We start from the raw sequence: 288,358 nt of genomic DNA on the forward strand, positions 1-288,358 counted from the left end.
CTAGTAAGGGGGAAGATCAGTGTAATTCAGATTATGAGTATTCTGCTGAATACACTCTCAGAGTTCCCAATGTAAATGAAGAATTTGTTATGCCCTTAGGCAAAGGTGAATTGTCAGCAGATTTAAACACTGATAGCAGCAGTACAGTGCACACAGGGGTGGAGAAGTTCCCCATGGTGAAAACTCCCATGGCAACCAGAGTTGCAAACCTTGAAATGTATTCACCTGGAAACATGTTTAAAGGGGAAATCCATGAAATTAATTCAGGAATGCATGTTTACAAACAAGGTTCCCAAACATTTGTAACCCCCACACAACACTCAGACACATCTAGTGATGGTGCAAATGTTTGCATGCTCTCAGAGAGACCACATGCAGAGTGTCATTCTGCAAACCACACACCAATTAACAATGACAAAAAGGATCACCAGGATGAAAATGTTTTTATGCCCTGGTGCCATAACCATTTTATTACAGGTGTGGAAAGACAGAAAGCCCTGGGACCTGCAATACATATTTGGCAAAGTCTAACAAGTTTCTCTCCCCACAAAAGTAGGTTTTTTCAGAAGCTCCAAGATTCTTCCAGACTAAGGAGCCATGCCAAGCAGCAAACGCTATGGTTGAAGACAGTCTGGGCCCAGGCTACGTCACAAGGGAGTATGGTCACAAGTGAATACGGTAGTATCATTCCTTTACTTGTTAGATCCAATGTAGCCATTGTTTGCTTTGATGTTCAAACAGCCACAGTTTCCAAATTAAACCAGCATCATATCTGCAACGACAATTGTGCTGTCATTGACACACAATGTGACAGGAAAGATTGGCACAGGCCAGAAACAATTGTTTGTTTGTTTGTTCTTCAATCTTTAAAGACACATTTGTAAATTCTGTACCTGATAACATGCAGCAGATAGGACAGAATGCATAGCAAGCTATGTTAAATCACTGTATAAATATCTGTGATATTCATTGTATGTATTTTTGTTTGATTCATAGTAATCCTGGCAACCTGTATACAGAATGGTGCAAGACTCCAAAAAAGACTCCAATTTACAAGGGAAGAGGTCTTCATTAACCCTTTCATCGCTGCTATCCAGCAAAATCTACATAGCATCCCTAAAGACTGATATATGGACAAATCCTCAAGGAGTTTTCCAGTTTCACAAGAAAGGGGAAGGTTTTCATTAACCCTTTCATCACAAGTAATCATTACTTGTCTTTCAAACTACATGTACACCCCCACAACAGTGTACAGCACATCTCATCACTGTGATTATACAGAACTGTCTCATCCCTTCATATACCTTAATCAAATATATGTAAACATTTGTCTGATGTATATATATATATATATATATATATATATTATGTAATTGTATTATATACCTTGTAAATATTTTATGTTTTTTTAATATTACACAGTAGATACTACCTATGCTTCCTTCGTAAAAGCTTCAAAAGTAATTAAATATCTAATACAGGATGGTATACCACGTTTTAACAAATTGGGACAAGATTATTAAGTGGGATGAATAATTCTCTTAATAAAGACTGTAACAAGTCAAAGGGAATTAACTGTAGCATAACAGGGTCACTGTATATGCACATGGCTGCATATAAACTGATACTGGATGGAATTAGATTTAGTCAAAGCCATTCCTAAATTATATTTAATATCTGTTTGAAGCAAAATTATATTCATTTATTGTATTGATAGGATGTTACTATATACACATCAAAAGCATTTTAAATAATAATTAGTCAAAATATAGGTAGGATAGAAAACGCCTTTATATGGGTTAAACTGGTATAAGTTTATGTAAGATTGAGATGTATAAATAGGTACAAGGTAGAATAAGGAGATTTAAGACTGCATGGTAATTTATTCAGTGAGGAAATACAGTAAACAGAGTAGGTGTACTACTCACAGCCATTTGTGGTACTATTGCCCGAAGACAATTAAGACCTACTATTAACAAGCAAGGAAAGAAAGAAAGAAAGAAAGAAAGAAAGAAAAAAAAAAAAAAAGACTTTCATATATGACTGTTCTATTCAAAATCACAACCTGTTTTGTGCAAAGCAATATGGACACTGGTCACAACTGCGGCATTGGATAAACGCAAAGGAAACAGAACTGCTAAAGACTGTATAAAGACTATTACTATTACCGAGGGTCATCACAAGTACTGAGTTGCAAACTCAAGATCATAGTACGCAAAATACACAGCCCTCTGCGTCAAACAGCGAAATGGCAAGCAAAGGAGCAGCTGCTATGAAGAATTTTACTTCAACTGTCTCCATAATGCAAACGCAAGGCGTCTCCAATTGCAAGCAAACCACGCAGATGACAGTCTTATCCCAGTAAATTGCTACAGCCAAGAACAGCAAAAATGTCCAAACGTACTGATCCAGATACAGAAAAAAGGTCTACAATTGGGCTATGGTATTCCAAATGTCTGTAGAAATTAGTTTTCCTCATGAATACTGAATAAAAACCTCAGTCTTGTCTGCTTTAGTTAAAAAGTAGAATAAGGTTAGGTAAGCTAAGAATTTTTAGAGATTTTTTAAAATCACAATGGTTATTATTATTACACTTATGGTATATATTAGGGTTACAACAAAAGTTATGTTTTGAAGAAATATTTTGAAATGTATTTGGAAGCAATTACGCTAGTTTAATGTGTGGCCAATCAAAATAATTTCTCATGGCCACAAGGGGGCGACTGTTGCCTTATAGGTAATTGTCTGCACTTAGTCTAATATTAGGGCAATAGATGTTGTCTGAATCAAAATATAATTCATTATAAATAGGCGATGTTACCATAGTGGACAGTATAGTGGATATATATAGTAAGGAATAGATATGAAATAAGTTTGAATGTATGAGGTAATGTTTAGCTGATTTAAGAAATTAGGTTTGTGTATGTGTTTATATAGATATACTGTATATTTGTGTTTTACAGCAAGATGGTAAAAAATAGTGTAGGGAACAGGTTTATTCTGCTCTAGTCATAAATAAGGCCAGAGAGGTTACAGTAAGATCAAGAGTCATTGTAGAGAAAAGGTATTAGGCCATAAATGATAATAGGTATGTGACAGAGCTCTGTTGGTCATTGGAATTCACAGGTGTGCTTACAGTAGATCAGAATCTACTGGTTTGTCTATTGTCCAGTGAAGGTTAAAAGCTAGGGAGTATAAATTAACTACTATGAAAAGAGATCACATCCATTGATAAAACATCGTGTAACCGACCCCAGGAAAACTTGTCAATACAACAGAACTTTGGATGAAAAGACATTCCAGATTTTACAATACTATACTTGCTTAAGGCAGTGTGGACACCACACTTTTATGACACCATGCCTCCGTGAACAGGACACGACAGCCCAGTTCAATGTTTGTTTTATTACACCTTGGAATCTGACAAACCTATAATTACCTATTCCATTGGAAACTATGAGAATATGATAGTTTGAATTGGTAAAATATGAGATAAAAGGACCAGACTTGTAGTTAGGAGTTAGAAGGAAGAGGGAGAGGGAGAAGAAGAAGGAGAAGGAAGGAAGTCAGTCAGGAGGAGAAGTCATGGAGAACATGCAGAAGGAATGATTCTTGGGATGGCAATCTTTAACTTGCAAGTATAAATATGATAATAATTGAAACTGTTTGTGAAACTTATGTCATGTTGTTTTATGTTATGTAATGAAGGAAGCATAGCATAGCTTAATATAATTATAATTAGTATATATATCACTACTGTGTATATCTTATTCTGTACGATTTGATCTGCCTGTAAATAAAGAATCATATAAAAAGAGCGGTAATATTCAAGCTTGAACTCTCTTTAAGGAATCTTAACTTCATAATTTCATAAGTCATATATATATATAAGGACTGCATATATTTATCAGCCAATTAATTTGTAAGCCTGACATAATATATTTGCAGATATATATGATAACGCATATTAATTTAAATATATCCATATATTAAATACCATATATGATATAATAAATATTAATAATCATAAATAAGATTCCAAAAAGCAATAATAGGTCATTGGTACGGCCCCATCTGGAATACTGTGTCCAGTTCTGGATACCCTATCTCCAGAAGGATATAAATACATTAGAGAGTGTACAAAGAAGGGCAACTAAAATGGTGCATGGCCTACATCACAAAACTTACCCGGAAATGCTAAAAGATCTTAACATGTATAGTTTGGAGGAGAGAAGGGAAAGTGGGGACATGATAGAAACTTTCAAATATATCAAGGGTCTTAACAAAGTTCAGGAGGGAAACATTCTTCAAAGGAAAAGAAGTATTAGAGCTCAAGGGCATACATTGAGACTGGAGGGGGGGAGGTTCAGGGGAAATTTAAGGAAAAATTACTTCACAGAAAGGGTAGTGGATAAGTGGAATAGCCTCCCGTCAGAGGTGGTAGAGGCTAAGACTGTAGGGCAATTTAAACATGCTTGGGACAGGCATATGAATATCCTTACAAAGAATTAAGGTTAAAAAAGGGTTGAGATTGCCTAAAGGATAAAATAAAAAAGGGGCAGACTAGATGGGCCAAGTGGTTCTTATCTGCTGTCAAATTCTATGTTTCTATGTTTCTATGTATATATATATATATATATATATATATATAATGTTATACTCTATTATATAAATACATTATAATGTCTGGTGCTTGACATGTTTAATTTATGTGTGGTATTAAATATGTGTTGAATATATCTTTGTGGCTTGTCTGTGTATGCTACCATATATCGCTGTGCATGCTGCATGTATTCGCACGCACAGCGACTCATCTGTTTGGAGTTTGTATTGGGTGTTTATGTAATATTTTTGACTTCGACAGGGCTTAATGGGGAGTGGTTGCAAAAAGGCAGGTGTGGCATGACCATTTTCGGGGCATGTATTCTGTCAGCCGCAATCATGCACATACAAACACATAGCTCCAGCGTTACTACTGCCATGTGCAGTCTGCATAGCCATAGGCCTACCCTTAAGTTTGATGTTCCTCATTTTTGTGTTTAGATAACGCATGCACATGCAATTGTGTTTGAGTTACGATAGCTCCACTGGGCATCTCATTTTGTTTCTGGGCGTCAGCTTCACCAGCATTCCGTAGCCTAGAAAACTGCAATTGCACAATTCCACAATTTGTGTACAACTCTGAATCAGCCCCATTATTAAAAAAGTGTATTTGCAATGGAATTCTATTTAGAAAAAAGGTAACGAACCATAAATATCTTTGATATAATCATCTAGTCAGATAAGGCCACCCATGGCCTCTTACCCAGGGAAATGATGTTACACTTGTTGAAGTCATACAGTTTCTGCAGGGCACCCAGAGAGAAAATAAAGTCACTAGTTAGGTGGGCAATGGTAGTGTTTATCTATTACAACATAGACAGCAGCTTCCAAACTGCGGCCCTTCCAAACATGTCCAAACTGCGGCCCTCCAGCTGTTGTGAAACTACATATCCCAGCATGCCCTGACACAGTTTTGCTGTCAGAGAATGCTAAAGCTGTGTCAGGGCATGCTGGGATGTGTAGTTCCTCAACAGTTGGAGGGCCGCAGTTTGTACATGCCTGAATTAGAGGAAATTGTGAACCTCTAAATAACCTACAGACCAACAGTATGTGTGGAGAGATTTCCCCCCACCAGGGGCAGATTGGGATGGAAAACCAGCCTGGGAAATTTCAGGAAGCAGCCCTAATGGTGGTGGGGTTTGTGGAGGGGGGCTGGATACTGCTTCCTCATAGAGCCTGCGTTTTGAGACAGACACCTTTTTGCTGCAGACATTGACACAGACGCTGACACTCAGACAGATGTTGACATGCAGATGCTGACACAATGACACTGAGACACCCGGGTGTCCGTACTTGGTCTGCTTGTGGTGGGGTGGACACAGTGCAGCATGCCGGGTGGGAGGGGGGGGGGGACAGTGCAAGACACATCTGCCAAGTGGGAGGGCGGTGGGGATCTGGGAGGGAGACAGTGCAAGCAACAGCCGCCAGATAGAAGGGGATTTCAGCTACTGTGTAATCCAGGTTTGATGTATTTCAGAAAAACTCAAGCTGCTGAAAGGAATTGGTGCATCTGCTGCAGCTCCAGTTGCTGTATCTATTCCTGAAATGATTTCAATGGCCCAAATACCAGGAACGTTTGATTGGATCAAATCACAATACAGACAATTTCTTGCACAGTACAAACAAAATAGAGCAGGTGTAAATCTGGGCACTGTACAACAATTCTGTGTAAGATGATTAAACATAAAACAACTTTTTAGGTTGTCAGTAAGCTGTCATGTTTACCTCCACCTTCAAAAGTATTTTTCATCAAACATGGGATATGAAAGACTATACAGATAATACTGAAATACAGTTTTGTAACACAACGCCCCTGGAGAAAAAAAAGTGTCCAACACTTACTTTTAAATCAAGATATTGGAGAATAAATTAATGTTTTAGCACTTGAAATCCAAACGATACCTCTAAATTAAAATGTGTGACTCAAGAAAATGGCTGTAAAGGGAATACTGTTTTATAAGTGAATGAATTTGACTATGAATTATATAAGGATTTGCTATTGGCATGTCTGATTAGGTATTAGTATTATATTGTACTGCATTTGCATGCATAGACCTGAGAAATGAATATGTTTTATATTTGTGCACTGCAAATATCTGAAAATTAAATGGTCTGCTATAAAAAGGCACCATAACCACTGCTCCTTGATGAAGTCTTCACTTATGATGAAATGTGTTGACCTAAGTTAAATGGAGTAACTTGCTGGATGTTACACCTGTCTGTCATATTCTTATTTGCACTATTCTGAAGATCGTGTTTAATTATGTGGATTGGACTTAAAAACATACATCCCTATTTGTGTCTCCTGCTTGTTCTTTTAATATAATCTTGTGTGTGGATGTTTAACAGGTAACATGGCTAGATGCATCATTGCTTGGAGAGTGATAAAATGGAAAGTGATAAACTACTAGCCAACGAGCTCCTAACTGCCATTTTTCAAACAGGGCCTGTGACATGGCAGTTAGGAACTGATTGGCTGGTACTTTTCCTCTCTCCATTTTATCACTCTCCAAGCGTTGATGTATCTAGCCCACAGTCTTTATCTTTCATTTTGATTAAGGTGGTGATACGGCTCAAAAATCCTGACACCAGAATCCTGACACGTTACCAAAATGCTGGCGCCAGTGATCCGACATCACTTGGAATGCCAACGCCGGAATCCCGACAGCCGACATCCCAAATGTAAGTATTCTGGCTGTGATAGCTGAAATAGTCCAGACTGCTTTTTAGCGTAATACTGTAGCAACACGAGCATACATAGTAGTTTAATAAAATCCCATTGTACAAGGAGCACCTAGTTATGGTAAAGCATCCACTCCACCAAATTGCTGGCTTTCAGCACATTATAGGTCTGGTGGAAGGGACCGATATTGTCCTGTTAACATTGAAAATAACTAATATACAGGTATTCTTCCTCAGGCTCTACAGTATTTCTTGGCTTGACATTGAATCGGCCTATGTTAAGCTCCTAGACCTAACCCCTCCGTATGGGGTCTATCTTCTGCACATCGACCCGCCGGCGTCTACACTAATCCCTACTATCAAATTTAATTTAAAACTCTGGGATTTATACTCTATCAAAATTAATCTTAGCACTTTTACATCACTGAATCCTATTTGGCACAATCACCTGTTCCCTCCAGGAACTTCTCCTTCAAGATTCTGTAATTGGATCCATGTGGGGTATAAGTTCCCCACTGATTTCTATGTTCAGGTTCAATGGTTATCCCTATCTGAATTACTGTACAGCAGAAATCCCCCTTCCAGATACTATATCCTTCTGAATTTCTTCAAATTCTCTCTTTTTTACATTCCCTAACCTCACTCTCTGTTCTCCAAGATCTTACCCCATTTGATAGTCTGTGTAAGCATCATCCTTATCTGAAGGCTTGATTTCCCCACTTTTTGCTATCCTTCTAAATTTCACACTCCCCTCTTTGAGTCTCCATGAAGTTGGTTGGGAAAGGGACCTTGGCACATCTCCAGGTGATGAGGCCTGGAATATGAGACTGGGGATAGGCAAAAGCCCTAGTGCAACCAAAATAAAAGAGACTGCATATACAATTTATTATCAATAGTATTTTTTTTATTTTAAACAATTTTTTATTGAGACATCATGGATTGTTCAGGGAAGTACAATTTAGGTACATTGACATGTACAAATGAAGAATATAAACATAGAGGTCGTACAATGAATTCTCATATTTTCACATTAAAACTTAAAATCAAGATGAGATAACATACAGTATGTAGTCATACATTAAAGTCACGCGTGTGGTTGTGAACATTACAAGGAGCCTTGGGGAAAACCACCATAACCGCCAATCCTCAAACTAAAGATATAGGTTGGTCCTGTGCTGCCAATCTGGTTAGGTACCACGTAGTGTTTTTTAAGCTATTGTAGATTTGTAATCGCGTGGTGAGGGGCAAACTGGAAATATAGGAAACCCATAGAGTTAAAAAAACAACCTACTTGAACACCCTTATCCACAATGGCTTCCACCCAGTCCATCCGGAATAGATGGTGCAATTTAGTCAGAAACAATGTTATCTGTGGAGGCGTACTATCTATCCACCCCTGAAGTATCGTCTTTTTCCCCGCAGCACTAAGGGCCAATAATAGTTTTTTACATTCTGATGGCATCCGAATATCAGGGTCAAAGATACCCAGTATCGCCCATTCAGGAGTAAATGGCACAAAATTTATCAATTTAGCTTCTGCGTATCTTCTAATGAGATGCCAGAAGTACTGCACAATAGGACATGCCCATAAACAATGATAAGTGTCCGCCTCACTTTGATGGCATTTTGAGCATGAGTGTGTCTCTGATGTTCCCATATGAAAACGTTGCAATGGGCATAAATAAGTGTTATGGTATACATTTAAAAATAATTCAGTATACATACTCGCAGGCAAGACCTTTCGGGAATACAGTAGGGTCTTTTCCATTATGGGTATAGTCAGTTTAGGGAAATGTGTCAACCACTTGGACATGCCGCCTGTTATAGTAGCATGATCCAATATAGTTCTTAAAAATTTGTAGTGTATAGATATGGCTTCATGACTTGGTACTGGGTGTAATAAAAGACTGTCCAACGAGTTTTTCCAGTCCCCTTCCGAAAAGTGTGTGAGAACATGTCTGACATAAAATCGTGTTTGCAGGAATGGCAGAGGAGACTGAGCAACCACAGTACGCTTTGCGGATACCTCAGAAAAGGTCAGCATGCAGCATTCATCTATGTAAACTAATGATCGAATCGATGTTACCCCAGCCTCCCCCCACATAGCAAAGGGGTGAGCAGCCATGCCGTCCAAGAATTCAAGATTTTGGGTTAAAGGTAGATGTAGGGAATGATATTGACACAACCCCGCGTTATGAAGCAATATGTGCCACATTCTCCTGGTAGACCGTAAAAGCAGATTCGATTTGATATGGTCTGAGATTTCCTGATCATGTTGATGGAGAAAACACGTCAAGCCAACGTTTGTCAAGAAGTTCTGTTCCAAAGACATATTCGTGTAAACAGAGCTGTTTTGTAGCCAATCCCTCAAATGTCTCAGAAGCGCAGCCTGATTGTAAACTACCACATCGGGGAAATTGATCCCTCCATTGGAATTAGGCTGGACAAGTTTACGTAATGCTATGCATGCACGGCCCCCCTTCCATATAAAAGTTCTGATGAGTTTATTGATCAGTTGTGCGTCCGTTTTCGTCAGTAAGACAGGGAGTGTTTGCAGGGGGTATAATAGGCGCGGGATAGCCACCATTTTAAGTAAATTGGCCCTACCCAAGTACGACAACGGCAAATGTTCCCAACCCTTAATATCGTCAGTCAGAGTGCGTATGGCTTTGCCCACATTGAGTTTATATAATTCCGAAATGTGCCTTGGCACTATAATGCCTAGGTACGAGATATACGTAGATACCCAGCGTAGCGGGAAATGTGTAGTCCAGCGCGGGCACGTAGTATTGCCATACAGCAGTAGTGCTTTTGATTTGTCCATGTTAATACAAAAGCCCGAAATTCGGCCAAATAATTGAATTTTTTTTTAAATAAGATGAAGAGAGTGCTCGGGGTCTGATATATAAAGAAGAATATCATCGGCAAAGGCCGATATCTTAATTTCCTGTCTGCTCACTCTTATACCCCGAAAGGCCGACCAATCCTGCAACGTTCGAAGCAAAGGATCAAGAGCTAGGTTAAATAATAATGGTGATAGAGGGCATCCCTGACTGGTGCCCCTCTCTAAAAAGAAGCATTGACCCCTGATCCCATTAATCAAAAGAGAGGCAGATGGTTTATTGTAGATAAAATGAATATAGTCAATAAATCCGGGATCGAAACCCCTTTTTTCCAACACAGTAAACAAGTGTGGCCACAGGACCATGTCAAAAGCCTTATTGGCGTCGAGGCTAAGAAGCATATTTGTGTCTATACATGGAGATTGGGATGCTGCCACAGCGGCCAGTGCAGTACGAACTGCCTTAACCGCATGTCTGCCAGTCACAAACCCCATTTGTGTCATGGTGAGGATATCTGGGAGAATAGACTGAAGCCGTGTCGCCATTATTTTTGCTAATAATTTATAGTCGACATTCAGTAAACTGATCAGCCTATAAGAGGAAAGGAGGTTCGTGTCCCTACCAGGTTTAGGTATGAGGGTGATGAATGCTTCATTAAATAAAGGAGAGGGACAGCTTTGTTCATGTATAGCCTGGAACAACTCTAATAAAGCTGGTACGATGTGGATCTGTAATGTACGATAGTAGTCCCCTGACAGACCATCAGGACCAGAAGATTTACCGTGGTGCAGGTTTAGGATGGCTGAGTTAATTTCCTCCTCTGTTATTTTGCCCACTAGGACCTCCCTTTGATCCGTTGTCTATAAGCAATTGTGCTTGTACCTCAGCATCCACTGGTGTAGGGCTAAATAGGGATTGAAAATAAGTCTGAAACTGCGCTACTATTTCCTGAGATTTGGCAACGATGTGACCCGATGTGGTATGACGAAGAGCGGTTATAGTATGTCTCTTTTTAGGAGGTCGGGAAATAACCGCTAGTAACCTACCTGCCTTATTACCCCATCTATAGAATTTGTTTTTGGTGTATTCTAGGGAGTGTTTTGCCTGAGTCGCTAAATAAGTTTCAAGCAAGCGTCTCGCCTGTTTGTAGTTGGTAAGAGCGGCATCTGTGGGGGCGGAAGTGTATTTCTGGAAAGCCATAGACATTGCTGCTTTTAATGCAGAATATTACTTTTTAGCTTCCTTTTTTTTCCGGGAAACATAACTAATTATATGACCCCTCATTACTGCCTTAGAGGCATTCCAAAAAATGTCGGGTCGATCCCAATATTCTCTGTTTTCATCAACATAATTAGTCCAGTGGTATGTAAAGATATCATTTAAAATCCTCAGAGTTAGCCAAATATTGCGGGAAGTGCCATATATAATCCGCTGGGTACATGTGAGGATGAGTTAGGGCCAGAGTTACGGGGGCATGGTCAGAAATCAATATGTCAAGTATATCCACCTTACTAACATTAGAGATAAATTCATCTGCAATTAGGAACTTGTCTATACGAGATAAAGTTCCATGGGCCAGTGATAAATGGGTGTGTGTTCTGTCGCCAGGATGCAACAGTCTCCATGGATCAGAAAGGTCCAAAGAGTCTTGAAAAGCCAATAAGTGCTTGCTATAAGGGTCAGTGGTCCTTGGTAGAACTGGTGATCTATCGACTGTAGGATCATCCACCATGTTGTAATCTCCTCCCACTATCAAGGGGAAATTTATCCTACTTTGGAGAATATGACCAAGGTCCTGAATAAATAAATGCGTGTTAATATTCGGGGCATACAGATTGACCAGAGTAAATTTATTATGGAAGAGCTCGATATCCAATATTATGTATCTGCCTTCAGGATCAATAATTTCTTCCAAAACCGTTACAGGAAGGTCTCTTCGGAAAAGTATGGCTACTCCTCTGGCTTTCGTACGAAAAGGAGCAGATATACAGGGGCCAAGCCAAAGAGATTTTAATATATTTTCTTCGCCTGTCTGCCAGTGAGTCTCCTGTAAAAAATCACATCAGGGTGAAAACGTTTGAGGTGTGTGGCTACACGACGTCGTTTGACTGGGGAGTTCAGACCATCAACATTCCAGGAAATGAATTGTATGGGTTTTGGAGGCACTATCTCAGATGAGGAAGTAATAGTGGGGCAGGGAAACGTCTGACCAAAAATCAACATCTCTAGGTAAGGAAAGGTGGCTCCCCCCTTAACCCAAGGCTTCCACAGCAAAGAAAATTTGAAAAGCATGAACAACCCGGTGACATAAAATACATAGCATAACAACACTGTGTGAAACGTTATCGATAATCCACGATGACTCATTACACCTTTTTCTAATCTTTCCTATCAACCATTACCATGGTGGGCACCAACTAGGGCTAGTGGTGCGCACACTGAACACTATTACTAATATCTATAAATCTAGCAAAAGATGGATGCTATACCAACAGAGAAAAGCAAAAATCAATAAGGAAAAATCAACACACCTCCGCCCGAGGTGAGAGTACACAAGCTTCCGTAACCATGACGGACCCATAAACGTCAGACTAGCTATTTGGCAACCTTGGTGGCGACCTGTTTGTCATAAAATGCGCCTTTGCCACCTCTGGGTCTGTAAAGAAAACTTGGTTTCCATTTTCAAGGACCAGTAGTTTAGCCGGGTACAATAAGGCAAAGCGTATGTTTTTATTATGCAAGTAGGGACAAACCTCAGAGAATTCTTTTCTCTTCTGAGCCACAGCAACTGAAAAATCTTGAAACAACAAGATTTTGTGGCCCTTGACAAGCAATTCCTTGTTTTTACGGTATGCTGCCAGAATTTGGTCCTTGGCCCTATAGTCTAGGTATCGGGCAATAACTGGACGAGAGCGTTTCTGTGCCCCATCTCGGGGTGCTCCCAACCTGTGAGCTCTCTCAATATAAGGGACCTCAATGTCATCTATAATCCCCAGCAAAGTGGGGAGGTCCACGCTGAGATAAGAGGTAAGGGCTGGACCTGTCAAGGATTCTGGTATAACTGTAAATCTAAGGTTACTTCTACGGGACTTATTTTCCAGGTCCTCTATTTTGTCCTGTAGTTGTATGAATTTACCCTGGATAGAGACCTCTTCCTGGCAAGAGTTGGTAAGGTCCTCGACATCACTCACTCTTGACTCTAATGTGGAGAGACGTGTCGTATGTGAGTCTATGCGAGCTAGCCCCGCATCTAAGTGGGCTTGGAGGTCATCAAATCGTTTGTCCAGTAGGGGCATAAGGAAATCCGAGATTTCTATAGCTGTCAGGGGAGGAACTTTATCCCCAGCTAAGCTAGATGTTTCCACCCCAGGACCAGCCGGAGAGGGTGGACCCGACTTAGGGGGTGCTTCTTTCCCCTTCCCGGCTTTATAGGAGGTGTTCGATTGTTTTGGAGGCATGTTTTTGTCAAGGTATTTGTCCATACCCTAAGGGATATGGCAAAGAAAAATTGGTGTCTTCTGAGACCAAAAATCTAACAATCACTGACAGCAGTAACAAAATGCAAAGGATATAAGCGGGGCTCTGCCGGTAGTGTGAGACTAAATCAAGTTATTTAGGACATCGACCAGTTGGGCAGCATCCCCGCCAACATATATAAGCAAAAAAGCAAACAAACAACTTTTAAATTACATCAATATCAACGATGGATAAATGGACACTATGGAACAATCGGAGGTGTCAAGCAATATAGAATAAAAGCGTCTGAAGAAAATAATAAACGTCACATATGACCTTCTATGGAAGAAAAATAACAAACGTCACATGCAGCTTGCGTATAAACAGTGAGGGTACATCCAGAAGTGAGCAATATAGAATAGAAATGTCCGAAGAAAAATAATAAACTTCACATATGGCCTTCAATAGAAGAAAAATAACAAACGTCACATGCAGCCTGCGTGTAAACAGTGAAGGTACAGCCAAAATTGAGCAATATAGAATAGAAATATCTGAAGAAAAATAATAAACTTCACATATGACCTTCAATAGAAGAAAAATAACAAACGTCACATGGACAATCAGTTAGGGAGCCATTGGAGGGCGCTGCTCCATCAGCTATAACTCTAAATTATAGCAGGGAAGGAAGATGGGAATTAGGGTGAACCTTGAATGGGATAAAAATAATAAAATAATTTATCCTGTACCACAGAAAAACAGTATAATGAAGAATTAACTGCGTTCAGTAAAGGGAGGAAGCTGCAGTTGGTATAACATACAAAATTCCCTCAGAGCTGAGCGAAGAAAAGTTCACCATAAGGGAAGACACCTCTTCTCCTTCGTGAGGGAAAAAAACGCAGTAATTTCAAGAGTGACATGCAGCCCCTAAGTTAGGTCTCTGACTGTCCAGGTATGATCACTTTAGGATGAAGGAGCAGGGAAGGCAGCAGTGGTAAAAATGAGATATGCGGTAGGGAAGGAGGGGTAAGGAGGGTATGGGTGACACACAAAAAGGGAAGGTAAATAGTCGGGTAGGTTGATATAAGGGGTGGAGATATTAGTTAAAATAATAGAGGGGGAAAACAGACAATATTAGTACCTAGAGGGGGTAGATGATCCAATGCTAATGGACCCGTGGGATCCCAGTGTCACCATCAGTGGTCACCTCTCGTACATTTCTTGCCACAGGACCAAACTGGCACACGGGAATCCACGGTAGTGTCCAGGTCATACTTGCCTACCTGACCCTCTCCATGAGGGAGAAAATGCTCTGTTCCTGGACTTTCCTGGTAACGTATGATTGCCATCACCTGTGGTGAGCTAGTTAATTGATAAGAAAGGTGTTTCACCACAGGTGATGGCAATCATACATTACCAGGAAAGTCCAGGAACAGAGCATTTTCTCCCTCATGGAGAGGGTCAGGTAGGCAAGTATGGTCCAGGTACTTGTCTGCGATGAAGGGGGTGGCAAACCAGGGAGCAGATAGGCTGTGTACCAGTCACACCACCGAGATGGAGACGTCCCAGTTAAGTGAGGGTTGAGGGTGGGAGCATTGCTGCAGGTAGGATCAGAGATATTAGTACCTCCGCTATCAGCTAGGACTGTTTCCAAGGCAGCAGTACCTCTTCTCCTGTCCACCAATCACCTAGAGAGCAGTCCACGAGTAGGGGATTCAGGGCACACCACAGACCACCCCGGGAAGACCAGCCAGTGAGTAATTAGTGAGCCGCGACATGCAGTGGCTCCAGCCGGTGTTGCTCCCGTCCCACCGCCAGTGCAGATCTCCACGTCTCTCCCCCACTGCGCCGTCCTGTCAAGTGCCGCCAGCTGTGATCGCAGGGTCAGTAGGTCCGTGGTTCCGCCAGCACGGGCTCCCTGACTGGAAATCAGGAGCCGTAGAGAGGAAGCCGAGGAAAGGTCTGCCCGCGAGTGCCCGCCACCTTCACACACCCGCCGCTACTACAGCAGGTGAGTCCGGCCGAGGCTGAAACCACACCCCCCCGCCACTAGTGCCGGTAGCCGGGAGGATAGTTAGCTTGAAGCTGAGGGCTGATTGATCCGCTGGCAAGAACGCTATCCACAGCATCTGTCGCCACTGATCTCAGGCATCCACGAGCGCCATCAGTATCGGTGGCCTGGCTCCAGTGACAAAAGCTCACTCCCAGCCGATAGTAGGCTTTAAGTGTTCCCTGAGAGCTATTCCCACATGGGAGAGATAGCTTACTTTGTGGGTGATTAATCAGGATGGACCTGGATTTTAGAAGTTGTTACTGGGAGCCCTGTTAAAATGCGGCCATGCTAGATGCCCCGCCCACCGGAAGTCCTATCAATAGTATTATACCCCAGAGAGACTTCATAAAATGTTCCCATCCTCCTCACCTTACTGTTGGCTGGGCTATGGCTGCAGAGGCACTATGGTCCACATATGGTGGACCTGTCCAATTATTGTCCCCTTCTGGCAAATTCCCCAGAAAATTGGCTGCACATGTTTTGGCAGTGGCAAAATTGCCCTATATTGGAAACATACCTCTCCCCCATCTCTCTCTACACTCAAAGCCCAGATTGGGCATGTTACAGCCATGGAGGAAATAACTTATCTTCGTGACCGGGGACATGTCTTTACCCACATTTGGGCTACTTGGTTGTTTGCAGAACGTAGACCCACACCCCCTTTCGTTTGACCTCTCCTCTCACTCGTGGACCCATCGGCAGCAAATTATGTTTTCTTTCTGCCTTTCCATTTCCAGCATCGCTGGCTGTTCCTTATTCTCCCTCTTCTGGCTCTTCCCCCCATACTCCTTCCTCCCTTACATTAATCATATGATATTTACATTTCATTAACTTGTTACTGTACTTAAACTCAAAATTTGGTCTTTATTGGGCCTGTTCTCTGTAATTTATTGTATTTTGTAGACCTGTAAAATAAAGAGTTCTAAAAAAAGAAAATAAGCTATTTTTGTAATAGAAAGCATTTCCATTCTGTCAATATGTATCTGTATGCAATTCTCCCTCTATGTCTGAAGTCTGGTTACAAATTTTTCAGGGAGAACCTGTAACTCCTTTGTGATGTTTAAACTGGCATGTGGCATAGATTATCCCAGAGGCAAGGTGAAGGTGCCTGGCTGCTATGTAATTACTATATGTACTTTATGTGCCAAATTTAGCAACACGACTTTGACAAAACTCCAGGAAAAGCTAGACAACACTACAGTGGATACATACTGTACAATACTCCTTGACTTTATAATATTGGGCAATTATGCAAGGACTATTAGGTAATTGCTGTTGTTACTGATGAATTTCAACCATAACTCTGACATCTGCATTCATTGTATATGCAGTAACTGACTAAGCACCCATGACTAGTCAGATGTTTTCTTTTATGTAGCTTTAGGACATAACACATATCCATTTAGCCATTGGCTTTCACTCCTATAATACATACAAGGCCCACCAGATCATTCATAGCATGTCTATGGATTGTCAAAATCATGCTTCAATTGCTTCAACTGGTCTGCGGGAGTACTCATGTATGTGATAGATATTGTATGCAAGATGATTACTGTGTATGTAATATATCACAATATTGCCATTAGGAGGGACTGTGCTTTGGGAGGAGCAGGTCAGGTGTGCTATGGAATGGCAGATGACAGATAGTCTGTGAGTGACAATATGCCAGACTTTAGGCTTCTGGCAGTATGTGCTGTTACTGTGTTGTCCTTGCCAATATTATGTGAAGATACAGGGTTCCAAATCAGTCAGGCATGTTGGTAGATAAAAAATATGAGTGGTATATTGAACAGAATGGGTTATAAACAATGGCAGATTTTACCCTATGTAAAATTTGTCTCCCAGCTCAGTGTTAGTGAAGCCAGATGCAGTCTGTGACTGCACTGGGTTCACTGTCACTAGCAGTGTTTTCCTATTGGAAGTCCTACCTGTCAGTCACAGAAACACAAGGCAGTCCCATTGAGAGGTGTTTCATCCCTCTGAGACTGCCAGACTGGGCTGAGATAAGCAGAGAGTTGGCTTCCTCCTGCCCGATCCATTGCACAGGTGTTGGGACCCGGCTGACAGGGCTCGGCTCTCCTCTACTACTTTCCTGGCAGTGGCAGCCTCCCTAATTAATGTAAGTAGGAGCTGCCGCTGGTTACATACAGTTCAGCACACTTCTGTAATCCAATTTCACATGACAATTCCCAACACAAACTCCTGACAGAATATCACTTCTTAGCCTAGAAGCAGAGAATCTCTCCTCAGCTCCCTGGGTATCTCTACTGTACTTATACCTGCAGAAGCCTCAGATTGCAAGGGTGTGTTTTACTTTCTTCTTTGTCTTAAGATCTTAAGACATTAGAGTACAAATACATATTCTAATTAATGTGATTACATCAGCTGGAGAGCCACCATTCCAGATATTGGTAAATCGGGCAGCATTGCATCCCGCATAGAAACCTATGGGGAATGTGGCTGCTTCCGTAATGGAGGGGTCACAGCAGGTGTCAGAGATACCTGATGTGGTTCCTCCTGCTTGCATTCAGGTGTTACCTAATATTTGTGGCTAACCCCCCCAAAACGGGTGTTTTACGGAAAGTAGCCGCAAATATGGAAAGATAAATGAGCACCTAAACCTTTGATTGTCTGCTGTGTTGTGAGTAAACAATGAAAAACTAGGGTTAACATGAATACATTACCTAGAGCCAGGGTCGTGCAGTCAGGGGAGGCAGTGCCTCCCCTGTCATAATGATTAAAACAATACAAAGAAGATATTTAGAACACAGATTCTGTGTTGTAGATATCTTCTCTGAATTATTCTAAACATTTCCCCCCTTGAAAATGTCTGCATATGGGGATGGGAGGCAGCGGGAGAGGTGCCTCCAGTTGACAATAGTAGAGTTTGGGAAGCGGGGGGTGGTGCCAATCCACGGGCTGAAAAGCCCATTGAAAAATCACAGGAAAGCGGACCAATACATGTGCCTCAATGACAGGGGCGTGCATTCACCCCACATAAAAGCACGCCCCTGGTAGTCCTGCATATGTGATTGGACCAGCGGATCCACTAGCCAGCGGGCACCTGTGGCAGCACGACACGGTGGGGGTTGTGAGTGTCTTTGGCGGCGGGACCTGGTGGAGAAAGTGTGGCTGGCAGCAGACCTGGATCCGAGAGGATCCAGTCCTTGCCAGCCATTCTGCAGAGTTTGGCAGCGGGTAGCCGGATACCCATTTCAAGATAGAAAACCGAAGATAGAAAACCCCGGAAGCCCTGGGAAGGCATTGGCTATGAAAAAGAGCTTTATACCCGCCGCCCCCAGTTGAAGATGTGGTATAATAAACTACTAAAACATTAGGTGTTGTGTTTTTTATTGTAATATTTTCTTTATAGGTGGATTATGGGTGCCAGAGGGCCCTTAATGTCCGGGCATACTGGCACTTGTAGATCTCCATATGCTGGCATGCTGGGACAGGCTTGCTGGGACAGACTTGCTGGGACCCAGGGCTGTCTTTTTGTATGGGCTCTATGGGCTCTTGCCCAAGGGCCCCAAGAGTATAAGGACCCTAGACTGATTCCCCTCTTTCCAGGGAAACCAGATTTTTTAAAATCGGCACTGGGCCACCGGAAATATCCGACTTGAAAGCTGTGGTCCACATACAAGCCTGTTAATTGCTCTTCCCAGCCAGATATCTCAGGTTCTGTCTGATTTAGAGTTATTTTGAGGGTATAATCCAAAAGCTGTGACTCTCCCCTTTTGGTGGACACTGGCAGCTTGTCCCTACTATACCCAGAACCAAATATATCAGCCTTCCAGCAGCTGGTCCCTGCTCCAGCTCCACATGCCTAATATGCAGTTTTAGATTTTCATTGGTGAATTGCTCTGGCTCCTGAATTCTGATACCCAAGTCCCCAGAACCCCCTGAAAGGTGGGACTCTAAAGTTTTTAATCCCTTTCAAAGCTAAGAAATATATTTTCAGGAACTTGAGATATCTGCAGTTAAGCAAGCTGCCCTCCCACCAGAAAATGATAAATATTAAGCCCACTCCACTATCCACCCCTCTCCTACGTATTAAACACCCCATACTACCCTGGAAGTTATGTACCAGGGCTTCTTCATTCAGCCCAATGCCTCTTCTAGGGTTTAGCCCGATCTGTTCAGTAAAGGAGTAATTAGCAGAAATTACTGCTCCAGGTCCTACATGAAGAGGAAGATAGAACACCCTGCGGCCCCTAACGCCCGCGGGACATCAAAGCTGCTGCTGATAGCACCACCCACCCCTACAGCTGGAGGATGGGTAGGGGGCCCAGTGAATGGCTTTGCCCAGGAGCCTACACTGCTGTTAAGACGGCCCTGCTGGGACCTGTAGGCCATCTGTAAAGAACAATGTTAGCATACCATGAACCCCGCACCCACTGCCACCAGGGGTGCAGGGCATAGCAAAGTGCTTTCAGCTTAGGGCTGGTTGTTGCTCAGGGGGGACTCCATTTTATTTTTTATAGACCCAACTTTCTGAGGAATTCCAGCCCTGGGCTGACTAGTTTGGGGGGTGTCTATTGTTATGGCAAGGGGACCCTACACTGAGTGGCATTATCCCCCTTGCTGGTTCAGCCTGGTGCTGGTTTTGCTTAAATAAGGAGAATTCAATGCTTTTGTGGGGAGGGGGGTGCAAGCGTCCGGCAGCGATCAGCCAGTGACTCACCAGTCACTGACCTCACTGCACATCACTACCTAGAGCGTAACACAATTCCATATATTACCAGTCTTCTGGTGGCAAAGAAGACTGTTTCTCTTCACCATAAGCCAGAGCTAATATGCCATTAGCAATTGCAGTGGCACCATCCGTGGTCATGCTCCATAAATGGTTGCAGGAATCTCTTTTGTACTATATTAATCTCATGCAGTATGTTAGATATCTTAATATGTTGTTTTTCAACTTCTGTAGGAAAACCCATGTTGTTTATAGTGTGAGGGCAATAAGTGGTGCAGAGGCCGGCATTTACGGCTGCTCATCTTTGTCCTCTGTTTCTTGTATTGGATAACTTTCTGCAATGGCTGCTTCACCTGCATCTAAGAGAATAAACAACATGTAAATGAATGTAATTCAGACAAAAAACAATAACAAACAGACGCAGACAGAGTTACTTGGTTTAAAAAGTTGGCTAGGAATATCCAAAAACTAAAGCTGGGCATACACTATACAATTATCTGGCAGATCATCTGAAAATCTGGGAATGAATGGGAGCAAATGACAATCAATCATTTGCTCCCAAACACTGGAAAACATCCAAAAACGGTTGTTCAGACAAATAGTTTAAATCCATGATATACCAGCGCTGGTGTCGTATGACTTGTCGATGGTCATCAGATGGACATGAGAACTGCCAGCATGCAGCATGTAGCGGCTCCAGCATTTTCTTTCAGGTCCCAGCCCTGTGTCATGTGTGGATCAGTTCTGGCACAGGTGTTTGAGGAACGGTGTTCCTGTGAGTATTTCACCCCTATACCTAATCCTCCCCCTAGTGCCTATGCCTAACTTCACTCCCCCAGCAGCCCAACCCTAACCCTCTCAGCAGAGCCTAATCCTGACCGTTGGAACCCACAGGATGTTAGTATTTCACATGATGACATTTCAGATGTCAACATTGTGAACCTGTCGACAGTTTGAGGATGTCGACCTGGCGCCTGTCGGTAGTTTGAACCATCTTGATGTTTTGATTTTGACATTGTTGTGTCAACCTTCTGAACGTCGACATGGTTACTGGCAACCATTCATCCGGCTACCTCCAGGACTGTGATATACAGTTTACTCATTTGGTATAGTGGTGCTCTCCACTAATACAGCAAACAAAAGGATCAGTTCTAAGTACGAAACTGACCTCTCAGGATGTTTTCCAGAAATGGCATTTCAGGAGACAACTCAGTATTTTTATTATTACTACTATTATTATTATTATTATTATTATTATTATTATTATTATTTAAGCAGCACTCTACATTGCCCAAATGAAATTATAATGTAAGAGGTATCTTAATAACAATTGTAGCTGTTGATGGGGATGTTGAGTGTGGCTACAGCAAAGTAGATTGATTAATAAATATAGTGTTGTTTTGGAAAATGTCATTTCTTAGCATCTACAGGTGATACAGGATATTATGACTGGAATGAGGATGATCAGTGAAAGATGAACAAGTCATAGCAGCAATCTTATTACAATTAGATGCTGACAACCAGGACCATTCTTATATGATATTCCAAATGATATTACTGGTGAAGCACTGTACATTGTAACTCTTGGAAGCAGACCTGGATCCGAGAGGATCCAGTCCTTGCCAGCCATTCTGCAGAGTTTGGCAGCGGGTAGCCAGATACCCATTTCAAAAATGGCGCCTCAGTGTAATTTTTGAAATTCAAGATGGCCAAAATCGCTGTGTCATCGCCCCACCCCCTAAATTGGCTTATATAAGCCCATGGAGAGGCAGCGGCTGACAGTCCGCTGGCAAGGGGGGAGTAGGCAAGAGCTGCCGAAGATAGAAGACCCCGGAAGCCCTGGGAAGGCATTGGCTATGAAAAAGAGCTTTATACCCGCCGCCCCCAGTTGAAGATGTGGTATAATAAACTACTAAAACATTAGGTGTTGTGTTTTTTATTGTAATATTTTCTTTTATAGGTGGATTATGGGTGCCAGAGGGCCCTTAATGTCCGGGCATACTGGCACTTGTAGATCTCCATATGCTGGCATGCTGGGACAGGCTTGCTTGGACAGACTTGCTGGGACCCAGGGATGTCTTTTTGTATGGGCTCTATGGGCTCTTGCCCTAGGGCCCCAAGAGTATAAGGACCCTAGACTGATTCCCCTCTTTCCAGGGAAACCAGATTTTTTAAAATCGGCACTGGGCCACCGGAAATATCCGACTTGAAAGCTGTGGTCCACATACAAGCCTGTTAATTGCTCTTCCCAGCCAGATATCTCAGGTTCTGTCTGATTTAGAGTTATTTTGAGGGTATAATCCAAAAGCTGTGACTCTCCCCTTTTGGTGGACACTGGCAGCTTGTCCCTACTATACCCAGAACCAAATATATCAGCCTTCCAGCAGCTGGTCCCTGCTCCAGCTCCACACGCCTAATATGCAGTTTTAGATTTTCATTGGTGAATTGCTCTGGCTCCTGAATTCTGATACCCAAGTCCCCAGAACCCCCTGAAAGGTGGGACTCTAAAGTTTTTAATCCCTTTCAAAGCTAAGAAATATATTTTCAGGAACTTGAGATATCTGCAGTTAAGCAAGCTGCCCTCCCACCAGAAAATGATAAATATTAAGCCCACTCCACTATCCACCTCTCTCCTACGTATTAAACACCCCATACTACCCTGGAAGTTATGTACCAGGGCTTCTTCATTCAGCCAAATGCCTCTTCTAGGGTTTAGCCTGATCTGTTCAGTAAAGGAGTAATTAGCAGAAATTACTGCTCCAGGTCCTACATGAAGAGGAAGATAGAACACCCTGCGGCCCCTAACGCCCGCGGGACATCAAAGCTGCTGCTGATAGCACCACCCACCCCTACAGCTGGAGGATGGGTAGGGGGCCCAGTGAATGGCTTTGCCCAGGGGCCTACACTGCTGTTAAGATGGCCCTGCTGGGACCTGTAGGCCATCTGTAAAGAACAATGTTAGCATACCATGAACCCCGCACCCACTGCCACCAGGGGTGCAGGGCATAGCAAAGTGCTTTCAGCTTAGGGCTGGTTGTTGCTCAGGGGGGACTCCATTTTATTTTTTATAGACCCGACTTTCTGAGGAATTCCAGCCCTGGGATGACTAGTTTGGGGGGTGTCTATTGTTATGGCAAGGGGACCCTACACTGAGTGGCATTATCCCCCTTGCTGGTTCAGCCTGGTGCTGGTTTTGCTTAAATAAGGAGAATTCAATGCTTTTGTGGGGAGGGGGGTGCAAGCGTCCGGCAGCGATCAGCCAGTGACTCACCAGTCACTGACCTCACTGCACATCACTACCTAGAGCTAACACAATTCCATATATTACCAGTCTTCTGGTGGCAAAGAAGACTGTTTCTCTTCACCATAAGCCAGAGCTAATATGCCATTAGCAATTGCAGTGGCACCATTCGTGGTCATGCTCCATAATGGTTGCAGGAATCTCTTTTGTACTATATTAATCTCATGCAGTATGTTAGATATCTTAATATGTTGTTTTTCAACTTCTGTAGGAAAACCCATGTTGTTTATAGTGTGAGGGCAATAAGTGGTGCAGAGGCCGGCATTTACGGCTGCTCATCTTTGTCCTCTGTTTCTTGTATTGGATAACTTTCTGCAATGGCTGCTTCACCTGCATCTAAGAGAATAAACAACATGTAAATGAATGTAATTCAGACAAAAAACAATAACAAACAGACGCAGACAGAGTTACTTGGTTTAAAAAGTTGGCTAGGAATATCCGAAAACTAAAGCTGGGCATACACTATACAATTATCTGGCAGATCATCTGAAAATCTGGGAATGAATGGGAGCAAATGACAATCAATCATTTGCTCCCAAACACTGGAAAACATCCAAAAACGGTTGTTCAGACAAATTGATTAAATCCATGATATACCAGCGCTGGTGTGGTATGACTTGTCGATGGTCATCAGATGGACATGAGAACTGCCAGCATGCAGCATGTAGCGGCTCCAGCATTTTCTTTCAGGTCCCAGCCCTGTGTCATGTGTGGATCAGTTCTGGCACAGGTGTTTGAGGAACGGTGTTCCTGTGAGTATTTCACCCCTATACCTAATCCTCCCCCTAGTGCCTATCCCTAACTTCACTCCCCCAGCAGCCCAACCCTAACCCTCTCAGCAGCACCTAATCCTGACCGTTGGAACCCACAGGATGTTAGTATTTCACATGATGACATTTCAGATGTCAACATTGTGAACCTGTCGACAGTTTGAGGATGTCGACCTGGCGCCTGTCGGTAGTTTGAACCATCTTGATGTTTTGATTTTGACATTGTTGTGTCAACCTTCTGAACGTCGACATGGTTACTGGCAACCATTCATCCGGCTACCTCCAGGACTGTGATATACAGTTTACTCATTTGGTATAGTGGTGCTCTCCACTAATACAGCAAACAAAAGGATCAGTTCTAAGTATGAAACTGACCTCTCAGGATGTTTTCCAGAAATGGCATTTCAGGAGACAACTCAGTATTTTTATTATTACTACTATTATTATTATTATTATTATTATTATTATTATTATTATTATTTAAGCAGCACTCTACATTGCCCAAATGAAATTATAATGTAAGAGGTATCTTAATAACAATTGTAGCTGTTGATGGGGATGTTGAGTGTGGCTACAGCAAAGTAGATTGATTAATAAATATAGTGTTGTTTTGGAAAATGTCATTTCTTAGCATCTACAGGTGATACAGGATATTATGACTGGAATGAGGATGATCAGTGAAAGATGAACAAGTCATAGCAGCAATCTTATTACAATTAGATGCTGACAACCAAGACCATTCTTATATGATTTTCCAAATGATATTACTGGTGAAGCACTGTACATTGTAACTCTTGGAAGTGGCACCACCTTTAGGACATCCCCTACTGCTTGTTACCTTAGCAAGTGGGATGGGGGTGTCATGTCCTCTGTCCCTCAGTGGCAGTGTGGTGCTTTGATATGACCTCAAAGCTTAGTGCCACATTTTCAGTAAATCACAGGCACAGCTTCTCTACTTTATCTTTCTCCAAGCCTTGACACATCTCCCTCCATGTCACTTATTTAGCTTGTTAGGTGGTTACTAACCACTGGTTCCCTAAGGTTATCACCTAAGTTAGTAGCGCAGGCCCTGAATACAAAACTGCACAGACTTGTAACCTGTATTTGAAGTAACATGCATTCTCCTGTAGAATATTGCCTATAAAGTACATTAAAAGATCAGTATCAGCTATAGAGCTGATCTTTCACCATCAGTAGTAATACAAAACATGTGCTGTCTCCTGGAACCTTTGATTTCAATGAGTTTGCCTGCTTGTATCCTACATAAAGATCCAAAATTCACATACTGTGTAGAAAATGAAAACCACTTTGAAATGACATAGCACTGCGTGACTTAACATTGTGTCTAAAGCATTATCAAGATACAAAGACAGATTTTTTTACAACAGGAATGTGTGCCCAGTGCTAGCATGCAGAATTTAACGATAATTCCCTTAAATCTCACCGCTAGGAAAAAAGAGCAAATTATCCTGAGACATGCAACTTGATTGGCACATCTTAGTTTGGGAGAATGGAAACTTTTACTAACTCATCACCTTTTAATTATCCTCCTCACTTGTAAAGTGTCAGTGCTAAAATATTCTTGTCTTTTTATCTAACCATATATTTGGCTTCTGTACAATGTGCTAAAATGCCCCACAATCAATGTTTTTATTTTTTAAATCTTGTTACTAAAGTCTCATAGTAACATTACAGAGAAAACTCTTCAGAGGAATAGAATAGAGAATCGGTTCCTTAGCTCACAATGGGAGTCATTCCGACCTGATCGCACGCTGCCATTTTTCGCAGCACAGCGTTCAAGACACTACTGCGCATGCATATGCGCCGCAATGCGCAGGCGCGTCGTACGGGTACAAAGCGGATCGTTGCTGGGCGATGGATTTAACGAAGGATCCATTTGCACAGCCGATCGCAAGAAGATTGACAGGAAGAAGGCGTTTGTGGGTGTCAACTGACTGTTTTCAGGGAGTGGTTGGAAAAATGCAGGCGTGTCCAAGCATTTGCAGGGCGGGTGTCTGACGTCAATTCCGGGACCGGACAGGCTGAAGTGATCGCAGCGGCTGAGTAAGTTCAAAGCTACTCAGAGACTGCACAAACTATTTTAGTACTGCTCGGCTGCACAGGCGTTCACACACTTGCAAAGCGAAAATACACTCCCCCATAGGCGGCGACTATGCATTTGCACGGCTGCTAAAAACAGCTAGTGAGCGATCAACTCAGAATGACCCCCAATGTGCCCAAGATTTAATATAAGAGCCATACTGTAATACTAGCTATATATGTTAGCTTCTATGGCTTATACAGTATGTAAGTATAATAACCCCCACATAATAGACATAGGCTAAAACACAATGGGTGGGATGCATCAAGTATCACATTTTGAAAGCAATGCATTACGTCAATGATCGCATACATACTGTATCATCAGTTTTAACACGTTTTGCATGTCCTTTGCGGTGTGGCCACTTTGGATTTTAGACCCGGGAGTCCTTCTCTGCAATCATCATATATGACGTACATGCCGCAGGAGACACTGGGAGTCACTCAAAAAACAACAAGTGGATGTACTGAACACCCAAATCCCAGGCGCAAAATACTAAATTGAATTGATTCACTTGTAATGGGTGGACACTAGCTGCACAAACTAGAGCTTTACAAGAGCCTGGAAATACACTGGAATACAATAGGAAGTGTCTGTGCGCTTCAGTGACTCCAAATACAGTGATGAAAAGTGAGTATATGCCTTTACTGAAAACCAAGAGACTTGTTAAATTCTATTCTTTTACTAGAAACAAATCACATTACACTTAAATAAATACATTTTGTTAAAACATACAATAAAATGTATCAACTCAATTGGTAGTATGTTTCAACCAGAATGCATTCCTTATTTAATAAAATATTATAACATAAAGCCGCTTTAACTTAATTGATTAAACCCGTATTGCTTGAAGGGGTAACCAATTAGTGTGAAACAATAATCATCTGTTTAGTTTGCCGTTAGTGCCACATTTTTCTCATCACTATATGCCAGTTTATAAATATATAGATGATAATATAAAGGTCTCCACTTAACCTGTCACTGGCGTCCCAGTGCAGGATTAGTCCTTCTTAATGTGTTTTGCCCGATAAAACGGGGTTATAATTACCCTTTCCTGGGAATGTCCTCCGTTTAAGCACTATAGCACAAGTGCAAGGATTGGTTTCAAGGTAAATACCTTTTGGAGTTCCCGGCTGATGGGCAGCGTTTACAAGCACACAGTCCGCGGTAGTGGAGACTTTGACAGGTTGTCGGCGCTGCACTAAGCAGCGTTCAGGGAGCCACAGTAGCAGTGAGCCGTAAGTGTAGGTGTCCTCAATGTATAATGCACACTGTGAGCGGCAGCCAAATGGCACAGAGGATGTGGCACAGGTGAGCGGCAGGAAACCGGCACAGCTGAGAACGGCAGGAGCGGCGAGAGCGGCCAAAGACACAGTCACACATGCAGCGGTTGAAACCGGGTGATGACGTCAACGCGTTTCGTCCCGTCAATTCTCGGGACTTCCTCAAGACTGGCTTCTCAGTGGGGTGTTAGCTTTTTATCTACCTCTTAATGAGAAGCATCGAATCACCTGTGTTTGTTTAATTGAATGATACTCAAGAGCAGTTTCACTTTGGATCTATATGAAATGCTGTATTGTCTTGCTTTATTTAAAGTTTAACATTATTGATACATATGAATTATAAAATTAATCGAACAATAAGACAATTCTCTTGGTTTTGGTGGAATAATTCTAAATAAACATAGTAACCCGTATTATATGGGATATAATAAAGATAATAAATACTCTGATGCTAAAGATAAAATATAAATAAAAATAATAATAATACAAATAAAAATACAAAAAATATATATATATATATATATATATATATAATACACATACATATATAAAGATACACATATATATATAGAGAATGTGCAATTGCATTCTTATCCATCATATCCACATATAAATTTACTACTCAACCTCAAGATAAGGTCCTATTATATTTAATTTCTCTTATTTGTTTGATGGACCAATATTAAGATTAATGTTATATTTATACATTCAATGTGGACTAATTATATCCTGATACCTATTGCCCTATATAATTACTCTATTCTGAAGACCATATATTTTCCCCATCAATCATACTCTAATCACCAGGCTAGTCTAATGGTGTATAATCAAGTGCTTCATTTAAACCATTTGGACTTAGAGTGTCCAACTTAAAGATCCAGGATGACTCCCCCAGATAAACATGACGAAATCTATTTCCCCCTCGTTTTGTATTAAGATATTGTTCTACAACTGTTAACGACAACCCCTTCGGATCACTATTATGCATTCTTACAAAATGTCTAGACACACTGTGTTTCAGAGATTTGTTAATAATATTCCTTTGATGCTCTCTAAATCTGGACTTTATTGATCTTGTGGTTCTACCCACATATTGCAGTGAACATGGACACTGCAATACGTATACACTATATGTTGATTCACAGCTTAAATATTGTTTTATGGGAAAACTATTCCCATTTACACTGGATGTCACTGAAAGTGCTTTATTAGTAATATGATTACATGTCAGGCAAATAGGCTTATTACATTTGTAGTTGCCAATAGGTTTCACTGGCAACCATGTGTTCACTGTATTTTTATCTTTTTGTACTCTTAGTTCACTAGGTGCCAATATGTTTTTAATATTAATGTTCTTTTTGAAAACTACTCGTGGTTTCTCTCCTATAGATTCACCCAAAATTGGATCCTGTTTTAAAATTCCAAAATTAGTCATGACAATCTTTTTAATGTCGTTAGATCTGGAATTAAATTTTGATAGAAATGTCACTGTGTCTGGTAGTTTCTGCCTAGCTACATCTTGTTGTCCTGATGTTCTATCCATGTTAACTATCACCTCTTTTTGACCCCTACTCATTCCTCTATCTTTCTTTTCTTTTTTATTAAGAAGGTCAGATCTATTAAGGGATCTTGCATAAATTCTAGATTCATCCAGAAGTTTTTTTGGGTATCCCCTACGTTCAAAATTATTCATCATAGTCTCTACTTGATCGTAATAATCTTTGTCTCTAGTACAATTACGTCTTAATCTTATTATCTGTTTTTTTGGTATGTTGGTAACCCATGGTTTATAATGAGCACTGTTGTAATGCAAATAATTATTAGCTCCCACAGGTTTAACATAATTTGAGGATATAATTACATCATTTTGTATAGAGAATGCCACATCTAAGAAATTAACAGTGTCTAAATCAAACGTGTAAGTGAATGTGAGATTAAATGTGTTTTGATTAAGATAATTAACAAATTCCTGTGCACGTGAAAAACCTCCTTCCCAAATAATAAACAAATCATCTATAAAACGGCCATAGAGGACCAGATTATCTCTAAATGGGCCGCCCCATATATATTCTTCCTAGAAGCGGCCCATGTAGAGATTTGCGAAGCTTGGCGCAAATCTGGTCCCCTTGGCCGTCCCAAGTGCCTGTAAGTAATAAACATCGTGAAATAAAAAATAATTGTGAGTTAAAATATACCAAATGGACTGCAAAATAAAATCACGTCGATTGTCCAATAAATTCTCGTCTTTCATAAGATAATGATTAACGGCATCCATTCCACTTTGATGTGGTATATTCGTATAGAGAGCCTGGACATCAATGGTGAGAAATCCCCACCCTCTAGTCCAGTGCATCCCCAAAGTTTTTTGTAAAATATGTGTGGTGTCTTTGATATGTGATTCCAGATTATTGACGTGTTTTTGTAAGTGAGTATCAACAAAATAAGATAAATTAGATGTGAGGGACCCTATACCCGAAATAATAGGACGTCCAGGAGGTGATATAAGTGATTTATGAATTTTAGGTAAGTGATAAAAAACAGGAGTGACCGGGTGGGGACATAACAAAAAATAAAATTCATCCTCAGATATGGCATTCTCCATTTTAGCAGTATCTAACATCATTTTGTATTCAAGCAGAAATGGGGAGGTGGGATCACCCTTCAGAGGCATATAATATTTGGTATCTTGTAATTGTCTATCTGCCTCTGAAACATATAATATTTGGTATATAATGTGATGAGAAAAATGTGGCACTAACGGCAAACTATACAGATAATTATTGTTTCACACTAATTGGTTACCCCTGCATGCAATACGGGTTTAATCAATTAAGTTAAAGCGGCTTTATGTTATAATATTTTATTAAATAAGGAATGCATTCCGGTTGAAACATACTACCAATTGAGTTGATACATTTTATTGTATGTTTTAACAAAATGTATTTATTTAAGTGTAATGTGATTTGTTTCTAGTAAAAGAATAGAATTTAACAAGTCTCTTGGTTTTCAGTAAAGGCATATACTCACTTTTCATCACTGTATTTGGAGTCACTGAAACGCACAGACACTTCCTATTGTATTCCACTGGGAGTCACTCAACTGAATCCTGCAGAATGTGAAAAGTAGCCCATTGGATACTATTGGGCATCACCAGGTCCAGTCTCTGGAATGTATCACATTTCAGATCTTGATGCCTATACAAAACGCGGGCAAACTTTAGAAAATAGCATTTTTGGAGGTCTGACCACCAAAATGTCCATTGATGCATCCCGCCCAATATCCTAGTGTCACGGAACTGGCTTTGGATGTTCCTGGAGTTAAATCAAGAGCGTCTCTGGCAGTGGTGCTGGAATGTATGAATCGTGGTGGACGAATGTAACTCTTTCTCATAGGTTAATACGAGAACTTGTTGTACTGGCTTGATATACTATTGAAATGGAGTACTAATTAACTAGTGCAACTGGGACAGGGCTGGACCAATAGAACTTCAGGAACTGGGATTGAACTGGCTGTGGTGCATGACTAGAACCAGTGGAGTCACAACTGGGGTACAGGGGGTTAGGCCCGCACCCACGTGTCACCCGCCGAGGGGTGACAACAAAGTGCCAACTGCTCTTCAGTGATAGGAGTATAGTGCTGCACTGTGACATTACATGCAGCACCCAGCTCCTGTCTCTGTGTAGGAGCTGACTCTGCACTCTCACTGGTTTCCGGGGACAGCCGGCATCTCTGAGACGCCTGGAGTGACAAAATGGGGGTTTGGGACACATGGCTCTCGGAGCCAGGTCCAGTGAAGGGAATGATTTTTTTTCTTAATTTTTTTAACTTAATTTTTAATCTTTTAGTGATGTTATTCCATTTATTAGCCAATATCTGCAAAAATAAAAGATGAGTTGTGCTGTAATTTTCCACAGATTTCTACTACGACCTCTAGTACTAAGTCATGGCTTGGGTTTTCCCGCCAGACTCAGATCCCACGTTGAGGCCGAACTCAATCCTCCTGGCATCGGATTCTCGCGGGACTTGGATTCTTTATAAAGCGCTGCAGCTGTGGTATACTCTGCTGTATGCTGTGCTGTGTCCACAAGTGCCTGTGCTATAAGGTGACTGTGTATTGGGGGCACAATGCATGCTGCTGAATGCTGCACTATACTCTGCTATATGGCTGTGCTGCGTCCAGACTCACAAGTGACTGTACTCTAAAGTGACTGTGTATAGGTGGCATGCTGCTGTATGTTGCTGTATGCTGCACTGTACTCTGCTGTATTGGCTGTGCTGAGACTCTGGACTCACAAGTGGCTGTGCTGTATATAAAGTGACTGTTTATAGGAGGCACTTTGCATGCTGCTGGATGCTGCACTGTAAATTGTACTGTTTGGTGCACTTTACCTCAGTGTACTTTGTGTACATATCTATAAGCCCTGTGAATCATGCAGTTTGAACCAAGCTGCAAGTTAAAAAAAACAGATAAAAATAGTTATGTTCTATTGTTTGCACTGTTTGGTGTGCTTTACCCTAGTGTGCTTTGTTTACATGCATCTATAATCCCTGTGAGCCATGCAGTTTGAGCTGAGCTACAAGTTAAAAAAACAAAAAAGTTACATTCTATTGTATGTACTGTTTGATGTGCTTTACCCTAGTGCTATTTGTTCACATGCATCTTATAACCCTGTGATCCATGCAGTTTGAACCGAGCTGCAAGTTAAAAAACAGAAAAATAAAAAATATATATATAGTTAAGTCCAACTGTTTGTAAAGGGTGCGCATCACCCAATTGCACTTTGTTCATGTGCCTCTATTAGCCATGTGATCCATTCAGTTTGAACCAAGCTACAAGTTAAAAAACAGACAATAAGAATACATATTTTGATTGTAATATTTGGTGTGATTTACCCTAGTGGGCTTTGTTCAAATGCATCTAAAAGCCCTGTGATCCACGCAGTTTGAACCGAGCTACAAGTTAAAAAACAGAAAAATTTAAAATATATATAGTTAAGTCCAATTGTTAGTAAAGGGTGCACATTACCCTATTGCGCTTTGTTCATGTGCAACTATAAGCCATGTGATCCCTTCAGTAACTTCTATTGTTTGGATTGTTTGATGTGCTTAACCCTAGTGTGCTATGTTCACGTGAATCTATAAGCCCTGTGACCCATGCAGTTTGAACCGAGCTGCAAGTTAAAAAACAGAAAAATAGTAAAACATATATATAGTTAAGTTCTATTGTTTGGACTGTTTGGTGCGCGTTACCCTGGTACACTTTGTTCCTGTGCATCTCTAAGCCCTGTGATCAATGCAGTTTAAACCAAGCTAGCAGTAAAAAAAAACAGAAAAAAATATTTATATTTATATTGTTTTACTATTTGATGCACTTTACCCTAATGTGCTTTGTTCACGTGCATCTATAAGCCCTGTGATCCAGGCAGTTTGAACCAAGCTGCAAGTTAAAAAAACAGAAGACAAATAAATAAATAAATCTCCTATATAATAGCCCAGCTCTGTGACTATGTGCCTGTGTGTATAACGCATCTCTCATTGGGTTAGTGGCAGGTCTATCACACCCAGTCCACAGCTGATTGGGCGAGAAACACCCTCCCACACAGGTTACATCCAATGGGAGGCTCTGCCCTTTGCCTGCTGTGTTTTCACAGAGCAGGATTAGCAATGGGACTGATGGAGCTGCAGCTCCAGCTCCACACCCCAAAATAGGCCCACTGCATCTGCAGCAACATACCCTCCAACAATTTACACATAAACATTGATACACATTCGAAAAGGGGACGTGGCCAAGGGTACAGCCGTGTGGCCACGCCCCTTTACCCATACTTTCAATGGAAGCTTGGAGAGTCAAAAATCGGTACAGACCATACAAAAAATAGACTGTACCTGCCAAAAAGGTGCAGCTGGAGGGTATGCCACTGCATCTGCAGCAAGTCTCTGCGCTGAAGATAGGGAAAAAACATCCTTTTACTGCAGAGTCCTATGTCCTGCTGCCAGTCCACCTGCCCCCTCCGCCATCAACAATCCCCACTCCCTAGCCGCAGCACAGGTGGAACAAAACCTGCTGCGTCCACCGGCATAGATGCGTATAAAAGCAGCGCAGTGGAATGCTTTCATAGCCCTCCCTGCGCCGCATACTCTCTGAGCCCCAGAGCCTCTATGTGCGTGATGTCACAAAACTGCCGCCCTGCCACAGCCGCACCCAGATCCCCAGAGGCCCTGACTCCACAACACAGCACCTGGGCTGCCAGCTTAGAAGCCCTGAGATGGCTAATGTAATGGATAGAGTGGGTTATATCGCGGAGGGTAATGTCTGGACGCTGAATCAATGTAAAAGGTGACAGTGCTGTGCAGTGCAGTGGGTGTGCAGTCAGGGCCGGTGCTAGGGTGTTCGGCGCCCCCCTGCAAACTATAAATTGGCAACCTCGCATACTTTACAAAGGCACAGCGCACATAATACCCCCTGAAGTAGAGACACTTACACATGTAACGTCCCCTGTACCAGAGACGCTTACACATGTAATGCCCCCTGTACCAGTGACGCTTACACATGCAACGCCCCCTGTAGCAGTGACGTTTACACAAGTAACGACCCCTGTAGCAGTGACGCTTACACACATAACGCCCCCCTGTACCAGTGATGCTTACACACGTAACGTCCCCTGTAGCAGTGATGCTTACACACGTAACGCCCCCTGTACCAGTGACGCTTACACACGTAACGCCCCGTGTGGCAGTGATGCTTACACATGTAATGCCCCCTGTAGCAGTGACACTTACACACGTAACGCCCCCTGTACCAGTGACACTTACACACGTAACGCCCCCTGTAGCAGTGATGCTTACACATGTAATGCCCCCTGTAGCAGTGACACTTACACACGTAACGCCCTCTGTACCAGTACCGCTTCGACACGTAATACCCTCTGTACCAGTGACGCTTAGACACGTAATGCCCCTGTATCTGTGCCACTTACACAAGTAACACCCCCTGTAGCAGTGACGCTTACACAAGTAACGCCCCCTGTACCAGTGACACTTACACACGTTACGCCCCCCTGTACCAGTGACGCTTACACACGTAATGCCCCCCTGTACCAGTGACGCTTACACACGTAACGACCCCTGTAGCAGTGACACTTACACACGTAACTCCCCCGTAGCAGTGATGCTTACACACGTAACGCCCCCTGTACCAGTGACGCTTACACACGTAACGCCCCCCTGTACCAGTGATGCTTACACACGTAACGCCCCCTGTAGCAGTGACGCTTACACACGTAACGCCCCCGTAGCAGTGATGCTTACACACATAACGCCCTCTGTACTAGTGCTGCTTAGACACGCAATGCCCCTGTATCTGTGCCGCTTAGACACGTAACGCCCCTGTACCAGTGATGCTTACACACGTAACGCCCCCTGTACCAGTGATGCTTACACACGTAACGCCCCTCTGTACCAGTGATGCGTACACACGTAACGCCCCCTAAACTACAGCTCCCAGCAGCCCTTAACACCGAAGCATTCCGGCCCTTAGGGCTGCTGGGAGCTGTAGTTTATTGAGTGCATCTTCTTCCCTGTAATACGGCGCGTTGGGACACCGGTGCTAACAATAGTGACTGCCTGCTGTGCGAGTCTCTGGGAGAGCCACTGCCAAAGGGAGGACAGCAGCTTAGCTGCTGACAGGAGGAGAAGCAGGAGAAGCATTACCCACCCCTCCCTCATTCACAGTACATCCGCAGCACCCCCACACACACCCTCCAGCACCCGTGGTAGCTCCGGACCCTCTCCCCCACCCGCAGCAACCCCGCACCCGCCCCTCCAGCCGCACTAGTGCATCTACCCCTCCCCCACTTGGGGCACCCCCACAACTGCTCCTCCCCCACCCGCGGTGGCTCTGGACCCACACCTGCGGCACCACCGCAACTGCCCCTCCTGCTGCACCCCCGGATCCCATCCGCGTCTTCCCCGCACCCACCACTCCCCAACCAAAGCACCTACTAGGTGATTCATCAGGCCCTGCGTGCACTGTTTACGCCGTTGCAAGGAGCTTCTCACCCCTTAACCATCGCATGCTCTTTGTCCGTGCAATATTTAACAACTCACACAATTATGATTGGAGGTAATACTCCATATAATAAAAATATTGCATGCCACAAGGGTGTGCAAGGGTTAAGGGGACGTAGCCGCTCACGACGGTGTGAAGAGCGCCCGTAGGGCGCGATGAATCACCTAGTATATAAATATATATAATGTGTGTGTGTGTGTGTATAGACAGAGAGAGAGAGAGAGAGAGAGAGAAAGAGAGAGATCTCTTGATTGTACTGTTCTGTGCCCTGCACCCAAGTATACTGTGGCAATACTGTAGATGTGCTATAAACTGTTGCATGTTTGTGCCACTGCTCTGTCGCTTAATAACCAGTCAGCTTGCTGCAGCCTTTAGCCAATATTGGTGAAAACAATATTGTGAGCTATGAGGTGGTCTAAATTGACTGGAAATGACTGCAAATTAATGTTATTGAGGTTAATAATACTGTAGGAACAAAAACAAAAAGGCCCACATTATGTTGTTTTAGCTTATTTGTAAATTTTGGAAAAGAATCCAAATCCAAACCCAAAACCAGATGACGAATCAGAGCCAAACCCAAATCCATCATATAAGGTCTGGTGCACATCTCTAACAGAAAATCAATATGGAGCGACACCTACTACTACGTCAGGACACCAACTTTTGGATCCAACCACGTAAGCTTGTTACTGGCCATGTCTGCATCATTACTGTAATATTCATGGACACAGGAATTTCTTTTTACAGCAATGCGTTTATTTCTCAACCAGATCTATGCAGTAAGGAATGTTGGTGTATTCACACATCACATGTTATGTGATTTTTAAACCATATCATAGCTGCTTACTTTGTAAAAACTCAATCAATATAACCAACACTACTACTTTATCTCTCATTGACCACCAGTTTCAAAACCTTATTATCTACCAACATTATAGTAGTAGACTTTGTGAAATTAATATGCTCAGAATTGATTTATAAATACAAACTTATTAAATATGTCTAAAATACATAACGTAATATAGCCACATTTTATTTTCATTTTGTACGTCCTCTATACCAAACAAATATTTTCCAAGTAACAGTATGGACAATTAAGGAATTGGGCAAAGTGGTATGAAAATGTGGGGTGCACAAAAATTTTTTAGGGTGTATACACTTACAACATTTAAGGGCTAAAGCTGAGAAAGGTTACACCAATTTCTTGACCATCAAATTTAGAGTTGGAACAGGCAGTTTCATAGAGACGCTTTGGTAATGCAATCTTCTAGTTCTCCCTTGCACTGCAGGCTTGCTGAATTTAGGGGGTTATTCAGGTTTGTTAGCAAACCAAAAAGGTTAGCAGCTGGGCAAAACCGTGAGCACAACAGTGCTCAGAGCTTCCGGAGCCCACACCCTCGGAGCTGCAGTACTCCAGCAGAGGAGTACACTCATCCCCCGAACCCTGCCTGCATCGCGGAGCTGCAGCCACGCCCACTTGTTGCTGGTCAGCTGCTTCTGCTGCTGTTGGCTGTCCCCCCGTCCAGCTCGGCCACCCTGCATTATGGTGAGAAGGGGATATCAGTGCCCAAGGTTTAGTACATATCTCTCTGCGTTAGATAGCCTCTGCTGCTGTAAATAGGATAAAATGTGGCGGTAAGCATTAGTACATCCCGCCCACAGTGTCATTTCTTTCTGCTCTGTGATTGTATATCAAGGGAGAATATGTGCAGGACAAAATGGAATTCTGTATGGAACACAACGTCAAATTCCACCAGGTATGAAAATTGCACTAACCTCTACTAGGGTCCTAGAGCAGTGCCATCTAATCAAAGCCCTGACTACAGCAGATATATGCTATGGAACAACCACAGTCATGTAATCAGTATCACATTTCTATTAGCAGAGATTATAAATGGAGTGGCTTTAAGAAGATTTCAGTTTACACAAACATAATCCCTTGACTGGTGTACTATCACTGCAGCATTACAGCATGACCAGCGTAATTAATGAGAAGTTCGATAGACTTCTTGGAAAAACAGCCACTAACTCCTATTGCACACTGTAACTGAAGCCGCTGCGGCTGCTGTAATAAATACTCTGTCCCCAGTTAGCGTACACACGCCGGAATAGCCGTGCAGCTTACACTCAGTGCATACACACAGACCGACACGCTGAGAGCACGAGGCAGCTCTAGGTGTGGCAATTATACTATACAAACGCTCAACAGAAACTGAATGCGACACCAGTATTTGATTGTATGTTGTGGTCCAAAGCAGCAACAAGTAATAATATATTTGTAAAAGGGGTTTACAATAAGTTAAAATATAATGGTACAACACAATACAATTCGATCACAGAGAGAGAGTCACACCCAATGATACGTATGCTTTGTTCGCCTGCGCAACCCGGATCCGGTCCTCTAGTCGATCTGGCAAGATGACCTATGAGTCTTTTAAAAAGCAGAGAGAGAGAGCGACCGGCCCAGGTGCAAGGTTTATATACCCTTGCCCAAAATACAATACAATGGGGTTGTATGCTCTCCACTGATTGGTTGGAGGGATGGTCGTTTACAGTACTGGAGAGGTCATTGGTCGTTTTGAAGAGATGGGCGATGCCTTGATCCAGGGGTGTGTAGCTCTGGATTCCAGCCGCATACCAAGTACATAATAAACACAAATATACCTTTAATCTGCCTTTGCGAATAACTATTCGCAACGACATGCGATCTTCTCCAAACCAACACCGGATTATTACTCATAATTATCCGAACACGTAGATACCATGCATGATGCTCTGATCAGTTACTGTCCCCTCGTATACTGTAAAGGTGTATAATTCCCTTGTTGTGCCTTGCAAATAAGTAAAAGTTGCATGAGGGGAAAGGGCAGACTATGTGCAATGTGTACACCAAGTTTGGGAAACATGCAATGTGTGACAGATATTTTCATGTTCATTAGATTACCCTGTCATGCTATCTTCAAGCAACATGATCCTACACATGAAATGACCATCCATTCTCAAGATACACACAAAAATAAATATATATATATATATATATATATGTATATACAAGTGTTACTGCAGGCTGCCTGTAGTTAATAATTTGTAACCACAAGCTTGTGTGTATCTATTTGGGATATATGTCTCCCATTGTTCTGGTTTCCATTAAACAAGGACAGTTTGGTTTGTGTGTATCTTTCTTCACAGACCAGGGGGTCTGTTCAAACATTGGAATACCAAGACATTGTGTTGGAAAGATGTGCATGTTTGGTTAGATTAGTGTGTGTGTGAACAGTGACTCGACACAGGCTGTGGCATGTACTGCATTAATTTCCATTGCAAGTAAGAATCTTTCTGTAATTGCTCATACCACGCCCGTACGCGCACTCCCGTGGGAGGCGATTGTACGCAATTTGCGAGTATGCTGCACGCACGCCAGACTAAGTACATATATGGATGCCATCTGTGTGGTGTTTGCATGTGGTGTGTGTATTGCAATATTTTCCGACTTCGACAGTCCACCCTTTGGCAGTCAACAATAACTGCCACTAATATTAATAACAGAAAAAAAAAAATATTTACATGCTATACATTACAATGGGCGAGTATGTACCTTGGAAGAGGTAGAAAAGGTCATAGGTGAGAAATGGATGGCCTAGTGTGATAGGAAAAACGTGTATGTATGAGTAACTGCCTGAGGGGGATGTATCATCGTGCATCACTAGCTTCTAGGCTTTGCGAAGTATTCATTATATTCCTTCTCATCCCGTATTAAGGGTCTGTACATGGTCCAACAAACTCCACCGAGCTATATGATAAATGGGGAGCACATTTATCTGATGATACATCGTGGGGATCCATATGTGTGAGCAATTATGTGTCCCTATTATCTAATGACTATGTGTGTTTCACTAACCTAGCCCTACAGAGATGAACAGAAGACATGTAACGGTACATACAACAATAAAATGAAATTTTTGGTGATTGATGAGTTGGGTTCCGGTTTGTGGATTTCCTTTTTCTGATGCTAGCCTTGGTGAAAGTGATACGCTGATCCTGGGGTCCTACCAACCCATACTCTCCATCAGAACTCACTCCAGATCCTTGCTCCACCTCTCTGGGAGCCTCACAAAAACAAGTTGTCCTTATTAAAACCAAAGTCTCTAACAGAACCCGAAACGCAGTCTCTTGTAACCGATCCATTTCGTTAGGGGAAAGGATGAAAATAAGAAGGAGAAAAGAAAGGAAAAATGCAGGGGGAGGTGAAAAAAGAAAATGGTATGACAACCGTTCTAACTCTCGTTACTCTCCGTGCTCAGATGCCTTTCAACAGTCCTGCCTCTCAATTTTCCCGGAACAAGCACTCTAGTGATACGAGGTTCTCTTCCACCTGCTCTTTGTCACGAGTCTTCTCCGGGTCAGCGACCTTCTTGCAATGGGACGTGTGGACCCAAGTCTCTCTCTCGGCAACCTTCAATGCTGTTGTGCTGGTTAACAAAACTTGGTATGGTCCTTCCCACCTGTCTATGAGGCAACCTGAGCGTAAGAAATTTCGAATCATCACATAATCCCCAGGTTCAATGTCATGACAATTACTGTTTGGTAGATCAGGAATCACCAGCTTTAGATTTCTTTGTTGATTTCTGAGCTGCTGGCTCATCCTAACCAAATATTGCACAGTCACTTCGTTATTACATTTCAAATCATCCTGGGGGTAAATCAATACGTGAGGTTGTCGCCCAAAAAGAACTTCAAAGGGTGATAGGTTAAGTGGTGACCTGGGAGTGGTTCTGATGCTGTACAACACTAGTGGCAATGCCTCTGGCCACAACAATCCAGTTTCAACCATCACTTTGCTAAGCTTGTTCTTAATAGTGCTATTCATTCTCTCCACCTTTGCGCTCGCCTGTGGCCGGTACGGAGTATGTAGCTTGCTATTAATACCCATCAGTTTGCACATGACCTGAAAGACTTCACCTGTAAAATGGGTACCCCTATCACTTTCAATTATTCTAGGGATACCATATCTACACACAAATTCCTGCACAATTTTCTTTGCAGTGAACGTAGCAGTATTTGTGGCAGCAGGGAACGCTTCTACCCAGTTGGAAAACACATCAATACAGACTAATACATATTTTAAATTCCTACGGGGTGGTAACTGTATGAAGTCAATTTGTATTACCTGAAAAGGGCCGTCTGTCGGAGGGATATGGGATGGTTCTGTTGGTATTGACTTTCCAATATTCTTCCTCAAGCAAGTAAGACATGTCATTGCTCTCTTACCCGCATGAGAAGAGAATCCTGGCGCACACCAGTAGGCTCTCACCAGCTTACACATACCCTCTTTACCTAGATGAGTCAGACCGTGTGCCGCCTCAGCTAAGCTTGAAAGATATGCTCTGGGAGCCACTGGCTTACCGTGCCCACCTGTCCAGAGGCCCGAAGACTCTCTTCCATATCCCTTCGCCTTCCAGACGGACTTCTCCTGCAGGGAACACAAATCTTGCATTTCAATGAGTTGTTGTGTGCTTATTGTGTTAAATGTCATCAGTGGTGTGATGTTGGTTAGTGTGGCTGAACTTGCTGCTGCCTTGGCAGCTTCATCTGCCCGGCTGTTACCAAGTGACACTGGGTCTTGACTGTAAGTGTGGGCTTTGCGCTTGATAACAGCCACTCTGTCGGGGTCTTGTATTTCTGATAGCAATCTTTTGATGTGGGTCGCATGCGCCACGGGTGTGCCAGCTACCGTCATGAAATTTCTGAGGCGCCATAGGGCCCCGAAATCATGTACCACTCCAAAGGCATACCTAGAATCTGTGTATATATTAGCTGACTTACCCTTGGCCAATTCACACGCTCTGGTTAGGGCAACCAGCTCAGCAACTTGTGCTGAGTGCGGTGGGCCCAGGGGCTCAGCTTCTATGATACTTCTGTCGTCTACAACTGCGTACCCAGTGCACAGGTCTCCCGTGTCCGTCTGTCTGTGGCAACTACCGTCAGTGTAGAAGGTAAAATCTACGTTTTCCAGTGGGTTGTCACTAATGTCAGGTCTCGCAGTGAAAGTCTGGTTCAGATATTCCATACAATCATGCGTATCAGTGTATGCACTAAATCCTCCTTCACCATCATTCTCATCCACCACCCTTTGTGCCTGTCCAGGCACACTTGAAGATAAGTTGCAGGATTTAGTGCGCTGCATCTCTTTATAGTGATGTTTACAGGGGCCATAAGTGCTATTTCCCACTTTGTAAATCGTGCCGATGAGACATGTCTGGTTTGGGCGGAGTTCAGTAAGGCTGATACTGCATGAGGTGTATGGATGGTCAGGTTGTGTCCTAACACTACGTCTTCGCTCTTACTCACTAGCAAAGCTATCGCTGCAACACTTCGCAAGCATGTGGGGAGAGACCGTGCTACAGTGTCCAATTGTGCACTGTAGTATGCTACTGGTCTGCTGGCATCACCATGTTTCTGTGTTAAAACACCTGCCGCACACCCAGCACTCTCTGTACCATACAATTCAAAGGGTTTCCCATAATCTGGCATACCTAATGCAGGTGCCTGTGATAGGCACTGTTTGAGTCTCTCAAATGCCAGTTTGGACTCATCTGTGTGCGAAATCCGATCTGATTTGTTTGAAGAGACCATTTCTTGCAAAGGTAAAGCCAGTATGGAGAACCCTGGGATCCAGTTTTGGCAGTACCCACACATTCCTAGGAAAGTGCGGATCTGTTGCTGGGTTTGTGGCAGAGTCATGTTGCGAATCGCTTCTATCCTATCAGCAGTGAGGTGTCGTTGTCCTTGTGTCAAGCAATGCCCCAAATACCTCACCCTTTTACTGCACAACTGTAATTTAGCCTTTGAAACCTTGTGTCCTGTCTGGGAGAGGTGAAGCAGCAGCTGCTTTGTATCTGCCAAGGACGTTTCAAATGAGTCAGAGCACAACAATAAGTCATCAACATACTGTATTAGCACTGAGCCATTTTCAGGTTGAAAGGATTGCAAACAGTCATGCAGTGCTTGGGAGAATATACTTGGGCTGTCAATAAAGCCTTGGGGAAGACGAGTCCAGGTGTACTGTACTCCCCTGTAAGAGAAGGAGAAAAGGTACTGACTGTCAGGGTGGAGAGGGACAGAAAAGAAGGCAGAACAGAGATCAATGACAGTGAAGTATGAAGAGGTTGCGGGGATCTGCATCAAGATGACAGCTGGATTGGGCACTACGGGGAATTGACTCTCAACTATTTTGTTCACCCCTCTTAAATCCTGCACTAGCCGGTAACCCCTCCCCCCACTCTTTTTCACAGGGAAGATGGGACTATTGGCTGTGCTGGACGTCCTGACTAGGATGCCCTGTTGTAGCAAGCGCTCTATGACGGGGTACACTCCTAATTCTACCTCTGGCTTCAGAGGATACTGAGGGATTTTTGGCGCTATCCTACCATCTTTTACTTGTACTACTACTGGGGCTACATTCGCCATCAATCCAGTGTCTTGTCCATCTTTGGTCCAAAGGGAACCCGGTATTTGTGAGATCATTTCCTCTACCTTTGATGGACACTTGTCTATAACAGCAGAGTGCGACATTAGCCTTTGAGGGGTGTCTAATATATCTTGCACTTCCTGAACGTGATTCTCGGGTATATCCAAGAAAACACCCTCAGGAGTACAATATATGACACACCGCATTTTACACAATAAATCTCTGCCGAGCAGATTAGTCGGAGCCGATGCAGCCAGCAGAAAAGAGTGTTTGGTCTGCAGGGGCCCTATCGTAATCTCTGCCGGTCTACTCAAAGGGTAGTGTTGCACCGTTCCTGTTACTCCCATAGCCAAAATGGTTTTGCCCGTGGTCAGTAAATTGGTTGGAGCTTTGAGTACAGATCTGGCCGCCCCTGTATCTACAAGAAATGGTTGTAGTGTTCCTGCTACTTTGACCAAGACCTCAGGTTCATTCCCAGGGCCAGCGATCAGCTTCACAGGCTGCAGACTACAGGTGTGGCCTAACCTCTATTGGGGCCGTCGACCCACCCTTTGGGCGTTGGCGGCTATGATATGTGAGGGGGATAACGGTAAGTCTTCGGGGGCTCGCCAGTCCTCCCGTGGTGGATACCTCCTTGTTTCCCCTCTATGCGGCTCGTACTCTCTCCTGTATGATCCCTGATCTCCTCTATGTGTATAATTACTTTGCTCGTGTTCTTGTCTAGGGGGTCTGAATTTTTGTGTGCTGTTACAATTGCTGGCATAATGCCCTTCCCTTTTACACAGATAACAAACTCTTGGCTTTTTCCATGTGTCAGGGGCCTGGGGTTTTGGTCGAGTTGGTGCTCCTTCCAGTGCTTGGATGCTCATAACCATCAACCGCTCCCCTTGTGCCTCCCTGGTTTTCTGGATATTACGGTCGTGCTCCAGTGCTGATTCCCTAAGTGCAGTCACCGTAATACCCCTCCAGTTTGGCATAGAAGTTTGCACCCTGATTTTCAGTGCCTCCTTCAATCCCTCCATTAATACAGAGACAGCTACTTCCCTGTGGTTGACATTGTCTCTAATATCCTCAACCCCAGTGAATTTAGCCATTTCCATCAAAGCTCTGTGGAAATATTCGGATGCCAGTTCATTCTCTTTCTGTCTTATGGAAAAAATCTTATTCCATGTAACTACGGCTGGGAAATACAAACCTAGTTGTATATTGATTTGCCTGACATTCTCCTGACTGTAAGCATCAGTGAGTGGCACTTCTGCATCTAGGTTGCAGTCTGTAATAAATTTTGGGATGTCAATGTTAGAGGGGAGACTCGCTCGCAACACCGTCCGCCAATCTTTGTTTGTTGGTTCTTGGGAAAGTCCTAAATCTTTTATATATTTCTGGCATCCAACTAAATCCTTTCTGGGGTCAGGGAATTCTGCCATAATTGACCTCAGCTCCATACGGGACCAGGGACAGTACATTGCAATGTTCCTGATTGGGGTCACCCCCTGAGTGTCAGTTCTCCCGTTAGGGACTGCAATCACCCTAACTGGATGCAACTCAACCACATCTTTCTTGTTTGTCTCTACAATACGGGGAGTCACTGTTTCTGCATAATGGACGGTACCGTACTTACCAGTCGCCACAATCTCATCTGCCCCCTCACTGGCTGATATGGCCACTGCCCTTGGTGGTTGGGCAATGCCCACCCTTGTGTCATGTATGCTGGCAGCCAGGGCAAGGGCTGAGATCATGCTAGGCTCATCCTCTACGTTGCTGTAATCTTGGGAGAAGGTAAAACAGGGTACAAGGTACAAGCGTTAGTTTTAATACATTCGCTGCGCATTTCCCTGACCTCTACCTTTGTATCATTGGTGGTGACACTCTTCTCTCCATCAACATATGGTGGTGGTGGTGCTGTCACATTCACGCTTCTGCCTGGTTTGGAACTTGCTGTGCGAGCTAGCTCCCTTTGCACATCCCCCTCTTGTTGCCACAAGTTTAAACAATCTGTATGCCTTACCCTTTGCCTTCTGGATTTGAGCAGACATATTCTAATCCTTACATTGTGTAGTACCTCTGGATCAAAACTACCTATCCCAGGAAATGATGCTTTATCCCCCACAGTCATTCATGTCCATTCATCACAAAAGGTCTCAGTGTGGGGACCATACTTCCCCCACATTACCAACCGAGCAGACCCCCTGGGTCTCAATTCTGCTGTCTGAACCCTGACTGAGGAACGTCCCTGTGTTGTGCACTTGGCTCCCATTGTGGACCCTTTTAACATGGGAAAACTTCCTAAAATGCTCCAAACACAGTAGTCTAACGGTGGAAGTCCTCAAAGTTCTTCCACTAACTTCTTCTGCTCCGAGTACCACGGATCCGCCCTGTTTAGCAGACACGCGTAGCCAGTGCAGGCCCTACTTCGGCCTATATCCCCTGGGCCTTTAGAAATAACTTACCGTACCCAGTGAATATCTGCCTAAAAGACAATTTTTACACAAATCACGCTTGCATGTGCTTTACACAACGCGTATGATGACGAGGTTTACGCACAAATATGCAAAACTTCGTATCACGTTGCGCCACGTATCGCTCACACAACCGTGCGGTCCAATCTTACATCTTATAGACACTTGCTATCTATAAGTTGTAGGATCACTGGAGTCTTCACACTGTGCTCCAAAACAGCCGGAGTGTAATACCAAGAAAAAAAACCTTTAAAACAACAACTTCACAAAGCTTTATCACACTCCGTTGCACGTGTTCACCTAGACCGTGCTCACCAAGTTCACCGAGTTTCACCGAGTTCACCAAGTTCACCAAGCTGAGTTCAATACATTCACACCTTTTTCAGCCCACACTAACACTCTTTAGTTTTCTGATCAGAAAAATATCCTTCCCTGTTAACTGATAGCTTTCCCCAGAGGTAACACACTTTATCAATGTTATTCTAATCTGCGTTTGAAACCGGATAGTTATGTGCTATTTGTAGATAAACATCTACTACTCCGCTTTAAATAGAACTATTGTGTGGTTTGTCCTTGGCGTTAGCGATCTTACGCAACTTGCGTAATTACGCAACCGCACGTGCCTTTTCACGCTTGTGCGTGCTCACGTACTTTGTCCGGGCCACGTGTACAAAAGTGCGCCCGCACTAAAACAAATCACACAGTATAAATGTGAGCGATATAAACTATTGTCGCTCATGAACACACCCCACAATTGCTCTGTTTTAACCTAAAATACTAGGCCAGAGCTGCGGTTTGTGTTCTTACAACTATATCATTAACACGGTTACTTCAAATGTATATAGCAACACAGATGTATCCGGTTTCACACAAACCTATAAATGACCGTTATAACCTATGTGTCACAACTGAGGGCCTGAGCTGACGGGAGGCAGCCTCAGTTGTAGGGGCTGAGATGTAACGGAACCTGGGAGGTTGTATCAGACCCCTAGACATGTAAGTAACATGTAGAATAACTGCCCGAAGGCGTGACCACGACAACCAGGATAAAAGTCAATGATGTTTATTATGACAAACTCCGTAACACAGCAGCAGTAAAAGGAAACATAAAAGTCAACAGAGGATAAATACAATTCCTGGGTACTACAGGGTGGCAAGGGCCACAGGCACTGGTAGTGTGAGACAGTTCTTATAATCTTCTAGTTGGAAAGTCCTTACCAGGCCTGACTGTAGTAATGGAGAGAACCCAGGATCGTACCAGCTGATGTTCCAGGAAAGGCTGGGCTGCTGAAGGTAAAACGGCTGCTGTGGATACTGGCTGGAACCAGACTGTTGTTGGTACGGAGTGGATACTGGCTGGAACCAGTTAAATAATAAACGAACTTGAGAGCGATGAAATAATAATGAAGTTTGGAGTTTGAGAGCGGTGAAATAATAATTCCGGTGGAGAGTGGTAAACTGCAGAAAAGGACACCGGCCCTTTAAGAGAAGCTATACACTGCTGGAAGCTGGGCTGGAAGCAGGTGATTGTTTGAGAGCGGTGAAATAATAATACCGGTGGAGAGTGGTAAACTGCAGAAAAGGACACCGGCCCTTTAAGAGAAGCTATACACTGCTGGAAGCTGGGCTGGAAGCAGGTGATTGTTTGAGAGCGGTGAAATAATAATACCGGTGGAGAGTGGTAAACTGCAGAAAGGACACCGGCCCTTTAAGAGAAGCTGTACACTGCTGGAAGCTGGGCTGGAAGCAGGTGATTGTTGTAGCTGGAAACAGGTGAGTCCAGAATGGATCGGAGAGTCAGGCTACACCGCAGATGGAATGCTGGTGCGGGTCTCTATAGCAGAAGTCTGGAGACAGGAGCTGGAACCTGGAAGACAACCACAGGAGAGAGACAAACTGGAACTAGGTTAGACAACCAAAGCACTGACGCCTTCCTTGCTCAGGCACAGCTTACTTATACCTGCAGCAAGGAAGGGGTTGGCAAGGCAATTATGCAAATCAACAATACAGACAGCAGATTGGTGGAAATGCTCAGATGACAAAATCCAAGATGGCTGCGCCCATGCAGACACTTGGAGGGAAGTTTGGTTTGTAATCCATGTGAGAATTGAAACAGTAATGGCGACGCCGGCCACAGGAGACAGGAGACGCCAGACTGACAAGCGCACATTTAACCACGCGGGCACAGCGGAGGCCGCGGCTGATGAAATTACCACTCTGACATTCTGCATGTGGAAACTCAGGAACAGCGGGATCCGGGCCTGGAACGCTGAGCCAGCCTTAGGAGGCATCTGAAGGGTAAGTAATGGCGTCCAGATACCCGGATCGTGACAGCACCCCCCCCCCTTTAGGAGTGGCCCCAGGACACTTCTTAGGCTTTAAAGGAAACTTTGCGTGGAAATTTCGGACCAAGGCAGGAGCATGGACGTCTGAGGCATTGGTCCAAGAGCGTTCTTCAGGACCATAGCCCTTCCAGTCAATGAGGTATTGTAACTGACCGTAACGGAAACGTGAGTCCAAAATCTTGGCCACCTCGTACTCGACTCCCCGTTGAGTCTGAACTTTGGGAGCTGGAGGAAGTGCGGAATGAAACCGATTCAGGATCAGCGGTTTCAACAAAGAAACATGAAATGTCCTGGGTATTTTCAAGAAGGATGGTAACTGTAACCTGTAGGCAACAGGATTGATGACTTGTTCAATCTTGAAGGGTCCGATGTAGCGAGGTGCAAATTTCATGCTGGGAACTCTCAACCTCAAATTCTTCGTGGACAGCCACACACGATCACCCACCTTGAGAGCAGGAACCGCTCTACGCTTTCTATCGGCAAACTTCTTATACCTGAATGAGGCTTTAAGCAGGGCTGCGCGGACGTTCCTCCAGTTATTTGAAAACTGACGCAAGGTGACATCCACTGCTGGAACAGAAGTTGCGGGAAGCGGTTGGAATTCTGGGACTTTAGGGTGGAATCCATAATTAATGAAGAATGGTGTAGAAGAAGATGAGGAATGGTATTGATTGTTGTGGCTGAACTCGGCCCAAGGAAGGAGTTGAACCCAGTCATCTTGAGAGGAAGACACATATATACGGAGGAAGGCCTCCAAGTCCTGATTCACCCTCTCGGTTTGACCATTGGTCTGAGGATGGTAAGCCGTGGAAAACTTTAACTTGACTTGGAGGGCTTGACACAAACTTCGCCAAAATTTGGCTACAAATTGTACTCCACGATCCGAGATGATCTCTTCAGGAAGACCGTGAAGTCGGAAGATCTCTTGTATAAACACTTGAGCCAACTTGGAAGCTGACGGAAGACCGTTGAGAGGGATGAAATGTGCCATCTTGGTGAACCGGTCAACTACCACCCAGATGGTATTAAACTTGTTGCAGATAGGTAGATCGAAAACAAAGTCCATCGACAAATGGGTCCAAGGTCGACGGGGAACAGATAATGGAACCAGTTGCCCCGCAGGCGACTGGCGGGAGACTTTGTGTTGGGCACACTTTGGGCAGGAGGCAATAAATTCCATAACGTCCTTCTTCAGAGTTGGCCACCAGTAGGACCTAGAAATAAATTCAAGGGTTTTCTGAATGCCTGTATGTCCAGCAAAACGGGAAGCATGGGCCCAATGCATGAGCTTCTTCCTTAGAACTGGCTTAACAAAACTTTTCCCTGGTGGAGGCGTAGAGTCCATCCCTACCGTGGAGAATGCCAACGGATTAATAATAGGATGCTTGTCTGCAGACTCGGACTCATTTTCTTGCTCCCATGAGCGGGAAAGGGCATCGGCCTTACGATTCTGAGAACCCGGACAGAACTGGAGTTTAAAGTCAAACCTAGAGAAGAAAAGTGCCCATCTGGCCTGACGAGGATTCAGACATTGTGCGCCTTTGAGATATAAAAGATTTTTGTGGTCGGTAAGTATGGTGATTGAGTGGGAAGCTCCCTCCAACAGGTATCTCCACTCCTCCAGAGCGAGCTTGATGGCTAGCAACTCCTGATCGCCAATGGCATAGTTGCGCTCAGCTGGGGAGAACTTCCGGGAGAAGAAACTGCAAGGATGTAGATGTCCATCTTTGGCCCTCTGGGATAACACTGCTCCTACTCCAACGGAGGAGGCATCTACCTCTAAGATAAAAGGAGAGTCAGTGTCGGGCTGTTTCAGAACTGGTGCAGAGATGAACCGTTGCTTCAGAAGGTGAAAGGCCTGTGTAGCTTCCTCGGACCACTTGGACGGAGTAGCACCTTTCTTGGTTAATGCAGTGATAGGCGCCACAATGGTGGAAAAGTCTCGTATAAATTTTCTATAATAATTGGCGAACCCTAAGAACCTCTGGACCCCTTTGAGGCTTAAGGGTATAGGCCAATTCTGGATTGCTTGGAGTTTCTCAGGATCCATCTCTAGTCCGGAACCGGACACAATGTAACCTAGAAACGGAATGGTTTTAACTTCAAACACACACTTCTCCAATTTACAATAGAGGTGATTGACACGGAGACGGGAAAGAACCTCTTTTACCCAGAAACGATGATCTTCGAGATTATTAGCAAAGATGAGGATGTCGTCTAGATAAACCACGACATGGCGGTACAAGATGTCCCTGAAAATCTCATTCACGAAGTGCTGGAAGACTGCTGGAGCGTTGCTCAATCCGAAGGGCATGACGAGGTACTCATAATGTCCATCACGGGTGTTAAAGGCGGTCTTCCACTCGTCACCCTCACGGATTCGGATGAGATTATAGGCACCCCTCAAGTCCAGCTTTGTGAAAATAGTTGCACCACTAACTCTATCAAAGAGCTCGGTAATCAGGGGTAAAGGGTATCGGTTCTTGATGGTAATGTCGTTCAGACCTCTGTAGTCGATGCACGGACGCAGACCACCGTCTTTCTTCTTAACGAAGAAGAAGCCTGCGCCGGCTGGAGAAGAAGATGGTCGGATGAAACCCTTCGCCAGGTTCTCTTTGATGTACTCTTCCATGGAGTGTGTCTCAGGCAGAGACAACGGATAAGTTCGGCCTCGCGGTGGAACCTTCCCTGGAATGAGGTCGATTGGGCAGTCCCATTCTCTATGAGGAGCAAGGATATCAGCAGAGGCTTTACTGAACACGTCCGTGAAGTCTTGATATGGAGGAGGCGGAACATCAGATGACCTGGGGAAGGAAGAACAAACAGGAAGAACTTTGGCTAAACAAGTCTCAGCACAGGAGGAACCCCATGCCAGTATTTGCGTAGTCGTCCAGTCAATTGATGGGTTGTGGAGACGGAGCCATGGAAGGCCTAAAACCACTGGATGTGTGGCTCTTGGAATCACTAAAAAAGAAATATACTCAGAATGAAGAACTCCCACTCTCAGACGAACTGGAAGAGTCCTTAAGGAAATGACTGCGTCAAAAATCTTGCTGCCATCCACGGCAGTCAAAGAGATGGACGAGGACAGTCTCTCGGTGGGTAGGGACCACCATTTAACATAAGCTTCGGTTATGAAATTCCCAGCTGCTCCGGAATCAAGGAGGGCAATGACGTTCCTGTAACGTTGAGCAATTTGGAGCGACACTGGGAGGTTACAGTCATGAGGAGATGGAGAGGAGATCATTACTCCTAGCCGGCCCTCTCCTTGGCGAGCTAGGATCTGGAGTTTCCCGGACGTTTGGGACAGGCATTGATAGTGTGCGACGGAGCTGCACAGTAGAGACAGAGAGACTCAGAGAGACGTCTTCGGCGCTCAGCGGGAGATAGACGGGAACGACTAATTTGCATAGGCTCATCCTTGGATGGAGATGGTTGACGAGGAGGAGGAGCAGAAGATTTAGGAGTAGATGATCTTCCTCGCTCAGTTGCTCTCTCTCTGAAACGTAGATCAACCTTCGTGCAAAGAGAAATTAGCTCATCCAACTTAGAGGGCAAGTCTCTGGTAGCTAACTCATCCTTGATGCGTTCTGATAAGCCATGCCAGAATGCAGCATACAGGGCCTCGTCGTTCCATGCCAGTTTGGATGCCAGGATTTTAAACTGTATAAGATACTGTCCCACAGTACGTGTTTCCTGGCGTAAACGGAGAATCTCAGATGAAGCAGATGTTATCCGGCCTGGCTCGTCGAAGATGCGCCTGAATGTAGCTACAAAGTCAGTATAGGAGGATAGCAGGGGATCAGACTTCTCCCATAAAGGTGATGCCCAGTCAAGGGCTGAGCCACTAAGAAGGGAGATGATATAGGCAATTTTGGTACGGTCACTGAAGAAATTGCCAGGTAGAAGCTCAAAGTGGATTTCACATTGATTGAGAAATCCCCTGCAGAACCTTGGAGATCCATCAAATTTTGCTGGCGTTGGAAGATGAAGATGTGGACTGGAAATGGGTAAGGTGGGTGGGGTTACAGCTGGTGTCACTGTAGTGGACGCACCGGATGTGCCAGGTCCACGGAGGGTCGTTTGAATCCCATCCAGCCGTGTAGAGAGATCCTGGAGACAGCGGATGATGTGGCCCTGTGCAGCCTCCTGATGTTCAAGTCGGGCTGCCAGTTCTTGCATTGGCCTGGCCGCTTGATCCTGGTCTCTGGCTGGATTCATTAGGTCAGTGCTTACTGTCACAACTGAGGGCCTGAGCTGACGGGAGGCAGCCTCAGTTGTAGGGGCTGAGATGTAACGGAACCTGGGAGGTTGTATCAGACCCCTAGACATGTAAGTAACATGTAGAATAACTGCCCGAAGGCGTGACCACGACAACCAGGATAAAAGTCAATGATGTTTATTATGACAAACTCCGTAACACAGCAGCAGTAAAAGGAAACATAAAAGTTAACAGAGGATAAATACAATTCCTGGGTACTACAGGGTGGCAAGGGCCACAGGCACTGGTAGTGTGAGACAGTTCTTATAATCTTCTAGTTGGAAAGTCCTTACCAGGCCTGACTGTAGTAATGGAGAGAACCCAGGATCGTACCAGCTGATGTTCCAGGAAAGGCTGGGCTGCTGAAGGTAAAACTGCTGCTGTGGATACTGGCTGGAACCAGACTGTTGTTGGTACGGAGTGGATACTGGCTGGAACCAGTTAAATAATAAACGAACTTGAGAGCGATGAAATAATAATGAAGTTTGGAGTTTGAGAGCGGTGAAATAATAATTCCGGTGGAGAGTGGTAAACTGCAGAAAAGGACACCGGCCCTTTAAGAGAAGCTATACACTGCTGGAAGCTGGGCTGGAAGCAGGTGATTGTTTGAGAGCGGTGAAATAATAATACCGGTGGAGAGTGGTAAACTGCAGAAAAGGACACCGGCCCTTTAAGAGAAGCTATACACTGCTGGAAGCTGGGCTGGAAGCAGGTGATTGTTTGAGAGCGGTGAAATAATAATACCGGTGGAGAGTGGTAAACTGCAGAAAGGACACCGGCCCTTTAAGAGAAGCTGTACACTGCTGGAAGCTGGGCTGGAAGCAGGTGATTGTTGTAGCTGGAAACAGGTGAGTCCAGAATGGATCAGAGAGTCAGGCTACACCGCAGATGGAATGCTGGTGCGGGTCTCTATAGCAGAAGTCTGGAGACAGGAGCTGGAACCTGGAAGACAACCACAGGAGAGAGACAAACTGGAACTAGGTTAGACAACCAAAGCACTGACGCCTTCCTTGCTCAGGCACAGCTTACTTATACCTGCAGCAAGGAAGGGGTTGGCAAGGCAATTATGCAAATCAACAATACAGACAGCAGATTGGTGGAAATGCTCAGATGACAAAATCCAAGATGGCTGCGCCCATGCAGACACTTGGAGGGAAGTTTGGTTTGTAATCCATGTGAGAATTGAAACAGTAATGGCGACGCCGGCCACAGGAGACAGGAGACGCCAGACTGACAAGCGCACATTTAACCACGCGGGCACAGCGGAGGCCGCGGCTGATGAAATCACCACTCTGACATTCTGCATGTGGAAACTCAGGAACAGCGGGATCCGGGCCTGGAACGCTGAGCCAGCCTTAGGAGGCATCTGAAGGGTAAGTAATGGCGTCCAGATACCCGGATCGTGACACTATGGCAACAATATGTGGGATGGATGCAAAGTATGGGTACGCTGTGTGCGCCTTTACGCAAAGTTACATGTGCAAAAGAAAAAATAACAAACTTTTAAATGGCTTTTTTTTCCCTTTGTCCTTGCGGTTCACGCCAGCATCCCTAACCAATGCAGTACAGGCGCGGTTCAGCAGCACAAGATAGTTCAACACAATATAATAATGCTAATCCACCCTTGCTGCTGGCAAGCGCCTGTACTGTTGTGCAAAAGCCGGGTATGAGACGAGCCGGACGATGTCCCCAATTGAGAAGTTCGATAGACTTCTTGAAAAAACAGCCACTAACCCCTATTGCACACTGTAACTGAAGCCGCTGCAGCTGCTGTAATAAATACTCTGTCCCCAGTTAGCGTACACACGCCGGAATAGCCGTGCAGCTTACACTCAGTGCATACACACAGACCGAAACGCTGAGAGCACGAGGCAGCTCTAGGTGTGGCAATTATACTATACAAACGCTCAACAGAAACTGAATGCGACACCAGTATTTGATTGTATGTTGTGGTCCAAAGCAGCAACAAGTAATAATATATTTGTAAAAGGGGTTTACAATAAGTTAAAATATAATGGTACAACACAATACAATTCAATCACAGAGAGAGAGTCACACCCAATGATACGTACGCTTTGTTCGCCTGCGCAACCCGGATCCGGTCCTCTAGTCGATCTGGCAAGATGACCTATGAGTCTTTTAAAAAGCAGAGAGAGAGAGCGACCGGCCCAGGTGCAAGGTTTATATACCCTTGCCCAAAATACAATACAATGGGGTTGTATGCTCTCCACTGATTGGTTGGAGGGATGGTCGTTTACAGTACTGGAGAGGTCATTGGTCGGTTTGAAGAGATGGGCGATGCCTTGATCCAGGGGTGTGTAGCTCTGGATTCCAGCCGCATACCAAGTACATAATAAACACAAATATACCTTTAATCTGCCTTTGCGAATAGCTATTCGCAACGACATGCGATCTTCTCCAAACCAACACCGGATTATTACTCATAATTATCCGAACACGTAGATACCATGCATGATGCTCTGATCAGTTACTGTCTCCTCGTATACTGTAAAGGTGTATAATTCCCTTGTTGTGCCTTGCAAATAAGTAAAAGTTGCATGAGGGGAAAGGGCAGACTATGTGCAATGTGTGCACCAAGTTTGGGAAACATGCAATGTGTGACAGATATTTTCATGTTCATTAGATTACCCTGTCATGCTATCTTCAAGCAACATGATCCTACACATGAAATGACCATCCATTCTCAAGATACACAAAAAAAAAAATATATATATATATGTATATACAAGTGTTACTGCAGGCTGCCTGTAGTTAATAATTTGTAACCACAAGCTTGTGTGTATCTATTTGGGATATTTGTCTCCCATTGTTCTGGTTTCCATTAAACAATGACAGTTTGGTTTGTGTGTATCTTTCTTCACAGACCAGGGGGTCTGTTCAAACATTGGTATACCAAGACATTATGTTGGAAAGATGTGCATGTTTGGTTAGATTAGTGTGTGTGTGAACAGTGACTCGACACAGGCTGTGGCATGTACTGCATTAATTTCCATTGCAAGTAAGAATATTTCTGTAATTGCTCATACCACGGCCGTACGCGCACTCCCGTGGGAGGCGATTGTACGCAATTTGCGAGTATGCTGCACGCACGCCAGACTAAGTACATATATGGATGCCATCTGTGTGGTGTTTGCATGTGGTGTGTGTATTGCAATATTTTCCGACTTCGACATTAATTATGCATGATTACATGGTTTTATAAATTCTCACTTTCATTAAATCTTAATAAACAACAAAATAAATAAAAAATACAAATGCACATGAGCTGAAACATTTTAAGTGTCAAAACCATCCTGAGACAAATCTTTAAAAACCTGATTTTCCTTGCAAATTGGTGAGAGTTGTAAATGATATGTGGGCTCAACAGTCCCTAAGCAATTGTGATTCCACTATTTGCAACCTTGCATTCGTTGTCCATACAAGTACATTTTACAAGGAACACGGGCAACATGTCCGCTGGCTCAATTCTCCACTCTTTTCACTGCTTCATACATCTCCCCATGTAATAGTTTGTAAACCACAGTGAACCACAGAGCTCCTAGAGGAGAAAGCAATGAAATTCACCACCAGACAATAGAGTTCACTTTCCTTTGGCGTCACCCACAGGGCAGAGTTGTGGCATCTGTGGTCACTGGGCACATGCTAACACACTTTGCTGGCTTGTTATGACTTAAACTTTCTTTGTCACAGTGAAGGGCCTCACCCTAATCCAAACCAGATGAGTGGAATTCAGTCATAGTTGGACTGGCACCAGCTGAGCAAGACATAAGAGGGTGGGTAGACCTTACTTGTTTTAACAAATTTTAAGAAAACATTTCAAGGGGATATTCCAGCATAACACACTCACCCAAAAAAAAGGTTCACTCACAGCAGATGGTTCATGTTCAGCACTGGTTCATACATGTTGTTATATAAGTCATATAGGTAGCATCTGTACCAAGGTTATGTATTACAGGGAAGCCTGTTTTCAGGTCTTCATTACTGAGTCTAGGTATTGGGGTTACTGGTGTATCAGTGAGGCCAGTGTATTATTATAGTGACACTTGCTGATGGACTTGTGCACCTCTAGCAGAATTGGAATGATCATAGCACACCCAGGATGCTTTGTATTTTTAAACAGATTATAGCAAATCATTCAATGAACAAGTAGCCATTGCGTTCTCAAACTCAGTCCTCAGGACCCCACACGGTCCATGTTTTGCAGGTCACCTGTAGATTTTTAAAATGTGACAGTTGGTGATACACAGAGCACCTGCTGGGTGACATGGAAAACGTGAACCATGTGGGGTCCTGAGGACTGAGTTTGAGAACCACTGCTTTAAAGTAATTAATGGCACAATTGGCCAAGGACATGTATAAATGTAGCCATGCTCATCTTTGCTGCAACACGGCTTGCTGCATGGTGTGCCGGGCTGTGACTATTCACAGCTGGCGATTGCTCCATTAATTCCATTAGGAATTAATGGATTAATTGGCGGCTGCGAATAGTTGCAGGCCGGTACGTCATGCAGCAAGCCGTTTTGCAGAATGCCGCATCGCAGCAAAGATGAGCATGGCTACATCTGTACTGTATAGTGAAGTCATAGACGTCACTGAGAGTGCTGTGGTGCCCTGTGTCTCAATGGAAACATGTGACTATTCTGATTTTTTACTAGATGAAATAAGATAGAAAATACAAATGAAGATAAAAAGAATGTATTATAGATATAAACATATATTCTACATTGCTGCAGTATCGGTATTGTATTGGTTTGTATCGGGTTGGAGTAGATCATTGTGCTATGCTTAACTTGCATTGAAATTGCTTTGTTTAAGATTTTGTGACTAGGGGGCTGATATCTAGAGTTAGAGATAACTCCTTATGTTCAGAGTAGAAATGTGCGGGTTCGGATTTACTTGGTGCTTTTTGCCAAGCCAGCACAATTTCGGAATTTATCTGGATTTATCTAATTAGCTTTCCAGAACACGTGGGAGCAGATTTTTTTTATCCGTAGCTTCCTTCAGGGTAGAATCATATGGGATAAGCAAAACAGAGCTCCCACTTAGCACCTTCCCCAGATGGGAGAGGGTAAAAAGAAGCTAGGCATTTGGGTATCTGGAAGTTCTTACTAGGGGTACGCCATGCTTCACGTCAGTGAGTTGATCTGATTGAGGAAATTCAGCCTTAACAACCTTCTGGCATTTGAATACCAGGGTTTTTTTTTTGACTCGTCCTGCTCCTTTATTTCCAAAAAAGATTTAACTGCCCGCACTAGCGTGGGTACATCCACTATAGAATGACTCAGTGAGAGAGACATCTGCCTCATCTGCCTCCCCAGATGATACATCAGAATCTGAAAGCTGTGAGGATATTACCATTTGCCTATGTGCTTTGGTGGCTAAGGGTCTGTCACCCAGTAACATCTGCTGAAAGGCGACAGAAGTTTGTGCTAGATTCTGGATTGAGTGAGACAGTACATCCACCAAATAAAGAGGCATAGAGGGCACTGGTAAAGCAGGTTGTAACTGCTGTGAAAATCCCATGATGGGAGGCAATGCAGAAGCCATCCGCTATCTGCGTCAAAACTAGTGATGTGCACCGGACATTTTTCGGGTTTTGTGTTTTGGTTTTGGATTTGGTTCCACGGCCGTGTTTTGGATTCGGACGCGTTTTGGCAAAACCTCACCAAAAAATTTTTGTCGGATTCGGGTGTGTTTTGGATTCGGGTTTTTTTTTTAAAAAACCCTAAAAAACAGCTTAAATCATAGAATTTGGGGGTCATTTTGATCCCATAGTATTATTAACCTCAATAACCATAATTTCCACTCATTTCCAGTCTATTCTGAACACCTCACACCTCACAATATTATTTTTAGTCCTAAAATTTGCACCGAGGTCGCTGGATGGCTAAGCTAAGCAACACAAGTGGCCGACACAAACACTTGGCCCATCTAGGAGTGGCACTGCAGTGTCAGGCATGATGGCACTTCAAAAAAATAGTCCCCAAACAGCACATGATGCAAAGAAAAAAAGAGGCGCACCAAGGTCGCTGTGTGACTAAGCTAAGCGACACAAGTGGCCGACACAAACACCTGGCCCATCTAGGAGCGGCACTGCAGTGTCAGGCAGGATGGCACTTCAAAAAAATTGTCCCCAAACAGCACATGATGCAAAGAAAAAAAGAGGCGCACCAAGGTCGCTGTGTGACTAAGCTAAGCGACACAAGTGGCCGACACAAAGACCTGGCCCATCTAGGAGTGGCACTGCAGTGTCAGGCAGGATGGCACTTCAAAAAAATTGTCCCCAAACAGCACATGATGCAAAGAAAAATGAAAGAAAAAAGAGGTGCAAGATGGAATTGTCCTTGGGCCCTCCCACCCACCCTTATGTTGTATAAACAGGACATGCACACTTAAACGAACCCATCATTTCAGCGACAGGGTCTGCCACACGACTGTGACTGAAATGACTGGTTGGTTTGGGCCCCCACCAAAAAAAGAAGCAATCAATTTCTCCTTGCACAAACTGGCTCTACAGAGGCAAGATGTCCACCTCATCATCATCCTCCGATTCCTCACCCCTTTCACTGTGTACATCCCCCTCCTCACAGATTATTAATTCGTCCCCACTGGAATCCACCATCTCAGGTCCCTGTGTACTTTGTGGAGGCAATTGCTGCTGGTGAATGTCTCCACGGAGGAATTGATTATAATTCATTTTGATGAACATCATCTTCTCCACATTTTCTGGAAGTAACCTCGTACGCCGATTGCTGACAAGGTGAGCGGCTGCACTAAACACTCTTTTGGAGTACACACTGGAGGGAGGGCAACTTAGATAGAATAAAGCCAGTTTGTGCAAGGGCCTCCAAATTGCCTCTTTTTCCTGCCAGTATACGTACGGACTGTCTGATGTGCCTACTTGGATGCGGTCACTCATATAATTCTCCACCATTCTTTCAATGGTGAGAGAATCATATGAAGTGACAGTAGACGACATGTCAGTAATCGTTGGCAGGTCCTTCAGTCCGGACCAGATGTCAGCACTCGCTCCAGACTGCCCTGCATTCTTAGCCTTTTCCTCGCACCCCCAGTTGCGGGAGAATGTGAAGGAGGAGATGTTGACGGGTCACGTTCCGCTTGACTTGACAATTTTCTCACCAGCAGGTCTTTGAACCTCTGCAGACTTGTGTCTGCCGGAAAGAGAGATACAACGTAGGTTTTAAATCTAGGATCGAGCACGGTGGCCAAAATGTAGTGCTCTGATTTCAACAGATTGACCACCCGTGAATCCTGGTTAAGCGAATTAAGGGCTCCATCCACAAGTCCCACATGCCTAGCGGAATCGCTCTGTTTTAGCTCCTCCTTCAATGTCTCCAGCTTCTTCTGCAAAAGCCTGATGAGGGGAATGACCTGACTCAGGCTGGCAGTGTCTGAACTGACTTCACGTGTGGCAAGTTCAAAGGGTTGCAGAACCTGAAATCATTCTCCACTGCGCTTGAGTCAGGTGCATTCCCCCTCCTTTGCCTATATCGTGGGCAGATGTATAGGCTTGAATGGCCTTTTGCTGCTCCTCCATCCTCTGAAGCATATAGAGGGTTGAATTCCACCTCGTTACCACCTCTTGCTTCAGATGATGGCAGGTCAGGTTCAGGATTGTTTGGTGGTGCTCCAGTCTTCTGTACGCGGTGGCTGAATGCCGAAAGTGGCCCGCAATTCTTCGGGCCACCAACAGCATCTCTTGCACGTCCCTGTCGTTTTTTAAATAATTATGCACCACCAAATTCAATGTATGTGCAAAACATGGGACGTGTTGGAATTTGCCCAGATGTAATGCACGCACAATATTGCTGGCATTGTCCGATGTCACAAATCCCCAGGAGAGTCCAATTGGGGTAAGCCATTCTGCGATGATCTTCCTCAGTTTCCGTAAGAGGTTGTCAGCTGTGTGCCTCTTCTGGAAAGCGGTGATACAAAGCGTAGCCTGCCTAGGAACGAGTTGGCGTTTGCGAGATGCTGCTACTGGTGCCGCCGCTGCTGTTCTTGCTGCGGGAGGCAATACATCTACCCAGTGGGCTGTCACAGTCATATAGTCCTGAGTCTGCCCTGCTCCACTTGTCCACATGTCCGTGGTTAAGTGGACATTGGGTACAACTGCATTTTTTAGGATACTGGTGAGTCTTTTTCTGAGGTCTGTGTACATTTTCGGTATCGCCTGCCTAGAGAAATGGAACCTAGATGGTATTTGGTACCGGGGACACAGTACCTCAATCAAGTCTCTAGTTGCCTCTGAATTAACGGTGGATACCGGAACCACGTTTCTCACCGCCCAGGCTGCCAAGGCCTGAGTTATCTGCTTTGCAGCAGGATGACTGCTGTGATATTTCATCTTCCTCGCAAAGGACTGTTGGACAGTCAATTGCTTACTGGAAGTAGTACAAGTGGGCTTCCGACTTCCCCTCTGGGATGACGATCGACTCCCAGCAGCAACAACTGCAGCGCCAGCAGCAGTAGGCGTTACACTCAAGGATGCATCAGAGGAATCCCAGGCAGGAGAGGACTCGTCAGACTTGCCAGTGACATGGCCTGCAGGACTATTGGCTTTCCTGGGTAAGGAGGAAATTGACACTGAGGAAGTTGGTGGTGTGGTTTGCAGGAGCTTGGTTACAAGAGGAACGGACTTAGTGGTCAGTGGACTGCTTCCGCTGTCACCCAAAGTTTTTGAACTTGTCACTGACTTATGATGAATGCGCTGCAGGTGACGTATAAGGGAGGATGTTCCGAGGTGGTTAACGTCCTTACCCCTACTTATTACAGCTTGACAAAGGCAACACATGGCTTGACACCTGTTGTCCGCATTTGTGTTGAAATAATTCCACACCGAAGAGCTGATTTTTTTTTGTATTTTGACCAGGCATGTCAATGGCCATATTCGTCCCACGGACAACAGGTGTCTCCCCGGGTGCCTGACTTAAACAAACCACCTCACCATCAGAATCCTCCTTGTCAATTTCCTCCCCAGCGCCAGCAACACCCATATCCTCATCCTGGTGTACTTCAACAGTGACATCTTCAATTTGACTATCAGGAACTGGACTGCGGGTGCTCCTTCCAGCACTTGCAGGGGGCGTGCAAATGGTGGAAGGCGCAAGCTCTTCCCGTCCAGTGTTGGGAAGGTCAGGCATCGCAACCGACACAATTGGACTCTCCTTGGGTATTTGTAATTTAGAAGAACGCACAGTTCTTTGCTGTGCTTTTGCCAGCTTAAGTCTTTTCATTTTTCTAGCGAGAGGATGAGTGCTTCCATTCTCATGTGAAGCTGAACCACTAGCCATGAACATAGGCCAGGGCCTCAGCCGTTCCTTGCCACTCCGTGTCGTAAATGGCATATTGGCAAGTTTACGCTTCTCCTCAGACGCTTTTAATTTTGATTTTTGGGTCATTTTACTGAACTTTTGTTTTTTGGATTTTACATGCTCTCTACTATGACATTGGGCATCAGCCTTGGCAGACGACGTTGATGGCATTTCATCGTCTCGGCCATGACTAGTGGCAGCAGCTTCAGCACGAGGTGGAAGTGGATCTTGATCTTTCCCTATTTTAACCTCCACATTTTTGTTCTCCATATTTTAATGTGTGAATTATATGCCAGTATCAATAGCAATGGCCTACTACTATATATACTGCGCACAACTAAAATGCACCACAGGTATAGAATGTAGATGGATAGTATACTTAATGACGACACAGAGGTAGGTACAACAGTGGCCTTCCGTACCGTACTGCTATATATAGTATACTGGTGGTCACTGTGTCAGCAAACTGCAAAACTAAAATGCACCACAGGTATAGAATGTAGATGGATAGTATACTTAATGACGACACAGAGGTAGGTACAGCAGTGGCCTTCCGTACCGTACTGCTATATATAGTATACTGGTGGTCACTGTGTCAGCAAACTGCAAAACTAAAATGCACCACAGGTATAGAATGTAGATGGATAGTATACTTAATGACGACACAGAGGTAGGTACAGCAGTGGCCTTCCGTACCGTACTGCTATATATAGTATACTGGTAGTCACTGTGTCAGCAAAACTCTGCACTGTACTCCTCCTATATAATATTATACTGGTGGTCCCGACTCCCCAGTCCCCACAATAAAGCAGCACACTGAGCACAGATATGGAGTGTTTTTCAGGCAGACAACGTATAATGGTGGTCACTGTCAGCAAAACTCTGCACTGTACTCCTCCTATATAATATTAATTATACTGGTGGTCCCCAGTCCCCACATTAAAATAAAGCAGCACACTGAGCACAAATATGGAGTGTTTTTCAGGCAGACAACGTATACTGGTGGTCACTGTCAGCAAAACTCTGCACTGTACTCCTGCTATATAATACAGCTGCTCCCCAGTCCCCACAATTAAGCAGTGTGAGCACAGATATATATGCAGCACACTGAGCACAGATATGGAGTGTTTTTCAGGCAGACAACGTATACTGGTGGTCACTGATCAGCAAAACTCTGCACTGTACTCCTCCTATATTATACAGCTGTTCCCCAGTCCTCCCCACAATGAATTAAGCAATAATGCACAATCAAATTCAACAATAACGGAGAGGACGCCAGCCACGTCCTCTCCCTAACATTTGCAATGCACGAGTGAAAATGGCGGCGACGCGCGGCTGCTTATATAGAATCCGAATCTCGCGAGAATCCGACAGCGGGATGATGACGTTCGGGCGCGCTCGGGAGAATCCGAGAATCCGAGTATGGCTCGGACCCGTGTAAAAAGGGTGAAGTTCGGGGGGGTTCGGTTTCCGAGAAACCGAACCCGCTCATCACTAGTCAAAACCTGTGAAAAAGAAGACACCCATGGTGGTCCTGAACATTGGCTGGTGGGGCAGGCTGGTTAGGTGAAATATAACAAGATGCACACAGACCTTCCTGTAGTGTCCTGAGGGGATAGCCAGCCAATAACATGCCGTTTTTTAGATCTGGGTAAAACCGACTAAATCCGAGTAAATCTGAACCCGCACATCTCTAGTTCAGAGAGGTGGAAAAGAAGAAGGTGGTGTGCAAGCATGGCCCTTGTAAAGTAAAGGGTACTCATGCGGATCACAACAACTACGCAAATGCGCCAATCTGGAAGCATAAATCTTCTTTGTGCATCACCACAGGCACAAAATATGCACTGATGATGATGACTTCTGATTGGCTGAGTGATTCTACTATTATTATTATTATTATTATTATTATTATTATTATTAATGTTGTAATCTCTGTGACTTAATAACATATTAATAACAGTAATATTGTGTTGTGCGTGAACTGTGTACTGTAACATTACCATTTACTACTAATACTGCAAAGCGGTATAAAGTCATGTTGTCTCCTAGCTTCAACCAGGCACTAACTGTATACTATTGTTTTCTCATGGCTTAAACCGGGCAAAAATGTGACCCTTTCAGAGCTGTGTAAAAGTCCAAATAGAACTCCTAGCACTCCTTTCATGAGACCTCAGCCAAAGCCTTTTTCCAGATGATCCAGGTATTGCTCACAGGCTAATAGGGAATCCTTCCAAATTGTAGTCCAAAGTCACACAAATGTAGAAATGCTAGTCTGGGCATTCTGTTTATCTTACAATTCAGGCAAATCATTGCCACTTTTTCTTCTAACAGCGTCAAGTAGCTGGTTCCACAATGATAACACATCCCCTTGATCAGGTGTGCATAAATCCATGTGAGCCATACTTACCTTCTCTCCCGGTACTCACAATTTTTCAGGTAGTCCACCATGCCCCGGAAGAGTGGATACTCCTCCCGCAACCCGCCCAATTCCTAGTGAAGAAAGCAGAATAGGTAGAAAATGCCAGAAATTGCAGGTCCATATAGAGGGGCATGGCTAAAATGATGCAAATCACCTTAATTTTTGCCCAGCGCCTTCCTCACGAGCTTAGAGGTCTATGTACTAAGCCTTGTAGAGAGATAAAGTGGACAGAGATAAAATTCCAACCAAACTCTCTGTCAAACACAGCCTGTAACATGGCAGTTACATAGCGTAGATATCTGCTTACAAATGAATGACTCTTTATACCTGTCGGCTTAGTTAGATGGCTTCTTTACTCATCACAAATGTTATAACAGCACGTTTGTATATATGAGAGCAGGGGGAGAGGGGACCCATGTGCAGTCTCCGTGTGTGGGCCCCCTCCTCTCCCGTAGCCAGCATCGGCAGCTGTAGGCACTCTGAGCACTGAGACAGTGCACACGCAGGAGTCCAGAAAAATGTCCGCAGCGCCAATTTTTTGGAGTCCTGCGCGTATGCTGTAGACTCTGGCACTGTGCCAGAGTCTCTAGTGCTCAGTGCGCAAGCAGCGGCAGTGCTGGCTATGGGATTAGAGGGAGCCCACACACGGTCACCGATAGATGCCGGAAAGGTAAGTATACAAGAAATGGGTGCAGTGCATGTGGTGTGGGCCCCCTCTAGACCCAGGGGCCCATGTGTACCGCACACACTGCACCCATTATAGATACGGCACTGCATGAGAGGCTTCATGACACTACCTATGCTCCACCAGCCCTAGCTACCATTTGGCTGTTATTCAGCATTGGAAGCACCGTCCACTGGATTTCCCTAATCCTTTTATCCTTCACACACTCCAGAGCAATCATTTCAGAGTGTAAAACCTTTCCTGTAGGAGACAGCAGGATCCTTAACCCTGTCTGCCCTTGTGTTAGGGAGAGAGTCCTGTTCTGGACATCAGAACGAGACACAGTACCCTCTTTGCCACAAACATAGAATTTGACGGCAGATAAGAGCCAGTGGGCATCTAGTCTGAATGTACATACACACATACACACTAAGGTTAATTATTGTTGGAATTAAACTGCCAGTATATATTTTTGGATTGTGGGAGGAAACCGGAGTACCAGAATTATGGTCATGGTGGGAAGCAAACCCATGACCGCCATGCTGTGAGGCAGTATTGCTAACCACTACACCATCAGTACCGCGGTTCTTGATACATCACACCCAATTAACAGGCATGCATGGGGTCCACTGCTATGAAGTCAGATATCTCTGATTCCCCAGGGCCGATTTAAAAAAAATCTGGTGCCTCTGGAAAAAGGGGACCCTCAGCTATTAGCCTAGGGCCCTTATACCCCTGGGGCCCTTGGGCAACTTCCCATTGAGCCCATACAAAAAGATAGCTCTGGATATGGTGCAGATTTGTAATTCTCATTAATATTACAAAGGATGTGCTTAGCTCTTAAGTCTATACTGTATATAGAGCACTTACTGCTGCATTTGTCACTCTCTGGGACCTAATGTTATGAAATTAGGAATAGGAATGCTATTTTTTTCTGGCATGTACTCAGTAAGGAATGCCCCTTATCCACCCAACTCCTGCCAACAACAGATGCCAAGTTATGGTCCCCTACAGACACCATCAGTTAAACTGTGCAAAATAAAGCATGTGAACTGTGCTCTCTTGGCATTTTGGGAGTTATGTTATTGTCAAAAAATGTAAAGTAGTTTATTTGTTACATGCTGATTGATATTATTGACAGAAATATGATAGAAGAAGTTGTAAAGGGGGATTCTATGCTAAACTGAGGTTGTGGATTGGCTGGCAGCCACACAATCAATCAATTAATCAATAAATCAGAAGGAGACTTCTGCAGCACTGAAAACTACCCTATTTTCCTTGATAATCATTTTGAATAGCAGCTAACCACATTTACTGCACAAGGAAAATATGAAAAAAAATAAACAATTTTGTGAATCTTTGCAGTTATTAATTATAGAGATGAGCGGGTTCGGTTCCTCGGAATCCGAACCCGCCCGAACTTCATGTTTTTTTTCACGGGTCCGAGCGACTCGGATCTTCCCGCCTTGCTCGGTTAACCCGAGCGCGCCCGAACGTCATCATGACGCTGTCGGATTCTCGCGAGGCTCGGATTCTATCGCGAGACTCGGATTCTATATAAGGAGCCGCGCGTCGCCGCCATTTTCACTCGTGCATTGAGATTGATAGGGAGAGGACGTGTCTGGCGTCCTCTCCATTAGAATAGAGATAGATTAGATAGAGAGAGAGAGATTGTGCAGAGTCGCAGACAGAGTTAGTTTACCACAGTCAGTGACCAGTGCAGTTGCTAGTTAACTTTTATTTAATATAATATATCCGTTCACTTCTCTCTGCTATATCCGTTCTCTGCCTGAAAAAAAAAACGATACACAGCACAGTCAGTCACACAGTGTGACTCAGTCTGTGTGCACTCAGCTCAGCCCAGTGTGCTGCACAGTCATCAATGTATAAATTAAAAGCTTATAATTAATTGTGGGGGAGACTGGGGAGCACTGCAGGTTGTTAGCAGGAGCCAGGAGTACAATTATATTAATTAACAGTGCACACTTTTGCTGCAGGAGTGGTGACCAGTGCCTGACCACCAGTATAGTATTGTTGTATACTACTAATATCTCTTTAAATATCAACCAGTCTATATTAGCAGCAGACACAGTACAGTGCGGTAGTTCACGGCTGTGGCTACCTCTGTGTCGGCACACGGCAGGCAGTCCGTCCGACCAGAATTGTATTATTTATTATTATATACCTACCACCTAACCGTGGTTTTTTTTTCATTCTTTATACCGTCATAGTGTCATCCTAATTGTTACGAGTATACTACTATCTCTTTATCAACCAGTGTACAGTGCGGTAGTTCACGGCTGTGGCTACCTCTGTGTCGGCACACGGCAGGCAGTCCGTCCGACCAGAATTGTATTATTTATTATTATATACCTACCACCTAACCGTGGTTTTTTTTTTCATTCTTTATACCGTCATAGTGTCATCCTAATTGTTACGAGTATACTACTATCTCTTTATCAACCAGTGTACAGTGCGGTAGTTCACGGCTGTGGCTACCTCTGTGTCGGCACACGGCAGGCAGTCCGTCCGACCAGAATTGTATTATTTATTATTATATACCTACCACCTAACCGTGGTTTTTTTTTTCATTCTTTATACCGTCATAGTGTCATCCTAATTGTTACGAGTATACTACTATCTCTTTATCAACCAGTGTACAGTGCGGTAGTTCACGGCTGTGGCTACCTCTGTGTCGGCACACGGCAGGCAGTCCGTCCGACCAGAATTGTATTATTTATTATTATATACCTACCACCTAACCGTGGTTTTTTTTTCATTCTTTATACCGTCATAGTGTCATCCTAATTGTTACGAGTATACTACTATCTCTTTATCAACCAGTGTACAGTGCGGTAGTTCACGGCTGTGGCTACCTCTGTGTCGGCACTCGGCAGGCAGTCCGTCCGACCAGAATTGTATTATTTATTATTATATACCTACCACCTAACCGTGGTTTTTTTTTCATTCTTTATACCGTCATAGTGTCATCCTAATTGTTACGAGTATACTACTATCTCTTTATCAACCAGTGTACAGTGCGGTAGTTCACGGCTGTGGCTACCTCTGTGTCGGCACACGGCAGGCAGTCCGTCCGACCAGAATTGTATTATTTATTATTATATACCTACCACCTAACCGTGGATTTTTTTTTCATTCTTTATACCGTCATAGTGTCATCCTAATTGTTACGAGTATACTACTATCTCTTTATCAACCAGTGTACAGTGCGGTAGTTCACGGCTGTGGCTACCTCTGTGTCGGCACACGGCAGGCAGTCCGTCCGACCAGAATTGTATTATTTATTATTATATACCTACCACCTAACCGTGGTTTTTTTTTTCATTCTTTATACCGTCATAGTGTCATCCTAATTGTTACGAGTATACTACTATCTCTTTATCAACCAGTGTACAGTGCGGTAGTTCACGGCTGTGGCTACCTCTGTGTCGGCACACGGCAGGCAGTCCGTCCGACCAGAATTGTATTATTTATTATTATATACCTACCACCTAACCGTGGTTTTTTTTTTCATTCTTTATACCGTCATAGTGTCATCCTAATTGTTACGAGTATACTACTATCTCTTTATCAACCAGTGTACAGTGCGGTAGTTCACGGCTGTGGCTACCTCTGTGTCGGCACACGGCAGGCAGTCCGTCCGACCAGAATTGTATTATTTATTATTATATACCTACCACCTAACCGTGGTTTTTTTTTTCATTCTTTATACCGTCATAGTGTCATCCTAATTGTTACGAGTATACTACTATCTCTTTATCAACCAGTGTACAGTGCGGTAGTTCACGGCTGTGGCTACCTCTGTGTCGGCAGTCGGCAGGCAGTCCGTCCATCCATAATTGTATTATTATTATAATATATACCACCTAACCGTGGTTTTTTTTTCATTCTTTATACCGTCGTCATAGTGTCATACTAGTTGTTACGAGTATACTACTATCTCTTTATCAACCAGTGTACAGTGCGGTAGTTCACGGCTGTGGCTACCTCTGTGTCGGCAGTCGGCAGGCAGTCCGTCCATCCATAATTGTATTATTATTATAATATATACCACCTAACCGTGGTTTTTTTTCCATTCTTTATACCGTCGTCATAGTGTCATACTAGTTGTTACGAGTATACTACTATCTCTTTATCAACCAGTGTACAGTGCGGTAGTTCACGGCTGTGGCTACCTCTGTGTCGGCAGTCGGCAGGCAGTCCGTCCATCCATAATTGTATTATTATTATAATATATACCACCTAACCGTGGTTTTTTTATACCACCTAACCGTGGCAGTCCGTCCATAATTGTATACTAGTATCCAATCCATCCATCTCCATTGTTTACCTGAGGTGCCTTTTAGTTCTGCCTATAAAATATGGAGAACAAAAAAGTTGAGGTTCCAAAATTAGGGAAAGATCAAGATCCACTTCCACCTCGTGCTGAAGCTGCTGCCACTAGTCATGGCCGAGACGATGAAATGCCAGCAACGTCGTCTGCCAAGGCCGATGCCCAATGTCATAGTACAGAGCATGTCAAATCCAAAACACCAAATATCAGAAAAAAAAGGACTCCAAAACCTAAAATAAAATTGTCGGAGGAGAAGCGTAAACTTGCCAATATGCCATTTACCACACGGAGTGGCAAGGAACGGCTGAGGCCCTGGCCTATGTTCATGGCTAGTGGTTCAGCTTCACATGAGGATGGAAGCACTCAGCCTCTCGCTAGAAAACTGAAAAGACTCAAGCTGGCAAAAGCACCGCAAAGAACTGTGCGTTCTTTGAAATCCCAAATCCACAAGGAGAGTCCAATTGTGTCGTTTGCGATGCCTGACCTTCCCAACACTGGACGTGAAGAGCATGCGCCTTCCACTATTTGCATGCCCCCTGCAAGTGCTGGAAGGAGCACCCGCAGTCCAGTTCCTGATAGTCAGATTGAAGATGTCAGTGTTGAAGTACACCAGGATGAGGAGGATATGGGTGTTGCTGGCGCTGGGGAGGAAATTGACCAGGAGGATTCTGATGGTGAGGTGGTTTGTTTAAGTCAGGCACCCGGGGAGACACCTGTTGTCCGTGGGAGGAATATGGCCGTTGACATGCCAGGTGAAAATACCAAAAAAATCAGCTCTTCGGTGTGGAGGTATTTCACCAGAAATGCGGACAACAGGTGTCAAGCCGTGTGTTCCCTTTGTCAAGCTGTAATAAGTAGGGGTAAGGACGTTAACCACCTCGGAACATCCTCCCTTATACGTCACCTGCAGCGCATTCATAATAAGTCAGTGACAAGTTCAAAAACTTTGGGTGACAGCGGAAGCAGTCCACTGACCAGTAAATCCCTTCCTCTTGTAACCAAGCTCACGCAAACCACCCCACCAACTCCCTCAGTGTCAATTTCCTCCTTCCCCAGGAATGCCAATAGTCCTGCAGGCCATGTCACTGGCAAGTCTGACGAGTCCTTTCCTGCCTGGGATTCCTCCGATGCATCCTTGCGTGTAACGCCTACTGCTGCTGGCGCTGCTGTTGTTGCCGCTGGGAGTCGATGGTCATCCCAGAGGGGAAGTCGTAAGCCCACTTGTACTACTTCCAGTAAGCAATTGACTGTTCAACAGTCCTTTGCGAGGAAGATGAAATATCACAGCAGTCATCCTACTGCAAAGCGGATAACTGAGTCCTTGACAACTATGTTGGTGTTAGACGTGCGTCCGGTATCCGCCGTTAGTTCACAGGGAACTAGACAATTTATTGAGGCAGTGTGCCCCCGTTACCAAATACCATCTAGGTTCCACTTCTCTAGGCAGGCGATACCGAGAATGTACACGGACGTCAGAAAAAGACTCACCAGTGTCCTAAAAAATGCAGTTGTACCCAATGTCCACTTAACCACGGACATGTGGACAAGTGGAGCAGGGCAGGGTCAGGACTATATGACTGTGACAGCCCACTGGGTAGATGTATGGACTCCCGCCGCAAGAACAGCAGCGGCGGCACCAGTAGCAGCATCTCGCAAACGCCAACTCTTTCCTAGGCAGGCTACGCTTTGTATCACCGCTTTCCAGAATACGCACACAGCTGAAAACCTCTTACGGCAACTGAGGAAGATCATCGCGGAATGGCTTACCCCAATTGGACTCTCCTGTGGATTTGTGGCATCGGACAACGCCAGCAATATTGTGTGTGCATTAAATATGGGCAAATTCCAGCACGTCCCATGTTTTGCACATACCTTGAATTTGGTGGTGCAGAATTTTTTAAAAAACGACAGGGGCGTGCAAGAGATGCTGTCGGTGGCCAGAAAAATTGCGGGACACTTTCGGCGTACAGGCACCACGTACAGAAGACTGGAGCACCACCAAAAACTACTGAACCTGCCCTGCCATCATCTGAAGCAAGAAGTGGTAACGAGGTGGAATTCAACCCTCTATATGCTTCAGAGGTTGGAGGAGCAGCAAAAGGCCATTCAAGCCTATACAATTGAGCACGATATAGGAGATGGAATGCACCTGTCTCAAGTGCAGTGGAGAATGATTTCAACGTTGTGCAAGGTTCTGATGCCCTTTGAACTTGCCACACGTGAAGTCAGTTCAGACACTGCCAGCCTGAGTCAGGTCATTCCCCTCATCAGGCTTTTGCAGAAGAAGCTGGAGGCATTGAAGAAGGAGCTAACACGGAGCGATTCCGCTAGGCATGTGGGACTTGTGGATGCAGCCCTTAATTCGCTTAACAAGGATTCACGGGTGGTCAATCTGTTGAAATCAGAGCACTACATTTTGGCCACCGTGCTCGATCCTAGATTTAAAGCCTACCTTGGATCTCTCTTTCCGGCAGACACAGGTCTGCTGGGGTTGAAAGACCTGCTGGTGACAAAATTGTCAAGTCAAGCGGAACGCGACCTGTCAACATCTCCTCCTTCACATTCTCCCGCAACTGGGGGTGCGAGGAAAAGGCTCAGAATTCCGAGCCCACCCGCTGGCGGTGATGCAGGGCAGTCTGGAGCGACTGCTGATGCTGACATCTGGTCCGGACTGAAGGACCTGACAACGATTACGGACATGTCGTCTACTGTCACTGCATATGATTCTCTCAACATTGATAGAATGGTGGAGGATTATATGAGTGACCGCATCCAAGTAGGCACGTCACACAGTCCGTACTTATACTGGCAGGAAAAAGAGGCAATTTGGAGGCCCTTGCACAAACTGGCTTTATTCTACCTAAGTTGCCCTCCCACAAGTGTGTACTCCGAAAGAGTGTTTAGTGCCGCCGCTCACCTTGTCAGCAATCGGCGTACGAGGTTACATCCAGAAAATGTGGAGAAGATGATGTTCATTAGAATGAATTATAATCAATTCCTCCGCGGAGACATTGACCAGCAGCAATTGCCTCCACAAAGTACACAGGGAGCTGAGATGGTGGATTCCAGTGGGGACGAATTGATAATCTGTGAGGAGGGGGATGTACACGGTGATATATCGGAGGGTGAAGATGAGGTGGACATCTTGCCTCTGTAGAGCCAGTTTGTGCAAGGAGAGATTAATTGCTTCTTTTTTGGGGGGGGTCCAAACCAACCCGTCATATCAGTCACAGTCGTGTGGCAGACCCTGTCACTGAAATGATGGGTTGGTTAAAGTGTGCATGTCCTGTTTTGTTTATACAACATAAGGGTGGGTGGGAGGGCCCAAGGATAATTCCATCTTGCACCTCTTTTTTCTTTTCTTTTTCTTTGCATCATGTGCTGATTGGGGAGGGTTTTTTGGAAGGGACATCCTGCGTGACACTGCAGTGCCACTCCTAGATGGGCCCGGTGTTTGTGTCGGCCACTAGGGTCGCTAATCTTACTCACACAGTCAGCTACCTCATTGCGCCTCTTTTTTTCTTTGCGTCATGTGCTGTTTGGGGAGGGTTTTTTGGAAGGGACATCCTGCGTGACACTGCAGTGCCACTCCTAGATGTGCCCGGTGTTTGTGTCGGCCACTAGGGTCGCTAATCTTACTCACACAGTCAGCTACCTCATTGCGCCTCTTTTTTTCTTTGCGTCATGTGCTGTTTGGGGAGGGTTTTTTGGAAGGGCCATCCTGCGTGACACTGCAGTGCCACTCCTAGATGGGCCCGGTGTTTGTGTCGGCCACTAGGGTCGCTTATCTTACTCACACAGCGACCTCGGTGCAAATTTTAGGACTAAAAATAATATTGTGAGGTGTGATGTGTTCAGAATAGGCTGAAAATGAGTGTAAATTATGTTTTTTGAGGTTAATAATACTTTGGGATCAAAATTACCCCCAAATTCTATGATTTAAGCTGTTTTTTAGGGTTTTTTGAAAAAAACACCCGAATCCAAAACACACCCGAATCCGACAAAAAAAATTCGGTGAGGTTTTGCCAAAACGCGGTCGAACCCAAAACACGGCCGCGGAACCGAACCCAAAACCAAAACACAAAACCCGAAAAATTTCCGGCGCTCATCTCTAATTAATTATAGTAGATTTAAAATATAAAAACCGCAGAAATAGTTTTTTTCCTTTACATACCTGATATATGTTGTTCTTAACCTCTTGGAAAGTTCAAAGATCTACACATATATTTTATTCTGACATATTAATTGAATTCAACATAAAACATTTTTGAGAATAAAATGAAGAAAAACCCCCCCAACATAAAATGTATATTTTTTATTGTTCTCAATTCCAAACATTGTTATAAATGTACTCAAACACAGAGTAATATTTCTTGTCTTAACTGCTCCAATTAAGACTGCACACCATTGGGATTTATCTGTGAAATATGTAACAAGAGAAGTAGAAATGGCATGTAGACAAAATGTATTTTCTTTGGATCAGCTGAGCTGCCATGTTTCTATCAAGAGGTCATGTTCTGCAGCTGGAGGGTGGCAAGTTCAGGGAATTTAAAGGGAACACAGCCTTTCTGAAATGGTGGAGGCCTTGTGGAACATTATCCTTTAGAAGACTATTAATATATTTAAAATTATTTATAAAGATATATTATGAAAAAAATTACAAATAGAACTCACTTTCATATACAGATTCAAGAGCTTCTTGTATTTTTGGTGCATTTGACATGATAAAATGAACTCACAAGCTGATCACGTTGAAAAAAAAAAAAACATTGTACCTGTCCAGGAGCTGGTGATCGGTTCCGGGTATCGGGACCTCCTGCTACTGTACTGTGACCCCTGTGCAGTAAAGTAATGCTGCAAAGTGGCATCTCACTTTACAGCACCACGGGTCATAACACAGCAGCAGGATTCGGCGCCCGGCAGCCTCCTGGAAGCAGTGGTCCCCGACTTTTGTATGGGTAAGTATAATTACCAGTGAGAGGGGTCTCGGAGTGGTGCGGGGGTAGTCATGACTGGAGGGGGTACCAGGCTACGGTAGCGGTGGATGGCGGCACATACGCAGCAGGACATCTGGGTATTTTTTGCGAAAAATCCCCTGATAATGCTGCGGAGGGCATTCACAGGGATAGAGGCTACTCGCAAGCTCTGTCCCTGCATGTGATAGTTGATACATCCATGGGATGTACTAAATTATCACATCGCAAGTTTGGACGATTTTATCACCTGACATCCACGTCATCAGATGCGGATGGTGATAAATGTGGATCTAAATCATTAAACCAATATGTAGACAATACAAAACTGAAATTAAGGGACAGATGTGCTAAGCCTTGGAGAGTATTAAAGTACCAACCAATCAGCTCCTAGAGGAAGAGGAAATATGTTGACACAATTTGCATTCATCATGTAAAATACAATCAAACATAGTACCACTTAAATTAAGTTAAACATCTTTGCCTTCTTCTTCAAATAGGAAAACTATCACATGGGAATCTTCTTTCCTATTGTGATCTGAATGAAAATAAAAATTAAGTAATGTGAATAGATGGCTGCAATTTAATATCATATAGCACCCACATTAAGTAATTCATATACTATTAATGTGAAAGGTCCAAATGTAATCAGCCAATCAAAAGCGGTGGCTGATCATCATCATCATCATCATCATCATCATTATCAGTGTTTCTTTTGCCACAAGGGTAAAGCACCAGCAATTGATGCATCTCCTGACAGTTAAATATAAAAGAGCATTCCCTTACTGTATATTAACCAATGGGCACTTTGCTTGTCATATATACTGTTTTCAGCATAAGTTCTTACTTTGTTATAGAGAATATGTTAAAACAGATTAAAAATAAACCATTAGGCACAAATCCCCATGAATATATTAACAGCTTTCCTTAAGTTATAGAAAACAATATAATGGAATAAAATATGTATGTTCAAATATATTTTAATAACTTGTATATAAAGGAATGGAAAGAGTTAACAGATGTTCATTTTCAGGTAGCCCGGCTTATTTTTCTTTGAGCGCGGAACGTAGTTCAGTGTCATCCGTAATAGTGCGAATCTGCAGGATCTGCCAATTTGTAACAACCAAGTGAAACTGGATAACTCTGTGCTCCGCAGGGAAACTGTAATGGTTGCAAAAAATGTTATTTACATTTAAAAGCTTCAGAAAATAATAGAGTCCCCAATGAGACATTTGTGAGTATAATTTGCTATCCAGTTCAAACCTAATTAGCATGATGATCATGTGCTGGAAACCTACAAAACATTTTTGACATTTCCAGAAAAGAAGAATGTTACAGCTGCAGAACATGGGAAGATGATCACACGAAGCGGGTCATTACATCGCTGCACCACTAACAAAATCAAGTCTGACTGTTCCATGCCGAACAAAATAACGCACTCCTCATAAAGAGTCTGTAATAGGATTTGGTACATTAAAGCATATTGAGGCAACTTGTGACTCTCACTGTACAACTCAAAGCCGATGACACATGCTGAGAATTGCAGTTAACTACAGCTGGAAAGTTAAAAACGTCTAATCGATGAGATGATCTGGTTTACCCTGGAATTATACTGAATGTGCAAGTGACCAAGCTATATTACTCCAATGTTCATTGTGTGTGACCTCATTTCAGTCACTTAGATTTAGGGCTGATCCTACCATTAGGCATTCTATTTTTCACCTTGCCTTCCAGCCTACACTATGCTCCTGCTCACACTACCATTCCTCCCCTGTAATCTCAGTCACTGAAGAAGGGAATGAGGTGTATCACTAATCAGCTGTGCTTTCTACTTACCAGCAATAACAGTAGTGGAGGCAACGGCAGATCCAGAACAAAATGATGGGGGGCACCATAACAGGGAAATGGGGGGGACGTGTAACAGCAGGGGATGGGTGACAGTGGGAGGAAGTGGGTGACATAGAGGATGATGGGCCGGGGAGAGACAGTAAGTAACAGGAGAGAGAGGTGACTGGGAGAGATAGTGGGAGACAGAGAGGCAGTGGGTGACAGGAAAGGGTAACTGGACAAGGCAGTGACTGACAGAGAGAAGGTGATGGAGAGAGGTGGTAAGTGACGGAGAGGGTAACAGGGAGAGGCAGTGGGTGACAGAAGCACAAGGTGACAGGAAGAGGGTGATGCCTTGGAGAGGTAGAGGGTGATGGGAGAGAGGGTGATGGGGAGATAATGAGGCAAGGGAGAACCAGAGGGTGAAGCAGTGGGTGATGGGGAGGATGACAGAAAAGAGAGGTGATGGCGAGAGATAGTAGCAGACAGGCAGTGGGTGACAGGAAAGGATGACTGGGAAAGGCAGTGGGTTACAGGGAGAAGGAGATTTGGAGAGGCAGTGGGTAACAGAAACAGCAGGTGACAGGAAAAGAGTGACAGGGAGAGGCAGTGGGTGACAGAAGCAGAGGGTGAAAGGAAGAGGGCGATACCTTGGAGAGGCAAAGGGTGATGGGGAGAGATAGTAGGAGGTAGAGAGGTAGTGGGTGATGCCAGAGGATGACAGGGAGAGACAGTGGGTGACAGGGAGAGGATGACAGAAGAAAGAGGTGACGAGGAGAGATAGTGGGAGACAGGCCCGGCAGAAAACAGATGTTCACGGAATGCACTCTAAATTAAAAAAAATCTCCTAAACAATGGGGGTGGGGGGCGTGCCTTGGTGCCCCCACCCGCCCGAATCCACCTATGAGTGGAGGTGTTGGGAGACAGGATACTGCCAAATGTCCTACTCATGCTGTAAACAAATGCTAATGCCAAGACTATAAGAGGAGGCTTAGTTTGGTATCACACGTTCCCAAAATACTTGAATAAAATAAATAGGGTTTACCTAAAGCAAGATAATTACATGATAAACCAAGGTACAGTACGCTAGTATTGCTTCGGAAATGTCAGAAAGCAATACAGTAGTGCAGCTGTAGAAAACATCAATACTGAAACACATGAAGAAGTTGGAAAAAACAATGCTATTGAAGGACCCAGTTAAGAACCCATTTAAAATTACACATCAACAGTGTTTTCTCATGTAGTAAGGGCTGCAAAGAACTGAACAGGGCCTAGGTTCAGGGAGGGATGTGGCCAAATCCAGGAGACGTGACCATGCCCCCTCCGGAATTTAAATAAAAAATACTATGCACTGCATAGATTACCTCGGGCCCCCATTGGCACCATCCATTAAGCTCCGGAAAAGGGTATCAGTACTCACCCCCACCACTTTCTTGACGCCCCTGCATGCAGTAAAAGTAAGCAAAGTGTTATAGTGAAATAACTACTGTTAGAGCTCAATGGTTAGAGATAAAAAACCGAATCAGCATCAGTATCCTAGAGATTTTGTTGCCCAGAGCTTGTTACCAAACATTTTGTAGCGTCAAATGGGCCAAGTGAAAGCCCCTTTTCTGTACTGTACTAAATTAGGTGAGGTGTGCATGTCAAGCATTAACTAATGTATATTGTGGGGTTTTCAGAGTTGTTAGCAACCAAAAAGTTAGCAATTGGGCAAAACCATGTTGCACTGCAGGTGGGGCAGATGTAACGTGCAGAGAGATTTAGATTTGGATGGGTTATATTGTTTCTGTGCAGGGTAAATAATAATAATAATAATAATAATAATAATAATAATAATAATATACTTTATTTATTATTAATAATAATAATAATAATATACTTTATTTGTCATTAACAAGACAGCAACGTAATGTCAATGAAATACAATGTGAACATTTCGCGTAAAGAAATAAACATTAAAACCATACTTCATTTATACAAAATTTAGCACTGAACCTAGTGATCATTTAACATCCGAACGGCTGTTGGAAAGAAACTGTTCGACATACGATTAGTGTGAGCACGAACACTCCTAAAACGTTTAAGAGATGGCAATCTTTCAAAAACCATACAATTTGGGTGACTTTCATCAGCCAGTATACACCTAGCTTTTCTTAACACTCTTTTCCCATAACAGTCCTTCAAACAGGGCAAAGACACCCCAATAATCTTACTAGCAGTTTTGACCACACGTTCAAGAGCAATACGTTCCGCTACAGTTCAGTTCCCAAACCATACTATAATCCCGTATGTCAAAACACTCTCTATAATACTTTGATAAAACTTAACTAGGGTGCTCGTACTCAAACAGACAGCCCTGAGTCTCTTTAAGAAGAAAAGGCGCTGCTGCGCCTTCTTAATCAAAAAATTACAATTTAAGGACCAAGTTAAATCATTTGCAATGTGCATGCCCAGAAATTTAAATGAAGCCACCTCCTCAATTGGCTTACCATCCAGAAATACAGGAAGTAATGGTCTATTGCTACCACGTCTAAAATCAACAACCATTTCCTTTGTTTTTGATGTGTTTAAAATCAGTTTACTTTACTCCATTCCTGTAAATGTAAAATTTCAAGTCTATAAAATATCTCATAATTTCCACTTATCAGACCAACAACCGCTAGATCGTCTGCAAATTTCACCACTTTAACAGAATCAGAAACTGAAAAACAATCATATGTAAATAAAGAATATAATAACGGGCTCAAAACACACCCTTGCGGAACCCCGGTACCTATACGGACCTCACCAGACACAGATTTACCTAGCCTAACAAATTGTGGCCTATCAGTCAAAAAAATTAAGATTCAATTACACATAAAACCATTTAAGCCCAAGTTAAAAAGCTTAAAAACCAAATACTGGCTGCTTTATTTTTACACTGCAATTTAGATTTTAATTTGAACACACCACACCCAAATCTAACTCTCTCTGCACATGTTACATCTGCTTCACCTGCAGTGCAACATGTTTTTGCCCATTAGTGTGCTTTTTTTGTTTTCTAACAACTCTGAATAACCCCCATAGTTAATTAAAGTGTACTGGTTATTTTCTATGAAATATAGACCTAATTTCCAATGGTGAATGGCATGAATTACTGAGCTCCCCATTAACAGCAAACTAAAAAATATAAAAAAAATCCTATTTGCATATTCATATTGCTCTATTCTAGACCAGTGGCGTCACAAGGCGGGTGCGGGGTGTGCGGAACGCACCCGGGTGTGACGCCTGGAGGAGGGTGACACCAAATGTCAGCTCCTCCGCACTGACAGGAACCAGGTGCTGCAGTGAGAAAGTCTCCTACAGCACCCGGCTCATGTCACAGAAGAGGAGCCGATAGTGGACGGAGACTGGCTCTGGGGGAAGCCCAGCATCTCCGGAGATGCTGGGCACGCCCCCAGAGTGACGATTCCGGGATCCTGCAAAGCCACGCCCCCTAAGTGCAAGGCCACACCCCTTTTTGCCGCAATCGCGCCAGGAGATCCGGGGCGCGCACCGGGTGTCACCACACCCGGTGACGCCTCTGTTCTAGACCAATAATCTCTGTAAAACTCTGACATATTATCTGGCAAGGTGAGACTCAAACTTCAAGAGACAAGTTTTGGAGAGGGGGGTCTCAACATGTTTTGACAATAGCTATATCATTTACCATTTCATAGTGACAGGCAGGGCTCAAATAAGAAAAGAAAATAATACTATTTTCCATGATTCTCATTTTACAAAATATGATCCAGTTCTTGAAAACCTTCTGGCTTTACAAAGTGAGAAAAGATCTGTAAAATATTTGACAGCGGGAATTCATATTGAGTAATTGAAATTGTGTGGCGGATTGTGTGAAAGAATATATTAATTATGATGTTAACAGTTCTACACCAATTAGAGACACAACTGAAAATATTGCAATGAGTAATCAGTCAGGTTGTGCGCTCTATGATCATTGTTGAAACTGGAAATCCATGAGCTGTTCCCTAGATTCAGTGTAGTTAAAGGTTAAGTTAGACACACACTATCCAATATACTGTACGGCTGATGAGCCCGATAATTGGATAGTGTGTATGCAGGAGTGTTTAAGCGGTTTTAATCGATAAAGGCTCCAAATGCTCCACACAGGGAGGATGGTATTGCATGTGTTGCATATGCAATATAGTTACTGACCTCCCAATCCTGAAGTACAAAAAAACCCCAAAGTATATACTGAGCACAAAACTGCTCAGTGTGTACGATTGCGCAACGATCAGATAATCGCTGCGTTGCATGGCAGAGTTCATCGGATTGCCATACACTGTCGTATAGTGTTTACCTAGTTATTGTCTGTTCAAGAAAAAAGAAAACAGTGTACAGCATGGGTCTTCAACCTGCGGCCCTCCAGCTGCTGTGGAACTACACATCCCAGCATGTCCTGACACAGTTTTGCTATTAAGGCATGCTAAAACTGAGGCAGGGCATGCTGGGATGTTTAAGTCCACAGCAGCTGTTGGGCTGCAGGTTGAAGACCCATGGTGTAAAGCAACCTCAGCAACAAATTGTAACCTTTAATAATTTGCATTCAGTGTTATAAGGAAAAAGTTAATGTGAGTATTGTTACTTAGGAATACAATCTAGAATCCAAACAAAGCAAATACATATACAGTATGCATGGCCGTAACTAGGTGTGTGCTGAGTGTGCAGGGTAGGAGGCACTGTTGGCGGCAATTGTCAAGTATCTGTTTTAATTAGAGATGAGCGGGTTCAGTTCTCAGAGAACCGAACCCTACCAGACTTCACCATTCGAGCCCAGATCCGAGTCAGGCTCGGGTTTTCCTGCCTGACTCGGAAACCAGAACGAGGCAAAACATCATCATCCCGCTGTTGGATTCTCGCAGGATTTGGATTCCATATAAGGAGCCGCGCGTCCCCACCATTTTCACTCCGGCATTGGAGAGTGTAGAGAGAGGACATGTCTCCGTTCTCTCAGTGTCCGTGTCTTGTGCTGTATTTGTCCAGTCACAGTGGTTGTGTCCAGTAGCGGATCTTGCCACGGGCAAGCAGGGCTTTTGCCCGGGGCGCCGCCTTCCATCGGGCGCCGTCGCCATCCGGAGGGCGCCGCACCATGGCAAGATCCGCTACTGCTGTGCGCCCGCTGGTGCCCCGCTGTGAAGGGAAGTAGAAGCTACGCGTCTAGTTTCCTTTCGTGGAGAGGACCTTTGCTGTGCAGTGCGCGATGACGTCATCGCGCACCGCACAGCATTGTGGGACTGACACAGACACTAGGGGTCATAATTGACCTCTAGTGTCTGTTTATGCCAGATCCGAGGAGAGGAGCGGCGCCGGCGGAGGTCTGCAGCGGTCGGGCGCGGGGATAGTAAGTATTCATTTTATTTTAATTTTTTCTTTTTCAGCGGCGCTACTCAACTGTACAGGGGGTGTAACTGACCACGCCCCCTGTATGAAGCCACACCCATATTTCCCGCGTGGGGTCCTCTTGCTGCCATATGTCCATTGCTGCTGTGTTGTGCTGCATCAGTTCAGTGGTGGTGTATTGTGCTGCATCAGTCCAGTGGTAGTGTCCTGTGCATCAGCCATGAGTCATTCCAGTGACCAGGCAGTCACAGTGGTTGTGTCCTCTTGCTGCCATATGTCCATTGCTGCTGTGTTGTGCTGCATCAGTTCAGTGGTGGTGTATTGTGCTGCTTCAGTCCAGTGGTAGTATCCTGTGCATCAGCAATCAGTCATTCCAGTGACCAGGCAGTCACAGTGGTTGTGTCCTCTTGCTGCCATATGTCCATTGCTGCTGTGTTGTGCTGTATCAGTTCAGTGGTGGTGTATTGTGCTGCATCAGTCCAGAGGTAGTGTCCTGTGCATCAGCCATCAGTCATTCCAGTGACCAGGCAGTCACAGTGGTATACTCTGCAGCCATATGTCCACTGCTGCCTTATAATAATAATAATAATAATAATAATAATAATAATAATAACAACAACAAGTCCCTTACAGTGTTGCTATGTTGTCCTGCATCAGACCAGTGGTAGTGTCCTGTGCATCAGCCATCAATCAATCCAGTGACCAGACAGTCACAGTGGTATACTCTGCTGCCATATGTCCACTGCTGTTGTATTATAATAATAATAATAATAATAATAATAACAACAACAACAACAAGACCCTTACAGTGTTGCTGTGTTGTCCTGCATCAGATCAGTGGTAGTGTCCTTTGCATCAGCCATCAGTCATTCCAGTGACCAGGCAGTCACAGTGGTATACTCTGCAGCCATATGTCCACTGCTGCCATATAATAATAAATTATAATAACTACAAGTCCCTTACAGTGTTGCTGTGTTGTCCTGCATCAGACCAGTGGTAGTGTCCTGTGCATCAGCCATCAGACATTCCAGTGACCAGGCAGTCACAGTGGTATACTCTGCTGCCATATGTCCACTGCTGCCGTATAGTAATAATAACAACAACAACAACAACAACAACAACAAGTCCCTTACAGTGTTGCTGTGTTGTCCTGCATCAGACCAGTGATAGTGTCCTGTGCAGCAGCCATCAGTCATTTCAGTGACCAGGCAGTCACAGTGGTATACAGGTTGAGTATCCCATATCCAAATATTCCGAAATACGGAATATTCCGAAATACGGACTCTTTTGAGTGAGCGTGAGATAGTGAAACCTTTGTTTTTTGATGGCTCAATGTACACAAACTTTGTTTAATAGACAAAGTTATTAAAAATATTGTAATTAATGACCTCCAGGCTGTATGTATAAGGTGTATATGAAACATTAATGAATTGTGTGAATGTAGACACACTTTGTTTAATGCACAAAGTTATAAAAAATATTGGCTAAAATTTACTTCAGGCTGTGTGTATAAGGTGTATATGTAACATAAATGCATTCTGTGCTTAGACTTAGGTCCCATCACCATGATATCTCATTATGGTATGCAATTATTCCAAAATACGGAAAAATCCCATATCCAAAATACCTCTGGTCCCAAGCATTTTGGATAAGGGAGACTCAACCTGTACTCTTCAGCCATATGTCCACTGCTGCCATATAATAATAAGTCCCTTACAGTGTTGCTGTGTTGTCCTGCATCAGACCAGTGGTAGTGTCCTGTGCATCAGCCATCAGTCATTCCAGTGACCAGGCAGTCACAGTGGTATAATCTGCAGCCATATGTCCACTGCTGCCGTATAATAATAAATTATAACAAGTCCCTTACAGTGTTGCTGTGTTGTCCTGCATCAGACCAATGTTAGTGCCCTGTGCATTAGCCATCAGTCATTCCAGTGACCAGGCAGTCACAGTGGTATACTCTGCAGCCATATGTCCACTGCTGTCGTATAATAATAAAGTATAATAACAAGTCCCTTACAGTGTTGCTGTGTTGTCCTGCATCAGACCAGTGGTAGTGTCCTGTACATCAGCCATCAGTCATTCCAGTGACCAGGCAGTCACAGTGGTATACTCTGCAGTCATATGTCCACTGCTGCCGTATAATAATAAACTATAATAACAAATCCCTTACAGTGTTGCTGTGTTGTCCTGCATCAGACCGTGGTAGTGTCCTGTACATCAGCCATCAGTCATTCCAGTGACCAGACACTAACAGTGGTATTCTCTGCAGCCATATGTGCACTGCTGCAGTATAATAATAATAACAACAACAACAAGTCCCTTACAGTGTTGATGTGTTGTCCTGCATCAGACCAGTGGTAGGTTCCTGTACATCAGTCATTCCAGTGACCAGTCAGTCACAGTGGTATACTCTGCAGCCATATGTCCACTGCTGCCGTAAAAATAAGAATTTACTTACCGATAATTCTATTTCTCGTAGTCCGTAGTGGATGCTGGGGACTCCGTCAGGACCATGGGGAATAGCGGCTCCGCAGGAGACAGGGCACAAAAATAAAGCTTTAGGATTAGGTGGTGTGTACTGGCTCCTCCCCCTATGACCCTCCTCCAAGCCTCAGTTAGGATACTGTGCCCGGACGAGCGTACACAATAAGGAAGGATATTGAATCCCGGGTAAGACTCATACCAGCCACACCAATCACACCGTATAACTTGTGATCTGAACCCAGTTAACAGTATGACAAACGTAGGAGCCTCTGAACAGACGGCTCACAACAATAACAACCCGAATTTGTTTGTAACAATGACTATGTACAAGTATTGCAGACAATCCGCACTTGGGATGGGCGCCCAGCATCCACTACGGACTACGAGAAATAGAATTATCGGTAAGTAAATTCTTATTTTCTCTAACGTCCTAAGTGGATGCTGGGGACTCCGTCAGGACCATGGGGATTATACCAAAGCTCCCAAACGGGCGGGAGAGTGCGGATGACTCTGCAGCACCGAATGAGAGAACTCAAGGTCCTCCTCAGCCAGGGTATCAAATTTGTAGAATTTTGCAAACGTGTTTGCCCCTGACCAAGTAGCAGCTCGGCAGAGTTGTAATGCCAAGAACCCCCGGGCAGCCGCCCAGGATGAGCCCACTTTCCTTGTGGAATGGGCCTTGACAGATTTAGGTTGTGGCAAGCCTGCCACAGAATGTGCAAGTTGAATTGTGCTACAAATCCAACGAGCAATCGTCTGCTTAGAAGCAGGAGCACCCATCTTGTTGGGTGCATACAATATAAACAGTGAGTCAGACTTTCTGACTCCCGCCGTTCTTGAAATATATATTTTCAATGCCCGGACCACGTCCAACAACTTGGAATCCTCCAAATCGTTAGTAGCCGCAGGCACCACAATAGGCTGGTTCAGGTGAAACGCTGACACCACCTTAGGCAGAAAATGAGGACGCGTCCGCAGTTCTGCCCTGTCCGTATGGAAAATCAGATATGGGCTCTTATATGATAAAGCCGCCAATTCTGATACTCTCCTGGCTGAAGCCAGGGCCAGTAGCATGGTTACTTTCCATGAAAGATACTTCAACTCCACCGATTTGAGCGGCTCAAACCAATGGGATTTGAGAAAATCCAAGACTACATTAAGATCCCACGGTGCCACTGGGGGCACAACCGGGGGCTGTATATGTAGTACTCCTTTTACAAAAGTCTGGACTTCAGGAACTGAAGCCAATTCTTTCTGGAAGAAAATCGACAGGGCCGAAATTTGAACCTTAATGGACCCCAATTTGAGGCCCATAGACAATCCTGTTTGCAGGAAATGTAGGAATCGACCCAGTTGAAATTCCTCCGTGGGGGCCTTCCTGGCCTCACACCACGCAACATATTTCCTCCAAATGCGGTGATAATGTTGTGCAGTCACCTCCTTCCTGGCTTTTACCAGTGTAGGAATGACCTCTTCCGGAATGCCTTTTTCCCTTAGAATTCGTCGTTCAACCGCCATGCCGTCAAACGCAGCCGCGGTAAGTCTTGGAATAGACACGGTCCCTGCTGAAGCAGGTCCCGTCTTAGAGGTAGAGGCCACGGATCCTCCGTGAGCATCTCTTGAAGTTCCGGGTACCAAGTTCTTCTTGGCCAATCCGGAGCCACTAGTATCGTTCTTACTCCCTTTTGCCGTATAATTCTCAGTACTTTTGGTATGAGAGGCAGAGGAGGGAACACATACACTGACTGGAACACCCACGGTGTTACCAGAGCGTCCACAGCTATTGCCTGAGGGTCTCTTGACCTGGCGCAATACCTGTCCAGTTTTTTGTTGAGGCGGGACGCCATCATATCCACCATTGGTTTTTCCCAACGGTTCACAATCATGTGGAAGACTTCTGGATGAAGTCCCCACTCTCCCGGGTGTAGATCGTGTCTGCTGAGGAAGTCTGCTTCCCAGTTGTCCACTCCCGGAATGAATACTGCTGACAGTGCTATCACATGATCTTCCGCCCAGCGAAGAATCCTTGCAGCTTCTGCCATTGCTGTCCTGCTTCTTGTGCCGCCCTGTCTGTTTACGTGGGCGACTGCCGTGATGTTGTCCGACTGGATCAACACCGGCTGACCCTGAAGCAGGGGTTTTGCCAGACTTAGAGCATTGTAAATCGCTCTTAGCTCCAGTATATTTATGTGAAGAGACATCTCCAGGCTTGACCATACTCCCTGGAAGTTTCTTCCCTGTGTGACCGCTCCCCAGCCTCTCAGACTGGCATCCGTGGTCACCAGGACCCAGTCCTGTATGCCGAATCTGCGGCCCTCTAACAGATGAGCACTCTGCAACCACCACAGAAGAGACACCCTTGTCCGTGGCGATAAGGTTATCCGCTGATGCATCTGCAGATGTGATCCGGACCATTTGTCCAGCAGATCCCACTGAAAAGTTTGTGCGTGGAATCTGCCGAATGGAATCGCTTCGTAAGAAGCCACCATCTTTCCCAGGACTCTTGTGCATTGATGCACAGACACTTTCCCTGGTTTTAGGTGGTTCCTGACAAGTTTGGATAACTCCCTGGCTTTCTCCTCCGGAAGAAACACCTTTTTCTGAACCGTGTCCAGAATCATTCCCAGGAACAGCAGACGTGTCGTCGGGGTCAACTGAGATTTTGGAAAATTCAGAATCCACCCGTGTTGTTGCAGCACTAGTCGGGTTAGTGCTACTCCGTCCTCCAGCTGTTCTCTGGACCTTGCCCTTATCAGGAGATCGTCCAAGTAAGGGATAATTAATACGCCTCTTCTTCGCAGAAGAATCATCATTTCGGCCATTACCTTGGTAAAGACCCGAGGTGCCGTGGACAATCCAAACGGCAGCGTCTGAAACTGATAATGACAGTTTTGCACCACGAACCTGAGGTACCCTTGATGTGAAGGGCAAATTGGGACATGCAGGTAAGCATCCTTTATGTCCAGGGACACCATAAAGTCCCCTTCTTCCAGATTCGCTATCACTGCTCTGAGTGACTCCATCTTGAACTTGAATTTTTGTATGTACAGGTTCAAAGATTTCAGATTTAGAATAGGTCTTACCGAGCCGTCCGGCTTCGGTACCACAAATAGCGTGGAGTAATACCCCTTTCCCTGTTGTAGGAGGGGTACCTTGACTATCACCTGCTGAGAAAACAGCTTGTGAATGGCTTCCAATACCGTCGCCTTGTCTGAGGGAGACGTTGGCAAAGCAGACTTTAGGAACCTGCGAGGGGGAGACTTCTCGAATTCCAACCTGTAACCCTGAGATACTACCTGCAGGATCCAGGGGTCCACCTGTGAGCAAGCCCACTGTGCGCTGAAATTCTTGAGTCGACCCCCCACCGCTCCTGAGTCCGCTTGTAAGGCCCCAGCGTCATGCTGAGGGCTTTGCAGAACCCTGAGAGGGCTTCTGTTCCTGGGCAGGGGCTGCTTGCTGCCCTCTCTTACCCCTTCCTCTGCCCCGAGGCAGATATGACTGTCCTTTTGTCCGCTTGTTCTTATAGGACCGAAAGGACTGCGGCTGAAAAGACGGTGTCTTTTTCTGTTGGGAGGGGGTCTAAGGTAAAAAGGTGGATTTCCGGCAGTTGCCGTGGCCACCAGATCCGATAGACCGACGCCAAATAATTCCTCCCCTTTATACGGCAATACTTCCATATGTCGTTTGGAATCCGCATCACCTGACCACTGTCGCGTCCATAAACTCCTTCTGGCAGATATGGACATCGCATTTACTCTCGATGCCAGAGTGCAAATATCTCTCTGAGCATCTCGCATATAAAGGAAAGCATCCTTTAATTGCTCTATAGTCAATAAAATACTGTCCCTATCCAGGGTATCAATATTTTCAGTCAGGGAATCCAACCAGACGACCCCAGCACTGCACATCCAGGCTGAGGCGATGGCTGGTCGCAGTATAACACCAGTATGTGTGTATATACTTTTTAGGGTAGTTTCCAGTCTCCTATCAGCTGGATCCCTGAGGGCGGCCGTATCAGGAGACGGTAACGCCACTTGTTTTGATAAGCGTGTGAGTGCCTTATCCACCCTAGGGGGTGTTTCCCAGCGCGCCCTAACCTCTGGCGGGAAAGGGTATAATGCTAATAACTTTTTTGAAATTAGCACTTTTCTATCTGGGTTAACCCACGCTTCATCACATACATCATTTAATTCCTCTGATTCAGGAAAAACTACAGGTAGTTTTTTCACCCCACACATAATAACCCTTTTTTGTGGTACTTGCAGTATCAGAGATATGCAAAGCCTCCTTAATTGCCGTGATCATATAACGTGTGGCCCTACTTGAAAATACGTTTGTTTCATCACCGTCGACACTAGATTCAGTGTCTGTGTCTGGGTCTGTGTCGACCGACTGAGGTAAAGGGCGCTTTACAGCCCTTGACGGTGTCTGAGACGCCTGGGCAGGTACTAACTGGTTTGCCGGCCGTCTCATGTCGTCAACTGATTTTTGTAATGTGCTGACATTATCACGTAATTCCATAAACAAAGCCATCCATTCCGGTGTCGACTCCCTGGGGGGTGACATCACCATTATCGGCAATTGCTCTGCCTCCACACCAACATCGTCCTCATACATGTCGACACACACGTACCGACACACAGCAGACACACAGGGAATGCTCTTATCGAAGACAGGACCCCACTAGCCCTTTGGGGAGACAGAGGGAGAGTTTGCCAGCACACACCCAAGCGCTATAATATATATGGGAACAACCTTATATAAGTGTTGTTCCTTATAGCAGCTTAAATATATCAAAATATCGCCAAAAAATGCCCCCCCCCTCTCTGTTTTACCCTGTTTCTGTAGTGCAGTGCAGGGGAGAGTCCTGGGAGCCTTCCTCACAGCGGAGCTTAGCAGGAAAATGGCGCTGTGTGCTGAGGAGAATAAGCCCCGCCCCCTATTTCGGCGGGCTTTTCTCCCGGAGTTTTAGATATCTGGCATGGGTTAAATACATACATATAGCCTCAATGGCTATATGTGATGTATTCTTTTGCCATAAAGGTATTAAATATTGCTGCCCAGGGCGCCCCCAGCAGCGCCCTGCACCCTCCGTGACCGCTTGGTGTGAAGTGTGTGACAACAATGGCGCACAGCTGCAGTGCTGTGCGCTACCTTCATGAAGACTGAAGAGCCTTCTGCCGCCTGTTTCCGGACCTTCAATCTTCAGCATCTGTAAGGGGGGTCGGCGGCGCGGCTCCGGGACGAACCCCAGGGTGAGACCTGTGTTCCGACTCCCTCTGGAGCTAATGGTGTCCAGTAGCCTAAGAATCCAATCCATCCTGCACGCAAGTGAGTTGAAATTCTCTCCCCTAAGTCCCTCGATGCAGTGAGCCTGTTGCCAGCAGGACTCACTGAAAATAAAAAACCTAAAAACTTTTTCTAAGCAGCTCTTTAGGAGAGCCACCTAGATTGCACCCTGCTCGGACGGGCACAAAAACCTAACTTAGGCTTGGAGGAGGGTCATAGGGGGAGGAGCCAGTACACACCACCTAATCCTAAAGCTTTATTTTTGTGCCCTGTCTCCTGCGGAGCCGCTATTCCCCATGGTCCTGACGGAGTCCCCATCATCCACTTAGGACGTTAGAGAAATAATAATAACAAGACCCTTACAGTGTTGCTGTGTTGTCCTGCATCAGACCAGTGGTAGTGTCCTGTACATCAGCCATCAGTCATTCCAGTGACCAGGCAGTCACAGTGGTATACTCTGCAGCCATATGTCCACTGCTGCCGTATAATAATAATAATTTATAATAACAACAAGTCCCTTACAGTGTTGCTGTGTTGTCCTGCATCAGACCAGTGGTAGTGTCCTGTGCATCAGCCATCAGTCATTTCAGTGACCAGACAGTCACAGTGGTATACTCTGCAGTCATATGTCCACTGTTCCCATATAATAATAAATTATAATAACAAGTCCCTTATAGTGTTGCTGTGTTGTCCTGCATCAGTCCAGTGGTAGTGTCCTGTGCATCAGCCATCAGTAATTCCAGTGACCAGACAGTCACATTGGTATTAGTGATGAGCGGGTTCGGTTCGAGCTTCAACCATTTTACACGGGTCCGAGGCATTCTCGGATTCTCCCGTATGGCTCGGTTAATCCGAACGCGCCCGAACGTCATCATCCCGCTGTCGGATTCTCGCGAGATTCGGATTCTATATAAGGAGCCGCGCGTCGCCGCCATTTTCACTCGTGCATTGGAAATGTTAGGGAGAGGACGTGGCTGGCGTCCTCTCCGTTTATTAATGTTGATGCAAATATTTGTGCTTATTGCTTAATTGTGGGGACTGGGGAGCAGCTGTATTATATAGGAGGAGTACAGTGCAGAGTTTTGCTGATCAGTGACCACCAGTTTTATCCGTTCTCTGCCTGAAAAAAGCTCCATATCTGTGCTCAGTGTGCTGCATATATCTGTGCTCACACTGCTTTATTGTGGGGACTGGGGACCAGCAGTATTATATAGGAGGAGTACAGTGCGGAGTTTTGCTGACAGTGACCACCAGTATACGTTGTCTGCCTGAAAAACACTCCATATCTGTGCTCAGTGTGCTGCATATATCTGTGCTCACACTGCTTTATTGTGGGGACTGGGGACCACCAGTATATTATATAGGAGGAGTACAGTGCAGAGTTTTGCTGACCAGTGACCACCAGTATACGTTGTCTGCCTGAAAAACACTCCATATCTGTGCTCAGTGTGCTGCATATATCTGTGCTCACACTGCTTTATTGTGGGGACTGGGGACCAGCAGTATTATATAGGAGGAGTACAGTGCAGAGTTTTGCTGACAGTGACCACCAGTATATATAGCATTACGGTACGGAAGGTCACTGCTCTACCTACCTCTGTGTCGTCAAGTATACTATCCATCTAGATTCTATACCTGTGGTGCATTTTAGTTTTGCAGTTTGCTGACAGTGACCACCAGTATATATAGCAGTACGGTATGGAAGGCCACTGCTCTACCTACCTCTGTGTCGTCAAGCATACTATCCATCTAGATTCTATACCTGTGGTGCATTTTAGTTTTGCAGTTTGCTGACAGTGACCACCAGTATATATTAGAGATGAGCGCCTGAAATTTTTCGGGTTTTGTGTTTTGGTTTTGGGTTCGGTTCCGCGGCCGTGTTTTGGGTTCGAACGCGTTTTGGCAAAACCTCACCGAATTTTTTTTGTCGGATTCGGGTGTGTTTTGGATTCGGGTGTTTTTTTCCAAAAACACTAAAAAACAGCTTAAATCATAGAATTTGGGGGTCATTTTGATCCCAAAGTATTATTAACCTCAAAAACCATAATTTACACTCATTTTCAGTCTATTCTGAATACCTCACACCTCACAATATTATTTTTAGTCCTAAAATTTGCACCGAGGTCGCTGTGTGAGTAAGATAAGCGACCCTAGTGGCCGACACAAACACCGGGCCCATCTAGGAGTGGCACTGCAGTGTCACGCAGGATGTCCCTTCCAAAAAACCCTCCCCAAACAGCACATGACGCAAAGAAAAAAAGAGGCGCAATGAGGTAGCTGTGTGAGTAAGATTAGCGACCCTAGTGGCCGACACAAACACCGGGCCCATCTAGGAGTGGCACTGCAGTGTCACGCAGGATGGCCCTTCCAAAAAACCCTCCCCAAACAGCACATGACGCAAAGAAAAAAAGAGGCGCAATGAGGTAGCTGACTGTGTGAGTAAGATTAGCGACCCTAGTGGCCGACACAAACACCGGGCCCATCTAGGAGTGGCACTGCAGTATGTATGTATAAAGAAAGAAAAAAAAACCACGGTTAGGTGGTATATACAATTATGGACGGGCTGCCGAGTGCCGACACAGAGGTAGCCACAGCCGTGAACTACCGCACTGTACTGTGTCTGCTGCTAATATATAGACTGGTTGATAAAGAGATAGTATACTCGTAACTAGTATGTATGTATAAAGAAAGAAAAAAAAAACACGGTTAGGTCACTGGTATATACAATTATGGACGGGCTGCCGAGTGCCGACACAGAGGTAGCCACAGCCGTGAACTACCGCACTGTACACTGGTTGATAAAGAGATAGTAGTATACTCGTAACAACTAGTATGACGACGGTATAAAGAATGAAAAAAAAACCACGGTTAGGTGGTATATAATACAATTATGGTTGGACGGACTGCCTGCCGAGTGCCGACACAGAGGTAGCCACAGCCGTGAACTACCGCACTGTACACTGGTTGATAAAAGAGATAGTAGTATACTCGTAACAACTAGTATGACTGACTATGACGGTATAAAGAATGAAAAAAAAACCACGGTTAGGTGGTATATATTATAATAATACAATTATGGATGGACGGACTGCCTGCCGAGTTCCGACACAGAGGTAGCCACAGCCGTGAACTACCGCACTGTACACTGGTTGATAAAGAGATAGTAGTATACTCGTAACAACTAGTATGACTATGACGACGGTATAAAGAAAGAAAAAAAAATACCACGGTTAGGTGGTATATAATTATACAATTATGGATGGACGGACTGCCTGCCGAGTGCCGACTGCCGACACAGAGGTAGCCACAGCCGTGAACTACCGCACTGTACTGTGTCTGCTGCTAATATAGACTGGTTGATAAAGAGATAGTATACAACAATATACTACTATACTGGTGGTCAGGCACTGGTCACCACTAGTCACACTGGCAGTGGCACTCCTGCAGCAAAAGTGTGCACTGTTTAATTTTAAATTAATATAATATTATGTACTCCTGGCTCCTGCTATAACAACCTGCAGTGCTCCCCAGTCTCCCCCACAATTATTATAAGCTTTTATACATTGATGTGCAGCACACTGGGCTGAGCTGAGTGCACACAGACTGAGTCACACTGTGTGACTGCTGTGTATCGTTTTTTTCAGGCAGAGAACGGATATAGCAGAGAACGGATATATTAAATAAAAGTTAACTTAACAACAACTGCACTGGTCACTGTGGTAAACTCTGTCTGCACAATCTCTCTCTCTTCTAATCTATTCTAATGGAGAGGACGCCAGCCACGTCCTCTCCCTATCAATCTCAATGCACGTGTGAAAATGGCGGCGACGCGCGGCTCCTTATATAGAATCCGAGTCTCGCGAGAATCCGACAGCGTCATGATGACGTTCGGGCGCGCTCGGGTTAACCGAGCAAGGCGGGAAGATCCGAGTCGCTCGGACCCGTGAAAAAAAAAGTGAAGTTCGTGCGGGTTCGGATTCAAAGAAACCGAACCCGCTCATCTCTAGTATATATAGCAGTACGCAGTGCCGTTTCTAGCGGCGGGCGAGCCGTGCAACCGCACGGGGCGCCCGCCGCGGCACTTTAAGTGTTATTTCCCCCTCTCCTCCCTCTCCCCGAGCGCTCCTGCTCGAGGGGGCGGAGTTTCGCGAAATGACGCGTTTGCGTCGTGACGTCATGACGCAAACGCGTCATTTCACGAAGCCCCGTCCCCCGAGCAGGAGCGCTCGGGGAGAGGGAGGAGAGAAGCTGGAAGGAGGCGGCGGCGGGGGCGGCTGGCGCGAGGGACGTCCGGCGGCGGGATCCGAAGAGCGGAACATGTAAGTATATCTCTCTTCTCTCTCTCCCCCTTCCTTCCCCCCCACCACTTGACACCTGCCTGCCACACTGGGGATACCTGCCTGCCACACTGGGGATACCTGCCTGCTGCACTGTGTAAAATGGGGACACCTGCCTGCCACGCTGTGTAAAATGGGGGCCTGCCTGCCGCGCTGTGTAAAATGGGGGCCTGCCTGCCGCGCTGTGTAAAATGGGGGGCCTGCCTGCCGCGCTGTGTAAAATGGGGGCCTGCCTGCCGCGCTGTGTAAAATGGAGACACCTGCCTGCCGCACTGTGTAAAATGGGGACACCTGCCTTCCGCACTGTGTAAAATGGGGACACCTGCCTGCCGCGCTGTGTAAAATGGGGACACCTGCCTGCCACGCTGTGTAAAATGGGGGCCTGCCTGCCACGCTGTGTAAAATGGGGGCCTGCCTGCCGCACTGTATAAAATGGGGACACCTGCCTCACTGTGTAAAATGGGGACACCTGCCTGCCGCACTGTGTAAAATGGGGGCACCTGCCTGCCGCACTGTGTAAAATGGGGACACCTGTCTGCCGCACTGTGTAAAATGGGGACACCTGCCTGCCGCACTGTGTAAAATGGGGATACCTGCCTGCGTACTGTGTAAAATGGGGATATCTGCCTTCCGCACTGTGTAAAATGGGGAAACCTGCCTGCCACACTTTGTAAAATGGGGATACCTGCCTGCCGCGCTGTGTAAAATGGGGATATCTGCCTGCCGCACTGTGTAAAATGGGGATAGCTGCCTGCGTACTGTGTAAAATGGGGATATCTGCCTGCTGCGCTCTGTAAAATGGGGACACTTGGCTGCTGTAATGTGTAAAATGGGGACTTTTTTTATTTTTTCCCCCCTGTGGTGGGCGTGATGATATCAGATGAGGCCACGCCTTGTTGGGAGCGCGCGCGCCTTCGGCGCGCGCATACTTTTTCTTTTTATAGCTATAAGGGGGGGGCGCATTTTTTTTTATAGCAATGGGGGGGGGTGCATTTTTAAATCTCGCACTGGGAGCCAAATTGGCAGTACGGTACGGAAGGCCACTGCTCTACCTACCTCTGTGTCGCCAAGTATACTATCCATCTACATTCTATACCTGTGGTGCATTTTAGTTTTGCAGTTTGCTGACAGTGACCACCAGTATATAAAGCAGTACGGTACGGAAGGCCACTGCTCTACCTACCTCTGTGTCGTCAAGTATACTATCCATCCATACCTGTGGTGCATTTTAGTTGTTCGCAGTATATATAGTAGTAGGCCATTGCTATTGATACTGGCATATAATTCCACACATTAAAAAATGGAGAACAAAAATGTGGAGGTTAAAATAGGGAAAGATCAAGATCCACTTCCACCTCGTGCTGAAGCTGCTGCCACTAGTCATGGCCGAGATGATGAAATGCCATCAACGTCGTCTGCCAAGGCCGATGCCCAATGTCATAGTAGAGAGCATGTAAAATCCAAAAAACAAAAGTTCAGTAAAATGACCCAAAAATCAAAATTGAAAGCGTCTGATGAGAAGCGTAAACTTGCCAATATGCCATTTACTACACGGAGTGGCAAGGAACGGCTGAGGCCCTGGCCTATGTTCATGGCTAGTGGTTCAGATTCACATGAGGATGGAAGCACTCATCCTCTTGCTAGAAAAATGAAAAGACTTAAGCTGGCAAAAGCACAGCAAAGAACTGTGCATTCTTCTAAATCACAAATCCCCAAGGAGAGTCCAATTGTGTCGTTTGCGATGCCTGACCTTCCCAACACTGGACGGGAAGAGCTTGCGCCTTCCACCATTTGCACGCCCCCTGCAATTGCTGGAAGGAGCACCCGCAGTCCAGTTCCTGATAGTCAAATTGAAGATGTCACTGTTGAAGTACACCAGGATGAGGATATGGGTGTTGCTGGCGCTGGGGAGGAAATTGACAAGGAGGATTCTGATGGTGAGGTGGTTTGTTTAAGTCAGGCACCGGGGAGACACCTGTTGTCCGTGGGACGAATATGGCCATTGACATGCCTGGTCAAAATACAAAAAAAATCACCTCTTAGGTGTGGAATTATTTCAACACAAATGCGGACAACAGGTGTCAAGCCGTGTATTGCCTTTGTCAAGCTGTAATAAGTAGGGGTAAGGACGTTAACCACCTAGGAACATACTCCCTTATATGTCACCTGGTCCGCATTCATCAGAATTCAGTGACAAGTTCAAAAACTTTGGATGACAGCGGAAGCAGTCCACTGACCACTAAATCCCTTCCTCTTGTAACCAAGCTCCTGCAAACCACACCACCAACTCCCTCAGTGTCAATTTCCACCTTTCACAGGAAAGCCAATAGTCCTGCAGGCCATGTCACTGGCAAGTCTGACAAGTCGTCTCCTGCCTGGGATTCCTCCGATGCATCCTTGAGTGTAACGCCTACTGCTGCTGGCGCTGCTGTTGTTGCTGCTGGGAGTCGATCGTCATCCCAGAGGGGAAGTCGGAAGACCACTTGTACTACTTCCAGTAAGCAATTGACTGTCCAACAGTCCTTTGCGAGGAAGATAAAATATCACAGCAGTCATCCTGCTGCAAAGCGGATAACTCAGGTCTTGTCAGCCTGGGTGGTGAGAAACGTGGTTCCGGTATCCACCGTTAATTCACAGGCAACTAGAGACTTGATTGAGGTACTGTGTCCCCGGTACCAAATACCATCTATGTTCCATTTCTCTAGGCAGGCGATACCGAAAATGTGCACAGACGTCAGAAAAAGAGTCACCAGTGTCCTAAAAAATGCAGTTGTACCCAATGTCCACTTAACCACGGACATGTGGACAAGTGGAGCAGGGCAGACTCAGGACTATATGACTGTGACAGCCCACTGGGTAGATGTATTGCCTCCCGCAGCAAGAACAGCAGCGGCGGCACCAGTAGCAGCATCTCGCAAACGCCAACTCGTTCCTAGGCAGGCTACGCTTTGTATCACCGCTTTCCATAAGAGGCACACAGCTGACAACCTCTTACGGAAACTGAGGAACATCATCGCAGAATGGCTTACCCCAATTGGACTCTCCTGGGGATTTGTGACATCGGACAACGCCAGCAATATTGTGGGTGCATTACATCTGGGCAAATTCCAGCACGTCCCATGTTTTGCACATACATTGAATTTGGTGGTGCAGAATTATTTAAAAAACGACAGGGGCGTGCAAGAGATGCTGTCGGTGGCCCGAAGAATTGCGGGCCACTTTCGGCATTCAGCCACCACGTGCCGAAGACTGGAGCACCAGCAAACAGTCCTGAACCTGCCCTGCCATCATCTGAAGCAAGAGGTGGTAACGAGGTGGAATTCAACCCTCTATATGCTTCAGAGGATGGAGGAGCAGCAAAAGGCCATTCAAGCCTATACATCTGCCCACGATATAGGCAAAGGAGGGGGAATGCACCTGACTCAAGCGCAGTGGAGAATGATTTCAATGTTGTGCAAGGTTCTGCAACCCTTTGAACTTGCCACACGTGAAGTCAGTTCAGACACTGCCAGCCTGAGTCAGGTCTTTCCCCTCATCAGGCTTTTGCAGAAGAAGCTGGAGACATTGAAGGAGGAGCTAAAACAGAGCGATTCCGCTAGGCATGTGGGACTTGTGGATGGAGCCCTTAATTCGCTTAACCAGGATTCACGGGTGGTCAATCTGTTGAAATTAGAGCACTACATTTTGGCCACCGTGCTCGATCCTAGATTTAAAACCTACGTTGTATCTCTCTTTCCGGCAGACACAAGTCTGCAGAGGTTCAAAGACCTGCTGGTGAGAAAATTGTCAAGTCAAGCGGAACGTGACCCGTCAACAGCTCCTCCTTCACATTCTCCTGCAACTGGGGGTGCGAGGAAAAGGCTTAGTATTTTGAGCCCACCCGCTGGCGGTGATGCAGGGCAGTCTGGAGCGAGTGCTGACATCTGGTCCGGACTGAAGGACCTGCCAACGATTACTGACATGTCGTCTACTGTCACTGCATATGATTCTGTCACCATTGAAAGAATGGTGGAGGATTATATGAGTGACCGCATCCAAGTAGGCACGTCAGACAGTCCGTACGTATACTGGCAGGAAAAAGAGGCAATTTGGAGGCCCTTGCACAAACTGGCTTTATTCTACCTAAGTTGCCCTCCCTCCAGTGTGTACTCCGAAAGAGTGTTTAGTGCAGCCGCTCACCTTGTCAGCAATCGGCGTACGAGGTTACTTCCAGAAAATGTGGAGAAGATGATGTTCATCAAAATGAATTATAATCAATTCCTCCGTGGAGACATTCACCAGCAGCAATTGCCTCCAGAAAGTACACAGGGACCTGAGATGGTGGATTCCAGTGGGGATGAATTAATAATCTGTGAGGAGGGGGATGTAGTACACAGTAAAAGGGGTGAGGAATCGGAGGATGATGATGAGGTGGACATCTTGCCTCAGTTTGTGCAAGGAGAGATTGATTGCTTCTTTTTTTGGTGGGGGCCCAAACCAACCAGTAATTTCAGTCACAGTCATGTGGCAGACCCTGTCGCTGAAATGATGGGTTCGTTAAAGTGTGCATGTGCTGTTCATACAACATAATGGTGGGTGGGAGGGCCCAAGGACAGTGCCATCTTGCACCTCTTTTTTCTTTCATTTTTCTTTGCATCATGTGCTGTTTGGGGACAATTTTTTTGAAGTGCCATCCTGCCTGACACTGCAGTGCCACTCCTAGATGGGCCAGGTGTTTGTGTCGGCCACTTGTGTCGCTTAGCTTAGTCACGCAGCGACCTTGGTGCGCCTCTTTTTTTCTTTGCATCATGTGCTGTTTGGGGACTATTTTTTTGAAGTGCCATCCTGTCTGACACTGCAGTGCCACTCCTAGATGGGCCAGGTGTTTGTGTCGGCCACTTGTGTCGCTTAGCTTAGTCACACAGCGACCTTGGTGCGCCTCTTTTTTTTTTTGCATCATGTGCTGTTTGGGGACTATTTTTTTGAAGTGCCATCCTGTCTGACACTGCAGTGCCACTCCTAGATGGGCCAGGTGTTTGTGTCGGCCACTTGGTTCGCTTAGCTTAGTCACACAGCGACCTTGGTGCGCCTCTTTTTTTCTTTGCATCATGTGCTGTTTGGGGACTATTTTTTTGAAGTGCCATCCTGTCTGACACTGCAGTGCCACTCCTAGATGGGCCAGGTGTTTGTGTCGGCCACTTGTGTCGCTTAGCTTAGTCACACAGCGACCTTGGTGCGCCTCTTTTTTATCTTTGCATCATGTGCTGTTTGGGGACTATTTTTTTGAAGTGCCATCCTGCCTGACACTGCAGTGCCACTCCTAGATGGGCCAGGTGTTTGTGTCGGCCACTTGGGTCGCTAAGCTTAGCCATCCAGCGACCTCGGTGCAAATTTTAGGACTAAAAGTAATATTGTGAGGTGTGAGGTGTTCAGAATAGACTGAAAATGAGTGTAAATTATGGTTATTGAGGTTACTAATACTATGGGATCAAAATGACCACCAAATTCTATGATTTAAGCTGTTTTTGAGGGTTTTTTGTAAAAAAACGCCCGAATCCAAAACACACCCGAATCCGACAAAATATTTCAGGGAGGTTTTGCCAAAACGCGTCCGAATCCAAAACACGGCCGCGGAACCGAATCCAAAACCAAAACACAAAACCCGAAAAATTTCCGGTGCACATCACGGTATACTCTGCAGCCATATGTCCACTGCTGCCATATAATAATAAAATATAATAACATCAAGTCCCTTACAGTGTTGCTGTGTTGTCCTGCATCAGTCCAGTGGTAGTGTCCTGTGCATCATCCATCAGTCATTCCTGTGCCACATATTGTGTTCTATAACTCCAGAAAAATAATGGAGAACAAAAATTTGGAGGATAAAATAGGGAAAGGTCAAGAACCACTTCCTCCTAGTGCTGAAGCTGCTGCCACTAGTCATGACATAGATGATGAAATGCCATCAACGTCTGCCCAATGTGATAGTAGAGGGCATAAAAAATCCAAAAAGCCAAAGTTCATTAAAAAGACCCAAAAAAGAAATGTAAATGGTCTGAGGAGAAACGTAAACTTGCCAATATGCCATTTACGACACGGAGTGGCAAGGAACGGCTAAGGCCCTGGCCTATGTACATGACTAGTGGTTCAGCTTCACATGACGATGGAAGCCCTCATCCTCCCGCTAGAAAAATTAAAAGAGTTAATCACTGATCGCTGTTGTGCAAAATCGCACAGCAGACGATTATCGAATGACTGCGCATGCGTATTCAGAATGGTGTGAAAATTTCGATCACTAGGCGTACGCAAGGTGATTGACAGGAAGAGGACATTTGTGGGTGGTAACTGCCCATATTCTGGGAGTGTCAGGATAAACGCAGGCATTCCCAAGCAGTTTCAGGGTGGGTGTGTGACATCAGCTCCGGCCCCGATCAGCCTGTTTGTATCGCACTGTAGGAGTAAGTCCTGGGCTACGCACAGGCTGCACAGTATGGAAAAATCATTCAATGGTGAGTGAGTTGAAAACGGATTTGCAGATGTTCACTGTCTGGCGAAGTTTTCGCACAGCGTACGCATGCATTCGCACACATGCTTGGGTCGGGTTTTCACTCTGAATGGGTGGTGGCTATCTGATCGCATACCTCTGCAAAAACACAGAGGCGCAATCAGGTCTGAATTAGGCCAAATCGTCCATTGCACAATCCAACCCTGATTGTAAATGATACACATTTCTGCTACAGTACATTGGGCCTAATTCAGAGTTGATCGCAGCAGCAAATTTGTTAGCAGTTGGGTAAAACCATGTGCACTGCAGGTGGGGCAGAGATAACATGTGCAGGGAGAGTTAGATTAGTTGATCGCACCAGAAGGAAAAAGTTGCTTGGTGCAATCAACTCGGAATGAGGGCCCAACCGCTAACAAATTTGCTGCTGCGATCAACTCTGAATTAACCCCATTGCCCCTAGTCTTGGTGAGAGTGATAACAGATGCTACCTACAGTGAGGGCATGCCCAGTCTTTTACTAGCACAAGATTTCCCACATTATGGCTCCTTAATGACATTTGGGTCAGCATGGATGTTCCTGCACCAGCTGGGATATTAAGCTAATAGCATTTATATTTAATAAAATAGACAAATTTTCCACTCATCAGCACCAATATTATTAATGGGATGCAGTTAAATTGCCAGCAGTTGGGATCCCGATGATCAGGATAACGACGCCGGAATCCCGACTACTGACAATGCCACCAGCCAGAATCGCGGCTCACAGGGGTTATTCCCACATGTGGGTTTCCACAACACGCATAGAGTGGGAATAGAACCTGTGGCGAGCCACCAAGCCCTTAAGGGGACTCTCTGCGCTCACCCCGCTGCTGGCATCCTGACCCTCGGTAATACATACTGGTTCCTTATTAATAATAGCATGATTGTGTATTAGGCAGCTGCATCCCCACCACAACCAGCCCTTACTTAAATGTAATAGCATTCCTTTCTAATAAATAGGCCTATTTCCCTCAACTACCCCCAATATCAGTGAACATCACACAAACTTCCACAGAGAACACACATTGCGTTTATAGGAGGGTCATTCCGAGTTGATCACTAGCTGCTTTCATTCGCTGCGCAGCGATCAGGCAAAAATACGGCACTTCTGCGCATGCGTATGCGGCGCAATGTGCACGCGCATCGTATTATTACAATGAACGATGTAGTATCATGTAAGGTCTAGCGAAGCTTTTCAGTCGATGCACATATAGTGGCAAGCTGCTCAATCAGATTGTGATGTCACTCAGGTGCTAAAAGGGAGGGGTAATTCTGTGTAAGAAAAAACAATTTGTGTTCCCTAATGCACACTGAGTGAAAAATAATACTACATAATAATCAGATAATACGGAGATCTTAGTTGCGTATATCTGCAAATATAGGGTTAAGCCCCCAGGCCGATCGGCAAGGCGTCTCCGTCACTGGGGGTCCCTAATACTAGTAGTGATGAGCGGGTTCGGTTCCTCGGAAACCGAACCCCCCCGAACTTCACCCATTTTACACGGGTCCGAGGCATACTCGGATTCTCCCGTATGGCTCGGTTAACCCGAGCGCGCCCGAACGTCATCATCCCGCTGTCGGATTCTCACGAGATTCGGATTCTATATAAGCAGCCGCGCGTCGCCGCCATTTTCACTCGTGCATTGGAAATGTTAGGGAGAGGACGTGGCTGGCGGCCTCTCCGTGTATTGTTGATGCAAATATTTGTGCTTGCTTATTGCTTAATTGTGGGGACTGGGGAGCAGCTGTATATTAATAATATAGGAGGAGTACAGTGCAGAGTTTTGCTGATCAGTGACCACCAGTTTTATCCGTTCTCTGCCTGAAAAAAATGCTCCTTATCTGTGCTCAGTGTGCTGCATATATCTGTGCTCACACTGCTTAATTGTGGGGACTGGGGAGCAGCTGTATTATATAGGAGGAGTACAGTGCAGAGTTTTGCTGACAGTGACCACCAGTATACGTTGTCTGCCTGAAAAACACTCCATATCTGTGCTCAGTGTGCTGCATACAGTATATTTGTGCTCACACTGCTTTATTGTGGGGACTGGGGACCACCAGTATATTTTATAGGAGGAGTACAGTGCAGAGTTTTGCTGACCAGTGACCACCAGTATACGTTGTCTGCCTGTAAAACACTCCATATCTGTGCTGCATTGTAGTATATAGTAGGAGTACAGTGCATAATTTTGCTGACCACCAGTATATAATATATAGGAGTACGGTACAGAAGGCCACTGCTGTACCTACCTCTGTGTCGTCAAGTATACTATCCATCCATACCTGTGGTGCATTTAAGTTTTGCACAGTTTGCTGACCACCAGTATATAATATATAGCATTACGGTACAGTAGTCCACTGCAGTACCTACCTCTTTGTCGTCAAGTATACTATCCATCCATACCTGTGGTGTATTTAAGTTTTGCACAGTTTGCTGACCACCAGTATATAATATATAGCATTACGGTACAGTAGGCCACTGCTGTACCTACCTCTGTGTCGTCAAGAATACTATCCATCCATACCTGTGGTGCATTAAAGTTTTGCACAGTTTGCTGACCACCAGTATATAATATATAGCATTACGGTACAGTAGGCCACTGCTGTACCTACCTCTGTGTCGTCAAGTATACTATCCATCCATACCTGTGGTGCATTTAAGTTTTGCACAGTTTGCTGACCACCAGTATATAATATATAGCATTACGGTACAGTAGGCCACTGCTGTACCTACCTCTGTGTCGTCAAGTATACTATCCATCCATACCTGTGGTGCATTTAAGTTTTGCACAGTTTGCTGACCACCAGTATATAATATATAGGAGTACGGTACAGAAGGCCACTGCTGTACCTACCTCTGTGTCGTCAAGTATACTATCCATCCATACCTGTGGTGCATTTAAGTTTTGCACAGTTTGCTGACCACCAGTATATAATATATAGCATTACGGTACAGTAGGCCACTGCTGTACCTACCTCTGTGTCGTCAAGTATACTATCCATCCATACCTGTGGTGCATTAAAGTTTTGCACAGTTTGCTGACCACCAGTATATAATATATAGCATTACGGTACAGTAGGCCACTGCTGTACCTACCTCTGTGTCGTCAAGTATACTATCCATCCATACCTGTGGTGCATTTAAGTTTTGCACAGTTTGCTGACCACCAGTATATAATATATAGCATTACGGTACAGTAGGCCACTGCTGTACCTACCTCTGTGTCGTCAAGTATACTATCCATCCATACCTGTGGTGCATTAAAGTTTTGCACAGTTTGCTGACCACCAGTATATAATATATAGCATTACGGTACAGTAGGCCACTGCTGTACCTACCTCTGTGTCGTCAAGTATACTATCCATCCATACCTGTGGTGCATTTAAGTTTTGCACAGTTTGCTGACCACCAGTATATAATATATAGCATTACGGTACAGTAGGCCACTGCTGTACCTACCTCTGTGTCGTCAAGTATACTATCCATCCATACCTGTGGTGCATTAAAGTTTTGCACAGTTTGCTGACCACCAGTATATAATATATAGCATTACGGTACAGTAGGCCACTGCTCTACCTACCTCTGTGTCGTCATTCGTCAAGTATACTATCCATCCATACCTGTGGTGCATTTCAGTTGTGCGCAGTATATATAGTAGTAGGCCATTGCTATTGATACTGGCATATAATTCCACACATTAAAAAATGGAGAACAAAAATGTGGAGGATAAAATAGGGAAAGATCAAGATCCACTTCCACCTCGTGCTGAAGCTGCTGCCACTAGTCATGGCCGAGACGATGAAATGCCATCAACGTCGTCTGCCAAGGCCGATGCCCAATGTCATAGTAGAGAGCATGTAAAATCCAAAAAACAAAAGTTCAGTAAAATGACCCAAAAATCAAAATTGAAAGCGTCTGATGAGAAGCGTAAACTTGCCAATATGCCATTTACGACAAGGAGTGGCAAGGAACGGCTGAGGCCCTGGCCTATGTTCATGGCTAGTGGTTCAGATTCACATGAGGATGGAAGCACTCATCCTCTCGCTAGAAAAATGAAAAGACTTAAGCTGGCAAAAGCACAGCAAAGAACTATGCGTTCTTCTAAATCACAAATCCCCAAGGAGAGTCCAATTGTGTCGGTTGCGATGCCTGACCTTCCCAACACTGGACGGGAAGAGCTTGCGCCTTCCACCATTTGCACGCCCCATGCAAGTGCTGGAAGGAGCACCCGCAGTCCAGTTCCTGATAGTCAAATTGAAGATGTCACTGTTGAAGTACACCAGGATGAGGATATGGGTGTTACTGGCGCTGGGGAGGAAATTGACAAGGAGGATTCTGATGGTGAGGTGGTTTGTTTAAGTCAGGCACCCGGGGAGACACCTGTTGTCCGTGGGACGAATATGGCCATTGACATGCCTGGTCAAAATACAAAAAAAATCAGCTCTTCGGTGTGGAATTATTTCAACACAAATGAGGACAACAGGTGTCAAGCCGTGTGTTGCCTTTGTCAAGCTGTAATAAGTAGGGGTAAGGACGTTAACCACCTCGGAACATCCTCCCTTATACGTCACCTGCAGAGCATTCATCATAAGTCAGTGACAAGTTCAAAAACTTTGGATGACAGCGGAAGCAGTCCACTGACCACTAAATCCCTTCCTCTTGTAACCAAGCTCCTGCAAACCACACCACCAACTCCCTCAGTGTCAATTTCCACCTTACACAGGAAAGCCAATAGTCCTGCAGGCCATGTCACTGGCAAGTCTGACGAGTCCTCTCCTGCCTGGGATTCCTCCGATGCATCCTTGAGTGTAACACCTACTGCTGCTGGCGCTGCTGTTGTTGCTGCTGGGAGTTGATCGTTATCCCAGAGGGGAAGTCGAAAGACCACTTGTACTACTTCCAGTAAGCAATTGACTGTCCAACAGTCCTTTGCGAGGAAGATGAAATATCACAGCAGTCATCCTGCTGCAAAGCGGATAACTCAGGCCTTGGCAGCCTGGGCGGTGAGAAACGTGGTTCCGGTATCCACCGTTAATTCAGAGGCAACTAGAGACTTGATTGAGGTACTGTGTCCCCGGTACCAAATACCATCTAGGTTCTATTTCTCTAGGCAGGCGATACCGAAAATGTACACAGACGTCAGAAAAAGAGTCACCAGTGTCCTAAAAAATGCAGTTGTACCCAATGTCCACTTAACCACGGACATGTGGACAAGTGGAGCAGGGCAGACTCAGGACTATATGACTGTGACAGCCCACTGGGTAGATGTATTGCCTCCCGCAGCAAGAACAGCAGCGGCGGCACCAGTAGCAGCATCTCGCAAACGCCAACTCGTTCCTAGGCAGGCTACGCTTTGTATCACCGCTTTCCATAAGAGGCACACAGCTGACAACCTCTTACGGAAACTGAGGAACATCATCGCAGAATGGCTTACCCCAATTGGACTCTCCTGGGGATTTGTGACATCGGACAACACCAGCAATATTGTGCGTGCATTACATCTGGGCAAATTCCAGCACGTCCCATGTTTTGCACATACATTGAATTTGGTGGTGCAGAATTATTTAAAAAATGACAGGGGCGTGCAAGAGATGCTGTCGGTGGCCCGAAGAATTGCGGGCCACTTTCGGCATTCAGCCACCGCGTGCCGAAGACTGGAGCACCAGCAAACAGTCCTGAACCTGCCCTGCCATCATCTGAAGCAAGAGGTGGTAACGAGGTGGAATTCAAATCTCTATATGCTTCAGAGGATGGAGGAGCAGCAAAAGGCCATTCAAGCCTATACATCTGCCCACGATATAGGCAAAGGAGGGGGAATGCACCTGACTCAAGCGCAGTGGAGAATGATTTCAATGTTGTGCAAGGTTCTGCAACCCTTTGAGCTTTTGCAGAAGAAGCTGGAGACATTGAAAGAGGAGCTAAAACAGAGCGATTCCGCTAGGCATGTGGGACAATTTTTTTGAAGTGCCATCCTGCCTGACACTGCAGTGCCACTCCTAGATGGGCCAGGTGTTTGTGTCGGCCACTTGTGTCGCTTAGCTTAGTTACACAGCGACCTTGGTGCGCCTCTTTTTTTCTTTGTATCATGTGCTGTTTGGGGACTATTTTTTTGAAGTGCCATCCTGTCTGACACTGCAGTGCCACTCCTAGATGGGCCAGGTGTTTGTGTCGGCCACTTGGGTCGCTTAGATTAGTCACACAGCGACCTTGGTGCGCCTCTTTTTTTCTTTGCATCATGTGCTGTTTGGGGACTATTTTTTTGAAGTGCCATCCTGCCTGACACTGCAGTGCCACTCCTAGATGGGCCAGGTGTTTGTGTCGGCCACTTGTGTCGCTTAGCTTAGTCACACAGCGACCTTGGTGCTCCTCTTTTTATCTTTGCATCATGTGCTGTTTGGGGACTATTTTTTTGAAGTGCCATCCTGCCTGACACTGCAGTGCCACTCCTAGATGGGCCAGGTGTTTGTGTCGGCCACTTGGGTCGCTAAGCTTAGCCATCCAGCGACCTCGGTGCAAATTTTAGGACTAAAAATAATATTGTGAGGTGTGAGGTGTTCAGAATAGACTGAAAATGAGTGTAAATTATGGTTATTGAGGTTAATAATACTATGGGATCAAAATGACCACCAAATTCTATGATTTAAGCTGTTTTTGAGGGTTTTTTGTAAAAAAACACCCGAATCCAAAACACACCCGAATCCGACAAAAAATTTCAGGGAGGTTTTGCCAAAATGCATCCGAATCCAAAACACGGCCGCGGAACCGAATCCAAAACCAAAACACAAAACCCGAAAAATTTCCGGTGCACATCACGGTATACTCTGCAGCCATATGTCCACTGCTGCCATATAATAATAAAGTATAATAACATCAAGTCCCTTACAGTGTTGCTGTGTTGTCCTGCATCAGACCAGTGGTAGTGTCCTGTGCATCATCCATCAGTCATTCCTGTGCCACATATTGTGTTCTATAACTCTAGAAAAATAATGGAGAACAAAAATTTGGAGGATAAAATAGGGAAAGGTCAAGAACCACTTCCTCCTAGTGCTGAAGCTGCTGCCACTAGTCATGACATAGATGATGAAATGCCATCAACGTCTGCCCAATGTGATAGTAGAGGGCATAAAAAATCCAAAAAGCCAAAGTTCATTAAAAAGACCCAAAAAAGAAATTTAAATGGTCTGAGGAGAAACGTAAACTTGCCAATATGCCATTTACGACACGGAGTGGCAAGGAAAGGCTAAGGCCCTGGCCTATGTACATGACTAGTGGTTCAGCTTCACATGACGATGGAAGCCCTCATCCTCCCGCTAGAAAAATTAAAAGAGTTAATCGCTGATCGCTGTTGTGCAAAATCGCACAGCAGACGATTATCGAATGACTACGCATGCGTATTCAGAATGGTGTGAAAATTTCGATCACTAGGCGTACGCAAGGTGATTGACAGGAAGAGGACATTTGTGGGTGGTAACTGCCCATTTTCTGGGAGTGTCAGGATAAACGCAGGCATTCCCAAGCAGTTTCAGGGTGGGTGTGTGACATCAGCTCCGGCCCCGATCAGCCTGTTTGTATCGCACTGTAGGAGTAAGTCCTGGGCTACGCACAGGCTGCACAGTATGGAAAAATCATTCAATGGTGAGTGAGTTGAAAACGGATTTGCAGATGTTCACTGTCTGGCGAAGTTTTCGCACAGCGTACGCATGCATTCGCACACATGCTTGGGTCGGGTTTTCACTCTGAATGGGTGGTGGCTATCTGATCGCATACCTCTGCAAAAACACAGAGGCGCAATCAGGTCTGAATTAGGCCAAATCGTCCATTGCACAATCCAACCCTGATTGTAAATGATACACATTTCTGCTACAGTACATTGGGCCTAATTCAGAGTTGATCGCAGCAGCAAATTTGTTAGCAGTTGGGTAAAACCATGTGCACTGCAGGTGGGGCAGAGATAACATGTACAGGGAGAGTTAGATTAGTTGATCGCACCAGAAGGAAAAAGTTGCTTGGTGCAATCAACTCGGAATGAGGGCCCAACCGCTAACAAATTTGCTGCTGCGATCAACTCTGAATTAACCCCATTGCCCCTAGTCTTGGTGAGAGTGATAACAGATGCTACCTACAGTGAGGGCATGCCCAGTCTTTTACTAGCACAAGATTTCCCACATTATGGCTCCTTAATGACATTTGGGTCAGCATGGATGTTCCTGCACCAGCTGGCATATTAAGCTAATAGCATTTATATTTAATAAAATAGACAAATTTTCCACTCATCAGCACCAATATTATTAATGGGATGCAGTTAAATTGCCAGCAGTTGGGATCCCGATGATCAGGATAACAACGCCGGAATCCCGACTATTGACAATGCCACCAGCCGGAATCGCGGCTCACAGGGTTTATTCCCACAACTGGGTTTCCACAACACGCATAGAGTGGGAATAGAACCTGTGGCGAGCCACCAAGCCCGTAAGGGGACTCTCTGCGCTCACCCCGCTGCTGGCATCCTGACCCTCGGTAATACATACTGGTTCCTTATTAATAATAGCATGATTGTGTATTAGGCAGCTGCATCCCCACCACAACCAGCCCTTACTTAAATGTAATAGCATTCCTTTCTAATAAATAGGCCTATTTCCCTCAACTACCGCCAATATCAGTGAACAGCACACAAACTTCCACAGAGAACACACATTGCGTTTATAGGAGGGTCATTCCGAGTTGATCACTAGCTGCTTTCATTCGCTGCACAGCGATCAGGCAAAAAAATCGCCACTTCTGCGCATGCGTATGCGGCGCAATGTGCACGCGCATCGTATTATTACAATGAACGATGTAGTATCATGTAAGGTCTAGCGAAGCTTTTCAGTCGATGCACATATAGTGGCAAGCTGCTCAATCAGATTGTGATGTCACTCAGGTGCTAAAAGGGAGGGGTAATTCTGTGTAAGAAAAAACAATTTGTGTTCCCTAATGCACACTGAGTGAAAAATAATACTACATAATAATCAGATAATACGGAGATCTTAGTTGCGTATATCTGCAGATATAGGGTTAAGCCCCCAGGCCGATCGGCAAGGCGTCTCCGTCACTGGGGGTCCCTAATAGTGATGAGCGGGTTCGGTTCCTCGGAATCCGAACCCCCCCGAACTTCAGCCTTTTTACACGGATCCGAGGCAGACTCGGATCTTCCCGCCTTGCTCGGCTAACCCGAGCGCGCCCGAAAGTCATCATCCCGCTGTCGGATTCTCGCGAGGCTCGTATTCTATCGCGAGACTCGGATTCTATATAAGGAGCCGCGCGTCGCCGCCATTTTCACACGTGCATTGAGATTCATAGGGAGAGGACGTGGCTGGCGTCCTCTCCATTTAGATTAGAAGAGAGAGAGTGAGAGTGAGACACTTGATTTACTGGAGCTTAGGAGTACTCAGAGAGTGCAGAGTTTACTAGTGACTGACCAGTGACCACCAGTGCAGTTTTTTTATTATATTATTATTTAATATAATCCGTTCTCTGCCTGAAAAAAAACGATACACAGTGACACAGTAACAGTATACCATATCTGTGCTCAGCCTCAGTGTGCTGCATCATCTATGTATATCTGACTGTGCTGAGTGCTCAGTGCTCACACAGCTTAATTGTGGGGGAGACTGGGGAGCAGTAGCAGGAGTACATATTATTTAACAGTGCACACTTTTGCTGCCAGAGTGCCACTGCCAGTGTGACTGACCAGTGACCACTGTCTGACCACCAGTATATTGTGATTGTCTGCCTGAAAAAGTTAAACACTCGTCGTGTGGTGTTTTTATTCTATAAACGCATTCTGCTGACAGTGTCCAGCAGGTCCGTCATTAATTATATAATATATACCTGTCCGGCTGCAGTAGTGATATATATATATTTTTTATATCATTATCATCCAGTCTATATTAGCAGCAGACGCAGTACGGTAGTCCACGGCTGTAGCTACCTCTGTGTCAGCAGTCGCTCGTCCATCCATAATTGTATACCACCTACCTGTGGTGTTTTTTTTTTCTATCTTCTTGATACTACTAGTAGCTTACTTTAGGAGTCTGCAGTGCTGCTGACAGTGTCCAGCAGGTCCGTCATTATATAATATATACCTGTCCGGCTGCAGTAGTGATATATATATATATTTTTTTTATATAATTATCATCCAGTCTATATTAGCAGCAGACGCAGTATGGTAGTCCACGGCTGTAGCTACCTCTGTGTCGGCAGTCGCTCGTCCATCCATAATTGTATACCACCTACCTGTGGTGTTTTTTTTTTTTTCTATCTTCTTGATACTACTAGTAGCTTACTTTAGGAGTCTGCAGTGCTGCTGACAGTGTCCAGCAGGTCCGTCATTATATAATATATACCTGTCCGGCTGCAGTAGTGATATATATATATATATTTTTATATCATTATCATCCAGTCTATATTAGCAGCAGACGCAGTACGGTAGTCCACGGCTGTAGCTACCTCTGTGTCGGCAGTCGCTCGTCCATCCATAATTGTATACCACCTACCTGTGGTGTTTTTTTTTTCTTTTCTATCTTCTTGATACTACTAGTAGCTTACTTTAGGAGTCTGCAGTGCTGCTGACAGTGTCCAGCAGGTCCGTCATTATATAATATATACCTGTCCGGCTGCAGTAGTGATATATATATATATTTTTTATATCATTATCATCCAGTCTATATTAGCAGCAGACGCAGTACGGTAGTCCACGGCTGTAGCTACCTCTGTGTCGGCAGTCGCTCGTCCATCCATAATTGTATACCACCTACCTGTGGTGTTTTTTTTTTTCTATCTTCTTGATACTACTAGTAGCTTACTTTAGGAGTCTGCAGTGCTGCTGACAGTGTCCAGCAGGTCCGTCATTATATAATATATACCTGTCCGGCTGCAGTAGTGATATATATATATATTTTTTATATCATTATCATCCAGTCTATATTAGCAGCAAACGCAGTACGGTAGTCCACGGCTGTAGCTACCTCTGTGTCGGCAGTCGCTCGTCCATCCATAAGTATACTAGTATCCATCCATCTCCATTGTTTACCTGAGGTGCCTTTTAGTTGTGCCTATTAAAATATGGAGAACAAAAATGTTGAGGTTCCAAAAATAGGGAAAGATCAAGATCGACTTCCACCTCGTGCTGAAGCTGCTGCCACTAGTCATGGCCGAGACGATGAAATGCCAGCAACGTCGTCTGCCAAGGCCGATGCCCAATGTCATAGTAGAGAGCATGTAAAATCCAAAACACCAAATATCAGTAAAAAAAGGACTCAAAAATCTAAAATAAAATTGTCAGAGGAGAAGCGTAAACTTGCCAATATGCCATTTACCACACGGAGTGGCAAGGAACGGCTGAGGCCCTGGCCTATGTTCATGGCTAGTGGTTCAGCTTCACATGAGGATGGAAGCACTCAGCCTCTCGCTAGAAAAATGAAAAGACTCAAGCTGGCAAAAGCACAGCAAAGAACTGTGCGTTCTTCGAAATCACAAATCCACAAGGAGAGTCCAATTGTGTCGTTTGCGATGCCTGACCTTCCCAACACTGGACGTGAAGAGCATGCGCCTTCCACCATTTGCATGCCCCCTGCAAGTGCTGGAAGGAGCACCCGCTGTCCAGTTCCTGATAGTCAGATTGAAGATGTCAGTGTTGAAGTACACCAGGATGAGGAGGATATGGGTGTTGCTGGCGCTGGGGAGGAAATTGACCAGGAGGATTCTGATGGTGAGGTGGTTTGTTTAAGTCAGGCACCCGGGGAGACACCTGTTGTCCGTGGGAGGAATAGGGCCATTGACATGCCTGGTGAAAATACCAAAAAAATCAGCTCTTCGGTGTGGAAGTATTTCAACAGAAATGCGGACAACATTTGTCAAGCCGTGTGTTGCCTTTGTCAAGCTGTAATAAGTAGGGGTAAGGACGTTAACCACCTCGGAACATCCTCCCTTATACGTCACCTGCAGCGCATTCATCATAAGTCAGTGACAAGTTCAAAAACTTTGGGCGACAGCGGAAGCAGTCCACTGACCAGTAAATCCCTTCCTCTTGTAACCAAGCTCACGCAAACCACCCCACCAACTCCCTCAGTGTCAATTTCCTCCTTCCCCAGGAATGCCAATAGTCCTGCAGGCCATGTCACTGGCAATTCTGACGAGTCCTCTCCTGCCTGGGATTCCTCCGATGCATCCTTGCGTGTAACGCCTACTGCTGCTGGCGCTGCTGTTGTTGCTGCTGGGAGTCGATGGTCATCCCAGAGGGGAAGTCGTACTCGTAAGACCACTTTTACTACTTCCACCAAGCAATTGACTGTCCAACAGTCCTTTGCGAGGAAGATGAAATATCACAGCAGTCATCCTGCTGCAAAGCGGATAACTGAGGCCTTGGCATCCTGGGCGGTGAGAAACGTGGTTCCGGTATCCATCATTACTGCAGAGGCAACTAGAGACTTGTTGGAGGTACTGTGTCCCCGGTACCAAATACCATCTAGGTTCCATTTCTCTAGGCAGGCGATACCGAAAATGTACACAGACCTCAGAAAAAGACTCACCAGTGTCCTAAAAAATGCAGTTGTACCCAATGTCCACTTAACCACGGACATGTGGACAAGTGGAGCAGGGCAGGCTCAGGACTATATGACTGTGACAGCCCACTGGGTAGATGTATGGACTCCCGCCGCAAGAACAGCAGCGGCGGCACCAGTAGCAGCATCTTGCAAACGCCAACTCTTTCCTAGGCAGGCTACGCTTTGTATCACCGCTTTCCAGAATACGCACACAGCTAAAAACCTCTTACGGCAACTGAGGAAGATCATCGCAGAATGGCTTACCCCAACTGGACTCTCCTGTGGATTTGTGGCATCGGACAACGCCAGCAATATTGTGTGTGCATTAAATCTGGGCAAATTCCAGCACGTCCCATGTTTTGCACATACCTTGAATTTGGTGGTGCAGAATTATTTAAAAAACGAGAGGGGCGTGCAAGAGATGCTGTCGGTGGCCAGAAGAATTGCGGCACACTTTCGGCGTACAGGCACCACGTACAGAAGACTGGAGCACCACCAAAAACGCCTGAACCTGCCCTGCCATCATCTGAAGCAAGAAGTGGTAACGAGGTGGAATTCAACCCTCTATATGCTTCAGAGGTTGGAGGAGCAGCAAAAGGCCATTCAAGCCTTTACAACTGAGCACGATATAGTAGGTGGAATGCACCTGTCTCAAGCGCAGTGGAGAATGATTTCAACGTTGTGCAAGGTTCTGCAACCTTTTGAACTTGCCACACGTGAAGTCAGTTCAGACACTGCCAGCCTGAGTCAGGTCATTCCCCTCATCAGGCTTTTGCAGAAGAAGCTGGAGACATTGAAGGAGGAGCTAACAGAGCGATTCCGCTAGGCATGTGGGACTTGTGGATGGAGCCCTTAATTCGCTTAACAAGGATTCACGGGTGGTCAATCTGTTGAAATCAGAGCACTACATTTTGGCCACCGTGCTCGATCCTAGATTTAAAACCTACCTTGGATCTCTCTTTCCGGCAGACACAAGTCTGCTGGGGTTCAAAGAACTGCTGGTGACAAAATTGTCAAGTCAAGCGGAACGCGACCTGTCAACATCTCCTCCTTCACATTCTCCCGCAACTGTGGGTGCGAGGAAAGGCTCAGAATTCCGAGCCCACCCGCTGGCGGTGATGCAGGGCAGTCTGGAGCGACTGCTGATGCTGACATCTGGTCCGGACTGAAGGACCTGACAACGATTACGGACATGTCGTCTACTGTCACTGCATATGATTCTCTCCCCAGTGAAAGAATGGTGGAGGATTATAGGAGTGACCGCATCCAAGTAGGCACGTCAGACAGTCCATACTTATACTGGCAGGAAAAAGAGGCAATTTGGAGGCCCTTGCACAAACTGGCTTTATTCTACCTAAGTTGCCCTCCCACAAGTGTGTACTCCGAAAGAGTGTTTAGTGCCGCCGCTCACCTTGTCAGCAATCGGCGTACGAGGTTACATCCAGAAAATGTGGAGAAGATGATGTTCATTAAAATGAATTATAATCAATTCCTCCGTGGAGACATTGACCAGCAGCAATTGCCTCCACAAAGTACACAGGGAGCTGAGATGGTGGATTCCAGTGGGGACGAATTGATAATCTGTGAGGAGGGGGATGTACACGGTGATATATCGGAGGATGATGATGAGGTGGACATCTTGCCTCTGTAGAGCCAGTTTGTGCAAGGAGAGATTAATTGCTTCTTTTTTGGTGGGGGTCCAAACCAACCCGTCATTTCAGTCACAGTCGTGTGGCAGACCCTGTCACTGAAATGATGGGTTGGTTAAAGTGTGCATGTCCTGTTTATACAACATAAGGGTGGGTGGGAGGGCCCAAGGACAATTCCATCTTGCACCTCTTTTTTCTTTCATTTTTCTTTGCGTCATGTGCTGTTTGGGGGGTGTTTTTTGGAAGGGCCATCCTGCGTGACACTGCAGTGCCACTCCTAGATGGGCCAGGTGTTTGTGTCGGCCACTAGGGTCGCTTAGCTTACTCACACAGCTACCTCATTGCGCCTCTTTTTTTTCTTCTTTGCGTCATGTGCTGCTGTTTGGGGAGTGTTTTTTGGAAGGGCCATCCTGCGTGACACTGCAGTGCCACTCCTAGATGGGCCAGGTGTTTGTGTCGGCCACTAGGGTCGCTTAGCTTACTCACACAGCTACCTCATTGCGCCTCTTTTTTTCTTTGCGTCATGTGCTGTTTGGGTTGTGTTTTTTGGAAGGGCCATCCTGCGTGACACTGCAGTGCCACTCCTAGATGGGCCCGGTGTTTGTGTCGGCCACTAGGGTCGCTTAGCTTACTCACACAGCTACCTCATTGCGCCTCTTTTTTTCTTTGCGTCATGTGCTGTTTGGGGAGTGTTTTTTGGAAGGGCCATCCTGCGTGACACTGCAGTGCCACTCCTAGATGGGCCCGGTGTTTGTGTCGGCCACTAGGGTCGCTTAGCTTACTCACACAGCTACCTCATTGCGCCTCTTTTTTTCTTTGCGTCATGTGCTGTTTGGGGAGTGTTTTTTGGAAGGGCCATCCTGCGTGACACTGCAGTGCCACTCCTAGATGGGCCAGGTGTTTGTGTCGGCCACTTGGGTCGCTGAGCTTAGCCATCCAGCGACCTCGGTGCAAATTTTAGGACTAAAAATAATATTGTGAGGTGTGAGGTGTTCAGAATAGACTGAAAATGAGTGGAAATTATGGTTATTGAGGTTAATAATACTTTGGGATCAAAATGAACCCCAAATTCTATGATTTAAGCTGTTTTTTAGGGTTTTTTGAAAAAAACACCCGAATTCAAAACACACCCGAATCCGACAAAAAAAATTCGGTGAGGTTTTGCCAAAACGCGTTCGAACCCAAAACACGGCCGCGGAACCGAACCCAAAACCAAAACACAAAACCCGAAAAATTTCCGGTGCTCATCACTAGTCCCTAATACTAGTAGTGATGAGCGGGTTCTGTTCCTCGGAAACCGAACCCCCCCGAACTTCACCCATTTTACATGGGTCCGAGGCATACTCGGATTCTCCCGTATGGCTCGGTTAACCCGAGTGCGCCCGAACGTCATCATCCCGCTGTCGGATTCTCGCGAGTTTCGGATTCTATATAAGCAGCCGCGCGTCGCCGCCATTTTCACTCGTGCATTTGAAATGTTAGGGAGAGGACGTGGCTGGCGTCCTCTCCGTGTATTGTTGATGCAAATATTTGTGCTTGCTTATTGCTTAATTGTGGGGACTGGGGAGCAGCTGTATATTAATAATATAGGAGGAGTACAGTGCAGAGTTTTGCTGATCAGTGACCACCAGTTTTATCCGTTCTCTGCCTGAAAAAAATGCTCCTTATCTGTGCTCAGTGTGCTGCATATATCTGAGCTCACACTGCTTAATTGTGGGGACTGGGGACCACCAGTATATTATATAGGAGGAGTACAGTGCAGAGTTTTGCTGACAGTGACCACCAGTATACATTGTCTGCCTGAAAAACACTCCATATCTGTGCTCAGTGTGCTGCATATATCTGTGCTCACACTGCTTTATTGTGGGGACTGGGGACCACCAGTATATTATATAGGAGGAGTACAGTGCAAAGTTTTGCTGACCAGTGACCACCAGTATACATTGTCTGCCTGAAAAACACTCCATATCTGTGCTCAGTGTGCTGCATATATCTGTGCTCAAACTGCTTAATTGTGGGGACTGGGGAGCAGCTGTATTATATAGGAGGAGTACAGTGCAGAGTTTTGCTGACAGTGACCACCAGTATACGTTGTCTGCCTGAAAAACACTCCATATCTGTGCTCAGTGTGCTGCATATATTTGTGCTCACACTGCTTTATTGTGGGGACTGGGGACTACCAGCATATTTTATAGGAGGAGTACAGTGCAGAGTTTTGCTGACCAGTGACCACCAGTATACGTTGTCTGCCTGAAAAACACTCCATATCTGTGCTGCATTGTAGTATATAGTAGGAGTACAGTGCATAACTTTGCTGACCACCAGTATATAATATATAGGAGTACGGTACAGAAGGCCACTGCTGTACCTACCTCTGTGTCGTCAAGTAAATTATCCATCCATACCTGTGGTGCATTTAAGTTTTGCACAGTTTGCTGACCACCAGTATATAATATATAGCATTACGGTACAGTAGGCCACTGCAGTACCTACCTCTTTGTCGTCAAGTATACTACCCATCCATACCTGTGGTGCATTTAAGTTTTGCACAGTTTGCTGACCACCAGTATATAATATATAGCATTACGGTACAGTAGGCCACTGCTGTACCTACCTCTGTGTCGTCAAGTACACTATCCATCCATACCTGTGGTGCATTAAAGTTTTGCACAGTTTGCTGACCACCAGTATATAATATATAGCATTACGGTACAGTAGGCCACTGCTGTACCTACCTCTGCGTCGTCAAGTATACTATCCATCCATACCTGTGGTGCATTTAAGTTTTGCACAGTTTGCTGACCACCAGTATATAATATATAGCATTACGGTACAGTAGGCCACTGCTGTACCTACCTCTGTGTCGTCAAGTATACTGGCCCTCATTCCGAGTTGATCGCTCGGTAACAATCTTCGCATTGCAGCGATTTTCCGCTTAATGCGCATGCGCAATGTTCGCACTGTGACTGCGCCAAGTAAATTTGCTATGTACTTAGGAATTTTACTCACGGCTTTTTCATCGGTCTGGCGATCGTAATGTGATTGACAGGAAATGGGTGTTACTGGGCGGAAACAGGCCGTTTTATGGGCGTGTGGGAAAAAACGCTACCGTTTCCGGAAAAAACGCAGGAGGCCGGAGAAACGGGGGAGTGTCTGGGCGAACGCTGGGTGTGTTTGTGACGTCAAACCAGGAACGACAAGCACTGAACTGATCGCAGATGCCGAGTAAGTCTGGAGCTACTCTGAAACTGCTACGAGGTGTGTAATCGCAATATTGCGAATACATCGTTCGCAATTTTAAGATGCTAAGATTCACTCCCAGTAGGCGGCGGCTTAGCGTGAGCAACTCTGCTAAAATCGCCTTGCGAGCGACCAACTCGGAATGAGGGCCACTATCCATCCATACCTGTGGTGCATTTAAGTTTTGCACAGTTTGCTGACCACCAGTATATAATATATAGCATTACGGTACAGTAGGCCACTGCTGTACCTACCTCTGTGTCGTCAAGTATACTATCCATCCATACCTGTGGTGCATTTTAGTTTTGCACAGTTTGCTGACCACCAGTATATAATATATAGCATTACGCTACAGTAGGCCACTGCTGTACCTACCTCTGTGTCGTCAAGTATACTATCCATCCATACCTGTGGTGCATTTAAGTTTTGCACAGTTTGCTGACCACCAGTATATAATATATAGCATTACGGTACAGTAGGCCACTGCTCTACCTACCTCTGTGTCGTCATTCGTCAAGTATACTATCCATCCATACCTGTGGTGCATTTCATTTGTGCACAGTATATATAGTAGTAGGCCATTGCTATTGATACTGGCCTATAATTCCACACATTAAAAAATGGAGAACAAAAATGTGGAGGATAAAATAGGGAAAGATCAAGATCCACTTCCACCTCGTGCTGAAGCTGCTGCCACTAGTCATGGCCGAGACGATGAAATGCCATCAACGTCGTCTGCCAAGGCCGATGCCCAATGTCATAGTAGAGAGCATGTAAAATCCAAAAAACAAAAGTTCAGTAAAATGACCCAAAAATCAAAATTGAAAGCGTCTGATGAGAAGCGTAAACTTGCCAATATGCCATTTACGACAAGGAGTGGCAAGGAACGGCTGAGGCCCTGGCCTATGTTCATGGCTAGTGGTTCAGATTCACATGAGGATGGAAGCACTCATCCTCTCGCTAGAAAAATGAAAAGACTTAAGCTGGCAAAAGCACAGCAAAGAACTATGCGTTCTTCTAAATCACAAATCCCCAAGGAGAGTCCAATTGTGTCGTTTGCGATGCCTGACCTTCCCAACACTGGACGGGAAGAGCTTGCGCCTTCCACCATTTGCATGCCCCCTGCAAGTGCTGGAAGGAGAACCCGCAGTCCAGTTCCTGATAGTCAAATTGAAGATGTCATTGTTGAAGTACACCAGGATGAGGATATGGGTGTTACTGGCGCTGGGGAGGAAATTGACAAGGAGGATTCTGATGGTGAGGTCGTTTGTTTAAGTCAGGCACCCGGGGAGACACCTGTTGTCCGTGGGACGAATATGGCCATTGACATGCCTGGTCAAAATACAAAAAAAATCAGCTCTTCGGTGTGGAATTATTTCAACACAAATGAGGACAACAGGTGTCAAGCCGTGTGTTGCCTTTGTCAAGCTGTAATAAGTAGGGGTAAGGACGTTAACCACCTCGGAACATCCTCCCTTATACGTCACCTGCAGAGCATTCATCATAAGTCAGTGACAAGTTCAAAAACTTTGGATGACAGCGGAAGCAGTCCACTGACCACTAAATCCCTTCCTCTTGTAACCAAGCTCCTGCAAACCACACCACCAACTCCTTCAGTGTCAATTTCCACCTTACACAGGAAAGCCAATAGTCCTGCAGGCCATGTCACTGGCAAGTCTGACGAGTCCTCTCCTGCCTGGGATTCCTCCGATGCATCCTTGAGTGTAACACCTACTGCTGCTGGCGCTGCTGTTGTTGCTGCTGGGAGTCGATCGTCATCCCAGAGGGGAAGTCGGAAGACCACTTGTACTACTTCCAGTAAGCAATTGACTGTCCAACAGTCCTTTGCGAGGAAGATGAAATATCACAGCAGTCATCCTGCTGCAAAGCGGATAACTCAGGCCTTGGCAGCCTGGGCGGTGAGAAACGTGGTTCCGGTATCCACCGTTAATTCACAGGCAACTAGAGACTTGATTGAGGTACTGTGTCGCCGGTACCAAATACCATCTAGGTTCTATTTCTCTAGGCAGGCGATACCGAAAATGTACACAGACGTCAGAAAAAGAGTCACCAGTGTCCAAAAAAATGCAGTTGTACCCAATGTCCACTTAACCACGGACATGTGGACAAGTGGAGCAGGGCAGACTCAGGACTATATGACTGTGACAGCCCACTGGGTAGATGTATTGCCTCCCGCAGCAAGAACAGCAGCGGCGGCACCAGTAGCAGCATCTCGCAAACGCCAACTCATTCCTAGGCAGGCTACGCTTTGTATCACCGCTTTCCATAAGAGGCACACAGCTGACAACCTCTTACGGAAACTGAGGAAAATCATCCCAGAATGGCTTACCCCAATTGGACTCTCCTGGGGATTTTGTGCATGCATTACATCTGGGCAAATTCCAGCACGTCCCATGATTTGCACATACATTGAATTTGGTGGTGCAGAATTATTTAAAAAACGACAGGGGCGTGCAAGAGATGCTGTCGGTGGCCCGAAGAATTGCGGGCCTCTTTCGGCATTCAGCAACCGCGTGCCGAAGACTGGAGCACCAGCAAACAGTCCTGAACCTGCCCTGCCATCATCTGAAGCAAGAGGTGGTAACGAGGTGGAATTCAACCCTCTATATGCTTCAGAGGATGGAGGAGCAGCAAAAGGCCATTCAAGCCTATACATCTGCCCACGATATAGGCAAAGGTTGGGGAATGTACCTGACTCAAGCGCAGTGGAGAATGATTTCAATGTTGTGCAAGGTTCTGCAACCCTTTGAACTTGCCACACGTGAAGTCAGTTCAGACACTGCCAGCCTGAGTCAGGTCATTCCCCTCATCAGGCTTCTGCAGAAGAAGCTGGAGACATTGAAGGAGGAGCTAAAACAGAGCGATTCCGCTAGGCATGTGGGACTTGTGGATGGAGCCCTTAATTCGCTTAACCAGGATTCACGGGTGGTCAATCTGTTGAAATCAGAGCACTACATTTTGGCCACCGTGCTCGATCCTAGATTTAAAACCTACGTTGTATCTCTCTTTCCGGCAGACACAAGTCTGCAGAGGTTCAAAGAACTGCTGGTGAGAAAATTGTCAAGTCAAGCGGAACGTGACCCGTCAACAGCTCCTCCTTCACATTCTCCCGCAACTGGGGGTGCGAGGAAAAGGCTAAGAATTCCGAGCCCACCCGCTGGTGGTGATGCAGGGCAGTCTGGAGCGAGTGCTGACATCTGGTGCGGACTGAAGGACCTGACAACGATTACTGACATGTCGTCTACTGTCACTGCATATGATTCTCTCACCATTGAAAGAATGGTGGAGGATTATATGAGTGACCGCATCCAAGTAGGCACGTCAGACAGTCCGTACGTATACTGGCAGGAAAAAGAGGCAATTTGGAGGCCCTTGCAGAAATGGCTTTATTTTACCTAAGTTGTGCACCCTCCAGTGTGTACTCCGAAAGAGTGTTTAGTGCAGCCACTCACCTTGTCAGCAATCGGCGTACGAGGTTACTTCCAGAAAATGTGGAGAAGATGATGTTCATCAAAATGAATTATAATCAATTCCTCCGTGGAGACATTCACCAGCAGCAATTGCCTCCAGAAAGTACACAGGGACCTGAGATGGTGGATTCCAGTGGGGATGAATTAATAATCTGTGAGGAGGGGGATGTACACAGTGAAAGGGGTGAGGAATCGGAGGATGATGATGAGGTGGACATCTTGCCTCTGTAGAGCCAGTTTGTGCAAGGAGAGATTGATTGCTTCTTTTTTGGTGGGGGCCCAAACCAACCAGTCATTTCAGTCACAGTCGTGTGGCAGACCCTGTCGCTGAAATGATGGGTTCGTTAAAGTGTGCATGTCCTGTTTATACAACATAAGGGTGGGTGGGAGGGCCCAAGGACAATTTGTTATGCACACCAGTGCCTGCAGGAAAGTACTGGTGTCAGGACTGTTATGCACTCCAGTGCCTGCAGGAATGTACTGGTGTTTGAACTGTTATGCAAAACACATGGACTCACAGACAGACTAGGGAATATGACATAACGTACACAGAAGGTGGAAGGGTAACAAAATACACACAACGTGAACAGAGAAGCCCAGAGGCTAAGGAACAGGGTATCTCCCTTGTATTAGAACTGCTCAGATGTGAAAAGCAAGATGTTGTGTTTTTAATACATAGAAAACCCGAAATGCTGTTGCTAAGGGCAACAGCAAAACCCTAAAGGGTTACCAACGGGTGTGGCAGTAAACTCCTTGGTCAGAGATGGAATGATAGACACAAGGAGATTCTCCACAATCCTAATTCTCACTTGCAGTGCACAGGTTCGGTTTACTGCCACTAAACTGACCCCTGACACCTAGCACAGTGAGACAGGATTAGACAGGCAAGTCTTAGAATACAGCCGCAAACTTGCTAAGTTCACAGAGTAGTAACAGAACCCCAGCAAGCTGAACGACTGACTCCAGTCTTACTGCTAGGTCTGGATTGGCAGAGTGTAATACCAAATCCCCAGGCCTATTTGCAGTAAGCAACAAACAAATACAAAGCTACACAGTACTGGCTAACTTTCAGAAACTGACTAACCAACAAAGATTCAGCAGCATCTGCTTACCCTGAAAAGAGGCCTTATAAAGCAGGTGCTGTCCACGCCCCACTCAGACCTCACAGACTGTGAGCACAAAAACCAGCACCGGATCCCCTGCCATGCACAGAGCCTATAACCACTGCACAGCAAAAGACCCGAACCGGAGTATCAGCTGCGCTCAGGTTACTCCGCTAGCACTTGTCTCCCGGTTGCCATGACGACGTGGCAGCACAGGGCAGGAGACCCTAACAGTACCCCCCCTCTGACGAGGGGTCAAAGAACCCCTACCACCGGGTTTATCGGGGAACTGCGAGAAGAAAGAGCGTATCAGTCTGGGGGCATGAAGATCACAACTGCGCACCCACGACCGCTCCTCCGGGCCATACCCCTTCCAGTGCACCAAAAATGACAGCCGACCCCGAACCACCTTGGAGTCAAGAATCCTTTCAACAACAAACTCCCTCTGGCCACGTATCAGAAGAGGGGAAGGTCTTCCACTGGAAGAAGGATTACTAATCGCCCGTTTTAAAAGGGAACAATGAAATGTTTTATTGATACCCAAAGAACGGGGCAGATCTAACTGAAATGCCACCGGATTGATAACCCTGGTGATCTTATAAGGGCCGATGAACCGGGGGCCTAACTTATGAGATGGCTGTCTCAACTTCAAATTCTTGGTAGACAACCAGACGAAGTCTCCTAATTTGAAGCTGCAGGGTCTTTTCCGCTTATCAAAAACCCTTTTGGTCACTAATGACACAGACACAAGGGCTTTCTTCACTTTCCGCCAAATACCTCTAAGGACCGAAACCACAGAGGAACCACCAGGCGTGGAGTCCAGGGGGTCAAAAGAATTGGCCTTAGGATGATGCCCATACACACAAAGGAAGGGAGAGATCCCTGTAGCAGAGTGAGCCGCGTTGTTATAGGCAAACTCCGCCATGGACAGATGAGCAACCCAGTCAGTCTGACACTTGGAGACATAACACCTGAGGAACTGCTCCAAGGACTGGTTCACCCTTTCAGTCTGCCCATTAGACTGCGGATGGTAGCCCGACGACAAGCTGACAGAAATCTGGAGATCGGAACAAAATGCCCTCCAGAATTTGGCCACAAACTGGGATCCGCGGTCAGAGACCACATCAAGTGGCAACCCGTGGAGACGCACAACATGCAGCATAAATAATTCAGACAGGCGTCTGGCCGATGGCAGCCCAACCAGTGGAACGAAGTGCGCCATCTTCGAAAACCTGTCAACGACAACCCAGATGGCTGTCATCCCCGAGGATTTGGGCAAGTCCACCACAAAATCCATTGAAATGTGGGTCCATGGCTTAGATGGGATAGAGAGTGGATGTAGTGGGCCAACAGGAACCCTTCTAGGAGTCTTATTTCGGGCACAGATGTCACATGCCCGAACCCACTGATCCACATCCTTAGCCACCGAGGGCCACCACACCGCCCTAGATAGCAACTCCCGAGTTCTGGCAATACCCGGGTGACCTGCAGACTTCTTGGCATGGAATTCCAGGAACACTCGCTGTCTTAACCTAGGAGGCACAAACAAAAGACCTACCGGAAGGTCTGGAGGAGCCTGCTCCTGTGCTCTAAGGACTAATGATAAGAGGTCCTGGGTAATGCCCACTTTAATACATGATGGGGAAACAATGGGCAACGGCTCCTCGGTGGTCTCCTGGATTGGAGCAAAACTCAGCGAGAGCGCATCAGTCTTGATGTTTTTTGACCCAGGGCGATATGTTATCAAAAAATTAAAGCGAGCAAAAAACAAAGCCCATCGTGCCTGCCTGGCATTGAGACGCTTCGCTGACTCTAAATATGCCAGATTCTTATGGTCAGTGAGAATTGAGACCACAAACTTAGCCCCCTCAAGCCAGTGTCTCCACTCCTCTAGTGCATCCTTAATAGCCAACAATTCCCGGTTACCCACGTCATAATTCATCTCGGCAGGCGAAAATTTACGGGAAAAGTAAGCACAGGGATGAAGGCGATTATCTGACACTCCCATCTGAGAAAGCACTACCCCAATACCCATCTCAGAGGCATCCACCTCCACCACAAAAGGACGCTCTGGATCTTGGTGTCGCAGCACCTTGGCCGAAACAAATGCCCTTTTGAGACGGGCAAAAGCCGCTTTAGCCTTACAAGACCAGTGAGCAACATCCGCCCCTTTCTTAGTGAGTGCCACCAAGGGCGCCACTATAGACGAAAATCCAGCGATAAATCGTCTATAAAAATTCGCAAAGCCCAGGAAACGCTGAAGCGCCTTCAAACTAGTGGGCTGCACCCAATCCAGGACTGCCTGTACCTTGGAACCCTCCATTTGGAAACCTTCTGGGGAGATAATATATCCTAGAAATGCGATTTGCTGAACTTCAAATTCGCACTTCTCCAGCTTCGCCCCAAGCCGGTGGTCTCTGAGTTTCTGGAGGACTAAGCGTACATGCTTCCGATGTTCCTCCAGGGAATGGGAGAAGATTAGGATGTCATCTAAGTATACAACTAAGAATCTATCCAAATATTCCCTGAGCACATCATTCATGAAATCCTGGAAGACTGCCGGGGCATTACAGAGCCCAAAAGGCATCACCAAATATTCATAATGCCCCGAGTGGGTATTAAAGGCAGTCTTCCATTCATCCCCCTCTCTTATTCGGATTAGATTGTACGCACCGCGTAGGTCAATCTTAGAAAAAATGGTGGCAGTACGAAGCTGGTCAAACAAGACCGAAATGAGAGGCAGTGGGTATGAGTTTTTAATCGTGATACGGTTCAATTCCCTGAAGTCGATGCAGGGTCGCAACGAACCGTCCTTTTTACCCACGAAGAAGAACCCCGACCCAACTGGAGACTGTGAAGGTCTGATAAATCCCTTAGCCAAGTTCTCCTGAATGTACTCTGCCATAGCCTGAGTCTCAGGACGTGACAGGGAGTACAACCTGCTCTTGGTAAGCTTAGCATTTGGCAACAAATCAATGGCACAGTCATAGGAGCGATGGGGAGGTAGTACCTCTGCAACTTTTTTGGAGAACACGTCCGCAAAATCTGCATAACACCCTGGCAATCCTGGCAAACTTAGCTGCGAGAACCTGACTGGAAGGCTCAAGCAACTCCTGAAACAATCAGTACTCCAACTAAGAATCTCCCCAGAGACCCAGTCAAATTGAGGATTGTGGGCCCTTAACCAGGGTAACCCCAACACCAATGGGGCAAAAGTACAGACAGTCACATAAAAGGACAATTTTTCAGAGTGTGTGGCTCCAATAAACAAAGAAATCTGGCTAGTGCAAGAGGTAATTTTACCTTGGGATAATGGTTCCCCGTTTAACCCACAAATCTCAATTTCCGATGCCAAGGGTACTAAGGGAACAGAGTGTTTCAGGGCGAATTGGCGGTCCATAAAAACCCCGTCGGCCCCACTGTCCACAAAGGCCTCAGTCTTGACAGTTTGACCGAGGATCTTCAAGGTCACCGGAATGATAAAAGTCTTCTTGGGAAATTCTGACTTCTGGCCTGACAGGATATTTCCCATCACCCTCAGGCCCTGAAGTTTTCCGGCTTTTCTGGGCATGATACTACCACATGACCTTTATTCCCACAGTACAAACACAACCCCTGCTGTCTCCTCCGCATCTTCTCACGCGAGGAGAGGCGGGTAGCCCCAATCTGCATAGACTCCTCGGAAAATTCCTCAGAGTCTGAGGTTCCCTTGGGAAGGAAGGAAATCTCAGTCTCCCTTTCAAGCCTACGCTCTCTCAGCCGTCTATCCACCCGGATGGATAACTGCATGAGCTGATCCAAGCTATCAGGCAAGGGATGTTGTACCAGTTGGTCCTTTATCTGGTTAGAAAGACCTCTTCGGTACTGGTGTCTCAGGGCTGGGTCATTCCACTGGGTATCATGGGCCAACCTCCGAAACTCCGTACAGTAAACCTCAACTGGCCTTCGCCCTTGCTTAAGGATCGAAATCTGAGCCTCGGCTGAGGCCGTCTTGTCAGGGTCATCATACAACATGCCCAGTGCCGTAAAAAAAGCATCAACACTTTTAAGCGACGGACAGTCAGGCTGCAACCCATATGCCCAGACCTGTGGGTCTCCTTGTAGCAAGGAAATCAATATGCCCACCCGCTGAATCTCCGACCCAGAAGACTGAGGCCTAAGCCGGAAGTATAGCTTGCAGCTCTCCTTGAAACAAAAGAACTGCAAGCGATCTCCAGAAAAACGATCCGGGAGATTTACTTTCGGCTCCTTAACCCCTGCAGGTGCTGCTGCTGCGGGAGCTCCGCCAGCAGCCTGGGAGGTGTGCATTTTAATGGACAAATCATTACATTTTTGAGTCAGGACCTGCACCTGATCAACCACCTGTTGCAACGTATTTTGAGGGGTATGCTCCATATTCCCACAAAATTTCAACAGGAGTATTGGGCTGCTGAATATGTTATGCACACCAGTGCCTGCAGGAAAGTACTGGTGTCAGGACTGTTATGCACTCCAGTGCCTGCAGGAATGTACTGGTGTTTGAACTGTTATGCAAAACACATGGACTCACAGACAGACTAGGGAATATGACATAACGTACACAGAAGGTGGAAGGGTAACAAAATACACACAACGTGAACAGAGAAGCCCAGAGGCTAAGGAACAGGGTATCTCCCTTGTATTAGAACTGCTCAGATGTGAAAAGCAAGATGTTGTGTTTTTAATACATAGAAAACCCGAAATGCTGTTGCTAAGGGCAACAGCAAAACCCTAAAGGGTTACCAACGGGTGTGGCAGTAAACTCCTTGGTCAGAGATGGAATGATAGACACAAGGAGATTCTCCACAATCCTAATTCTCACTTGCAGTGCACAGGTTCGGTTTACTGCCACTAAACTGACCCCTGACACCTAGCACAGTGAGACAGGATTAGACAGGCAAGTCTTAGAATACAGCCGCAAACTTGCTAAGTTCACAGAGTAGTAACAGAACCCCAGCAAGCTGAACGACTGACTCCAGTCTTACTGCTAGGTCTGGATTGGCAGAGTGTAATACCAAATCCCCAGGCCTATTTGCAGTAAGCAACAAACAAATACAAAGCTACACAGTACTGGCTAACTTTCAGAAACTGACTAACCAACAAAGATTCAGCAGCATCTGCTTACCCTGAAAAGAGGCCTTATAAAGCAGGTGCTGTCCACGCCCCACTCAGACCTCACAGACTGTGAGCACAAAAACCAGCACCGGATCCCCTGCCATGCACAGAGCCTATAACCACTGCACAGCAAAAGACCCGAACCGGAGTATCAGCTGCGCTCAGGTTACTCCGCTAGCACTTGTCTCCCGGTTGCCATGACGACGTGGCAGCACAGGGCAGGAGACCCTAACACAATTCCATCTTGCACCTCTTTTTTCTTTCATTTTTCTTTGCGTCATGTGCTGTTTAGGGACAATTTTTTTGAAGTGCCATCCTGCCTGACACTGCAGTGCCACTCCTAGATAGGCCAGGTGTTTGTGTCGGCCACTTGTGTCGCTTAGCTTAGTCACACAGCGACCTTGGTGCGCCTCTTTTTTTCTTTGCATCATGTGCTGTTTGGGGACAATTTTTTTGAAGTGCCATCCTGCCTGACACTGCAGTGCCACTCCTAGATGGGCCAGGTGTTTGTGTCGGCCACTTGTGTCGCTTAGCTTAGTCACACAGCGACCTTGGTGCGCCTCTTTTTTTCTTTGCATCATGTGCTGTTTGGGGACTATTTTTTTGAAGTGCCATCCTGTCTGACACTGCAGTGCCACTCCTAGATGGGCCAGGTGTTTGTGTCGGCCACTTGGGTCGCTTAGCTTAGCCATCCAGCGACCTTGGTGCACCTCTTTTTTTCTTTGCATCATGTGCTGTTTGGGGACTATTTTTTTGAAGTGCCATCCTGTCTGACACTGCAGTGCAGAGGCGTAACTAGCATGGGGCGAGCAGGGCACGTGCCCTTGGCGCCGTGGCAGCCCCAGTAAGGGGGGCGCCACCGCCACCTGCACAGCCCGCTCCGCTCGCCCCATGCGACATGGTTTCCGCCGGCGGGCTCTCCCTGGCTCCCCAGCCCCGGCTGCTGTGCCTGTCACACTGTACAGGCAGCAGCAGCTAGGACGGAGCCTCCCCCTACTCCCCCACAAGCAGTGTCTATTCGTGGAGGTGCGCGTACGCGCGTGCGTGACCTCGGAAGTGCGCGCGCGCGGGGCTTCGGAGGCGGCAGGTGAGCAGGCAGGCAGCGGCAGCAGTAGTTTATTGTCGGGAGGAGAGGGGGGGGGTGCGGTACAGTGTGTGTGTGGACTGGCCACCCCCAAACTCCACACACACCCACTCAGACTACACACACATTCTCATACTTTCCCCTCCCCCACCAGAGGCGTAACTAGCATGGGGCGAGCAGGGCACATGCCCCTGGGCGCCGTGGCAGCCCCAGCAGAGGGGGGCGCCACCACCACCTGCACGGCCCGCTCCGCTCGCCCCATGCGACATGGTTTCCGCCGGCGGGCTCTCCCTGGCTCCCCAGACCCGGCTGCTGTGCCTGTCACACAGGCAGCAACAGCTAGGACGGAGCCTCCCCCTACTCCCCCCCCCCCCCCAAGCAGTGTCTAATCGTGGAGGCGCGCGTACGCGCGTGCGCGACCTCGGAGGTGCACGCGCGCGGGACTTCGGAGGTGGCAGGTGAGCAGGCAGGCGGCGGCAGCAGTAGTTTATTGTCGGGAGGGGAGGGGGGGTGCGGTCAGTGTGTGTGTGGGTTAAGTGTGTGTGTGTGTGTGTGTGTGTGTGTGTGTGTGTGTGTGTGTGTGGGACAGTGGGAGTGTAAGTGAATATTTGTAGTCCTGTGTGTGGGGGGGGAGGCGAAAGTATGAGAATGTGTGTGTAGTCTGAGTGGGTGTGTGTGGAGTTTGGGGGGTGGCCAGTCTGTGTGTGTGTAATCTGTAGATTACACACACACACAGACTGGCCATCCCCAAACTCCACACACACCCACTCAGACTACACACACATTCTCATACTTTCCCCTCCCCCACACACACTGGACTGCAAAAACTGACACACACTCACACTGTCCCCCACACAAACACACACGGGAAGTTAGTCATTTAGAACTAATGGAAGACTGACAGTGGATGAGACCTGAGAAGTATCATCCATTTTGTCGTAGCTGGTCTTCGAACTATAACAAGAATTTCCAAAAGTCAGTTACTAACCCTAGGATTTCCCAACTGATGGTGTGCTGAGTGACGACGCAGGTGGAGGTGATGGTGTGCTGAGTGAGTGACGACGCAGGGGAGGTGATGGTGTGCTGAGTGACGATGCAGGGGGAGGTGATGGTGTGCTGAGTGACGACGCAGAGGTAGGTTATGGTGTGCTGAGTGACGACGCAGGGGAGGTGATGGTGTGCTGAGTGACGACGCAGGGGGAGGTGATGGTGTGCTGAGTGACGACGCAGGGGGAGGTGATGGTGTGCTGAGTGAGAGACGACCAGAGGCGTAACTTACTTATTTTTTAATTAGCAGACAGCAGCAGCACGTAGGAAGGAGGCCCTGGAGGATTCACGCCTGCACCTGTCACCGGAGCGACCAGAGCCGTCCGCGCTGAGTGGAGAAGATGCCGCAGAAGAGGAGTCCAGCCAGACGCAGAACCGGGGAAGGACATCCAACCTTCGGTGGACCGGGACACTGCAGCAAGGGAGGAGACTGACCAGCAATGGGAGCACCGACAGAAGACCCTGGCTGGCTTAAAGAAGACGGCACGGAACAGCGGGGAGGATGGCGCAGATCGGGATCCTGCAGCAGGAGAGAAGATTCCCCTTCGGAGCGCAGCAGACCACACTGAAAAGGGTGCATCCCCGGTGCGGTGCTCTGCATCCCGGGTGGCGCAGAAGATGTGGAGTGTCGGAGGTGGCAGAAGCGCCGCAGCTTGGGGTGAGAAACTGCTGCAACCCGTCCGCTGCTAAACTCTGCAATTAGTCGATTAAGGGGGTAGGCTCCCCTCACCACAGTGCCCCACAGGCCTTGTTAATTAAGGGGGTTGAATCCCCTCACTCTATAATGTGAATTTCGGCTCCTACCGTGTGTTATAATATGAAAGGGGCACCAGTACTAGATAGTATAATGGGTCCTACTACACTGAAGGCCACGCCCCTTCTGAGTGGCCACACACCCTTTTCCAGGGCACGTGCGCACCTTTGGCGCGCGCATAATGCAAACCTCCGCTTTTTCATACCCCCCTTCAAAAATTAAACTTCGACCACTGCACCTACATCTATACATACACACCCTGACATCTTTATACACAGTGACACCTATTTGTGTAGGAGATGATGATGTTAAGGTGCATGTGGAATTGAAAAGAATGTTCCCAGTATGACCTGAAACAGCTGGCGTGTCATGTTGGCACATCGCCATTAGCGTGCGCACATACTTTCCTTTTGTGTTTTATTTATTATTATTTATTTATTTATTTATTGGGGGGGCGCCATTTTTGATCTTGCCCTGGGCTCCAAAACCCCTAGTTACGCCTCTGATCAGGAACACAGACATGCGGGGGGACACCCAGAACAGGGCTAGCTTGCCCCGCATTTCAGTCCCTGCCCCTTCACTGAAGTGCAAAAGCATCACACAGTGGCAATGCTTTTGCACTTCAGGAGTAGCTCCCGGCCAGGGCAGCTTTTGCGTGCTGGCCGGGAGCTACTTGTCGCTGCCCGGGTCGCAGTGGCTGCGTGTGATGTCACGCAGCCGCTGCGGCCCACCCCCCGCACGGTTCGGCCACGCCTGCGTTGCCCGGACCGCACCCACAAAACGGCGGGCAAATGCCGCCGTGCCACCCTTTCCCGCCCAGCGACCGCCTCTGCCTGTCAATCAGACAGTGGCAATCTCTAGGCAACGACAGCCGTTGGCTGTCAGCCATGCGTCGGCACACAGCGGGGCCGGCGCATGTGCAGTGCTGACCTGATCGCTGCGCTGCATAGAACTGCAGCGAGCGATCAGGTCAGAATGACCCCCCCATAGTCTGTTGTGCCTACATATCTCCCTACACCCCCACTCTTGTAGAACAAAATAAGTGCCTCCTCATTACATTAATAAAAGGTATGTCTCCTTAAAATACAATTATATTTACATTAAAAAGGAACAATCTTATATTATTAATTTTATAAGGCAGCATTAGATTCTTAATTACATTACAACAGTGCACCACGTTTTAAATATATTTTAAAGGGCACACTGTACATGTTTGTTTGTTTTTTAATCTGAGGAGTGGTGGTTCCTAATCCTAATGCCTAACCCTAAATTTCCCACCCCCTCAACCTAATCCTAACCCTTCCGGAAGCAGTGGCGGATCTAGACTTAATGGGGTAAATTTACTAAGATTCGTAATTTCCGAAAAAAGGTCAAAGTTCAATCACGAATGACATCGACAGTGTAAAACTGCAACTTTTTGAATTGATTACGATGGATTTACTAAGCTGTCGTATTCGGGTTTTTCTTTTCTTCCGATGTCGATGTCATTCGTTTTTTTTTACCTATTTTTACGGCAGTGATTAGCAAAACACTGCCGTTTTTTTTTACAATCAATCTCGGCCGGATCTGTGTGATCCGTGCTGGGGTTCTTATTTTTTTTTTTTTTAATTAAACAATGTAAAATCCCCCAAAAAAATGCGTGGGGTCCCCCCTCCTAAGCATAACCAGCCTCGGGCTCTTTGAGCCGATCCTGGTTGCAGAAATATGGGGAAAAAAATGACAGGGGTTCCCCCATATTTAAGCAACCAGCATCGGGCTCTGCGCCTGGTCCTGGTCCCAAAAATACGGGGGACAAAAAGAGTAGGGGTCCCCCGTATTTTTAAAACCAGCACCGGGCTCCACTAGCTGGACAGATAATGCCACAGCCGGGGGTCACTTTTATATAGTGCCCTGCGGCCGTGGCATCAAAAATCCAACTAGTCACCCCTGGCCGGGGTACCCTGGGGGAGTGGGGACCCCTTCAATCAAGGGGTCCCCCCCCCCAGCCACCCAAGGGCCAGGGGTGAAGCCCGAGGCTGTCCCCCCCCATCCAATGGGCTGCGGATGGGAGGGCTGATAGCCTTTGTTGTAAAATAAAATATATTGTTTTTAGTAGCAGTACTACAAGTCCCAGCAAGCCTCCCCCGCATGCTGGTACTTGGAGAACCACAAGTACCAGCATGCGGCGGAAAAACGGGCCCACTGGTACCTGTAGTACTACCACTAAAAAAATACCCAAAAAAAGACAAGACACACACACCGTGAAAGTATAATTTTATTACTTACATACACACATACATACATACTTACCTATGGCCCCACGCAGGTCGGTCCTCTTGTCCAGTAGAATCCAAGGGTACCTGTTGAATAAATTATACTCACGAGATCCAGGGGTCCAGGCTCCTCGGCAAATCCAGGGTTAATCCACGTACTTGCCAAAAATAAAAAAACGGTGTCCCGACCACGAACTGAAAGGGGACCCATGTTTGCACATGGGTCACCTTTCCCCGAATGCAAGAAACCCACTTTGCCTTCTGGCTAAGTGGGTTTCTTCAGCCAATCAGGGAGCGCCACGTTGTAGCACTCTCCTGATCAGCTGTGTGCTCCTGTCTTCACTGACAGGCAGCACACGGCAGTGTTACAATGTAGCGCCTATGCGCTACATTGTAACCAATGATGGGAACTTTCTGCCCTGCGGTTGACCTAAAGTGACGTCACCGCTAAGCAGAAAGTTCCCATCATTGGTTACAATGTAGCGCATAGGCGCTACATTGTAACACTGCCGTGTGCTGCCTGTCAGTGAAGACAGGAGCACACAGCTGATCAGGAGAGTGCTACAACGTGGCGCTCCCTGATTGGCTGAAGAAACCCACTTAGCCAGAAGGCAAAGTGGGTTTCTTGCATTCGGGGAAAGGTGACCCATGTGCAAACATGGGTCCCCTTTCAGTTCGTGGTCGGGACACCGTTTTTTTATTTTTGGCAAGTACGTGGATTAACCCTGGATTTGCCGAGGAGCCTGGACCCCTGGATCTCGTGAGTATAATTTATTCAACAGGTACCCTTGGATTCTACTGGACAAGAGGACCGACCTGCGTGGGGCCATAGGTAAGTATGTATGTATGTGTGTATGTAAGTAATAAAATTATACTTTCACGGTGTGTGTGTCTTGTCTTTTTTTGGGTATTTTTTTTAGTGGTAGTACTACAGGTACCAGCGGGCCCGTTTTTCCGCCGCATGCTGGTACTTGTGGTTCTCCAAGTACCAGCATGCGGGGGAGGCTTGCTGGGACTTGTAGTACTGCTACTAAAAACAATATCTTTTATTTTACAACAAAGGCTATCAGCCCTCCCATCCGCAGCCCATTGGATGGGGGGGGACAGCCTCGGGCTTCACCCCTGGGCCTTGGGTGGCTGGGGGGGGGGGGACCCCTTGATTGAAGGGGTCCCCACTCCCCCAGGGTACCCCGGCCAGGGGTGACTAGTTGGATTTTTGATGCCACGGCCGCAGGGCGCTGTATAAAAGTGACCCCCGGCTGTGGCATTATCTGTCCAGCTAGTGGAGCCCGGTGCTGGTTTTAAAAATACGGGGGACCCCTACTCTTTTTGTCCCCCGTATTTTTGGGACCAGGACCAGGCGCAGAGCCCGATGCTGGTTGCTTAAATATGGGGGAACCCCTGTCATTTTTTTTCCCATATTTCTGCAACCAGGATCGGCTCAAAGAGCCCGAGGCTGGTTATGCTTAGGAGGGGGGACCCCACGCAATTTTTTTAGCAAAAATAAGCACTTTCACACCCCTTCCCACTGATATACATGCACGGATCTCATGGATCCCTGCATGCATCTCAAATCACGGATAAAAAAAGCAGGTCTGTTTTTTTTTAGGACTTTTTTACGAGTTGTAATTTTTCACGGCAGTGTTTTGTGTTTTTTTGCTTTGCACTTCTTAGTAAATGACCGAGATTCATACTTAAACAGCCGCGTTTTGACCGATGGTGTATTCATTCGTAATTTTTTACCTGAACTAGCAAAAAATTACGAATGCCCTCATCACTGCCGTGATTAGTGTTTAGTAAATGACCGAGATTTACCGAGATGACACTTTGATGAAAAAACGGCATCTCGGTCAAAATCGGGAGCTTAGTAAATATACCCCCATGTTTTTTTTTTTTGGGGGGGGCGGTTTAAGAATTATAACTCCTTCCCCCTAATAATAGCTCCTCCCACTTAGAAATGCCCCTCCCATTTGCTTCTAAAATTTCCTATTGTTGCCAGTTAGTGGAGAGAACCCTGCGCACTGGTGATACAGACTGGCGAATCGCCATTCCTGCATGCATCTGCTCATTCGTAGATCACACATGCACAATCATGCAGCCCAGATTTGGGCTACCAGTCCACTTTCTGAGAGAAAAAAGTGAAATAAATTTACTTTAGCAGGAAAAAATGCTTTATATAAATTCTCATTTCTTTTAATAGCTCCTGTGATGGCATAAGTAATAGGACAAAAATGGTACACATTATAGCACATGGTATGAGCCTAAATTCACAGTACACCACACTGAATTAACCGAAATTCACATTGTAGCACGCAGAATGAGCTGAAATTCACATTATAGCACACGGAATGAGCCAAAATTCACATTATAGCACATGTACAGTATGATGTGTGTTTGTTTCCACTGTACAGTATGAGCCAAATCCACATTATAGCACACAGAATGAGCCGAAATTCACATTATAGCACACAGAATGAGCCGAAATTCACATTATACCACATGCTATGAGCCAAAATTCACATTATAGCACACTGTATGAGCAGAAATTCACATTATAGCACACAGAATGAGCCAAAATTCACATTATAGCACACTGTATGAGCAGAAATTCACATTATAGCACACAGAATGAGCTGAAATTCACATTGTAGCACACAGAATGAGCCGAAACTCACATTATAGCACACGTATGAGCCAAATCCACATTATAGCACACAGAATGAGCTGAAATTCCGATTATAGCATACGGTATGAGCCGAAAGTCACATTATAGCACAAGAATGAGCCGAAACTCACATTATAGTGCACAGAATGAGCCAAAATTCACATTATAGCACGCAGAATGAGCCGAAATTCACATTATTCCACACGGTATGGTCCGAAATGCACATTATAGCACACTGTATGAGCAGAAATTTACATTATAGCACACGGAATGAGCCGAAATTCACATTATAGCACACAGTATGAGCCGAAACTCACATTATAGCACACATATGAGTCAAATCCACATTATAGCACACAGAATGAGCAGAAATTCATATTATAGCACACGGTATGAGCCGAAATTCACATTATATTATACAGAATGAGCCGAAATTCACACTATAGCACGCAGAATGAGCCAAAATTCATATTATACCACACAGAACGAACCGAAATTCATATTATGCCACATGGAATGAGACAAAAGTCAGGGAGAGTGACAGTAAGGACATAGGGACAGGGAGAGTGACAGAGGGATAGGGAAAGTGACAGCAGGGACATAGGGACAGGGAGAGTGACAGAGGGACAGGAAGAGTGACAGAGGGACAGGGAAAGTGACAGCAGGGACATAGGAACAGGGAGAGTGACAGAGGGACAGGGAAAGTAAGAGCTGGGACATAGGGACAGGGAGAGTGACAGAGGGACAGGGAAAGTAACAGCAGGGACATAGGGACAAGGAGAGTGACAGAAGGATAGGGAATGTAAGAGCAGGGACATAGGGACAGGGAGAGTGACAGAGGGACAGGGAAAGTGACAGCAGGGACATAGGGACAGGGAGAGTGACAGAGGGATAGGGAAAGTGACAGCAGGGACATAGGGAAAGGGAGAGTGACAGAGGGATAGGGAAAGTGACAGCAGGGACAGGGAAAGTGACAACAGGGACATACAGTAGCTCCTAGCTGAATACCCCACAAAGTGTGAAAGACCCCAGTGATCATGTAACTGCAGCCTCACACACAGACCATTGCTGCACACACAGTACAATTTCAGACATGCAAGTAAACAGCAGTGCTCTGATTGTGGATTACCAATGTTTTATGGAGCACAAAATTTGCACCAGAGAGGGAGCAATGAGACTTACAGCAGATCTAGAGAGCTCACCTACACACACATGGAATCAATCATTCAGTGAGGCAATTACAGGCTGTAGCTCCTCTCTCTGTGCCCGCTCCTCCGCTGCTGTAAAAATGGCGCCAGCCTGCCCTTGAATTAAATGTTTTCTTGGTGTCCACAAATGCCTACTGCGTTTGTCATTGCGCAGAGGCATCATATCACTGAGGAGGAGGAGCCGGAGCGGCTGGGACAGGGGAGGGGAGCCAGGTGCGGCGGAGAAGACAGTGAATAACACACTGCTTGCTCCGGCCCCCTGCATTTACTAGTCTCTCACTCAGTCAGACTCTCAGCGGCGGCGGGCGTGGGCGCGGCGGGCTGTGTTAGTGCTGCCGCAGCTGATCGTCATGGTAACTGGACCCAGCCTCAGTCAGACTCTCAGCGGTGGCGGGTGCCAGGCCCGGCGACAGGGGGGGTCAAAGGGGACACTTGTCCCGGGCCCCAATGTTGTGAGGGGCCTCAGGGTCAAGCTGCGGCAGTACGGCAGCAGCAGTATGGCATGGATTTAAATAATTGTATAAATCAAGGCAGCGCACTGCCCGCGGCCCACCCGCTGTGTAGTTAAAAGCTTTTACTAAAAGCTTTTTTCGTCATTCAGCGGCCCCCCCTGTGGTAACCCCCCCACTGCCCCCGTCAAGCCCCCAGGTCAGCTGTCCGGAACTTCGGCAGCCAGTACCCGTGTGCAGTGACGTAGTGCTGTGCACGTCGCTGCGTTCTCCCCTCCTCTCCGCCGCCCTGTCTCTGCTGTGAGGAGCGGCAAAGTAGGAGCGGGACTGTGGCCAGAGACTGCAGGGCCGGCGCGCAGACACACTCAGGCAGGCTGGCTGGCAGCTTGTTGTGGGGACTCGGAGCCTGGTCCGGCGGCTGTGTGTCGGTAAGCGTGTGCGCTCAGCTCTCCAGGAGTTTGGGGGTTTGGTTTGGGCACCTGTCATGGATAAATGTCAGATCAGAGAAGAATTACTGTGGTGGCTATATATATATATATATATATAAAAAAATATATATATATGCATATATACATATATATATATACACACACACACTATTTGTTTAATACCACCCTCTGCATTAAAATAGGGGTCAAGGAGGGTTCTGGGGGCCCCAGAGATATCTTTTGTACCGGGCCCCAAGATATCTGTTGCCGGCCCTGGCGAGTGCAAGCGTGGCAGGCTATGTTAGTGCTGCCGCAGCCCGCAGCTGATCGTCGCTGTAACCGGACCCGGCCATTTTTCCCGGCGCAGTATGTGTAGGGTGGGCGTTTGCCCTTTTCGCCCCTGTCTGTATCCGCCGATGCCCGGAAGTAGCTAACCCTCAAGGTGCATACACATGGTGATGTATTGACTATAGGCCTAATTCAGAGCTGATTGCAGCAGCAAATTTGTTAGCTAATGGGCAAAACCATGTGCATTGCAGGGGGGGGCAGATATAACATGTGCAGAGAGAGTTAGATGTGGGGGCCTAATTCATAGCTGATTATAGATGTGATTACTTACTCACATCAGTCTTTTGTCCAGCGGAGGTTACAATCTGCATTCCTTACCAATGTATACTAGGATTCATTTTTTAAGTTAGAGCACCCTCACTATAATGTTTCTCCAATCGTACAGCTTGCATTTGTGTATAAACTTTCAAAGGGAAATGATTGCCTGGAAAGGATACATCATACATATCAAATGGTGCTTCTTTTTTCATTTTTTACATAAAAATGTTACTGTACACATGGTTTCTCTTTGTCTTTAAAATAATGTTGATAATCAGGCTGGGTCTGATCTTCCAGTTCTTAGAGGACGACAAAGAGGCAGAGTTGGCTGTGCTTTGCAGTTTTGTTCTGTACTTAAATTTTAATATGCTGAGTTCAAGTTAACATGAAAAAATCACAGCAAATTATGCTTGATATTATAAATAATATGAAACATTTATTTAAGCACACATTAGGGAATAGTTGGAAAGATGTAAGACCTTTATCGCGCTGGGGGTGTGAAGGCTACACCTTAGGGAAAATACCCCCTGTTAGATGGGGTATGAAATAACAGATAATATAGAAAGAGATTTCCCCATGGTATGTACAAGTTTTGTATAATAAAACAATCTTAAAAAAGAATTTGTTTATTTTAAAAATACAATGAATAAAACTGTTTACAATTTGCCCAGAATAACAATAAATGATGTTTATACAGAAGATAGTTGTGTTGGTAATTCAAACAACATCAAGAATGATCTTCCTTGAAGAAATGTCAGAGAGCAATGCATTAACCCAATGCGTTTCGTTCTACATACTTCATCAGGGGTGTATTATAATCTAAATACCGTATATACTCGAATATAAGCCGACTTTTTCAGCACGTTTTTTTGTGCTGAAAAAGCCCCCTCGGCTTATACTCGAGTCAGTGGAAGGAGGGACACGGAGGGCACAGCGCGCGGCTCTCCTGTGTCCCTCCTGCGTCTCCGTCTCCGGCGTCTTGTGTGTGTGTTAAATGAACTGCCCGTTCGTGAGCTCTGATTGGCTCATGAACCGGCACTTCATTTAACACACACACGCCGCCGGAGACGGAGATGCAGGAGGGACACAGGAGAGCCGCGCTCTGTGCCCTCCGTGTCCCTCCTTCAGAAGACAACGCGGGAGCGATGGAGGGTAAGTACCCTTCCTGGCACTGTGGGGCATATCTGGCAGCATGAGGGCACATCTGGCACTGTGGGGCATATCTGGCATCATGAGGGCACATCTGGCACTGTGGGGCATATCTGACATATCTGGCAGCATGAGGGCACATCTGGCACTGTGGGGCATATCTGGCATATCTGGCAGCATGAGGGCACATCTGGCACTGTGGGGCATATCTGACATATCTGGCAGCATGAGGGCACATCTGGCACTGTGGGGCATATCTGGCATATCTGGCAGCATGAGGGCACATCTGGCACTGTGGGGCATATCTGACATATCTGGCAGCAGGAGGGCACATCTGGCACTGTGGGGCATATCTGGCATATCTGGCAGCATGAGGGCACATCTGGCACTGTGGGGCATATCTGGCAGCATGAGGGCATATCTGGCATATCTGGCACTGTGGGGCATATCTGGCACTGTGGGGCATATCTGGCAGCATGAGGGCATATCTGGCACTGTGGGGCATATCTGGCAGCATGAGGGCACATCTGGCATATCTGGCAGCATGAGGGCATATCTGGCACTGTGGGGCATATCTGGCACTGTGGGGCATATCTGGCAGCATGAGGGCATATCTGGCACTGTGGGGCATATCTGGCACTGTGGGGCATATCTGGCAGTACGAGGGCATATCTGGCAGTATGAGGGCTGTGTACGGCTAGAGCTGCATTTCCCACCCTAGGCTTATACTCGAGTCAATGAGTTTTCCCAGGTTTTTGTGGTAAAATTAGGTGCCTCGGCTTATATTCGGGTCGACTTATACTCGAGTATATACAGTAATACAAAAAACATTCATAAAAAACTTTTCTTATCTAATTACAGTACAATTATCTCTCTTCAAAAACTTATTGAATACATACCAAAGAATCACAAAATGGACATACATCTTATTGTGTCTTCAAAAGGCAAATATACAATACTTAAAATAGTATCAGACCAAATTTCGCCATATGGAATATCTGTAAAATTATGACATATATTACCAAAAATGTATTACCATAAATGTATATAGACAGGATATGTTGTGTGAAGAGGAACAGGGGAGGAAAACTGGTTCACAAGGAATTTTAATGGGCTTATTATTAGCCTTACTGCTTCATACTTAATCAGAAAATTGTCAAACAACTTATTCGTTTGATCATATTTGAATGCTAAACATACTTCTACATTCAATTTTTAATGAATATGGGAGCAAAAAATATATAAATAACTCTAAAGTGGTGTGTTAATAATATTCACCTAATATTCACCAATTGAGAGTTTGAATAAAGTGTATGCATACACATGTATGATATTTTTATTTTCATTGGCACAAAATATACATACCAATTTGAATTAGAAGTGACCCATTTTACTGATTTTCCACTGGGCAAGACCCTTTTTGAAATTAAGAGTAATTCTGAATCTATAATGGAAAAGAGATTCTATTCAACTATTGGGTGTGGTGTTTATGGTGTGATCGCCCATGCTGTGTTCATCATACATACCAATTATATTCAATTAAGCCCATAAAACACATTAGGGAATACTTATATAGGTATTGTCTGACCAAACAGTATTTAGGGGTTTAGGGTACTAAAAATAGGGGATGAGCTATCTGAGCTGATTAAAAATTTTTAAAATGTCAGGATGCATCACCTAGTCACAATCTATGTCCAGAGACAAGGTCTGTCTGACACTATCTGGCAGTCTAGACCTGTTGTAGTCCCAAAACTGTGAGTCAAGTGATCATTGACACATTAATGTCTCTACAACAGTTATTAAGGACTTATTAGAATTATGATGGCGATACACTGATCAACTTTCATCCAACTAACCAATTATCCAATTTGCTATATGTGGATTCCCCACCATGATTTCACACATCCACGGGCGTATGACACCAGGGCTGGCTTCTCAGGTGAGTAATGCCCACTTAAAAATTGTGCGGTTCCCCTTCCTTGATATCAGTGCCATTTCTAGCTGCGGCCGCGCCGTGCGATTGCACTGGAAGCCCACTGCGGCACTTCTGTGGCTCCCAGCTTCCCCTCCTCCCTCTTCCTGAGTACTCCGCTCGTGGGGGGGGGGGCAGAGTTTAATGGAATGACGGGGTGACTCAACCGTGTAATTCCGTGAATCTCCGTCCTCCTGAGCGGAGTACTCGGGAAGAGGGAGGAGGGAGAGCAGAGCAAGCAGCAGCATAGCACTTCTGACGGGCTTGCGCCAGACAGCAAGTATACTGTTTGTACTGCTGGGGAGGGAGGAGGAGGGGGAACAGGAGAAGCAGGAGCAGCATAAGTATACTGTTTACACTACTAGGGAGGAGGGAGAGCAGCAGCATAGTAGTGTTAGCAGGCGCAAGTATACACTACTAACAACGAGCATTACCCTTGGCAACGAGCATGCATCCCAGAGCATGAAATCCCTGGAAATGAGCATTACCCTTGGCAGTGAGCATGGATCTCAGAGCATGAAACCCGTAAATTGTAATGGGAGGCGCATTTTTTACTGTTCGCACTGGGAGCCACTGGTCTAGAAACGGCCTTGCTTGGTATAACCAGTCCTGGTGTTAACTGCACCAAGGCTCATTCCTGTACAGAAGGTGTGAAGCATGTGACCGGCGTTTGAGATGCTGAGAATCCCGACAGGGATTCCTAGGTAGCATGAGCCTGGTGTGTCTATGAATGTGTGCTCACTTCTCTCCTGGCTTGAGCACTGTGTCCAGGCTGACTCCATCTTCACTCAGAGTAACTCCTCTCCCCTATCTCTACAGCTGGGCCTCCTGCTCTCCTCTAGTCTTGCCTCCTCCCTTCCTCCAGCTTCCACTTCCTCTTCCTCTGCCACGACCACAGAAGGTGTATGGGCCAAGAATGCGGTGTCAAAGGTGCACATTTGTCCCCCTCTGCAACTCTTACCTACCACCCTGCACTGCTGCTGGGAATCAGAGAGCTGCTTCTGGCAACAGAGGCTGGTCGGAGCAACTCCAGCCAGGAGGGACCTGAGAGAGGGGGCACGGGGTTCTCCTCTGCCTCCCCCCCCCCCTTAAATCCACCTCTGGCCATGCAGACTATATATATTTCATCATACCAGGTTCTGATTAATTGTATTAATAATTTGAGGACAGTTCACCTGAAATACAGTAGCAAAGCTAGAACTGAGCTCCCAGATAACATATAAGTGATGGACTTGAAGTAGAACATTCAAAATGGTTAGAAGTATGGGTCTAGAAACAAAGGGAAATTATCTGTATTCTCCACTGTAATGTTGTTTCCAAACCCCCTTGCCTAACCATGTAGTGAACATTGTTCCATCCTGTCCCCCCTTTCCAGGAACCCACTGGTACTCGCAGCTCAGGGTAATGGAACACATTTTGTTCCTTTACAGTTCCATGGAGCACAATTCAAGAGGGCTGGAAGGGATGGTAATGTTTGGACTGAAGCTAATGCATCACTGCAGGAAAATTGGTTAATCTTCAATAAGGTTTGGTCCTGATATCAGGTAAAAGTGAGCTGGTTATATAAAGAGGAAATTGTCCACAAGTGGACAGCCCTTTTAATAGCAGCTAAAACATTTTTATGGTCCAGTACAGAGGATATTTCATCCAGGGGACAGTGTTCTGTAGCTTTATTTGGACATTAACCATCTGTCAAAAACCATTGTTTATTTGCCTAGGATGATAACAGATTTTTCAGGTAAAAGTGATACTTTTCATAAATAACTGTAGAAGATTAATGAACTACAGTAGAGCTAAACTATACAAGGTATTTTTAGTCATATTATCATTGGTGAAATCACAATTCGGCAATCCTGGAACAGCTAGTAAAACACCAGGTAATCTCAGGTAAACACAGGTCTCACTGGAGCTAAGTGGAAGACTGAATCCCCCTGTGGCACTCTATGACAGCCCCATGATGACTCCACACATGCTCTAGTAGCAGCCTCAGTGGCCATCTTGGGACAAGGAATGAAGTAGTAGCGCACTGCACTTTCAACAGTCCAGATGCCTCTCCATAGGAACCTACCACCTCCAACCAATCCCTGCTCTGCCAGTGCCAGTGATTACAGAACTGACAGGGGGCCCACCTGTGCTGATGATCCTGGCCATGAACTGCTTCTCATCTGCTCGTGAAAAAGAAGCAGTTTGCAACCAGAATAATTAACGTTGACAGGCTCACCTGTTACTTGGGGACATATGCATCCGTACTCCCATACCTCCATCATGGCAGCCCTGAATGCCACATTACCATTGTGTTGCATGAGCTTCAACCGACATAGCACATACATTTACCCTAATGGAACAGATAATAAATAAACTTTCCATACAATATTTATTAATGAATCAGGGTAAATAATTCTTTCAAAGAGAGTAATCTCAGGCGATTAAAACACAAGGTAACAAAGTTAATCTAAATGATTAATTTAATGAAATTCAACAACAGGGGCTGAAAATATCTATTGATGTTTAAGTCTTACTTTTCCAGTAGATATTTCACTCATTTAACAAATCTGCATAAATGTAAATCAAGATAATTATTTTTTTTTTTAATTATATATTGTTTCTGGCCAGTAGACTGGTAGAGGTTTTCATTCCTATAAATTTTTAGTATTCCAGAGAATCAAAGCTGAATTCTGTTTTAGTTGGAGAAAGGAATAATAAAAAAATTTAAAAAAAAAGAAGGAAAAATTCCCAATTTGAGCACAATGTGCTCTGGTTTCTGTTGTAACATCCCCTTTTAGTGCTCCATGGCAGCTGCTGTTATACACCACCTCAACTGTCTCTCCTTCTGGCTGGAGATTTAAGGTCTTTCATTCTTAATATAGACCATGCTCTCCTCTAGTCTGTAATCCATATATTCCACATGTTCTCAGTCACCAAGTCTGATGTTTGACAGCACCTAATGTTCCATGAGATCCTTTCATGCTATTATGAAATAATAGTCATTAGCAAACGTGTTGATTTATGCCTTCCATACAATAGTGACTAGGTAGGGCTTAGTGTGTTAACTCTTTCCTTGACTCTTCTGCTAAGCAGTTTTTATAATGAATGTATGTCACTTGACACCAGTTCTGTGTGTTTCTGGATGTACAGTAGGTTTACATTTTGCAGTTGTAAGTGGTAGAAATCTGCATTGCCATGATTGGTTAGATGTCCATGTATTTCTTGTTTTAGATGCATGGTTGGTGATATGACTTGCATCCCATACCTGTTTTATACTTTGCCAGTCTCCTTTCCAGAAAAGGCTGCACAATATTTACAGCTGATGAAGGTTTGGAAACTCCTCTAATTGTATGAAGGATCATCTGAGTTTTAGGCTTATCCACCAATTAGAGTGAGTGATGTTGTGAGTTGTCATTGAGAATCACTCTTTCCACTCATTCACAAAACTACCAATCTTCATCACACAAGGCTGTAAAAAGCTGTCAATGTATTGAGCAACTGGTAAAAATAATGAAATATGGGCAGAAATTATTGGTCGCCCAGGTGGCTTATCCAAAGTTTTATGAATTTTGGAAAGCAAATAAAGAATTGGGCAAATCTGGAATCCAGTCCTATTAAATCCATAAACATCAGTATCAAACCATCTATTGGAGAGCGCATACTCCAACAGAGAATTAAGACAACTTTTAAAGGGCACCAACGGATCACCACCTAATAGACCATATGTGTTGGTATCTGCTAGTTGTCTTTTAGCATCAGTATCATAATCATTAGTATTTATACCACCACAATTCCACCCTTATCGACAGATGTAATAGTGATAATGAGGATTGTTTTTAAATCCCTAAGTGCACTCCTCTCCAGCCGTGTTACATTATATCTAACACCCGTCTGTTTTCTAAATGAGTCTTGTATAGTGCAATCCAACAATCTGGAAAATATTTTGATACTTAGGTTCTGCGAGGGAGGGCCAAAGGTGCTCCTACTCTTAAACCTCTTATCAGGCACCTGTAAACGAGAATCTTCCTTGTTTGTTTGATAGTTACACTTCATCTGAAATAGATTCTTCTGATTCTCAGGTGACATCAAGACCACCCTCCCAAGGGTTAATACCCTCCTCCAGTCAAGTGACCTTCCTTTAAATGCAGAAGGCCCCATACAAGGCGGGACAAATATAAGAGGAAAATAGAAAAAAAGACCCAGAAGGGTTGGTAATTAATTTTTTCACATACACTGCTAGTGACTCAGCGATGAGTTTACGTTCGAACGCAGAACCCAAGTATCAAAACATTTTCCAGATTGTTGGATTGTACTTTACAAAACTCATTGAGAAAACAGAAGAGGGTAATATATAAGTTAACACGGCTGGTAAGGATTGTATTTAGGGATTTAAAAAATAATCCTTTTATCACTATTAGATCTGCCAGTAAGGGTGGAGCTTTGGCGGTATTGAATACTCATGATTATGATACTGAGCCAAAAGGACAACTAGCAGATACCATTGTCTATTAGTTGAGTTGAAATCTGAAAAGAGTAATGTAGGTTACTGAAGCCTTAAGAAGTTCATAAAACCATCTAAATCTCTAGGAGCAGGTTTATTTTTGGTAAATAAAAAGGATAGTGGACTTCATTCATGTGTCGGCCATGGAGGACTCAATATACAGTAATTACTGTTAAGAATATCTATCCACTTCCTGTTTGACAGGGATTCTGTATTTACAAATATTGATGTGTGAGGTGTTTACAATCACATTTGTCAAGGTAATAAATGGAAAACGGCATTTAGTATCCATAGGGAAGTTATTCATAACACTTCCATTTGGGTTAAGCAGGAGGCATTTTGTTACTGGTTAAATCCAAAGATAATATATTGCATCCATTTGCATTTTTCGCACTGAAATGCCACTGAGATGTATTATTATGACATGGGGAACAGGAAGCTGCTGGGTATCATTTGGGCATTTAAAGAATGGCGTGTTGATTAGAGGGCTCTAGACATTATCTTTACTGACCACAAAAATTTAATATACATTGAAACTGTAAAATTACTTTTTTTCCCCAGGTTTAGTGATGGAATAACATACAGAAGATTTAATATCGCGACAAGCGGCCCAGTTTATTGCACAATTCTGGAAGTCATTCTGTTAATATGTTGGCCATTGGATTTAGCTTTTAATCTGTATATCATCAACAAACAATGGTCAGACTGAAAGGGTTACTCAATCTCTGGAACAATACTGTCAAAGTCAGAAAAATATCACGATGCACACTGCCATATTTGCACCTCATACATGTCCGCTCTGCGCATGCGTACGCTCTCCCGTGCGTGCGCATACCCGCTGTTACGTGCACCCGCAGGCGCACGGGATGTGCATTTACGGTAGAGTTTATGTGTGCGTAGCGTGCGACTCAATCGTTACATATTTTAACCTTATAATGTATTTTGTAGATCATGGTCCCTTTGATAGATTCTGAAAGTTTAGTTAATGTAGCATGTTCATGGACAGAGAGATCCCTCTTTGTCTGATACAAAGGGTCAGACAAGGATTATACAGTGGTGTTTAGTATCCATCGGAAGAGTATTTAATTAGCAATATTCCGGTGTTGGTTTGAAGCAGATAAATCGCTCGTGCGAATAGTTATGGACATAAGAAGTTTATGTCCATTTACTATTATTTGCACTTACTTATCCATGCGGCGGGAAACCTAGTTTCCCACCCACCTGAGCAGTTGGAAGTAGACACAGCCCACCTGTATGAATCAACCTATGACCTTTTGTTTTAGTGCGAAGACGAATTCCTGTGTCCAATGAACAATGAGATTGTAGGGACCATTGAATTGTATTGTGTGTGGGGCATAAATAGACAAGCCGACCATATCCAGCTCACTCTCTTCAACGGTTCTCATTGCTGATAATCGGGAGCTGGATATCGAGGCGCATGCGATCGTTCCCCTTGTGCGTAAGTTTTTTCTCCGCAACCATATTGTCATTGTTGTTATTGTGGGCCATATCTCTCTCTCTCTCTCTCCTCTTTCTCTCTCATTTTCCTTAAACGTAATTGTATTGTATTGTATTTACTGTGTAGTTATCTGGTTAGTTAGTCTATGTTATATTGTAGTGTATGACTTGTACTGTATTATTCTTTTTGCAAGTATAACATTCATATAAGGCGTTAGACCCTAAGCCCGGTAGTTGTGTATTTCTTATAGTGTTAAGTATTCTCAGAGCGTCGGTGACGCTCGAACAGCTTTTAAGTTAATAAGGTAACACTGTGTTGCATCTACACCCTATCTCTACACTAAGGTTTTACTGCATATTACATTGTTTATGGTTTAGATATAAAGGTTTAACACTGTGAGCGTCTGCGCCGCTGGTGATCTCCTCGTGGTCCCGAGCGTCCGCTACGCTATAGCGAACCATTACGTTAGTCGGCAGCCAATAGCGTGCCTGCCTGTGATCTCTTGGCCGTGAGCGAACGTGACGCTTGAGCGTCTCGACCACGGCTAAGCGATTGTTACGCAACGTGCGTACCCTTACGGTACTCCATACGTCAATAGCGTACAGTGTTCTTAGACCTCTTAAAGGGTTTTAAATAAGATAAATATTTAGCTTTATCAATTGGCGGCTCGTCCAGTCCTTCACATATCTCTGCTAGGTAATTTCAGCAGACATTATCCATCAGCAAAGGGCGGGAGATCATATTCCTCGTAGTGCTGTCTGGATAAGCGTCTGCTTCGCTTAGTAAAGGGTGCTGAGGGAATCCGGAACCGGAGGTAAGAACAACACGCTAGTGTCTTTTAAAACTGTTTATTTCTGTCTTGCGTACGCACGCACATATCTGCATTTCTTTTTCATTCGTGTATTTTCATATCACTCTCCTGTTTGCCATTTTATAATTGATAAAACGTGCTAAGAGAGATTTGTCGCTATTTCATAGTTAAAGTGTAAAAATAATATATTAGGGATAAAGTGTAAAGCACACACGCAGCTCTACCTAAAGGTACAAGGAGAGATTGGTGTGGTGCTCGGTAGATGATCGAGGATCATCTACATTGATAAACGTGTTAGTTGTGTTACGGTGGACATTGGCTTTGTGTACACGTGTCTCTAACAAAGGGCTGAGACTCGCGTACGCAAAGGCCGATGCACGCAGCGTAAATTACGCAACGGAGCGTCCGGGTACACCCACGTAACTCAAATCACACGCTAGTGTTATATTTTTAACAGGCGAAAAGGTGGCAACGCAATAAATAGCGCAAGTTTATTTTAGTGTCCGAAATTTAGACTAACAGATCCTTCTCCAAATTTACAACACATCTGGTTTAAAGAAAATTTCTGCGCAGAAATAGAAATAGAAACAAAAGTGTACATGTGATGAGTGAGTGTTTTGTATATATAAGTTTATACAATTTTCAAGGTTGAACCACAAGAAGTCGAGTTCTCGCAGAGGTACATGCATGTAAGTGTCGTACATGGTGGCTAGGGAGGCATCCCTTGTTAAATATAAAATTTGAGCAGTAGAGTATAGCAGACCAGGAGGTCATACTGTAGAACAGACCAGGAGGTCCAGAACAGACCAGGAGGTCCAGGTACAGCAGACAAAGAAGTCCGCTATAGATAGAGATAAGTAGCACAACCCAGGGGGTTGGTGCAGAACCCATATAGGCCAATAAAGCTCTGGCTGAAGGAATTCGCAGCCGAAATTTTCGATTCCACTGGTCGCTCTGCACATAAGATTAGTTGCTTATGTGCTGAACGATTGTACCGCACGTAATTGTGTGCATTAGTTAGTCTGACCAGTACCATTTGTGTACGAAACCGGTCATAAACACTATTTGTACATTCTGACGTGATTTGTGTAATTTTTTATTTTCTGAAGGGAAGTTCGCTGGTCACTCAGGAATTATCCAACAACCAACAGTTACTGGAAAGGGTTAATGCTCTGCGGATCACACTCACATGTTCCAGTAAACGAAGGTTCATAGGGGCCCTGGGTCGAGTACGCCAGCGCTAAGGCAGTGTGTAGGTCGTATTGGTCGGCGTGGGCGAGTGAGTGGGGTACTCGGTAAACCGCCACCGTCAGCCTATCGTGAACATTTTGGTTTTTGTAAGGGTTCGCTGAAGACCCTGATTGAAGGTCAGAGGTGGTGAAAGCAACACCTGCAAGTTATGGGGGCCAATTGTTCAGGAAGGGGGCGATCAACCTCGGTTCGGGTTGATTCAGTGAACCGACCAGTCGGGTCGGCAAGGTACGTAATGTGTGAAAAATATGGTTCACACACAGAGGTTTTATGTGATGAATGGGAGAGAATGACAGTGCATGACGGGGAGAAATTCCCAAGAGTAGGTAGCTTTAGCCCAGAAGTGTTACAAAATTTAAGGAGGAGGATATGTCTCATTAAATCAACAAAGAGACGAATCCAACATTATGATTATTTGCAGTTATGGCAACAGGAGGGTGAAATACAGAGAGGATTGGCTCTGGCGGCGGGATCTAATCCTATCAAGAAATTGATAGCCACGGCCCCGCCGCCACCATACATATCAGGAGAGAAATTGGTTGCGGAGAATGACGCACTAGGGTGTAACAAACAAACACTTAGCAACTGTGTAAATGTTAATAAGTTAACCAATGCAAGTATTAACCCGTGCAAGTTGTACCCTGTTTTGAACTTTCCCCAGGAGTGTGATCAAGAGGACGAATCTGCAACAATATCAGCGCTCTCTCTAGCAGCCACCATATCAGAAACTACAGTAGGCACGGCCCAACCCTTAAGATTAGTAACAAAGGCCCCTAGCGGAGGGACAGGTGAGGTCGTATCTACGGGTAAGTACGGCACCATACACTATGCTGAAACCATTTCACCACAGGCTGTAGAATCTACACAGAATGATGTTGCTAGACTTAATCCTGTTAGGGTGATAGCTGTTCCAAATGGGAAAACAGACACCACAGGAGTCACTCCCATTAGGAACATTGCCATGTATAGCCCATTTTCCCGAATGGAATTAAGAACCATAGTGTCTGAATTCCCTGACCCTAGGAAAGACTTAGTTGCTAGCCAGAAATACATCAGAGACCTAGGGAACACTTTAGAGCCCAATAACAAAGACTGGCAGATATTGCTGAGGGCATGTTTACCCTCCAATGTCGACGCAGCTCAATTTTTAGCTGACTGTGGATTGGATCAGGATGTACCTCTTACAGATGTGTACAACAAAGATAATGTAAAAAGGATAAGTTTACAGTTAAAGGAGTATTTTCCAGCTGTAGTTAAATGGAACAAGATTTTCTCCATTAAACAAAAAGAGTCAGAAACTGCTGCAGAATATTTTCACAGGGCATTACTAGAAATGGCAAAATATACAGGCATAGAGGACATTAAAACAAACATAAACCATCGAGAAGTAGCAGTATCTGTACTAATGGATGGTTTAAAAGAAGCATTAAAGACAAGGGTACAGACCACGCAACCATGTTGGCGAGGTCTGTCGGTGGCTACTTTGAGAGAGGCAGCTGTTGATCACGATCGGAATATCACCAGACACAGGGAATCACAAGGTGATAAATTAATGGCCGTAAGTATACAGGCCCTGACCACAAGGCAGCCTTTGTATAAATCACCAAACCCTGTGGGTAAGTCAAATGTGGTAACTTGTTTTTCTTGTCATAGACAGGGACACATGGCACGAGACTGTAGAGTGAAAAATTCACAAAACTCATATCAACCCCCTAGACAACGACACGACACACGACATTGGGAGCAGGGTCCGCAGAAACGGAGTTATGAGCCACATGCAGGGGAAACAAAAAGATACCCCCCGAACAGAGACTGGCAAGCCTCTGGTAGTTCCCATTTAACCCCTTCACAAGTAGTTGCTGCCAGCGGGATTCAGGTAGGTCACCATACCCAATAGGGGTGTGGCCATACCTGTAATCTGCAGCCAGTAAAATTGATTGCAAGTCTTGGAAGTGAACCTGAAATTGCAATTAATGTAGCTGGTAAAACATTAAACTTTCTTGTAGATACGGGGGCGGCCAAATCAGTGATAAATTCGACAGTGGGCATGAGAACCACTGGTAAGACAATTCCAGCCATGGGAGTAACGGGAGTAGTCCAGCACTACCCTGTTAGCAAACCAGCCGAGATTACAATAGGGCCTTTACATACCAAGCATTCCTTTTTGCTGGCTGCATCGGCACCGACTAATCTCCTGGGAAGAGATTTATTGTGTAAAATGGGGTGCGTCATTTATTGTACTCCTGAAGGTGTATTCTTGGACATACCTGAGAATCACGCTCAGGAAGTGCGAGACATGTTAGACTCCCCATCAAAATTAATGACACATACCATTATGACAAATAAGATTCCATCCCAAATAGAAGAAATGACATCCCAGATACCAGAGTCACTTTGGACTAAAGATGGACAGGACACTGGATTAATGGCAAACGTAGCTCCGGTAGTTGTACAAGTAAAAGATGGTAGGATAGCTCCAAAAATCCCACAGTACCCTCTGAAGCCAGAGGTGGAGTTAGGAGTTTACCCAGTAATAGAGCGCTTGCTACAACAGGGCATTCTGGTAAGAACATCCAGCACTGCCAATAGTCCGATCTTCCCTGTGAAAAAGAGTGGGGGGAGGGGTTAAAGGCTAGTGCAGGATCTAAGGGGGATTAACAAAATAGTTGAGAGTCAGTTCCCCGTAGTGCCAAATCCAGCTGTCATCCTTATGCAAATCCCTCCCACTGCGAAATTTTTCACTGTTATTGACCTCTGCTCCGCTTTCTTTTCGGTACCTCTGCACCCTGACAGCCAATATTTGTTTGCATTTACATACAGAGGAGTCCAATACACATGGACTCGATTACCACAAGGTTTCATAGACAGTCCAAGTATATTTTCTCAGGCTTTGCATGATTGTTTACAGTCTTTCCAACCAGGGAGTGGATCAGTATTGATACAGTACGTGGATGATTTACTACTGTGTTCAGATTCATTGGAAGCCTCCCTGAAGGATACGAAACAGCTCCTGTTTCATCTTTCAGACACAGGACACAAGGTTTCCAAAGACAAGTTGCAATTATGCCAAACTAAAGTAAAATATTTGGGACACTGTCTAACACAAGGACTGAGACACCTGACCGCTGATAGAATTCAAGCAATTAGAGACATGACTCTGCCTCAAACCCAGCAACAGATCAGAACGTTTTTAGGAATGTGTGGGTTTTGCCGTAACTGGATCCCAGGATTTTCCATTCTGGCATTACCTTTGCAGGAGATGGTTTCCTCAAACAAACCTGATCGGATTTCGCACACAGACGAGTCCGAGATGGCATTTGAGAGACTTAAACAGTGCCTAACGCAGGCGCCAGCATTAGGTATGCCAGACTATGGGAAACCCTTTGAGCTGTACGGAACAGAAAGTGCTGGTTGTGCGGCAGGCGTCCTAACCCAAAAGCACGGTGATGCCAGCAGGCCAGTAGCATACTACAGCGCTCAACTAGATACGGTAGCGCGATCCCTCCCCACATGCTTGCGAAGCGTTGCTGCAATAGCATTGCTAGTAACGAAAAGCGAAGATGTAGTGCTAGGTCACAACCTCACAATTCATACACCACATGCAGTGTTCTGCCCAAACCAGGCACGTCTCATCAGCACGGTTTACAAGATGGGAATTGGCACTAATGGCCCCCGTAAACATCACCATAAGGAGATGCAGTGCATTAAATCCTGCAACATATCTCCCAGGTGTGCCTGGACAGGCACAAAGGGTGGAGGATGAGAGTGGTGGGGAAGGAGGATTTAATACAAAGGAGGACACACATGATTGTATGGAATATTTGACCCAAAATTTTACCGCAAGGCCTGACATCAGTGACAACCCACTGGAAGATGTAGATCTAACTTTCTACACGGACGGTAGTTGTCACAGACAGTCAGACTCGGGAGACTTGTGTACTGGATACGCAGTCGTAGATGACCAAGGCACCATAGAAGCTGAACCGCTAGGCCCACCTCACTCAGCCCAGGTTGCTGAACTGGTCGCCCTAACCAGAGCATGTGAATTGGCTAAGGGCAAATCAGCCAATATCTACACCGACTCTAGATACGCATTCGGGGTAGTCCATGATTTCGGAGCCCTATGGCGCCTCAGAAACTTCATGACGGCAGCTGGTACACCGGTAGCGCATGCAGCTCACATCAAAAGGCTTCTAACAGCGATACAGGAACCCGACAGAGTGGCTGTTATCAAGTGTAAAGCACACACACATAGCCAGGACCCAGTATCACTTGGTAACAGCCGAGCAGATGAAGCTGCTAAGTTAGCAGCTGGTACCCCCAGACAGACAGACACCACACAATTGATGGTATTTAATACCATCAACACACAGAAGCTGTGTGAAATGCAAAATTTGTGTTCCACACAGGAAAAGGCAGTCTGGAAGGCAAAGGGATATGGCCAGGAGTCCTCAGGACTCTGGACGGATGGACAAGGTAGACCAGTGGCCCCCAGAGCATATCTTCCATGTTTAGCTGAGGCAGCACACGGGCTGACTCATCTGGGCAAGGAGGGAATGTGCAAGTTGGTAAGAGCATATTGGTGCGCCCCAGGATTTTCATCTCATGCGAGTAAGAGAGCAATGTCATGCCTTACCTGTTTGAGAAAGAATATCGGAAAGGCAATACCAACAGAACCATCTCATATCCCACCGACAGGCGGCCCTTTTCAGGTAATACAGATTGATTTTATTCAATTACCCCCTTGTCGAAATTTGAAATATGTACTTGTTTGTATAGATGTGTTCTCAAATTGGGTCGAAGCATTTCCGGCGGCCACAAATACCGCTATGTTTACTGCTAAGAAAATTGTGCAGGAATTTGTATGTAGATATGGTATCCCTAGAATAATCGAAAGTGATAGGGGTACCCATTTTACAGGTGATGTCTTTCAAGGAATGTGTAAGTTGATGGGAATTGATAGCAAGCTGCACACTCCATACCGTCCACAGGCGAGTGCGAAGGTGGAAAGAGTGAACAGCACTATTAAAAATAAACTGAGCAAAGTTATGGCAGAAACAGGATTGACGTGGCCAGAAGCTTTACCCATTGTACTATACAGCATCAGAACCACTCCCAGGTCCCCTCTTAATCTGTCTCCCTTTGAAATTTTGTTTGGTCGACAACCGCATGTTATGATTAACCCTCAGGATGATTTGAAGTGTAACAATGAAGTGACTGTAAAGTACCTGGTTAACATGAGTAAACAGCTAAGGAATCAAAATGATAATTTGAAGTTGGTGATTCCTAATTTACCAGATAGTAATTGTCATGACATTGAACCTGGGGATTATGTAATGATACGGAATTTTCTACGCTCAGGTTGCCTTATTGACAGATGGGAAGGACCATACCAAGTCTTATTGACTAGCACTACAGCATTGAAGGTTGCCGAGAGAGAGACTTGGGTTCATTCGTCCCACTGTAAGAAGGTTGCTGATCCAGAGAGGTCCCGTGATAAGGAACAGACGGTAGAGGAAGTTGTATCACTGGAGTGTCTGTTCCAGGAGGACTGAGGCGGCACCTGAGCATTGGAAATCACAAGATCAAAAGCAGTTGTCGATTCCCTGTTCCCTTTTATTGTTTTTCTCCACTTCCCATCCCCTCTCCCTCAAATTATTTTTCCCCCTTCTCATTCTTCTCCGTTTCCTCCTATAAGATGGACTTGCCCCAAGAGACTGTGATCCGGATTTTCCTGTTGACCATGATGTTGACCAGAGCAGTCTGTTCCGGCGAGAGTACCATGGAGGTCGAGAGAGGTTCTGGAATGGGTTCTGATGACAAAGATGGAGGCGTAGTTTTCCAAGAACAACTTAACCAACAAGCAAAGGCGAGTATCAGAAAACGATCCGATAGCATTGACAATAGAAGGAATTGTGAAGGATTGTTAGCTGAAGAAAACTGTATCTGTAGGCTCTGTGACTATGTAGTTGAGGATGGGTGCATTAAGAAATGCCAATCCAGTTTTAATATCCACATGGACCGGCATCCATTGAGTGACTATCACTCCTTAGTGGGTAGTGTGTTAAATCAAACAGATTGTTGGGTATGCTCTCAAGTACCTCAAGGTCATAGCAAATCAGGACTAGTACCATTTCCTTTAACGGTAGGGGAGGTACTTGAGCTAAAGGGTGGGAGACCGGTGGACAGGAGGTTTAATATCTCCAGTCCTCCTAGTTTGAAGCTCCACCAATATCATGTGGATAGATCCCTAGTATGTCTTAACATTTCCAATCCCCGAAAGCCGGGAAATTGGGAAGTGTCATGGAGTAACCAAACCATGACCTTTTCATATAGAGCAGATAGAATGCCTACAGATACAGAGCTTATACGCCACATAGCCAGTAGAGAAAAGTCTTTCCGATATAGGTATACCCTAGGAAGTAGGATTACGAGAGTTGGAGAGGTATCACCAGGATACTGTGCACATATCGTACAAACTGATACGTGTACTAGACAGATGGGAGAATTAGGGGTAGGAGATTTCACATGGAGGATGTGTAATATGGTTATGTCCTACTCCGTCCCATATGTTCTCCCCGATGATGCATATTTCATATGCGGGAGGAAGGCGTATAAGTGGCTTGCCCCAAACTCTGAAGGATTGTGTTATATTGGAAAAGTACTGCCTGAGGTAATGACTGTATCACATGCCAAAATGAAAGATATACACCGTGTTGCTCAAGCTCCTTATACTCATACTCATTACGAGCACGTAGTTAAACGGCACCTGATAGAAAGAACAGAGCATCCGGCCTCTGACATGATCCATGAATCCACCGGGATTCAGTTTCTAATCGCGTTAGATTTCACTCGCACCGCCAGAGGAGTGTTGAATTATAAATACATATCTGCGCTCGCAAATTTGTTAGACAATATCACGGAAATGTATGATGACACGTTTAGGTATACTGGAAGAGAACTTCAAGCTTATAAAACAGAACTGGTCCAGCATAGAATGGTTCTTAATTATCTCACGGCAGTGACAGGTGGATATTGTGTCACACTGGCAACACAGTACGGCGTGAAATGCTGCACATATATAACGAATAGTACCGAGGACCCGGTCGAGGTCATAGACCAAAAGATGGATGATATTCTCCAATTAAAGTGGGAATTTCGCAGGAGACACAATCTCACTCTTGCTGCTGTGGGTAATGAGCTGACTGGTTGGGTGTCATGGTTGAACCCGCGAAATTGGTTCTCTGGTTTAGGAGAATGGGCTCAAGGAGTCATAATGGATGTAGGGAAGTTTCTCCTATGTATCTTAGGTGTTGTCATAACGATTGGCTTGATATTTAGGTGCGTTCAGGCTTTAATGAAGTGCAAACATAGTACCAGGGTAATGAGTCTAAGGAGTGAGGAAATTATAATTCCAATGGATTTGATTTATGACCCAACGGTAGAAACAATGATGTGATGAAAATGCGATTATACGGTCCGTTTCTTTCACCTGTTTTTCCGTTTTCTCCAAGGTAAAAAGACCCACCAGGACGAGGAATTTGATGATCCTGTATACAGACAACTGATGGATTAAAGAAGAAGTTTTGACAACCTTATACACAGATACTTGATGAACTATGCCATAGACCCCCAGTTTCCCTAGAAATTTAAAATTACGCTAGCCCAACACTTTTGTAAGTCTATGGACATTGACAAAGCTTTTGCTCACACCTATTGGCAAAAGCCCAAAGAAGACTGCATTCAACAGACACCGAACAAGACTTCAACCGACAAATGTTCATTAACCTGACATAGAATACCACTGCATTTACCATAATTGTGTCTTATCTTCATCTCTACAACCTTCAGGTAATGACACACATAGTCGATAGGGAATACAGGCACAGATATCAGCAATCACATATTTCCCCATTCATGTATCATCAACTAAAATGTGCTTCCCCATTTTGTTACAACCACAGCCGAAAAGAGCTCGGTAAAGTTTGACAGCCCATCCACAGACCCGTACCACGGGATAAGAAGGCATTCAAATGTATACTTCGCAATACCTCGAAGCTTGATTTAAAACACGTACGGCACGATGATACATGACCCCCCAAACATGGATTCATACACACATGCTTCTGCTATCCCACTAGGTCATACCCTTTTCCTACCTTCTCCTCTCCTCCCTTACCCAATCATGGAAATGTATTTACACTTGACATATATTTTTCTCGTTTTGAAATGTTTTAGGAAGTGGCAGTTATTGTTGACTGCCAAAGGGTGGACTGTCAAAGTCAGAAAAATATCACGATGCACACTGCCATATTTGCACCTCATACATGTCCGCTCTGCGCATGCGTACGCTCTCCCGTGCGTGCGCATACCCGCTGTTACGTGCACCCGCAGGCGCACGGGATGTGCATTTACGGTAGAGTTTATGTGTGCGTAGCGTGCGACTCAATCGTTACATATTTTAACCTTATAATGTATTTTGTAGATCATGGTCCCTTTGATAGATTCTGAAAGTTTAGTTAATGTAGCATGTTCATGGACAGAGAGATCCCTCTTTGTCTGATACAAAGGGTCAGACAAGGATTATACAGTGGTGTTTAGTATCCATCGGAAGAGTATTTAATTAGCAATATTCCGGTGTTGGTTTGAAGCAGATAAATCGCTCGTGCGAATAGTTATGGACATAAGAAGTTTATGTCCATTTACTATTATTTGCACTTACTTATCCATGCGGCGGGAAACCTAGTTTCCCACCCACCTGAGCAGTTGGAAGTAGACACAGCCCACCTGTATGAATCAACCTATGACCTTTTGTTTTAGTGCGAAGACGAATTCCTGTGTCCAATGAACAATGAGATTGTAGGGACCATTGAATTGTATTGTGTGTGGGGCATAAATAGACAAGCCGACCATATCCAGCTCACTCTCTTCAACGGTTCTCATTGCTGATAATCGGGAGCTGGATATCGAGGCGCATGCGATCGTTCCCCTTGTGCATACGTTTTTTCTCCGCAACCATATTGTCATTGTTGTTATTGTGGGCCATATCTCTCTCTCTCTCCTCTTTCTCTCTCATTTTCCTTAAACGTAATTGTATTGTATTGTATTTACTGTGTAGTTATCTGGTTAGTTAGTCTATGTTATATTGTAGTGTATGACTTGTACTGTATTATTCTTTTTGCAAGTATAACATTCATATAAGGCGTTAGACCCTAAGCCCGGTAGTTGTGTATTTCTTATAGTGTTAAGTATTCTCAGAGCGTCGGTGACGCTCGAACAGCTTTTAAGTTAATAAGGTTACACTGTGTTGCATCTACACCCTATCTCTACACTAAGGTTTTACTGCATATTACATTGTTTATGGTTTAGATATAAAGGTTTAACACTGTGAGCGTCTGCGCCGCTGGTGATCTCCTCGTGGTCCCGAGCGTCCGCTACGCTATAGCGAACCATTACGTTAGTCGGCAGCCAATAGCGTGCCTGCCTGTGATCTCTTGGCCGTGAGCGAACGTGACGCTTGAGCGTCTCGACCACGGCTAAGCGATTGTTACGCAACGTGCGTACCCTTACGGTACTCCATACGTCAATAGCGTACAGTGTTCTTAGACCTCTTAAAGGGTTTTAAATAAGATAAATATTTAGCTTTATCAATACCCTAGGCATTGTGTTACACAGTCCATAATAATTGGACAGCATCATCACTCCTGTGGGCAGTGCTTGCACATACTGTAATAATGCTCTGCTTACTGTCACCAGGTATCTCACATTTCTTTTGTGTATACTGGCAGAATCGTAAAGCTGTGCCTTTTTCAGGTTCTTCATAGTACCATGAATTGAAGCAAAAACCAAAGAGGAGCGATGGTGGTTTAAGGGGCGATTCAATTGTTTTTACTGCGGCTATTTCTTTTGTGTGCCCAACAGAGCAATTCAATTGTTGTTCCATTCAGACACAAAGAGTAGCAGGGGTACACATTTCAGCTTGCAGCTTCCTGGGGTGGTGAGCAGATATGTGCTAAAAGTCAGCTTTTCTAAACAGCACTTTTCATGTTATGCTCATTAGTTTAGATGAGTTTAGTCACTTATGCAGCTAAACCCAGTCAGTATATGTACGGGAAAAAAAATTGTATATCACTCCGCAATCTCCCATCAATGGGCATGAAAATCAGCGAGAATGGGAATGAAATAAAAATTGAATCGCCCCCTTAGCGTCTGAAGTTACAGCATTTAGTAACCATCGATATTAACCGTCATGAATAGGATTTTGCAGGCATTGATGTCTAAAAAGTTGAAAAATGGGTTTATTTTTAGAAAAAGAAAGTAGGGATCCCCAAAAGATAACCAGCCTTTTAAGCACAGGATGGTATTGAAAAATAGGGGGAACAAATGGCACAGGGTCACCCATATTTTTCAAAAACAACTACTAGGCTGAACCAGCCAGGCCTGTGACACTATAGCAGGGAGACACACAGCATGGTCGGGTATGGGTCATTAGGTCAACAAGATTTAGGTCAACAGTCATTAGGTCGACCACTATTGGTTGTCATGGAAAAAGGTCGACATGATTTTTTTACTTTTTTGGTGTCGTTTTCTTAGTAAAGTCACGGGGAACCCAAATTAGTGCACCGCATCCCCTCACATGGCTCGCTTCACTCGCCATGCTTCGGGCAAGGTGCCTCACTGCACTCCCAGTTGTAGTCCACGTGGATCATAAAGTATGAAAAAGTTCAATAAATGAAAAAAATTTGAAAAACTCATGTCAACCCTTTTTCATGTCGACCTTGTTCACGTTGACCTAATGACCATGCCGACCTAATGACCATGTCGACCTATTGCATGTCGACCAATAGTGGTCGACCTAACGACTGTCATCCTAAGTCTTGTCGACCTAATGACCGTAAGCCAGCATGGTCATCCCCTGCCATAATGTCAACCAGCTAGAGACTGGTCATCCCATGTGTGGAAACCCTTGGGAAGTGGGGGCTAGTTCTTCACAAAAAAATAAAATGGGGCCCCAATCCCTAAGGACAATCAGGCCTAAGCCTTAGGAGCAGAGGTAATAGAGTATAACAGTTATAATTAATATTGTCCTTTACAGGTGGACTAAAGACCCCAGCAAGGCTGCCAGGATAAGATGGCACTTGGCAAATCACCAATGTACAATAGTTTTCTGAAGTCTGATTCTGGTGTATTACTGCAAGTTTTTACCTTATATTCACGGATTGCAGAATCAACGGACAACTGATGAAAACCCCAAATCCGATGCTGAGTAAGTTTACATCTGAGTTTAGGAGAGTTTCAGGACATTACAAGAAAACATCAGATAACATTTTTCATGGCTGCATAAAAAAAAAAGTACATTTAACGTTGGAGATCAGGTTTGATTATCAAACTGTAATGCCATCTGCTAAATTCAGACCCAAACATATTGGGCCCTAACAGATTTTCAGACATTACAGTAAGTGCAGGGTACTATCAGCTGAATTTACCCATGTCCTTAAGAATTCCCAGAACTTCTCATTATTATAAAAATGGTTCAGGAACAGGTGCATTATTTGATGCACTGGAAAAGTTATGGCCTTGAAGGGAGTTCCTAGATCCCATCTAGAAATGTTTAAGATATCAAGTTGGGTAGATCATCACTCTCATTAACTTGCCCATAATACACCTCCTAAAAGGAGGGTAATGTATATACTCGACTGTATATTATCAGTGAGCCCCCACAGTCCACTACTACAGCTTGGATGGTATCCGTTTGGATGGTCGACCATGTAATGGTCGACAGTCATTAGGTCGACCACTATTGGTCGACATTATCATGGTCAACATGGACACGTGGTCGACACATGAAAGGTCGACACAAGAAAAGGTCGACATGAGTTTTTCACATTTTTTTGTTTTGTGGAATTTTTCCATACTTTACGATCCACGTGGACTACAATTGGGAACGTTAATCTTTGCCGAGCGCCGCGGTAGCGGCGCGAGTCACCTCGCCTGAAGCGAGCCATGCAAGGGGACACGGTGACTAATTGGGGATCCCCATCACTTTACGCAAAAAACTACACCAAAAAAAGTAAAAAAAAACTTATGTCGACCTTTTCATGTGTCGACCTTTCACGCGGCGATCAATTTCATGTGTCGACCATTTGTCCATGTCGACCATACCAATGTCGACCAATAGTGGTCGACATAATAACTGTCGACTATAACATGGTCGACCATTCATACCGGAACCATCTTGGACACCTGAACATTAATGACTGGGAAGCTGATTTTCTTATATACTTGCTGTTTTAGTCCTTGGCTTACCTTATTTTGACTATAACTGACTGTTGCTGCCCTTACTTTTCATATAGATTTAGAATGTCTGTCTGTATTTAAACTTATATTTTGGGATTGTTGCTTCTCTACTATGGAGTCCATATATCTACAGGTTGATTCCCCGTTCTGTCACCGCCGATCTGATCCACAGATCGGCAATCAAAGTATTTGCTGTACGTGTTTGGTATTATTCATAACATCTCATAACATGTGTTCTTTGAAAGCAGGCACACATTGAGTCTCTGTCACCTGGGCAGAAGTATGAAGAGTTGCACAGAAGCCATGATTGGGAATCGTTGGGCTGGGGAAGGGAACTAGTGAGATATAGGAGTATTTCTATTTGCATGGGGAAGAAACATGAGTTTGACACCTGTCAGTCAGGCTACAGTTTTAAAGGCTTCTGCTTCCTGTGTGTGTGGGGCGGTCAATGCTAGAGAAGCTGAAAGATCTAGATCCCAAAGAGTTGAGCTAGGTTAGGTTAGTGTTGTATACCACCTTGGAAGAATTGGACATTTGTTTCAGGATTACTGCCAAATAAAAAAGGTTATATATCTGAAATATATTATCAGTGTCACCCTAAAGGTGACAATGTCACAATAGGTATTAATCGGATACAGGAATATAACTACACATGTAGGGGTTTATGCACAAAGAGTCGGGTTCTAAAACCTGGCACTTCCGATCATGATTATGCCGAAAAATGGGCAATGTTTACTAGCCATATTTTACTAGTGACTGTTATGGGGTCCAACATATCAGTGGCCATAGACTCAGAGAAAAGTATGAAAGGACCCTGCTGACTAAAATTCATTTATTCAGTTAGTAATTAGACTCTGCATCTGCTGAGGAGAAAAGTAACGCTGTAAATTGGGTTTAGTTTGCTGTGTAAGATTCATATTATAATGTTATACATGTTTTGAAGATTTGGTGGATATTTTTATGGCATTGAACAAGTCTCAGTGGGTGTGACAATATCATAAATGTGGAGTCCTTTCTAAACTTTGCCATGGGGTGCATTCATTCAATATGTTGCAGACTTTTCGCATATTGACCTTTAAATACACAAACCTATGAATTTGGCTATATAAAAGAACACCATGGAACCTTGCCCTATTCAACATCAGCACAACAGCAATATAAATAAACAGCTGGAATAAAAATACAACTTTATTTACAATATCAGATTTTTAAAGTTTGAAATATTGTTTTACTTGTAAATATTTGGTCAAGGATGATGCACTGCAATTTGAATCCTATTTAAATGTCTTTTCATATATATACTTGCATGTAGCTGTAATATATGGCATACATCTCTCCACATTAATCAGTGCTTATTGTTAGTTATTTTGTTGCCATGATCACCATGCAAACATTGCTGCTTTGTATTTGGCGATGTGGTATAATTTTGTCCAGCACATGTATGTCATCCATTACTGAGGCCTCCTTTCTGTGTATGGTACTTCTATGGCGATGATGTAAGCTGCATCCAATGTAATCAGTTGTAGAAATTAAAACAGACTGTTCATTGTGTATAAACTTCAAAGGCTTTCTTCTGCACTAGGCCTTTCATCAACATTCCTGCAGGGCTCAGTCGTGCTCACCTATCAACTCATTACACAGCTTTCCTTCACTAAGAATAGGAATATTTAGCCCTTTATATACATCCAAACCCACGTTTATGCAGGTTGAATGGTTAAACCCCTGCAGACCACACTATATCACACAAACATCCCACTTAAAAACACAATTAAATGTTATTTATTATTTAAATATATTCCAAAGAAAGTAAATATTTTTTGTTTTCTACCAATTACTTTCTGGCAACTAGAAGCTTTGTTTATATGTCTAACGATGATGACCAGTGGCCATGCAAGCAGCCCAATACCAGCTACAATTATCCATTTTGGTTTAAAAGCTATAATGAGTCACTTTTCCATATGTTCTACTGAGCGCCAATGTCTTTGCCTAAATGTGTCGAATTCTCTGAATTAATACATGTTATGGGGGTCATTCCGACCTGATCGCTCGCAGCAGTTTGTCGCAGCACAGCGATCAGGTAGGTACTGTGCATGCGCCGCCACTGCAGTTGCGCCGGCGCATGGCAGCTTTCGTTACCTAGCGATTGCCTCTGAGACAGAGGCGGTCGCTGGGCGGGAGGGGGCTTAGGGGGAGCGGTCCGGCCAACGCAGGCATGGCCGTAACGTTGGAGGGGCTGGCCACGGCGGCTGCGTGGCAGCAACAATTAACTCCCGGCCAGCCGCAGGAGCTGCGCTGACCGGGAGTTACTCCTCAAATACAAAGGCATCGCCACTGTGCGATGCGTTTGAATTTGTGCCTGGGGGGGAGCCGGACTGACATGCGGGGCAGACTAGCCCTGTGCTGAGAGTCCCCCCGCATGTCAGGAAACATGATCGTAGCTGTGCTAAATTTAGCACAGCTACGATCAATTCGGAATGACCCCCTAAATTAGAAATGTGGGGACCTTTAATTAGTATATTTACTAATGGGTGTATAAAATCTGTGACAACGACATCTAAGCTGCAAAGCAATAGGCCACACAAGCTCACAGACGCTGCCTGCAGAGTGCTGAAATGCCAATATCCATAATACTTTAGGCCATTAGTGTATATTACTTTCGTATTCTTAAGAGCTTTGCAGGTATCTTCCTAGGAACAGCAGGTAACTGTTTTATCTCTGCTGGCTCTTTATGTTTTACTCTTGTTAGCTGGCCCTGGGTCAGATTCTTATTAGCACAAGCTACTTTATAGTACTGTACTAGTACTTGCCAGTTACAGTATAGCATTTAAACTAGTAGTCTAAATGGGACTTTTGAAGTGGGAGTATGGAAAACGTATTGGGATTGTAAATTATACTATGTACCTGTAGTTTTGTGCACCCTTCAAAGCTATTCAATTGTTTCTGCTGATGGGCGCCAAAGCATGATTTTTGCACGAAGCCTCCACAGGTCAAAAGTCTGGATTTTGGGCACTGTGGCAAAAGGGGCAATGTGCTACAAAGGAACCAGAGCTGTTTGGGTAGAAAGCGCAAGGAAGTCATGCATTTGAAGGATAAAATGTGTTCTATCTGCTTGTTGATTTTAGTGTGTCTCGCAGCTTGTGACCTCTACCTTGCCTTGTCTGCTCACTGAACTGACCACCTGATTGTATATCTGATGTTGACCAATAGTCTGCTTTTCCTATTGCTTGCTGCATACTGTCAACATCCATTTGTTGCATTTGGGTAATCAGTGACTTTGCTCCATACTGCTAATCTGTTAAAACTGGTTACCTCTAGTACTGCACAATGGACCCTATTCAGAGCGGATTGTAATCCTGCTTTTTAGCAGAATCTGCAACCCCTTCTGTAGCCTGCTGGGGATGGCCATGCCCTGCGCTAACTGCGCATGCTAACTCCCGTCCCATGGCTGCGACCGCAATCCGATTGTGATACGATCGCAATCCGATTGTGGTCGCAGCAATTCTGGATGACCACCTGCAGCCGCAGCTAGGCTGCATATGCAGGAGGTCCACCGCTATTTTTCCCATCGGAGCGGCTGCATGTGATGCCACACCCCGAAACACCAAAACACCACCCACACGTTGCCCGCCGCTCTTACTATCTAGTGCACTGTCACTGCTAGCATATGCGCTGTGCAGCCACAGCGCACGCGCAGCTCGTTTGCGATTTTCTCAGAATAGCGATCCAACCTGAATAACCCTCTATGTCTTCAAAAACCATTGATGCAAAATCTTGCATTTCTTGGAGTGGTATTTGCTGGTCGGTCCTTGTATCTATCTCTTGTGAAACTGATACATTATCACACTTTTTCTTTTGAGTTTAAACCCTGTGAACAACCAAATACTGACAATCATACAGTTTTGTAAAGGGACGGAGGTTGCTATAGATGGAGGCCTCATGCAGACTGATTCTGATCATTTATCTTGTGTCTGAGTTTTGTAACAGTGGTAACCTGCTAATGTGGTACTTTGGAGCATTCCCAACCAAGTCCACTTAAATATCTTATTTAGTAATGCATTTGAACACATGAAGATTCAGGTGCACATTGCGCCTGATTCAGAGGCACACGCAAACCACACACAATGCTGATTATGTAGTTGAGGAATTATTTGCTACTATGCATATGTGAAAAATGTAGAAAAAACAGACAGTACACGCGCTACCCTGAGTGTAAGTACAAAGGTGCTGATGTGTTCCATTACCAGAAAGGCAGCAGAAAAGCAATGGGCTTCCTGGGCAGTGACTGGGAGGTGGCCTGATGTGAACGCTAAGCAATCCGTCTCATGGGCCTGTTATGGGAGTCACGCGGATGTGCCAGTGAAAACAGCTTCATTATCAGACACACAGCCTCTTCCACCGACTCCATGTTCAGACAGAGACACGGCCCCTACCATAGGTAGCAGTGATGGAGGTGTGTCTAGAACCACCGCAAGTGCAGAAACGCAGAAAGTGGGCATCTCCATGCTTGTACATTCAGACACAAGCATGCACACAAGGGGAACGCTGTAACTAGCATTTGCATGTAATTGTTCCCGCTACTTTACTGACATATGCAAGAACGGATACAGCAGCGCTCCCCTCTGAATCAGACCTGTTGTGATTATTGCACTCTAACACAACCGTTTACTGGGACCCTGTCTATATCCTCCATGAGGCTTATTCTATCAGGGACCAGGCGGCTAAGACCCTCAGCAATTTCTTAGTGGCCGGCTAGAGGGGGAAAGTGACAAGCCTAATAATTTGTTCTTGAGTCCTACAGAAAATTCAATAGTTTAGAAATAAAATCAAATAACCATTAGCTGATGCTTACAGATTTAGGAGGTAAATCATTCATCAAGAGAAAAATATTAGTTTTTTTGACTAAACATGTATAAGAAGAACCTGTGAATGTGGCTTATGCTGCATACATGCAGAATGATTATTATTGTACTACACTAATTCAAATAAGATCTGCTTTGCACCACCCTGTGAATGAACTTGTCAACAATGCTTGACATCTGCTGCCAATTAGCTAGCTCCGCTTCTGCGTATAGCGGCCAGAGTGTGTCAGTGTGATCAGGTGGATGTCATGTAGTTGGTTGTAAAATTAGATGAATTAGTTCAGACTGTCTCAATTATCTTTCATCAGATAAATTCCTTGTAAATAGGTAAATAAATAAGTTTAAATAGATCAAAAATGTAATCAGTCGATCCTGCCTTTCGGTGAAGAACTAGATTGAACCATATATTAATAAAGATTATTGTTTTGCCTAATAGGTAGGATGTTTCAAATCTGTTGTTTGTTGTTAATTTAGGGAATTTACCTGTGGTGCTAATATATTTTTTTAGGATAGTTGGGTCACAGATCATTATTACATAAATTGAGGTATAGACATTGTGGGAACTGATGCCATTATCTGAGAACTTAGGTTCTACCAAAGTGGCTTACCCACAAGTACAGCTATTTGGCAGGATGAGTCAAGCATCGCCCAATGATCACATGCATATCAGCATTTATGAATGCCGTATGCATGAAGATTTAGACAAAGGACAGCGCTTCCAATAAGAGCTGTCTTTTGCATTGTGCATACTTCCAGGTTTGTAACACGGGAGTCCTCCTGCGAATGCTCGTACAACAGACATGCCACAGGGAACACTGGGAGGGACCCCTAGGCCAAATGTTTCCTATTGAGAAATAAATTAAAAAAAGGTATATATATATATATTTATTTATAGGACAGGATTCACTTCTGTTTGTCCGTATATTTTATGAATAAAGCCACAAGCACTGGTTTTGTCTATTACACTGACTGTAAATAATTTGAATTGGTATTGAACCACCAACCCCGGGCTACCCTGCAAGTGCCCCTTGACACCGCATGGTGCCTAGGCACACAGTTTGCAATCCACTGCTGTAATTCATGTTCGAGCCCAACTGCAGCATTCTTACTCCGAGTTATTAAACAATAAATTGGTTACACTAACACGTTAGTAGAGCACAGATCTAAAGCATAACTGGATTAGAATGAATAAATAAAATCTGCAAATATACTAACTTGCATTGCTACCCTGCTTATACATTCTATATGAAAGACAAATAATGCGCCTATCAGGGATTACTCTAACTATAAAAGATTTTATTCTTCCATACCATGTACGTAATAGTAAAGCAATGCAGACTGAAGATAAACATCTGAGTACAGAACTTTTTCACTGTGTTGTGCTGCAATGAGCAGTGATATTCTGCGAGGCCAAAAGTCTTATGAACTCTGTGCTGTCATCAGTATCGTATTGTGGTATGACGGGTCTACATGGGGCATGCAGTTATAGTGGTTCATGGAAGGGTGTGGCCATATGCCAGAGATTCATAGCCAGCCAGTAAAGGGTCATTACACAGAAGACATGGCTAATGCAGCAATGTACTGTAGTATATAAAGAAAAAATATACCTTGTAATTACGGCCATCCTATATCATTCCAGCCTACACTGTTCACCGTTAAACTTAAGTCTTTTGGCGCTTTACTAAATCTATCTGTGCATGTGAATACCTGATTGGCAATGGCAGTGTCTCAGTATGTGCTACTGGAGGTATGAGCTTGATTAACAGAATCCATAATGTATCAAAATGTATTGATTAGTTGTTCAAAAAAACTATTAAAATCAGACAATTATGCTTACTGGCCATCGTCAGGTTCATTTATGTGCTGATTGCAGCCATAACACGGCATGTGTAACGGTTAGCATTCGATTCCCACCATGACCCTAACGGTGTGGAGTTTGTATATTCTCCCCGTGCTTGTGTGGGTTTCCCCTGGGTACTCCGGTTTCCTCCCACAATCCCCAAAAAATACTGGTAGGTTAATTGTCTCCCAACAAAAAAAAAACCCTAGCTTGAATGTGTGTACATGTGGTAGGGAATATAGATTGTAAGCTCCACTGGGGCAGGGACAAATATTCTCTGTAAAGCGCTGCGGAATATGTGTGTGCTATATAAATAACTGGTAATAATTTAAATAATTAAAATAAATAACACAGCCAAGTCTTTATTAGATTTTATTTTTTCCTAAGGAGGGATATTGGCACATACAGGGTAAGGGTAGAGAGGCTGGAGCAGATAAGAGAAGGGTAGTAAGGCTGTCGCAGACAGTGCAACCGCAAAGAGACTTTCGCAGGCAGGCCAAGGGTAGAGAGGAAGGGAAAGGGCAGAGAAGATGGTGCAGACAGGAGAAGGGCAAAAAGCATGATGCAGTCTGGAGAAGGGCAGAAAGGCTAGCACAGAAAGAGGAATGGCAGAGAGACTGACACAGACAGTGCAAAGGTAGACAAGGCAAGGGGTTGACTGACTCAGAGTGGGAATGTGCAGTGAGGCTGGAACTGTCAAGATGGAAGATGGTAAAGAGAATGATACAGGCAGGGGAAAGGGAGAGACAATGCCACAGACAGGATAGAAGGTAAAAAAAAAAAAGACTGACACATGTACAGTAACATAGATTTAAAGAAACCACATAAGAAGACAAACTTACTGTGTCTTAGAGTCCTTGCTTCATGTGCAAAAGGGAGGAAGAGAGCTACTTCACAGAGGTTGCAGCCAGGGGCGTCAGAACTTTTTTGGTTGGGGGGGGGGCTCAAGATAAAATCTGTTTGGCGCCCCTAGCTTCTGGCCACCATAGATGGGTCACTTGCACCTGTATGGAACTCTATGGAGCAGTTGGGAGTGAGTGGCCCCTTGTACACATTACACCTGGTAGAGCCGCTTTTACACATTATGGCAGGTAGAGCCCATTATACACATTGCACCTTGAAGCCGCTTGTACACATTACACCTAGTAGAGCCGTTTGTACACATTACACCTGGTAGAGCCCATTATACATATTACGCCAGATATAGCCTATTATCATATTACACCCGGTAGAGCCCATTACACATGTTACACATTACGCAAGATATAGCCCATTATACACATCTGCTAGATAGAGTGCCTCCTCCTCCTCCTTATTGCTCCTCTCCCTACTCCTTCCCCACAGCCAGCAGCTATGCTGCTGCTTACCTCTGCTGTCCCGAGCAGCACGTCTCCGCAGAGCGTAGACACTTCAGGAAATGAGGTGGGGTTGGCGAAGCACACCGGGAAGGCAGCTTCAGCGCCTTCCCGCTGTGTAAAGTAATAGTAGCGGTGCCAGACGCACCACTGCTAGCAGGGCCGGCCCCAGCTTAATTATTTTGGTAAGTGAATATAGATTTTTAGTGTCCCATGATGGGATAAACTTTGTAAAGGGGCAGCATCCGCCGAAGGCAAAAAGGGGTGTTGTTTCACAAGGAAGGGGCATGGCCACACGATAGTAACCCCAAGGGTACAGGGAGACAGTGGGTGACTCGGAAGGCAATGTAGCTAGCAGCCAGGTGTAGGACTGACAGTGAAAGGAGTCCCAGTGGGATAGGGCCCTGGGAATTTCCTCCCAGGCCCAGCACTATTATAGTGGCAACCAGTGGAAGAAGCAGTCAGTAGGTATCAAACTGGTAGCCTCTGCTTCCAATATAATAACTCATTAACAGTTGTCTAAAAAAACCAAAACCATATAACACATCACACATAGTAATCTCATACCCCACAGGGGAGATCTAGGGAGAGAGCAGGTGAGAGGCACACAGGGGAGAGACAGGGAGAGAGCAGGTGAGAGGCACACGGGGGGAGAGACGGAGAGAGCAGGTGAGAGGCGCACAGGGGGAGAGAGCAGGTGAGAGGCGCACGGGGGAGAGAGCAGGTGAGAGGCACACGGGGGAGAGAGCAGGTGAGAGAAGCACGGAGGGAGTGAGCAGGTGAGAGGCACACAGGGGAGAGACAGGGAGAGAGCAGGTGAGAGGCACACAGGGGGAGAAACAGGGAGAGAGCAGGTGAGAGGCGCACAGGGGGAGAGAGCAGGTGAGAGGCGCACGGGGGAGAGAGGAGGTGAGAGGCACACGGGGGAGAGAGCAGGTGAGAGACGCACGGAGGGAGAGAGCAGGTGAGAGACGCACGGGGGGAGAGGGCAGGTGAGAGACACACGGAGGGAGTGAGCAGGTGAGAGGCGCATGGAGGGAGAGAGCAGGTGAGAGGTGCACGGTGGGAGTGAGCAGGTGAGAGGCGCATGGAGGGAGAGACAGGGAGAGAGCAGGTGAGAAGCACACAGGGGAGAGACAGGGAGAGAGCAGGTGAGAGGCACACAGGCGGAGAGAGGGAGAGAGCAGGTGAGTGGCGCACAGGCGGAGAGACAGGGAGAGCAGGCGAGGGGTACAAGGAGAGAGAGCAGGTGAGAGGCGCGCGGAGGGAGAGACAGGGAGAAAGCAGGTGAGAGGCACATGGGGGAGAGAGCAGGTGAGAGGCGCACGGAGGGAGAGAGCAGTGAGAGACGCACAGGGGGGAGAGAGCAGGTGAGAGGCACACGGGGGAGAGAACAGGTGAGAGGCACACGGGGGAGAGAGCAGGTGAGAGGCACATGGGGGGAGAGAGCAGGTGAGAGGCGCACGGGGGGGAGACAGGGGAGAGCAGGTGAGAGGCGCACAGGGGGAGAGACAGGGAGAGAGCAGGTGAGAGGCGCACGGGGGAGAGTTGAGAGGCGCACGGGGGAGAGAGCAGGCGAGAGGCACACGGGGGGAGAGAGCAGGTGAGAAGCACACGGGGGGAGAGAGCAGATGAGAGGCGCACAGGGGGAGAGACAGGGAGAGCAGGCGAGGGGCACAAGGAGAGAGAGAGCAGGTGAGAGGCACACGGAGGGAGAGACAGGGAGAGAGCAGGTGGGAGGCACATGGGGGAGAGAGCAGGTGAGAGGCGCACGGAGGGAGAGAGCAGTGAGAGACGCACAGGGGAGAAACAGGGTGAGAGCAGGTGAGAGGCGCGCAGGGGGAGAGACAGGGAGAGAGCAAGTGAGAGGCGCACGGGGGAGAGCAGGTGAGAGGCGCACGGGGCAGAGCAGGTGAGAGGCGCACAGGGGAGAGCAGGTGCGAGGCACACAGGGAGCGTTGGAAGCTAGGGGTATCGAACTCATGCTGCAGCAGCCTGCCTTAATAAAATTAGACAGACTGTAATGTGGAGCAATGAAGTTTAAGAATTAATGAATTAGAGCAACATGAAAGTAACAATAATGGATTAAATATTTTAATATTGGGTCAGCGCCAGCATCATACCTAAATAAGACGCCCCTGGGATACGATGGCGCCAGCGTGCAGCGCGTTCCAAATGCTAAAACGCGCTTCCTCCACTCGAATGTAGCTGCCCGCCCTGCCCCAGCACAGTTTCCGCATATTGTAATGAGTAGCGTGACGTAATGACGCCCCGTCACTCATTACACATGCACTGAAGTCACTGAACAGGGAAGAGCTGCGTCTCTGCAGCAGCACTGATCACTGTGATCAATGAGTGCTGTAGTTAGTTAGGGACACAGGCTGCCGACTCTATCGTGCGGCTAGATGCAGTGCCCTACTCAGCTAGTACTAATACAGCGCGGGCAGCGCTGAAGCTGGTGGCGGTGGCGGCTGCAAATTCGTGCAGGTCCGGGTGGATTCGGATGGCGCCTCTCTCATGTTTTGGGGGGAGCGAGCTGCCCCCTTGCCCCCCCATTCCGACGGCCCTGGTTGCAGCCCAGTAGAGGAGGAGGGGGAAGGAGTCAGAGGACAAGTAGATAATGTTGTGGTACTGTCTGACCAATCCCCTTTAGGAGAAAATAAATACTGTATTTAGCAGATGTGGACCTCGGCAAAGGACCTCCTCTGTTCCCCTATGGCCAGTCCAACACTGGTTGTAATAGAAGAATCAGCTCAAGTTAAAGAATAGATTTTAATTGTTAGGAATAATGGGGCAGATGTATTAACCTGGAGAAGGCATAAGGAAGTGATAAACCAGTGATATGTGCAAGGTGATAAAGGCACTAGCCAATCAGATCCTACCTGATAATTTACATATTGGAGCTGATTAGCTGGTGCCTTTATCACCTTGCATATATCACTGGTTTATCACTTCCTTATGCCTTCTCCAGGTTAATACGTCTGCCCAATTATTCCTAACAATTAAAATCTATTCGTTAACTTGAGCTGATTCTTCTATTACAACCAGTGTTGGACTGGCCATAGGGGAACAGGGGAGGTACTTTGCCGAGGTCCACATCTGCTAAATACAGTATTTATTTGCCCCAATATGTATGCAGATGTTGTAATCTGCAGAGTTGTATACGCACACACCAGTGGATGACTCAAACTGCGAACAGCCAAGTTACTTAACCAGTGGTCTTGGTTTATTGAAAAATAACAGGTACAGCCGTATTCACTGTTACATGTACATTGGTAATGGATAGAGCTCACAGCATAGTAGGGTTTCATACAGCTCACCTGCAGGTAGGTGTATGCTGCTTGCAGTTAGTGGTACAGCTTTGTATGCAGGTCTCTCTGGAGCTAAGCATTAGATATTCTCCTCCATTATCAGATCTCAGATACAAGGGCCAGCCAACCAGCTCCTGTCATTTTTCAAATACAGCCTGTAACATGGCATACGGAGCTGATTGGCTGGTACTTTATATCCATTACTTTATCTCTCTCCAATGCTTAGTAAATAGACCTCTAATTCTTTAGAAGTCTCTTGTAATCTGGAATCTTTTTCACCACTTCCGATTTTTCCCTGATGACATACACATGTCATTCTTGTGAAGTCATATATGAACATCACAAAGTATCTCTATCCACTTACTGACTTTACTTCCATTGGACTACACACATCTGAATTTACTATCACAAGTGGTGCTGTAACTCTGCAGCTAACTTGGGAAATGGCTGACGATGTCACTGACATTCCTGTGATCATACCGTTTTATAACTTCTGAATATTGGCAAATCCAAGGTGACCAAATCTTGTATGTACAGAATATGACCTGTGCTTGTAGTGTTCAGCAGCTCAATAAAATTGTTTAAATTCAAAGATAAAAAAGAGAGCACTATATTGTAGGTGATGTGTGTATGATTGTGTGTATTTAAAGCAAAAAAAACAACTTTTTATTTGTGTATTTATATTATATTTAATCCTTTTATTTATTATATATACAGTATATACTGTATATGTATTTTTAGATACTTTTATATTACATTTTTACTTTATATATTTATTTTATTTTCTGTTTTAATTTTGGTTTAATTTTTGGCTATTTACTTACTCTTCCCTTCTTCAAACTCCCTTCTATCTATTCTGCAACTTGTCCACCCCTTCTCCATTTGTAATAATGAAAAGAACATTTGGAAATCCCTGCAACAACAAATGGGAACCAACAGTCAAATTTGACAATATGAACTTACCACCTTTTAACCACATCCTGGTATGACAACTTCCTGTTTTTAATATACATCCTCGAATGATAATTTCCTGTTTAAATGAAATAACTAATAAAGTTAGTAGTCTTTAAACCTCAGCATGAGAATCATAGGCTTTCCTTGAAAAAGTGCTTTTACAGCACAAAAAGCATTGGACAACACAGTGGGAGTGCAAACAGAATGGGACAGAGTGGGAGAGACCACCTGAGCGGGAGTGTCGTCATCAACTGAACGCTCCTGGCCTGTCAATCAGATGGAGGGTATAGGCTATAATGGAGGATCGTGACCAACTCACAGGTCACAATATTGTTTTTATCCAGTTTTGTACAAAGGCTGCAGCAAACTGGCTGGTTACTAAGGGATAGAGCAGCAGCACAAACACACAGCAGTTTATCTGGTGGCTGCTCAGATGAGCAGCTGCTGGGAAAATGAAAGTCATGATGGTCGTGTTGTTACTGATGTTCCCTATGCTTTAATGGCGCCTGTCCGATATTCCAATGTTTGGAGGGGGAAATAATTTTTTACAAATATTAAAAAAAGTTTTTGTTTTTATGAAATAAAATTATTTTGGACAAGTTTAAATACATGTTTTTTTTACCTAATTCATTCATAAAAAAAAACAAAAAACAATTTCTGAGTGGGTTTAAAAAAAATGCCAGTTAAGTGGTTAAACACTCTATGCCCTTGAGCATTGGCTTTATTGGATGATGTTGAGGGACTAGTATCACAACAACTGGTGGCAGCAGCTGCAGTTCTAGTATTTGTTTGCTGCTCCTGCTCTTCTCTCAACTGTTCATGATCCATATTGATGAACGCACACAGTACTAAATAAAATAAAAACAACTTTTTTTGTTTTTTTCACAAATGATAACTCATGCTGCTGACTCCCAGTGCTTATATTTCTGAACTCAGTGCAGCAATGCATCTACAACACTCACAAGTTATACATTTATTCTTTTTTCTTTCACAAATGATAAGTCAAATGCAGACTCAGTGCTTATATAAACTGTATATATTATGTATGAAGTTGAACGCAGTGGAGTATACATACCTACTAAACTTTAATGAACACAAACAACAAAAGACACCTCACACTGCGGATTCACAGTGCTTATAAATATGAAAGCAGTAGCACGTATCTAGTGGGCTTTATTGAGCACTGAAGTTGTGCAAAAAAAAAATTACAAATAACAACTTCAACAAAAATTTTTTTACCATTAAGGGGTAATGCTATCTTGTACTAGGAGTTCTGGGCTGCAATCTAGGCAGTGGAAGAAAACAATAGTGTGCTAGTGTGCTGTGCATCAAGGGTTAATACTGCCCTATATGGAGTTCTGGGCTACCACCAGTGTGCATTTGTACCAAGGGTTAATGCTCAGCATCAGTCTGACACCCTTAGGGTTACAGGCAGCACCAGTGTGACACACTTAGACAATAGATGTAACTTCCCGCACTATAAACATAACAAACAATGCTTTGTTAGCTCCATGCAGATCAAAAATTCAGTAGCTCAGCTAGTGTTAACACTAACAGACATTAACTTAGTAAGGGACATGTGGGTGCAACTGCTGTGTGAACCAACAGATTGATTATCAATGATTAGTTGCCGCCCTGGAAGTCTAGTGCTCACTCTCTGGTGTACTGTGTGAAGGGACATTTAACGAATCCAAAACATGCAAAATCCGACACCAGAAAGATGATGTTTTGCCTCATTTTGGAATCCAAGCCTGGTAGGAAAACCTGAGCAGGTGCTCGGATTCCCTCAGATCCCCGAAGTTCAGGTGTGCTCAGTTTTCAGAAAACCTAGTCTGCTCATCTCTAATTATAATAAATTGAAATGTTATATACAATAGTTGCACCAGAGTTCCAGCACTTGTAAGAAATACAACTTCCATGTTCCAACAGGTGCAGGGGCGGATTGGCCATAGGGCTCACCAGGAAGAGTCCTGGTAGGCCGATGTGTCTGTGTGGTCTGTTTTGTGTGTTGTCATTTCGACCCACCCCCCAACCCCCCACGTGACAGGCAGCCCACCACACTCAGTACACTGCATTGTCCCCATTCATTCTGTTATTCCATCTCTGCAGTACAGCAACTCTGCCATTCAGTGATGCTGCCGTGGCTACACGGTATGTTATACCTCTAGTGCTGCCCATGTCGGGCCACTTTTAACAAAATTTTATAGGGCCACTTTTAGTTCCCAATCCGCTCCTGGTCTCAGACACAACTGTAGCAAAAGAAGCAAGGAAGGCCGCAATTGCATACAATCAGGACCTATGAGGCGGGATCCCGTGGCCCACAACAGACCCCACCGCCTCATCAGACCGCACCCCTATTAGGGCTGCTTCCATAAATTTCCTGGGCTGGTTTTCCATCCCAATCCACCCCTGAACAGGTGTACAGAGTATCACATCTACCCCAACTACAATTATGTGAACAGATGCTGTGCCACTTAACGGTATGTATATTGGGGCGCGGCTGTGCTCCTTGGCAGATCTCGCTCTCTTGGCACCCTTGGGGATGACTGTATCAATTCACTCTGCTTTGAAGTGTGGCTGGAGTAAAACTTAGTATTACGGGCATCAAAAAATGAAGGGTATTCTCTATGGAACACTTAAATTTACCATTCAACCCAAAGTGTCTCAATAAGCGTTGTGTGTACGTATAGCCAGTGACATACATTTAAACTAGAGATGAGTGGGTCCGGTTCTCCAAGAATAGGACCTACCCGAACTTTGGTATCTGAGCCAAATCCCACCTTACTCTAATCCCAAATTGAAAATGTTATCATTCCGCTGTCAGATTCTTGCGGTTTTGGATTCTATAAAGGTCCCCGGTGATCGCCGCCATTTTGACTCCGGCTGTGGAGAGTGTACTGAATGGATGTGTCCGTCTCAGTACTGTGTTGTCCGACTGGCGTTAGGGTGGTGTATCTGAAAGAGGTGCTCTGTCTGCTGTATCTGAAAGAGGTGATCTGTCTGCTGTATCAATCCAGGAGTACTCTGTCAGCTGTATTTGAAAGAGGTGCTCTGTCTGCTATATCAGTCCAGTGGTGATCTGTCTGCTGTATCAGTCCAGGGATGCTCTATCTGCTGTATCAGTCCAGGGGTGATCTGTCTGCTGTCTCAGTCCAGGGATGCTCTATCTGCTGTATCAGTCCAGGGGTGATCTGTCTGCTGTATCAGTCCAGGGATGCTCTATCTGCTGTATCAGTCCAGGGGTGCTCTGTCTGCTGTATCTGTAAGGAATGTTCTGTCCATAACTCCAGGGGGTTCTACCCCAGTGTTAATTAAATTAACCCAGTATATCATCCAGGGGCTGGTGTGTCCTATATTATCAGTATCAGTCCCGGGGTGCTCTGTCTGCAGTATCTGAAAGGGGTGCTCTGTCCATACATCCAGGGGGCTCTGCCCCAGTGTTAAGTAAATGAACCCATTATAACTTCCAGGGTCTGGAGTGTCCTATCAGTATCAGTCCAGGGGTGCTCTGTCCGCTGTATCTGAAAGGGGTGACCTGTCCGTCCACCCAGAGGCTCCTTCCCAGTGTAAAATTAAAATAATAAAAGCTAAAAACAAAAAACCTAAAAATATAATTATAAAAAATATATATATTTTGTTTGTTCTGTACCCCAGTGTACTATACAATTTTTATTTTATTGTCTTACGTACTGTGACACTGCCGCTCAGACAGCAGTATATAATTATTTCGTACTCATACACGTATTGTGCGACACTGTGAGTGAAGGTGGTACCACAGTAATAGGTTTTCATATTCATACACGTATTGTGCAATGCTGTGGGTCAAGGTGGTACCACAGTAATATATTTTATTTGGTACTCATACACGTTTTGTGTGACACTGTAGGTGGTACAGTTTATGTACAATTTGGGGTGTATCTGTACTCCACTTCCTGTTTGTTGATAGATATGGAGGATGAACATTTGAGAGAAGAGCAGGCCCTCCTACGCTGATCGATGACAAGATTCCCGTCTGCGCTGAAAACTTTCTGAATACACACTAGAGGGCAGGCCACTTAAGTAAAGCAAAGCCAGTTTGTGCAAGGGCCTCCAAATTGCTTCTTTTTTTTCCCTGTCAGTATTAAAATAGACTGTCTGACATGCCTATTTGGATTCTATCACTAAAATAATCATCAACCATTTTTTGAATGGTGACTGTATTACAGTATTTGCAGTCACAGTAGACATATCAGTAATTGTAGGCAGTTGCTTCAGTCTGAACCAGATGTCAAAAGTTTTTGTTGACTGATCTGCCACTGGGTCTCTTAGGAAAATGTTGTTTTATCCTGGTAGCCGCAGTTGCCGGAGAAACTAAAGGAGGAGATGTTGCTGTGTCACGTGCCGCTTGAGCTGACAATTTTCTCACCAACAGTTCTTTGCATCTCGGCAGATTTGTGTCCATTGGCAAGAAAGACACAATATATGACTTAAACCTAGGATCAAGTATGGTCACTACTGCACGACCCTGTCATTTAAAAAAAAATCTGATCCAACAAGTTTATTGTGTGCTTATCAGAAATGATATATCCAGAGGAGAGTCTTAGTGGGGTAAGCCATCTTGCTATGACATCCCTGAATTTTTCTAACAGAATGACACTGGTATGCTAATGAATCAATCCTTTCTTCTTTCTTTCAGCAACTAGGGCAGTATGAATCATGTAATACTCAGCATTACTGCCTCACAACTCTAAGGTTATGAGTTTGATTTCCACAATGGCCCTAACTATGTGGAATTTGTATATTCTCGACCACAATCAAAAAACATGCTGGTAGGTTAACTGCTTTCAACAACAACAACAAAAAAGTTTATAATATGTGCATTAGATGGGCCAAGTGCTTCTTACTGTACTTCTCAACTGCTGTCAAACTCTACGCTAATCCTTCTTTATTTATTTATTTCCTTCTTTTACAGCAATTCAGAAGAGAAGAAAAGGCGAAGAAAGAAGAATGTCTCCAATGCCCATCTTGATTAACATTTTTATAATTAAATAATTAAATTAAATTAATTTACAAATCAATCCTTCTTTCCTTCTAATATAGGCCCAAATGTATGAAGCCTGATAAAGTGGAGACGGATAAAGAGTGATAAATGACCAGCCAATCAGCTTCCTAAATGCCATTTAAGAGTGTGTTAGAAAAATGAGTTAGGAGCTGGTTGGTTGGTCATTTATCACTCTTTATCCATCTACACTTTATCACTTTTTAAGGCTTAATAGATTTAGGCCCTAGTTCTTAATTAATAAAAACATTCTCTTGGTTACTTTATGGGGTCATACAGTTTAATAAACTGCCATCCTGTCACAGCAGAGCCATTCTGTTTCCTAGATGTGCCACATTGGAAGTTTAAGTGCCACATGTTTGTGCCGCCCACTTCTGTCGTTTAGCTTAGTCATCCAACTTCCTCGGCGCAACCTTTAGACCTAAAATGTATGAAAACAATATTGTGAGCTGTGAGGTAGTTAAAATGGTCTGGAAATGAGTGAATATTACTGTTGTTGGGGTTAATAATACAGTAGGAAAAAAAAAACAGGCCCAAATTCTGTGATTTTAGCTGTTTTTATGTTTTGTTTTTTTTTAAAATACAGATCCAAAACCAAAACCCATAATGGCGGTTTTGGCAAAACCAATACAGATCCAAAACACGGAGGCGATACTGGTCCAAAACCAAAACACAAAACCCGAGAAAAGTGCCGGCGCACATCCCTAGTTTAAACATAGTTATATAACAACATGAAAGCATAAGATATTGCTTTCATTTAGTGCTTTCAAATGCTTTTCAAATGCTTCTGGCATGTAAATTAGTCATAGAAGCTCCATAGCTTACTATCAGTGAGGTGCGGTGGGGTGAGGCAGGTGAGGCAGAGCCTTTCCTGTCATACTTACGTTTAAACCAGAGTTTTGACTGAATAAAGTATATGAAAAATACTAATAATTTGTTTGAAATATCTTCTTTGCATTATTCTAATAATTTTTATAGCCCAAACTCTGGAGTAAAAAGTCTATGGCAGGTGAGGCAGTGCCTCACCTGCCTAACCTTTCCGCACATCTCTGATCAAAACTCACCAAATTTCCAGGAGTTTATACTGCTGCACCTGTGTATAATGCCCAGATGTACCTTTTGGCTCATATATTGGGCGGGATGTACTAAGCGGAAAATGCGGTAAACTCCCTGTTTACCGCATTTTCCTGATGTACTAACTAGAGATGAGCGCCTGAAATTTTTCGGGTTTTGTGTTTTGGTTTTGGGTTCGGTTCCGCGGCCGTGTTTTGGGTTCGAACGCGTTTTGGCAAAACCTCACCGAATTTTTTTTGTCGGATTCGGGTGTGTTTTGGATTCGGGTGTTTTTTTCAAAAAACACTAAAAAACAGCTTAAATCATAGAATTTGGGGGTCATTTTGATCCCAAAGTATTATTAACCTCAAAAACCATAATTTACACTCATTTTCAGTCTATTCTGAATACCTCACACCTCACAATATTATTTTTAGTCCTAAAATTTGCACCGAGGTCGCTGTGTGAGTAAGATAAGCGACCCTAGTGGCCGACACAAACACCGAGCCCATCTAGGAGTGGCACTGCAGTGTCACGCAGGATGTCCCTTCCAAAAAACCCTCCCCAAACAGCACATGACGCAAAGAAAAAAAGAGGCGCAATGAGGTAGCTGTGTGAGTAAGATTAGCGACCCTAGTGGCCAACACAAACACCGGGCCCATCTAGGAGTGGCACTGCAGTGTCACGCAGGATGGCCCTTCCAAAAAACCCTCCCCAAACAGCACATGACGCAAAGAAAAAAAGAGGCGCAATGAGGTAGCTGTGTGAGTAAGATTAGCGACCCTAGTGGCCGACACAAACACCGGGCCCATCTAGGAGTGGCACTGCAGTGTCACGCAGGATGTCCCTTCCAAAAAACCCTCCCCAAACAGCACATGACGCAAAGAAAAAAAGAGGCGCAATGAGGTAGCTGTGTGAGTAAGATTAGCGACCCTAGTGGCCGACACAAACACCGGGCCCATCTAGGAGTGGCACTGCAGTGTCACGCAGGATGTCCCTTCCAAAAAACCCTCCCCAAACAGCACATGACGCAAAGAAAAAAAGAGGCGCAATGAGGTAGCTGACTGTGTGAGTAAGATTAGCGACCCTAGTGGCCGACACAAACACCGGGCCCATTTAGGAGTGGCACTGCAGTGTCACGCAGGATGTCCCTTCCAAAAAACCCTCCCCAATCAGCACATGATGCAAAGAAAAAGAAAAGAAAAAAGAGGTGCAAGATGGAATTGTCCTTGGGCCCTCCCACCCACCCTTATGTTGTATAAACAAAACAGGACATGCACACTTTAACCAACCCATCATTTCAGTGACAGGGTCTGCCACACGACTGTGACTGATATGACGGGTTGGTTTGGACCCCCCCAAAAAAGAAGCAATTAATCTCTCCTTGCACAAACTGGCTCTACAGAGGCAAGATGTCCACCTCATCATCACCCTCCGATATATCACCGTGTACATCCCCCTCCTCACAGATTATCAATTCGTCCCCACTGGAATCCACCATCTCAGCTCCCTGTGTACTTTGTGGAGGCAATTGCTGCTGGTCAATGTCTCCGCGGAGGAATTGATTATAATTCATTTTAATGAACATCATCTTCTCCACATTTTCTGGATGTAACCTCGTACGCCGATTGCTGACAAGGTGAGCGGCGGCACTAAACACTCTTTCGGAGTACACACTTGTGGGAGGGCAACTTAGGTAGAATAAAGCCAGTTTGTGCAAGGGCCTCCAAATTGCCTCTTTTTCCTGCCAGTATAAGTACGGACTGTGTGACGTGCCTACTTGGATGCGGTCACTCATATAATCCTCCACCATTCTATCAATGTTGAGAGAATCATATGCAGTGACAGTAGACGACATGTCCGTAATCGTTGTCAGGTCCTTCAGTCCGGACCAGATGTCAGCATCAGCAGTCGCTCCAGACTGCCCTGCATCACCGCCAGCGGGTGGGCTCGGAATTCTGAGCCTTTTCCTCGCACCCCCAGTTGCGGGAGAATGTGAAGGAGGAGATGTTGACAGGTCGCGTTCCGCTTGACTTGACAATTTTGTCACCAGCAGGTCTTTCAACCCCAGCAGACTTGTGTCTGCCGGAAAGAGAGATCCAAGGTAGGCTTTAAATCTAGGATCGAGCACGGTGGCCAAAATGTAGTGCTCTGATTTCAACAGATTGACCACCTGTGAATCCTTGTTAAGCGAATTAAGGGCTCCATCCACAAGTCCCACATGCCTAGCGGAATCGCTCCGTGTTAGCTCCTCCTTCAATGTCTCCAGCTTCTTCTGCAAAAGCCTGATGAGGGGAATGACCTGACTCAGGCTGGCAGTGTCTGAACTGACTTCACGTGTGGCAAGTTCAAAGGGCATCAGAACCTTGCACAACGTTGAAATCATTCTCCACTGCGCTTGAGACAGGTGCATTCCACCTACTATATCGTGCTCAATTGTATAGGCTTGAATGGCCTTTTGCTGCTCCTCCAACCTCTGAAGCATATAGAGGGTTGAATTCCACCTCGTTACCACTTCTTGCTTCAGATGATGGCAGGGCAGGTTCAGTAGTTTTTGGGGGTGCTCCAGTCTTCTGTACGTGGTGCCTGTACGCCGAAAGTGTCCCGCAATTCTTCTGGCCACCGACAGCATCTCTTGCACGCCCCTGTCGTTTTTTAAAAAATTCTGCACCACCAAATTCAAGGTATGTGCAAAACATGGGACGTGCTGGAATTTGCCCATATTTAATGCACACACAATATTGCTGGCGTTGTCCGATGCCACAAATCCACAGGAGAGTCCAATTGGGGTAAGCCATTCCGCGATGATCTTCCTCAGTTGCCGTAAGAGGTTTTCAGCTGTGTGCGTATTCTGGAAAGCGGTGATACAAAGCGTAGCCTGCCTAGGAAAGAGTTGGCGTTTGCGAGATGCTGCTACTGGTGCCGCCGCTGCTGTTCTTGCGGCGGGAGTCCATACATCTACCCAGTGGGCTGTCACAGTCATATAGTCCTGACCCTGCCCTGCTCCACTTGTCCACATGTCCGTGGTTAAGTGGACATTGGGTACAACTGCATTTTTTAGGACACTGGTGAGTCTTTTTCTGATGTCCGTGTACATTCTCGGTATCGCCTGCCTAGAGAAGTGGAACCTAGATGGTATTTGGTAACGGGGGCACACTGCCTCAATAAATTGTCTAGTTCCCTGTGAACTAACGGCGGATACCGGACGCACGTCTAACACCAACATAGTTGTCAAGGCCTCAGTTATCCGCTTTGCAGTAGGATGACTGCTGTGATATTTCATCTTCCTCGCAAAGGACTGTTGAACAGTCAATTGCTTACTGGAAGTAGTACAAGTGGGCTTACGACTTCCCCTCTGGGATGACCATCGACTCCCAGCGGCAACAACAGCAGCGCCAGCAGCAGTAGGCGTTACACGCAAGGATGCATCGGAGGAATCCCAGGCAGGAGAGGACTCGTCAGAATTGCCAGTGACATGGCCTGCAGGACTATTGGCATTCCTGGGGAAGGAGGAAATTGACACTGAGGGAGTTGGTGGGGTGGTTTGCGTGAGCTTGGTTACAAGAGGAAGGGATTTACTGGTCAGTGGACTGCTTCCGCTGTCACCCAAAGTTTTTGAACTTGTCACTGACTTATTATGAATGCGCTGCAGGTGACGTATAAGGGAGGATGTTCCGAGGTGGTTAACGTCCTTACCCCTACTTATTACAGCTTGACAAAGGGAACACACGGCTTGACACCTGTTGTCCGCATTTCTGGTGAAATACCTCCACACCGAAGAGCTGATTTTTTTGGTATTTTCACCTGGCATGTCAACGGCCATATTCCTCCCACGGACAACAGGTGTCTCCCCGGGTGCCTGACTTAAACAAACCACCTCACCATCAGAATCCTCCTTGTCAATTTCCTCCCCAGCGCCAGCAACACCCATATCCTCCTCATCCTGGTGTACTTCAACACTGACATCTTCAATCTGACTATCAGGAACTGGACTGCGGGTGCTCCTTCCAGCACTTGCAGGGGGCGTGCAAATGGTGGAAGGCGCATGCTCTTCACGTCCAGTGTTGGGAAGGTCAGGCATCGCAACCGACACAATTGGACTCTCCTTGTGGATTTGGGATTTCGAATAATGCACAGTTCTTTGCTGTGCTGCTTTTGCCAGCTTGAGTCTTTTCATTTTTCTAGCGAGAGGCTGAGTGCTTCCATCCTCATGTGAAGCTGAACCACTAGCCATGAACATAGGCCAGGGCCTCAGCCGTTCCTTGCCACTCCGTGTGGTAAATGGCATATTGGCAAGTTTACGCTTCTCCTCCGACAATTTTATTTTAGGTTTTGGAGTCCTTTTTTTTCTGATATTTGGTGTTTTGGATTTGACATGCTCTGTACTATGACATTGGGCATCGGCCTTGGCAGACGACGTTGCTGGCATTTCATCGTCTCGGCCATGACTAGTGGCAGCAGCTTCAGCACGAGGTGGAAGTGGATCTTGATCTTTCCCTAATTTTGGAACCTCAACATTTTTGTTCTCCATATTTTAATAGGCACAACTAAAAGGCACCTCAGGTAAACAATGGAGATGGATACTAGTATACAATTATGGACTGCCTGCCGACTGCAGACACAGAGGTAGCCACAGCCGTGAACTACCGTACTGTACTGTGTCTGCAGCTAATATAGACTGGTTGATAAAGAGAAGATGTCTATGTAACTATGTATGTATAAAGAAGACTGAAAAAAATCCACGGTTAGGTGGTATACAATTATGGACGGACTGCCTGCCGAGTGCAGACACAGAGGTAGCCACAGCCGTGAACTACCGTACTGTACTGTGTCTGCAGCTAATATAGACTGGTTGATAAAGAGAAGATGTCTATGTAACTATGTATGTATAAAGAAGAATGAAAAAAATCCACGGTTAGGTGGTATACAATTATGGACGGACTGCCTGCCGAGTGCAGACACAGAGGTAGCCACAGCCGTGAACTACCGTACTGTACTGTGTCTGCAGCTAATATAGACTGGTTGATAAAGAGAAGATGTCTATGTAACTATGTATGTATAAAGAAGAATGAAAAAAATCCACGGTTAGGTGGTATACAATTATGGACGGACTGCCTGCCGAGTGCAGACACAGAGGTAGCCACAGCCGTGAACTACCGTACTGTACTGTGTCTGCAGCTAATATAGACTGGTTGATAAAGAGAAGATGTCTATGTAACTATGTATGTATAAAGAAGAATGAAAAAAAACCACGGTTAGGTGGTATACAATTATGGACGGACTGCCTGCCGAGTGCAGACACAGAGGTAGCCACAGCCGTGAACTACCGTACTGTACTGTGTCTGCAGCTAATATAGACTGGTTGATAAAGAGAAGATGTCTATGTAACTATGTATGTATAAAGAAGAATGAAAAAAATCCACGGTTAGGTGGTATTACAATTATGGACGGACTGCCTGCCGAGTGCAGAGACACAGAGGTAGCCACAGCCGTGAACTACCGTACTGTGTCTGCTGCGACTGGATGATAAATGATATAAAAAATATATATATATCACTACTGCAGCCGGACAGGTATATATTATATATTATATAATGACGGACCTGCTGGACACTGTCTGTCAGCAGAATGAGTTTTATTTTTATAGAATAAAAAAAAAAAAAACACACAAGTGAAGTCACACGACGAGTGTTTAACTTTTTCAGGCAATCACAATATAAGTATACTACTAACTATACTGGTGGTCAGTGTGGTCAGGTCACTGGTCAGTCACACTGGCAGTGGCACTCCTGCAGCAAAAGTGTGCACTGTTTAATTTTAATATAATATGTACTCCTGGCTCCTGCTATAACCTATAACTGGCACTGCAGTAGTGCTCCCCAGTCTCCCCCACAATTATAAGCTGTGTGAGCTGAGCAGTCAGACAGATATATAATATATATAGATGATGCAGCACACTGGCCTGAGCCTGAGCAGTGCACTGCACAGTGCACACAGATATGGTATGTGACTGACTGAGTCACTGTGTGTATCGCTTTTTTCAGGCAGAGAACGGATATATTAAATAAACTGCACTGTGTGTCTGGTGGTCACTCACTATATAATATATTATGTACTCCTGGCTCCTGCTATAACCTATAACTGGCACTGCAGTAGTGCTCCCCAGTCTCCCCCACAATTATAAGCTGTGTGAGCTGAGCAGTCAGACAGATATATATAATATTATATATAGATAATAGATGATGCAGCACACTGGCCTGAGCCTGAGCAGTGCACACAGATATGGTATGTGACTGACTGAGTCACTGTGTGTATCGCTTTTTTCAGGCAGAGAACGGATATATTAAATAAACTGCACTGTGTGTCTGGTGGTCACTCACTATCTAATATATTATGTACTCCTGGCTCCTGCTATAACCTATAACTGGCACTGCAGTAGTGCTCCCCAGTCTCCCCCACAATTATAAGCTGTGTGAGCTGAGCAGTCAGACAGATATATATAATATTATATATAGATAATAGATGATGCAGCACACTGGCCTGAGCCTGAGCAGTGCACACAGATATGGTATGTGACTGACTGAGTCACTGTGTGTATCGCTTTTTTCAGGCAGAGAACGGATATATTAAATAAACTGCACTGTGTGTCTGGTGGTCACTCACTATATAATATATTATGTACTCCTGGCTCCTGCTATAACCTATAACTGGCACTGCAGTAGTGCTCCCCAGTCTCCCCCACAATTATAAGCTGTGTGAGCTGAGCAGTCAGACAGATATATATAATATTATATATAGATAATAGATGATGCAGCACACTGGCCTGAGCCTGAGCAGTGCACACAGATATGGTATGTGACTGAGTCACTGTGTGCTGTGTATCGCTTTTTTCAGGCAGAGAACGGATTATAAAGTAAACTGCACTGTCCTCACTAGTAAACTCTCTCCACTCAGTCTCTACACTTCTACAGTAACAGTACTCCTCCTAGTCAGCTCCAGTAAATCTCTCTCAGTCTCTTATAATCTAAATGGAGAGGACGCCAGCCACGTCCTCTCCCTATCAATCTCAATGCACGTGTGAAAATGGCGGCGACGCGCGGCTCCTTATATAGAATCCGAGTCTCGCGAGAATCCGACAGCGTCATGATGACGTTCGGGCGCGCTCGGGTTAACCGAGCAAGGCGGGAAGATCCGAGTCTGCTCGGACCCGTGAAAAAAACCATGAAGTTCTGGCGGGTTCGGATTCAGAGAAACCGAACCCGCTCATCTCTAGTACTAACCCCCGGCCGGCAGGACAGCGCCGCGTCGGGGTACGCCAGCTTTAGCTGGCGTACGTCCATAGAAGCCTATGGGCTTCTCTCCGCGGCGCTGTGTGAGGGATCAGGCTGCCGCTGCGCATCACGGAGGACAGCTCTTATCGGAAGAGCTGTCCTCCGCAATGCTGATCGCATATGTTAGTACATATGTGATCAGCATCGTGGTGCAGGGCGGCGATGGCCGGCGATGTACATTAGTACATCCCGCCCATTGCATGGAATTCTGGCTCTGGGGTTAGGCAGTGCCTCCTGGGCCATTTGGCTCACCACATGTCCCTGCTTACTATGGATACTTAAGTAAAAGCAATGTGCCACAGGACACTGGACCATTTTATTAGGTAAAAGTAAGTAGCAATTCACCAGTTAAAAAAGTATGTCATAAAAACACACAGACATTCCCCACTTGCTCTTGTTAAAAAAAACTGTAGTTAAAAAAATCCTTACAAAAGGGTTGAAGAAATAACAGTACATTAAATAGCAGTTTAGTTAGAGGACACTATGGTGGTCATTCCGAGTTGTTCGCTTGTTGCCGTTTTTCGCAACGCAGCGATTAGGTGGAAAATGCACATGCGCATGGTACGCAGCGTGCATGCACTTAGTAATTTAACACAAAACTTTGGAGATTTACATAAGCTCGAGCTACGTTTTTTCAACGCTCGAGTGATCGTAGTGTGATTGACAGGAAGTGGGTGTTTCTGGTCGGAAACTTGGCGTTTTCAGGGAGTGTGCTAAAAAAACGCAGGCGTGCCAGGTAAAAACGCAGGAGTGGCTGGAGAAACGGGGGAGTGGCTGGCCGAACGCAGGGCGTGTTTGTGGCGTCAAACCAGGAACTAAACAGACCGAGATGATCGCAATCTAGAAGTAGGTCTGGAGCTACTCGGAAACTGCAAGGAATTATTTAGTAGCAGTTCTGCTAATCTTTCGGTCGCTATTCTGCTAAGCTAAAATACACTCCCAGAGGGCGGCGGCCTAGCGTTTGCAATGCTGCTAAAAGCAGCTAGCGAGCGAACAACTCGGAATGAGGGCCTATATTTATTATTTATCTAGTTTGCTACCACATTTTTATTTCCATAATTGTTGCTAAAAAGAAAAGGCGTATAATTTTATTCTTGAACTGTTTTCTACAGTTGCAACTTTACAATGGAAATTAGTAATAAATTCTCAAAAATACCGACACGGCAAATGCACTGAATTCTATTTTTATATGCCTAAAATGCAATATTTGATTTTGTTAGAAAACAAAAATGATTAAAATTATACATTCATCCGCTTGTTGTCGTTCTTCACTAAATTTGTTCTTTCTGGTGGAAACAGGCAATCAGATGCCTTTCAGATCTGGAATGGCAGAATCCAGATGGTACATTGTATATTTCTTGTTCTATCTTTTAACACCTCATTAGTTATTTCACTCGCAAGCTAGTCTGATAGTGGCCAAACAAGACATGCTCTCTCTAGCACTAAATTCATTCTCAAGGGTCCCTTGGAAAGGATCAAACCTTCTAGCTGGCATACAATAACTACTGTAATTAAATCATGTGGCAAATGTTTTTGAATGGGAATCACGCCATCGTTTGGTCTACTATTCTGCAACACATCTTATCACGCACTGTAAAGAAATCACATGGCAAAAAAGTAATTTCTCTTTCCTCCGTCACTTATAGCAGGGGCTTCTGGGTCCTACTGCTAGACATATGAATTGGACTGGCTTATTTATTATATCTAAGCATGATATATATTTCATGAATAGATAAGAAAATGAAGCCAATTACTCCTTAGTTATACATTCACTGTCTCATATTAAATTATTTTATATGGTTTTACACAGCAAATGCAATCACGCAAGACTTCCTTGTACTATTAAACCGTTCCAGCACATCCTCGCATACATCATACATATGTAAAATGTCAAACATATTAAAAATGCAATCATTTACAGCCAATTACAGCCACATATTCTGATACTACAAACAAGCTGACAACCATATGGAAAGTGATTCAGTTCCTGTTTCTCTAAATACAGTACCATGAATGATTAATAATAATACATATTTGGAAACATCAGGTTGTATAGGCTGAATACAGTAGTAGGAAAAGATGGCATGACACCCAAGTCAATGTTGGTAAAATGCACCCTGTGAGTAAGCCCCATGTATAATCCTATCATTATTTTATTGTTCTTCACATATTATACTAATCAAATTATACTGTATATACAGCACAAGCCCAAATACCACAAGAAGAGCCCAGCATACAATAGAGGTCCTAATAATTGGTAGCTAGCATACAAATTGAACTGGGAAAATAGGGAAAACCTCTCTAAATTCACCTACTGCACTCATTATTTAACCCATTAAATGCTGAGGGTTTTCTTGTGCTGTACCTATTTTGGGATTTTTGGGGGGATAGTAACATTGCAGCATTTATAAGAGTATTTTTTTATGCATTACCCATGCGTATAATACCTTCCTTTTTTTCAGAAGACTTTGAATTTTCACATCACTAGACAACAACAATTACAATCAAACAATGGTAGCACTATGTGTGCAGTATGGGCAGGTAGAGCACTCTCATTGCACTAAGCCCCTTCACTGGAAGACATATTTACTGTAGTGCATGGTGATATTGTTTGAGCACCGCCCCTCAGTACTTACAGCCTAGTGCAATTACATCAATACAGTGAGGCCACCTCGCCCACAGTCCACCGGTAGTAATTACCACCAGGGTCTGGGAACTAATTCAAGGTGTACCCAGGCCTTTATCACTACTGGAGCCTACATACTTACAATTAGAGATCAGCGGGTTCGGTTCTCAGAGAACCGAACCCTACTGGACTTCACGTCACAAGCTCGGGTCTGAGTCAGGCTCGGGTTTTCCCACCTGACTCGGAAACCAGAACAAGGCAAAACGTCATCATCCCGCTGTCAGATTCTCGCAGAGTTTGGATTCCATATAAACAGCCACGCGTCACCGCCATTTTCATTCCGGCAATGGAGAGTGTAGAGAGGACGTGTCTCCGTCCTCAGTGTCCATGTCTTGTGCTGCATCTGTCCAGTCACAGTGGTTGTGTCCTCTACTGCCATATGTCCAGTGCTGCTGTATAAGTACAGTCCAGTGGTGCTGTGTTGTGCTGCATCAGTCCAGTGGTAGTGTCTTGTGCTACATCAGTCCAGTCACAGTGGTGGTGTCCTCTGCTGCCATATGTCCAGTGCTGCTGTATAAGTCCAGTCCAGTGGTGCTGTGTTGTGCTGCATCAGTCCAGTGGTAGTGTCTTGTGCTACATCAGTCCAGTCACAGTGGTGGTGCCCTCTGCTGCCATATGTCCAGTGCTGCTGTATATGTCCAGTCCATTGCAGTGGTGCTGTGTTGTCCTGCATCAGTCCATTGGTGGTGTCCCTGTGCTGCCGGCCTGCCGTATATGTCCAGTGGTACTGCCGTATATGTCCAGTGATCCTGCCGTATATGTCCATTGATACTGCCGTATATGTCCAGCAGTACTGCTGTATAAATCCAGTGATCCTGACGTATAATTACAGTGATCCTGACGTATAAGTCCAGTGATCCTGACGTATAATTACAGTGGTACTGGCGTATAAGTCAAGTCCAGTGATACTGCCGTATATGTCCAGAGATACTGCCGTATATGTCCAATGATACTGCTGTATATGTCCAGCGGTACTGCCGTATAAACCAGTGATCCTGCCGTATAATTCCAGTGATCATGCCGTATAAGTGCAGTGATCCTGCAGTATAATTCCAGCGGTACTGGTGTATAAGTCCAGTCCATTGGTACTGCCGTATATGTCCAGTGGTACTGGCGTATAAATCTAGTGATCCTGCCGTATAATTACATATAACTCCATATAATTTCTTATAAATCCAGTCTAGTGGTGCTGCCATATAAGTTCAGTGGTGCTGTCCTGTGCTGTATATTATTTACTCCAAATAAAGGGGTTATTAATATTGAATCCAAATAAATTTCACAGGGTTTGCCCTATGTGGTGTAGAGGAACGCTCTCATGTACCGCATATAGGGGGTCATTCCGACCCGATCGCGCGCTGTAGTTCGCAGTGCAGCGATCGGGTCGGAACTGCGCATGCGCCGGTGCCGCAGTGTGCTGTTGCATGCCGGACGACTGAAGGCCGTCGTTCCCTAGCGATCGCCTCTGCCAGATTGACAGGCAGAGGCGGTCGCTGGGCGGGAGGGGGCGGGACGGTGGCGTTTGGCAGCCGTTTTGGGGGCACGGTCCGGCCAACGCAGGCGTGGCCGTACCGTGCGTGGGGTGGGCCGCAGCGGCTGTTTGACGTCACACGCAGCCGCTGCAACCAGGGGCAGCGACGAGCAACTCCCGGTCAGCCGCAGGAGCTGCGCTGGCCGGGAGTTACTCCACAAGTACAAAAGCATCGCCGCTGTGCGATGCTTTTGTACTTATGCGGGGGGGACGGACGGACAGACATGCGGTGTGGGCTAGCCCTGTGCTGGGCGTCCCCCCGCATGTCTGGGAACATGATCATAGCTGGGCTAAATTTAACACAGCTACGATCAACTCGAAATGACCCCCATTGTTATATAACTCCAGAAAAATAATGGAGAACAAAAATTGGAGGATAAAATCTAGAAAGATCTAGATCCACTTCCTCCTAGTGCTGAAGCTGCTGCCACTAGTCATGACATAGACAATGAAATGCCATCAACGTCGTCTGCCAAGGCCGATGCCAAATGTGATAGTAGAGAGCATGTAAAATCCAAGTTCAGTAAAAAGACCCCAAAAAATAAATTTAAATGGTCTAAGCAGAAACGTAAACTTGCCAATATGCCATTTTTTACGACACGGAGTGGCAAGGAATGGCTAAGGTCCTGGCCTATGTTCATGACTAGGTGTTCAACTTCACATGACGATGGAAGCCCTCATCCTCCCGCTAGGAAAATGATAAGAGTTAAGCTGGCAAAAGCACAGCAAAGAACTGTGCGTTCTAAGGTGGTATCACAAATCCCCAAGGAGAGTCCGAGTGTGTCGGCGGTTGCGATGCCTGACCTTCCCAACACTGGACGGGAAGAGGTGACTCCTTCCAACATTTGCACGCCCTCTGCAAGTGCTGGAAGGAGCACAAACAGTCCAGTTTCTGATATTCAAATTGAAGATGTCACTGTTGAAGTACACCTGGATGAGAATATGGGTGTTGCTGGCGCTGAGGAGGAAGTTGACGATGAGGATTCTGATGGTGATGTGGTTTGTTTAAATCAGGCACCGGGGGAGACACCGGTTGTCCGTGGGATGAATAAGCCCATTGTGATGCCTGGGCAAAATACCAAAAAAGCCACTTCTTCGGTATGGAATTATTTCTCAACAAATCCAGACAACAGGTGTCAAGCCGTTTGTTGCCTCTGTCAATCTGTAATAAGTACGGGTAAGGACGTTAACCACCTAGGAACATCCTCCCTTATACGTCACTTGCAGTGTGACACTGACTTCATCAGAAGTCAGTGTCAAGTTGTGAAACTTTGGGTAAGAGCGTAAGCAGTCCACTGACACCTAAATCCCTTCTTCCTCTTGTACCCAAGCTCCTGCAAGCTACACCACCAACTCCCTCAACATCAACTTTCTCCTCAGTCAGGAATGTCAGTAGTCCTGCAGGCCATGTCACTGGCAAGACTGAGGAGTCCTCTCCTAACCGGGAATCCTCTGGAGGATCCTTGAGTGGTACGCCTGCTGTTGCTGCCGCTGCTGTTTTTGCTGCTGGGAGCTGATCGTCAACCCAGCGGGGAAGTCAGAAGACCACTTGTACTACTTCAACTAAGCAATTGACTGTCCAACAGTCCTTTGTGAGGAAGATGAACTATGACAGCAGTCATCCTTTTGCAAAGCAGATAACTGAGGCCTTGACAGCTATATTGGTGTTAGACGTGCATCTGGTATCCGCCATTAGTTCAGTGGGACTTAGAGAATTGTTTGAGGTACTGTGTCCCTGGTATCAAATCCCATCTAGGTTCCACTTCACTAGGCAGGCGATACCGAGAATGTAAAGAGACGTCAGAAAAAGTGCCCTCAGTGTCCTAAAAAATGCAGTTGTACCCACTGTCTACGTAACCACGGACATGTGAACAAGTGGAACAGGGCAGACTAAGGGCGTCATTCCGAGTTGATCGTAGCTGTGCTAAATTTAGCACAGCTATGATCAGGCACTCAGACATGCGGGGGGATGCTCAGCACAGGGCTAGTCCGCCCCGCATGTCAGTGCCGGCTCCCCCCTTCCCCCGCAGAAATGCAAAAGCATTGCACAGTGGCAATGCTTTTGCACCTCAGGAGTTACTCCCGGCCAGCGCAGCTCCTGCGGCTGGCCGGGAGAACCTCTTCGCTGCCCCCGGGTCGCAGCGGCTGCGTGGGACATCACGCATCCGCCGCAGCCTGCCCCCCCCCCAACGGTCCGGCCACGCGTTCGTTGGCCCGGCCACGCCCCCTAAACGGTTGCTTAACGCTGCCGTCCAGCCCCTTTCCGCCCAGCGACCGCCTCAGAGGCAAACGCTAGGCAACGATGGCCTTCGGCCGTCTGGCATGCGCCGGCACACTGCGACGCTGGTGCATGCGAAGTTCCGACCCGATCGCTGTGCTGCGATAAACTGCAGCCAGCGATCGGGTCGGAATGACCCCCTAAGGACTATATGACTGTGACAGCCCACTTGGTAGATATATGGCCTCCCGCAGCAACAACAGCAGCGGCACCAGCAGCAGCATCTCGCAAATGCCAACTCGTACCTAGGCAGGCTATACTATGTATCACTGCACACCGTTGAAAACCTCTTACGGAAACTGAGGGACATCATTGCACAATAGCTTACCTCAATTAGACTCTCCTGGGGATTTTTGATATCAGACAATATTGTGTGTGCATTACATCTAGGCAAATTCTAGCATGTCCCATGTTTTGCACATACAATTAATTTGTTGGTGCAGAATTTTTTGAAAAATTATAGAGGCGTGCAGGAGATGCTGTCGGTGGCCCGAAAAATTGCGGGGCACTTTCAGCATTCAGCTACCGCATGCCGAAGACTGGAGCACCATCAAACACACTTGAACCTGCCCTGCCATCACCTGAATCAAGAGGTGGTAACAAGGTGGAATTTAACACTCTATATGCTTCAGGGGATAGAGGAGCAGCAAAAGGCCATTCAAGCCTATACATCCACCTATGATATAGGCAAAGGAGGGATAATGCACCTGACTCAAGTGCAGTGGAGAATGATTTCTGTCTTGTGCAAGGTTCTGCAACCCTTTGAACTTGCCACACGTGAAGTCAGTTCAGACACTGCCAGCTTGAGTCAGGTCATTCCCCTCATCAGTCTTTTGCAGTAGCAGCTGGATAAATTGAAGGAGGAGCTAAGACAGAGCGATTCCGGAAAGTATGTGGGACTTGTGGATGGAGCCCTTCATTCGCTTTGCCAGGATTCAAGGGTGGTCAATCTGTTGAAATCAGAGCACTACATTTTGGCCACCGTGCTCGATCCTAGGTTTAAAGCTTACGTTGTATCTCTCTTTCCCGCAGACACAAGTCTGCAGAGGTTCAAAGACCTGCTGGTGAGAAAATTGTCAACTCAAGCGGAACGTGACCCGTCAACAGCTCCTGCTTCACTTTCTCCCGCAACTGGGGCTGCGAGGAAAAGAATCAGATATCCTAGCCCAGCCGCTGGCGGTGATGCAGAGCAGTCAGGAGCGAGTGCTGACATCTGGTCTGGACTGAAGGATCTGCCAACATTTTACTGACATGTCTACTGTCACTGCATATGATTCTGTCACCATTGAAAGAATGGTGGACAATTATATGAGTGACAGCATCCAAGTAGGCATGTCAGACAGTCCGTACATATACTGGCAGGAACAAGAGGCAATTCGGAGGCCCTTGCACAAACTGGCTGTATTTTACCTAAGTTGCCCCCCCCCCCCTCCAGTGTGTACTCCAAAAGAGTGTTTAGTGCAGCTGGTAACCTTGTCAGCGATCGGCTTAGGAGGTTACTTCCCCAAAATGTGGAGAAGATGATGTTCATCAAAATGAATTATAAATTCCTCCGGGAAGACCTTGACCAGCGATTGCCTCCAGAAACTACACAGGGACCTGTGATGGTGGATTCAAGTGGGGATGAATTAATACTCTGTGAGGAGGAGGATGTAAACAGTGAAAGGGGTGAGAATTCGAAGGATGAGAATGAGGTTGACATCTTGCCTCAGTAGAGCCAGTTTGTGCAATGAGAGACTGCTTCTTTTTTGGTGGGGCCCCAAACAAACCAGTCATTTCAGCCACAGTTGTGGAGTAGACCCTGTTGCTGAAATGATTGGTTTGTTAAAGTGTGCATGTCCTGTTTATACAATTATACAATATAAGGGTGGGTGGGAGGTCCCAAGGACAATTCCATCTTGCACCTCTTTTTCTTCTTTGCATCATGTGCTGTTTTGGACCTAGTTTTTTAAGTGCCATCCTGTTTGCCACTGCAGTGACACTCCTAGATGGGCCAGGTGTTTGTGCCACACACTTGTGTCGCTTAGCTTAGTCATACAGCTACCTCATTGCACCTCTTTTTCTTCTTTGCATGATGTGCTGTTTGGGGCGTAGTTTTTTTAAGTGCCATCCTGTCTGCAACTGCAGTGCCACTCTTAGATGGGCCAGGTGTTTGTGCCGCACACTTGTGTCGCTTTGCTTAGTCATACAGCTACCTCATTGCTCCTCTCTCACTTCTTTACATGATGTGCTGTTTAGGGCCTAAGTTTTAAATCTGCCATCCTGTCTGCCACTGCAGTGCCACTCCTAGATGGGCCAAGTGTTTGTGCCACACAGTTGTGTCGCTTAGCTTAGTCATACAGCCACCTTGGTGCAACTTTTTGGCCTAAAAACAAAATTGTGAGGTGTTCAGAATAGACTGGAAATGAGTGGAAATGAATGTTATTGAGGTTAATAATACCGTAGGAGCAAAATTACCCCCAAATTCTGTGATTTTAACTGTTCTTATGTTTTTTCAAAAATCATCCAGATCCAAAACCAAAACACGAAAGGGTGGTTTTGGCAAAACCAATCCAAAACCAAAACACGAGCGGGGAATTAGAACCAAAACACAAAACACAAAAAGTGCCCGCCGCACATCTCTACTTACAATACATATGAAATTTCACACAAATGTGTATGACATCAAAAATCTTCACTTGCATTTCACTTTTGTTCTCTTGGAAATTATGGAGAAAAATCTTTTGTACTTTCTTCTGAAAATCCCTTACTGCTAGAAAGCACGACCCTCTCTGAATTGTATAGAATACTTGCTGGATCGCTCAACCACCACCATGTGTTTCTGTGTTTGGCAAAAAAAGGTTCACAGACAATTTGGGTTATTTGTAGAGACAGCCTCATTGAGTTATGTCAAAGGTTGGAATATCATATGGCCAAGAGGCTGCTACCAGTTAGCTGATAAAGGTGCCTATAGTTGCACTTTTAAATACATTGGTTCAAGTTGTTGAAGAAGGCTATAAGGACTCCTCAAGCATTTTTAAATAAAAACTATTTATGGTCAAGGGGGAACAATCTAATTACTGCTAAGAATTATTTGCTAATGCCTAAATCATTGCATAACATGCAGGTGGCTGGATGCTCATTGTTCCTCCTCTCAGCCTGCTACCACCAACATGCGATTACAAGTAATTAAAATTCAATTAAACACTGAAATATAGAAGAATATGATTAGTACTTTTAGCCAGGTAAAAATCAGCAGAAAACTCTATTACAGGAACAAGCTTTAGACCAGGCATGTCCAACCTGCGGCCCTCCAGCTGTTGAGAAACTACACATCCCAGCATGCCCTGACACAGCTTTAGCATTCTCTGACAGCAAAACAGTGTCAGGGCATGCTGGGATATGTAGTTTCACAACAGCTGGAGGGCCGCAGGTTGGACATGCCTGCTTTAGACTGTAAACACTTTTTTTAATCATCAATATATTTTATTAAGAAATCGACACTGTATACAAATGCAGGTAGGAAGGGATTCAGAGGGGGAAGGGGTAGGGGACACTGCGGGAACAACAAAACACAGCTAACAATACAGAATAGCAGAGTCTCCCAAACTCCACTATTACAGTCGAGATTTTAAAGATATCCATGATTGAGTACAGGAGACTTAATTAATAACTCAGTCAATTTGACTGAACCATCTGGATTCAAGCATGGATATCCTTAACACCTATACTGTAAGGTGGGAGTTTAGGAAACTCTTCAGCACAGTCATATAAAACCAATTATAAATACAAGGGAAGCTACTGTAAAAGTTGATGTGAGGGCATCATCCATGACATACATAAACTAAGAGAACCACTTTATTATAGGGGAGGATGCAACTGTTGAATATGTGAGACCTGATGTTGCCATTTCAAAACCTAATTAGATTTTTTATACAATCTACCGGATGGGAAGGGTGGGTAGGGTCTATCCAACATTGGGCAATACATCCTGTGATAGCAATGAAGATATGACCCTCCAAATATACTTGAGTAGAATTTTATGAATTTGAGCTAAATATCTGCTCGGAGTGCACCCTAACCTGCAAAGCAGCCCAGCAAGGAGACCTCACAGCCATACCATGATCTTAGCAACTCTGACATTTGTATTATTAGAATATAAAATATCAGTTATGGAACTAGGGATAGACATTATAGATAAGATAATCTGTTTTCTAACCATAACAATAATCATGCCTGAAATTGTTTCAGGATTTTCTCTCAGCAATACAAATTTAAAGCCTCAGATTTAAAAGTATTCAGTTTACAGAGGGACACTATACTGAGACCAGTGCTCGAACTAAGACGGTATACACTGGTATGGCATACCGGCACTACGAGCACTGAAGACCCCCGCCGCTGCCTTTCAAATTCTGTGCTGTTCAAGCTCTGGATCCGGCAGCCAATCAGGATTGGCTGCCGGTCCGTGGCAGATTTCAAATGATGGCGGTCATAGGGACTGAAGGCCATCTCCACACCGCCGCTGCCCCGGGCCTTCTCCTCCTCACCGCCACCACCCACGTCATCGTCACCGCTGCCGCTCACGTCCTCCTCTGCACTGCCGCTGCCCAGAGCCTTCTCCTCCTCACTGCTGCTGCCCACGGCCTCCTCCACACTGCCGATGTCCCTCTGTCACTCTTTCTGTCCCTCTGTCACTGCTGTCACTCTCCCTGTCCTTGCTGTCATTCTCTCTGTCACTCTCCCTGTCCCTGCTGTCACTCTCTCTGTCACTCTCCCTATCCCTGCTGCTACTCTGTCACTGTCCCTGCTGTCAATCTCCCTGTCACTCTCTCTGTCCCTGCTGTCACTCTCTCTGTCCCTGCTGTCACTCTCTCTGCCACTGTTCCTGCTGTCACTTTCCCTGTCACTCTCCCTGTCCTTATGTCCCTGCTGTCACTCTCCCTGTCCATGAATTCTGGATCATACTGTATTGCATAGTATAAATTGTGGATCATACTGTGTTGCATAATGTTAATTGCGGATCATACTGTGTGGCATAATGTGAATTTTGGATCATACTGTGTTGCATAATGTGAAATTTTCATCATACTGTGTTGCATAATGGGAATTGAGGATCATACTATGTGGCATAATGTGAATTTTGGATCATACTGTGTGGCATAATGTGAATTTTGGATCATACTGTGTGGCATAATGTGAATTTTGGATCATACTGTGTGGCATAATGTGAATGTTGGATCATACTGTGTGGCATAATGTGAATTTTGACTCATTCTGCGTGGCGTAATGTGAATTTTGGCTCATTCTGTGTGGTGTAATGTGAATTTTGGCTCATTCCGTGGGAATTTTGGCTCATTCAGTGTGGCATAGGGCCTAATTCAGATCTGATCGCAGCAGCACATTTGTTAGCTAATGGGCAAAACCATGTGCACTGCAGGGGGGGGGGGGGGGGCAGATATAACATGTGCAGAGAGAGTTAGATTTGGGTGTGGTGTGTTCAAACTGAAATCTAAATTGCAGTGTAAAAATAAAGCAGCCAGTATAGATAGTATAAGGGGTCCTACTATTGTGGTGCATAATGTGTATAAGGGGTATATCATGTGGTACACTACACTTAAGGACACCCCCCCTTTTGAGTGGCCACACCCTTTTCTGAAGAGCGTGCATAATTACAACCTTCTCTTTTCCATACCCCCACTTCAAAATTTCCACTTCGACCACTGACTGAGACAAAATGTCATGGGAGGCTGCAAATGAAGTCTCGAGGCTAGTGACAAAAAACAAGATATCATCAACATATACAGCAGGCAAATCTTACAGTGTGCAGGGGCATACGCAGGATTTCTGGAGGGGGCTTCCAAATGTTTGATTTTAGAGTGATTTTCATCAGTCCATAAAGGATACATAATTAGCACAAGGCCATAAAGGATATGTAACAAGCTATAGTTACATATATATATATATATATATATATATAGTTATATATATATATATATATATATATATAGTTACATATATATACCCCCTTGAAGGTGCAGTTTATTTAATACCATTGGCGTTTCTATAATGGGTGCAATTCCAGAGTCCTGTGTCGGAGCTGCAGGTGGGGTAAAGAATACCTGGCAAAAATAGGATTTTAATACCTACCGGTAAATCCTTTTCTCTTAGTCCGTAGAGGATGCTGGGGACTCCATAAGGACCATGGGGTATAGATGGGATCCGCAGGAAACATGGGCACACTATAAGACTTTGAATGGGTGTGAACTGGCTCCTCCCTCTATGCCCCTCCTGTTTTGTTCATATGTTTGTAAATCCAGTCATAAGGATACAGAGACATGTGAGTTCACTGCTGTGCTGTTTATTCCATCACCAACTCCAGACACACTGCACACTGGACTACCAACTTCCCAGCATCCCCCTGGTCCTAGGGACCATCACTGAAGATTCAGGCTTACACAGATTAGTAAGGGAGTGTCTACAAATATTAAGCATTCTAATACACTAACATCACATCCTCTTTTCTTTAAAGATAACCCCTATACGCTTCAATGCAACAATTAACAACGTCATATTAAGAACATCATCTAACACGTTTCAATGAGTCTCTCAGGTCTGCGTATTTCCCTTTTGGGCCTTTCATACACAGTCTGTGTTTCATCGACCATGTTGGACCTTTCTAGAATCGTGGTTGGTTCACCATTATCAGGATCATCATACATGTCAGATGAAGGGTATTCTTCAGTCATATTGTCTTCATTATGGTTAGGTTGAGATCTTAAATCCACCCGATTTCTTCTTACTTCCATTCCATGCTCTGTACTTATAGTATAAGATCTTGGTGCTACTTGTGCTTGCACAATACCTTTCTGCACCCAAATACCTTTCTCGTGATCTCTGAGACGGACTTGGTCACCCGATTTTAGATCAGAAAAGCTTTTTGTTCGTCTGTCATGGAACAGTTTCTGTTTCACCTGTTGATGTTCCTTACTCAGTCTGACCATCGCTGAGTTATGTGTATTAAGCAGTTCATCATGTATCAGGAGATTTGCTCTAATCCTCCTTCCCATCAGCATTTGTGCAGGAGAAAGTCCATTCTGTAAAGGTGTACTGCGGTAGATTAAAAGACTTTTGTAGAAATCTTCTTTACCTTCTTGAGCTTTTTTCATGAGACTCTTTACAGTTTTTACTGAACTTTCCACCAACCCATTTGAGTGTGGATAGTGGGGACTTGACGTAGTATGGACAAATTCCCACTCATCAGCAAATTGTCTAAATTCAGCACTTGAAAACTGAGGACCATTGTCAGTGAACACTTCCATAGGAACACCATGCCTTGCAAAGATTGACTTCATGCAATTGATTACGGCTATACTAGTAGTTGTATGTAGTGTCTTCACCTCAGGGTAGTTAGAGTAATAATCAGTCACGACAATGTACATTTTCCCATTGCAATCAAACAAATCTGCGCCAACTTTCTGGTACGGTCTCTCTGGCACTGCATGAGGACTCAGTGGCTCGACTTGTTGTTTCGGTCTATACGTAAGACATAATTCACATGTAGCTGTAGTCTGTGCTATGTCTTGGTTCATTCTTGGCCAATACATAACTTCACGCGCTCTCCGCTTACATTTTTCTTCTCCTAAGTGGCCTTCATGTATCTTGCACGGCATAGTTTTTCTTAGTCGTGCAGGTATGACAAACCTATTGCCTTTGTAAATAATACCATCGACAACTGTAAGGTCACTGCGGTACATCCAATAATCATGGATAGACAGCGGGCACGCATGTTTTTCTGCTGGCCAACCTTTCAGAATGATATCTTTCAACACTTTCATTGTGTCATCTGTCTCAGTTTCTTTCCTAATCTGTTCTTGTCTTGCAAGAGACACTGGTAGAGAAGCTACGATCAAATTAACATAGGCTTCTATCTCTTCATCCATCAGACTTTTGGAACCTTCACTTTTGTCCACAGCATGAGAAAGTGTATCAGCAATGTACATGTATTTTTCGGGACAGTACAGCACGTGTATATCATATTTCTGTAGTCTGATAAGCATTCGTTGAATTCTCATGGGACAGTCATGTAATGATTTAGTCATGATAGCTACCAATGGCTTGTGGTCAGTTTCCACTGTAAATGTTTGACCATACACAAACTGATGAAATCGCTCACATGCATATGTGATCGCTAGAAGTTCTTTTTCTATCTGAGCATACCTTGTTTCAGCACTTGTCAGTGCTCTTGATGCATAGATTACTGGTTGCCATGTATCCTCATGTTCTTGTAACAGCACTGAGCCTAGGCCAAATTGCGAAGCATCTGCTGAAATTCTTATTCTTTTCGCAGGATCAAAGAATTTTAGCACTGGTTGCTCTGTAATGATCTGTTTCAAGTTTTGCCAACTTTCTTCTTGTTCATGTGACCACATCCACTCGTTATCTTTGTCCAACAACCATCTAAGAGAGGCTGTTCGTTCAGAGAGTTGAGAAATAAACTTTCCTAAGTAAGTAATCATTCCTAGGAATCTTCTGATGTCGTCTTTGTTGTTAGGATGATCCATGTTCACTATGGCTGATATTTTCCTTGGGTCTGGTTTTACACCTTGATCCGAGACCACGTCGCCCATAAAGGTAAGTGTATTCACGCCAAATTCACATTTGTCCTTGTTTAGCTTTAGATTCACTTTCTTGACTAGTTCCATTACTTGTCTCAATCTAGAATCATGTTCTTCCTTTGTAGATCCCCAGACAATAATGTCATCCATCATTGTTTCAACACCTGGAATATGTTAAAAAAATCATGTGTATCTTTTTGTGATATACTTCTGGAGCAGACAATATTCCATATGGTAGTCGAAGAAATCTGTATCGACCTTCTGGTGTATTAAATGTACAAAGCTTTGAGCTGGCCTCATCTAGCTTCATTTGCCAGAATCCTGAAGATGCATCCAATTTACTGAACCATTTTGCTCCCGCAAATTGCGACATGATTTCATCTCTGGTTGGTAGTTTGAAATGTTCTTGTTTAATAGCTTTGTTTAAATCTCTGGGGTCTAGACATATACTGAGTTGTCCATTTTTCTTTTCAACAATTACTAAGGAGCTTACCCATTCAGTAGGCTCATCAACTTTCTGTATCACACCCAAGGCTTCCATGCGATTTAACTCTTGTTTCAGTTTTTCTCTCAGTGCAAACGGCACTTTTCTACAGGGGTGTATCACTGAAGAAACTTGCGTGTCTATATTTATTTTGTGTTTTCCAGGCAAACAACCTAGACCTTCAAACAAGTCTCTGTATTCTGTAAACATCGATTTGCAGTCATCTTCTACTTGTGATGTCACCATAAAAACTTTCTTTAGCAAGCTTAGTTTCTCACAGGAACTTAATCCTAGAATCGGTTGCACATTTTTATCCACAATCAGTAGAGATGTTTTAAACTGTTGTTCCTTATATTTCAGTGTCACTAAGCATGTACCTTTCACAGGAATTTCCTCCCCAGTGTACCCTGTAACTTTCACTTTGGCTGGATGAATTTTAGGTTTTACTCTAAAAGTCTTATAGTCTTGAAACGATATTAAATTCACCTGCGCGCCAGTATCAAGCTTAAAGGGAATGACAATCTCGTTCACAGTTAAAGGGACACTCCATTCTTTCTTATCTGCACTGCAAAGTTCAATGCAATCCACAAATAATTCCTCTGTTTGTTTGTTTAACAGCATGCACATTGGTTGTTTCCCTTTTGATTTTACAGCATTTGGCAAAGTGACTAAGTTTACCACATTTCATACAGGTTTTACCATAAGCAGGGCACATTTTAAGATTGTGAGCATTTCCACATCTACTACACATTTCCTTATTAGACTGTGGCTTAGACTGCTTCATTCTTGAGAATGGAGGTTTGCTTAGCTCTGTGTTCTGCACTACATGGACAGCAGCATCAACTTCCTTGTGTAACTTTTTGGCTTGAAATCTAGTTATTTCTGCAGATCTGCACATAGTCACTGCCTTTTCTAGTGTTAGGTCTTGCTCTCTCAGCAATCTCTCTCTGAGTCTATTATCAGGTATTCCACAGACAATACGATCTCTAATCAGTGAATCCTTTAAATCATTAAACTGACAGGTTTTACTGAGTGATTGCAGCTCTGTAACATACTGATCAAATCCATCTACAGACTTCTGATCACATGTGAAAAACATATCTTTCATATGTCACATTTTTCCTTGGCACAAAGTAATCTTCAAACTTTTGCATTATAGAAGATAGCACCATATTCTGCCCCTCATCAAACTGAAAACTATTATAAATGTCCAGCACATCCTCTCCTATCACATGAAGGAAAATGGATGCCTTCATTTTGTCAGCCTCTGTATCAGCTCCACATGCAGCAATATATATATTAAACCTTTGCTTAAATCTTTTCCAGTTTTCAGACAAGTTACCAGACATCAGCATGCCGGTTGGAGGAGCTAGTTTATCCATGGTTACTCACTGTTTGAAGAGAGGAGCACACGGCAGGCTTTGCAGACACTGAGTATCACAGCCTAACAGAATTCTGCAAGATTCTTTCACACTCTGGGAGCCCTAGCAGTCCAAGTTAAAATTCTTCTTACACCATGTTTTGTTCATATGTTTGTAAATCCAGTCATAAGGATACAGAGACATGTGAGTTCACTGCTGTGCTGTTTATTCCATCATCAACTCCAGACACACTGCACACTGGACCACCCACTTCCTAGCATCCCCCTGGTCCTAGGGACCATCACTGAAGATTCAGGCTTACACATATTAGTAAGGGAGTGTCTACAAATATTAAGCACTCTAATACACTAACATCACACCTCCTCCAGACTACAGTTAGAGAACTGTGCCCAGGGAGACGGACATTTCGAGGAAAGAATTCATTGTTTAAACACGGTGAGTGTCATACCAGCTCACACCTCGAACACGCCGCAGAACGTGGCATTCAATAGAACACCAGCAAACGGCATGAAAAATACACAGCCATATGCTGCGATAATATGTAACACAACCTGTGTGTCAACACAGTTAATAAGATACTGCATGCCATGGCATGAACAACGTCAGCAACAGCCTGACTGAAAAGAAACACCACAAGAGTGTAACCATAACCAATAACTGCAGACAATGTACGCACTGGGACGGGCGCCCAGCATCATTAAAGGACTAAGAGAAAAGGATTTACCGGTAGGTATTAAAATCCTATTTTCTCATATGTCCTAGAGGATACTGGGGACTCCATAAGGACCATGGGGTTTATAGCAAAGCTCCAGACCGGGCGGGAGAGTGCAGACGACTCTGCATCACCGATTGAGCAAATATGAGATCCCCATCAGCCAGGGTATCAAACTTGTAGAGCTTAGCAAAAGTGTTTGAACCCGACCAAGTAGCTGCTCGGCAAAGTTGAACCACCGAGACTCCTCGGCATCCACCCAAGAAGAGCCCATCTTCCTAGTAGAATGGGTCTCCACCGACTTCGGTAACGGCAATCCAGCCGTAGAACTAGCACGCCAAATCGTAGCACAGATCCAGCATGTATCAGACTGCATAGACGCAGGCGCCCCAATCATGCTGGGAGCATACCGGACAAACAGAGCCTCTGTTTCCCCAATCTGAGCCAAATTGGTGACATAAATATTCAAAGCCCTGACTACATCAAGAGATTTTGAATCAGCCAATGCTTAAGTAACCACAGGCATCAAAATAGGCTGGTTTCTGCGAAACACAGAAACCACTTCTGACAGAACTATTATCCGAGTTCAAGAGAGAAATTTCAACACAACCCTTCATAAAGGTTCCAATCAGTGTGACACAAGAAAACGCAACACCACGTCAAGGTCCCACGGTGCCAAGGGGGCACAAATGGAGGTTGGATGTGCAGTACTCCTTTCACGAAAGTCTGAACTTCCGGAAAGGTGGCCAATTCTTTTTTTTTTTAAAGAAAATTTATAAGGCCAAAACTGCACTGAAATGGAGCCTAACTTCAGGCCTGCATCCACACCTGCTTGCAAAGAATGGAGAAGAACGATCCAGCTGAAAGTCCTCCATAGGAGCCTTCTTGGATTCACACCAAGACACATATTTACGCCAAATACGGTGGTAAGGCTTTGCCGTTACTTCTATTCTAGCCTGAAGAAGTGTGGAAATGACTTCACTGGGAATACCCTTTAGGGCTAGGATATGGCTTTCAACCGCCACGCCGTCAAACGCAGCCGCGGTAAGTCCTGATACACGCCCGGATCTTGCTGTAACAGTTCCTCACGTAGAGGAAGAGACCAGGGATCTTCTATGAGTAAATCTTGAAAAGCCGGATACCAAGCCCTCCTTGGCCAGACCGGAACAATGAGGATCACCTGAACCTTTGTTCTTCTTATGTTTATCACCTTCAGAAAGAGTGAAAGCGGAGGGGACATATAGACCGACTGAAAACACCCAAGGTGTCACGAGGGCGTCCACTGCTATAGCTTGAGTGTCCCTTGACCTGGAACAATATCCCTGAGGTCTCTCGTTGAGGCGAGACGCCAACATGTCCAATTGAGGCACTCCTCAAAGACTTGTCACTTCTGTGAAAACTTCTCTATGACGACTGTATTTCTCCCGGATGGAGATCGCGTCTGCAGAGTAAATCTATTCCTCCGTCGTTTACATCCAGAACGAAGACTGCTAATATAGCATTTACCAGTCTTTCCACCCAGCGGAAAACTTTTGCGGCTTCTGCCACTGCCGCTTTGCTCCTTGTTCCGCCCTAGCGGCTTACTTACGCCACTGCTGTCAAGTCGTCCGACAGAATTAACACGGGCAGATCCCGAAGAATATGTTAGCTGAAAATAGCTCTTAATTCAAGAAAGCTTATTGCAGACAAGCTTCCCAGCTTGACCTTTTCCTCTGGAAATACTTCCCTTGCAAGGACTGCTCCCCAGCCTTGGAGATCTGCATGCATGGACACCAGGGTCTAATCCTGGATCCTGAACCTTTGTCCCTCTAGGAGGTGAGAACTGAGCAGACACCACAGGAGCAATATCCTGGCCATTAGGATTATATTCCGGTGCAAGTGCAGGTGAGACCCGGACCACATTTCCAACTGGTCCCGTGAAAACCACTCTGGCATTTGACCTGCTCACCGAAAAGGCCTCTTAGGCCGTACCCATCACCTTCATCAACGGAACATATTGATAGATTGTCACTGCAAATCTGATCCGACTCTGGATCCTCAGACCTCTTTCCACAGGAAAACACAGAACCTCAACCGTTCAGTATCTACTCTGATACCCACCTCCAACATCTGCGTTGTTGGGAACAACAGCCATTCCCTGTGTTGAAGAACAGTCAGAGAGAAACAACGATTTGCACCACTTGTTTCTTGACCTCGCTTTAATCAGGAGAGTGTCTCAGTACAGAATAACAATGGCTCTTACTATTGAAAGAAAACCATCATACTGCCATCACCCCGGTGAAATGGCAAAGACAATCCTGGCTATCAACCCAGGTAAGCTGAATGCGGAGAAAAACGCATGTAAACCCTTTTCTACCTTTACGTGCTGGAACTCCCTGGCCTGAGAGATTCCATCCTGTAGTTCAACTTCGTAAGTAGAAATCTTTGTTTCTTTTTTTTTTTTCTTTTTTTTTTAACAGGGACAGCAGGACAATGTCCTGAACCTGACGCAACTCTGGTATGGCGTCGCGTACTACCTCCCCTTCCAGAGGGGAATTTGTAAGATCTATTTGAAAAATCAGTGAGGGAAATCATCTGTAAACTCCAGTATGTCCCCCTTTGGATTCTATTATTAACTCACAGGTCCAAGTCCATTCCCGGACTGACTGAAGATCATTAGACGAGTTCCCACCGGTGTGGGCTCCAGCCAGATAGACCCAGCGACATGCGGTGGATGTGGTAGAAACAGAAGACGATATCCGCTTCTGCGAACCTAACAAGGCTGCAGAACTCTTACCTTTTCACCTTCCACTATCTGCCCAGAAAGGGAAAAAAGAACGGTATCGAACCGGTTAAAATGACTGCATCCCACAAAAGAATGTGTCACCAACCGTTGTGAGGGAATCTAACACACGAAGGTAGACTTACCAGTGGTATCCGCCGAGAGTGACTTAACTGAGGCATCCCCAAACAGCGGTACACCGTCACAGGGAAAAACTCCAGTATCTCTCGGAGTTAGCCTCAGCATTCCCCCGGCCACACCTCCTGTAGTCGCACGGCAGCCTGCCGCAATGTTAAAGAGAATAACCAACATAAGAAACATCCCCTCTCTCTCTAGGGTAATTCTATCGGATGCCTTTCCGAACACAAGCACTCCCCCATGCGCATGTAATGCAAATAACTTCAAAGCATAGAAATAAAATATCACTTAGCTTCCTGTATACGATCCTTTGTGACAGGGCCCCGTGCCGACCAGGAGTTGACTTTCACAGTATTCTATCCGCGGCGGGAAAAGAATAAACACTCGGACTCCTTGTGAGGAACTGAGACCAACTCGTCACGGCCGACCTAGAGCTGTATCAACAGAGAGACCAGCACATGAGAAGGAATACTTTTACTTCAGCATTCATTAGAAATCGTAATATGAATATACATATTGTAATACACATATACACACATATCCTATATATATATATATATATATCTATCATACTTATAAGTGGATTGTCCGGAACCGTCGGGTCCCTAGTGACATTAATGTGTTCTGAATGTGTATGACCATGTACTGAATGCCCCAGTTGTGGATCTAACCAGGAAACCTTATGGTCGACAGAAAACCTAGTATTCGTCGACAGCAGGGAGTAGTAATCAGGCAAAATAACATTCTTGCGACCCTGAGGGATCCGAGGGAAGTATACATATATAGTTTTAATATCACTCCCCCACAAATACTACCATGTCTGTGCTGAAGCTACAGGCCCATGGAACAGTACCATACATATACATATAAATATATATACAGGTATAAGTTAGTTATACAGCATGTTAATTTACACCCAGTAATAACAGTTGGTGCCGACATGGTCGCCCACATACTACTGTGTCTCCCTTACAGTGTTTACTTTTGAAAAGCATACAATTACCAACCTGCTGACACTGCATCTACTGAATCAAGTACCAACAGGAGTCGGCGATGCCGACAGAGAGATTCCCATAGCTGTTTGCAACAGAGCACTCACACATGTCGACACATGTGCACTAAAAGCTACATTGGGTATATCTGACAGGGAAAACACAGACACATATGCACAACTCAATGACTACACGCCTATTATCTAAGATAGTGCTATATTTTATTCTATATTGCACTAAATCACTGTGCCCCCCCTTCGTTTACACTGCAAATCTATACACAGTGCTTTGGCGGGGACTGAGGAGAAAATGGCACCGTATCATGTTGTGAGGGCTAAGCCACGCCCCTTCTCGGCGCGCTTCAGCCCGCTATTATTTTAGCTTTTTATGCTGGCTGAGGTCCGTATACAGTGCCTATGCACTGTATACATGTTTAGCCAGGCTCTATGGAGAGGTATATTGCTGCCCAGGGCACCCCCCCCCCCCCTGCACCCTGCACCCTTGTAGTGCCGTTGGTGTGTTGGAGCAATGGCGCGACCACTGCACGGTACCTCTGAGACTCTGAAGTCTTCTGCCGTCACTGAAGTCTTCTGTTCTTCTAATACTCACCCGGCTTCTTTCTTCTGGCTTCTGTGAGGGGGGTGACGGCGCGGCTCTGGGAACAAGCAACTAGGTGCACTAAGTGATCGAACCCTCTGGATCTAATGGTGTCCAGTAGCCTAAGAAGCAGAGCCCTTAACTCAGAAGAAGTAGGTCTGACTTCTCTCCCCTCAGTCCCACGAAGCAGAGAGCCTGTAGCCAGCAGGTTTTTCTGAAAATAAAAAACCTAACTTAAAGTCTTTCAGAGAAACTCAGTAGAGCTCCCCTAGTGTGTGTCCAGTCTCTCCTGGGCACAGAATCTAACTGGAGTCTGGAGGTGGGGCATAGAGGGAGGAGCCAGTTCACACCCATTCAAAGTCTTATAGTGTGCCCATGTCTCCTGCGGATCGTGTCTATACCCCATGGTCCTTACGGAGTCCCCAGCATGCTCTAGGACGTATGAGAAATAGCCGCCGTGCATACACAGCAGGAATTTAGGTCTCCAGGACATGGTGGGCTCCATGTTTACGTGAAGAGGGGGGGCCACATAGACTCTGCAAATGGGCCCCCTCCTCTGTAAAAACTCCCCTGTGTAATACAGTACTTCAGACATATGCAGGCCCAATAATTATGGTAAGCCACTTCCTAGATTATGGAGCCAGATGTAATGATGTCCAAGTTGGCCTGAAGTACGGATTCCCGGCCGAACTCTGAAATTTTTATAAAGAAGCAATCATTTACAAGGCATGGTTTTGCCTTGCAAATGATTGCCACTTTTAAAAAAGTCTGAGTTCGGCCAGGAACCCGTACTTCAGGCCAACTCGGAAGTCATTATATCCGGCACTATGTGTCTGGAGCAATCGTTCTCGAACTCGGTCCTCACAGCTATTATTAATCTAATAGATTCTATAAAATGATAGCTAAAGCCTGATTGGTTGCCATGGGCAACAAAGAAGAACAATGTAGCAGAATGAAAATGGGTACTTCCAAATGCAAGTGTGCCCACAATAACCAACCAGCCTCTAGCTAAAATTAATCTAGTACATTCTATAAAATAATAGCTAGAACTTGGTTGGTTGCTATGGGCAACTTTTTCACCTGTCCTTTTTGGAAGGTGTGATTCATCTACCCTATGGTCATGTTCAGACTATTGCCATGCAGGTGGCCTGTTAGAAAATCAAACTGGGTTGTTTAACAAATCCATAGACATTTAATCAAACTGATACCTGTCACAATCTGAGTTTGTAATGTACCCACAGGTTGGGCCGCAGGGCAGGACTAACTATTGCTAGAGTGATTGAACTTCCCCACATTCAGTAGTAGCAACATGGAAATGTGAGAAAAGAAACATAACATAGTTGAACTCAGTATGCTATCTGGCTGTGGTAGCAATACATAGCAATTTAGGGCCTTATTCAGACCTGTTTGCTCGCTAGGGGTTTTTACAGTCCTGCGTTCGCATAGTCGCCGCCCATATAGGAGTGTATTTTCGCTTTGCATGTGTACAAACGCATGTGTAGCAGAGCTGTACAAACAGATTTTGAGCAGTCTCTGAGTAGCCCAGGACTTACTCAGCCGCTGAAAACACTTCAGCCTGTCCGGGACCGGAATTAACGTCAGGAACCCTCCCTGCAAACGCATGGACACTAGAGATGAGCGGGTTCGGTTCCTCGGAATCCGAACCCCCCCGAACTTCAGCCTTTTTACACGGGTCCGAGGCAGACTCGGATCTTCCCGCCTTGCTCGGTTAACCCGAGCACGCCCGAACGTCATCATCCCGCTGTCGGATTCTCGAGAGGCTCGGATTCTATCGCGAGACTCGGATTCTATATAAGGAGCCGCGCGTCGCCGCCATTTTCACACGTGCATTGAGATTGATAGGGAGAGGACGTGGCTGGCGTCCTCTCCGTTAGAATAGATAGAGACACTTGAGTTGATTTACTACTAACTTAGTAATTTTGGGGAGCATTAGGAGTACTCAGAGTGCAGAGTTTTGCTGATAGTTACTAGTGCCCACCACCAGTTTTATTTATTATTTAATATAATCCGTTCTCTGCCTGAAAAAAAATGATACACAGTCACATACCATATCTGTGCTCAGCCTCAGTGTGCTGCATGATAATATCATCTATGTATATCTGACTGTGCTGAGTGCTCACTGCTCACACAGCTGAATTGTGGGGGAGACTGGGGTGCAGTTATAGCAGGAGTACAGTGCACACTTTTGCTGCCAGTGTGACTGACCAGTGACCACCAGTATATTGTCTGCCTGAAAAAGTTAAACACTCCTGTGGTGTTTTTTTTTTTATTCTATAAACGCATTCTGCTGACAGTGTCCAGCAGGTCCGTCATTCATTATATTATATAAATATTTACCTGCAGTAGTGTTATATATTTTTTGTTCATCTCTATCATCTTTATCATCTCTATATTAGCAGACGCAGTACGGTAGTCCATGGCTGTGGCTACCTCTGTGTCGTCAGTGCTCGTCCATAATTGTATACCTACCTGTGGTGGGGGTTTTTTTTCTATCTTCTTCATACTAGTAGTTTAGGAGTCTGCTGACAGTGTCCAGCAGGTCCGTCATTATATTATATATACCTGCAGTAGTGATATATATATATTTTTTATATCATTATCATCTCTATACTAGCAGACGCAGTACGGTAGTCCACGGCTGTAGCTACCTCTGTGTCGTCAGTGCTCGTCCATAATTGTATACCTACCTGTGGTGGGTTTTTTTTTTCTATCTTCTTCATACTAGTAGTTTAGGAGTCTGCTGACAGTGTCCAGCAGGTCCGTCATTATATTATATATACCTGCAGTAGTGATATATATATATTTTTTATATCATTATCATCTCTATACTAGCAGACGCAGTACGGTAGTCCACGGCTGTAGCTACCTCTGTGTCGTCAGTGCTCGTCCATAATTGTATACCTACCTGTGGTGGGGTTTTTTTTTCTATCTTCTTTATACTAGTAGTAGGAGTCTGCTGACAGTGTCCAGCAGGTCCATCATTATATTATATATACCTGCAGTAGTGATATATATATATTTTTTATATCATTATCATCTCTATACTAGCAGACGCAGTATGGTAGTCCACGGCTGTAGCTACCTCTGTGTCATCAGTGCTCGTCCATAATTGTATACCTACCTGTGGTGGGGTTTTTTTTTCTATCTTCTTCATACTAGTAGTAGGAGTCTGCTGACAGTGTCCAGCAGGTCCGTCATTATATTATATATACCTGCAGTAGTGATATATATATATTTTTTATATCATTATCATCTCTATACTAGCAGACGCAGTACGGTAGTCCACGGCTGTAGCTACCTCTGTGTCGTCAGTCACTCGTCATCCATAAGTATACTAGTATCCATCCATCTCCATTGTTTACCTGAGGTGCCTTTTAGTTGTGCCTATTAAGATATGGAGAACAAAAATGTTGAGGTTCCAAAAATAGGGAAAGCTCAAGATCCACTTCCACCTCGTGCTGAAGCTGCTGCCACTAGTCATGGCCGAGACGATGAAATTCCATCAACGTCGTCTGCCAAGGCCGATGCCCAATGTCATAGTACAGAGCATGTAAAATCCAAAACACAAAATATCAGTAAAAAAAGGACTCAAAAATCTAAAATAAAATCGTCGGAGGAGAAGCGTAAACTTGCCAATATGCCATTTACCACACGGAGTGGCAAGGAACGGCTGAGGCCCTGGCCTATGTTCATGGCTAGTGGTTCAGCTTCACATGAGGATGGAAGCACTCAGCCTCTCACTAGAAAAATGAAAAGACTTAAGCTGGCAAAAGCACAGCAAAGAACTGTGCGTTCTTCGAAATCACAAATCCACAAGGAGAGTCCAATTGTGTCGGTTGCGATGCCTGACCTTCCCAACACTGGACGTGAAGAGCATGCGCCTTCCACCATTTGCACGCCCCCTGCAAGTGCTGGAAGGAGCACCCGCAGTCCAGTTCCTGATAGTCAGATTGAAGATGTCAGTGTTGAAGTACACCAGGATGAGGAGGATATGGGTGTTGCTGGCGCTGGGGAGGAAATTGACAAGGAGGATTCTGATGGTGAGGTGGTTTGTTTAAGTCAGGCACCCGGGGAGACACCTGTTGTCCGTGGGAGGAATATAGCCATTGACATGCCTGGTGAAAATACCAAAAAAATCAGCTCTTCGGTGTGGAAGTATTTCAACAGAAATGCGGACAACAGGTGTCAAGCCGTGTGTTGCCTTTGTCAAGCTGTAATAAGTAGGGGTAAGGACATTAACCACCTCGGAACATCCTCCCTTATACGTCACCTGCAGCGCATTCATCATAAGTCAGTGACAAGTTCAAAAAACTTGGGCGACAGCGGAAGCAGTCCACTGACCAGTAAATCCCTTCCTCTTGTAACCAAGCTCACGCAAACCACCCCACCAACTCCCTCAGTGTCAATTTCCTCCTTCCCCAGGAATGCCAATAGTCCTGAAGGCCATGTCACTGGCAATTCTGACGAGTCCTCTCCTGCCTGGGATTCCTCCGATGCATCCTTGAGTGTAAAGCCTACTGCTGCTGGTGCTGCTGTTGTTGCTGCTGGGAGTCGATGGTCATCCCAGAGGGGAAGTCGTAAGACCACTTTTACTACTTCCACCAAGCAATTGACTGTCCAACAGTCCTTTGCGAGGAAGATGAAATATCACAGCAGTCATCCTGCTGCAAAGCGGATAACTGAGGCCTTGGCATCCTGGGCGGTGAGAAACGTGGTTCCGGTATCCATCATTACTGCAGAGCCAACTATAGACTTGTTTGAGGTACTGTGTCCCCGGTATCAAATACCATCTAGGTTCCATTTCTCTAGGCAGGCGATACCGAAAATGTACACAGACCTCAGAAAAAGACTCACCAGTGTCCTAAAAAATGCAGTTGTACCCAATGTCCACTTAACCACGGACATGTGGACAAGTGGAGCAGGGCAGACTCAGGACTATATGACTGTGACAGCCCACTGGGTAGATGTATTGACTCCCGCCGCAAGAACAGCAGCGGCGGCACCAGTAGCAGCATCTCGCAAACGCCAACTCTTTCCTAGGCAGGCTACGCTTTGTATCACCGCTTTCCAGAATACGCACACAGCTGAAAACCTCTTACGGCAACTGAGGAAGATCATCGCAGAATGGCTTACCCCAATTGGACTCTCCTGTGGATTTGTGGCATCGGACAACGCCAGCAATATTGTGTGTGCATTAAATCTGGGCAAATTCCAGCACGTCCCATGTTTTGCACATACCTTGAATTTGGTGGTGCAGAATTATTTAAAAAACGACAGGGGCGTGCAAGAGATGCTGTCGGTGGCCAGAAGAATTGCGGGACACTTTCGGTGTACAGGCACCACGTACAGAAGACTGGAGCAACACCAAAAACGCCTGAACCTGCCCTGCCATCATCTGAAGCAAGAAGTGGTAACGAGGTGGAATTCAACCCTCTATATGCTTCAGAGGTTGGAGGAGCAGCAAAAGGCCATTCAAGCCTATACAACTGACCACGATATAGGAGGTGGAATGCACCTGTCTCAAGCGCAGTGGAGAATGATTTCAACGTTGTGCAAGGTTCTGCAACCTTTTGAACTTGCCACACGTGAAGTCAGTTCAGACACTGCCAGCCTGAGTCAGGTCATTCCCCTCATCAGGCTTTTGCAGAAGAAGCTGGAGACATTGAAGGAGGAGCTAACACAGAGCGATTCCGCTAGGCATGTGGGACTTGTGGATGGAGCCCTTAATTCGCTTAACAAGGATTCACGGGTGGTCAATCTGTTGAAATCAGAGCACTACATTTTGGCCACCGTGCTCGATCCTAGATTTAAAACCTACGTTGTATCTCTCTTTCCGGCAGACACAAGTCTGCAGGGGTTCAAAGAACTGCTGGTGAGAAAATTGTCAAGTCAAGCGGAACGCGACCTGTCAACATCTCCTCCTTCACATTCTCCCACAACTGGGGGTGCGAGGAAAAGGCTCAGAATTCCGAGCCCACCCGCTGGCGGTGATGCAGGGCAGTCTGGAGCGACTGCTGATGCTGACATCTGGTCCGGACTGAAGGACCTGCCAACGATTACGGACATGTCGTCTACTGTCACTGCATATGATTCTCTCACCATTGAAAGAATGGTGGAGGATTATATGAGTGACCGCATCAAAGTAGGCACGTCAGACAGTCCGTACGTATACTGGCAGGAAAAAGAGGCAATTTGGAGGCCCTTGCACAAACTGGCTTTATTCTACCTAAGTTGCCCTCCCACAAGTGTGTACTCCGAAAGAGTGTTTAGTGCCGCCGCTCACCTTGTCAGCAATCGGCGTACGAGGTTACTTCCAGAAAATGTGGAGAAGATGATGTTCATTAAAATGAATTATAATCAATTCCTCCGTGGAGACATTCACCAGCAGCAATTGCCTCCACAAAGTACACAGGGAGCTGTGATGGTGGATTCCAGTGGGGACGAATTGATAATCTGTGAGGAGGGGGATGTACACGGTGATGAATCGGAGGATGATGATGAGGTGGACATCTTGCCTCTGTAGAGCCAGTTTGTGCAAGGAGAGATTAATTGCTTCTTTTTTGGTGGGGGTCCAAACCAACCCGTCATTTAAGTCACAGTCGTGTGGCAGACCCTGTCACTGAAATGATGGGTTGGTTAAAGTGTGCATGTCCTGTTTATACAACATAAGGGTGGGTGGGAGGGCCCAAGGACAATTCCATCTTGCACCTCTTTTTTCTTTAATTTTTCTTTGCGTCATGTGCTGTTTGGGGAGTGTTTTTTGGAAGGGCCATCCTGCGTGACACTGCAGTGCCACTCCTAGATGGGCCAGGTGTTTGTGTCGGCCACTAGGGTCGCTTATCTTAGTCACACAGCTACCTCATTGCGCCTCTTTTTTTTCTTCTTTGCGTCATGTGCTGTTTGGGGAGTATTTTTTGGAAGGGCCATCCGGCCTGACACTGCAGTGCCACTCCTAGATGGGCCAGGTGTTTGTGTCGGCCACTTGGGTCACTGAGCTTAGTCATCCAGCGACCTCGGTGCAAATTTTAGGACTAAAAATAATATTGTGAGGTGTGAGGTGTTCAGAATAGACTGAAAATGAGTGGAAATTATGGTTATTGAGGTTAATAATACTTTGGGATCAAAATGACCCCCAAATTCTATGATTTAAGCTGTTTTTTAGGGTTTTTTGAAAAAAACACCCGAATCCAAAACACACCCGAATCCGACAAAAAAAATTCGGTGAGGTTTTGCCAAAACGCGTTCGAACCCAAAACACGGCCACGGAACCGAACCCAAAACCAAAACACAAAACCCGAAAAATTTCCGGTGCACATCTCTAATGGACACGCCTGTTTTTTTCCAGACACTCCCTGAAAATGGTCAGTTACCACCCACAAACAGCTTTTTCCTGTCAATCTCCTTGCGAACGCCTGTGCAAATGGATTCTTCGCACAAATACATCGCTGAGCGGCGATCCGCTTTGTACCCGTGCGACACACCTGCGCATTGAGGTACATCCGCATGCGCAGTTTAGATGTGATTGCCCGCTGTACGAGAATGCAGCTTAGTGATCAGGTCTGAATTAGGCCCCTAGTACAATGAATGCTTTGTTGAGTACTGGATAGATCAGTCTGTGAACACACTATTACATGTGTATCTGCAGTAGCAGCTAAATAAATTGGACATTCAGTAGCAGCTCAGGACACAGGTGGTATGTAGTGAGGAGACTGCATGCAGGAGGCTTAGAAGCAGACTGGAACAAGCATAGGCAGGGCCGGATTAAGGTCTGTGGGGGCCCCTGGGCAACAAATTTGTGGGGCCCTCACACACTGTCCTCACAACTGCAAAAACACACCGGAGTAGAAGTACAGCATTTACCTGCCTCCTCTCCGTCCTCCTCGGCAGCTGAGCTATTTCTTTACTGCTGCGGCCGCTGAGGAGCTTCACTCACAGCAGTCTTGCGAGATAATGTCAAATCTCGCGAGACTTCACACTGCAGTGAGTGAAGCTCCTCGGCGGCCGCAGCTGTAATGGAACGTCTCAGCTGCCGAGGATGACGGAGATAAGACAGGTAAATGCTGTACTCCTACTCCGTTGTATTTTTGCAGTTGTGAAGACAGTGTGTGGGGGCCCCGGGATGACTGCCCCTTCCACCCCGCCATTAATCTGGCTCTGAGCACAGGTATAGCTGCAGTGTGCAGGCAGTGTTTACTGGAAGCACTGTTACAACAGGAGAGGTAACATCTAGATTTCTATTAATATTATGATCCTTTATTTATATGGCACCACAAGGGATCCGCAGCACCCAATTGCAGAGTACATAAACAAATAATCAACACAGGAAGATAGTGACTTACAGTTCGAGATAATATAGGACAAGAACAGGGTAAATAAACAAAGCTACATCAGCAGACGACACTGACATAAGTATCAGGGTGGCGGAAATCCGTGGTATTTGGTGCCGTCAAAGATGGTTTAAGAAGGAGAAGGATAAGCACTTGAGGGTTGAGGGCCCTGCTCATGACAACTTACATTCTAATGGGAAAGGGCAGATAGACAAGAGTGACACATATGGGGTTGACAGTGAGCATGGAACAGAGGGTTAGGATGAGATTAGACTGGGTTTGGTGAAGAAGTGGGTCTACAGAGCCCATTTGAAGTTTTGTAGAGAGGTGGAGAGTCTGAGGGGGAGAGATAGAGAATTCCAGAGAAAGGGAGCAGCACGTGAAAAATCTTGGAGGTAGGAGTGGGCGGAAGTAATCAGTATGCAGGAGAGGTGGCGTGCATTAGCGGAGCGAACAGGACGGGTGGGAGTGTAACGGGAAATAAGGTCAGATATGTAAATGGGAGAGGAGTGGGTGAGGGCTTTGTAAGTGAGTGTGAGAAGTTTGATTTGGATTCTGAAAGGGAAAGCCAGTGGAGGGCTTATAGGAGAGGAGAGGTGGATGTAGTGTGATTGATAAGGAAGATGAGCCAGGCTGCAGCATTGAGGATAGATTGGAGTGAAAACAGGCATTTGTCACGGATGCCAGTTAGGAGGAGATTACAGTAGTCCAGCCTGGAAATGACCAGTGAGTGGATAATTATCTTAGTAGCATGCTGGGTAAAAAGGGTCTGATCCTGGAAATATTTTTCAGATGAATATAGCAGGTTTGTGAGAAGTGCTGAATGTGTGGTTTGAAGGAGATGGAGAACTCAAGGATTACTCCAAGACAGTGCACTTGGGGGCTAGAGGAGATAGTAGTGTCACCAATAGAATGAAATTGTGGTAGGTGAGGTTGTGCAGGAGGGGTGGTAAGATGATCAGCTCAGTCTTAGACAAGTTGAATTTAGGAAAGCATTGGAACATCCAAGAAGAGATATCAGAGAGACAGTTGGAGATATGAGTACGAAGAGCAGGGGAGAGGTCAGGGGAGGAAAGGTAGATTTGAGTATCATCAGCATAGAGATGATATTGGATGTTAAAAGAGCAAATGAGTTCATCTAAAGAGGATATTCAGAGAGAGAAAAGGACCTTGGGGGACACCTACAGGTAGTGTAAGTGTGGGGGGGGGGGAGTGGAGTAATGAGAGGAGAAGAAGAAGGAACAGTCAGAGAGGTAGGAGGACAGCCAGGAGAGGGCAGTATCACACAAAGGTAGTAAAGGATTAGCAGAAGGAGAGGGGGGTCCACAGTGCCAAAAGCAACAGAGAGGTCAAGAAGAATGAGCAGAAAGTAATGGCCCTTAGATTTGGCAGCATGGAGGTCATTGCAGACTTTTGTGAGGGCAGTTTAAGTGGAGTGGAGAGGATGGACGCTAGACTGGAATGGGTCAAGCAGTGAGTGGGAGAAAAGAAAGGCAGTAAGTCGGTTGCAGACAATATGCTCGAGGAGATTGGAGGGAAAAGGGAGGAGAGAGATGGGTCGGTAGTTGGAGAGGGTGTTTGGATCAAGTGTAGGTTTTTTAAGAATAGGGTTGACAAGTGCATGCTTGAAGGCAGTGGGATCAGTGCCTGATGAGAGAGATTGAGAAGGTGGACAAGATGGGAACAGGCAGAAGGAGAGAGGTAGTGGAGGAGGTGGGATAGGGTCAAGTGAGGAGATGGGAGGAACAGATGAGGGCCATGACTTTCTCACCAGATACATGGGAAAAAGATGTCAAAGTTGCATAGAGAGATGGGGAGGGGTGGTAAGGGATAGGAGGTGGCTGGTTGTTGATGGTCTGGTGGGATGTGATGTCCTGATGTATAGAGTTTATCTTGGATGTGAAACAAGTTGCAAAGTCAAGAGCAGACAGTGAGAAGGGGATATGAGGTGGGGGAGTGCAGAGGAGGGAGTTGACAGTGGCAAAGAGGCGCCGGGGGTTGGAAGACTAGGAGGAGATGAGATTCTTAAAGAAGGACTGTTTAGCAAGGGAAAGGGCAGCACGGAAGGACAACATCAGATGTTTCAAATGCCTTAGAGCATGATTTCCTCCACTGTCGCTCAGGAGTATGTGAGCATGTTTGAAGATATCTGGTACATTTGATGTGCCAGGGTTGAGTTTTTAATCTGCAAGGGTGAATAGTGGTGGGTGGAGTGACAGAGGCAAGAGCATAAGTAAGGGATGCATTGTATAGTGAAGTGACTTGTTCAGGGCATGGGAGGGAAATAATAGGAAAGAGAAGTGAGTCGAACAGGGAGGATAGGGATGTCAATAGCCTCAATGTTACGCTTTTTGAGGAGGTCACATGGGAGGGTAAGGAGGTCCACTGTGAGAGACCAAGTGAAGATGTGGGGTTAAGGAGTTTAGAGGCAGGGGATTTTGTGGGGATATCAAAAGGGATGTTGAAATCATCTAAGATAATGAAGGGAATATCAGAAGAGAGGAAGTGAGGAAGCCAGGAAGCAAAGTTGTCAAGGAATTTTGAGGAAATGCCAGAGAGACGGTAAATGACAGCTACTCAAAGATGGACAGGCTGGAAGAGGCATATAGAATGGACCTCAAATGTAGAGAATGTAAGGGACAGTTCTGAGGGTGTGAGTAGTAGAAGTAGCTAGAGGGTAAAAGTACCCCAACACAACCGCCAAGGAGACCCTGGGTCGAGGGGGGGAATGAGAATGTGAGGCCCCCAGCAGAGAGAGCAGCAGAGAAGTAGTGTCAGAGGGGGTTGTCCAGGTTTCAGTGATGGCTAGTAGATGAGGAAACTGTTACAGAGGCTGGAACTCAGGAACTGGGATTCGCTTCTGCAGAGCCGGCCCTAGGCATAGGCAAACTAGGCAATTGCCTAGGGCATTTGGTATGTCTAGGGGCACCAGCAGCTTCTGCTGATTAAAATGATATGCGGCATGCCTATATTGTGTGTGTAGCATTTTGTATGCAGATACAGCTATAGTTGCACACAGAATATAGACATGCTGCATATAATTTTAATAAATGCATTACTGTGTGGCATTATGTGTATAAGGTGCTCTACTGTGTGGTGTTATGTATAGAAAGGGCACTACTGTGTGGTCTAATGTGAATAAAGAGCAATATGGTATGGTGTAATGTGAATAAGGGTCAACTCAGTGTGATTTAATGTGAATAATGGGCACTACTGTGAGGAGTAACGTATATGAGGTACTACTGTGCGATGTAATGTGAATAAGGGACACTATTGCATTAGAAAATATGAATAAAGTTGCACTACTGTGTGGAGTAATTTGAATTGGGGGTACTATTGTGTGGCCTTGCCTCTTCCCAGCAAAAACACACCCCTTTTTGGGCTGTGCGCCAAATGTGCGCACTATCTCTATTTAAAAAATAGGGGGTAGTAATACCAAAATAAGGACTGTTATGGGTGAGGGGTGATGGTGCTGGGAAAGGGGTACAGGGTCAGAGGTGGAACTAGCGGTGGTGCTAGGGGGCACCAGCCAAAATCTTGCCTAGGGCATCATATTGGTTAGGGCCAGCCCTGCGCTTCTGCCACACAAACCAGGAGTCCTAGGAGACTTCACTTATACAGAACTTCCCATCTGCACTGAAATAGCTATTGTTTCTTGCAAAATCCCTGGAGACAATCTAGAGGCCCATGCTTATTTTACCCGATTCATAGATATTGACTGTAAATTATTTCACAACTACAAACATTGTTGTCACCTTAACCTACAGTCATGTATCCTATGAACCAAGGGCCTAATTCATGTACAAAATGCCAATGTTCACGCAACTGAACGATTATTGGCAGATTACGCATGCACCACAATTGCACTGCGCGCACCAAGGTACTTTTGCGATGCTGTTTGCAGTGAGATTTTTAATGCAGAGTGATTGACAGGAAGGGACCATTTGAGGGAGGTAATGGGGAGTTGCAGAAAAAAAGCAGGCATATGATGGCCGTTTTTGGGGCATGTATCTGCTTTCAGGTGTGATCATGTACACAGAGAAACATAGTGCCAGCGTCGCAACTGCCACAGCCAGTCTGCGTGACCATAGACTCATTTGGGGAGCCGATGTTCCTCGTTATTGTATAAACGCTGCAAATGTGTATGCAATTGCTGAGGACTTTGCTATGTCTCCGGCGGGCGTCTACATTCTTTTCTGATCGGCCGCTTCACTTGTGATGATTAGCAAGTCCATAGCCTGAAAATTTGCAGGTGCTAAAATATGTGTGTACAAACATGAATTAGAACCCAAGTGCAGTATGCTTATAGCAATCACATCCCCAAACAGCCTAAGGTGCCCTGAACTACTAGAATCATTGAAGTCTGGGAAGAAAATAAAAGGGAAGCTTACGATCTAAAGCAACAGTCCACCAAGATATTGTAGATTTTTTTCCAAACGTATCCATTAAACAAAACATAGGAGGTAATGTGTTGCTTGTGTCAACTAATAGCCAACTTTAGGCAACAAATACATCCTAGTTTTGTTATAGTAACAGAGTAGTGTTATAGATTCCCTTCTGGTTTTACATGGAGAAGATATTTCCCTTCCTAAACTCTTTGGCACAAAGAGTCAAAAGACACACTCTTCACAAGTTGTATTTTAATGTCAAATGCCTTTGTTTTGCAGCCAGACAATAACCCTCAATAAGCCACCAGTACAATTGAAGAGAGAGATGGAAGACATTACATGCCAAACCTTCGACTCACCCAGGTCTCCCAGGAATAATAGCTTCATTTGTCTGTAATGTTAGGTGGAACCCTCAGCTGAATAGACATCATACAAATAGGATGTGTTCGGAAAACATAGGTGGGCTGTCTTCACATTTTTTAATAGAGCATAAAACCATAACTATTTGGAAAAATGCATGTATTCTTATCCAAAGAAATTAGATGCAATCACTTTTTCCGAAAGGTACATTGTTTTTTGCCTTGGATTGTTTCATTATGCGGAGATGAGTAACTGTTGGATGAGGATGTCACAAGTATCTTCATTTTGTAAAGTGCAACTTTTTCCATCCATAGTCTAGTTTGGGGGTCTGTTAGTGAGACATTGCTCATTCGGAAAACCGTGTCTGGAAATCCAGAAATCTACGTTGCGAAACCAAGCAGCAAATTCCATATAATCTGAAGCATATGTGACCATGTTCACTAAACAGTGTTAGAAAGTAGTTTGCCCAGACACTACATAATAAATATGTTTATACTAACTCTCTTGCTGAGCATCTGTTTATATGCCTATTTACTGCTTGTGTTTCACATGTTCAGATCTCAGATTTTGCAAGATTTGGTTGCCACCATTGAAGACTGTCTTGAAGTTGTTGCTCAAGTACATAGTATTATATCAGAAACACAACTACAACTCCCAGAAATGTACTCATATAGTATTATTGGACCAATCAGTGAGCAGTGACCCCCATCCCTTCGTGATTGGATAGAATGTCATTGCTCTTACATACTATGACCATCTCATTTGATTTGATATACTGTAGCTATGCTTATTTAATGCACATTATTGGAATATTTTGAGACAAAGTAAGACAGACAGACACACACACACGCACGCATGCATACACACACACACACACACACACACACACACTCACACACCCACTGTATATAATGTACTGTGCTTTCATCAACAAGGCTGAGGGTGAAAGTGTGTTGGCATAAGTACAAAATGGCTAAAATAATAGACAATTGACTACTAATTGACAGTGTGCAGATGATGCTTGCCCTGAATTGCTTCAGATTCCCTGGGGATCAGTGGGTCCCCTCCCCCATGTAATCCTGTAAGGCTGGGCTTTGACTGTTATACTTCTGTACACCTCTGATGGATGACCTGATGAAATCTCACCTGAACCGCCAAAGTGATTACCATGCGATAGATCGCATGGTAATAATCATGTGATGGGCACGTCACCCCGGCGTACCTGCGCATCGCGTTGAAAGGTACCTAGAATGTTCATACAATCCCCTGATTTCTCTCACAGATGCGGTCGAAACCGAAGGTTAGTACCGATTATCTCACAAGTGTATGGGCACCCTTACTATATACTACAGAGATTTTCAACTTGTTTTTACTGTACACAATGTTAACATTGTTAAGGTATACTATATGTTTTTACAAGTTAAGATTTTGGGGCTGATTCCGAGTCATATGGCCGTCCTTTTCTGAGTCGGACATAACTTGGCCAGATTTGTCTTTCAGTGAAAGTGGGTGTTTCTGGGAGGCAACTGAACAACAATGATATTCAGGGCTGGCCCTAACCAATATGATGCCCTAGGCAAGATTTTGGCTGGTGCCCCCTAGCACCACCGCTAGTTCCACCTCTGACCCTGTACCCCTTTCCCAGCACCATCACCCCTCACCCATAACAGTCCTTATTTTGGTATTACTACCCCCTATTTTTTAAATAGAGATAGTGCGCACATTTGGCGCACAGCCCAAAAAGGGGTGTGTTTTTGCTGGGAAGAGGCAAGGCCACACAATAGTACCCCCAATTCAAATTACTCCACACAGTAGTGCAACTTTATTCATATTTTCTAATGCAATAGTGTCCCTTATTCACATTACATCGCACAGTAGTACCTCATATACGTTACTCCTCACAGTAGTGCCCATTATTCACATTAAATCACACTGAGTTGACCCTTATTCACATTACACCATACCATATTGCTCTTTATTCACATTAGACCACACAGTAGTGCCCTTTCTATACATAACACCACACAGTAGAGCACCTTATACACATAATGCCACACAGTAATGCATTTATTAAAATTATATGCAGCATGTCTATATTCTGTGTGCAACTATAGCTGTATCTGCATACAAAATGCTACACACACAATATAGGCATGCCGCATATCATTTTAATCAGCAGAAGCTGCTGGTGCCCCTAGACATACCAAATGCCCTAGGCAATTGCCTAGTTTGCCTATGCCTAGGGCCGGCTCTGATGATATTGCACAGATCTGCCCTGACTTGTGGGAGTGCAATTGAAGTACCCCCACACGGCGGTGCATGATGTGTTAGGTGTGCTTACCTTGAGATCCGCTTTGGTTACTTCACTCTGATGCAGAGAGGTGAGAATTGTGAGAACACTTGAAGACACGCTGAGTCAGGTCTCGTCTCACAAGGAATGAGTTTTTATTAGAGGGTCGGCAGAAGTTAAGCAACACACTTATCAGAGACTTTTCAACAGATCATGACCTACGTATAAAGCATGCGGTGCATTAGCAAAAAGCACTACCCTGCGTATTGACTATGGCAAATCATGATATAGGGGGTCATTCCGAGTTGTTTGCTCGCCGCCATTTTTCACAGCATAGCGATCAGGCTAAAAATTGGCTGTTCTGCGCATGCGTATGGGCCGCAGGCACCAAGTAATTTCACACAAAACTATGCAATTTTACACAGGTCCGAGCAACGATTTTCAGTCGCTCTGCTGATCGGTGAGTGATTGACAGGAAGTTGGTGTTTCTGGGCGGAAACTGACCGTTTTCCGGGAGTGTGCTAAAAAAACGCAGGCGTGTCAGGCTAAAACGCAGGAGTGGCTGGAGAAACGGGGGAGTGACTGGGCGAACGCAGGGCGTGTTTGTGACATCAAACCAGGAACTAAACAGTCTGCAGTGATCGCAATCTAGGAGTAGGTCTGGAGCTACTCAGAAACTGCAGGAAAAGATTTTTGAGCAATTCTACTAATCTTTCGTTCGCACTTCTGTTAAGCTAAGATACACTCCCAGAGGGCGGCGGCTTAGCGTTTGCAATGCTGCTGAAAGCAGCTAGCGAGCGAACAACTCGGAATGAGGGCCATAATACGGGATAACATTTACTAAGGTAATATACAGGTCTGATATTCACTATCGCAAATAACAATGGCTAAATAGCATGCACAGACTATATCATGGTTTTCCTAAGCGTGCACACCACATGACAATGTGCTTTTCAACACATTAGCATTTGCGACAATAAAGGACCATAACACGTTCAATATCGTAAATACATCAAAACACCTCAATAATATGCATCAGCAATATTATAACATTCAATAACTCAAACAATATACCTGGATATGTGTCGGGTACCCGTTATGAAACTAGCGTCCTGCAAAAGTGTTCCTCCTCTACTTGTGCACAGGATTTTTGGCAAAGGGTCACTACATGAGCAATTAAAGTTAGGTGATGTCACTCCGCAATGGCAAACGGGAAATAGCAGGAATGGTTCTTTTCCGGGATTATGCAAATAAGGAGAAGTGGCAGCAGGGTTGGACTGGCCCACAGGGGTACAGTGGAAACCACTGGTGGGCCCTACTGCCTGGGGGCCCACCCCCTCCTCTAGGGATCAGGTTTCATACTGTGCTGTTACTAATCTAGTACATTATCATGCATGCACTACAGTATTTACTGTTTATATTTATCTAGGGGACCAATGCTTGCAAAATGGTTAGGCAAACCAATGTGGTGGCTGGGCACATCCCCTCTAGAGACTGGCCACACCCCTAAACATGGGCCCCTACCACTGTATTCCCCCGGTAGGCCCTACATGCCCAAGTCCGACACTGAGTGGCAGAATAGCATGAAGTAACACGCTGTACAATAGACCCTTGGATAGTAACGTAAATGTGGGTGTATAAATGCACAATGTATATTGCCTCTCACTATGGGCAAAGATGGGAGGACTCCGTTAAATAAAGAGGATAAGTTATACCGGCTAAAGGCGTTCCGTTAAATGTACCAAGGTACGGGGCATATCGGTTACTCTCGGCTGAAGAATGCTGTCCTCCACTTACGCCCGGTCTCAGTCTGGCACACTTCGGCGGTCACTGAGCAGTTGCCCGGACCTCTGCTGCACTGCGGTCCACAGGGCTACTCTCTTCGGACACCTGAGCAGTTGCCTGGGCCTCCGCTATGCTGTGAGTCACGGGGCTGCTTTCTTCTTGATGAGGCTGTGACTTTCACTGCAACTGTGTCTTTAAGTGCAATAATGTCTTTAAGGCAGAGTGCGTTCTTAATACAGGGCTGGTTTCCTATAGGCTTACTTCTCTGCTGGCATGCAGGCTGGCTCTTGCAAAATGGTGTTTTAACTGTAGGCTATGTGTGCTATGCGGCTGCTGGGCTCTCCACTCTGGGCTGCAGGGCTGCTGCTGGTACTGGGCTCACAGATGCTCTAACACATATTGGGGGTAACTGCTTCCCAAAATGGGACCTCTCGTGGCTGCCATGAACCCTCTGCGCTGCAGGGCTTCCCTTCTTATATTAGCCTGTGCTGCTGAACTCTATTAGCTGTTTCACAGTGAGGTATTCTCATGCTGCTGCTGCAGTCTCACTCTTAAATGCAGGGCTCCTCTCTGGTGGCTGTGGGGTCTATTAATATGGCCGCTCACCTCTTAGTTCCAGTTGCAAGCCACATGTAACGGCACCTCAGACCTGCCGCTGTCAGTCTCTGTGCATCTCTACCGGGGCCTGCAGTCTCCCCTCCGCTGTCACTTTCCCCCTGGGACTTCCCACGGAGCACAGCCAAGCTGTCCATGTTGCTCCACGCTGGGTGCACCTGTTACACACACCACCGGCTGGGCACGCTGCTCTCCTCTCAGCCATTTGCACTTTTCTCCTCACAGTGTCCCACTGGCACGCACTTCAGCACACTTTTGTCGGCAAAAGCAGGAGCTCCTCTCCTCCCCCCTGTCCTGTCTAGGGCAAGGTTCTATTCTCCCTCCCTGAAGGCAGCCAATCAGGTAGGAGACCACAGGCTACCTGGATCAGAGGCGTATCTAGCATGGGGCGAGCAGGGCACGTGCCCTGGGTGCCATGGCAGCCCCAACAGAGGGGGGCACCACCGGCACCTGCACGGCCCACTCGCCCCATGCGTCAGGGATTCCGCCGGCGCTACCCGCGGTGCTTTCCCTGTCTCCCCGGCTGCTGTGCCTGTGACACTAGACAGGCAGCGGCAGCCAGGAGCCTCCCCCTACTCCCCCTACTCCCCCCCCCCTGCAAAGTGTACATTGTGCGATCGCGATCGCTTGTGCACGCGATCGCGACCTCAGAGGTGCGCGCACGCGCGTGCGCGACCTCGGGGGGTGCGCGGCCTGAGAACAGAGCAGGTGAGCGGGGTAAGGTTTCTACTTTCCTGTCGGGAGAGGGGAGGGGATGGGAAGGGGGTGCGGGACAGTGTGTGTGTGTGTGTGTGTGTGTGTGTGTGTGTGTGTGTTAATTGTGTGTGTGGGACAGTGTGCGTGTGTGTTGTGTGTGGGACAGTTCGTGTGTGTTAATTGTGTGTGTGTGTGACAGTGTGAGTGTGTTAATTGTGTGTGTGTGGGACAGTGTGCGTGTGAGTTAATTGTGTGTGTGTGTGTGTGTGTGTGTGTGTGTGACAGTGTGCGTGTGTGTTAATTGTGTGTGTGTGTGGGACAGTGTGCGTGTGTGTTAATTGTGTGCGTGTGTGGCAGGGATGTGCAGTCAGGGGAGGCAGTGCCTCTCCTGTGATTAATTATTAAAATAATATAAAGAAGATACTTATAAGACACATATTCTGTGTCATAAGTATCTTCTTTATTTTATTTAAATAATTTTTCTACCTTAAATGTGTATGGGAGGCACTGATAGCAGTGCCTCCCATACAGAATGGAAACGGGACAGAGCGAGGGGCGGGGCCAAGCACTGGGCTGGAAAAGCCCATTAAAACAGATGGGGAAAGCAGCACTGAAACAAGTGCCTCGCTGACAGGGACACCACCCCCATGTCAGCGAGGCACCTGTGATTGGACAGTGGATCCAGTGCTGGATCCGCTTGTCCAATCACCCACACGCGGCGCTGGAGGTGGCGGGTCCCCCGCCGGTGAGTGGCGTCTGCAGTGTGTGCCCCCCCGTCCTCCGCCGCCGCTGACAGGAGCGGCGTTGTGCTGCTCTCCCCTGTGCGGCTCTCCCCTTCCTCCGCCGGCTCCGTCCTCCCGCTGACAGGAGCGGCGGTGTGCGGCTCTCCCCCTCCTCCGCCGGCTCCGTCCTCCCGGCGTGGCCCTGCAGTGTGTGCGGCTCTCCCCAGCAGCAGCAGGTTAATCTCTCTCTCTCTCTCTCTCTCTCTCTCTCCTCCCCCCTCTCTCTCTCTCTCTCCTCCTGTGGATTGAAGTTTGTAAGTATAATTTTCATTTTTACAGGTGCCCCTATTGGATTTTACTGGACAAGGGGACGTGACCGGCGTGGGATGTAGGTAAGTAATCTGTCTCTCATTTTTACAGGTACCCCTTTTGGATTCTACTGGACAAGTGGACGTGACCGGCGTGGGATATAGGTAAGTATGTGTGAGTGTGTAAATGTGTTTTAAATTTTTTTTACTGTCACGGTGTGTGAGTTGTGTTTTTATTTGGGTATTCTTTCTGTTGTAGAACTACAGGTACCAGCGGGCCCGTTATTTCCCCACATGCTGGTACTTGAGGTTCTCCAAGTACCAGCAAGCGGGGGAGGCTTGCTGGGCCTTGTAGTTCCACAACAAAAAAAACAATATTCTTTTTTTTACACACATGGCTATCAGCCTCCCATCCACCACCCATGGATGGGGGGGACAGCCTCTGGCTTCACCCCTGGCCCTTGGGTGCCTGGAGGGGGGGTGACCCCTTGATTTAAGGGGTCCCCACTCCTCCAGGGAACCCCGGCCAGTGGTGACTAGTTGGGGGGGTAATGCCACAGCCGCAGGGACCTACATAAATGTGTCCCCCGGCTGTGGCATTATGTCCCTGGCTAGTGGAGCCCGGTGCTGGTTTTAAAAATACGGGGGACCCCTACATCTTTTGTCCCCCGTATTTTTGGAACCAGGACCGGACGAAGAGCCCGGTGCTGGTTGTCTAAATACGGGGTACCGCTGTCCAATTTTTACCCAGTATTTAAACAACCAGGACTGGCTCAAAGAGCCCGAGGCTGGTTATACTTAGGAGGGGGGACCTCACGCATTTTTTTTTTTTACATTTTTTAACCCATTCAGACCCTTCTCCATTAAGTTAATGGAAGCACTAGACAACAACATTGCATTCATGTCCTCCTCCCACTCCCTTCCCAGTCCCAAACACTAATTATTATTTTTTTCTATAAAAATGTACAATATATCACAAGTATGAAGAGCAGGCAGGCAGCGGGCATTGGCGGCATCAGACTGAGATGCAAATTAGTGGCAGAGGGCTGGGTCAGTTGATGGTGGGCGAGTTTGTAAGCCATTGGTGGAGGCAGCGGGCATCGGCTCAGAGGCAGTGGCGGGCATTGGCTTGGTGGCGGTAGGGGTCATTGGCAGGATTCGGCAGACATTATGGCTGTAGTGCCTCACCGCACGCCACTGACCTCACCGCATGCCACTGGTGTGTGGGACAGTGTGCGTGTGTGTTAATTGTGTATGTTAATTGTGTGTGTGTGGAACAGTGTCAGTGTGTGTACATTTTTGCAGTCCAGTGTGTGTGTGGGGGAGAGGAAAGTATGAGAGTGGGTCAGAGCCGGCCATAGTCATAGGCAAACTAGGCAATTGCCTAGGGCATGTGATATGCCTAGGGGCATCAGCAGCTTCTGCTGATTAAAATGATATGCGGCATGCCTATATTCTGTGTGTAGCATTTCATTTGCAGATACAGCCACAGTCTAACACAGTATATAGGCATGCTGCATATCATTTTAATCAGCAGAAGCTGCTTGTGCATCCTAGCCACATAGCAATGCAAATAAGATGCATTTTCATAAAAAAAAGGTGCCCGACGTTAGCATTGAGGCAAGATTTATGAGGACACATCTGTGTCCAAGCAGAGGCAGAGGTCACAGTGTTAGTGGCAGTGTGAGTGCTGTGTGCATGTGAGTGGGTTGGTTGTGCAGTAGTGTTCGGAATATGTGTAAGGCGCATTATGTGTGTCATGTAAAAATGCATTAATAATGTGCAACATATGTGTAGGGGGCACTATGTGTGTCATTATGTGTATAAGGGCATTAATAATGTGCGGCATATGTGTAACAGGGTACTACTGTATGTGTGTCATTATGTGTATAGGGGCACTAATAATGTGCAACAAATGTGTAGGGGGCACTATGTGTGTCATTATGTGTATAAGGGCATTAATAATGTACGGCATATGTGTAAGGAACATTATGTGTAAAAGGGCATTAACAAAGATTGTCATAATGTGTAAGGAGCATTATGTTTATAAGGACATTGATAATGTGTCTCATATGTGTAAGGTGCATTACTGTGTGGAATTATGTGTATAAATGCATTACTAATGTGTGGCATTATGTGTATAAGGTGCTCTACTATGTGGCGTTGCGTATAGAAAGGGCACTACTGTGTCATCTGATGTGAATAAAGAGTAATATGGTGTGGTGTAATGTGAATAAGGAGCAATTCAGTGTGATGTAATGTGAATAAGTGGCTCTACTGTGAGGAGTAACGTTTAAGGTAAAGTGATACTACTGTGGGATGTAATATGAATTATGGACACTATCACATGATCAAATGTGAATAAAGTTGCAGTATTGTGTGGCATAATTGGATTTGGGGTTACTATTGTGTGGCCATGCCTCTTGCCAGCAAAAACACATCCCTTTTTGGGCAGTGCGTCAAATGTGCGAACTGTTCCCATTTAAAATATAGGGGGTACAAACACCAAAATAAGGACTGCTATGGGTGAGGGATGATGGTGCTGGGAAAGAGGTGCAAGGTCAGAGGCGGAACCAGTGGTGGTGCTAGGGGGCACCAGCCAAAATCTTGCCTAGGGCATCACATTGGTTAGGGCCGGCTCTGGAGTGGGTGTGTGTAGGATTTGGGGGTGGCCAGTCTGTGTGTGTGCAATGTGTGTGTGTGTGTGTGTGTGTGTGTGTGTGTGTGTGTGTGTGTGTGTGTGTGTGTGTGTGAGTAAGGGGGTGGGGCAGTCTGTGTGTGTGGGCGGGATGTACTAATGGCCATTTACCGAAGAGAGATATGTATTAAACCACGGCCACTGAGATGTCCTTCTCACTCACCATCCAGCTGGGTGGGCGAGCCGGGCAGGTGGAAAGCCAGCAGCATGGGCAGCATGCCGGATATCAACAGCCGAGGGTGCGGGCTGTAAGGCACGTGCGGAGCCCAAAGCCGGAGATCGGCAGCATGTTGACCGGCAACAAGCAGCTTCTGCTTCCGCGTTCAACATGCTGCCGATCTCCGGCTTTGGGCTATGCAGGGTTCGGGGATTGGGTGTCCTCTGCCGGTGTACTGCAGCTCCGGGGGTGCGGGCTCCGGAGGCTCTCAGCACTGTTGAATATCAGGCTGCCTTAAGTATGTAGAGCCCGCACCCTCGGCTGCTGATATCCAGCATGCTGCTGCTGGCTGTCCCGCCGCCCGGCTCAGTCACACAGCTGTATGGTGAGAAGGGCATCTCAGTTCCCGAGGTATAACACATATGCCTCAGTAAATGGCCTCTGCGGTAAACGATACTAATTCTTGCCGTGGCAGTAACAGCGGGGAGGACGGCGCACATCGGGATCCTGCAGCAGGAGAGAAGAACCCCTTCGGAGCGCAGCACACCACACTGAAAAGGGTGCATCCCCGGTGCGGTGCTCTGCATCCCGGGTGGTGCCGAAGATGTGGAGTGTCGGAGGTGGCAGAAGCGCCGCAGCTTGGGGTGAGAAACCGCTGCAGCCCTTCCGCTGCTAAACTCTGCAATAAGTCTATTAAGGGGGTAGGCTCCCCTCACCACAGTGCCCCACAGGATTAGTTAATTAAGGGGGTAGGCACCCCTCACCACAGTGCCCCACATGCCTTGTTAATTAAGGGGGTAGGATCCCCTCACTCTATAATGTGAATTTCGGCTCATACCGTGTGCTATAATGTGAATTTCGGCTCATACCGTGTGCTGTAATGTGAATTTCGGCTCATACCGTGTGGGGTAATGTGAATTTCGGCTCATACCATGTGGGGTAATGTGAATTTCGGCTCATACCGTGTGCTATAATGTGAATTTTGGCTCATACCATGTGCTATAATGTGAATTTCGGCTCATACCATGTGGGGTAATGTGCATTTTGGCTCATACCGTGTGCTATAATGTGAATTTTGGCTCATACCGTGTGCTATAATGTGAATTTCGGCTCATACCACGTAGGGTAATGTGAATATCGGCTCATACTGTGTGCTATAATGTGAATTTCGGCTCATACCGTGTGGGGTAATGTGAATTTCGGCTCATACCATGTGGGGTAATGTGAATTTCGGCTCATACCGTGTGCTATAATGTGAAAGGGGCACCAGTACTAGATAGTATAAGGGGTCCTACTACACTAAAGGACACGCCCCTTTTGAGTGACCATGCCCCTTTTCCGGAGCGCGTGCGCCTTCGGCGCGCACATAGGGGGTCATTCCGAGTTGTTCGCTCATTATTTTTTTGTCGCAACGGAGCGAATAGTCGCTAATGCGCATGCGCAATGTCCGCAGTGCGACTGCGCCAAGTAAATTTGCTATGCAGTTAGGAATTTTACTCACGGCATTACGAGGTTTTTTCTTCGTTCTGGTGATCGTAATGTGATTGACAGGAAGTGGGTGTTTCTGGGCGGAAACTGGCCGTTTTATGGGAGTGTGTGAAAAAACGCTACCGTTTCTGGGAAAAACGCGGGAGTGGCTGGAGAAATGGAGGAGTGTCTGGGCGAACGCTGGGTGGGTTTGTGACGTCAAACCAGGAACGACAAGCACTGAACTGATCGCAGATGCCGAGTAAGTCTGGAGCTACTCAGAAACTGCTAAGAAGTGTCTATTCACAATTCTGCTAATCTTTCGTTCGCAATTTTAATATGCTAAGATTCACTCCCAGTAGGCGGCGGCTTAGCGTGTGCAAAGCTGCTAAAAGCAGCTTGCGAGCGAACAACTCGGAATGACCCCCATAATTGCTATCTGCACTCTTTCATTCCCCCTTCAAAAATTCAACTTCGACCACTGCACCTACATCTATACATACACACCCTGACATCTTTATATACAGTGACACTGGGGCGTCTGCACATTCTTTCCTTTTGTATTTTTTTTTTGGGATGGGTGGGGGGGGTGCCATTATTGATCTTGCCCTGGGCTCCAAAAACCCTAGCTACACCTCTGACCTGGATACATTGTTTCATATGTGGGTTGCATTAACCCTCTGTTAAACTCTTTAGCCATGGCCTGGAGGTCTGTCTCAATATAAAAGGACAGGCTGGGGTCTGTAGTGCCACAGCTGTATGCAGCATGCCTCTAGATCACACAGGGGCATGCTGGCACTTGTGGTGCCACAATCTACTTTTAGGGGTGTCACACAATGGGTGTGTATCTAGAACTCTGCGATTTTGACTTACTGCTGGATCACTTATACCTAGCACTACTAATGGTGATGGTTGCGGTAGCTGGTATAAAATCAGTAGGCAGCACTGGTTCCCTCTTGCAGACACACAAATGCTTGGATTTGCCCTAATGGTTTCTCACAGTAGCATAAGGTAGTAATTCCTCGGCTGCCCGTAACTACAGCCACTTTGTGTGTGACTCAGCCTTATTTATTTCTTACAGTGACTTTATTTCACATAATGCCACTTGTAGTGCTCCTTAGATCACATTATGTAGCTGAGCCCCACCACTTCAGTCTGTGGCCCTCATTCCGAGTTGATCGCAGCAGTTCATCGCATCGCAAAACGGCGAAAATCCACCAACTGCGCATGCGCAACAGCTAGACTGCGCGTGCGCAAAGAGAGCGATACGACGCTTGAGCAAAATTACTAACTGAAAATCTGCTCGTACTACACCACCGAAAACAGGGAGTGACGGAGGCGTGACAGAGGCACGGCTTCGCTATCTAATGAAATGGGTGTGAAAGTGGGCGGCTAGTGTGGGAGTATGCAACCGGCAGTAGGCGTGTTTTGAGCAGAAATGCGTATACGATGGTAAATGTACACAACAAATGTTCGCTATCCTGTCGCAGCCGAGGAGTAAGTCTGCAGTTACTCTGCACTTGCGAAGTACTGTTACAAGTGTGTCTGGTCTAATTAACAATTAATTGGTCAATGAATTCACCTGTTCAGCAATTACTTCACAAACACTGCAGTTACAAACGACTCCAAACAGCAATTGTCTGGCCACATAAGATTTTTAGTGTTAGCACCTATAAATCTGACACGCTAACAAATCATTCAATTTTGTTGTTACATTGTAAAATAAACTTTGTTGTTAAATGCATGTTGTAATTATGTTTTTTATACTATCAAATGTAATCAAGTGGGAATAAACCAATTTATAAACTACATCAGCAAAATCTTCTACACATACACATATTTCTTTGTACATACCAAATAACGTGAAATACATAATGCAGCCTACACTTAATGTTACTTCAGACAATTGTTTGTTTTTTTATTATGTGTCCATATATAATATTATGCCATGTTGCCCCTAGTAACCCAACAACCTTTGTTGTCTATTTCATTTATATTCCCAGTTAAGTGTTGTGCAAGCCATACATGTTTGAAAATATATTAGGCAATGTTTGTCTGAATATTTTGATTGTTCCCTTGTCCCACAAATGTCTATATGCCATGTTACATTTTACAGGGCACTATTTTCCATAGTGCATAACCTTTAATAAAACTTAAAAACAATTTTTTTTTTATTTTTTATTTTACTTCAAAAAATTTATGAAAGCAGAAACACAACATGGCTACAGATGAGCATCACATACAAAGATGGACATAGCAACAAGCAGATGCCACTGGTAACATTCACAGAGCTGAACCCAGTACTATGTTAACACCATCTTCGGACAAAATATGATGTTAAATATGTTCAAAGTATATGTACTGAACCCCCAGCCAGATTACATTTTTGGTGAAACTGAGGGAGATTCTGGAACCAACACACAAACACAACCGTACACAGCACGCTAGGAAGAGGAAGATGGCTCAGGTGTCCACGAAAATAACTCACAGGCTACAATTTTAAATTTAGAACAAAAGACCCTTTCACTTTGAGGGAGTTGTACATTCTGGCCACACAAGCCACAATACAAAAAAAAACATTGAGGCAACATGTAAAACATGGGTGCTGCCCATCTGGAAAGACATCACTTTCTCTTCTTTTTTCCCGCCTGATGTTGTTCTTCACGGCTGGGTCTGCGAAGCGAACCTTCGAGGGCCCTGCCCAGTGGGATTTTCTTCCTGGGCAGAGGGAGGGGAGGGAGCAGATGTGGCTCGCTCTCTGCCACTGTGGGCAAGGGAGACAGCGATGTCTTGGAGCCCTTGCAGAATGGAATTTGCAAGGTCTTTGAAGGAGGAGGCGAGTTGCTCTTGGCCCTGCCTGATCTCTGCCAGACCTTGGCAGAGTTGAGCTACACCTTGCTCCACACTGGTTCTGTGCTCAGTGAGCCGGACAGGTATCTGGCTTACCTCCCGAATCATCCTGTCTTGAAATGCATTCAGGCTCTCACCATACCTTGCTATTTGATACAGGATATCCGGGATAGCAGAGGGTTGGGTGGGGGGGCCAGTTGGAATCTGGACTGATGGAATTTGTGGTCCCACAGTGCCTGAGACACTAGGTCCCCCCACCTCAGCCTCAGCCACATAACCCTCCTCTGACTCTACCTGCTCACCCACCTGTGCTGTGTTATGTTCAAAGCAAATAGAAGAATGAGTGGAAAAAGAGTAGAAAATAAAAACATGAGACTTTTTGGCCCACTAAAATGGAGCTTTAGAAAAATGTGTGTAAACTTACCTGGCATGTCATGTGCCATCAGTATTTCAGGCAGGTCCGTGTCCATATGAGACACCCCAATCCCCTCCTCGTAGCTCACACAGTCCATCGCCATCTCCTCCAGATCTGTGTACTCCACAGTGGCAGCTGGACCTCCCCCTGTTGCCCTCGAGGCATTCCACTCCGCAGCCCTCTTGCCCTTCAGGTGGGATTTGAAGTCGGCCCAACTACATATGTGAAGAAAAATAGGGTCAAGGCACTGAAAAGTTCAGAATACCTGCTTTAATTGATACTACACATGTTATGCATTCCATTGCTATAGGCAACATCACATATAGCTAAGTTTTTAATAATAGTTCCCACAGAAAATGGTGTGTCAATATACACTTACCGTCTTCTAACTTCCTGTGATGTGCGCACTATTGTGCCGACTTCATTAACAGAATCAGTGATGTCCCTCCAGATTCGCTCTTTGGATGCCGCACCCATGTTTTTTGTCCCTCGATGAATTTTGGACATGGCCTGTGTGACCAAAACACGTAACTCCCTCTTAGTGAAGGCCGGCTGTCTTTTTTTTTTTTTGGATGCAGCCTGTGAGCTATCCTCCTGTCCCTCCTCACCATCTTCCTCTTCACTAGCTGCTTGTGTAGTTTGTGTTTGAGATGGGATTCCAGAATCTCCCTCAGTTTCACCAGTATCTATGTCTGTCAGGGGATTCACTCCTAACTCCTGGGTCTCCAAAGATGGTATTTCTACAGTACTGGGTCCAGCGACTTCAACATCCGCACTTGCAGCTTCAAACATCTGCCTCCGTAGTGCTAAGTGCCTATGCGCTAAAGCGGACATCTGCTGCTGCACCCGGTCCATCTCTGCTGCCATCTGCTCACGAGTAGCCATGTTGCGATTTATAGCTGCGTGTGATTTCCAGTGCGGTAATTTGCACAAGTGTCAATTATGCTAATACTTTCCTTAATTGTTATTCAGCCTATTTAAAGGCCTGGATTGCAGCCTGTGTGTGCGGGTGTATGATGGCAAATTGTGATTGTTCGAATTTCCAGCAAGGTGGTCGTGTCTATTCACATATTTCAGAGTGAGTTTTTATTGCTGTATATAGCAGAAAAAACTGCGTTTGTTTGCTTGCAAATGTTTTACAGTTGTGTTGCGGAGTGCTTATTTTTGCAGCATGTGTAATTTGAATTATAAATACATTAGGATAGTAACAAACCAAGTATGTATGGGTGTGCAATGGTCCTTTGTAGTGGTTTAAACAGGGTATTATTAGTTTGGTGGTTAATGTTTGTGTATAGACATTTAATATTATGTAGTCAAAAATATTTAAGTTACCTGTAATTTACAGTGTGTCCGTTCTATTGTTGAGACTGTTTTTTTTAGTTCTTATACTCTATTTCTGTCTTTTGTAGGTGTCTCTTGATATTTTATTTGTAAAAAATGTATTTCTGAGTGCAAGTATCAGTCAGCCCTAGTAGCTGTTTATTTTCTGGAGCAGGTAAGTTGGCTGTCGCTGGGTGTCCTGATGTGTGTTTGCAGCAAGTGTGTATGTGTTTAGTTATACTCTATTTCTGTCTCTTGTGGGTATTTGTATAGGAGAAAGTTTTACAAAGCATTTACTTTTGACAAAGTAGTCCAGATGTTTACTGTATTAGCTACTAAAGGCGCCTTTTTTTTATTTATTTTTTGTTTTTACCCAAAAAATTGTGTTGTATTCCTGAATTTGTAACACTAAAATAATACATACTTATTGGCCCTCATTCCGAGTCGTTCGCTCGGTATTTTTCATCGCATCGCAGTGAAATTCCGCTTAGTACGCATGCGCAATATTCGCACTGCGACTGCGCCAAGTATCTTTGCTATGAAGATAGTATTTTTACTCACGGCTTTTTCATCGCTCCGGCGATCGTAATGTGATTGACAGGAAATGGGTGTTACTGGGCGGAAACAGGCCGTTTTATGGGCGTGTGGCTGAAAACGCTACCGTTTCCGGAAAAAACGCAGGAGTGGCCGGAGAAACGGGGGAGTGGTTGGTCGAACGCTGGGTGTGTTTGTGACGTCAAACCAGGAACGACAAGCACTGAACTGATCGCACAGGCAGAGTAAGTCTGGAGCTACTCTAAAACTGCTAAGTAGTTTGTGATCGCAATATTGCGAATACATCGGTCGCAATTTTAAGATGCTAAGATACACTCCCAGTAGGCGGAGGCTTAGCGTGTGTAACTCTGCTAAATTCGCCTTGCGACCGATCAACTCGGAATGAGGGCCCTTATTTGTTACATATATTGTTTCAGTAATTATATGTGTATTTTTCACTACTCAAAAAAATTGAGTTTTGTTATGTTAGCCTATCTTGTATCTAATTTGTATGAATGTTTTTATTGAATTTTTATTCATTCATGTGTTTTTGTTCCGTTTTTTCCCTCTAGAATAAATGGCGTACGCTCCTGCAGTAAGTGAACACCCATACACTTGTACTTAGATTTTAGATTACAATGTGTGTTGTGACTTGTTTGGGGTTTATAATGATTCTTACCTTCATTTAAAGTTGGTGATGTCCATTCATGTGGCCGCTGAAGCCCTCCCCCCACAACCCAAGGATCCACTCCCACCTCAACCGCCGCAAGCCCTCCAACCCCAACAGGCTCCTCATCCTCCAAGGCAATGGAGGCGTGCTAGGCCACCAATTTTCCGTACCCGTGTCCTCCTTTTTGGGATGCCTGATGATGTTGTGTTGCGTAGATACAGACTGCCACCTCATCTAATCCTAGACACTCTCTCCATAATAGAGAGTGATCTAGAACAATCCATTAGGTATCCTACAGCAATACCAGCATTGACACAATTCCTTGCTGTGTTACATTTTGTGGCCACTGGTTCCTACCAGCATGTTGTGGGAGATCTGATTGGCATGTCGCAGGGCCAGTTCAGTAAGGTCCTGCGGCGTGTCAGACATGCTTTCCTTAAGCGAGTTAAACAATTTATCTCAATGCCTTTGGATGTTGGTGCCCTGGATGTGGTGAAGCGGCAATTTCAGGAAGGTGGTAGTCGCTTCCCACACGTTATTGGGGTTGTGGATGGAACACATGTAGCTATAGTTGCACCAAGACATAATGAAGAAATTTATAGAAACAGGAAACTGTTTCATTCTCTGAATGTAATGGTTGTTTGTGGGCCATCCCTCCAGATCCTGTCCCTGAATGCAAAGTTCCCTGGGAACTCCCATGATGCACATGTCATTAGACAATCAGGGATATGGCAGAGATTAAGATCGATGGAAGGCCAAGACATGTGGTTATTGGGTGAGTCCTGTATTTTAAATGTTTGGTGCAGTCATATGTGGGTTTTTTTGTTCGTTTTTTTTTTTAATTCTTTTTTCTAATTTCATCTCATCAAACAGGAGACCGTGGATATCCTTGCACCCCCTGGCTCATGACTCCTTACAGTAAACCCAGGCCAGGACCACAGACTGCATTTAACTTCGCGCTTACTGCCACTAGACAGCTGGTGGAGCGCACGATTGGTGTCCTTAAAGGGCGTTTTCGTGTGCTCCACCGCACTGGTGGCGACATCATGTATTCGCCGGAGATGGTAAGTAAAATTGTGGTCCTGTGCGCTATCCTACATAACATCGCTGTAAGGAGTCGCATAGAGCTTCCTCAAACTGAAGAATTGCCTGATGAGGAGCCAGGGGTAGGGCGGAGAATCGGTGGGGGGAGTGTTTCCCGGCGGGGGAATGAAGTGAGGGCAAGAATTGTGCGAGATTATTTCAGGTAATGTTAACAATTTATCTTTATTGTGGTTTCTCAAAGGTCACTGTATTAGTAACTTTATTTTGGCCTGATGTCATTTAGGTAGCTTGGTAAAGTTCTTAGTGTGTTGGTGTTGTTTTGTGAATCTATATTGTTGTTTTTGTTTACAATTAATGTGTAATGTTGTCCTTATCATGTTATTAATGTAAGATCTTTTTGTGGGCAAGTTTCCATTTGTGTTTTTATGTTTGAAATAATGAGATTAAATTTAATTGTGTTAATTACCTTATTTTTTTTTTTTTACGTTATTGTTTGGCTTGTGCATCTGTTTACATTACAAATGAGACACCATATGATCCTAAATGTCGAAAACTTTGTGACTTTGTGCAGCTGATTGTTTTTGAAAAATGTGGTGAGTACACAGATTGTAACAATTACTTTTCAATAAATGTGTATGTGAGTGTGTGTGAGTGTGATTGTGAGTGTGTGTGTGATTGTGTGTTTTTTTTTCCTTCCACTGGTGCGAATTTCCGCTAATGCGAACTGTACCCACTGATTTTCACATTAATGCACACATATCAATAAAGTTTATTACAGATGACACCATCAATTGACAACCAATCAAATGGCAGCATACACTATAAATATATGCCCATGTATGGAAAACGCCATTGGCACCATGCGCGCAGCTGCATTTACCAGACAGGAGCTGCGCCTGCTGGTCGCGGTAATGGACCGCCGCATAGGCCGCGTTGGGCCCTTTGTCCCATATAGGGTAAAGCGCAAGGCCTACGCGGAGGTCCGCCGCTTATTGCGAACCCGCGCCCGGAGCAGGAGGAGCATTATCCAGCTAGAGAGGCGCTGGAGCGACCTCCGCAGGCGCATGCCGGACCTGTTGGCGGATATACGCCAGCAAATCCACAATAGACGAAGACGAAGTAAGTTTCATATTACATTACATAACACAGAGAATGTTAGCAGAATCTTTTAATGTAAAGACTGCATATTTTCACTAATAAGTTATATAGTGTGTAAATTAGCAGACTGTCAATGTACTATTGTAGAGCAAACATGACACAGTGTGTGTGGTTATGGCAAGCAGTACTGACTGTGTAGCAAAGTGCTTGTTAAACTGATGTCGGTGTACTGAGTTGGTACACATGCTAGCGGCTGGACCTAATCACTTTATATGTCTATTTAACATGCTCACTAACAATGTTTGATAAACATTATGTTTTGAAAACAATACAACCTAATAAACTAATTATGACATATGTCATTCTAGGGCAAGCCCAACGGCGAGCAGTGGCTGGCAGAAGAGGGCAACACCCTTCTCCGGCCCACTCCCCATCTCCGGACCACTCCCCCTCTCAAGCCCACTCCCCCTCTCCGGCCCAAACCCCCTCTCCGGCCACCTCCTCCTCTCCAGCCCACTCCCTCACTCCAGCCTTCTCCCCCTCTCCAGCCCAATCCACCTCTCCAGCCCACTCCCCCTCTCCAGCCTTCTCCCCCTCTCTGGCCCAAACCCCCTCTCCGGCCACCTCCCCCTCTCCAGCCCAATCCACCTCTCCAGCCCACTCCCCCTCTCCAGCCCACTCCCCCTCTCCGGCCCAAACCCCCTCTCCGGCCACCTCCCCCTCTCCAGCCCACTCCCCCTCTCTAGCCCACTCCCCCTCTCCGGCCCAAACACCCTCTCCGGCCCAATACCCCTCCTATTCCCAATTCCCCTCTCTGCCCCCCTCCCCCTCTGTGTCCCAAACCATCTCTCCACCACCCTCACCCTATCTTTCACAAACACCCTCTGTAACCTACTCCCCCTTCCATCCTCTTTCCCAAATGGACCCTCCTTCCCCCATCCTGACTCCTTCCACCATCCAGCCACCATCCCCCATGCAGCCAACCACCCCCATCCAGTCGCCATCCCCCAGCCAAACCCCTTCGCCCCCATCTGAATGGGCAACAGAGGCCCCGGAACAAATTCAGGGAGGTGATGAAGTGGCAGAGGAAAGTAAGTTCAAACACATTTTTACAAATGGTTAAATAGTATTGAACGACACATTAAAATAATTGCATTGTTGTACTGTGGCCAATCTTTTGACAAGGTTAAATGCTTATGTGGACAGGTTTGCATGCACAACACGGTTTGTATGTGAAACATTATATGGCAAACATTTAGACCTGAGTGGATTTTTTTTTGTGGTTAAAATTTTAGAATAGTGCCTGGTTAATGCAATATTTGCACATTAAAGTCGCAGGAGTCTATTTGTTAGCCAGGCTAAGGACACAATGATTTGTGTTGTGAAAGTTACACTCAAAAAATGATTGTTTTTAAAAAAAAAAACCTGTTTCACCTTATGTAATAAGGCAGGCTTTCAGGGAGTGTGGGCATGCTAGGATATATTGTCCTTCAGAAGATGTTGATATGCAGTGTGATGATGCAGGGCAAACACCAAAAAAGATAAGTCTGCTTCACTCCAGATGTGAATGAATCCCAGCATGGGGTTACATTTACTAAGATGGGAGTTTTATTCAAGATGGGATGTTGCCCATAGCAACCAATCAGATTCAACTTCTCATTTATTTAGCACCTTCTAGAAGATATGTTGAATCTGATTGGTTGCTATGGGCAACGTTCCATCTTAAATAGAACTCCCATCTTAGTAAATGTACATCATGGTGTGGTACACTTTTTAAATTTTTAATTTAACAATAACAAACATTGCTGAGCATGCTTGTGTGTTGGTATGCTACTGTTTTAACATTCAAACATCCATGATGTAGTACCTTTGCCATTAAAGTGTGCTTTGTGGCTTGCTTGTGTAATAGGTAATGTGAGCTATTTTTTTAATTTTATTTTTGCTCTTCATTTCAGATGGTGCAGTTGGAGATCCCACAAGCCTGCCTGGCATCCTTGCCAGCCTAAAGGCACATTTGCAGGCCATGCTGGCCGATGTTGAGCGGCTGGAAAAATTTTGTTAATTGACACCCTATTTTTTATTTGTTTAAAAAAAAATTATGATCGAAAAATAAAAAATAAAAGTTTACAGTTAAGCGGTTGTTGTTGTTTTTAATGCAATAAAGGAACAGCATATTGCCTAGCAGAAATTGGTTACCTTCCAAAAAACACACATCAAACTTACGATTAGTAATCTTATTATTTACAAACAAACAAATTATGTTAGTTAGGAGCTTATTGTTTAGAAAAACATGTAAACACATATATTCACACACTACACCTCCACACAAAAAAATGCTATTTAACATTAGCCCAGGCACAGTTTACACGTCAATTTCACTTATTTATAAATAAACATGGTAATGGCCAATTATGCCTACAAAGTGTTCTGTAGGTATTCTTTGAAGACTTAATTGGTCATGACCACAATCATTCATTACACTAATTGGATTCGTAATTGACAAAGGCTTGTTGAGTTTGAATTGAAAGGTGTAATATAACTTGAAAAAAAAACCATTGCTGTGCGTTTTTTCACCAAAAGCGTGTGCAATGTTAAGAAGAATGGCCCTCATTCCGAGTTGTTCGCTCGCTAGCCGCATTTCGCAGCAGTGCACACGCTAAGCTGCCGCCCTCTGGGAGTGAATCTTAGCTTAGCAGAATTGCGAACGAAGTATTCGCAATATTGCGAAAAGATTTTTCTTTGCAGTTTCTAAATAGCTCGAGACTTACTCTTCCAGTGCGATCAGTTCAGTGCTTGTCGTTCCTGGTTTGATGTCACAAACACACCCAGCGTTCACCCAGACACTCCCCCGTTTCTCCAGCCACTCCCGCATTTTTCCCAGAAACGGCAGCGTTTTTTCACACACTCCCATAAAACGGACAGTTTCCGCCCAGAAACACCGACTTCCTATCAATCACACTACGATCAGCAGAACAAAGACAAAACCTCGTAATGCCGTGAGTAAAATACCTAACTTTTGAGTAAAATAACGAAGTGCATGCGCTCTGCGAACATTGCGCATGCGCAGTAAGCGACTAATCACAATATAGAGAAAATCGGCAACGAGCGAACAACTCGGAATGACCACCAATGTGTAAATCTACGAGAAGTTTGTATTTTTAAGATGAGGTTTGTAGTAATGCGATGGGTTCGCATTAGTGCGATGTCATTTGGCATACGCCTACTTTGTGTAATACTGCGTACGAAATAGCAAAAATACGTTGGGGGCGGATATTCGCTATTGTGCAACGTGTTCGCAATTTTGCGCTTATGTTGTGCGAACGAAGACAATAGCGAACAACTCGGAATCACCCCCTGTGTCACACTTACCTGATCTGCTCTCCTCAGTCAGGCTCAGACTTTTTGGGCAGTTCCTGCTGCAGCTGTTTTACACAGCCACATCATTCCTATTCTCACTGTGTGAGTGGTGTGCACCCTTATGTGGACTGTGGGGGTGATTCAGACCTGACCACTGCTGTGTCTTTTTGCACAGCGGGCGACCAGCAATAGACTGCGCATGCATATATACCGCAATGCGCTCGCGAATCGGCTGGTGCAAAAATTTCATTTGCACAGCCATTCGGATGCTGATTGACAGGAAGAGGCATTTGGGGGTGGTAACTGGACGTTTTCTGGGAGTGTCAGGGAAAATGCAGGCGTTCCCAAGCGTTTTCAGGGAGGGTGTGTGACGTCAGCTCTGGACCTGATCAGCCTGTTCTCATTGCACTATAGGAGTAAGTCCTGGGCTGCACACAAACTGCACACAGTGGAAAAATCAATTGATGGTGAGTGAGGTGCGAACGGATTTGCAGCTGTCCACTGACTGAGGGATTTTTTAGCAGCTCGGCGTACACATGCAATCACAAACTTGCACGGCGAATATGTACTCTCCTTGGGCGGCGACTATCTGAGCTATTTAGTAGCCCAGCGATCAGGTCTGAACACCCCCTGTGTCTGCATTGTGCCTGACCAGCCAGTGTGTGTCTGGGGCCAGGCCAGAGTCTTTTCTGCACCATCTAGGCCAGGAAGGTTAATGTGTTTCCAGTCCTGCAGGCTGGCTGTGTCACGGTACATCTGTGCATTAGTCGCAGTCCACCGCTTGATGTCATGGGACTGAATGGTTCTAAACACATGATAACCTTGTTTTTAACAATATGTGAAGTGTCACTTTTTGACATTTAAAATGTTAGGGCAGTTGTGTATATGAGCTTCACCTATAAATATAAAATAACCACAGTAACTGTAGTATTGTGCACACAAAAAAGAGCAATGGATAAGTTCACCTTTACAGAGACCTTAATACAGTAGTTTGGCAATGATTACTTACTGTATCTCACGTGTCTGCTTTCCATTTTAATCTTCTAAGAATGGTTAGACACATACGGTTTTTCTCAGTTTTGACCAAATTGGCCCAAAATCACTGTGTCTGGGCATGGCCACAATGGGACTTTAGCTACAGGCCTCTACTTTGAAACAGGCTACAAGCAGACCACTGGCAGATTGGCTATAAGAATTACCAGGAGCCCCATGTTGCCAGTTGGACACTGCCTGACCAGATGTAATTTTTTTCCAATGTATTTTTTACTTATGTCTTTGAGGGGGTCTAGGAATGAACAAGTGAGATGTCAGCGGCACAGGCCATTTAATAAAGTTTTTATGATATTTAAAAAAATTGCTGTACTCACAAATGGATCACCAGTTTTGTAGTTGCACTATCGGAAAGGAAAAGTCAGGAGGTGGAGCAGAGCAGTAACCAGGAGAAAAGCTGCGATCCTAGATCAAGTGAAAATGATGGCGCAGTTTTGGCGAGTAAACCCCATCTACACATGGTACTTGGCAGTCAGTACTATTTAAAACCTTAATGTGAAATATATTTTCTTCCTTTATCTATTTAATTAAGTATCACTAACATGCAAATAGGAAAATAAATCAGAACTATAAATCAGAGTAAAACATTACTGTTATCATGGAAGTGTTTCATTACATCACAGACACTTTCATGGCAGCCTCCAGTCAGCAAATGACTTTAGGACTGATCTTTGTAGTATAAAACTCATATCAGTTATGCACCGCTGGGACCATGCAGCCTATTGCTACAGTGCACGTCCCTACCTCCATGGGTGTGTATTACAGATGGTAGTAGTGTGAGGGTGTATAGCTAATGGCTGCAGTGTGGGAGGGAATAGCTGATGGCTGCAGTGTGTGTGGGGGAGGGAATAGCTGATGGCTGCAGTGCATTTGGGTGTGCTTTACCGATGGCTGTAGTGTGATGGTGTATTGCTCATGGCTGTAATGGGAGTGTATAGCTAATGGTTGTAGTGTGGGGGCGTAAAGCTGATGGCTGTAGTGTGAGGGTGTATTGCTGATGGCTGTAGTGTGAGGGTGTATTGCTGATGGTAGTAGTGTGAGGATGTATCACTGATGGCTGTAGTGTGAGTGTGTATTGCTGATGATGTAGTGTGAGGGTGTATTGCTGATGGCTGTAGTGTGAGGATGTATCACTGATGGCTGTAGTGTGAGGGTGTATTGCTGATGGTAGTAGTGTGAGGATGTATCACTGATGGCTGTAGTGTGAGGGTGTATTGTTGATGATGTAGTGTGAGGGTGTATTGCTGATAGCTGTAGTGTGAGGATGTATCACTGATGGCTGTAGTGTGAGGGTGTATTGCTGATGGCTGTAGTGTGAGAGTGTATTGCTGATGGCTGTAGTGTGAGGGTGTATCGATGATGGCTGTAGTGTGAGGATGTATCGCTGATGGCTGTAGTGTGAGGGTGTATTGCTGATGGCTGTAGTGTGAGGGTGTATCGCTGATGGCTGTAGTGTGAGGATGTATCGCTGATGGCTGTAGTGTGAGGGTGTATTGCTGATGGCTGTAGTGTTAGGGTGTATCGCTGATGGCTGTAGTGTGAGGATGTATCACTGATGGCTGTAGTGTGAGGGTGTATTGCTGATGGCTGTAGTGTGAGGGTGTATCGCTGATGGCTGTAGTGTGAGGATGTATCACTGATGGCTGTAGTGTGAGGGTGTATTGCTGATGGCTGTAGTGTGAGGGTGTATTGCTGATGGCTGTAGTGTGAGGGTGTATCGCTGATGGCTGTAGTGTGAGGATGTATCGCTGATGGCTGTAGTGTGAGGGTGTATTGCTGATGGCTGTAATGTGAGGGTGTATTGCTGATGGCTGTAGTGTGAGGTTGTGTTGCTGATGGCTGTAGTGTGAGGGTGTATTGCTGATGGCTGTATTGTGAGGGTGTATTGCTGATTGCTGGTTTGAGAGGGTGTATTGCTGATGGCTGTAGTGTGGGGATGTATAGTTGATGGCTGTAGTGTGGGGGTTTATCACTGGGGCCATGCAGGCTATTACTGCAATAGTGCACTACACTTTCAACATGACTGGCATATCAGCAAGCCCAGGTCTTTCATCACTTAGGTATCCTACAGGAACTGTTTCCAAAATCAGGTGTTATAATCTATTTATTGCTGACCCTAGCTTTGTTTCTGATTATTTTCCATGCCACAATATTCAGAACATTTGCTTGTTTACCTCGACATCTATCTGCTGAATTTGTAGCAAATTGGCAATTTGTATCTGAACCAGACTGTCTGACTTCCTTTGCCCTTGTGTCAGTTACTAGTTGTATGTAAAAGAGAATGGTAAATGAAAAGATCATGACACCCTGGGTATAAATGTCCACCCAGTATAATGGACCACCCAATAATAATGTATAATCCACCCAATATAATATAATATATTCTGTACTTTTCTATTGCTCAACTTAATTAGCCGTGTATTTTCTAAGGATTCTTCCTGTATTCCTTCTGTATAACATATCCTGTCTCATGTCTTAGATCTGCTCCTGTCCACTAGTTTGTCCTTTAAAGCTATACTTCATTTTCACACTATAATTTTTTATTTGTGTTTTCAACCTATAGTTAAGTGTCCCCACTTGATCTGTTGCTGGTCTGTTGATTGTTTTGCAGCTATCCTTCATCGGTATCCGGACTCCAGGTCGACAACAAAAAGGTCGACACACCTTAGGTCGACACCAATTGGTCGACACACCTTGGGTCGACATGGACAAAAGGTCGACATGATTTTTTCACAATTTTTTTCTTTTTTGGAACCTTTTCATACTTAACGATCCACGTGGACTACGATTGGAATGGTAATCTGTGCCAAGCGAAGCGAAGGCACCATGCCCGAAGCATGGCGAGCGAAGCGAGGGGACGCGGTGCACTAATTGGGGTTCCCGGTCACTCTACGAAGAAAACGACACCAAAAAAACATAAAAAACTCATGTCGACCTTTTTTCCTGTCGACCTCTTTCCTGTCGACCTTTTGTCCATGTCGACCTTTTGTCCATGTCGACCTAAGGTGTGTCGACCAATTGGCGTCGACCTAAGGTGTGTCGACCTTTTTGTTGTCGACCCAGAGTCCCAGACCCCCTTCATCCAGGGCAGCAGAAGAAGATTCATTATCAGTTAGGAGCCGGTCTAATTACCCAGGCCCAAATGTATTAAGCCTTAACAAGAGATTAAGGGGGACATTTACTAAGCAGTAATAAGAACGGAGAAGTGAGTCAGTGGAGAAGTGCCCATGGCAACCAATCAGCACTGAAGTAACATCTATAATTTGCATACTATAAAATTATACAGAGCTGCTGATTGGTTGATGGGGCAACTTCTCCACTGGCTCACTCCTTTGCTCTTATCACTGCTTAGTAATGTCCCCAAAGTGGAGAAGGATAAAGAGTGATAAAGTACCAGCCAACCAGCATCTAATTGCCAAGTCACAGGCTGTGTTTGAAAAATTACAGTTAGGAGCTGGTAGGCTGATCATTTATCACTCTTTATCCATCTCTGTCACTTGTTAAGGCTTAATACATTTGGGGGGTCATTCCAAGTTGTTCGCTCGTTGCTGATTTTCGCTATGCTGTGATTTGTTGCAAATTGCGCATGCGCAAGGCACGCAGGGCGCATGCGCTTAGTTATTTAACTAAAATCTTAGCAGATTTGCTGTGGATTCTGTGGCGCTTTTCAGTCGCTCTGCTGATCGGTAAATGATTGACAGAAAAGGGGCGTTTCTGGTTGGTAACTGAGCGTTTTCCGGGAGTGTGCTAAAAAACGCAGGCGTGTCAGGGAAAAGACGCGGGAGTGGCTGGAGAAACGGGGGAGTGGCTGGCTGAATGCAGGGCGTGTTTGTGACGTCAAACCAGGAACAAAACGGACTGAGCTGATCGCAATCTAGGAGTAGGTCTGGAGCTACTCAGAAGCTGCAAGGAATTATTTAGTAGCAGTTCTGCTAATCTTTTGTTCGCTATTCTACTAAGCTAAAATACACTCCCAGAGGGCGGCGGCCTAGCGTGTGCAATGCTGCTAAAAGCAGCTAGCGAGCGAACAACTCGGAATGACCCCCTTGGTCCCTAGTCTGCTAAGAATTAATATAATTAATACAGCTGTAAATGCAGCCTATTTCCATAACTTGCCATGCAATTGATCTATTTTGGGCATCTTTTTGATGTCTCTTCTAAGGACCATCCCTCCCTTTAATTTACGGAATTAGTTGCACTTAAAGGAAAGGTAAGCAACACAAGAAGACTTAGGGCCTAATTCAGATCTGATCGATGGGCTGCGTTTTTTGCTGCCCTGCGATCAGATAGTCGCCGCCTACAGGGGGAGTGTATTTTAGCTGTGCAAGTGTGTGATCGCATGTGTAGCTGAGCTGCTTGTGCAGTCTCTGTGCAGCCCAGGACTTACTCTTCCAGTGCGATTGAATCCTGCTGATCTTGGCCGCAGCTGACGTCAGACAACCTCCCTGAAAACGCTTGAGCCCGTCTGCATTTTTCCAGACACTCCCTAAAAACGTTCAGTTGCCACCCACAAACGGCCTCTTCCTGTCAATCACTTTGCAAAACCCCATGTGACTGGATCCTTCGCACCATCCCATCGCTGACCGACAATGCCTGTTGTAGCCGTCCGACGCGCCTGCACATTGCAGCTCAGACGCATGCGCAGTTCGGATCTGATCGCTCGCTTTGCGAAAACGCACAGCAGCGATCAGATCTGAATGACTCCCTTAGGGTGGGATGTATCTGTGATTGCAGGAATACTTTTCTTCTGATAAGAGCTATCCTTTGTGAAGCAAGGACTTTTGGGTTCATGACCTGAAAATCCTATTGTGCATGCTGGGGACCCTTTTTAATACATTTGGGCATCCATATGTATTGTGGAAACCTCAGAAAATACAGCTTTCTCTTACGTTCTAGAGGATACTGGGGTCCACATTAGTACCATGGGTATAGACGGGTCCACTAGGAGCCATGGGCACTTTAAGAAATTAATAGTGTTGGCTGGCTCCTCCCTCTATGCCCCTCCTACCAGACTCAGTTTAGAAAATGTGCCAGGAGGAGCCGGTCATGCTTAGGGAAGCTCCTGAAGAGTTTTCTACATGTATTTTTTATGTTTGTTATTTCCAGACAGTGCTGTTTGGCAACAGCCCGTCTGTTTTGTTGGACTTACGGGGGAGGAAGGGGGGGGGGGGGGGGGGAATGGCCCAACCTCCTCCAGGGTTAATGGTCCCGTTCCCCGCTGACAGGATACTGAGCTTCTGAGGGTCCAGTTCGCAAGACCCACCACGGAGAGCGTACGGTCCCACAGCACACCGCCACCCCTAACAGAGCCAGAAGTAAGAAGAGTGGTGAGTAGGTGGCCAGTGTCCCGGTTAGCGGGTCACCTGCTCAAATGACAACATAAGGGTGTGGAGCGCAGCGCTGACAGGCAGGCTGTGCTCCAGGGCTCAGGATGACATGCTGTGTGCATGTGTTCCGCTGTGAGGGGTGCGCTGAGCCACTACTTACATCACCCACACTGGGAAACTAGCTTACATGAGTTCTTACCCACTGTTAAGCACCATGCATACCTCAGCCAATATAAAAAAAACGGGAAGACCGCGCACCATTACGGGGGCGGGGCTTCACTATGAGTGGGCCCAGCAGCTCACCAGCGCCATTTTCCCTCTGCAGCTCTACACAGACAGACTGGCAGGGAAGCGCAGTCCCTCCACAAGAACTCCAGCTTGCCTCAGCGGTACCAGGGGGTCATAGCAAAGGGGGGAGCAGTATTAGAATACTGAGCCTTTATTAAGAGGGCTTAGTTTGCGACCTAGCTAACCTTATAATTAGCTTTAGGGGCGCTGGGTGGCTGGCTCCATCATACTCTGTGTCTCTCTAAGGGGCTCTGTGTGGGTTACCTGTGCCTTTAACCTATTCATCCTGTATGTGTGTGTGTTCTTTTACATTTTACTATGTCAAAGCAGGGCCGAAACTAGGGGGGGGCTAGGGGGGCAGGTGACCTGGGCGCCGGATTGGAGGGGGCGCCGAGACCCCCAAACACCGCCGCGGCACTTTTAAACCCCCTTCTCCCGAGTGCCCAGCTCGGGGGGCGGGGTTTCGTGGAATGACGCGATTGCGTCGTGACGTCACGGCGCAAACGCGTCATTCAACGAAACCCCGCCGGAGGAGGGAGAACTGAAGGGGGAGCCCGGAGCCGCGCAAACGAGGAGGGAGAGGCGGCTGAAGAGCGGCGAGAACCGCTTCAAATGTAAGTCAGCCCCTCTCCCTTCCTCTCTCTCTCTCTCTCTCCCTCCCTCTCCCCACCACCTGCCGTAATGTTTAAAATGGGGACCTGTGCCTGCGTACTGTGTAAAATGGGGACCTGTGCCTGCGTACTGTGTAAAATGGGGACCTGTGCCAGCGTACTGTGTAAAATGGGGACCTGTGCCAGCGTACTGTGTAAAATGGGGACCTGTGCCAGCGTACTGTGTAAAATGGGGACCTGTGCCAGCATACTGTGTAAAATGGGGACCTGTGCCAGCGTACTGTGTAAAATGGGGACCTGTGCCAGCGTACTGTGTAAAATGGGGACCTGTGCCTGCGTACTGTGTAAAATGGGGACCTGTGCCAGCGTAATGTGTAAAATGGGGACCTGTGCCAGCGTACTGTGTAAAATGGGGACCTGTGCCAGCGTACTGTGTAAAATGGGGACCTGTGCCAGCGTACTGCGTAAAATGGGGACCTGTGCCAGCGTACTGTGTAAAATGGGGACCTGTGCCAGCGTACTGTGTAAAATGGGGACCTGTGCCAGCGTACTGTGTAAAATGGGGACCTGTGCCAGCGTACTGTGTAAAATGGGGACCTGTGCCTGCGTACTGTGTAAAATGGGGACCTGTGCCAGTGTAATGTGTAAAATGGGGACCTGTGCCAGCGTACTGTGTAAAATGGGGACCTGTGCCTGCGTACTGTGTAAAATGGGGACCTGTGCCTGCGTACTGTGTAAAATGGGGACCTGTGCCAGCGTACTGTGTAAAATGGGGACACTTGCCAGCGTACTGTGTAAAATGGGGACCTGTGCCAGCGTACTGTGTAAAATGGGGACCTGTGCCAGCGTACTGTGTAAAATGGGGACCTGTGCCAGCGTACTGTGTAAAATGGGGACACTTGCCAGCGTACTGTGTAAAATGGGGACCTGTGCCAGCGTACTGTGTAAAATGGGGACCTGTGCCAGCGTACTGTGTAAAATGGGGACACTTGCCAGCGTACTGTGTAAAATGGGGACCTGTGCCTGCGTACTGTGTAAAATGGGGACCTGTGCCTGCCGCAATGTGTAAAATGGGGACACTTGCCTGCGTACTGTGTAAAATGGGGACCTGTGCCAGCGTAATGTGTAAAATGGGGACCTGTGCCAGCGTACTGTGTAAAATGGGGACCTGTGCCAGCGTACTGTGTAAAATGGGGACCTGTGCCAGCGTACTGTGTAAAATGGGGACACTTGCCAGCGTACTGTGTAAAATGGGGACCTGTGCCTGCGTACTGTGTAAAATGGGGACCTGTGCCTGCCGCAATGTGTAAAATGGGGACACTTGCCAGCGTACTGTGTAAAATGGGGACACTTGCCAGCTTACTGTGTAAAATGGGGACACGTGCCTGCCGCAATGTGTAAAATGGGGACACTTTTTCCTGCCGCAATGTGTAAAATGGGGACACTTTTTCCTGCCGCAATGTGTAAAATGGGGACACTTTTTCCTGGATATTTATGTTAGAAAAGGCAGTTTTTCAGGTTAAAAAGTTCTGAAAGAGATATATATATATATATATATATATATATATATATATATATAATATCTTTATTCATTTATTTATTTATTTATTTATTTTATAATTTTTATTCATTTATTGTAAAATATATATTTTTTTTTTTTTGCGGGGGGGGGGGGGGGGGTGTCAAATGACTACCTTGCCCCGGGTGACAGAAATCCTAGTTTCGGCCCTGGTCAAAGGAGTGTGTTTCATGCACAGCAGAGTGTTTTTCTCACTCAAGGGGATCCCTATAGTGTACTCAGGATAGTACACATTCTTAGACTAGTGGGGCCGAACCAATATGGTTGGATTCATTAAAGGGAATGATCTCAAATGTTTCAAATAAATTATCCCAAAATGAGAAGGAGACGCAATACTTAAGACAGTCGGTAGATGACCTGATGAATAAAGATTCAGTGGCCATTCCAGCGTCTCAGACCCGTGCCATTTGTCCACAAGAGCGTACACTGGCCCAAATCATGCAGACTGATACTGTTGATGATGTATCAGACATTGAGGTGGGTGAGGTGGACTTGGGAGGGGGGATGCAGCTTTGTCACAGGGAATACAGGCCCTGATAGAGGCTATTAGAGATGTCCTGCACATTCCTGACAAAGCAACAGAGGACGATGAGAAATCTTATTTTAATGTAAAAAAGAAATCCTCTGCTACTTTCCCTGCATCTAAGGAATTAAATTCCTTATTTGAAGAAACTTGGTCTAATCCTGACAAGAAGTTTCAGATCCCTAAAAGGTTACTCACATCTTTCCCTTTTCCTCAGGATGATAGAAAAAAATGGGAAAACCCACCGATTGTTGACGCATCGGTATCTAGACTCTGCAAATTTTATGGTGGAAGCCATAAAAGAAATTGGATTGCTCAATGCACGCTCCATGGCCATGGCAGTGTCAGCACGCAGGAGTCTATAGCTACATCAGTGGACGGTGGATGCGGATTCCAGAAAGGATGTGGAAAGCCTACCTTTCACAGGCGAGGCCCTGTTTGGTGATGAACTGGATACGTGGATATCCAAGGCTACGGCAGGTAAGTCTACATATCTTCCTTCTGCAGCCCCACCAGCTAGGAAAACCTACTCTGCTCTGACTCTGCAGTCCTTTCGGACAGCAAAATTCAAACATAAAGCCAAGGGTTCTTCTACAGCCTTCAAAGGCAATAGAGGTAAACCCAGAAAACAAGCAACTGCAAGTTCACAGGAACAGAACTCCGGTTCTGCTTCCTCAAAGCCTACAGCATGATGGTAGACCTCTCTGCCTGGGAGACAGTCAGGTGCGAGCCCGATTAAGACATTTCAGTCACATATGGGTGACATCACGCCAGGATCCCTGGGTCAAAGAGGTCATCGCCCAGGGGCACATACTGGAGTTTCAGGAACCCCACCTTCAAGTCAGGCTTACCAGCTTCTCAGGAGGCAAGTATAAATTTACAGGATGCAATTCACAAACTGATACGAACTCAGGTCATTGTTCCAGTTACACCTCAGCTACAGTCCAGGGGCTATTATTCCAACCTGTTTGTGGTACCGAAATCGGACGTTTCGGTGAGACCGATTTTAAACCTCAAGTTGTTGAACCAGTACTTACGGGTGTTCAAATTCAAGATGGAGTCTCTGAGAGCGGTGATCTCGAGTCTGGAGGAAGGGGAATTCTTGGTGTCTCTGGATATCTAGGATGCATACCTTCATATCCCGATCTGGCCACCTCATCAGGCTTATCTCAGGTTTGCCTTACACTACTGTCACTAGCAGTTCCAGGCTCTGCCCTTTGGCCTCACCATGGCTCCAAGGGTGTTCACCAAGGTAATGGCGGAGATGATGCTTCTCCTCCGCAAATGGGGAGTGAACATTATTTTGTACCTGGACGATCTGCTGATAAAAACAACATCCAGGGAGCAGTTATAGGACGACATTGCCCTCTCAACTCGACTACTCCGGGATCAAGGGTGGATTCTGAACCTACCGAAATCTCACCTGGAACCAACTCGGAGGTTTCCGTTCCTGGGGATGATACTGGATACAGAGGTACAGAAGGTGTTCCTTCCATTGGAAAAGGCAGTGGTGATCCAGTCAATGGTGCGGGATGTTCTAAAACAAACCCGGATATCGGGGCATCTCTGCATTTGCCTTCTGGGAAAGATGGTAGCTGCTTACGAGGAACTGCAGTACGGAAGGTTTAATGCAAGACCCTTCCTGTTGGACAAATGGTCCGGATCACATTTACGAATGCACCAGAGGATTTTTCTGTCGCCAAAAGCCAGGATTTCTCTTCTGTGGTGGCTCCAGAGCCAAAGGTTAGGGATTCAAAATTGGATTCTGCTAACCACAGACTCAAGCCTCAGAGGTTGGGGAGCAGTCACCCAAGGGGCACACTTCCAAGGAAAATAGTCAAACCAGGAAACCATTCTTCCAATCAACATTCTAGAACTAAGGGCCATATACAACGCCCTTCTGCAGGCAGCCCATCTTCTTCAAGATCAGGCAATCCAGGTTCAGTCGGAAAATGTGACAGCAGTAACGCACATAAACCGACAGGGCAGAATGAAGAGCAGAGCAGCAATGTCAGAGGTAACACGGATTCTCCTCTGGGCAGAAAGACACACTGGCATTGTCGGCGGTTTTCATTCTGGGAGTAGACAACTGGAAAGCAGACTTCCTCAGCAGACACGACCTCCATCCAGGAGAGTGGGGCCTTCACCCGGAGGTGTTCAGGTGCGTGACACGTCGGTGGGGAAATCCACAAATCAAAAATTTTACAAATTGCAAGGAATACCTGTTTTTCTTAATATTTGCATACGACATTAATTCAATGAAACGTTTTTTTTTTTTCTTTGCAAGGAGTGGGAGTGGTATACTGGATGGTGTATGAGATATGAGAACAAAAGACATAATACAATAAGCATTTCCTCCTATACTCAACGGAGGAATTAATATTTGTATTTTTCACACCATTACCGAGTTTTCTACTTTGCTGATGCTCAAAGGGTTTCTCTGTACAGTTGTGATTTTCTGTTCTGCGTATCCGTATGATTACAGTGATATACAGTATTGACAAATAACCAGACTTGTAAATCCAGCGATCTGGGCTGCTGTCTATTTGCTACATAGCAAGGATATATAACCAATTAAGATATTAATCTGATTAGTATAGGGTATCAGTACCCCACATGATATTTAGCATTATCTATTAACACTTCGCCAAGCTTGCCATTCTGAGAACCATCTCATTGCTCAAACCTATCTGCATATGAGCAATTATATTTTTTATCAGTATGTAATGTCTGTGTTTTTTCTGTCTGTTTGTCTTTTGATATACGTACCCCCCTTTTTTTAATAGATCTAATAAAAGTACATTTTTAAATATATCATACAATATAAGAGTGCCCCCAAAACCAGAGAGTTTCTTTTTCTTTCCTTTGTATCATATTACCTGACTCTCCGGGGTGCACCTCCACATGAGATATTTCATAGAATAAATACAGCCACTTGATTAAATTATTGTGGATCACATCATAAATTCCTACCCTGTGTAGGGAATAATCATTACCTGTGCTTGGTTTCTCCCAATCTTCCCTTTCCCTCAAAAGCTTGACTCCAAGGGTTTACCAGTTGGTGTATGTGTTTCCACCACTTCCACTGATCCCAAGAATTCTCAAAAGAATAAAAAGAGACAAGGTTCAAGCAATTCTTATTGCTCCGGATTGGCCAAGAAGGGCTTGGTATGCAGATCTCCTGGACATGCTGCTGGAGGATCAATGGCCTCTACTTCTTCGAGAGGATCTTCTGCAACAGGGGCCATTCACCTATCAAGACTTACTGCGGCTACCTTTGACGGCATGGTGGTTGAGTGTCAAATTTTAGCCCGGAAAAGAAAGGCATTCCGGACAGGGTAATTCCTGCCCTGATCGAGGCCAGAAAAGGGGTAACGTCTAAACATTACTGCCGGATTTGGAGGACGTATGTGTCTTGGTGTGAAAACAGGAAATTCCCTACGGTTGAATTTCAGCTGGGTCGTTTTCTGCTTTTTCTACAATCAGGAGTGGATGTGGGCCTACGCCTGGATTCCTTCAATGTCCAAATCTCGGCCTTGTCCATTTTCTTCCAGAGACAGTTGGCATCCCTCCATGGGGTTCAGATGTTCTTGAAAGGGGTTCTGCACATCCAGCTGCCCTTTGTGCCTCCCACGGCACCTTGGGATCTCAACGTGGTGTTGCAATTTCTACAATATGAATGGTTTGAGCCTTTACAGGAAGTTAATGTCAAGTTTTTTACGTGGAAGACCGTTACATTGCTGGCCTTGGCTTCGGCAAGATGTCTGTCGGAATTGGGGGCGTTGTCTCACAAGAACCCCTATTTGATTTTTCATGAAGATAGAGCTGAACTCAGAACTCGTCAGCAATTTCTTCCAAAGGTGTCGGTGTTTCATATCAACCAGCCTAATGTTGTTCCGGTGCTTACTGACACCTCTTCCACTTCAAAGTCCCTGGATGTTGTGTGGGATTTGAAAAGCTATGTCAAACGGACAGCTCGTCACAGAAAATCGGACTCACTGTTTGTACTCTATGATCCCAATAAAATTGGGTGTCCTGCTTCCAAGCAGTCTATTGCTCACTGGATCAAGCTTACTATCCAGCATGCTTACTCTACAGCAGGTTTGCCGGTTCCCAGATCTGTACATGACCACTCTACTAAGCCGGTGGGTTTTTCCTGGGCGGCCGCCCGGGGTGTCTCGGCCTTACAGCTCTGCCGAGCAGCTACTTGGTCTGGTTCGAACACGTTTGCTAAGTTTTACAAGTTTGATACCTTGGCCTCTGAGGACCTTCAGTTTGGTCAATCAGTTCTGCAGGACCCTCAGCAGTCTCCCACCCGGTTTGGGAGCTTTGGTACATCCCCATGGTACTAATGTGGACCCCAGTATCCTATAGGACGTTAGAGAAAATAGGATTCTAATTACCTACCGGTAACTCCTTTTCTCATAGTTCGTAGAGGATACTGGGCGCCCGCCCAGTGCTGCATTTCTGCACTGTTACTTGGTTAAGTACTGTTGATTCAGCTGTAGCTGTTCCTGTTTTATGTTTGGTTAGCATGGCTTTCCTCTTGTTGTGTGTGCTGGTTCGGAATCTCACCACTATCTTTACCTATCCTTCTCTCACGGTATGTCCATCTCCTCGGGCACAGTTTCTAGACTGGAAGGAGGGGCATAGAGGGGAGATCCAGTGAACACTATTGATTTCTTAAAGTGCCCAAGGCTCCTAGTGGACGCGTCTATACCACATGGTACTAATGTGGACCCCAGTATCCTCTACGGCAGGCATTCCCAACCGCGGTCCTCAAGGCACACCAACAGTGCAGGTATTAGTGATATCCAGGCTTCAGCACAGATGGTTAAATCAAAATAACTGAGGTACTAATTAAGTCACCTGTGTTCAAGCCTGGATATCACTAAAACCAGGACTGTAAGTGTGCCTTGAGGCAGGGACGTGCGGTGAGCTAAATGGCTCAGGAGGCACTGGCTAGCACCAGAGCCAGATTTAAACACAATAAATGAGCCAAAGGGTACATCTGGACCGAGGTTGGGAAACACTGCTCTACGGACTATGAGAAAAGGATTTACCGGTAGGTAATTAAAATCCTATTTTTCTATGGATTACAGTAACATTGATACATCCACCCATAGTCATAGATTCAATAAAGCTAGGTAGAGTCCTCTAATATCTGTGTAATATATTAGATAGATAAATAGATAGATAGGTCTTCTTGTCACAAAGCTCAAACCAGCATTGAACAATAAATAAAATCTTAATACAAAGAAAAGAAAGTGCAATAGTGTAGTAAAGTATGTTCACTTTAAAGAATGGCAGAACCCCTAACTATGCTCATTCTTATGTTCTATAAGAATTAAGGGTTCTATGTAATAAGTCCCTGAGAGAGAGATAAAGTACCGCCAATCAGCCCCTTACATACTGTGTTTGAAAAATGGTAGTTATGAGCTGATTGGTTGGTACTTTGGGCCTAATTCAAGGTTGATTGCAAAAGCAAATTCTTCCTCTAATGGGCAAAACCATGTGCACTGCAGGTGGGGCAGATATAACGTGCAGAGAGAGTTAGATTTGGGTGTGGTGTTTTCAAACTGAAATCTAAATTGCAGTGTAAAAATAAAGCAGCCAGTATTTACCATATACACAAACAATATATGCCACCCAAATCTAAATCTATCTGCACATGTTATATCTGCCCCACTTGCAGTGTACATGGTGTTGCCCATTAGAGGAAGATTTTGCAATCAACCTTGAATTAGTCCCTTTATCTCCATCCACTTTATCTCTCTCCAAGGCTCAGTACATAGACCCCCTAAGTCCAGTGGTGCAAGTAGAAATATTTTTTTAGTGGTACCGAGTGCAAAAAAAATGGGTGTGGTCACATGTTGTGAGGGGCATGGCCACATGCTGCTAGTGGGAGTGGCTACATGACACTATTGGCGTGGCGACATGACACAGCCCCTTTTTTGGGGGGGAGGTAATCTGGAGGCAAGGCTAAAAATATATAGAAATGCCTCCAGTGTAATAGAAATATATAGTGATACCTCCAGTCAGAGGCGTAACTCTGGAAGGCAATGGAGTCGGCTGCCGCCGGGCTCCTGCCCTGAAGGAGGCACCACTCCTCAGGGATGTTGGGGACTGGAGTCCCAGCAGGCATTTGTAGCCATGGATAGAGCCACTGACATACCTTAGTGGTGTAAGCTGTCTCACTCTTCTGTGCACATCTGCCCCCTTCCCCCGGCAAGTACTACAGTCACCTGCTGCTGGCCGGTGGCTGCCATTGTGCAGGGGGTCTCTGCTGGTGGTTTCTGGCTCCTAAGTCTCCTCTGTGTGTTCTGCTGCCGCCTATCCCTCCTCAGACCCTGCCCATCGAAGACACCCTGACGGTTCCTACGACAGACACCCAGGCCCCAAAGTACAGGCTGGGTGTTACTGTGTGTGTGAGAAGGAGTTTCAGACATAGGCTGCATGTTACTGTGTGTGTGTGTGTGTGTGTGTGTGTGTGTGTGTGTGTGTGTGTGTGTGTGTGTGTGTGTGTGTCTCTATCTTTCTAGGGGGGGCACCAACATTTTTCTTGCCTCTGCCACTGCCTCCAGTACAATAGAAATATATAGTAATGCCCCCAATTTAATAACAATATATAGTAATGTCTCCATTATAACAGGATAATATAGCCATTTTCCCACTCCCAGTAACCCTGACAAAGTGGGAGGAGCCGTCATGCTGCCAAGCACTATAGTCTTGTTGCTTTGTGGCACATTATAATTGTGGTAATGGCAAAGTGTGTGGCAGGTGGTACTGCATCCCCGCTGACAAATTCTTAAGGCTACTCCGTACCCTAGCGTACCCGCATACTTGCACCGCTGCCTAAGTCTCTTAATAACAGATATGAAGGGTGGTACTTTCTTGAATGTAACCTGGGCCAATGGTAAATAGCTGGCGTGTCTTTTAATGGAATAACAGGACAACATGGGCCACTACAGTGTAGTATTATTTAAAACTGAAAATCACACTTATACTGTTTACAATTTAAAATCACATTCAAGGCTATGTACTATATATGTAATGTATATATACTTTTGATAATTACAAAGGAAAATAATACATGACATGCTCAACTGCCTTATTTGTTGTTAGGTAACAGTACTTAAAATAAATCTTATCAATAAAATAAATTTTTACCCGATACCAACAATTGTAACACTGATGCAAAAAGTCCAGTGTGCCTAAATAATATTACCATTTTCTGAGTTTGTGATTTTACTCCTGCTGTTTTAATACGTCTATAGTATCTACAAAAGGAACATGGCTTTTGTTAATTATTTCCCACATATAGGGATTTATATTGAGTTTACCCTGTTAATGGGCAAATCCTTATGTTGCCCCTTGTGGAAGAACTTATGTACTACAGAACTGCTGGGCAGCCTGACAAACATTACAAACAGCTGCTGAGCTGAGCCCTCCCAATACTATGTGCTTTGGCAGAGCTTAGATGCACAGGAGCGAGGGTTGAGCGAGCGCTCTTTGAAGTCTGCTTGGTGATGTTATATTATTCTTGGCACAGGACACTACATTGCAGCTAGTTCTCATCATAACTGAAGTGCAAAGTTTTTCTCAAAGTCCTAGAAGGATGGTTTTAGCATTACATTATACTATAAATCACCTTGACTCATTTCACTGCTGAGACCATGTTATTTTATTAAATTCCTCTTAGGTTTTTCCTTTTGTTTTTAGGATGAGATCTGTAGCTGCTTCATTTATTGGGGTGTTTTGAGGCTCCTCTGAATGCCTTCCATAGCAGAGAAACGTGATGTGATTTGGTGCAGTCACACAGTTCCTTCTTGCCTTTCATAGAAGCAAGGCTGGGCATTCCAGACGGGAGAGTTCTAGCTTGGTATAATTGGCTTCTAACCAAACAGGACAACGTTGCTACAGAGGGATTGAAAATCCTAGCACAAATTTATACCCATATGTTACAAAAATACATTTTACAACTTCATTCAATCCCCTTTATAAATATAACACCAAATTATTTGTTCCCTTCATGTCAGACCATTCAGATCACTCCTTCATTGCAGCATTTATCACAAGACATGCCTTATATATCACATCATACAAAGAGGAAGACAGGGGGATCAGGCCGCCCCTATGCACCACATTTTTGGACCCTCTCCTCTTAAAAAAATAATATATATATATATATATATATATATATATACATACAACAATAGGTGAGCTGGCGCCTGAGGGTTGAGTCAACACCCTGTGTTACAACTGGCACTTATGATTCAACCTTTAAGAGTCAAAACATGGTGGCAACATGTTCCATCATAAAATGTATTATCTATACATTAAAAACAAGTTCAAAGTCCATGGTTCATTTGTAAAAGGAGTAATAAGTCGCTCCACACTTAGTGTATTTCCGTTTAATGTGTCGAGGACAATAGTAGGTGACTCTCTACAGTCTCCTCTTTTTCTTCAATATATTTTCAAAGATGACATCATAAAGGAAGAACAAGAATACCCAACGCATTTCGTCTTATTATAAGACTTCATCAGTGGTACATCTTAACTGTATGGTAAGTATTATCAAAAATAAGCGGATATGGATACCCAACACAGCGATATAAAAAACCCTTAGTATCAGAGGGGCTTTCTATTTGAGTCGTCCGCCAATCCTCATGGGCCGACTACTTGAAAGTGAAATCTAGATACTCAGGTGTAACAGGAATTCACTTAGGTGAGAACCTTTAGTGGATCAGCAGTGTTAGCCTGGTCTCTGAGTAATGACGTCATTACTCAGAGACCAGGCTAACCGTGCTGATCCACTAAAGGTTCTCACCTAAGTGAATTCCTGCTACCCCTGAGTTCTACATTCTTCCCTGTGCTCTCCTTTGTCCCCTTCTTTCCTCCTTACCTCTGCTTTGTATCTGTTGTTTTGAAATATGTGTTTCTCATACGTCCTAGAGGATGCTGGGGACACTTCAAGAACCATGGGGTATAGATGGGATCCGCAGGAGACATGGGCACTTTAAGACTTTGAAGGGGTGTGAACTGGCTCCTCCCTCTATGCCCCTCCTCCAGACTCCAGTTTTAGAATTGTGCCCAGGGAGACTGGTCACACACGGGGGAGATCTACTGAGTTTCTCTGAAAAGACTTTATGTTATGTTTTTATTTTCAGGGAGGCTGCTGGTCTCCCTGCATCGTGGGACTTAGGGGAGAGAAGTTAGACCTACTTCTAATGAGTTTAAAGGCTCTGCTTCTTGGCTACAGGACACCATTAGCTTCTGAGGGTTTGGAACACTAGGTACGCCTAGGGGTTCACTCCCAGAGCCCGCCGTCACCCCCCTTGCAGAGCCAGAAGTCAGAAGACAGGTAAGTAGAAGAAGATCAGAAGACTTCAGTGACAGCTTTCTGAGGTACCGCACAGCGATCGCGCTGCGTGCCATGCTCCCACACACAGCGGCACTGCAGTATGCAGGGCGTGGGGGGGGGGGGTGCCCTGGGCAGCATAAAATCCTCTTTTTAAGGCTGGCAAGAGTGGATTGGAGTGCCTGGGTGGGGCTGAAGCGCGCCATTAAGGGGGCGGGGCTTAGCCCTCACAGCTCTCACCAGCGCCATTTTCTCTTCCCAGAAGCTGCAGAGACGATGGTCCTCTCCTCCAAACACTGCTGTACAAGTAACAGGGTGCAAAATGGGGGGGCACATCATTTGGTACAAATATAAAAGCGCTACTGGTCTGGGGCTTTATATTAGAGTTTCAGATCTGGGATTGAGCGCTGGGTTGTGAGCTGGCAAACTCCCTCTGTGTTTCTCTAACAGGCTTTACTGTGGGTCTGTGCCCTATTTGCCCAGTGTGTCTGTGGGTGTTGGTACACGTGTGTCGGCATGTCTGAGGCTTGAATGCTAATGTGGCTCTTATTAATAAGAGATTAGATAATCTGAATCTCAGAACCAGACATGGAAGAAATCTGTGGAGGATGTGTTATCACAGGTCCAAACCCCTTCGGGGTCACATAAACGTGCATTTGCTCAATTGGCAGAGACAGATACCAACACGGACACTGACTCCAGTGTCGACTATAATGATGCCAAATTACACCCAAAATTGGCAAAGAACATCCAGTACATGATTGTGGCAATAAAAGAAGTGTTACATATCTAGGGTCTGTATGTTTAAGAGAAAGAAACCTGAGGTAACAGTTCCGCCCTCTCATGAACTGAATACCCTTTTTGAAAAAAATTATGAAAATCCTGACAAAAAGTTTCTGATTCCCAAAAGGATTCAGGTGGCGTATCCGTTCCCCTCTGGGTATAGAGATAAGTGGGAATCATCTCCCATTGTGGACAAGGCTCTATCACGGTTCTCTAAAAAGGTGGCTTTACCGTCTCCTGACACGGCAGCCCTTAAGGATCCTGTGGATCGTAGACAGGAGACTATGTTAAAATCCATTTACGTCGCCACAGGTACGCTGCTCAGACCAACCATTGCATCGGCGTGGGTGAGTACTGCTATTGAAAAATGGGCAGATTACTTGTCATCTGATATAGATACCCTAGATAGGGATAGCATCCTGTTAACGCTGGGTTATATCAGGGACGCTGCGGCCTACCTAAAGGAGGCGGCGAGAGATATTGGCATTTTGGGATCAAGAGCCAATGCCTTGGCAATTTCAGGTAGACGGGCATTGTGGATTCAGCAATGGAATGCTGATGCTGACTCTAAGAAAGCTATGGAGTTTGGTGAGGTTCTCACTGATTTGGTATCTACTGCTATCGCGGGTAAGTTGTCATTTTTGCCTTATGCTCCTCCACAACAAAAGAAAGCTCACCACTTTCAGATGCAGTCCTTTCGGACAAATAAATACAAAAAAGGCAGAGGTTATTCCTTCCTTGCCAATAGAGGGAGAGGAAAAGGTAAAAGATCTCCGGCCGTGGCAGGTTCCCAGGAGCAGAAGTCCTCCCCGGCTTCTGCTAAATCCACCGCATGATTCTGGGGCTCCTCTGTGGGAGTCCGCACCAGTGGGGGCACGTCTCAAGCTCTTCAGTCAATTCTGGGCTCGTTCGGCCCTGGACCCATGGGTTTTAGAAATAGTGTCCCAGGGGTACAAACTGGAGTTTCAAGACGTTCCCCCTCACCGATTTTTCAAATCGGCCTTACCAGTTTCTCTTCCGGACAGGAAGGTTGTATGCGATGCAATACAGAAGTTGTGTCTAAATCAAGTCATTATCAAGGTTCCCCTGTCACAACAGGGAGAAGGCTTTTATTCAAGCCTGTTTGTGGTCCCGAAACCGGACGGCTCAGTCAGACCAATTCTGAACCTAAAGTCTCTCAATCTTTACCTAAGAAAATTCAAATTCAAGATGGAATCTCTCCAAGCAGTGATCTCCAGTCTGGAGGAAGGGGATTTCATGGTGTCGGTCGACATAAAGGATGCCTACTTACACGTCCCCATATATCCTCCGCATCAGGCTTACCTGAGGTTTGCTATTCAGGATTGTTATTACCAATTTTAGACGTTGCCGTTTGGTCTGTCCACGGCTCCGAGGATTTTCACCAAGGAAATGGCGGAAATGATGGTTCTCGTTTGCAAACAAGGAGTCACAATTATCCCTTACTTGGACGATCTCCTGATAAAGGTGAGATCCAAAGACAAGCTGGAGCAGGACATTGCGCTCTCCCTGACAGTTCTGCAGCAACATGGTTAGCTCCTAAACTTGCCGAAGTCACAGTTGAATCCGACAAAACGTCTGTCGTTTTTGGGAATGATTCTGGACATGGAATCACAGAGAGTTTTTCTTCCAGAAGAGAAGGCTCTGGAAATTCAGGGTTTGGTCAAACAAATTCTGAACCCAACGAGAGTATCAGTCCATCAATGCACTCGATTGCTGGGAAAGATGGTGTCGGCCTATGAGGCCATTCAATTTGGCAGATTCCATGCCAGAGTGTTTCAGTGGGACCTATTGGACAAGTGGTCCGGATCCCATCTGCACATGCACCGGAAAATAATCCTGTCCTCCAAGACCAGAATCTCACTCCTGTGGTGGCTGCACAGCTCTCACCTCCTAGAGGGATGCAGGTTCGGGATCCAGGACTGGATCCTAGTAACCACGGATGCGAGTCTTCAAGGCTGGGGAGCAGTCACACAGGGGGAAACCTTCCAGGGAAAATGGTCAAGCCAGAAAGTTTGTTTACACATAAACGTTCTAGAGTTAAGGGCCATTTACAACGGCTTTCTTCAAGCGGAGCGTCTTCTTCGCAACCTGCCCATCCTAATACAGTCGGACAACATAACAGCAGTAGCGCACATAAACCGTCAAGGCGGAACGAAGAGCAGGGCGGCAATGGCAGAGGCCACAAAAGTTCTCAGCTGGGCAGAAAGACATACAAGCGCTCTGTCAGCAATCTTCATTCCAGGAGTGGACAACTGGGAAGCAGACTTCCTCAGCAGACACGATCTCCATCCAGGAGAGTGGGGTCTTCATCAAGAGGTCTTCACAGAAGTGACAAGTCTTTGGGGAATTCCTCAAATAGACATGATGGCATCTCGCCTCAACAAGAAACTTCAGAGATATTGTTCCAGGTCGAGGGACTCTCAAGCAATAGCAGTGGACGCGCTGGTGACACCATGGGTGTTTCAGTCGGTGTACGTGTTCCCTCCGCTTCCACTCATTCCAAAGGTGCTAAAGGTCATAAGAAGAACAAAGGTTCAGGCGATCCTCATTGTTCCGGACTGGCCAAGGAGGGCTTGGTATCCAGATCTTCAGGAATTACTCATAAGAGATCCCTGGCTTCTTCCTCTACGAGAGGATCTGTTACAGCAGGGGCCGTGCGTATATCACGACTTACCGCGGCTATGTTTGATGGCTTGGCGGTTGAACGCCGGATCCTAGCCCGAAAGAGTATTCCCAGTGAAGTCATTCCCACACTTCTTCAGGCAAGAAAAGGAGTAACGTCTAACCATTATCACCGTATTTGGAGAAAATATGTGTCTTGGTGTGAATCCAAGAAGGCTCCTACGGAAGAATTTAAGCTAGGGCGTTTTCTACTTTTCCTGCAAGCAGGTGTGGATGCGGGCCTAAAGTTAGGCTTGATTAAAGTACAAATTTCGGCCTTATCGGTTTTCTTTCAAAAACAATTGGCCTCCCTTCCAGAAGTTCAGACTTTCGTGAAAGGAGTTTTGCACATCCAACCTTCATTTGTGCCCCCAGTGGCACCATGGGATCTTAACGTGGTGTTGCATTTTCTTCAATCACATTGGTTTGAACCTTTACAGAAGGTTGAGTTGAAATTTCTCACTTGGAAAGTGGTCATGCTATTGGCCTTAGCATCCGCAAGGCGGGTGTCTGAGTTAGCGGCTTTGAGCCCTTATTTAAACTTCCATGAGGATAGAGCGGAGTTGAGGACTCGTCAACAATTTCTGCCGAAGGTGGTTTCATCGTTCCACATGAACCAGCCTATTGTGGTACCAGTGGCTACTGACGCCTTCGCGGAGTCAAAATCTCTCGATGTTGTCAGGGCCTTGAAGATTTATGTCGCCAGAACGGCTTAATTTAGGAAAACGGAAACTCTGTTTATCCTGTATGCTGCCAACAAGATTGGAACGCCAGCTTCAAAGCAGACTATTGCGCGCTGGATCTGCAATACTATTCAGCATGCTCATTCTACGGCCGGATTGCCGTTACCGAAATCAGTGAAAGCCCACTCTACCGGGAAAGTGGGCTCATCCTGGGCGGCTGCCCATGGAGTCTCGGCATTACAGCTCTGCCGAGCAGCTACCTGGTCGGGTTCAAACACTTTTGCAAAATTTTATATGTTTGATACCCTGGCTGATGAGGACCTCATGTTTGGTCAATCGGTGCTGCAGAGTCATCCGCACTCTCCCGCCCGTTCTAGAGCTTTGGTGTAAACCCCATGGTTCTTGAAGTGTCCCCAGCATCCTCTAGGACGTATGAGAAAATAGGAATTTAATACCTACCGGTAAATCCTTTTCTCTTAGTCCGTAGAGCAGGCTTTTTCAACCAGTGTGCCGTGGCACACTAGTGTGCCGCGACCAGTTGCAAGGTGTGCCGCGGAGCCAGAGCAGCTTCCTGCACCTTCAGAGTGAACTGTTGGCCCGGGCTTTTCTTAGAGGATCAGTCGTGCTCCGGCCATGACGTATGCCTTGAAGATGCGGCAGTGAGATATCATAGGTCATGGCCGCCGCGTCTCACCATCCAGCCAGCCCACCCGCCTGCATACACATCTTCCAGTTCCTGACTGCATACACAGCTTTCCTTGCCCACCCACATCCACACCTGCCCGACCACCCGCTGTTCAGTATTCGCAGCAAGCCACTAAGAGAGAGGGAGGAGGACAGCTGACCAGTAGGGGCTAATATTTCTTTTTCTTTTTTTTGGGGGGGGGGGGGTCTTCTGTGGGGAAAAATAGGATTTATTTGGGGATTGGGGAGAACAAGGATTTATGGGGGGAACAATGTGAATAATTCATGTGGGGCGCAATATGATTTATGTGGGGAGCAATGTGATTGTTTTCTCTGTGTAGGACAATCTATGTGTGAATTTTTTTTTACTATGAGGGCCAATGTGTGTTTTTTGTTTTTTTCTGTTGGGAACTGATGGTGCGCCTTGGCAATTTTAAAATATTGTTCGGTGTGCCGCGAGTAAAATAAGGTTGAAAATCACTGCCGTAGAGGATGCTGGGCGCCCGTCCCAGTGCGGACTCTATCTGCAGTTATTAGTTATTAATTATGTTTACACACAGGTTGTGTTTCTGTTATAGTCAGCCTGTTGCTGACATGGTTCATGCCGTTAACTGTAGTTTCTGTTAATTGCCATGTTGTACGGCGTGTTTGTGGTGTGAGCTGGTATGTATCTCACCTTAGTTTAACAATAAATCCTTTTCCTCGAAATGTCCGTCTCCCTGGGCACAGTTCTTATAACTGGAGTCTGGAGAAGGGGCATAGATGGGAGGAGCCAGTTCATACTCCTTCAAAGTCTTAAAGTGCCCATGTCTCCTGCGGATCCCGTCTATACCCCATGGTTCTTGAAGTGTCCCCAGCATCCTCTACGGACTAAGAGAAAAGGATTTACCGGTAGGTATTAAAATCCTATTTTCTTTTTTAGGTTTAATAAACAGCACCAAATTTGTTTATATCTTTTATTTTTCATTCTACTCTATGTTTTTCTTGGAGATTGTCAGTAATTTACATATTTGTTCTAGAAATGAGCGGGTTCGGTTTTTCTCAGATTAACTCAGGTATTTCGGGTTTTGCTTATTGGCTATCCAAAACGTGTGACATCCGTGATCTAATAAGATGCCGTATCGAGCCCCGAGTAAATCCGAATAATACCGAACCCGCACATTTCGTTCACATTGCTTTCTTTTGTATTTTGTTTTACCTACAGTAGCTTGGAGGATATTAACCCTTTAGTGGAATCCCATTTAAGACACCTCAGTTCCACTGTTGTCATTAACCTGTGATTTATATGTAGCAATTTAAAGGAATTAAAAAAAAAGTGGGAATTTGCCTTGAATTTCTAAAAATTAGGGAAATGAGGCATATATCATATGCATCCCACATGCCAGGGTCCAACCTGGGCTATATTGGAGAACATTTACAGTTATTAAATAGCAAGATAATTGGAGAAGGTAAAGGTGAAAGTGATAATCATCTATTAGCACTGCAGAGATTATGAGTTTATCAGGCATACAGATGGGTCCATGTTTATCTTGACCTTTAATAGGATTAAATGAGACTGGGCAGTTGGACTTAATCCCCTGCTGTAATGACCTAATCCCCTGCTGTATTGTTCTCTGTATTGTATTGCAGCTGAGAACAATAGATGAAGGGTTTATGTTAATAAACCATGGTGTGCCTAGGCACAGCAAACTAGCCAAGATAACCGTGGAACCATCTGTATGGTAAATTATGTTTTTTAATTCCGGTCACACAAAGTTTAATTACTCTCAGGAAGCCCGAGAGGGGAGCTTGTGTAGTTTTATTAGAATGTACTTTCAATTATGGTATCCAGTGTGCTGGAAAAGTTTTTACTTTTGTTTAGATATATTTATGTTCCATTATGAGTTTGCCTCTAAGAGTTTATAATAGTTTCTGGTATTATAAACTGCTAGATACTTTATTTTCTACTGGTGGCATTGGAATGAAAATGACCCCTCCAATGCAATTCTCATTTACTCAGGCAAATGCAATCGAAGACCTTTGTTTTCTGATTAAATATTTTATAGCCTGACATTTTAGTTATAGGTCTATTTCATCAAGGAGATGTAGGAGACAATTGTAAGGGTCAGTTATTGTTAGTTTAACGTCTGTTAGGTTGTACTATTTCAGACATTCTGATCCTGTTCACTTTGCATCTCATGCGCCAAATTACAAGTATAGCTTGTAGGCGCTGCACATAAATGGCTTACTAAACATTACATTTTGGAACACCTTGTGACTTATATAATGATGACTTGATCCAGGTCTAAAATTCTCTTGCTTGTACCTCTGCTAAAAAAAACCCAACAGACATCTTATTAGATTACTTGGCCACCAAAAATCATTAGTGGCATAGTGTGTTCACATACAGTATGGACATTTCATATTAACTTTGCAAATTTATATAATAATGTTACTAATTAATAAAAGAGAACATACATAGACACAAAAGAATATTATCCAGTGACTTGTCGCAGATCCTATGAGTTTTTGCGCAAAAAAAGTATTTCATCCAGAAAAAATGATGTATACATGGATAGGGAGAAAAATGATCGGTAGTAATGTAAAAAAAAATTGTGAACACCTTATAATAAAAAACACATAGGATCTGCAAAAAGTCACGAACCTATGTATTTTGACGCAATCAGGAAAGAATACATACTTATCAGGGATTTGGGTTCACATAGCTGAGGCAGGCAAACCAAAATCCCAGTTCTGGCATCAGGGCAAGTTCTGGCATCAGGGCTAATTGAATAGCCCTGGGTGGGGTAAATTACTGTAGTATTGCACCAGAATAAAGACTTCACAGTACAGTATGTGAACACACTATGCCACTAATGATTTTTGGTGGCCAACCTGAAGTGTGGAGTCTAATAAGATGTCTGTTGAGTTTTTTTTAGCAGAGGTACAAGGGATTTGGCCCAGTGTTTGATTAAAATCAGCAAATGATTCCTCTATTGGCCTCTTGGATTGGAAAAATATGTGGACAGCTTTACAATGAGGATCTATGAGCTCTTTTGAGCTGCAGTACTTTATTGACAGTTTTTCATTGGTGGTGGACAGTGAGGGAGCTGTAGTTATGGGAGTTCTGCTAACCCTTAAAGTAAGAGACGAGGAAATTTATATACAGTAGCTGCTTCCAATTGTTGATAAACAGCATATCACTTTCAATTGTTGATAAAGAGCATAAAATACATTGTGGTGACAAAAGTGTTATGGGTTTGATAACAACATTATTTTATGGCACAAATGTAATTTTGTGGCACAAATGACTTCAGCAACACACAATTTTGGTTTGCAGTCGTTTTTATTGCTCAAAATATATAAAGTGGATTTTCTAATGCACAGTAGAAAATGGAAAAAAAATGCACAATATATCATAAAACAAAAAAAAATATTTGGAAAAAGTGATTGTGTTACACAAACTGTTACATCTGCCAAACCTGATGTGAATCTGGAGAAAAAAATATGTTACACATTAATGAGCGGCACAGCGAAATTAATTTTATGGTACACAAAATAATTATGGTTAATTATGAAGACAAAATGAGTTACTCATTCTCATGGTGCCCTCAGAAAGACGCAGCGCAGGCTTGTTGAGAAGTACAGTAGGCTTGTCTGCTTCCAATGATGATTTCAGGCAAAGTTCAATGCTCAACTTGTTTATGCCTTGAAAATAAAAAATCTAAACAATTCCAGGCTGGTACTGTATATTGAAACCAATATGTACTCACACAGGAGACTAGGAGACGGAGAACAATGTATACACATCTCAAGAAAGGCGTTTTGGTCATTTATTTATTTCTTACCAGTTATTTATATAGCGCACACATATTCCGCAGCACTTTACAGAGAATATTTGGCCATTCACATCAGTCTCTGCCCCAGTGGAGATTACAATCTATATTCCCTACCACATGTACACCACACATATTTACTTTAGGGTTAATTTTGCTGGGATCCAATTAACCTACCAGTATATTTTTGGATTGCGGGAGGAAATCGGAGTGCCGAAAGGAAACCCACACAAGTACGGGGAGAATATACAAACTCCACACAGTTAGGGTCATGGTGGGAATCAAACCCATGACCTCAGTGCTGTGAGGCAGTGATGCTAACCATTACACCATCCGTACTGCCCTATGTATCAATATAATATGATAAATATATAACAAAAAGTTAAAATTTTAAAGAAAATTCTTTACCTATATAGCAAGTGTGATACAATAGGCACGCAATTAAATGTTTTTTAAAGAAAAACTTCCCCGCAGCATAAATTACATGACATTACCTTCCCTGTCACCAGTTTGTAGCATGTGGGGGTGGTGTATAGAACCTATGCCACTCCTTCACTTTAGAGATGATACTTGCCAATTCCCCTGGCGGATGTTTGAGCTCCAGCATCAAGGCATCTTTTATGTCAAGTGGAGGTTGGTCAGCATTCACTCAGTACAACATTCTAATGACTTCACTTGCAAGATGATTTGGCTATTACAGAGGTGGTGCTGGTGGGGTGAAGATCTGACAAGCATCAGGAATCACAAACATAACACTGTATTCATTCTGCAAGTTGGCTAGTGGAGATGTTCTATGGGAACTCATATTTGTACAAAAATGCATATGCAGCTGCGTTTTTCTAGGTACGAAACTGCTAATCATCACAAGTGAAGCTGCAACCCAGGAGAGAAGACAGATGCCCGCCAAAGCCATCACAAAGTCCTCTTCAATTGCATTCTCAAACACAGCATCAATGCAATAACAAGAAACATTGGGAGTCATTCCGAGTTGATCGCTCGCTAACTATTTTTTGCAGCGCTGCGATCAGATAGTCGCCGCCTATGGGGGAGTGTATTTTCGCTTTGCAAGTGTGCGAACGCTTGTGCAGCCGAGTGGTACAAAAAAGTTTTGTGCAGTTTCCGAGTAGGCCTGAACTTACTCAGCCGCTGCGATCACTTCAGCCTGTCCGGTCCCGGAATTGACGTCAGACACCCGCTCTGCAAACACTTGGACACGCCTGCGTTTTTCCAACCACTCCCTGAAAACAGTCAGTTGACACCCATAAACGCCCTCTTCCTGTCAATCTTCTTGCGATCGGCTGTGCGAATGGATTCTTCGCTAAATCCATTGCCCAGCAATGATCCACTTTGTACCCGTACGACGCGCCTGCGCATTGCGGTGCATACGCATGCGCAGTAGTGACCTGATCACTGCACTGTGAAAAACGGCAGTGTGCGATCAGGTCGGAAAGACCCCCATTGACTCTTAGGGTTGACTTACAGTATGGCTACACAGTGGTAGCAACGCTGGTGCCATGTTTCTCTACGTACATGAACGCAGCTGAAGGCAAATACACACCTCGAAAACGGCCATGGCACATCTGAGTTTTTGCCACCACTTCCATGTTAAATCCCCAAACAGTCCCTTCCTGTATAAAATGTCAGTGCGATCGCCAAGGTACATGCACAGTCTGCTGATAATCACGCTATTTTTGAAAAAATCACAGTACATTCAAAATTGTAGTACAAAGGTAGCAATATATTTATATGCAAAGGTGAATCATAGTTAAAAATAAAGCTAAACACTGTAATCCCTTACACAGGATATGGAAGAAAAAGTTCACTATACAGTACCTGTCCATCTGTTAGAACTTAAACTTTACAATATTTTAAATACTAATTTAAGTTCACATAACGTTCCCTGACATTGTTTAGAGAGTAGTCATTTGTTCGTGTCACACTGAAATGCAAATGACTCTTCTAATTAATGAAAGTGTAATTTGTGATTGATATTGTGCAAGCCATGATAATTGTGACCCCCGTGGCAAATCTCTCCTTCCAGAAAGAAAGGTAATGGAAAAAGAGTAATGAACAATTATGAGCATATGATACATTCTTCTAACAAGTACAAAAAGGGCACAGTTTTCTATGTGTACATAACGGGTGTTCCCAGATTACTGAATGCCTTCAATGTTTTTGCATGGTTTATTTTTGTATTATCCTTTGGAGGGTATAACCTAAATGTAGAGGAAATAAGAAAAGAAACAGTGGGAGTATATTGTTGGCAAAATGAAATACACTGTTATGCATTTTACCCCAATAATTCTTGTGGACCAAACATTCCCTGTTGTGTTGGTCATTAGATCCCGGCGCATGGGATGCCGGTGGTCAGAATAGGTTTAGGCTGCAGTAAAGGAGGGTTAGGGTTTGGGGGGGAGGGTTAATATACTTATCTAACCCCTCTTGGGATTCTAACCATCGGGATGTCGTGGTCAGTATTTTAACCGCCGACATAACAGTCCCAAACTCATGTCCCCCTCCACAGAAAAAAATTTATGGAAAATACTACATATGTGGCACCCCACCAAAAGAACCTTCTCCCCTTGTACATTTACTGTGGAGTGCCTTATTTATATTTATACTGTATGTATATATATATATATATGTGTGTGTGTGTGTGTGTGTGTGTGTGTGTGTGTGTGTGTGTGTGTGTGTGTGTGTGTGTGTGTGTGTGTGCACCTGGTCTATTGTAATAGTATATATAGATATAAACGCATAAGATGCCCTGTATGTTGTGCCCCTTATACATTGGTGACAATGGGGTATGTCGTCAGCCATCCTGTGGCCACAACATGCATTGGTGCCAGTGTATAATAAGGGACTAAGCACCCAGTGAAGCCAGCACGTGTGGAGAATGTGGCACCCCATCATAGCTGCCCGAGCTGTAGTGTGACTTTTGTGCCCCTTCCCCTGCTGAATGCATCCCTGACTGGACACTATTAAACTTCCAGCAGGGATAGGGCTACCTGTGCCTTGAGTGCTGTGTCTGGCATGGGGAAACTGACCAATAAGCAACAGGTGTATTGATCCCAGAGAGAGAGAGAGACAGCTTGTGCAGAGGCAGTTGCAGCCGTCTTCAGAGACAGTTGGCAGTTGGGCAGCAGCCATCTTAAGGCCCGTACACGCTGGTCGATATATCGGCCGTTCTCTTGAACGGCCGATATATTGCGGGACCGTCGGCCAGTGTGTACGGCCGATACGTCTGTGAACTCCGTCGTTCACAGACGTATCGCGTCGGCCGCGCAGCACAGCCGACGGCCAATATATCTACCGATATATTGGCGCGACGCTGTGTGTGTACGGGGCGGTCGGCCGACCGCCCGTACACATGCTGCGGCGGCCGGCGGTGATTGACAGGTGAACTGGGCGGGCGTGTGTACACGCCCGCCCAGTTCATGACGTCAGTCCCCGACGGATCGGGCAGTGTGTATGCTCAACACACTGCCCGATCCGTCCATAGATATATCTGCAGATCAATTGATCTGCAGGTATATCTACTAGTGTGTACCCACCTTTAGGAGGACTCAGAGCAGCAACTTGGAGCAGAGGCAGCTGCTGGTGTGTGACAGGAGTGCTGTACAGCTTATGAAAAGCCAGATTCCATTCCGGTGACCGGAGAACTTCATTGTAACAGCCAATCAGTAATACCAGCCTCCTGTGGGGATCCCACTGCTTCCAATGGTGCTGGCTGACAGGCATCTGACAGAGCAGAACAGTGATGGGCTCTACTGACTGTGTAGCTGGAAACTAGGCCACGCAGCCTACCCTCCCTTTTGAAGGACAGCCCTGGAGGTTGCCCTGCTTTGGAGTAACAGACAGTGGGAGGAACAGAGACAGTGTCTTGCTACAGCTGCAGACAGAGGTCAGCTTATGATGGTTAATTGAGGCCAACCTAACCCTTGTAACACAGGTCGGTAACACTGCTGCACTAGCCACACATGACAAGCTTCCTCAGGGACAAAAGACAGTTTAGCTGCTTACATTGTATCTTAGCTCAAATGCTACAGGCAAGCATAGTTTTGAAACATAAAGCTGCATACGTACTTTATAAATGCAATTCCAATCAGCAGCTAGTTTTATCCAAGGACACCATTAATTGACTACAGTTGTTAATCTGCAGTCAAAGAAGCATCAGCATTGCAGGGAGCATAGTGACACAGTACTTCCTCTCTCTCGACTCGCAATTTATAGATGTCACTGTCACACAGCTATACAGGGAAACTGTCGGCTAAGGACAGATGCTTTTGCCACAGAAGTTATACGGAGGTAGTTACAGGGTAGCAAGACTGTCTGACTGTGGCCTTGCTCTTTGTATTTCAGTCAGTCTAGTCCTGCAAGAGCTACATATTTTATATAAGACTGTGAACTTTCATAACTTTGATCACTGAATAAGGAGCTATAGCTATTATGACTGAGTTCTGCAACATGAACTATTTAATGGACATAAACTAGTACATGGGGCCCCACTAGTAATGCAATATCTATGTTATTACTTTTGTTGCTTTTATTAGTTCGTTAAGATTGTTGGTGGTGGATAATACATTCTGTAATGTTTTGTAGTAATATGTATTGCGTGCATAAAGTGTTATTATAAATTGTGATAACTACTTCTAAGCTTTACAGTAGAGAAAAGGTTACCCAGAAACATTCCAGCTAAATAAAAACTACTGAGGAGCAACTGTGTAATTAATGTCTGTGCTAATTGTAACTTGAACTATATTGTGAACTACCAGGGAAACTTACTCCCTAACACTTACCTGTAAATTGTAACTTTCCACGTGATACTTACCCCGAGTGTCACACATATGTCCTCTACAGCAGCCAGCCCAGTCCCCTGAACATGCTCAGGTCCAAGATATTAGAATATTAGAACCTGCTCCCCCCCCCCCCCCCCTTGCCCCCTTCATCTCTACGCCCCTGTTGGTATATGTTAGAAATGACAGAACACATCTGAAGTTTGGGGTATTGAGTTGAACTAAGTCCCGGGGTTGGGACGGAACTAAAAACTGAATTTTGCTTGTTTTATGTAAGTCCCTCCCTCATGATATAAGGTGCCATTTCACACTGGAAACAACTGGAAATTAATATTATTGAGGCTAATAATACTGTAGGAATGAAAACAGGTCCAAATTATATGGTTTAAACGGTTTTTATCAATTTTAAAAAGAAATCAAAAACAAAAACTGAACGAAAACACTTGAATAGTTTTGCAAAACCAAAACATGGGGGTCCACTCATATCGCTAGCTTGTGTTATATGATTATTTGTATACAGAAATTTGCAGAATCTGTGTGCATCTGGGATCAAAGTTAAAAACAAGTTTTAAGGCCAATTATAAGTGTCCACCTTTATCCATCTGAAATGTTTTGGATGTTTGTGCTCTATAAAGTAGAAAAGTAGTTTACAGAATATCTGCTATGTGGATTGGAAAAGGAAGGTGTCTACTTTTAACAGCACAATATAAGCAAATAAATGGAAAGTACAGTCCCCTGTATTAGAGTGAGAGATGCAAAAAATGTTTACAGAAAATTATAAGGACATTTATATCTATAATAACTACATAACGTTTTATGATATACCAAGCATAAATGCATATAATATTACAAGCAAAGAGTAAATGGAAACTTGGTTTAAAAGCATATACTGTAGGTGCTCAAATTGAATCAAGATGTAATGAGTATCAAAGCCTATACTATTGAAGAATCAAATCTGCATAGTCACTAAGATCTGAAAACTGTAGATATACATTAACAAAACACATTTGCCAGTATCTAATTCAGCAAATATGTTTTCCATTATTATTATTATTATTATTATTAATATAAATACAGTGCTTTTTAATATATATTTTTTGTGGCATCACATGTGGTATTGAAGGGAAAGTATGTCTTTTTGCAGATGACACAAAGGTATGCAACAGAACTGACACACCAGGAGGGGTAAAACAAATGACTGATGATATAGATAGACTAGCGGAATGGTCAAGAACATGGCAATTCAGTGGCGCACGCAGGGGGGTTTCTGAGTACCTGAAAACCTCCCTGATATGCCAATTTTTTTATTATTTTGAGACGGAGACAGCTCTGTCAACATCTCTAAATTGACAGCTGCAGCTACCATTAAAGCTGTTTGCGTCTCCTTGCACAGAGAGTACTTAGCTGCGCTGCGCTCCTCTCTTCAGTGTCCACTGCTGGGCTGGCGGTGGCTAACTTCTTTACTCTGCCATGCCTCCAGTCCAAGCGCCGCCTCCTTTTTCTCCCTGCTAGACAGGGCTTTAAGGGACCAAGTCTCCGGCTCCATAGTGGATGCAGATTGAGAGACCCTTGCACCAGCGGCGTCATCATCAGGTCACCTGCCCCTGCTATTCCAGCACCACAGGTGGGCCTCCACAATCTGTTTTCGCCCACCTCTTATATATTTTCAATATCTCTCGTTCCCCCTCTCCTGCCACCAACAACAGCAGCTTGTGGGGCTTCCAGAAAGCAGAGCAATACTGAACAGTTCTGCTCACCTCTTTTTAAATAAAAGTACAGTACCTTCACCAGCACCACATCAGTACAGACCCCATATAGTGAAAAAGAATAAAGGAAACCACTACCAAAAGGGAGATCTATATATACATATATATATATATATATATATATATATATGAAAACAGTGGATGCATGCAGCGGCACTCAGAGACTCCTCCCAACACGTTAAAGTGTAAACGGTGATTTATTGCATCATAATAATGACCTTGGGTCATTATTATGATGCAATAAATCACCGTTTACACTTTAACGTGATGGGAGGAGTCTCTGAGTGCCGCTGCATGCATCCACTGTTTTCATGTCAATTCTCCCCAGAAGGCACTGGAGCATTAAGAAAATAGGGTGAGTGCCGGGTCCTTATACCCTGTATATATATATATATATATATATATATATACTGCTCAAAAAAATAAAGGGAACACTTAAACAACACAATGTAACTCCAAGTCAATCACACTTCTGTGAAATCAAACTGTCCACTTAGGAAGCAACACTGATTGACAATCAATTTCACATGCTGTTGTGCAAATGGAATAGACAACAAGTGGAAATTATAGGCAATTAGCAAGACACCCCCAATAAAGGAGTTTCTTCTGCAGGTGGTGACCACAGACCACTTCTCAGCTCCTATGCTTTCTGGCTGATGTTTTGGTCACTTTTGAAAGCTGGCGGTGCTTTCACTCTAGTGGTAGCATGAGACGGAGTCTACAACCCACACAAGTGGCTCAGGTAGTGCAGCTCATCCAGGATGGCACATCAATGCGAGCTGTGGCAAGAAAGTTTGCTGTGTCTGTCAGCGTAGTGTCCAGAGCATGGAGGCGCTACCAGGAGACAGGCCAGTACATCAGTAGACGTGGAGAAGGCCGTAGGAGGGCAACAACCCAGCAGCAGGACGCTACCTCCGCCTTTGTGCAAGGAGGAACAGGAGGAGCACTGCCAGAGCCCTGCAAAATGACCTCCAGCAAGCCACAAATGTGCATGTGTCTACTCAAACGATCAGAAACAGACTCCATGAGGGTGGTATGAGGGCCCAACGTCCACAGGTGGGGGTTGCGCTTACAGCCCAACGCGGTGCAGGACGTTTGGCATTTGCCAGAGAACACCAAGATTGGCAAATTTGCCACTGGCGCCCTGTGCTCTTAACAGATGAAAGCAGGTTCTCAGTGAGCATATGTGACAGATGTGACAGAGTCTGGAGATGCCAAGGAGACCGTTCTGCTGCCTGCAACATCCTCCAGCATGACCGGTTTGGCAGTGGGTCAGTAATGGTGTGGGGTGGCATTTCTTTGGGGGGCCGCACAGCCCTCCATGTGCTCGCCAGAGGTAGCCTGACTGCCATTAGGTACCGAAATAAGATCCTCAGACCCCTTGTGAGACCATATGCTGGTGCGGTTGGCCCTGGGTTCCTCCTAATGCAAGACAATGCTAGACCTCATGTGGCTGGAGTGTGTCAGCAGTTCCTGCAAGATGAAGGCATTGATGCTATGGACTGGCCCGCCCGTTCCCCAGACCTGAATCCAATTGAGCACATCTTGGACATCATGTCTCGCTCCATCCACCAACGCCATGTTGTACCACAGACTGTCCAGGAGTTGGCGGATGCTTTAGTCCAGGTCTGGGAGGAGATCCCTCAGGAGACCATCCGCCACCTCATGTTTGACAATAAATGGCTTCACCCAACCACTAACCATGAGTGAAAGAAAAGTTTGTGAGTTATCATTCATGTTCTCTGACAAATGGCCAGAAAATCACAAATTCTGCTAGGGTATGTAAACTTATGAGCACAACTGTATATATATATATATATATATATATATATACACACACACACACACACACACACACATATATATATGCAAGCAAGCCAGCTGGACGGCACTCACGGAGACTGGATATATTCAACAAACAGACAGCTGAAGCTGGTGGGCAGTCAACGTTTCAGAATTTTACTTCTTTTTTCAAGAAGTAAAATTCTGAAACGTTGACTGCCCACCAGCTTCAGCTGTCTGTTTGTTGAATATATCCAGTCTCCGTGAGTGCCGTCCAGCTGGCTTGCTTGCATATATGGTGTGTCCAGGTCGGGCACCGGAGCGTGTTGTGGTTTTCAGTGAGGTGGAGTGCCGAACATCCTTGGTCTTTATATATATATATGTATATATCCCAGTTGGTAGTGGTTTCCATTATTATTTATATATAATAGTTCAGAACATGGGGCCCCCGGATTAGTGTAACTAAACTGCTTTAGAACATCATTATACATTAAAAAGCGTACCCTTGTGGGCTCGCTCCACTTGCAATAGGTTACGATCCGCACTAGATGTCCATATGTATCATGAAACTGATAGTCCAGGGGGTCTCATATTCTGAACTTGAGCTGATATATATATATATATATATATATATATATATACACACACCCCTTTACAAAGCCTGCGTTTGCCCCTGGAATTACAATTTAATGCCAAAAAATAAAAAATCATGCACTTGGGTCTCAAAAACCCAAAGGCTAAATATAGTATACGAAAACAGCATTTGTACTCTAGTGCAACAATAAATCACAACATACTGTATGACAATTTTTCTTTCTAAAATAATTTGTGTTTTATTTCACATTCATTCTGTAATTCTGTTAAAAAAATGTTTTTTTATTTAATATGTGGTCTTTTCCACTTTAGTTGAAAACATTCTAATACCAGTATACACCAATGTATAGACATTAATTAGACATAACTCACATTGAACATTTAACATAAAAACACATGTTTCTTTTTGGTGCTGGAATACACTTAAAAGTAGCGTTCTCCAACCTTCCAATAAAGGTGGTTTCCGTTAGAGAGAGTCACCTTTTAGTGTTCTGATCCCCCACTGGGATAATCACCCCAAGTCCTTTGGTTATCACCAACAATAGAAGTGTAATTGTCCAGGTTTTATTACCTCTTCTTCATCAGTATAGGTCTTGTATGGAGTTTGGGTCGGTGAGGGGTCTGCCGGCAGACTTTCACTCCTATTGACGCATTTCACCCCTATAAGGGGCTTTCTCAAGATATCTGGAGTGTTTTCCCTTTGTCCCGGATCTCCATTTTATACCTTATGCTGTTAGTGCCGGTAAACAGGTCCCGACTTCCCGTCTGGACCTCGACCTCCAGTCCACGGTAACGTACTTCCGCAAAAAACTATGTACATGTTGTTTGGCATCCAATATGTTGCGTAGATCTTAGCTTCCAGTCCGTGGTATTGTACTTCCGCTAACCACTGTTCACATATTGGTTGGCATACCTATGCTGTCAGCAGAGGCGGATTGGCCAAAGGGTTTACAGGGAAGATTCCCGGTGGGCCGACGCACCCTCGGGGCCTGTTTTGTTTGAGGACATGTGGTCCTTTTTATAGACATAATGAATAAGATGCAAAATACTTTGCATATATGAAAATTACTTTGCCACTTAGCCTGTGATTGCAGATGATCTAGTGTATGCTCTGTCTGCCTGCTTGGCTGACATATAAGATTGAGTGAATAGTGATTGGGATATGGTTGGTGTAATAAGCAAGAAAATATCTTTCTTAAGAATTATATAGTTTCCTAAATTCTGAAGGTGTATCATATAATGTGCTCATAATATTTAATTTTCTTTTTAACTTCCCCCTTGATGCTGGACATGCCCACTATCTGGAAAGTCTTGGGGGGAGGGTGCTGCTGCCATGGCCCATGGCTAGACCTTACACCTCTGGTGCTGCCTATGTGGGGCCACTAGTACAAATTTTTCCAGGGCCGCTTTTTGTTCCCAATCCGCCCCTGGCTGTCAGGCTCTTATACTCTGATACTAGTGAAACTTCCTTCCATGGTTGGCAAAATCGTAGATGGTTGCATTTGTGGACATATAATGCTTTAGCTTCCGGTCCATGGTACTGTACTTCCGCCAACCACTGTTAACATATTGGTTAGCATACCGATGCTGTCAGGCTCTTATACTCTGATGATAGTGAAACTTCCTTCAATGGTTGGCAAATTCGTAGATGGTTGCACTTGTGGACACATCATGCCCTTAGCCCTCTTTACTCAGTGATTTGTCCTTGTTAGCTCAGTATGTTGCAGATCATAATTTACACACTACAGACATCATATAGTATTTTAAATAAAGTAATTTCTATTGTTGATAATTGTATGATGACTCAGACATACGATTACACATAAGACATTGACAACAATACACACATAACATCTAAAAAATAAAACGTCTGAAAAATAAATGAAAATAAAAATAAATATAAAAACTGTCCTCGGCTTCTGTTAGAGTACAAAACTTTAATATAGATAGTCACGTTATGCATTAACACTTTTATTCATATTGTCTGCCTTATTTTATTGATCTTTGCTTATTATTGCTTATTTTCACTACATATTCTTCTTTTTCTGTTGCACTTAACATTTAGGGTCCTACTTCTTTTAGCTACCCTATGCATTTTGCTATTTGTATTTCTCTATAAATAAATATTCTATTCTTTACAGTTTTAATCAATGTTAGTGGGTTTTTGTTTTTTGTTTTTTGCTTTTTGTAATTATTGGAACGGGGATAGCTCTCAAGATACGGAGTAGTTCTTATTCCTATGTTTTTTATTATTACTGTTGGAAGGAGGTAATTCTTGTGTTTCTTTTTGTATAATCTGTTTTTATTGAAAAGAATACAGACTTGTACCAACATATAGACACGTATGAACATCAATCAGCGGCATAATAAAGTGTCGTACAGAAACATAAACAAGATAGCAGCCGTGTGTTCAATAAATCCAAAGTCTGCACTAACATTTTTTTAAAATAAGAAACATTAAAGATACACAGATACAGAACGAGAAAAGGAAAATAATAGAGAGGAAAGGTGGCCAAGCTGAGAATGTAGAGAAGAGGAGGGAAGAATATGTGAAATGAACCTAAAGGTTCAAACCTGTTGGCCTGGGGCAGATGCCAAATAACATACAGCAAATAAGCTCCCACCTCCCATCTCATTTCATAGAAGAAATATAAGTCTTGTATGACCCAGAGGTCTTATATTCTTTCCAAGGCAACCACGTAGCAATAAACTCAGACCGACTATCCCCAGCACTCAGTAATATATCTTCCATGTTCATGTAATAGTCTAGTCTAGTGAACCGAAGTGTACTGTGTAGGAGGACTAGAGGACCTCCACAGAGTGGGAACTACTGCCCATGCAGCATTGCCAAGGTGTCGTAGTAGAGAGGACTTATAGGTAGAGAGTGGGGTCATGGAATGATTCAATAACCAATAAGCCGGGTCAGATGGAACAGGGAAATGTAGGATATCACCGGAGATGGAAATTACATCCCCCCAGAAAGTTTTAATAAGGGGACAGATCCACCAGATATGCAACAGAGAGCCTAGGTCCCCATGGCATCTCCAGCAGGCAGGAGAGATAGATGGGGAAATGGCGTGGAGGAGGGTAGGGTGCCTGTACCATCTCATCAGAATCTTAAATAGGGTGTCTCTGACCTGTATGCATATGGAACTCTTATGGGCTTTAAGAAAAATAGAGTCCCAATCCCTGTCCGAGAGAGAGATGTTAAGATCTCTCTCCCATTTCCGGGTGAAAAGAGGAGGGGTCAAGGAGTCAGACGCACATAGGAGCCTATACAGGGTGAACACTGTATGTAGGGGGTTTAGGGGTGCAACACACATTTTTTCAAATGCGGTCAGCTCCCGGGACGCCCGACGGTACATATTATCCGTATATAAAAAGTGTCGAACCTGCAAGAACTTCCAGAAGTCTGCCTGCGGGATCTCCCATTTCGCTCAATTCTTGTGTTTCTATCACAACCTTTTTATTATTGTAGGAAAGGGGTGATTTCTATATCTATGTTAAGGCCTTTTGGGGTAAGTCTTCCTAGTTTGTAAATCATTCTTGTTTCTTCCTTTGTAAGTTCTTGATTGAAGTCGCCTCTTCTCCATTGTGGTTTAAACCCCTTCAGGCCTAAGAAACCTAAATACTTGGAGTAACTGTTGTGGTTCTCTTTGAAATGTATTGGAATACTATGGATCTCCTTTTTATTACTGATGTTTCACAAATGCTCCTGGATCCTTGTATGCAGCTTTCTTTTTGTTTTTCCTACATACTGCAGACCACAGGGGCAATATAGAAGATATATATCTCCTTTCGAATGACAGGTTATTCTGTCTTTTATTTTACAAATCTTTCCGTTTGAGTTTGATGTTACACTTGTGACTGATTTTTGGTCTTGACCCTAAATATATTATACATCACTAAACGTACCTGGAAAGACTAAAATGCCTTTATATGTATGGTTTTTGGGGACATTATAGAAAGGGGGACATTATAGAAAGGGGGGACATTATAGAAACTTCAATATATATCTCAAGGGTTTTAACAAGTGTTAAAGCTATATTAACTTTCAGGAAGAAAAGCAATACTCTAAATGGAAATACGGTTCAGGCCACTGCGACCGCTAAGCGCGTGTGTGTGTAACCCCTAACAGATGCGTACACGTGGCGTGCGCACGTCCTCACGCTGTAAGCACAAAGAAGCTACAAGTGCGGCGGAATACACTTTATAACCCCTAACAGGAAAGGAATGAGACACCAATTGTATATAAAAATGTTGGGATCCAACCCACCAACAGCTATTTACTCAAAAGGGGGTTACAACAATAATACAATCACATAAGAGAAACAGGCTACAATCAATGGATACATACGTTTGTTCGCCAGCACCACCCGGTTCCGGTCCTCAGTCAATCTGGAAAGATGACCTTCAGAGAATGTGTCTGACCGGCCAGGCAGCGTGGCTTTTATACATTTGTCCAAATCATGAAACAATGGAATCTGTAATCTCTTCACCCATAGGTCAAAGGGCAGGTCATTTACAGTACAGGAGGGGTCATAGGTCGGTTTGAATAGGTGCACTTGCAGATGTTCTCCACTGGGTTACCACTGAATATCAAGAGTACAGTAAATACAGTGTAATATTAATATTCTGTTCCTGCGCATAGATATGCGCAGGAGCTTGCTACCTTCTGCAAACTGCTACTGGAATATTGCTCTTAAAATACTGTACAGCTGGATACCAAACACCACCTCCTAACCTAATTCTGTCCCCTCATATCCTGTAAAGTCAAATCCCTCTGTTGTTGTACCTTTTAAACAAATGTAACTCGCTGGTGTGGTGCATGTAGACTATGTGTAAATTATGTGCTATGTGGAATAAATATGAGAGATTTTTCAAAGGAAGAGAAGTATTAGAACATGAGGACATGCACTGACACCAGAGGGAGATAGGTTCAGTGGAAGCTTGAGGAAAAATTACTTCACAGAAAGGATAGTGGACAAGTGGTATAGCCTCCCATCAGAGGTCGTAGATGCTAAGAAGGGCCATCTTAACAGCAGTGTAGGCCCCTATGCAAAGTGCACTGGGGCCCCTACCCATCCTCCAGCGGTAGCGGTGGGGGGTGCTATCAGCAGCAGCTTTGATGTCTCGCGGATGGTAGGGGGTGTTATATCCTCTCCTCAGCATGTAGGACCTGGAGCAGTAATTTCTGATAATTACACTTTTACTGCACAGATGATGGGAGATGGGGCGGGAGGGAGAATACTAAACTGTAGAAGGGGGCACTGGGCTGAATGAAGAGACCCTGATACATGAATTCCAGGGTGTTGGGGGTGTTTAATAATGCAGGGGAGGGGTGGATAGTGCAGTTGGCTTAATATTCACCATTTTTTGGTGGGAGGGCCGCTTGCTTGACTGCAGATATATCCAGTTCTTGGAAATACTGTAGATTTCTTAGCTTTCAATGGCATAAAAAACTAGAGTCCTACCTTTCAGGAGGTACTGAGGACTTGGGGATCAGTGTTCAGGAGCCAGAACAATCCATTGACAAATCTATACAAGGGAGTATACCCTTAAAAAAAACCCGAGATATCTGGCTGGGAAGAGCAATTAACAGGCTCAGAGGGGGACCACTGCTTTGAAGTCGGATAACTCCTGTTCACCAGGGCCGATTTTAAAAAATCTGGTACCCCTGGAAAAAGAGGACCCTCAGCTATCAGGATAAGGCCCTTGGACAACTGCCCATTGAGCCCATATGAAAAGACGGTCCTGAGGCTAAGACAGTAGAGTAATTTAAACATGCATGGGATAAGGATATCCTTACAAAAGGAAATAAGGATCATAAAGGGTTTGAGGTAACAATATGGTTAAAAAGGGGGCAGACTAGATGGGCCAAGTGGTTCTAATATGCCGTCAAATTCTATGTTTCTATGTGTTAGTGGGTGGGGTCTCGGTCAGACGGCCGCTGGCAGGCTGCTGTAACAAGAAAACAAAACTCCTGGCTACAACAGCACAGCAAATGATGATGGGCCCCACATTGTTATTCCAGCCTTGTGTAATACTATGGCGCTCAAACACAGTGGTAGGATGGTGCAGCGCATTTTCAGAAGACCAAGCGGCGATCATCTTGGTAAAAGCAGAATGTTTCAGGTATAGAGAATTTATGGAGACATTGCAGTAGCGCATATTAATAGCAATAATACAAATAGTGTATCCTTTAAATGCATATTGATCCAAATATGACCTCAAAATTGACTTTAATAATGTTAATATCCAAGTTTAGACACTGGGCTGACTCTAAGTAACACACAAAGCGGCTGTAGCTACAGGCAGCTGCGGAAGCCTGAGTTACTACCTTATGCTAATCCAAGAATCAGTTCAACTAATGCGGAGGTCTGTGCATCGGCATACACTTGCACCAGCCCCATGCTGGGTGCCAGAGATCTATCAGAAGCAGATTTCCCTTGACCAGACACATAAGTCAGAATCACACGATGCTAATGATACACAGCCACAGCACTCCTCTGACACTCCCATGACACTCACCTGTGCGACTGCTTTGCCACTATCCAGTTCCTGCCCCTTTATGCCCTACTGTATTTCATAGAAAGACACCCTAGGCCATGTTCCAGCCATCTCAGAATAGAGCAGACATATGCATGAATGTGTAATTTCCCTTCTGCGCATGTAATGTATGCACGTACTCGCCATTTACTGTACATTCATGCTTAAAGATCCATCTGACTGAGAATCATCCCCATTATCTATAAACTATGAAAGGCAATGCAGAGCTGCTGGTTTTAAAAAACCCCTTTAGAAGAATGTACAAATATGCAATAGAACATTAAACTTTTCTTTAATCAGGATTAACTGTTTTGTTTTTTAAATACTTTTCAAATGGAGTGTCACAAATTACACCTTCTATAAATTTTTGTGTGGAAGGCTGTCACACTCAGAGATTCCGTTCATACGCTTATCAGAAGATACATTGTATCATCACTCACCAATGATTAAAGGTTTCTACATTCTTAGCTAATTATGGAACACTTATTAGCGGTGATGATAAAAGTAACGTTGTTTTTTCCACTTTGGAAAAAGAGATTATAAATAACCCATCATTTCCACTGTTTCTTATGCGGTACGATAAAACTGTTATCTGTGCTACCTTTCATTTTTACAAAGATTAATGCTAACAGCTTTGAAACCCAAAGAGCATGTACTGGCCTGTCATTGTTATTTCTAACACAGGCACAGGCAATGTTCCCTTTCATGGAAAAACAACTAAAGGTCTGCACTGAAAGTTCAAAGATATAGTAATAAACATATTTACGGGTGATGCCATTAGAAGACAGACATTCTTATTTTTTGTACTGCACAGATCGAGTGAAAACAATTTAAAATTTAAAAAAAAATAACAATATTCTCATTTTATATTTACCCTGCAGATAGTTATGGTATACTTAGGTCGACAGTCAATAGATCGACATGTATTAGGTCGACATGGTTCCAATGTTGACATTGACAGAAGGTCGACACAGAAAAAAGGTCTACATGATTTTTTCACTTTTTTTTTTTTTTTTTTACTTTTTCATACTTTACGATCCACATGGACTATGATTGGGAATAGTAACCTGTGATCAAACGGGTCACTTTACGCTCATTTCTGCTCGCTAGCTAGGGGGGCTGCAAGCAGAAATGCCGGCAGATGGTGCAAATATTTGAATTCCACCCCATATAATTTTTTTTTTTAAATGACAACACTTCACTATATATGTGCTGGCTTCCCATTCCACATCTGAGTATGAAATAGTCTTTATTTGTGTACAATACAGTGTAAAGTGATTTTTTTAAAACAGTATTCAAACAGTTTTGCTGTTACTGCATAAATGGGTGTGTTTAAACGCATGCAAGCAACCCAACGCAGTCATC

This window comes from Pseudophryne corroboree, chromosome 8, assembly GCF_028390025.1.
Source record: "Pseudophryne corroboree isolate aPseCor3 chromosome 8, aPseCor3.hap2, whole genome shotgun sequence".
Taxonomy (NCBI): Eukaryota; Metazoa; Chordata; class Amphibia; order Anura; family Myobatrachidae; genus Pseudophryne; species Pseudophryne corroboree.